At 42.5% G+C, this 288,358-nt stretch overlaps 8 protein-coding genes across 8 annotated transcripts in view; 4 read left to right on the top strand and 4 right to left on the bottom strand.

The window, feature by feature from the left end:
• The window catches only part of LOC139385646 (salt-inducible kinase 2b), a 74,314-nt gene extending 61,022 nt beyond the window's left edge, over positions 1 to 13,292 (bottom strand). Inside the window, exon 1 of the mRNA XM_071130877.1 lies at positions 12,849 to 13,292. Coding sequence (XP_070986978.1) covers positions 12,849 to 12,986 — 138 coding nt within the window. The 5' untranslated portion in view covers positions 12,987 to 13,292. The remainder of the gene's footprint in view (positions 1 to 12,848) is intronic.
• A 376-nt stretch (positions 13,293 to 13,668) lies between these two features.
• LOC139385897 (layilin b) lies at positions 13,669 to 20,692 on the bottom strand. Its single transcript, XM_071131190.1, has 7 exons — positions 20,441 to 20,692; positions 19,403 to 19,700; positions 18,428 to 18,585; positions 17,861 to 17,905; positions 17,220 to 17,306; positions 16,551 to 16,665; positions 13,669 to 16,234 (listed from the first exon to the last, which is right to left on the bottom strand). Exons 1-7 carry the CDS (start codon positions 20,514 to 20,516, stop codon positions 15,904 to 15,906), a joined length of 1,110 nt encoding a protein of 369 aa, XP_070987291.1. The 5' UTR covers positions 20,517 to 20,692; the 3' UTR covers positions 13,669 to 15,903.
• A 10,785-nt stretch (positions 20,693 to 31,477) lies between these two features.
• On the top strand, positions 31,478 to 36,045 carry LOC139386132 (zona pellucida-like domain-containing protein 1). The gene is made up of 11 exons (XM_071131565.1): positions 31,478 to 31,518; positions 31,808 to 31,915; positions 32,330 to 32,556; positions 33,087 to 33,277; positions 33,500 to 33,572; positions 33,839 to 33,936; positions 34,157 to 34,240; positions 34,372 to 34,543; positions 34,772 to 34,871; positions 35,062 to 35,088; positions 35,210 to 36,045. Exons 2-11 carry the CDS (start codon positions 31,816 to 31,818, stop codon positions 35,368 to 35,370), a joined length of 1,233 nt encoding a protein of 410 aa, XP_070987666.1. The 5' UTR covers positions 31,478 to 31,518; positions 31,808 to 31,815; the 3' UTR covers positions 35,371 to 36,045.
• A 191-nt stretch (positions 36,046 to 36,236) lies between these two features.
• Positions 36,237 to 37,827, bottom strand: LOC139386285 (apolipoprotein A-IV). The gene is made up of 3 exons (XM_071131780.1): positions 37,636 to 37,827; positions 37,415 to 37,514; positions 36,237 to 37,185 (listed from the first exon to the last, which is right to left on the bottom strand). Exons 1-3 carry the CDS (start codon positions 37,682 to 37,684, stop codon positions 36,372 to 36,374), a joined length of 963 nt encoding a protein of 320 aa, XP_070987881.1. The 5' UTR covers positions 37,685 to 37,827; the 3' UTR covers positions 36,237 to 36,371.
• LOC139386284 (uncharacterized) lies at positions 36,503 to 112,704 on the top strand. Its single transcript, XM_071131779.1, has 31 exons — positions 36,503 to 37,095; positions 53,366 to 53,545; positions 54,249 to 54,369; positions 54,475 to 54,564; positions 55,587 to 55,764; positions 56,042 to 56,204; positions 56,409 to 56,597; positions 58,282 to 58,456; positions 62,445 to 62,584; positions 63,508 to 63,618; positions 63,897 to 64,102; positions 66,278 to 66,435; positions 66,909 to 67,136; positions 67,355 to 67,690; positions 88,197 to 88,595; positions 89,288 to 89,458; positions 89,582 to 89,739; positions 89,965 to 90,105; positions 90,352 to 90,499; positions 90,797 to 90,948; positions 91,090 to 91,215; positions 92,286 to 92,475; positions 92,574 to 92,648; positions 92,876 to 93,037; positions 93,146 to 93,205; positions 93,555 to 93,671; positions 95,409 to 95,560; positions 95,759 to 95,845; positions 96,082 to 96,228; positions 111,118 to 111,279; positions 111,521 to 112,704. Exons 4-31 carry the CDS (start codon positions 54,543 to 54,545, stop codon positions 111,659 to 111,661), a joined length of 4,494 nt encoding a protein of 1,497 aa, XP_070987880.1. The 5' UTR covers positions 36,503 to 37,095; positions 53,366 to 53,545; positions 54,249 to 54,369; positions 54,475 to 54,542; the 3' UTR covers positions 111,662 to 112,704.
• A 21,374-nt stretch (positions 112,705 to 134,078) lies between these two features.
• LOC139385840 (tetratricopeptide repeat domain 12) lies at positions 134,079 to 173,722 on the top strand. Its single transcript, XM_071131089.1, has 21 exons — positions 134,079 to 134,265; positions 138,663 to 138,832; positions 139,074 to 139,104; positions 143,401 to 143,478; positions 143,598 to 143,719; positions 143,821 to 143,880; positions 144,308 to 144,379; positions 144,770 to 144,830; positions 147,618 to 147,806; positions 148,964 to 149,033; positions 149,487 to 149,575; positions 150,331 to 150,499; positions 150,965 to 151,057; positions 153,874 to 153,937; positions 154,142 to 154,276; positions 154,552 to 154,644; positions 154,985 to 155,053; positions 161,070 to 161,171; positions 161,343 to 161,442; positions 161,684 to 161,912; positions 172,173 to 173,722. Exons 1-21 carry the CDS (start codon positions 134,211 to 134,213, stop codon positions 172,240 to 172,242), a joined length of 2,121 nt encoding a protein of 706 aa, XP_070987190.1. The 5' UTR covers positions 134,079 to 134,210; the 3' UTR covers positions 172,243 to 173,722.
• Positions 173,723 to 189,701: 15,979 nt separating this feature from the next.
• LOC139386081 (ankyrin repeat and kinase domain containing 1) lies at positions 189,702 to 198,415 on the top strand. The gene is made up of 8 exons (XM_071131502.1): positions 189,702 to 189,886; positions 190,177 to 190,459; positions 190,676 to 190,827; positions 192,750 to 192,808; positions 192,987 to 193,142; positions 195,810 to 195,922; positions 196,329 to 196,359; positions 196,726 to 198,415. The coding sequence occupies exons 1-8, from the start codon at positions 189,702 to 189,704 to the stop codon at positions 197,994 to 197,996; spliced, it is 2,250 nt and encodes a 749-aa protein (XP_070987603.1). The 3' UTR covers positions 197,997 to 198,415.
• A 21,298-nt stretch (positions 198,416 to 219,713) lies between these two features.
• LOC139385652 (dopamine receptor D2a) lies at positions 219,714 to 249,797 on the bottom strand. The gene is made up of 8 exons (XM_071130892.1): positions 249,373 to 249,797; positions 237,115 to 237,425; positions 224,664 to 224,773; positions 223,549 to 223,685; positions 222,762 to 222,964; positions 221,814 to 221,900; positions 221,225 to 221,606; positions 219,714 to 220,812 (listed from the first exon to the last, which is right to left on the bottom strand). Exons 2-8 carry the CDS (start codon positions 237,391 to 237,393, stop codon positions 220,616 to 220,618), a joined length of 1,395 nt encoding a protein of 464 aa, XP_070986993.1. The 5' UTR covers positions 237,394 to 237,425; positions 249,373 to 249,797; the 3' UTR covers positions 219,714 to 220,615.
• Between the last annotated feature and the right edge of the window lie 38,561 nt (positions 249,798 to 288,358).

The following is a 288,358-nucleotide window of genomic DNA, read 5'->3' on the forward strand; positions in this document are numbered from 1 at the left end:
TTTTTTATTTTTATGTGTAGGCATACATTTTAAAGTGTTGCTTAGACTGAGGCAGATAATTCTAAGAAAGTACAAAGGCAAAAGTGGTAAGCAGTAGGCCTAGCTCTCCCTAATATAATTCCACAGCACTCTTAAGTTCTTGCGAGGCGAGCACAGACAATAAAACTCAAACGCTATCCTTTGCACAAAAAACTGTTTGCTAGGGGAAATCATAAACAGCTTTTATATTCTGCCATCCACACTGGGTGAGAGGTAAGGGGGGCAGACACGAGTAGAAGCTGCTGGAAAACAGGCAATTTCTTCATCCTTGCAAGAGTTGATTAACAGTGTCCATGTCATGATAACATGCAATATCCCAAGCCTCGCTCTTTCATAAACAGCATTTCATCACCACCAGGACTTGAAGAGATCCAAGTGTCTGCAAGCCAAGCTCTGGAGTAAACGAAAACGAGTGGAGGCCTTTAAATCATTCTACTCTAATCTTACCCAATACAATGCTTGATTACATCCATATCACAGCACCAATGCTCCCTCCCTCTTCGTTATGAACAGAAGACATGTCCATCTTGATCACACCTACATCATTGCACAAAATGGTACGCGTTCAACATTCAGCTCCTGCTACCATTTCTGTCAAGCCGTCTACGCATATTGTGTGACGCATACGTTCAATACTTCCAATGTATGCATCACACAGAAGGCACCGCAACTGCCTCTGCAAGGCAAACGCAGTGTTCCATTGGAAATGAATGTACTTCTGGTGTACCAAAAACACAAAGACGCTTTCGGAGTAATGAGGCGTTAAGTAAGGTCGGGGGCATTCTTGAACTGAGGACCTACTGATCACAAGATCACTAAGACGATATGAGTAACGAGAGAGATTTTAAATCTTGAAAAGTCAAGAATCCAGGACAGTGGGCTGCTGCTAATACCATATCCAAGCGGTAAACACTAAACAGGGGCTGACGGTTTTGCTTTGCAATAACTAGTTATGTACAGAGTAGCCCCATAATGGACTAAAGGAGCCTAACGATACTCATTATAATCAAAGGACCTAAAAATATTCTAGTTAAAGGGGAAATGGCTTTGGAAGCCAAAACAGACAAATACTCCAACTAAATGTGAATTGATTCTCAAATGCGGTACGGTTATAGAAACATAAATCCCCCTACTTTCAAATCACATCAAAATAATTCCAATTCCACAAACGCAAAAAGCACACATACTCTACACAGTTTTAACACAGTTGCAGCCAACGGTATTTTTCATTGACAACACGTTTGTGGCATATGTCTTCTGTTTACATACAGGTGTGGAGACGCATATACAGTACCATTCAAAAGTTTGGACACCTACTCATTCAAGGGTTTTTCTTTATTTTTAATATTCTCATTATTATTCTACATTATAGAATAATAGTGAAGACATCAAAACTATGAAATAACACATATGGAATCATGTAGTAGCCCAAACAAGTGTTAAAATATATTTGTAAGCTATGTAACCTATTATTAAATACTGGCTATAAATATACTTTTAGATTTGTATCATTTAGATAGAATATTGATTAACCAACGACATTGATTTTGAGATATGAAGACTTATTATAAAATTAAATGAAACTGTTCCATGAAAATGTGCATCTGAAAAATCACAACTGGCACGCAGATCAGTAGAAATGGTACGATAACTTGACACTCCAAACGGAAAAGGTTGCCGACCGCTGGTGAAGCCTATTACCAGCAACTTCAGGAGTGCAAGGGACAGAATCTGGTCAAGAACATTTTTTTTCTTCTTCTGGTTAGGCTATAGTGATCTCTGGCTCCCTGTTTTTTTGTAATTTGTATATCTTTTTAAATCGCAGTGCCTAAAGCGTCAGACAAGTTCAGTAGCCTATGTATAGTTGATTTTATTCAAATATAGGGTGTGTGTCTATATATGGAAACATTTGTCACCATGTGGATGTCACCTTGACATGCCAATTAGCTAGCGTAACGAGTTTGTATCGAGGTTCTTCCCACTGTTTCACTTCACCGGGCAGATGTATCATGTTGCTGGCAGCAGCTAACGTAGCCAATTTGTTCCATCCCACTTGATTATATTTTGAGTAGGATAGCAGCCTACACAAAAAATAACTTGTAGTATTGGTAGTCACCGTGATACTGCTCAATGAGAGTTTGCAATGCAAGCAGGCAACACAACATCACCGGGCACAGTGTGTCCTTAGTTCCTGCTTGCCGGCGAATGCCGAGCCCTGCTGTCCTGCTGTAAGGAGAGGGAAGTAGCTAGATTGTGTGGCCAATATCATGCCAGGATGACAGCTAAAGCACATTTATTGTAGTGATTTTCACCGAAAATGTACAACTACGGCATTAATATCTAGATAAAAATAAACAATTACCCCGATAGAAATGGAATGACTCTCTCAAGTCCCAACTTTGGCAGACAAGTTTCTAATTCTCATTGAACTCACAAGAATAAATTAGCACAACTGACTGAACCGAATTCGTTCGTCCCCATTCAACTCTTGCTGCATGACGTGCGTCATACATTTTGGGCACCTGGCGTCTCCGTATAGCCTCTCCCAGTGCCCTACCTGTGCCAATTACCTAGCTACAGTACCAGTTAAAAGTTCGGACACACCTACTCATTCAGGGGTTTTTCTTTATTTTTACTATTTTCTACTTTGTAGAATAATAGTGAAGACATCAACACTATGAAATAACACATATGGAATCATGTAGTAACCAAAAAATCCAATCAAATTTTATTGGTCACATACATGTGTTTAGCAGATGTTAATGCCGGTGTAGAGAAATACTTGTGTGAAACAAATCTAAATATATTTTATATTCTTCAAAGTAGCCACCCTTTGCCTTGATGACAGCTTTGCACACTTTAGGCATTCTCTCAACCAGCTTCACCTGGAATGCTTTTCCAACAGTCTTGGAGGAGTTCCCACATATGCTGAGCACTTGTTGGCCGCTTACTTCCTTCTATGAATAATCAAGTACGTGTCCTCCCTCCAGATTGACAGGAGCGCTCCAAACAAAAAGACAATGAATAAATTGACAACTCGTAAATGGAATGAAATCATAATTTTAATCACAAGTGTAGTCTACTGTAGGTTGTGCACTCTAAAAACAACGTGTCCACACCTACAATAACAATGGTAAGACTAGAATAATAATACACTGCTCAAAAAATAAAGGGAACACTTAAACAACACAATGTAACTCCAAGTCAATCACACTTCTGTGAAATCAAACTGTCCACTTAGGAAGCAACACTGATTGACAATACATTTCACATGCTGTTGTGCAAATGGAATAGACAACAGGTGGAAATTGTAGGCAATTAGCAAGACACCCTCAATAAACGAGTGGTTCTGCAGGTGCTGACCACAGACCACTTCTCAGTTCATATGCTTCCTGGCTGATGTTTTGGTCACTTTTGAATGCTGGCGGTGCTTTCACTTTAGTGGTAGCATGAGACGGAGTCTACAACCCACACAAGTGGCTCAGGTAGTGCAGCTCAAGGATGGCACATCAATGCGAGTTGTGGCAAGAAGGTTTGCTGTGTCTGTCAGTGTAGTGTCCAGAGCATGGAGGCGCTACCAGGAGACAGGCTAGTACATCAGGAGACGTGGAGGAGGCTGTAGGAGGGCAACAACCCAGCAGCAGGACTGCTACCGCAGCCTTTGTGCAAGGAGGAGCAGGAGGAGCACTGCCAGAGCCCTGCAAAATGACCTCCAGCAGGCCACAAATGTGCATGTGTCTGCTCAAACGGTCAGAAACAGACTCCATGAGGGTGGTATGAGGGCCCGACGTCCACAGGTGGGGGTTGTGCTTACAGCCCAACACCGTGCAGGACATTTGGCATTTGCCAGAGAACACCAAGATTGGCAAATTTGCCACTGGCGCCCTGTGCTCTTCACAGATGAAAGCATGTTCACACTGAGCACGTGACAGACATGACAGAGTCTGGAGACACCGTGGAGAACGTTCTGCTGCCTGCAACATCCTCCAGCATGACCGGTTTGGCGGTGGGTCAGTCATGGTGTGGGGTGGCATTTCTTTGGGGGTCCGCACAACCCTCTATGTGCTCGCCAGAGGTAGCCTGACTGCCATTAGTTACCGAGATGAGATCCTCAGACCCCTTGTGAGACCATATGCTGGTGCGGTTGGCCCTGGGTTCCTACTAATGCAAGACAATGCTAGACCTAATGTGGCTGGAGTGTGTCAGCAGTTCCTGCAAGAGGAAGGCATTGATGCTATGGACTTGCCCGCCCGTTCCCCAGACCTGAATCCAATTGAGCACATCTGGGACATCATGTCTCGCTCCATCCACCAACACCACGTTGCACCACAGACTGTCCAGGAGTTGTAGGGAGGTTATACAGGCACGTGGAGGCCACACACACTACTGAGCCTCATTTTGACTTGTTTTAAGGACATTACATCAAAGTTGGATCAGCCTGTAGTGTGGTTTTCCACTTTAATTTTGAATGTGACTCCAAATCCAGACCCCATGGGTTACAAAAATTTGATTTCCATTGATCATTTTTGTGTGATTTTGTTGTCAGCACATTCAACTATGTATTTGAAAAAAGTATTTAATAAGAATATTTAATTCATTCAGATCTAGGATGTGTTATTTTAGTGTTCCCTTTATTTTTTTGAGCAGTGTATATCTACTAAATATAATGTTGAATCCACCCTTAAGTAGTAGTAAGTAGTAAGACGATTATTACAACAACAAAAAATGTGTTCACGGTTTATGTCCTTAATTGTCGGTTACACGATTCTACGATAATTGTGCCAGCCCCAACAAGTTATTTCTTCCTTGCCCATCGAAACAAACATTACTTTCTTTTACAAGTTTTAACTAGAGTAAATGGGAGGGCCTGGTCTGGGAAGCCATTTGATTAGCTGTTCAGGAGTCTTATGGCTTGGGAGGGGGGGGGGGGGGGGGGGGGGGGGTAGAATAACAAGTGCTGTAGCATGGAGATATGGCGTGTAGAATGGCGCCGGAGGGGATGGCTGACGTTTTACGTGCTCCTAACCAATTGTGCTATTTTGTTAGTTTTTCCGCGTTGTTTGTAACTTATTTTTTTAAACTTATTTTGTACATAATGTTGCTGCTACCATCTCTTATGACCGAAAATAACTTCTGGACATCAGAACAGAAATTACTCACCTCGAACTGTAAAAGAAAATTATTTAACGAGTCCGACGTGAAGGATACACTGCTTTCTCAGGAACGGGCCCAAATCCCTGTCATTTGCGTGAAGAAAAGACGGAGGAAAAGGGGCGGAGGTCGGGCTGCCTTCTGAGAATTCGTAGGTGAGTGAGTAAACTCCCACTGCTATCCGTTCTATTGGCCAACGTGCAATCATTGGAAAACAAAATGGATGACCTAAGATCAAGATTATACTACCAACGGGACATTAAAAACTAATATCTTATGTTTCACCAAGTCGTGGCTGAACGACGACAGATAATATAGAGCTGGTGGGATTTTCCATGCATCGGAAGGGCAGAGAAGCTACGTCTGATAAGACAAGGTGCGGTGGAGTGTGTCTATTTGTCAATAACAGCTGGTGCGAGATGTCTAATATTAAAGACGTCTCAATGTATTGCTCGCCTGAGGTAGAGCACGTTATGAAAAACTGTAGCACAAACTATCTACCAAGAGAGTTCTCATCTATATTATTCGTAGCCGTCTATTTACCACCACAAATCGATGCTCCTGAATCCCGCTTACAAGCAAAAACTAAAGCAGGAATTACCAATGACTCGTTCAATACGGAAGTGGTCAGATGACACGGATGCTACGCTACAGGACTGTTTTACTAGCACAGACTGGAATATGTTCCGGGATTCATCAAATGGCATTCAGGAGTATACCAGTCATCAGCTGCATCAATAAGTACATTGACGTCGTCATCCCCACAGTGACCGCAAGTACATATTCCAACCAGAAGCCAAGGATTAGAGAAAACATCTGCATTGAGCTAAAGGCTAGAGCTGCCGCTTAAAGGAGTGGGACACTAATCCGAACGCTTATAAGAAATCCCGCTATGCCCTCAGACAAACAAAGCATCAATACAGGATTAAGATTGAATCCTACTACACCGGCTCTGACGCTCGTCGGATGTGGCAGGGCTCGAAAACTATTACGGACTACAAAGAGAAACCCAGCCGCAAGATGCCCAGTGACGCGAGCCTACCAGACGAGCTAAATGCCTTTTGTGCTCGTTTCGAGGCAAGCAACACTGAAGCATGCATGAGAACACCAACTGTTCAGGACGACAGTGTGATAACGCTCTTGGTAGCCGATGTGAGCAAGACCTTTAAACAGGTCAACATTCACAAAGCCGCGGGGCCAGACGGATTACCAGGACGAGTAGTCAAAACATGCGCAGACCAACTGGCAAGTCTCTTCCTGACATTTTCAACCTCTCACTGACCGAGTCTGTAATACCTACATGTTTCAAGCAGACCACCATAGTAATGTGCCCAAGGAAGCAAAGGTAACCTGCCTAAATGATTACTGCCCGTATCACTCACATCAGTAGCCATGAAGTGCTTTGAAAGGCTGGTCATGGCTCACATCAACAGCATCCTCCAGGATACCCTAGACCCACTCCAATTCACATATCAACCCAACAGATCCACAGTTGACGCAATCTCAATTGTACTCCACACTGCCCTTTCCCAACTGGATAAAAGGAACACCTAAGTGAGAATACTGTTCATTGACTACAGCTCAGTGTTCAACACCATAGTGCCCACAAAGCTCATCACTAAGTTATGGATGCTGGGAATAAAACACCTCCCTCTGCAACTGGATCCTGGACTTCCTGACAGGCCGCCCCCCAGGTGGTAAGGGTAGGCAATATCACGTCTGCTACGCTGATCCTCAACACTGGAGACCCTTAGAGGTGTGTGCTTAGTCCCCTCCTGGTCTCCCTGTTAACCTACGACTGCGTGGCCAAACACGACTCCAACACCATCATTAAGTTTGCTGATGACAACAGTGGTAGGCTTGATCACCGACAACGATGAGACAGCCTATAGAGAGGAGGTCAGAGACCTGGCAGTGTGGTTGAAGGACAACAACCTCTCCCTCAATGTGAGCAAGACAAAAGGAGCTGATCGTGGACTACAGGAAAAGGCGGACCGAACAGGCCCCCCTTAACGTCGACGGGCTGTAGCAGAGCGGGTTGAGAGTTTCAAGTTCCTTGGTTTCCACATCACCAACAAACTACCATGATCCAAACACACCAAGACAGTCGTAAAGAGGGCACGACAACACCTTTTCCCCCTCAGGAGACTGAAAATTTGGCATGAGTCCCCAGATCCTCAAAAAGTTCTAAGGCTGCACCATCGAGAGCATCCTGACCGGTTGCATCACTGCATGGTATGGAAACTGCTCGGCCTCCAAGGCGCTACAGAGGGTAGTGCGTACGGCCCAGTACATCACTGGGGCCAAGCTTCCTGCATTCCAGGATCTAAACTCTGCAAAAAAAAAGAAGTGTCCCTTTTTCAGGACCCTGTCTTTCAAAGATTATTTAGATTTTTACAAAATCATTGTAAAGGGTTTAAACACGGTTTCCCATGCTTGTTCAATGAACACGCACCTGTGGAACGGTTGTTAAGACATTAACAGCTTACAGACTGTAGGTAATTAAGGTCACAGTTATGATAACTTAGGACACTAACTAAAGAGGCCGTTCTAGGGACTCTGAAAAACACCAAAAGAAAGATGCCCAGGGTCTCGGCTCATCTGCATAAACGTGCCTTAGGCATGCTGCAAGGAGGCATGAGGACTGCAGATGTGGCCAGGGCAATAAATTGCAATGTCCATACTGTGAGACGCCTAAGACAGCACGGACAGCTGATCGTCTTTGCAGTGGCAGACCACGTGTAATAACATAATAAACATAATAAATCACACCTGCGGTACAGGATGACAACAACAACTGCCCGAGTTACACCAGGAATGCACAATCCCTCCATCAGTGCTCAGACTGTCCGCAATAAGCTGAGAGGCTGGACTGAGCGCTTGTAAGCCTGTCGTAAAGGCAGGTCCTCACAAGACATTAGAGGTCGACCGATTAATCGGAATGGCCAATTAATCAGGGCCGATTTCAAGTTTTCATAATCGGAAATCTGTATTTTTGGACACCGATTTGGCCAATCTTTCTTTTTTTTCCTTTTACACCTTTATTTAGTCTTTATTTAACTAGGCAAGTCAGTTAAGAACACACTCTTATTTTCAATGACGGCCTAGGAACGGTGGGTTAACTGCCTTGTTCAGGGGCAGAACGACAGATTTTTACCTTGTCAGCTCGGGGATTCAATCTTGCAACCTTACAGTTAACTAGTCCAACGCACTAACCACCTGCCTCTCATTGCACTCCACGAGGAGCCTGCCTGTTATGCGAATGCAGTAAGCCAAGGTAAGTTGCTAGCTAGCATTAAACTTAGTTTTTTTATAAGTTATCAATCAATCATAATCACTAGTTAACTACACATGGTTGATTATATTACTAGTTTATCTAGCGTGTCCTGCATTGCATATAATCAATACGGTGCGTATTCGCGAAAAAGGAATGTCCTTGCTCCAACGTGTACCTAACCATAAACATCAATGCCTTTCTTAAAATCAATACACAGAAGTATATTTTTAAACCTGCATATTTAGCTAAAAGAAATCCAGGTTAGCAGGCAATATTAACCAGGTGAAATTGTGTCTGACTGAGCGATGGTAAGCACCAGCAGGCTCGTAAGCATTCATTTAAACAGCACTTTCGTGCGTTTTGCCAGCAGCTCTTTGCGGTGCTTCAAGCATTGCGCTGTTTGTGACTTCAAGCCTATCAGCTCCCGAGATTAGGCTGGTGTAACCGATGTGAAATGGCTAGCAAGTTAGCGGGGTGCGCACTAATAGCGTTTCAAACGTCACTCGCTCTGAGACTTGGAGTAGTTATTCCTCTTGCTCTGCACGCTGCTTTGAGGGTGGCTGTTGTCGATGTGTTCCTGGTTCGAGCCCAGGTAGGGGCGAGGAGAGGTACGGAAGCTATACTGTTACACTGGCAATACTAAAGTGCATATAAGAACATCCAATAGTCAAAGGTATATGAAATACAAATGGTATAGAGAGAAATAGTCCTATAATTCCTATAATAACTACAACCTAAAACTTCTTACCTGGGAATATTGAAGACTCATGTTAAAAGGAACCACCAGATTTCATATGTTCTCATGTTCTGAGCAAGGAACTTAAACGTTAGCTTTCTTACATGGCACATATTGCACTTTTACTTTCTTCTCTAACACTTTGTTTTTGCATTATTTAAACCAAATTGAACATGTTTCCTTATTTATTTGAGGCTAAATTGATTTCATTGATTTATTATATTAAGTTAAAATAAGTGTTCATTCAGTATTGTTGTAAATGTCATGATTACAAATAGATAAATGTTTTTATTTAAACCGGCTGATTAATCGGTATTGGCTTTTTTTTGGTCCTCCAATAATCGGTATCGGCTTTGAAAAATCATAGTTGGTTGACCTCTACAAGACATCACCAACAACGTCGCCTATGGGCACAAACCCACTGTCGCTGGACCAGACAGGACTGGCAAAAAGTGCTCTTCACTGACTACTCGCGGGTTTGTCTCACCAGGGGTGATGGTCGGATTCGCGGTTATCGTTGAAGGACTCTGGAGCGGGATCGATTTAGAGGTAGAGGGTCCATCATGGTCTGGGGCGGTGTGTCACAGCATCATCGGACTGAGCTTGTTGTCATTGCAGGCAATCTCAACGCTATGCGTTACAGGGAAGACATCCTCCTCCCTCATGTGGTACCCTTCCTGCAGGCTCATCCTGACATGACCCTCCAGCATGACAATGCCACCAGCCATACTGCTCATTCTGTGCGTGATTTCCTGCAAGACAGGAATGTCAGTGTTCTGCCATGGCCAGCGAAGAGCCCGGATCTCAATCCCATTGAGCACGACTGGGACCTGTTATAGATCGGAGGGTGAGGGCCATTCCCCCCATGTCTGGGAACTTGCAGGAGCCTAGGTGGAAGAGCGGGGTAACATCTCACAGTTGAATCTTGTTATGTTCATACAAATATTTACACATGTTAAGTTTGCTGAAAATAAACGCAGTTGACAGTGAGAGGAAGTTAATTTTTTTGCTGAGTTTATATACTAGGCGGTGTCAGGGGAAAGACCAAAAAATTGTCAAAGACTCCAGTCACCAAAGTCAGACTGTACTCTCTGCTACCGCACGGCAAGCGGTACCGGAGGGCCAAGACCAGGACCACAAGGCTCCTTAAAAGCTTCTAAGCACAAGCCATATGACTGCTGAACAATTAATGAAAAGCCCACTGGATCATTTACATTGACACCCCCCCTCCATTTGTTTTCTACACTGCTGCTACTCATCGTTTATTATCTATGCATAGTCACTTCACCCCTATCTACATGTACAAATTACCTCAACTAAACTGTAACCCCACACATTGACTCGGTACCGGTACCTCCTGTATATAGCCTCGTTATTGTATTGTGTTTCTATTTATTATTTTTATTTGGTAAACTCTTTCTTGAACTGCACTGTTGGTTAAGGTCTACCTACACATGTCGTATTCGGCACGTGACAAATAAAGTTTGATTTGATCAATTTAACCTTTTGGAAATCGCTGATACGAAAGATACGGCGGTCCTTACGCTTGTTAATGTTCAGATTGAGTGTCAGCGGGGCAAGGACTATGGGGTGGCTTGTTGACCACATTATACATAACATTATACAAAACTGCACATAATTGTTAGTGAGAGTAATGAAGCAAGGTATTGATCCATGGTTAAAGAAAGGCAGTGTATTGCACAACATTGAGGTTGCCCTAACCCATCTGGACAAGAGGAATACCTATGTGAGAATGCTGTTCATCGACTACAGCTCAGTATTTAACGCCATAGTACCCTCCAAACTCGTCATCAAGCTCGAGACCCTGGGTCTCGACCCCGCCCTGTGCATCTGGGTACTGGACTTCCTGACGGGCCGCCCCCAGGTGGTGAGGGTAGGTTACAACATCTCCACCCCGCTGATTCTCAACACTGGGGCCCCACAAGGGTGCGTTCTGAGCCCTCTCCTGTACTCCCTGTCCACTCACGAATGCGTGGCCAAGCACGCCTCCAACTCAATCATCAAGTTGGCGGACGACACTACAGTAGTAGGCTTGATTACCAACAACGACGAGACGGCCTACAGGGAGGAGGTGAGGGCCCTCGGAGTGTGGTGTCAGGAAAATAACCCCACACTCAACGTCAACAAAAACAAAGGAGATGATTGTGGACTTCAGGAAACAGAAGAGGGAGCACCCCCCTATCCACATCGACGGGACAGTTTTAAGTTCCTCGGCATACACATCACAAACTGAATTGGTCCACCCACACAGACAGCGTTGTGAAGAAGGCGCAGCAGCGCCTCTTCAACCTCAGGAGGCTGAAGAAATTCAGCTTGTCACCAAAAGCACTCACAAACTTCTACAGATGCACAATCGAGAGCATCATGTCGGGCTGTATCACCGCCTGGAACAGAGGGTGAGGTCTGCACAACGCATCACCAGGGGCAAACTACCTGCCCTCCAGGACACCTACACCACCCGATGTCACAGGAAGGCCATAAAGATCATCAAGGACAACAACCACCCGAGCCACTGCCTGTTCACCCCGCCCGCTATCATCCAGAAGGCGAGGTCAGTACAGGTGCATCAAAGCAGGGACCGAGAGACTAAAAAACAACTTCTCTCTCAAGGTCATCAGACTGTTAAACAGCCACCACTAACATTGAGTGGCTGCTGCCAACATACTGACTCAACTCCAGCCACTTTAATAATGGAAATTGATGTAAAAATGTATCACTAGCAACTTTAAACAATGCCACTTAATATAATGTTTACATACCCTACATTACTCATCTTATATGTATATACTGTACTCTATATCATCTACTGCATCTTGCCATCTTTATGTAATACATGTATCACTAGCCACTTTAAACTATCACTTTATGTTTACATACCCTACATTACTCATCTCATATGTATATACTGTACTCTATACCATCTACTGCATCTTACCTATGCCGTTCTGTACCATCACTCATTCATATATCTTTATGTGCATATTCTTTATCCCCTTACACTTGTGTGTATAAGGTAGTAGTTGTGGAATTGTTAGGTTAGATTACTCTTTGGTTATTACTGCATTGTCGGAACTAGAAGCACAAGCATTTCGCTACACTCGCACTAACATCTGCTAACTATGTGTATGTGACAAATACATTTTGATTTGATTTTGATGAGATCATGTGAATCTCATGGCATTAAAACACATGAATGAATCAGCTTCAGTTAGGCTAACGTTGCCTAAATGTAAAACTGGGTGACACACAATTTTGCTAATCATAGACAGTTTTGATTATCAAGTTACATAATAGTTGGTAAATTACTAGTCTATAACTTTCTTCATGTAAGGTTCAGAATCTTTGCAAAAAAAAAGAGACTTGTTTGCAACATAGTAAACTAGGTAGGTGTGAAATGGTCTAAACATGCCAAAGTCAAATGTGAACCGAATGAGACAACTACAGAATAAATGTGCAAATATAACTTTAGATAACTAGCTAATTTACAACTGCAATGCAGGGGGCAAGTAACTACTAGCTTGTTAGTTAAAAAACAAGATTAGTGCCTTTTGCAAGATAATCGCACGCTTAGCTCACTGTTAACTAGCACGCTAGCCAGCCAGCTAGCTAATTCTCAGCACTCACCTCGGTCTTGGTAATGCGATGTCTAGCCAGCTTCACAACTGCGAAATTACCCTTTCCTAGAGTACGTTCGATATCGTAGAAGCCCACTCGGACAGGACCCCGGACCATCGGTTTTTGGTGATTGTCAGCCATGACCATGCTTTATTAAATGTGGTTTGGGGGTGAGGACCTAGGGACTCGCGACTTGAGCCTACAGATGTTGAAGGGAAAACAAACCGCCCGCTAAAATGTTGTCTATTCAAAATAGACAAAGTCCATTTCTTGGTCGCCCGGCCAGTTTGAACGTTAACGACCCTTCAGACCAACGAGACGACAGAATACATTTTACGGCTGTCACGCCACGTTCTCCAATACAATAGAGCTATACTGTTTCAGCTAGCTACCTATATTAGCTAAAGTACATGAGTTGAGTTGCAGGAGGCATCATATTCTCTCGTTGACGTACATTGACGTCAGAGCCATGGGGGTATTTGTACAGGGGGCGGGCCTCTGAAGCGGTTCCACGCTTCAGTGCCAATTCGTTTCCAAGCCAACCGGACCCACCTCTTACGTCAACCGGTTACATTGCTATTCTGATATCTGTTTGCTCGCCGCCCTGAGTGGAGGGTTGACTTTGAAGTTTGACCTGCAGGTGCACAGAAAAAGCTTTTGTTACTCTGAGTCAAAGTGCAGGGATTGGACTGGTGAATTATTTATGTACATTTATACTAGCACATTAATCCATGCATGCATGTTGTTTTGATGTGTGAAGGTGTGTGTGCAGCTGGTGTCTGACTATGTAATGTGTACATGCTTGTGCACAAAGCAAATGATGCATGCAAATGATGCAACCACGAATACATTTTATTATAACTTTTGTTTGGTTGCAATTGCCCTTTACGGCTGTGGTAAAATAATCATACATTTTGAGAAGAGTGTGAGATGCTTGCCAGGTTTCCCCAGCTACAGACAAAACGGCAACATTCATTTGGATTATGCTGGATGGTGTGTGTTCTGCAATTCAGGTTTGTACACTGAACAAAAATATACACAAAACATGTTAAGTGTTTCATAAGCTGAAATAAAAGATCCCAGAATTGTTCCATTTGCACAAAAAATGTATTTTTTCACAAATGTTGTGCACAAATTTGTTTACATCCCTGTTAGTGAGCATTTCTCCTTCGCCAAGATAATCCAACCACCTGACAGGAGTGGCATATCAAGAAGATGATTAAACAGCACGATCATTCATCGGGTGCACCTTGTCCTGGGGACAATAAAAAACCACTCTAAAATGTGCAGTTTTGTCACACAATACAATGCCACAGATGTCTCAAGTTTTGAGGGAGCGTGCAATTGGCATGCTGACTCCAGGAATGTCCACCAGAGCTGTTGCCAGAAAACTGAATCTTAGTTTCTCTACCATAAGCCGCCTCCATCATCGTTTTAGAAAATGTGGCAGTACTTCCAACGGGCCTCACAACCGCAGACCATGTGTAACCATGCCAGCCCAGGACCTCCACATCATGCTTCTGCACCTGTGGGATCGTCTGAGACCAGCCACTTGGACAGCTGATGAAACTAAGGAGTATTTCTGTCTGTAATAAAGCCCTTTTGTGGGGAAAAAAACGAATTCTAATTGGCTAGGCCTGGCTCCCCAGTGGATGGGCCTATACCTTCCCAGGCCCAGCCATGGCTGCACCCCTGCCCAGTCATGTGAAATCCATAGATTAGAGCCTAATGAATTTATTTCAATTGACTTTCTTTATACTGTATGAACTGTAACTCAGTAAAATTGTTGAAATTGAAGTTGTTGCATATTGCGTTTATATTTTTGTTCAGTATAGTTTTGTTCAGTATACATTTTAGATACATGTTATTAAGCCAAATCAATTGGTTTGAGAATAATACAATAATATGACAGAATATTAGCACATTGTTATCCTTTTTTTAACATACCCATTGCACATCTAGCGATCAACATAGAATTTGAGTGAAACTGCTGGAGTTCGAGACCAATGGAAAGACAGTTGAAATATGACATGAAACAGCACCATCTGCTGGTCAAACAAACAATATGGAAGCCATAAGTAAGTACTGTTTGCAATAGTACAGTAAAGTAAGCTATATCTTACCAAAGGTTTTACGGCTTATAAATGGTCTATTTTTCTTTCTTCTTGTACACAAAAACACAATAAAAGGCACATTATTGTAAAAAAAAATAAAACAAAACATTTATTTGAGGCCAGAGCGGTGCGCGATATTTGAAATATCACCCATATAGGCCTACAGGTCCAGCAAGTACATGTTTTGTTAATTAACCTATCGTGACAGCCTTACATGGAAAACTGTTGAGCGCAGCACCCCAAAAGCATCTGCTGTCACTGCTAGATTTCCTGTATGTGCGAGTTCCAGATGTGCTTTTGGTATTTCCTGTCCGACATCCTCCAAGAACACTCAGCTTTAGCTCGTTAAGACTACTTTTTCACAACACTCTAGTCAGGCCCACTTGAATCTACCATGTACGCAAAACATGTATTTTCTTGATTTTTCTCACAACATTGTGATAAATACAAGATTATAAGACAAAGACACAGGAATAGGCAAATAAACAAATGCTACACTCTGTTATTCAACCAGGACTTTGGTGTAGCCATGAAAAGGCACATTATGACTTTATCCAGCCAGCTCAAACTAGTGTCATAGCAGTGGAGGCTTTGTTAAACATCACTGGGAGGATCATCTCTCGCAGGCAGCCATTGCTCAGAGGTGTCGTGGGGTCAGACTTCTGTTATCCGAATTTCCGAAGATATTGTCCTGTTCCCTGACATCAACTTCCACACAGGAAACCTCAAATGGGGGTGACACCATAGGCCTCTTTGTACGGTTAGTGGGCGTACCCTAAAGCGAACACTATATAATACCACACAGGATCTGTCCATCCTGTCTCGCATCACATGATGCCATACAACCCACCAGCAGGAGATATGAAAGTTGAATGGAGACAAAAAGAGTCAGATGCCCAGATGGCCCAGTGGACATGTGGTAAAGAGAGAGGCACTGCATGGCTGCAACATTACTCATAGATCTCATTCTCCACCCATCCAGTCTCGTTGAGATAGTGCCGACCCTGGTTTTGGCAGGCCTCGTAGATATCGTTGGTCACAAAGCCACTCTCTGTCACTGTCTCCGTGTTTGAAACATTCTCGTAATCATCACACTGGGAATCAAAAGAGGAGGCACAGAAGGACATCTTCTTGATTGATTCAGGTGCCATGCTCTCCAGTTCGGCTGGTTGAAGCTTGGTGATGTCCTGGTAGGCATAGGGTCCTTGGATGTTGCAGGCCGCAGTGGACATTGTACCCCATTGCTCTTGCTTAGGGTAGCTGTCTGTTGGAGACTTTCTCCTGCATAAAGAGTTACACTATCAGTTACAGAGGCATGTAGCGAGCCACAAACACCTCCATCATTGCTTATTTCAAGTACGGCATTTAAACCAACCTCAAAACAAAACATCTCTTAGGCTCTGTGACGTCTGATGTTGATTGTGTTTCACAAGCCCTCTTGCAAGCTCCCTCTGTTTTGCCCCTCTTACCTGTGTCATTTTTTACCGATAGATTCTTTTTGACATACTTTTAAATAATGTTTGGTGACCTTAACAGGTGCCTAACATACAAAATGTATTATTACCTGTTATTATTCAATGAAGCGAACAAGCATTACCTTTTGGCAGCCCGTTTATAGCAGAAGACTCCTGTAGCCACAAGCAGCAGCAGTAGAATAGGGATAGTAGCAAATAGAATGTAGGAGACATGCAGGACATTATCTGAAAGAGATACTTGAAGGGAGAAAAAAAAACACCAGAGGTAAGACAATGGCATTATAGCCTGGGCCCAGATCTGTTTGCGCTATCGTGTCAACTCCTCGTCAGTCATTGTCAATGAAAAGGAGCTGACATGATAGCGCAAACACACAGATCTGGGACCAGGCTAATGACATTAAGTTGGCACCTCACTATGAATCATTTTGGAAAATAAAAGAGGAGATCATTTATTGTATTTGGGACACAATTAAGCAATAAGGCATGAAGGGGTGTATACCACGGCTAAGGGATGTTCTTACCCACAACGCAATGCGGAGTGCCTGGACACAGCCCTTAGCCGTGGTATATTGGCCATATATCACAAACCCCAGAGGTGCCTTATTGCTATTATGAACTGGTTACCAACGTAATTAGAGCCGTAAAAATAAATGTTTTGTCGTACCCGTGGTATACGGTTATACGGTTATGCAGTTATCAGCATTCAGGGCTCCAACCACCCAGTTTATAATGTACAATATTTCTTAACCAAGGATCAAACTCGATAGACACGAAGAGTGCAGATTTTTTACCTGATGATTCAGACAGTCCTAGTTTTGTCTTCTCATCACTCACTGTAGCTGATGGGAGGATTGGTATTAAAGATATAATTGGGGCAACTGGAAAATAGATAATGAGCAAAACGTGTAAATAGACAGACACTATAAATTGGATTGATATACAAAAACGTCATATTGCTCAAATAAATGTGCAGACCAAAATAAGCACCATTTTGTCTTCAACAGAGAAGAAAGATTGAGCATGTGTGATTCAGCAATGTGTAAACTAGTACAGGATGACTAATATGCAAATAAACTCTCTAGGAATAAACTCGATCAGAGCAACAGTTTCAAGCAACTTCACTGGTTCTGTAACTGTACTATAGCCTACTGTATTTGTCATGCATAGCCTCTATTATCTGGTAAGAGGATTGATTCAATGACACTGATGAGGTTTTTATGTTCTATTATATTCTCTTCTATTATGTTATATTGTGATTCATAAATCTTTACCACTAGATGTCATCCTTTACATAGACACTTCGGAGATTGAGAATTGTGATGTCATAACAATGTTCAAGCTGTTGATCTCAGTATCAACAAATCACTCATCTCAAGGATTCACATATTTGACCTTAAAAAAATTGAAATGTTAGTTGCAGGGGTGGGTTTACCTGTGTATAATGAATTCCACACCACAGTAAACACTGGTAACTTTTCTGTAAGAGAGAGAAAGAGAATCGTCAGCTGCAAAAGTATATGGACTATATTGACTGTGAATTATTTTTTCTATGGTTCCTTGTTGATAAACTGGTATTCACTCAAAATCATACCATACAATATTATCTCCTTCAGCGGAGATCAACTACAGGATTGAGATAGGATAAATGTATTGTAACATTGCCAAATTCATTAGTGCACACTGTTGCAATCCGTAACAAAAAAACGTGTCAACAAAAGAGATTCTAATTGGACAAATTCACCCTGTTATATGCCCCTTTCTTTCCATTTGCTGTCCGTTGAATACAACCCTTTTAATCTGTTCATGTCTAAATATGAACACTATCAAGGACACCGGGGCCATGTTTTGCAGGGCACAATGTTGTGGATCGTTCAGATAGAAAAACACGATGTGAAACAAACATAACTCTCTGACATGTAGAATGTCATGTCTCTGACATGTCTATCTGCAATGTTCCACAACGTTTGTCTACTCAGAACGTGTCCAGGGTACAGTTCACCTTCGGAGTACTTGCAGACAAAATTGTTCCTGGTGTTGCAGTTGTCATCGTTCCACTGGAACATTAAGCGCCCCCCCTCGTCAGGGGGGGCAGAAGGCTGGTGGTACAGCACCACACACATCTCGTTGCCACACGATGGCTCGTCCCAATGCCAGTTTCTGCAACAAGCGTGTTTTCCATAGGTCAACAACTTTATCAGAGATCCTTTGATAGTCAACAGCATGCCTCTGAAAATGGACTCTCATCCTACTCATCCTACTGATCCTACTGTTGGGGAGTAGTGAACTATGTAGTTCAACTAGTAATTGAACTACATTTTGCAGTAGCTTGGTGGTAGTTGAACTAAATTCAAATCAAGGTAGTGTTGTCAGTAGTTAATAACTTTTGCCATGTAGTTGTGTAGCTAACTACTGGAACTACACACTACTCTTTTTGCAATCCTTTTTTCGGCCTCAGACCTGCCTAATTCTCACTTGAAGCATTTTATTTTGTGATTAATAGGGTAAATAACATCTGTTAACATCTGACAACGGTGATTTGTTCTGGCAACTTGTCGTCTTATGACATTTCAGATTTAGATATAATATTTTTTCATTAAGTAGTTTGGATGAAGTGAACTACTTTTTCAAAGTAACTTTAGTTAAGTCAACTATATTTTTTAAGGGTACCTTTAGTGTAGCTTAACTTCTTTCAGTGTGAAGTAATTGGTAGCTGGGTAAACTAAATTTCAGAGTAGCTTTCCCAACACTGCCAATACCACAACATTCATGATAATACTAATTGTACCGATAAAATAGCAATGACTCTCAAAGCATGTAGATACCAACATATGTTAATCCCTGATGCTCTTTGATGACTCTCAGATTACTGTGAGTCATGTGAGGTATCTATATGGCCCTGTATTTTCCTGTGGTGTGCATGCCAACAGCTGCAGGGATCTCCTAGATTTGAAACCAAAGTAAAACACAAGAACACCTGAATCTGGCCTTGCTGCCATCCAGCCAGTAGTACTGCGAAGGGCATCCTATGGTAGTCACCCAGTGGCGTGGGCTTCTGTGCAGCCCGATCCAGAAGTCCCCATCAGTGGCCTGCAACTGTTGGATGAACCTCTCGACCAGACGCTGCTCATTGTCAGTCTCGATACTGAGGAGCTCTGCCCCATCCGTCCTGCAGGCCTGCCTGGCATTATCGAAGGTCACCCTCCGCCGTGGGTCCTGGAAGTAGTTGATCCTGTAGCAGGGTCGCTCTGTGCCACGTCGACAGATCCTCTGGCCTACAGTGCATCGCATTGGAAAATAAGAAATTGCAAATCAAGAAAGCAAATCAAATTGCAAATTCAATTGGAAAATTGCAAATCTAAACGTGGGTAATAAATAACGTCAAATCAGAATGGTCATTCAGTGGAATAACATTGCAAGTTGTTATGTAAACTGTGAGGACATAAGGCACATGTATTAGCATACATGGATTACATGATAATAGGCCTATGTGCAAGATCTCTTGATTTTATGTAGACCTATTGCCATATTTTCTTTATTATTAGGGCCTTTACTAATAATGTTGCAAACCACAGTGAATAAGCTGTAAAGTAATATGGCCCACCTTGATATTTGCACCACCTTTATGCTATTACATACCATATTGGTCTTCTAAATCTGTAGCCTACTTCTGAGCATAATGGCCCATCTCAAAACGAATCATAGGTTACCAACACACAAACCAAAACAAAAAGCCTGCTCTGGGCAATGTCTAGGCCTATTGAAGAGAAATATTGCAGTGACTGTTTATGCCATCTAGCTTACAAAAGCACTCGATTTTGGGTGACATTTGAAGTTTCTATTTAACGTTCCAAAATCTTTCTTCTTTCGTTGGGTACTACATAATACGATTTTCTTTCGCACAATCAAAAGAGCGCAATATTGCAATGCATTAGATAACCTTTGGTTAATCATACAGTTACCTTTTGACAACGGGCTTTGACAAGTTTGACATTGTTTCCCTGTCAACACTCACCATTGTTTTCAAATTGGGTGAATCCTAAGTGGCAGAAAACGGCGAGAACAGTCCCGAGCAGTTTAACAAAATCCATTTCTTCATCTTCACTAAACTTTCGTGTAAATTCGAGAAAATCCGTAACCGCCCGTCAAAGCCTGGGAGAGGGGCGAAACATCGCATATGGTCCAATCAGAATTAGGTCGAAGTATTTTTGCAGGATCCGGTAAAGCGTTTTTTAAACCCCTCTCACTGAGAAAGGCTCATTATTTTGAGTAAATCCATCGAAGATAAAAGGAGGAAAGGAGGAATGCTTGTTATGTTTTTGCTTGCTATGTTTTTTTTGCACTCATAGGCATAATGAAATTAGGCTACTCCATGCTGCACCCACACAATAATCTAATCAAAGTCACATTTATTTGATAAGAATGGAAGAGAGACTGAAAAGATGTCTTTGAGTGATATGCTATACTGATCACGAGAAATGTACATGTTTAGCAAACGTCTATTTCATACACGCACACACACTACTTTCATTGAATATCAAACATTCATATACAAATGTTCCTGCTATTATAGCCTAGATCTACTGTGTGCTGGGGGAAAGATTTGACAACCAGGGCAGGAAATAAGAAATAAAACAGTTAAGAGTTAAATTGTGAATTAATTATGTAAAGGTCAAGCATTAGCCTGAGGAGAAGATTGTGTTCTTTCACTTGAGGAAATTAGGACATTCTAGGGCCGGGTGGTGCGTGTTAATTTAGCCAGTAATGAGTCTACAACATGGAAAACTTTGGTGAGACTGTGTTCCAGGCAGCAAACTCCAGACAATACAAGACAGTTTTTTTTTGTGAGGTTGTTTTGTGATTACCGACTGCAAGATGGGGCTGACAGAGATGTTTGCCTCGCTTTGAGTCCTTTGAAAACTATGTATATATATTTTTTTTTAAAGTATTATTTCTTACATTGTTAGCCCAGAAAACAATGTCAATTTTCCTACATTATGACCTGAAATACGACTTTCCTGAAGCGGATCCTTTGTTCGGACCCCAACCCGGGACAGTGGATCTAATCCCAGAAGCCGAGCCAAAACAACATCGCCACAGACGGAGCCTGGCTCCGTAGGCGTGCACACTGCCCATCGCTTCCGAGTATACTACTCGCCAATGTCCAGTCTCTTGACAACAAGGGTAGACGAAATTAGAGCAAGGGTTGCCTTCCAGAGAGACATCAGAGATTGTAACATTCTCTGTTTCACAGAAACATGGCTCTCTCGGGATATGTTGTCGGAGTCGATTCAGCCACCGGGCTTCTTCAAGCATTGTGCATACAGAGATAAACACCTCTGTGGGAAGAAGAAGGGCGGGGGTGTATACCAATAACATTTGATTTGATTTGATATGATAACCAGATAGCAATGACCCTGAAATCTGTATCAACATAACTTACACATTGTCAGTCAGTAAAAAAGCCTGTTTTATGCCAGAGCAGACCTGAGATAGGATTGAGTGTTGATGCTAATCTGGAAGTCTCAGAAAACCAACATCAGTCACTTCAGACTCCATAATAACACAGTTGGTTATATGCTGTGGCCTAGGCTACATGGGAAGGGGTTGGCTAACTTGGAAACAAACAGCAAAGGGTTGCCAGGTATGTTAAACCTGGAAACCTTAATTACCCCTATAGTGAACAGTTTTCAGTTTGTGTGTTTTGACTGTAACTATCAGAAATGGAAAAGTCCAGGGCCTGTGTTCATAAAGCGTCCTAGACACAGGAGGTTGATCACACCTTAATTGGGGGGGGGGGTCGTCGTAATGGCTGGAGCGGAATGGGTGGAATGGTATCAACCACATGGTTTCTATGCCTCCACCGGTCTTAGAGTAGGAGTGCTGATCTGGGATCGGATTGCTTGTGAGGAGAGTTGATCGCAGTGAGTTCATGGGCTCAGAGGAGTGTGCAAAGCATTGGCCCCTGACAGGAAGCCAGAAGGGAGGAAAGGGAAGAGCTGTTTTTTCAACACCATATTTCCTTTCCCTGTCCTTTCTCATTTGTTTTTCAGGCAGTTCCACTAATTTCCCCTTTCTCTCTAGAAAAATTATGCATAGGTCTATTGAAGAATACGAAGAAGAAAGTAGAGGCTTTAAAAGGCTTAAAATAGAGTAATCAATAACAGTATAATACACATTCCATGCAGCAAATATAACTCTCATCTCTCATCTAATAATATTAGTTATATATAGCCTAATGTAGTCAGAACATATTTTTTGCAATATTGTCAATGACAGATTATGCCCAAGCAGAATCAGGAAAGAACAAATACAATCTTCTATGAATGAAGAAGTAGCATATGTTTTCTCATATACCATAAATAGTATTGTCGGTGTCCTGGAATTTTTATTTCATTTTTGTTTAACCTTTATTTAACTAGTCAAGTCAGTTAAGAACAAATTCTTATTTACAATGACGGCCTACCCCGGCCAAACCTAACCCGGACAATGCTGGGCCCATTGCGCGCCGACCTATGGGTCTACCAATCACGGCCGGTTGTGATACAGCCTGGAATCGAACCAGGGTATGTAGTGACGCCTCTAGCACTGAGATGCAGTGCCTTCGACTGCTGTGCCAACTGAAAAACCTATTATCTCCAAAAAGTCAACTTATGTTTTTATAAAAAAAATTGCAGTCCTCCCGAGTGGTGCAGCAGTCTAAGGCATTGCATCGCAGTGCTAGATGTGTCACTACAGACCCAAGTTCGATCTCGGGCTGTGCTGCAGCCGGCCGTCACCGGGAGAGCCATGAGGCGGCGCACAATTGACCCAGCATCGTCCGGGTTAGGGGAGGGTTTGGCTGGCTGGGATGTCGTTGTCCAATCACGATCAAGCGACTCCTTGTGGCGGGCCGGGCGCATGCATGCTAACTTAGCCAGCTGTACGGTGTTTCCGCCGACACATTGGTGTGGCAGGCTTCCGGGTTAAGAAGCAGTGAGGCTTGGCGGGGTCGTGTTTAGGAGGACGCATGACTCTCGACCTTCGCCTCTCCCAAGTCTGTATGGGAGCGATGGAAAAAAGACTGTAATAAATATGTAAATGCATTTATTTTCAGATACATTTCCATGTAGACTAGTCATGGACATTCACAATATTTTTTTATGACTTTTGTTGGTTCTAGAGTCATGTGCCTTTATCAATAAACGGAGGGGAATGTATGCCAAATATTTACATCTAAATAGAAAATACTATCCTATTTGGCCCAGCACACACAGAAGTCAGCCACAAGTCAGCCACAAGACCGAGACTCATCGCCTCTCTTCGTGCTGTCTCAATAAGTCATCAGCAGATGGTAAACCCTGAAACACATGCTTTCTGGGAGCAAAGGAAGAGCTCAGACAAGCCAGGATGTGTTCCACAACACATTCATTTTATGTGAGGCACTTTTGTGCTGTCTGGCAGGCTCTGGGCCAGAGGTTCACTACTCGCCTTCCTGGAATGTAACGCTCTATCATGTCTATTTATTAGTGACACGAGTCTTGGCCCCATGAGAGGGTCGTCATCTGAGCGAGGCCAGGGTAGTGTTACTCAAGTCAAGCAAAGGCATGCACTGTCTCTATGCAAGGGGGTCCACCTCTGGTGTAACTCAGGAATGGAATAGGCCTTTTTTTAACTTCAAGGCATCAGTTGATTTCTTTGACAGGGAAACAATGAATGTTATATAATGTTAAATGTGGTCTTACTGGAGCTGATACAAGTCTGTGATTTGGGACTGCATTCTGGTCATTTTTAATAATCATATTTGAATTTGCAGGTATTTCCAAATAATAAGAGGAACAGTTGTGTCAAGTTGGCTGGATGTCCTTTGGGTGGTGGATCATTCTTGACACACAAGGGAAACTGTTGAGTGTGAATACCCCAGCAGCGTTGCGGTTCTTGTCACACTCAAACCGATGCGCCTGGCAGCTACTGACATACCCCGTTCAAAAGCACTTACATATTTTGTTTTGCCCATTCACCCTCTGAATGGCACACATACACAATCCATGTCTCAATTGTCTCAAACGTCTTTAACCTGTCTCCTCCCCTTCATCTACACTGACTGAAGTGGATTTAACAAGTGACATCAATAAGGGGTCATAGCTTTCACCTCGATTCACCTGGTCAGTCTATGTAATGGAAAGAGCAGGTGTTCCGAATGTTTTATATACTTTGGTCCACGAGCACTGATAACAACCCAAACTTGGCCAGCAGATGACAGCAAGAGACTACTACTCTTACGACAATCTTTTTTTTTACTCATCACTGTGTCTTGGCCATCATTGCATTGTCTTATTCAAGCAATGACAGTGACCAATAATCAAGCTATTTCTACTTTCACACTAGTTCTACTCCAACATCTCCAACACAAAAGAGTCTTCTCAAGGACACACCATGTACCATAACACTTAGATAATGGCCCTTGTATGGCCATAGAGCCCCACAGTGGAGGTGTCATAATACCCATAAAACCTAGCGGTCAAACAGGGAAATGGTTCCAACAGTTTTAGACACACTTAAAATAAGGGCTGTGTTTCGTGTAGGCTCACCCTGGCGTGACGTTTTGATAACCATGTAAATCTCTCCCGGACCAGGTGACTTTTATCAATATATTCGTCTCTATTTACTCTCAGATTATTTCAAATCCCTGCAAGCTCCTGCTCCTCATATCTTCTCGATGCCTTTGCTAATATGTATTGTGTCAATGTCAAACTTGCACAAGACAGTTCACAGAATTCTGTCAATTTAAAGAAATCTATCCTCTTTATTCATTTCTACATTTAGCTAACATTAGATAGTTATAATCCAGAGATTCCTACCCTTGCCTCGAGTCAGCAGTCTCGTCCAGATCACCATGGTATTTGTAGTTCCTTATGATAGCCACATAATTAGCATTTACATTTTGGAAGGGTAAATACAGTTGAATGTATTGATAAAAGTCAAGAGATATTTGCATGGTTATCAAAAGTTCACACCAGGTGAGCCTACAAAAAACACAGCCATTATTTTAAGTGTTTCTAAAATCCCCTATGGGAGAAATTAATGGTGGAAATACGATTGGAACCATTTCCACGTTTGACCTCTAGGTTGTATGGGCATTATGACTCGTACTATGGTACTCTATAATAGGTCCACCTTGCGAGCTGGCATGATGAGAAAGGAGAGATAAACTAGTTGCGTGACGCAGGGGTAGTCAACTCTGATAGACAGGTACTATAATGAATTCTTGATCTCTCCACTATACCCTTTGTGAGAGTTCAGTTATCAGCCGGAGGAAGGCGACACGACAGCACCCTCCTCTGGGGATAGGTACTCAGTGTAAAGCCAATTAGTACACAACTGGGCCCACTGATTGGCTTGGTGTCTCCCTCTATATAGGTGTAACAGGAGAGGAGCTCGGGGTGGATTGGGAGCAGACACAGGGACCTGTGAGGACGTCGGACTTTCCTACCGCAGAGAAAGCGGCTTCATCTAACGCATCTTGGCTCTATGTTAAACAAGGCAGGTTATAGATAGCGGGAAGAATTCCCCCTGTAAATATTATGTGTAGACGATAGTCTAAAGACGAGGGGAGTCGTTTGCTGTGTTGCGTTCCCTTTTTGGCCACGGCCTTTTGGTCAGCTGCTTAGTTTGTTTATTCTTTTCAATCAAATCAAATTCTATTTGTCACCCAATACAACCTTACAGTGAAATGCTTACAAGCCCTTAGCCATCAATACCGTTTTAAGAAAATACAACAAAAATGTAAGAGACAAGAATAACAAATAATTAAAGAGCAGCAGTAAATAACAATAGCGGGGCTATATACAGGGGATACCGGTACAGAGTCAATGTCAATGTGCGGGAGCACCGGTGTCAAGGTAATTGAGGCAATAAGTACATGTAGGAAGAGTTATTAAAGAAGTGACTATGCATAGATAATAACCGAGAGTATCAGCAGCGTTCCAGAGGGAGGGAGGGGCAATGCAAATAGTCTGGGTAGCCAATTGATTAGATGTTCAGGAGTCTTATTGCTTGGGGGTAGAACCTATTTAGGAGCCTACCATACTTGGCAGTACGGTACCGCTTGCTGTGCGGTAACAGAGAGAACAGTCTATGACTAGGCCGGCTGGAGTCTTTGGAGTCTTTGACAATATTTAGGGCCTCCTCTGACACTGCCAGATATAGAGGTCCTGGATGGCAGGAAGCTTGGCCCCGGCGATGTACTGGGCCATACGCACTACACTCTGTTTTGCCTTGTGGTCGGAGGCCGAGCAGTTGCCATACCAGGCAGTGATGCAACCCGTCAGGATGCTCTCGATGGTGCAGCTGTAAAACCTTTTGAGGATCTGAGTACCCATGCCAAATCTTTAAGTCTCCCGAGGGGGAATAGGTTTTGTCGTGCCCTCTTCACAACCTTCCTATCCAGTTGCAGCTGACTCTCTCATGCATGTTTCAGTGTTACTTGCCTTGAAGCGAGCATAAAGTTATTTAGCTCGTCTGGTAGGCTCGTGTCACTGGGCAGCTCTCGGCTGTGCTTCCTTGCCACGTCCGACAAGCGTCTGAGCCGGTGTCGTAAGATTCAATCATAGTCCTGTATTGATGCTTTGCCTGTTAGATGGTTTCGTTGGAGGGCATAGCGGGATTTCTTAGAAGCTTCCGGGTTAGAGTCCCCCTCCTTGAAAGCGTCAGCTCTACCATTTAGCTCAGTACGAATGTTGCCTGTAATCCATGGCTTCTGGTTGGAGTATGTACGTACAGTCACTGTGCGGACAACGTCCTCGATGCACTTACTGATAAAGCCATTGACTGATGTGGTGTACTCCTCAATGCCATCGGAAGAATCCCGGAACATATTCTAGTCTGTGCTAGCAAAGCAGTCCTATGGTTTAGCATTTGTTTCATCTGACCACTTTTTTATAGACCGAGCTTGTAAGCAGGAATCAGGAGGATAGAATTATGGTCAGATTTGTCAAATGGAGGGCGAGAGAGCTTTTCACACTGTTTCAGCATTGGATTCTACCTTGTACAGGAACTATTTTGTCGGGCGAAAGAACCCGTTTAGTGACAATACGAAAGCTAAGGAACCACAACCACTGCCTCCGGTCTGTTCATTTCATGCCTCACACCTGTTTTTAGGGGTTTTTGGACTAGCTGATCTGTCACACCTTCTAAAGTCTACAGTATCATTCCCTTACCTATTCCCAGCATATTTTCTTTCCCAACTCAAATCAGCACCTTAAACAACCCTAATTGCCCTTGGTTATTGCTGTGACTGAGATCAAATTTCCGCCACCTTTGTTGAGCGCTGAGAATGGATATTGTAAAGAAGCACAATGGTGATTACTGTGTTGGAGTATGTTGTCACTACAGTATAATCCTGGCTGACATGTCTTGGTGGTTTTTTACACTGGTCACGTCTGGCTGGGACTTTTTCTAGCTCGTTTTCAGTGGTGAAGGTTACAGCTGCAATGTTTAACTTTGTGAAATGTTCAGTTTCCTGTATTGATGATTGGATGGACGAATACCTGTATTAGAAACACTGAACAGAGAAAGATTCCACGTTTAACAGCTACACTGAACAAAAATAGAAATGCAACATGCAGCAATTTCAAAGACTTTACTGTTACTGAGTTACTGATCATATAAGGAAACCAGTCCATAGAAATACATTCATTAGGCCCTAATCTATGGATTTGCATGACTGGACAGGGGTGCAGCCATGGGTGGGCCTGGGAGGGCATAGGTCTACACACTTGGTAGCCAGGCCCACACACTTGGTAGCCAGGGCCCAGCCAATCAGAATTAGTTGTTTTTGCCACAAAAGGGCTTTATTACAGACAGAAAAGTCTCCCCCTCAGACCATCCCGCAGGTGAATTCTCTAAAATTATGTTGGAGGCGACTTATGCTAGAAATATTAACATTCAATTCTCTAGCAACAGCTCTGGTGGACATTCCTGCAGTCAGCATGCCAATTGTATGCTCCCTCAAACATCTGTAGCATTGTGTTGTGTGACGAAACTGCACATTTTAGAGTGTCCTTTTATTGTCCCCAGCAAAAGGTGCACCTGTGTAATGAACAGGCTGTTTAATCAGCTTCTTGATATGCCACACCTGTCAGGTGGATGGATTATATTGGCAAAAGAGAAATGCTCACTAACAGGGATGTAAATACATTTGTGCATATGGAACATTTCTGGGATCTTTTATTTCAGCTCATGGCACATGGGATGTTGCGTTTGTTGAGATGTTGGGTTTATGTTTTTGTTCAACATGTTATTAACCCATTCATTTTACATTTGAGTTAATTGTTCTGAATTCCTTTGTCATATCTGTGTTCCCTCTCTCAAACCACAAATGATATAGCAAAATACACATGCTAATTCATTTCTTTCTTCGCATCATATAACATGTAAGGCAAGCAACATGCATTTTATTACTATGGTATTTCCACATGTCCAATATTGTTCTTTCATTCATTTCCAGAATCAATCAACCTTGATTATCCATTGATTTGAAATAATTACTAAACAGCTTAGCTTGAAACTACAAGGGTCCAGAGTTTTGCATAATCTGGAATTGTCCCATTGAATGACCCCGGCAGCCATTAGGATGATTGGAATCTGATAATGTGATTAGACCACATGAAAATACAACCCGTGCTGAACACTAAACAATTGTCATTGGAGAAATCTTGGGCAGAGGCAAAAAAGTGAAGGGACTGTCACCAAGTGATGCATCCGTATAGTGTAACAAATCTCTTCTCTCGCCAAGGGGCTTTTGGCAGAAACATATTTGGATTCTATATTTCCCCCTGAACAATAGGCCTTCACAGTAGCAGTTGTAGCCTATAGCAAAGGCTACTTTCAAAGTAGCTCTTGGAACAAAAAAGAATAGAAGGATGACATGCGAGTGAAATTAACAATGCCAATTTTTTGGTTCTGTGTGTTTCTTACCTTGTGGCTTCCGTTATCACATTTCCAGCATTCACAGTGTTTCATTCTCAAGACATGAATCCACTCTTCTACATAGGACATCCCAAGGGCCGCTTTGTCTCTCGTATAGACTTAACTTCTCACTTTTAGATGGAAGTTTGATAAGAAATGCAAAAGGAACCCCAGGGATTGTATGGCATTTTGATGAATAGGTTTTGTGTGGTGATTAATGTTTATAAAATTTGAACCGACCCGCCCCCTGTTCCAAACAAGGTTATGTAATGAAATGCCAATGCATGCCCAACCCGTGAAGCTCTAAGGGACTGTTTCTTAGACAGAGGTTAAGGCTGGTCCTGGGCTAAAAACCATGATCGAAGGAGAATTTCGTATTTTCTGAATCATGTCATTGGCTCAGAATTCATAGTATTGCATATTCTACACAATATCTCAACCTATCAAATAAAAAATACAGTTATAGTACCAGTCATTGATAAAGCCTACTCATTCAAGGGTTTTTCTTATTTCTTTTTTGACTATTTTCTACATAGTTTATGTTTTCACAAATATTCTACAATGAAATAACACACATGGAATAAGTAAGCATTTCACGGTAAGGTCTACACTTGTTGTATTCAGGACATGTGACTAATACAGTTGAATTTGAGTTGAATCATGTAGTAGCCAAAAAAGTGTTAAACAAATCAAAATATATTTTATATTTGAGATTCTTTAAAGTAGCCACCCTTTGCCTTGATGGCAGGTTTGCAAACTCTTGGCATTCTCTCAACCACCTTCATGAGCTGGTCACCTGGAATGCATTTCAATTAACAGGTATGCCTTGTTAAAAGTTAATTAATGCATTAGGGCCAATCAGTTGTGTTGTGACAAGGTAGAGGTGGTATACAGAAGATAGCCTTATTTGGTAAAAGAGCAAGTCCATATTATGGCAAGAACAGCTCATATAAGCAAAGAGAAACGAGTCCATCATTACTTTGAGATATGAAGGTCAGTCAATCCGGACAGTTTCAAGAACTTCGCAAAAACCATCAAGCTCTATGATGAAACTGGTTCTCACGAGGACCGCCACAGGAAAGAAAGACCCAGACTTACCTCTGCTTCAGAGGATAAGTTCATTAGAGTGACCAGCCTCAGAAATTGCAGCCCAAGTATTTCAAGAGTTCAAGTAACAGAAACAACATCAGCTGTTCAGAGGAGACTGTGTGAATCAGGCCTTCATGTTTGAATTTCTTCAAAGAAACCACTACCAAACGACACCAATAAGAAGAAGAGATATGCTTGGGCCAAGAAATACGAGCAATGGATATTAGACTGGTGCAAATCTGTCCTTTGGTCTGATGAGTCCACAATCACCCGACCTCAACCCAATTGAGATGGTTTGGGATGAGTTGGACAGCATAAGTGGGAACTCCTACATATGTTGAAGCCGGTTGAGAGAATGCCAAGAGTGTGCAAAGCTGTCATCAAGGCAAAGGATGGCTACTTTGAAAAATATAAAATATATTTTGATTTAACACTTTTTTGGGTTACTACATGATTCCATATGTGTTATTTCATAGTTTTGATGTATTCACTATTATTATTATTATACAATGTAGAAAATAGTAAAAATAAGAAAAAAGCCTTGAATGAGTATGTGTCCAAACTTTTGACTGGTACTGTATATTAAAACGTTATATATAGTTAATCCTAATTGTTTCCACAATTAGCAAATCACCGAAGAATATTGCATTCAAGTGGGTTTATTAAAGTGTAAAAAAAATCCTGTTGTTGAATTGAATGAATCTAATATGATAAAACAGATATGAATACAGTGTACAATATGTCCCTGAAAAGCAACAACGCTCAATCGTTCTTAAAATATCCCCTATTTGTCTCCAAGAAATATGAAATATCCTGTGCAGGTTAACCTTTGAGATCGATGTCAAACCCCACTGACACAGTCCTCTCAGTGGTTGTTTGATGGCTTTCACTTTAAAAAAAATAATAACCTTGGTGTGTGTGTGTGTTTGTTGATGGGATGGATGTGTGTTTCACTCCCATGTGATATTAGATGTCAGGGAGGTCTAACACCTGCAGTATATGAGACACACCCCACCACCACCTGCTCACACAAACACCTGCTCAGGAACCTCACAGGTAGGATGGGATGACTTGAGACTCAGCTCTCCTTGCTTTAGTTTTGAAAGGTCAAACCAAACTGATTTGGAGTAGGGAATCATTTTTTGGGGGAAGTTGATCATTTTAGACATGTAACAGATTTTCTTTAATGGCACATTTGACATGTTTACTTCCTATGTGGGATAACAAACCTCAAAACCACCTCTGCTTGATCAACTTCTCTGCACTCTGGCCATGGATGCCGACTGTGGTCCTTTCTGTTCTGTGAATGTCCTCTGAGTGTGTCTCTCATCCTCTCTCTCAACAGTAGTTAAGATGCTCTCCATGTGCTGTGTCTCCGCTGTGATGGCTATTTTCCTCCAGCCTGCCTTCTCCATTACCTACAACTGTTCTGCTCTGTACAAGAGGGTCCCAGGTAAGTCCTGAGGGTTGAACCTCGTGGCTATTCAGGGGTGGAATTCTCCAGGTGAAAATCTCAGGGGGAACATTTTGAGCTGAACGATAATTGAGACACGGTGATCAGACAGTGGTGAGCTCACTGATTGATTCCCCCCAGTAACTTGCCTGGCTGAGCTGAGGAGACAGTGGATTGCGCAGTCAAGTGGAACAGAGTCAATAGGCACTTTAACGTCATAGATTTCGCCAGTGGTAACTTGTGGAATAGACACTGGCTGGAATGCACTTTTAACCAATCAGCATTCAGGATTAGACCCACCCGTTGAATGAACAGTGGTAAGATCCCTGAGTGATTCCCCCAGCAGCTACTGTAGTCTAGTAATGATTCTGTATATGTTTTAACCTCCACTTCCTCTCCTCTGTGGCCCCTCAGACAACAACGACTTGACGGTGGACTGCGGGGCCAGTATGATAAATCTGAAGGTGAACCTGTGTACGGCTCAGTGGGCAGGCTTCGACCCCGCCGGTCTGGCTCTGAATGGAGAGCACAACAAGAGCCAGTGCCAGGGCTTGATTGACACCAGCGTGGATCCGCCTGTCATACGCTACCAGCTGCCTGTCAATCACAGCCAGGCGAACCCCTGTCGACAGTCACTGCAGGTGAGAGGGTTACTTGACGTTCACTGTGACAGAGTGCCTTGGGTAAGGTGTACATTTGAGGAAATCTGCACATTAAAGTTAATGCACAATGAGAGAGTGACTTATTTACGGTGTAAATTAGGACATCATTAGGATTTTTTTTTTTTTACTGTATGTAATGTGAACTGTGTCCAAGACTATCCCTCTGGTGGTTATTTGGGAAATAGCTCATGGAAATAGGAACATTGTGTTTAGCCTACTGTGAACTGTTCAGTTGTGTAAAAATGATACTACCTTAAGTTATTATATAATCAAATGTAAAACAAACCTAATATTGATGGGCTGTGTTTGTGTACTAGCTAACTGTCTAATAACAACGTGTTTATCCTCTATCAATCCAATCATTCACGATCTTACACTGATCCGTCATTGTGTGGATCCTGCATAACTGATCTATCATTCATTGGTCTTACATCAACAACTGACTAGATTACCCCTTTCCCTTTCAGTCATCAATTCCTTAAATCCGTCATTGTGTTGATTGAGCCTAGATCTTGGACGAGGCCCCGGATGCCTCTGGTCCTTTCAACTTTTTCTCCAGCATCCAGTCGGTCATCATCACAGGTTACCTTAACACCCCCAAGTCCTCTGTGGGGATCATCAGTTACGCCACGGACCTCTACTATCACTTCTCCTGCCGCTACCCGCTGGAGTACCTTCTCAACAACACACAGATTGTAGCGTGAGTCTCGGTCCTCTAACTGGTTATCAGTAAAAATGTACTTTATTGATCCCCAGAGGGTGAATTGGGTTATATAGCTAGTGAGGTAGCTACGTAGATGTAGATAGATGGGGGGGGGGGGGGGGGGTTTGGTTACAAATTAATTCTGGTATCTTCGTCAGGTCAACTGACACTTTTTCCTTCTTCTCTAACGCCAGCTCTCTCCCACTCTCTCTATCTTAGGTCGTCAGTCTCAGTGGCCACCAGTGACAACAATGGCACGTTCATCAACACCTTGAGTATGAGTGTTTTTAACGTGAGTGCAGGATTCAATTCCTTACGTATAAAAAAAAAGCATCCATGAATGGTCAGGGCTGTCTGAGAAGTATATAATATCTCAAGTACACTGTACCTGCCTATAGAATGTTATTATTAATGTAGCTATATCTTAGCGACATTATGAAGTGTTCATTTACTCTTATTTCTCTCTACTATTAGTCTTTTGATTTGGATATTTACAGAATACATCTCACCTGTGATCTTCCTCACAACTCCTTCTCTTCTCTACTGTTTGTTGTGTAGGACACTGATTATGGTTACCCATTGGTGGTTCCACCGACAGGACTTGAATTGCGTTCCAAGGTTTATGTGGAGGTCAAGGCCACCAACCTCACTGGGAAGTAAGTCAACATTTTGTCTCTTAACTTATCTACTGGGTCAAATATCTACTGGGTCATTTCATGTACAGTATTTTGTATTGTAGTTTTCCATATCCATTATATTCATATTTATTTTGTATATTCTATATTTTCATTATTGTGAATGGTGTACACACTTTTTCTAAAAAATTGACATGACTCTCCCTCCCTCCCTCCCTCCCTCCCTCCCTCCCTCCAACAGTTTTAATCTTTTACTTGACCACTGCTTTGCAACCCCATCAGCGTACAACATGTCAAATAATGAGAAGCACGACTTCTTCACAGGGTTTGACAAAAACCATCCTCTCATCAATTTCAAATATAGAGATATATGAATGATAAATTGCAGCCCAGAATATTGACCATAATAAGTATGTGCAAAATGACAAAGCGTTTTCTTATAATCCTTATTCACAGATGCACTGTTGATTCACGCTCATCAGTCACACAGAATGGTATTTCCAAGAATTCCCGATTCTCCTTTGAGGCATTTCGCTTCGTGACACACAACAACCTGGAAAAGTCCAGTATCTTCCTGCACTGCATCCTTCGACTGTGTGAGCCCAGCAAGTGTCAGAAACTGGTTGATGTAAGTGGAGTTCACATACCTACACCATTCTCAAAGTATCTTGTTCTTAACAATTAGCACCATCGATAAAACAGTGTTGACCTTGACCCATCACAGTAACCATGTCAAGAGATCGGATCTCTTGGTATAGTGGCTAAGTTAAGCTAAGTTCCGGTTGGCGCTATCCCCTGAATTTGCTGCAATGCCATAAATGGTTCATATAAGCATAAGAACTTGTCTTTGTTACAGGCTTGCAATAGCAGGAGAAAGAGATCACTGGAGCCTTTTGGATCCGAGTCAGCGGAATCAGCCACTGTTTCTGTGGGACCACTCTATACTAGCAGAGATGGTGAGACCTGGAGTCATCCATTAACGATTTTGTTCAACATCATGTCTGAGATTCTGATATTCAGTAATAATGATCACTGGTAGCACGTCATTCACTGGAGTTTATAGAGATAATTGCTATTAGTACCACTGCTACTCAAATTCCATTTCAATGAATAATATGTTTTCCCTCCCTGTTGTTTATCCTACAGAGGAAAGACCTGCTGCGTTGGCATATAGTGAGTTAAATGTTTTTGCTAAATTAAAGTGTCAAATAATGAATATGTCTAGGTGGGAGGATAAACGTGTCATTTAAAGCACGCCCAAAACTATGCTCTACTTTTCCTCTGTGTGATCCAGGCAGCGGAGGGGTACAGTCAAGAGGTGACAGGGTTAACATCACAGGGCTGGTGGTAGGGATCCTCTTTGGCACTGCAGCCATAGCCCTGCTTGTCCTTGGCAGCTGGTTTGTCCTCAAGAAGTTCTACTGGGCAGGCGGTCTGTCCCACTCCTTTGACTGAAAGGTGTCTTGGCCAATGACCATCTACCAACCAACCTGTCCACCTCCGAGCTGCCCAATCTGCTTTGCCTAATAGGGTGTGTTTTAGATTTCTCGTGATGTCATTAATTTTGTAGCCAAAAACTACTAGAAGACCTTGAGTGTGTTCTAAGAAAATAAGTGGACACTAGTGTCTAATTCTCCTTTTGTTCATAGATAAAGTTAATCAATATCAATTACCTGTTACGAAGGAAAATGTGTAAACGCCTGAACCATCACAATACTTCACCTTTTGTACTAATATATAAGAATTTCTGAAAGTATGTTAAACGCTTGAGCAATAGTGTAGTAGATGAGGCAACATAAATACTTCTTTGAATTTGAATCATTATTCTGGAATGTGGGAACTGATATATTAACTATGGCATTTATCTGACTACTATTAATAGCGTTGCCTACGACTCCATAGATATACGCACAGAGTCTTCCACAATGCTATAATATATATAATATATGATATGGGTTTTGGGGATTTTGTTTTGATATATACTGAACTCAATACAGTTGACTTGTAACCGAAGTGGGTGGGGTTTCGCAACCCAGTTTTCGTGTCAATCATGCTCCAATTTCAGACCTGCTACTACTGCTCTGTACATTATTGGAAAAAAATACTAAATAAAGTTTAACATGAATTCAATGTTGTGTAATGGTGTCTCTTTTTTATGAGAATACAATACAAGTACTGCATATGAACTAGCCGTTTACACTGTAAACTTCACACAAGCTTTATTTACAGTTGACAAAATAAAATGCCTTACTACAATCATCCACATGAAATAAACAACAGCAAAAACATAAATATACATGGATTACTTACTGTACTGTATATACAATGGTAGAGGAGTTGATATATATATATATATATATATATATATATATATATAAGCACAAGGAGCAGAAACAACGATATAGTTTAAATGTCTTTCTCTCTCATTTTGCTATGAGTAAAGTTCTGTTCTGCTTTTACTGGACAGTGTGCAGAATGTCCTGGAGGAGAGCGCTTAGTTTCGCAGAGAAGTCCTCCTCCAATAAGCCCAGACGTGGAGAGGGCGGCTCGCTGGGGCTCTGAGCCTGTGACTCCTGCCCCAGAAGGTGCTTCTCTATTCTGGCATAGAACAACTGGTCCTGTAAGGTGGCACTCTGGCAGAACTGCTCCATGCTGGTGAACACCTCTGTCGTGAGAGGGTGTGGAGCCAGCAGGAGACGGACCAGCTTTGCTTTCAGCACCCCCACCCTGCCCTGGACCTCCAGACTCAACGCCTGCACCTCCTGCCCCAGCCGTACGTTCACCTCCTGCCAGAAGTCCCCCTGGAAGGTACCATTGAGCTCCCTGATCATGCTGGATGTCTTGGTTTTGAAGTCCTGGATGACGGAGGTCATTTTGGCACTGCTGTCATCCAAGGTCTGGCTGATCCACTGCACGGCCTCCAGGTATAGGGTGGGTCCGGCCGCTGCCTGGCTTTCCGCAGCCTCCAATCCCTGAAAGTAGAGCCTGAGGTGGCTACACAGCTCCTGGCTGTTGCTGTTCCCGGCGCTCTGGAGCTGCTTGATCAGTGGGGCCAGGCGATCTCTCACGCTGGCCAGGGTGGACTCGCTGGACTGGGTGTGGGCAGGGTACACGGCGAGCCTCTCCCTCAACTTAGCGAGCTCCTGGCGAAGGCGGGCGCGCAGCCTCTCGGACTCCAGGGTAAGCTTGTGCCTGATCTCGCTCACCATGGGGTTGGGGCTGTCCTGGGTGTACAGGTTGCTGCTCTCCACATGGCTCTTCCACATCCCACTGTTAACATACAGGATCAGTTAAAGCATTGTTATAAAGGCTGTTATGAGGCTGTTAAAATACTGTTATAATACCATTACAAATCTGTTAAGAGACCGTTATAAACCTGTTATGGAACTGTTATAAGGCTTTATTTGACCGTTAGAAGGCTGTTAAAAGGCTCACCTGAAAACAGGCATTTGTGATTCATGATTCAATTATTTATGTTATATATTGTATGAGGACATACTTGACATCCTTGTTGAGGTCTGTCTTCTCATGAGCCTGATTGGTCATTATGTCCTGTAGGGCCTGTGATGCTTCTCTGCTGGTACGGTGGAGTGGGAATGCTACAGTAGAAGATACATTTTAAATCCCATTATTCTCTTTAAGACATCTGCTCTATATTATAAACACTATTCGATAGCAGATGCAATGATGTTTTTAATGGAAAGGAAAGAAAGCACAAACCTGTGGTTGTCAAAAACGACAAGGCGAAGATCACTACTTTGAGATGCATGTTTTTTTGTTGTTGTTTTTTACACTGAGGAGAAATGGGAAAATTAATTAGGATTTTTAACAGGAACTTTCAGACTAAATAGACCAAAAAAACAGAAGTAACGCAAGATCAATAAGTGAGAGAGTGGCCTGTCCTTACCTATGTACTAGGTTTGGCAGAATGACTCTCCATCAAGACCGTGCTTATAAAGGGATGGGTCCTTCTTATCATTGGTTGTCCTAAACTCTGCCTGTGTCAACACACAACACGTGGAGGGTCATGTTGATAACGAATAGCACCCGACACAATGCACAAAAACACTCCCTGTCACAGACTGCACAAGCTCCAACATTCCTTGCGACATCGGTTTAAAGAATTTCAAATGATGTCATCCTGTAATAAGGGAAATATCGTAAAAGCATTGTGGTCATGAAAGGAGTCATGTGGGGTGACAGGGTCAATATTTGCGGGTCAATAGAGGACATAAAGTTAATTCAATTCAACTACCATGGGGACAAATTATCAACAAAAAAAACAACACCTTGAATTATATTTAAATGCACTATTAAATGTATCCCCTTAGGTACATTACATGGCCAAAAGTACACTATATATACACACAAAAGTATGTGGACACCCCTTCAAATGAGTGGATTAGGCTATTTCAGCCACACCCGTTTCTGACAGGTGTATAAAATTGAGCACACAGCCATGCAATCTCCATAGAAAAGCATTGGCAGTAGAATGGCCTTACGGAAGAGCTCAGTGACATTCAAAGTGGCCACATTTTAGGATGCCACCTTTCCAACAAGTCAGTTGGTCAAATTTCTGCCCTGCTAGAGCTGTCCTGGTCAACTCTTAAGTGCTGTTATTGTGAAGTGGAAACGTCTAGGAGAACACTTCCTGTCCCAATGCATAGTGCCAGCTGTAAAGTTTGTGGAGGAGGAATAATGTTCTGGGGCTGTTTTTATTGGTTCGGGCTAGGCCCCTTAGTTCCAGTGAAGGGAAATCTTAACGTTACAGCATACAAATGACATTCTAGACAATTCTATGCTTCTTTGTGGCAAAACTTTGAGGAAGGCCATTTCCTGTTTCAGCATGACAATGCCCCTGTGCACAAAGCGAGGTCCATACAGAATTGGTTTGTCGAGATCGGTGTGGAAGAACTTGACTGGCCTGCACAGAGCCCTGACCCCAACGAACACATTTGGGATGAATTGGAGCCTAATCGCCTAACATCAGTGCCCGAATCAACTCTATATTAATACCCATGATTTTGGAATGAGATGTTTGACGAGCAGGTGTTCACATACTTTTAGTGTATGTCAACTTGCAGGTCTCTGAGATCCCAGGCCACCACACAGACAAGGCTATATAGTTGACATTTTAAATTTTTTATTTCAAAAGTATCAGGGGGCTTCACACTATTCACACGCACAGTCCCAAAATACTCTCTACGCTGCTGGAGGTCCTCGCCATGCTGGAGGTCCTCGGCCTTCGCCATCACCGTCAGTCATCCAGCATTTGTCTGTTGGTCGTTGGTTGCAAGTCATTCCTCTTTGTCCATTGTCAACAAGTGTCTGTGGCACCAAGCCCATGGTATGTTCCATGCTTTGAGGTATGCATGAAAAATGTCACCTTTATAATACAGCATTGCATGCATTATCATTGCTTTGTGTGCTGGGATAGAGCATAGATCATAGAGCATAGATCATAGAGCATAGATCATAGAGCATTTCATGCAGTTCTACATCATTTTAGATGATTTGAGACTTCAGCAGAACCATTTGTAATACCTCACAAATTATCGAAATGACAGGCTACTTTGACTGACAAACCGAGATCAATAAAAACGTCCTTGTCTTGAATCCGTTAGTAGCCTAGGTGTGTGGAGATCTCGTACAACATGAGGAAATTATAGTCTTAAAACAGCTTTCCGGTTTCACCCAATGACGCGCTCTGCCAAAAGCCTCGGTTTTACTTTGTGCAAAACAATGCTGTTTGCTCAATGGGCCTATTTGGAAGTTGATAACATATTTAGTAGCCTAAAGACAGATTTGTCTTCTCTGTTCACTGAGATATTTACCACACGTTCCCAACTGCATGCCATGTGATTGGGCTACACACAATTCAAGGTTAAGCTATTTAAAAAATATACACTGCTCAAAAAAATGAAGGGTACACTTAAACAACACAATGTAATGTCCACTTAGGAAGCAGCACTGATTGACAATACATTTCACATGCTGTTGTGCAAATGGAATAGACAACAGGTGGAAATTATAGGCAATTAGCAAGACACCCCCAGTAAAGGAGTGGTTCTGCAGGTGGTGACCACAGACCAGTTCTCAGTTCCTATGCTTCCTGGCTGATGTTTTGGTCACTTTTAAATGCTGGCGGTGCTTTCACTCTAGTGGTAGCATGAGATGGAGTCCACCACCCTCACAAGTGGCTCAGGTAGTGCAGCTCATCCAGGATGGCACATCAATGCAAGCTGTGGCAAGAAGGTTTGCTGTGTCTGTCAGCGTAGTGTCCAGAGCATGGAGGCGCTACCAGGAGACAGGCCAGTACATCAGGAGACGTGGAGGAGGCCGTAGGAGGGCAACAACCCAGCAGCAGGACCGCTACCTCCGCCTTTGTGCAAGGAGGAGCAGGAGGAGCAATGCCAGAGCCCTGCAAAATGACCTCCAGCAGGCCACAAATGTGCATGTATCTGCTCAAACGGTCAGAAACAGACTCCATGAGGGTGGTATGAGGGCCCGACGCCCACAGGTGGGGGTTGTGCTTACAGCCCAACACCGTGCAGGACGTTTGGCATTTGCCAGAGAACACCAAGATTGGCAAATTCCCCACTGGCGCCCTGTGCTCTTCACAGATGAAAGCAGGCTCACACTGAGCATATGTGACAGACGTGACAGAGTCTGGAGCCGCCGTGGAGAACATTCTGCTGCCTGCAACATCCTCCAGCATGACAGGTTTGGCGGTGGGTCAGTCATGGTGTGGGGTGGAATTTCTTTGGGGGGCCGCACAGCCCTCCATGTGCTCGCCAGAGGTAGCCTGACTGCCGTTAGGTACCGAGATTAGATCCTCAGACCCCTTGTGAGACCATATGCTGGTGCGGTTGGCCCTGGGTTCCTCATCTGGCTGGAGTGTGTCAGCAGTTCCTGCAAGAGGAAGGCATTGATGCTATGGACTGGCCTGCCCGTTCCCCAGATCTGAATCCAATTGAGCACATCTGGGACATCATGTCTCGCTCCATCCACCAACGCCACGTTGCACCACAGACTGTCCAGGAGTTGGCGGATGCTTTAGTCCAGGTCTGGGAGGAGATCCCTGAGGAGACCATCCGCCACCTCATCAGGAGCATGCCCAGGCGTTGTAATGAGTTCATACAGGCACGTGGAGGCCACACACACTACTGAGCCTCATTTTGACTTGTTTTAAGGACATTAAATCAGAGTTGGATCAGTCTGTAGTGTGGTTTTCCTCTTTAATTTTGAGTGTGACTCCAAATCCAGACCTCCAGATGGGTTGATAGATTTAATTTCCATTGATAATTTTTGTGTGATTTTGTTGTCAGCACATTCAACTATGTAAAGAAAAAAGTATTTAATAAGAATATTTCATTCATTCAGATCTAGGATGTGTTATTTTAGTGTTCCCTTTATTTTTTTGAGCAGTGTATATACAGGCCTGACGCATGATGAATGCAACGCTGGAGAGCAACGACCACACCTTGTTCATAGGTTACAATGTTGCGCAAACCATAAACTTGGACTGAACCAACATGAATCCATTCTTAGAATATTAGGCCGTTTCACATGGCGTTATTTTAGGGGGCAGGAGAATTTGAGGCATCAAGTTGAACGAATTTGATTAGAATTGCAAACAGTAGAAATATTTTGTTCATGCCACAGGATGTACTGGATCCTGACAAATGGGTTCCGGAACAAAACTGTCCAAATTTAGAGGTGCCGGATCAAATTAAGCACTGGATTTAGCATGGGTGTGTTCTCCCTCCAGAAGCAGTCCCCAAAGTAGGCTGGCTGGAGGCTGAAGAAATTTGTCTTGTCACCAAAAGCACTCACAAACTTCTACAGATGCACAATCGAGAGCATCCTGTCGGGCTGTATCACCGCCTGGTGCGGCAACTGCTCCGCCCACAACCGTAAGGCCCTCCAGAGGGTAGTGAGGTCTGCACAACGCATCACCGGGGGCAAACTACCTGCCCTCCAGGACACCTACACCACCCGATGTCACAGGAAGGCCATAAAGATCATCAAGGACAGCAACCACCCGAGCCACTGCCTGTTCACCCCGCTATCATCCAGAAGGCGAGGTCAGTACAGGTGCATCAAAGCTGGGACCGAGAGACTGAAAAACAGCTTCTATCTCAAGGCCATCAGACTGTTAAACAGCCACCACTAACATTGAGTGGCTGCTGCCAACACACTGACTCAACTCCAGCCACTTTAATAATGGGAATTGATGGGAAATGATGGGAAATATATCACTAGCCACTTTAAACAATGCTACCTAATATAATGTTTACATACCCTACATTATTCATCTCATATGAATATGTATATACTGTACTCTATATCATCTACTGCATCTTTATGTAATACATGTATCACTAGCCACTTTAACTATGCCACTTTGTTTACATACTCATCTCATATGTATATACTGCACTCAATACCATCTACTGTATCTTGCCTATGCCGCTCTGTATCATCACTCATTCATATATCCTTATGTACATATTCTTTATCCCCTTACACTTGTGTCTATAAGGTAGTAGTTTTGGAATTGTTAGCTAGATTACTTGTTGGTTATTACTGCATTGTCGGAACTAGAAGCACAAGCATTTCGCTACACTCACATTAACATCTGCTAACCATGTGTATGTGACAAATAACATTTGATTTTAAATGGTCTTCAGTGGGGTTTAATCGGCATCCAACATTATTGTGCATTACCACCACCCACTGTACGAGTGTGGGCCAGAGAAACTAAAGCCTACATGCCAGCCCAGTTAATCTTAAATTATATATATTTCAGACAGTATCTAATCATGTTCTACTTAGTAAGCTCTTTAAACTAATTTCCTGTATCCCCCTTCTCCCTCACACTGGATCTCAGCCTCTTTCCCTCTCATACTGCCCACACTGCATTAGTACATGCTCCAGTATCTATATTTCCTGGCAATACTCACACTTTCCTGTTGGATGCTTTCCTATCACATTTAAAGTCTTATTTAACCCTTAATCTTGTAAAAATAGCTTCTGCTCTTCTTTCTCTTCCTGCCATCCTCACTCTGTACTTGGAATAGATACCTGCAGTCTGTTCCACTGCTCCCATAAGCTTGACACCTGTAACATCGTAATAGAGTCGGTACATACGCTTGTACAGGATACTCATACATCATAACTTCACTTTGTCGGGCAAAGACTCAACTTCAAAACTCAAAAGAAGAGAATGACTCTTCTGTTTACCCAACTCTTTTTTCACCCACCGTGAAACCACAAACAGATCAGCCAAAAGGCAAGAGTCCACTTTTTCCATAAACTTCATTCCTACTGTCACAGACTCATCTTTTTCCTGACCCTCAGTGCAAACCTCGGTCTTCGATAACTTCCCCACATCTATCACCTCCGATATGTCACCCTCATTCACTTCCATCTATCCTCCTGTCTTCAGCTCCCTCTGCTTAGACTTCACACCATTCTTTAACAAACCATCTCCCTTTTTCCCACAATTTTTACCCAACTAAAGCTCACCCTATTCTTCCCTCTCTCTCTCTCTTAGACCTCCTCTCCCTCTCTTTTCCCCTCCTCCTTTTTCCAAGTATACAGCTCCTTACGATAATACTGTACTACTCCTGACAACCATTTTGTTCTTGCTTTCTGTAGGGACTCCATTTCCACTCAATCTCCAAACTGGAGCTGCAAGCTCCCTTTTCAGTAGTGTGGTAGCTCGTTATTTCAATCATGCCCAGGTGTGGCAGACCTGGGCCAAGTCAGTATCCAAGAAGACCAGAAAAGGGAGAAGAGTCTACAATAAATCAATCAGAAAATAAAAAAAGGAGGGAGAGGCACAGCAAACCATTGAAAATAATGTAACAGAGTAAAGTACACAAATGAGGATAAAGGTCATTGCAAGCTCTAAATAAATATAAAATATATACAAAAAGGGCTGGCTTCCAATTGGGGGAAAAACAAGGGAGGGCAACATGTGACAGGCCCTTAACAACACTATCAGATATAGAATACCGAAGCCAACTAGGCTAAAGCTCAATGGTTGCTTCCCGCCAGTCCCTGTCATGAGGCTCAAATCAACAACTGGGTGAGCCTGGAAAAACTCCATTCTGAAGTTCATTCAGTTCATTCTATAAACTATTATACACAATTCTTGATTTTGGCTTGAATCCCCTCAGTCTCGGGTACACGAAGAGTACACAGACATGGAAAATAGACTTCTGTCAAAGAACTCACACTATCCGCTCCTCCTATGAAAACAATGGTAGTATATATTATCAGGTTCCGGCTGAACTTGGTTTCCATCTGACTAGAGTTCTCTAATCAATTCTGGATTACTTAATGGAACACTCAGGATCATGGTGGGTGGAGGCAGTAGGCTACATTCACAGACTAGTCTTATTGTTTGTGAATGTAGCCTTTTTGAGACATAATCAACCTGTTAAAACTCAAACTACATCCTCACAAGTGCATAAAAAATGCCGGATCTTATTGTTCTTATTGTATCTTGTTTTGACATGTTTTTACACTTCTCACGTCTGTGCTAATATGGCTAAAATTAGCTAGCTATGTAACCAACAACTGTAACAATGTATTTGAGAGACAACAAGTGCTTACTGGGCATATGTATATATGTTTTCAATAAACATTTGCAGACTATTTTTATTTTTATTTTACCCAATTTTGTGGTATCCAATTGTTAGTAGCTACTATCTTGTCTCATCGCTACAACTCCCGTACGGGCTCGGGAGAGAGGAAGGTTGAAAGTCATGCCTCCTCCGATACACAACCCAACCAAGCCGCACTGCTTCTTAACTCAGCACGCATTCAACCCGGAAGCCAGACGCACCAATGTGTCGGGAGGAAACACAGTGCGCCTGGCAACCTTGGTTAGCGTGCACTGCACCCGGCCCGCCACAGGAGTCGCTGGTGCGCGATGAGACAAGGATATCCCTACCGGCCAAACCCTCCCTAACCCGGACGACGCTAGGCTAATTGTGCGTCGCCCCACGGACCTCCCGGTCGCCCCACGGACCTCCCGGACCTCCCGGTCGTGCGCCACCCGGGAGGCCCGACTAAATATAGTTTACATGTTGTCAGTATCACAGGAGTTTGGTGGCACCTTGGGGAGAATGGGCTCGTGGTAATGGGTGGAGCGGAATAGGTGGAATGGTATCAAATACATCAAACATGAGCTGTGTTCAAATACTAACATACTATATACTACATACTTAATGAGTACATACTATTCGTTTATTTTAGTATACTGTAAACTAACGGTATCCTTTCATTTGAGCGTATTAGAGCTTTGCCTGTCTACCGGAAGTTGATGCTGTTGCTACGCAACCTCTTGCTAGCTTGATAGCCTAACAAATTACTAGATAGACATTTTACGACTTCAGGTGTATTATTCAATTCAATCTGGAGTGCCAAAGTGTGCTCAGAGTGCGCTCTGGGCGTTCGTAAATTCAGAGCATTGTCAGATTGTCTGTTTGTAAATTCAGATTGTTTCATTCTCGGACTGTTCAGAGCGCACAACGACAGTCAAGTACCCAAGCTAACTGGCTAACTTGCTAGCTACTTCCAGACGCAAATGAGAGAACACCTCACTCTGATGATCTGATGATTACTCGCCCTAGCAGAGCTGGTTAGGCTGTTTTCATGTTGTCCAGAGCATTGGTGATTGTAACTGTGCTGCTGGCAACAATTTAATTACGCTTTTTTGACGACATTTACTGACACCGGCCATATTCAGGCAACATAATGTGTAAGTTAATTTATTGGAAAAGTCATTACTTTATTACATTGCTCAACATTTTCTGAACATTTGTCATAATTAGTTAAAGCAATTAATTGGTATCCGCTCTCGTTGGACTTCAGGCTGCATATTTTTTTGCCATTTTCTCCAAATCTTAAAACGTTGTGAAGCCTCGACCCTTTTTTTAAAGAATGGCATTATGGGCCCTGAAAGTATACTCAAAATACGTCACAACTATTACGGTTAGTGCGGTTAGTATGAGTATTCGAACACAGCTATGGATTCCATGTGTTTGATGCCATTCCATTTGCTCCGTTCCAGTTGTTATTATGAGTCGTCCTCCCCTCAGCAGCCTCCACTGGTCAGCATTCCTTTGATTGTAAGCCAAGCCTGTCTGTTTTGCCTCAACGTTGTGCATATATTGGTTTTATTGGATAACAACCCACCGATCTATATTACTCTCACCTCGTTTGAGCTCATCTGTTGCAATATCTCTATACGAGTCATACATATTTTATATATGAATGAGTATAACAAGTCATAATGTCCATGATCTCATACTACTCGCACTAACCGATGTAAAAAATGTATCACTAGCCACTTTAAACAATGCCACTTAATATAATGTTTACATAATCCTACATTACTCATCTCATATGTATATACTGTACTCTATACCATCTACTGCATCTTGCCATCTTTATGTAATACGTGTATCACTAGCCACTTTAAACAATGCCACTTTTATATGTTCACATACCTTACATTACTCATCTGATGTGTATATACTGTACTCGATACCATCCACTGCATCTTGCCTATGCCGTTCTGTACCATCACTCATTCCTATATCTTTATGTACATATTCTTCATCCCTTTACACTTGTGTGTATAAGGTAGCTGTTGTTATATTGTTAGGTTAGATTACTCGTTGGTTATTACTGCATTGTCGGAACTAGAAGCACAAGCATTTTGCTACACTCGCACTAACATCTGCTAACCATGTGTATGTGACAAATAAGATTTGATTTGATTTGATCTGCAGCCATCACGTCAACACAGAAGGTTTAACCATTGACTGCAGCCAGGTCACATCCTTCACTCATCTCATCCTGCTTGTATGTGTGTGAAAGGTCACCACAACTCTCTTAGGTAACTAGCTAGTTGTCATTGACAGGGCATTGTCATTGACAGGGCATAGTCCAGAGCTTCTGTGGTGAATTATGTAGGTTATTCCATGTAGCCAAAGTCCATTCTTCTTTAAAAAATAAATTGGAAAAATATATTATGTGAAATGTCCTCGAGAGTGGAGAACAGCGTATCGCAAGGTCTGAGCAAGGCGGGGAAACAACTAATTCTACACATTTCGCCATAGGCCAAAGAGAAAACACATTTTTTTAAAGCAAATGTCCTGCAATTCTACACATATTGCCATTGGGCAATGTGTCAATATTGACATTTTGCAATGAGGCGGAGAGGATCTAGCATTTTTAAATCTAATTTCCTTTAATTCAACTTTTTTATTGCCATCACTTATGACTTGTTCACATGCTATCTAGGGAGGGGGAACCACCAGCGGTGGATTAAGGCCACCTGCTTATGCTTGTGCAGAAGGTTGACTTCTGAACATACTGCAGGTTATTAGATAAAGAAAACGAGAAGTAAAACGTTTGACCGTGATCTGGCAGAGTTACTCAAGAATTGCATTTGGCGAAAGGCTCGGCACGCGCATACTCAGCCTGACTGGCTCTCGTTCAGTCAAATGAGAAATGAGTGCACTCAGGCTATCCGGAAGGCCAAAGTTAGTTACTTTAAGAACCAGTTCTGTCTCTGTGGGTCTAATGCGACTAGCCCTGATGCTCCTCCCTCTTTTCCCCCTACCCTGCTACAAAGTTTCTCCCTGCAGGCGGTCACTGAGTCCGAGGTGCTAAAGGAGCTCCTTAAACTTAACCCCCAAAAAACATCTGCGTCAGATGGTTTAGACCCTTTCTTCTTTAAGGTTGCTGCCCCTGTAATTGCCAAGCCTATCTCTGACCTTTTTAACCTGTCTCTCCTCTCTGGGGAGGTTCCCTTTGCTTGGAAGACAGCCACAGTCCATCCTTTATTTAAAGGGGGAGATCAAGCTGATCCTATCTGTTACAGGTCTAATTCTATTTTGCTCTGTTTATCCAAAGTGTTGGAAAAACTTGTCAATAATCAACTGACTGGCTTTCTTGATGTCTCTATTATTCTCTCTGGTATGCAATCTGGATTCCGCTCAGGTTATGGATGTGTCATTGCAACCTTAAAGGTCCTCAATGATGTCACCATTGCCCTTGATTCTAAGCAATGTTCTACTGCTATTTTTATTGACTTGGCCAAAGCTTTTGATACGGTAGACCATTCCATTCTAAGGAGTGTTGGTGTCTGAGGGGTCTTTGGCTTGGTTTCTCAAAGAGTGTGGTGAATGAAGTCAAAACATCTGCTGTCTCAGCCACTGCCTGTCACCAAGGGTGTACACCAAGGCTCGATCCTAGGTCCCACGCTCTTCTCAATTTACATCAACAACATAGCTCAGGCAGTAGGAAGCTATCTCATCCATTTATATGATACAAGTCTTATACTCAGCTAGCCCCTTCCTGGATTTTGTGTTAAATGCTCTACAACAAAGCTTTCTTAGTGTCCAACAAGCCTTCTCTGCCCTTAACCTTGTTCTGAACACCTCCAAAACAAAGATCATGTGGTTTGGTAAGAAGAATGCCTCTCTCCCCACAGGAGTGATTTCTACCTCTGAGGGTTTAGAGCTTGAGGTAGTAACCTCAGAAGTACTTGGGAGTATGCATAGACGGTACACTGTCCTTCTCTCAGCACATATCAAAGATGCAGGCTAAGGTTGAATCTAGACTTGGTTTCCTCTATCGTAATAGCTCCTCTTTCACCCAAACTAACCCTGATTCAGATGACCATCCTACCCATGCTAGATTATGGTGACGTAATTTATAGATCGGCAGGTGAGGGTGCTTTCAAGTAACTAGATGTTCTCTGCCATTCGGCCATCAGTTTTTCCAATGCTCCTTATTACAGCAACAGGCAAACGACAGGCAGGGGTCGATAATCCAGAGTAGTGGGTCATAGGTACAGGACGGCAGGCAGGCTCAGGTCAGGCAGAGGTCGGTAATCCAGAGTAGGGGCAACGGTACAGGACGGCAGGTAGGCTCAGGCAGAGTGGTCAGGCAGGTGGGCTCAGAGTCTGGACCGGGAAGGATCAAAACCAGGAGGGCGAGAAAAAGAGCGACTGGGAGGCAGGAGCTGAGAAAACCGCTGGTTGACTTAACAAACAAGACAAACTGGCAACAGATAAACAGAGAACACAGGTATAAATACACAGGGGATAATGGGGAAGATGGGCAACACCTGGAGGGGGGTGGAGACAATCACAAGGACAGGTGAAACAGATCAGGGCGTGACACCTTATAGGACACACCACTGCACTCTATACTCTTCTGTAAACTGGTCATCTCTGTATACCAGTCGCAAGACCCACTGGTTGATGCTTATTTATAAAACCCTCTTAGGCTTCACTCCCCCCTATCTGAGATATCTCCTGCAGCCCTCATCCTCCACATACAACACCCGTTCTGCCAGTCACATTTTGTTAAAGGTCCCCAAAGTACACACATCCCTGGGTCGCTCGTCTTTTCAGTTCGCTGCAGCTAGCGACTGGAACAAGCTGCAACAAACACTCAAACTGGACAGTTTGATCTCAATCTCTTCATTCAAAGACTCAATCATGGACACTCTTACTGACAGTTGTGGCTGCTTTGCGTGATATATTGTTGTCTCTACCTTCTTGCCCTTTGTGCAGTTGTCTGTGCCAATATTTTTGGACCCTGTTTTGTGCTGCTACCATGTTGTGCTGCTTCCATGTTCTGTTGCTACCATGTTGTTGTCATGTTGTGTTGCTACCATGCTGTGTTGTCATGTGTTGACTTACAGCTGTAATCGCAGCAAAAGGTGGCGCTACAAAGTATTAACTTAAGGGGGCTGAATAATTTTGCACGCCCAATTTTTCAGTTTTTGATTTGTTAAAAAAGTTTGAAATATCCAATAAATGTCGTTCCACTTCATGATTGTGTCCCACTTGTTGTTGATTCTTCACAAAAAAATGCAGTTTTATATCTTTATGTTTGAAGCCTGAAATGTGGCAAAAGGTCGCAAAGTTCAAGGGGGCCGAATACTTTCGCAAGGCACTGTATATTGTTTTCTTAGGTCTCTCTTTATTTGTATTTTTAATCCCAGCCCCCGTCCCCGTCGGAGGCCTTTTGCATTTTGGTAGGTCGTCATTGTAAGTAAGAATTTGTTCTTAACTGACTTGCCTAGTTAAATAAAGGTTAAATAAATGAAATAAAATATTACACATCCCAGGCACACACTCAAGTGTATTCACACACACACACACGCACACACACACGCACGCACGCACGCACGCACGCACGCACGCACGCACACACACACACACACACACACACACACACACACACACACACACACACACACACACAGCTTTGCATTATACATTTTAGTTCTGTATTGTGGATTCTAGGCGGTTGACCTATATTCAAACTGCTACTTTTTTCCATTGATATTTATTTGGTATGTGGTATTGATTTAGTACATGTGTATGCGTATGTGTACCACTTGATAAAAGCCAGGACAGGCCCGTTATCATGAGGAAGCAAAGGGTGAAGATGTTACCTTGGATTTTGAACACAAGCTGGCAGCCTTTCAGTACACAGGACAAAGTTTGACTGGATAAGCAGCAAAACAAGGTATTCATTTCTCACGACCATTCTTTGACCTGGCAACACGGCAAACAGAAGCCCCCTGAAAAACAATTTGCTAATTCTAAACATCCAATTCAAATCAATAGTACATTCCTAGAATTTTGGGAGAATTGCAATGAACCGTAAAGCAAAGTGGTGATGATGTGACGGGAGCCAAATCACAATCTGTTCAATATCAGTTCATTGGTAGGATTGATATGAACAAAGCCTGTAATCTGACCTGGATGCATAGGGTTGCCATTTTCAACCCACCAGCCTCCCATGTTACCCTACCTCGCAGGCCTCATCAATTATTCAGTAGGCCAGGGAAAGTGCTGGTCTCCAGTCCCCCACTGAGTCTGGGACAGCAGTAGCAAGATCGTCCAGGACCGGGAGGATGCTAAGGAAGGTAGGGCCAGGAGTATGCAGGCGGCCAACCCTGCTGTTTTGGTGCCTGTATGTCTTCGTGGAGGAGCACACTGTGTATGGCCACAACAGAACTGTGGAAACCAGGGAGATGGAGAGGCCATTTTGTGAGCAAGGTAGACACACTGTATGTCTCTGCATGCTTAGATAGACCTGACAATAATTATGGTCCTATTGTGAGGCTATTGTGTTTTAGCTGTGTGTGGCATGAGAGACAAAACCTGACTATGCCACCTTGTGACAGCGCATGAAAACCCTTGGTGGTACACTACCACTACCATTTTGTGGTAAAACTCTATTTATTCAAACAGGATACTATTGTCCAGTGGGAAGTCCCACACCAGTGCCATGTCCGAAGGGTACATTTGGGCCGACGGTTGGTGCTAGTTCCATGGACAGCTGTCTCAGCTGCCCAATCAACCACTACTGTCCGCGACCTGCTCTGACCTCAGGCATACCCTGTGGAGCCTGGGCACAGCAGCCCCTACCTGGCCAGGACAGATGTGTGTGTCTTGGAGAAGGGCAAACCTTCCAGGTGTGTGTATGTGTGTTTGTGTGTGTGTGTTTACGTATGTTCTTGTGTGTGTGTGTGTGTGTGTGTGTGTGTGTGTGTGTGTGTGTGTGTGTGTGTGTGTGTGTGTGTGTGTGTGTGTGTGTGTGCTTGCTTGCATGTGTGGGTGCAAAGCCCTTCTTTTATGTTTTGTATTGTGTATCAATGACTCTGTCCTGTCCGTCTTCCGTAGTATCAGGCACACAGGTTGCATGCAAGAACAGTTAACACAATATACAGTATATCCACTTGGTTCATGGGTTCAATCTGTAGCCCGCGGCTCAGAATGTTTCATATCAAGTTTCAACATAGCCAGAGTCTAATTTCCATCCGCGTCAGTCACCCAGTGACTGTTGAGCCTTCCACTCAGCAGCTCATGTTCAAAGGGGAAATTACTCTAGGTACTCTGAATGACTTCCAGGTATTGGGTGTTGATCTAAGCGTTTTAATGTCAAATCAAGTCAAAATCCAATTGTATTTGTCACATGCTTCGTAAACAAGTGCGTGGGGAGAGTCCAGTGTGTGTGCTTTGAGTCAAACGAGTTTTGCAAAAGGTCTAATGTCTATTTGTGTGCATGTGTGTGTTTGTGTGTATGTGTTTGTGTGTGATGTGTGTGTGTTGGTATGTGTGTGTGGGTGTGTGTGCACGTGCCAATTTAGGCCAGTGATGGGCACTGCCCCTGTGCCCTAGGGTACCGCCTCATGGGCCAAGGGGACACTTGTTTGCACAGTGTCTATGATATTTGTAGAGATGGGAGAGCGAGGACACAACATGGAACCTGTCTGGACAGGCAGCAGTGGGCACAGCACTGTACCCAGCAGGTTAGGAGAAGATAACTCACCCATGCATGCACACACACACCATGCACACACGCACACGCACACGCACACGCACACACACACACACACAGAAACTCTACGTACTGTAGTTCATTGAACAAAGTACTGTGTGCAGTACAGGTGTGTTGATAGTACTTTTTTGATAACACAATTTGCTTTACCAAGACATGCATGCAAAAACCATGGAAACTGTTTCCATTGGTACATTCTATTCTGTGTACAATCATAGACAATGTACAGATGGAACTGTGGCAACATGGGTGTCTACTCTGTGCTAGTCCAACCAATCATTTACATATACAATAGATCTGTGGATCCCAAACTGGGGGCTCGCGGTCACGAGTAAAAAAAAAAAAATGTTTTTTAAGAAATCAGTCCAGCTTTCAACTTACTCTTGAAAGTTGTAACAGTAGAATGCACAAGATGCAATTTTGAAATGTTGTACTCCATAATCTGCTTTCCTTGTCAGTCATTGCATACTGTATCTTAGAGAGCTGTTTATAACTTGTCAGAAATGTCAAGATCAACTAGCCATTGTAGGCTAACAATTTTTAGCTAGGTTTTTTTTATCCCATAGATTGTGTTGTAATGCTTGAGACACTCAAATATCACATGAATACACATTAGACATGGCAAAATGTATAGAATTGCTAGAAAATAAGCTTTTAAACCTGCAAAATGTTCTCTTCACCAACATGAGGGTGTGAACAGTGCTTGTGCCCATGTTCCCCAATGCTAGAAGAGGGGCCTGAGTAAAACAGTTTGGGAACCCCTGCACTACGTGACTGTTTTGAAGCCACTGCGCCTCTATCTTCGCACTCCCCCACCATTGTAAAAAATATTTTGGAAACCATCGAAAATGCATTTATTAATGTCTACATTCGTTTTTGCCACGTTCATTCTATTATTCTATCATTGGCCCATATATAGCGTCAGCAATCCAGGGTTTATATACATAATGGAGTCCAACGTAATGTGTAACCTTTTTCCCTTGACTGGCTGCCGCTCAGTCCCAGCCTTTTCCTAGGTCAACAGATCCCAAGTGTTACTCTCTTCCTCTCCCAGGTGTGTCTCTCTCCAGGGGACTACCAGGGCTTTGATGGAGCTCTGGGCCTGTGTCTGTGCAGGGAACCCCCAGAGAGGGCTGTGTGTGGGGGCTGGTGTAGGAGCAGGCCAAAGCTGGCACTGCATTTAGTGTGTGCTGCCGTAGACTTGCAGCTGGTATATAGCAACTCTGAAGGCCAGGTAAGCTATGATGACTTGAGCATGTGTAGGTGAAGAGTTGTATGGCAAACACATTATGTGCACATACTCACACAAGGCACCACACACGCACACGCACACGCACACGCACACACACACACACACAAGCACACGCACACGCACACACACGCACACACAAGGCACCACACACACACACACACACGCACACGCACACACACACACACACACACAAGGCAGCATACATGTATGCGACCAATAAAAATGTGGATTTGATACACACACACAGGTACAATTATTTGTCTCTCTGAAGTAAAACCATCAAGCGATGTCTGTCATTGAACAACCCCATGCCATGATTAGATATTGAAAAAACACACTAATCTCTTTTATAATTTCTTTAAACAAAAACATAAAATGTACCAACATTTCTGAACATGGATATATAGCATTTTGGAATGAAACTCTTCAATTACAAACACTTGATCCTGTCCCCTTATCTCCAACCAACATCCATAGGACCATTTTATTGAAAATCTATGGGTATACAGTACACTAGCTTGAGTTAAAACTTAGCTTGTACAATCACAGACAATGTACGGAAGATGAACTGAATAAACTTGGAAATCACATACTTGGATATCATATGCTTGGACATCATAGACAGCCACATAGAGTAACAACCTGACATAGTTATGAGTAAACGGTCCAGTGTTTTCTCTAACAGGTGAGCGTCTCCGGGAGTGTGTTGCTGGAGACCGTGTTCAAACGCTGGGACTCCCAGGGGACCTTGCAGTGTGACGGTCGCCACAATGTCTCCCTTCCTGTGTACACAGTGCAAACAAATGGTGAGCTCCTCGGATACAGTGTGGGCCCAGTTACAATAGGCCCTTAATACATGGTAGGACCAATAATAACAATGGCTATCTTTGTGTGTGTCGGCTTTTTTAAAGATGCAGGGTTCCTTGGTCTCCTCAATGACGTCCCAGCGGAGATTCGGAAGTTATTTCCAGAGAAAAGCATGGGAATGCACATCTCTACAGGTTACCTATCATCAGAGAATGATAAAAAAAAACTACAGTGCTGTGAAAAAGTATTTTCCCTTCTTTTGCATATTTTTTTAGAGTGAATGTTGTCAGATCTGCAACCAAAACCTAATATTAGATAAAGGGGACCTGAGTGGACAAATAACACGACAATAAATATTTATTGAATTTATTTCGTAAAAGTTATGCAACACCCAATGCCCCGGTTTGAAAAAGTAATTGCCCCTGCAGTGACTCCAACCACACGCTTCCTGTAGTTGTTGATCAGTCTCTCACATCGCTGTGGAGGAATTTTGGCCCACTCCTCCAGGCAGAACTGTGGTAACTCAGTGACATTTGTGGGTTTTCAAGCACGAACTTCTCGTTTCAAGTCACAACATCTCAATTGGGATTAAGTCTGGACTTTGACTAGGTCATTCCAAAACTTCAAATTTGCTGCATTTTAGCCATTTCGTGTAGACATGATTGTGTGTTTTGGGATCATTGTCTTGCTGCATGATCCAGCTACATTTCAGCTTCAGCTCACAGATGGATGGCCTGACATTCACCTGTATATTTCTCTGGTGCAAAATTCATGGTTCCTTCTATGAAAAAAAGTTGTGCAGGTCCTGAGGCAGCAAAGCGTCCCCAAACCATCACACTACCACCTCCATGCTTGACCATTGGTATAAGGTTCTTACTGTGGAATGCAGTGTTTGGTTTTTGCCAGGCATATTTTTTGTTATTTGTAAAGTCAGGTTCCCTTTATCTAATATTAGGTTTTGGTTGAAGATCTGATAACATTCAGTATAAAAAAATATGCAAAATAAGAGAAAATCAGAAATGGGGCAAATACTTTTTCATGACACTGTACATGTTATCCTAATTTTACTGTCCCAACACACTTACTGATAAAATATTATCTCTGTGATTAATTCATTAATCCATCCATCCATTCCTCTGTTTGTTTCTTTGTTCGTTTGTTAATTTTTTCATTCATTAATTCAACCATCCATCCCTCCATTACTATTTTCTACCAGGTGACTCTGGTGTCAGAGAGGAAGGAGGGGCTGGGTCTGATTGGTCCAGCAGAGCAACCACCTGGGGAGGAACCATGAACTCCAGCTCTGTGGGGATTCTGAACCCTACTGCATGTCTACACCTACGGGACACACTGCTCTTCACTGTCACCAGACAACATTACCCTCAGTATGACGTGTAAGTCAATCAAACTGTGCTCCTGACAGTGGATTTTCTACACTTTGCTTTCTGAAATTCGTTTTTAATTTGCATAGGACTTCAAGATATGTTTTATAAAATGTCAAACCTCTTCATCTGGGACAGGGTGCTGTTGCAGATCCAACGCACTCCTGAAAGCATTACGGAAAATACACTATCTGCAACAATTATTTTGGCCTTTGGGTATCTTTCTATGAACTGTTTTTCTTTATCCTTTTTTTCTACTGAGCTTCAAACTTCCTGTCTTGTTGTCCAGAGAGAACCTGTACAATACCAACCGTGACTTTGACTGGGGTCCTCTGAGGCGGCTGGCTGAGGACCTGACACTGGCCAGGACACCACCGACACTCTTCTCATTAGTCTTCACTCAGCCTGGGGTGTACGCCTTCAAACTCAGCGATCATCAATACAAACACATGGTATTACCCTGTTTGCTCAAACATGGCCTTAGAGGTTCTTACCCAGTGAACAAAATGGGTGAAATATACAATCGTTGTATAGTAATGCGCTGCTCCTCTTCGTTTTTCTTTTATTGTGTTATGGAGTAACTTTGAACTGATAAAAGTGAAAGCCTTCCCAGTATCTAAAGCCAATATGCTCACGTGCTCCTCTGCTCCTCACAGTATGTGAGGGTAATGCCAGCAGGTGGACAGTGCTATGAGGCTGGACCGTTCTTCCCCACTGTCCCCTATCATGTGATAAGAATGGGCATCGCCAAGAGACGACACCTGCTTTTACGCCCTGACTGGTTGGTGACAGGAGGACTGCTGCTTGGCGCTGTGGTCATCCTCAGCCTGTGTGTGACGCTGCTGGTGAGAGCACTTCTTGGCGTTGACAGGCACACACACATGCGTCCTCACAGGCATGCCTTGATCGCAAGCGCACACACACGTCCATAAACATTATTGGCAAGTGTAATTGGGAAATTTGAGTTTAGAATATGCATATGTGTAACAGTTAAGAACGTAGTTGACAGTGGGGTCAGTCGAGCCAAAGGGTTAGTTGAGTCACCCGTTCTTTCTAGGAAACTATACATAAAATGAATCACGTTGTAACGGTTTTCTTGCGGTGAAGGAGAGGCGGACCAAAATGCAGCAAGGTTTCTATTCATGGTTCTTTAATAAAGCAACTCCACATGCACAAACTAAAACAAGAACCGTGAAAACCTAAACAGCCCTATCTGGTGCAAACACAGAGACAGGAACAAACACACAGTGAAACCCAGGCTACCTAAGTATGATTCTCAATCAGAGACAACTAATGACACCTGCCTCTGATTGAGAACCATGCTAGGCCGAAACATAGAAATACCCAAATCATAGAAAAACAAACATAGACTGCCCACCCCAACTCACGCCCTGACCATACTAAATAATGACAAAACAAAGGAAATAAAGGTCAGAACGTGACACACGTGACCAAATATTTAGGAAAAAAAGAGAGAACGAAAAGTGGTAAGCAAGTTCGGTTCAAAAAACAGATTTTCACAAAGTCAGATTAAAATGTGTTGTGTTGTAGCTTTCATGATGCTTGTATCTAAACCAAAGCTGATCATTTTAATACTGTTCTATACATCAGTTAGAGTCTCTATAAGCTTATACAGTATATGCAGTCCTAAACCAAGCATGAAAGTGCATCTGTGTAGCTGTGTGGGCTACTATAGTCAAAATGGTTGCTGTGGGGCAGTGGTGGAAAGTACATACTGTAAGTAATACTTTAAAGTATTTGGGGGGGGGGGGGGGGGGGGGTTTATCTGTACTTTTATATTTTTTACTTCACTACATTCCTAATGAAAATAATGTACTTTTTCCCTGACACCCAAAAATACATTTTGACTGTTTAGTAGGACAGGAAAATGGCCAAATTCACGCACTTATCAAGAGAACATCCTTAGTCATCCCCACTGCCTCTGATCTGGTGGACTCACTAAACACAAATGCTTTGTTTGTAAATGATGTCTCTGTGTTGTAGTGTGCCCCTGGCTATCCATAAAATAACATAAAAACAATAAACTTCTGCCGTCTGGTTTGCTTAATATAAGCAATTTGAAGTATTATTTTAATGGATGACTATCACTTTAACTTGAGTAATTTTCTGTTAAGGTACCTTTACTTTTACTCAGGTATGACATTTGGGAACCTTTTCCACCACTGTATTTTTCCTTTCTGTATTGCACATGATGTTCAGTGTTCTATTTGTGACACTCAAGGTGCGGGTTGATGGTCACTAGACCTGGATACTGGATGTTATGGATTATTTTCATATCTGTTGATTGCAGCCAGAATGGAAGTACAAGGACACTGAGTATTCACTGTTCTATTGTATTGATGACATTCTGTGAACACTATGATTCTGTAGCAGGTGACAAATTCATTTCCTGTTTTGACTTTTTGACTACAAGCTTCTCGAGCTGCTGTTGACTACCTTTAAGATTCTAGTAAAGCAAAGGTTCTGTTTTTACACACAAGTCAGACAGATTTGTATTCCCATGTGTAGATCTTGTTTCGGGAGTATGGCTGGCCAGAGAAAGTGGCCACCAGAGCCCAGTACCGTACACTCCAGCTCCAGTACCCCATGGAAGACTACGCCTCAAAGGGTTCCAGGGTGACGACATTAAAGAAGTACCACAGAAACCTCCAGGCCAGGATGACAGACGCCTCTATACAGCCCGGTACAGTACAATATATCCTACTCACTCTTCACCCACCATAGCCCATAGGCAAGCAAGCTACCCAACCACCTTACTATACAACATTCCCAGGGACCGGACCATAGTATAACAGCTTACACCTGTACCCTTTACTACCTTACACAACCCTGTTTACACAATGGGGAGACTGACCCTTAGACACCCTAAAGCCACAACCAATCACACTCTGGTGTGGTGCTTGCAAAATACCACCATTCACGTGCATGCTCACGCAATATCAACAGCCACACATACTACAACTGAAACCATCTTGATCAAGTTGGACAATCAGCCCAAATACGCTTAGATTTGTTATATTTATATTTTGGCAATTTATATTTTTTCAATTTACATTTGCTACGAAATCTGCAGTGGTGTAAGAACAAGACCAGTATACAGAAAAATATGCTCAGTAGCTGATTCAGCATAATATAGAATGGAAAATGTGTTTTATGTGAACGAATGATATTGTAGACAGGACAATCAGTGCAAGACAGTACAATAGGGGCACAATGTTACAGTAATATCAGTAGCGTGGGTAGAATCACTGGGGAAGACAAGCCAGAAAAAAAGCCATATTACAACCTATGTGTTGTGATAATCGCATTGTTTGCTGTATAACCTATTAGTTCAATCAACCAATCAATCAAATGTATTTATAAAGCCCTTTTTACATCAGCTGATGTCACAAAGTGCTGTACAGAATCCCAGCCTAAAACCCCAAACAGCAAGCAATGCAGGTGTAGATGCACAGTGGCTAGGAAAAACTCCCTAGAAAGGCCAGAACCTAGGAAGAAACCTAGAGAGGAACGAGGCTATGAGGGGTGGCCAGTCCTCTTCTGGCTGTGCCAGGTGGAGATTATAACAGAACATGGCCAAGATGTTCAAATGTTCATAGATGACGAGCAGGGTCAAATAATAACAATCACTGTGGTTGTAGAGGGTGCAACAGGTTAGCACCTCAGAAGTAAATGTCAGTTGGCTTTTCATAGCCGATCATTCAGAGTATCTCTACCGCTCCTGCTGTCTCTAGAGAGTTGAAGTCAGCAGGTCTGGGACAGGTAGCACGTCCGGTGAACAGGTCAGGGTTCCATAGCCGCAGGCAGAACAGTTGAAACTGGAGCAGCAGCACGACCAGGTGGACTGGGGACAGTAAGGAGTCATCATGCCAGGTAGTCCCGAGGCATGGTCCTAGGGCTCAGGTCCTCTGAGGTCCTCTGAGAGAGAAAGTGAGAAAGAAAGAGAGAATTAGAGAGAGAGAATTAGAGAGAGCATACTGAAATTCACACAGGACATAGGATAAGACAGGATAAATACTCCAGATATAACAGACTGACCCTAGCCCCCTGACACAAACTATAACAGCATAAATACTGGAGGCTGAGGCAGGAGGGGTCAGGAGACACTGTGGCCCCGTCCGACGATACCCCCAGAAAGGGCCAAACAGGCAGGATATAACCCCACCCACTTTGCCAAAGCACAGCCCCCACACCACTAGAGGGATACCTTCAACCACCAACTTACCATCCTGAGACAAGGCTTAGTATAGCTCACAAAGACCTCCGCCAAGGCACAACCCAAGGGGGGGCGCCAACCCAGACAGGAAGATCACATCAGTGACTCAACCCACTCAAGTGACGCACCCCTCCTAGGGACGGTATGAAAGAGCCCTAGTAAGCCAGTGACTCAGCCCCTGTAATAGGGTTTGAGGCAGAGAATCCCAGTGGAGAGAGGGGAACCGGCCAGGCAGAGACAGCAAGGGCAGGTCTTTGCTCCAGTGCCTTTCCGTTCACCTTCACACTCCTGGGCCAGACCACACTCATAGGACCTACTGAAGAGATGAGTCTTCAATAAAGACTTAAAGGTTGAGACCGAGTCTGCGTCTCTCACATGGATAGGCAGACCATTCCATAAAAATTGAGCTCTATAAGAGAAAGCCCTGCCTCCAGCTGTTTGCTTAGAAATTCTAGGGACAACAAGGCCTGCGTCTTGTGACCATAGCGTACGTGTAGGTATGTACGGCAGGACTAAATCGGAAAGATAGGTAGGTAGTTCTTATACCTTGCTACCGTGATATATGTGCCTTGCTACCGTGATATATAGGCCTAAGGCCGAGACAATAAGAAGACACAGTGGCAGAATAAAGTCAACCACAACTTTGTTTCATCACAAAACCAGAGAGCAACCTCTGTCCACAAAGCATATGACATGTAACAAACAGTTACATTACCTACAGCATAGTCAGGCAAGTTAATGTCTCCGACATTTTCAGACTACTAAACAACTATTAATTTAGAACCACAGAGAGTTACCGCAAGTTGCAAGGAAACAGGAGCTGCTTCCACTATTCCAGCACCATTTCAACTTCAATATTTCAACATAATCAAATCACCTAGTCTAATACAGTGATACCAAAAACAATTTAGTCCAATCAACATAAGCTAAATATGATGTGGCTGTCCATGGTTCTGATTTATTTGTGTATGCATGCTTGCGTGCAAGTAGAAAAACATGTTGACTCACTCAGTTTGTAGAGAAACACCAATGCCATCCTCCTCTCTTCCATGAGACGAAACGGTCTATAACTCGGTCATACATTATGCTTTTAGTTTTTGATGTCATAGGCTACCTGGCTAAAAAGCTTGCTAGCCTAACTTCCTTTCATGGGCAATGTTAGCTAGTTAACATTAGCCTACTACAACTAGCTACATATTGAACTTCTATCCTCTCAGGCCAGGGGCACAAAGTATGACTTTATGGTTGGATCAGAATCGCCATTAAAATCAATGGCCAGTACGGAGAATTAAGTAAAACCCACAAGTCCAAATCCCTGAGTTATGAAAGGGACAGTTTTAGCTAGTTAGCTAGCCTCCAGAGGACAACAACACAATGAGATGGGGCTGAGGAGTATTTATGTCTGTAATAAAGCCCTTTTGTGTGGAAAAACTCATTCCAACTGGCTGGGTCTGGCTCCCCAGTGGGTGAGCCTGGTTCCCAAGTGGGTGGGCCTATGCTTCTGCCCATATTAACTAATGTATATAGGCCTAAAGGCCTAAAGGAATGTATATATAATATTTGTAGCCATACGTGATTTAATGAAAAGCAGCAAACATGTGCATTTAATGAAAGACTCATGAACACAATCTTGCAATAGTCTATAGCTGGCTTCACACACAGCTTCCCCAGCGCTTCACAGCTTCCCGGGTAAACTCGACATATTGTAGCCTCACGGGAATGAACGAGCTGTAGCGGTGCTTCAGGTGAGTTTCATTCATCCTCTTGCGAATTGAAGGAAAAGTATGATACCCTAAAGCCTGGCTTCCTTTGACACTCATGAACACATGCCTCTGAATACAGATATCAGTTAGTCACAGTGGGCCACATCCTAACTGGAGATCTGTGCACGTAACTCCGACTTTCATGTATATCATTCATGGGTATCAATTTGAGACTAAATTTGAGTTAAGAGCATGGATCTCAAGTTAGTATTCGGCTTACTAGTATTAATAAACTAATAAAACAAGATACCTATTCAGGATAACCTCCCTTGTTGAATATTTATCTTTGTTGCCCTCATATATACACACATATATATACACATATATATATATATACACACACACACACACACACACTATATATATATATATATATATATATATATATATATATATATATATATATATATATATATATGCTTATTCAACATTCAATCCTGAATAGGTATCTTGTTTTATTAGCTTATTAATACTAATTGGGAACACACTGGTTGAATTAACATTGTTTCCACATTAAACCAACGTGGAAATAGACGATGACTTGACGTCTGTTCCCAGTGGGATTTAGCAAATGCTTTTGTCCAAAGTGACTTACATATGGGTGGCGCCAGCGGGAATCAAATCCACAGCCCTTGGTTTGCAAGTGCATACGTCATGCTATATATTCTGTGTTCTATTTCATTCTGTGGTAGCCCTGCACTTGGAGGCAGATGAGTTCTGGGACTATGAGCATCAGGTGGACCTGGAGGCTTTCAGCACTAACACCTTCTACAGCATCCTACTAAAACACAGTGTGTCTGTCACCGCTAGACTGAGCCAGCTCAGAGGAGAGGTATAACCTTGCAGAAATGGAATAACAATAGTATTGTAGAATTATAATGTAACTCTATAGGATTAGATTTTTTATTTTTATAGATTGAGCAACATGATCTCACAAACTCACAGCTATTTGACATTTATATACTGTATGTACATGTATTTCTATAGGTAAGCCAAACCTCGCACCAAACCTCGCACTCTCTCACCTTCCCAAGCCTCAAATATCCCGAACGCAAAGTCCAAGTAAATCGAGACAGTCATATTGTATAGTCTTCTCATATTGTATGACATATTGGAATGCTTGTGTTTTTTTGGGTTACACCCGTTTTTCACCATATTCAGGGCCGGTCCTAGCCTTTTTGGGGCCCTAAGCGGAGAGAAGAAAATGACATTTTAAAATAAGTTTGCTGCAATTCTACAGATTTTTGTCATGGGGTGGAGAGAAGATTTAGCAATTTTATAAAAGATTTTATGCAATTCTACTCATTTTGTTATGGGGGCACAGAGACAAATGTGCAGTTTTATCGCTCATTTCCATCAATTATACACATTTTGCCATAGAGTTGAAATACATTTTTGTAGTTTAAAAGAATTTTCTGCAATTCTACACATTTTTCCATTAGTTATGCCATGTCCTTTATTCCTCGGAGAGAGGGGTTACAGTCAAGGTGTGCCATTATCAACGGCAACCCTGGAGCAATTAGGGTTAAGTGCCTTGCCCAAGTGCACATCGGCACATTTTTCACCTTGTTGTCTCGGGTATTTGAACTAGCGACATTTGGAGGTCAGGGCCCCTGCCCAAGTGCCCTGCATGCCTGGTTGGTCATTTGACCATGATTAGTACAAGTTTAGATAGCTGGCTAAACTTTATTTGTGAACCCTGTTTCGGAGACAGAAACTTGCTATGCTCTACAGTGTTTGTTTGTGTGTGTGCAGGTGAAGGACCTGTATCAGGGGGTGATGGACAAGCTGAAGGGGCTCCAGCTGCAGCCGGGCTGGTCTGCAGTTGGGAAGACCAGGGAGGGCTATGAGAGGCTGCGGAGGCAGGTGTGTGTTGCCCTGACCTGAATCAAATACATGATACGCTGTACAAACACCAACGGAGCTAATGAAATAGTCCCCGAAGTACAAACATCAAGCTAAATCAAGTGCACCTTGTATTTGACCCAGGTCTCATTGTTTCACGTGCATTGCATTCTATACTAACATTGTGGTAGGTAAAGTACTGCAATACCAGATGCTATCCCCCTGTTGACATAAGAGGGCATTGTCATGTGCCACTGTGATCCGCTGTTGCCTCCATCTCTCCCACTAAACACCACCAGGTGGAGCAGGAGGTGATCCGACGTAGGTCCCTGGCCCAGCAGCTCAGGCATCTCTTGGACAGTCAGCTCGGGGTCCTGAGGACAGAGCTGATGGCCCAGCAGACGGTGCACAGGACCTTCGGGGCCCATCTCAGGGAGTGTGTGAGGCTACTAGGCCAAGCAGTGGACAACACTGACCACCCTCTCTGGGATGAACACCCACAACAGTAATGTCTGAATCTGTGTCCCTTGTCTCTTCCTGTCATGCCTGTGTGTTCTGGAAAGAGCTTTGAACTACAGCTGTTTTTAATTGGCCAGGGGTATTAATGAGAATATTACAGTTTTTCTCAATCCCGTACAAGCATGTCTTGTACCAAGGTTGTCATTTTACAAAACAAAAACACAGAACTCGGTGGCCTTTTGCAAAACTCAAAACATAAACACATTCATCAAAACTATATTATACTGTCAAAATTTCTAAATGAATAAATTCATCAAAAGACCACGACTGCCTGCGAAAAGATTAACTCAACCATACTTCTCTCGAGTCAAAGCGAACAAAAGAGAAAATTTTTAAAAAATCCAGAAGATCAACACATTTTCTTTGTAGAAACTAAATCATGATGGTCAAAATTGGAAGAACAACTATCCAAAAGGTGCATAATTATGGGTCATTACTCTCCTTTTATGCATATTTCACCAAACTATTTTAAACACATAAAAGTGCACGCTGACCAGGTCGCTAGGTGTACGGTGTTTTCTCAGACACATTGGTGCGGCTGGCTTCCGGGTTGGATGCGCGCTGTGTTAAGAAGCAGTGCGGCTTATTCTACAATGTAGAAAATAGTAAGAATATAAAGGAAAACCCCTTGAATGAGTAGGAGTGTCCAAACGTTTGACTGGCACTGTATGTACAAGTAGTACCAGTACCAGATCAATGAGCATCAGTACGAGGTATTTGAGGTAGATATGTACATGAAGGCAGGGTAAAGTGACTAGGCATCTGAATTGATAATATTTGTAAAATAAAGAACAGAGTATCAACAGCAAATGATGATTGTGAAAGTGTGTGTGTGTGGGAGTATGCGTGTGTGTGCTGTGTCGGCATTTTAAACACATAAAAGTGCACGCTAACCAGGTCGCTAGGTCGCTAGGTGTACGGTGTTTTCTCAGACACATTGGTGCGGCTGGCTTCCGGGTTGGATGCGGCTGTGTAGTGTTTGTGAATGTGTCAGGGGTTTGTGTGGGAGTGACAGTGTAGTGTGTGTGAGTGAGTGAGTTTGTTTGTTGTGTATATCATGTCTAGTGAGTGTGAGTAGGGTCAGTGCAGATCGTTTGTGTACCATTAATTGATGATTTAGCAGTCTGGCTTTTTAGTAGTCTTATGGCTTGTTTGCTGGATGGTAGCAGAGAGAACCGTTTATGGCTTGGGTGGCATTTTTTTCAGGCCTTCCTCTGAAACTGCCTAATATAGAGGTCCTGGATGGTGGGGAGCTCATCCCCAGTGATGTACTGGGCTGTCCGCACCACCCTTTGTAGCATTTTGCTGTCAAGGGTGGTGAAATTGCCATACCAAGCGGTGATGCAGCCAGTCAAGATGCTCTCGATGGTGCAGCTGTAGACATTTGAGGATTTGAGGGCCCATGCCAAATCTTTTCTGCCTACTGGGGGAAAGAGGAGCTGTCGTGTCCACTTCACGACTGTGTGGGTGTGTGTGGTCCATGTTAAGTCCTTAATGACGTGGACGCCAAGGAACTTGAAGCTCTTGACTTGCTCCACAACAACCCCGTCGATGTGGATGGGGGCATGCTCTCCCCTCTTTCTCCTATAGTCCACAATCAGCTCCTTGGTCTTACTGACGTTGAGGGAGAGGTTGTTGTCCTGGCACCACACTGCTAAGTCTCTGACCTCCTCCCTGTAGGCTGACTCATCGCCATCGGTGACCAGGCCTACCACCTCTGTGTCGTCAGCAAACTTGATGATGGTGTTTGAGTCATGCAAAGCCATGCAGTTGTGGGAGAACAGGGAGGACAGGAGGGGACTAAGCACACACCCGAGGAGCCCTCGTGTTGAGAGTCAGCGTGGAGGAAAAGTTGTTGCCTACCCTTACCACCAGGGCCTGGTGGGGGTTCAGTCCCAGGGTCCATAGCTCGGTGATGAGCTTGTTTATCCTTGCCTTCAACAGCAGTTATATTCTGATCAATTAACAACAATGGAGAAATGAAAAACATCAGGAATACAGCAGCCCTTTAGAACAGGAGCTCTACAGCCAAGTTAGATAGACCTTGCTATGCTTTGTGATGAGAGCTTTGTGGTACACAGTTAGAACCTTGAGTTTTCCCAATGCCTGACAATGTTACCTGACCAGAAATAAACTCTGGGCCCTATGATCTTTAATACAGTGTTGTTCAGAGGGTGGCGTCACTGGCATCCGAGATGGCAGAGCAGGTGTCGGGGGAGTGCCAACGACAGGGGGCATGGGCGACCCTGGGAGAGGGCACAGGGGCGAAACTTCTGTGTCCCGACACTGGCTCAGTCCTTAGCAAGGAGGACATCATAGGTGAGACCTCTTACCATACTGCACCAGGCTTGAAACCGAATGCTTAATCATTAAATAACAGATACAGTATCTTACAGTACAGGCACACAACTGCAATAAACAGTCATTCTAGAATCTATTATCTGTCCCTGCTAAATTTGAGAAGTTCAGAGAAATACATATTTTATATGAATGAAGATTAAAAAAAATAGTAGTTACACACAGGAGTCACCATGATTTGTGTTGCGTTCACTCCAAAGCTGTAGCAAGTGAAATGACACCACCTTGTGGTAGAAAGATGTTATGTTTTTGTCAATGGGACAATATACGTATAATGCAAATCAGCCTATGTTCCAGTCAGATGAATTTTGCTTCATAGACACATTGGCTGTGGTAAGAGACTTAAGTCAGATTTACTGAAATATTGTTATAAAGTTTGACATATTGCTTCCTATGAGGTGGATCAAATTATTTTCCAACTTCATTTCTTCCAGCCCCTGACGGGTCAGTGCGTGCCTGTGGAGCGGTCCAAACAGACTCTGTCACAGGTCTCATACTACCGAAACCCCACACCCACATGCTCCTGGCCAGCGGGCACAGTATGCCAGTGCCCCCTGACTTCTTCCTCCACCCTCAGACTGGCAGACTGCTGCCCGTAGCTGGCAACGTGGGCTATGACCCAGCCAGCGCTATCCTAGTCTTCACAACAGACTCATGTACAGGTGAGTCAAGAGTGCTGTGTGGTAACCACAACTAGAGATCGATAGTACATGCATTACGACTTTGTAATGCACTTTAACTTTGTAAGTTTACGTACAAAACACAAACAATTCACTCTCACTTTTTAAAGGAATAGTAGTGATTTAGATTCACTCAAATCCAAATGTATGATTTAGACAAGGTTGTAGATACTTAAAAATGTCCTGCTCCTTGTTATCAGGGGATATGAGAAAGTGGGAGTTTCCCCTCCTGCCGTTTGTGCCATACCCCCTCTCCCGCCATTCAGCCCAGCCCGTGACCACCCAACTGAGAGGCCTCCGCCCTGGACAAAGACTGCTGCTAGGGAGACCCATGTGTGACCCTGACACAGGCGTCCTGGTGCCCATTTTAGCTGTGACCATCCACCCTCAGACTGGGCTGGTGTACCCCCTGGGAGGTGTGCATGTGTGCCCCCTCACCCGACTGCCCCAGCCCATCCAGGTGGGCTCTCCCATGTTGGACCCCATGACAGGAAATGTGGTGCTGATTGCCGGAGTCAGTCTAGATCCAATAACAGGTCAGTACTGCCTGGGTGAACAAATTATCCCCATAAATACTGTAGTATTACTATATTTATATACTATTCACTGTAGTGTTTTACAGGCTTTACTAAAGTGTTTTTGCGGTCACCTTATAGGCCTACTGTCATTAGCGTATGGATTGGTTGCGCATTGGTGTCTAGTTGTAGGTTAGTTTTCTAGTGAAATTGTTGACTGGAGCAAATCGAGTCTGAGTCAAGACCAAGAGACAAGAAGGGGGACAAGGGGTCTGAGATAGAGTCAAGACCGCGACCAGAAAAATACGAGTCCAATTCAAGACCATGATTGTAATTTTGTCAAATCACCACCATAATAAGAGTTCAAAATGCCCAGTATGGATTTATAAAATAATGATTATAATAATATAAAAATCATTAACATTTATATTGTTATTCTCAATGATTTTCTGATTGAATCTTTTCAGTTTTTGTTGGAAATCAGGATTTTTCTTTGCTGGTCTCTGGGGATATGAAACTAGCTAGTTAAGTCAGCCATTGGCTAGGCCATCAGAAGCTAGATAAAGGCATCTACCATTCAACTTTACAAAAACGTATAGAAACTTCTGCCTTCTTGAAGGCCAACAAGTCACTGAGCAGTAGCGAGCAGTAGTTTTCCTATGGTCCGTCTAGCTAGCTTTTATTGCCAGCTGGTTTGCAGAGGCTACAGCAGGTGTTATCAAAGTGGATGTTGTAGCTCATTTGTTAGCTTCTCCTTTTTCAAGAATAACTTTCAAAAATAAGTTCATTTTCAAATTATCATCATCTGATGAGTGGGACTGTGCCATCTCTATGAAAATAACTTGTGTGTGAAACATTGTTGCATTTAAAGTAGAACTGACAGTATTTTAGCAACATGAAATTGTATTAAAATCTGTTCATATACACCCCCAGGAAGAATATGATACCGAAAAAAACAAAACAAATCTGACAAGCGACCAATTTGGTCATTTTCACGTTTTCATAAATTCTTAGAATGTTTGGGAATTACGTATACTAAGGCATTTGTGAAAATGTTATAGCAATCAATATAGAGTGAGAAAGCGGCTATGGGTTTGGACAATTTATAGACACTGCAGTGGATAGTGATTTACATTTGTGGATTGGGGATTTACATTTGCGAATACATTTGGTATGATGTTGATCCCATACACCTCACTCTGACCATTTTTACTCGCCGGAGCAGAGCTGGTTAGGCTGTTTACATTTTATCTACAGCGTACTTGACTAACTATCTTTTTTTGCCCTAATGTTTACTGACACTGGTCATATTCAGCAGTTGTTGCACGTTTGTAAATACATCAGTTGTTCTGCGCTCTGGCACAGTCAGAAGAAAGTGCTCTGAAATCGGAGTAGATTGCCAGAGTGAATTTGCGAACGCAAGACATATGCTAACTGTATAACAGTTGTTCAAGTTATGGCAAGCTAACCAGATGACGCCTGCATCTCTAGCTGTGTATAGCCACCGAAAAACAATATGATATGAGGGGAAAAAGTCAGTCACTCACCCACTCCTCCAATGGCAGGACATGATATCCTTCTAGCACAGGCCTGGGCAATTATTTTCCATGGAGGGCCACATTAGAATATATTTTTTTGCCATTGCAGGCCAGAATCTTATTACAAAATCAAATCAAGCCCCCTGTTTGGGTCAATTAACATCTGTGACTCTAGCTGTCTGCATCTGGGGCTTCCCTAAAACATGATACCAGGTGAATCCAGGTGAAAAGCTGTTAAACTGTTAAATCCACTTCAATCAGTTTAGATGAAGGGAAGGTTAAAGAAGGATTTTTAAGCCTTGAGACATGGATTTGGTATCAAATCAAATCAAATCAAATTTTATTTGTCACAATACACATGGTTAGCAGATGTTAATGCAAGTGCAGCGAAATGCTTGTGCTTCTAGTTCCGATCATGAAGTAATATCTAGTAATCTAACAATTTCACAACAACTACCTTTTGCACACAAGTGTAAAGGAATGAATAAGAATATGTACATATAAATATATGGATGAGCGATGGCCGAACGGCATAGGCAAGATGTAGTAGATGATGTAGAGTACAGTATAACCATATGAGATAAGTAATATAGGGTATGTAAACATTATATAAAGTGGCAATGTTTAAAGTGACTAGTGATACATTTATTACATCCAATTTGTAATTATTAAAGTGGCTAGAGATTTGAGTCAGTATGTTGGCAACAGCCACTCAATGTTAGTGATGGCTGTTTAACAGTCTGATGGCCTTGAGAAAGAAGCCGTTTTTCAGTCTCTCGGTCCCAGCTTTGATGCACCTGTATCATCCTTCTGGATGATAGCGGGGTGAACAGGCAGTGTCTCGGGTGGTTGTTGTCCTTGATGATCTTTTTGGCCTTCCTGTGACATTGGGTGGTGTAGGTGTCCTGGAGGGCAGGTAGTTTGCCCTGGTGATGCGTTGTACAGACCTCACTACCCTCTGGAGAGCCTTCCGGTTGTGGGCGGAGCAGTTGTCGTCCCAGGCGGTGATACAGCCCGACAGGATGCTCTCAATTGTGCATCTGTAAAAGTTTGTGAGTGTTTTTGGTCACAAGCTGAATTTCTTCAGCCTCCTGAGGTTGAAGAGACGCTGTTGCGCCTTCTTCACCACTGTCTGTGTGGGTGGACCATTTCAGTTTGTCTGTGATATGTACGCCGAGGTACTTACAACTCCTCCCAATCTGCAGACAGTTCTGTACAGTATGCATGAAGCAAGGATTTTAAAGTTTGATGAAAACGTTCCAAAGCTCCCTGGCTCTGGGCATGGAACGCAGTAGACTTGTTGTGTTTAACTTTAAGCTGTTTGAGAACCTGAGCAAATAAATGGGAGGTAAAGTTAGACCCCAGATCTGACTGAATGATTTTTGGAATCCCAAATGTTGAAATAAATTGAGTTAACGCTTTAACTACTGATTTTGAAGTTATGGTACGCAAGGAACTGCCGGATATCTGGTTGCTTGACACATAACAGTTAATAAGTAGCTATGACCTGACTTGGACCTTGGTAAAGGCCCAACACAATCGATAATAAGATGCTCAAAAGGTTGCCCTATGGCTGGTATTGGATACAAAGGTGCTGGCTTTACAACCTGGTTTGGCTTGCTTGTGAGCTGACACATATCACAAGTTTTAATAAACTGAGATACATCCCGCTTTAAACGTGGCCAGAAAAAAATAACGAAGTATACGATCATAAGTTTTACGAACACCCATATGACCTGCCACATCACCATGTGAAGTTTGCAACACTTTAATTGGCAAAGTAGTAGGTACAACTATTTGAAAGACTGGTTCTCCTAGACCCTGATCATAGTGTGGAACCCATTTCCTGACCAACAGCCCAACAAGAAGAAAATAACACTGAGCACTATTCCTCACCACTAAATCAGGAACAACTTTATCAAACAGATCAGCTAAGTTAGTGTCGGCCTTTTGCTCAGCCATCAATGAATCTCTAGAACTAGTCAACTGTTCTGTCTGGAGTTTGACTGGCAACTCAAGACTTTCTGGCTTACTCTTACTCTGAAACATTTTGGTTGCCATCTACCTGGGACACTACACCATCTGAAATAAAGGCTGAAAAATCACAGTGGGAAGACTGAGAATCAAACTTAACGAGTGGCTGAAAAAGCTCACCCTGGTGGTCAGAGGCTGCAACAAGACTTGCCATCACAGCAGGTTTAACTTGACCTGACTTTTTCGATTTAAGCAGAGGACAATCTTTCTTCCAATGCCCTTCAACTAAACAGTAGCGACAGGTATTAGCATTGACCGGTGCTTTAAGTTCTCCAGAGCCAAACTTCTGCTGAGGTCTTTGGAAAGAAGCCCCAGAAAAAGGTGACCTACTATTCTCAGGAGTAAAGTTATTTTTATGGTACATGTCACTGTTTGACTCAAAATGGCTTTTATGTGTTAGCCTGTACTCATCTGCAAGGATTGCTGTATCACTTGGAGACTTAACTTTACGTTCATTCATGTATGTAGCAACCTGGTCAGACACAGAATTTTTGAACTGTTCTAACACAATCAAATTAGACAGACCCTCAAAAGTACTGTGAGCGGACCAACTAATTGGGCGTCACTCTAAAGCGGGAAGGTGGAATAAACGAGTCAGGAGTAGGTTTTCTTGATTGAACACAGTTCTATATTGAGGGCATTTGGTCAACACAAACACTCCAACATAATCAATGAAAATCTCCCAAGGAAAAACATACATCTTCTTCTCCAGATCAAACAGGAACATAATTGGATTATCTTTAAACTACAACAACGGTCACGGGATTGTCACCGTCTTAGTGGTTCTTCATGGATAGCTCCTCTGTCTCGGTGGCCATCTTCCAGAGATAGTTTCCCCCCCTCTCTGCTGGTTCCATACTCTCTCTTATAGTGGAAGGAGAATATGTCATTAGTACCGTCATCTGTGCTTAATTGCCTCTGGTTACCTTGTCTCCCATGCCTTGTTGGGCTACTATCCGTGAGCCCAGCCTGCCCTCTGATGGTCCTTCCACATGCCTTCCCCCTCAGGACAGAACCGGAGGGTCGGGCGCCAGACGCACTGTCTTGGTCGCGTCGGGACAGCGCGTCTGCATTCCCGTTCCTCGATCCGGCCCTGTGGATGACATGGAAAGAGAACGGTTGTAAAGACAAAAACCATCTGGCTATTCTGTTGTTATTGTTTCTCTTACCAGCCATCCACGTGAGGGGCGCATGGTCAGTAACTAATGCAAACCTCCGACCCAGTAGGTAGTACCGGAGATTATCGAGGGCCCACTTATTGACTAAGGCCTCTTTCTCTTCGGTAGCATACCTCTGTTCCCGATCGCTGAGCTTCCTACTTATGAAGAGAATCGGCTTCTCTGCTTCGCCTTTACCCTGAGCTAGTACGGCCCTGAGCCCCGTATCCGAGGCGTCGACCTGCACAATGAACTCTTGTGAGAAGTCCGGAGCCTGTAGAACGGGATCAGAACACAGGCCATCTTTTAGGAATTGAAAGGCCTCTTCCGTCTCGTTTTTCCACTCTACCTAGTTTGGCAGGTTTTTCTTGATGAGGTTTGTGAGGAGGTTGGCAATGGTTGCATATCCCGGGATAAAACAGCGATAATATCCCGTTATCCCTAAGAAGGCCCGAACGTCTCGCTTGGTCCGGGGTCGAGGCCAGTCGCGAATTGCCCTGGTCTTCTCTGCCTGTGGGCGTATTTTCCCATTCCCCACGGTGTACCCCAGGTATTCCGCTTCGGACAGGCCCAGGCAGCATTTATTTGGATTAGCTGTCAACCCTGTGGCTTCCAAACTCACGAGCACCGCCCGTAATCGCAGGAGGTGACTATCCCAGTCCTCGCTGTGGATTACCACATCGTCTATGTACGCCGCTGCATTCTCTTGATGGGGCCGTAGTATGGCATCAATGAGGTGTTGGAAAGTTGCAGCGGCACCATGCAGTCCGAAGGGCATCCTCACATACTGGAAAAGCCCTTCTGGGGTGGCGAAGGCAGTCTTTGGGCGATCCTCCGGAGCCACCGGCACTTGCCAATATCCCTTCGTCAAATCCAGGGTGGTGATGAACTTGATGAACTTGGCCTTTCCTAAGCGCTCCAAGGGCATGGGATACAACGAATGTAGAGATGGCATTCACGCCCCTAAAGTCGTTGCAGAGTCTCATACTACCATCGGATTTGGGGACCAGGACTATGGGACTGGACCACTCACTCGTCGATGGCTCGATCACGCCCATCCTCAACATCTCCCTTACCTCGTTCTTAGCGATGACTCGGCGAGCCTCAGGAATCCTGTAAGGGCGGATATGCACCTTCTTGCCGGGTTCAGTGTGGATATGGTGGAACAGGACATCTTTTTGTCCTGGGAATGGAGAGAATATTGGACCGATGTTCATAATCAGCTTGTCTAGCTGTCTTGACTGCTCCGGCAGGAGAGTTTGGCCCCGGCGCACCTGTGGTAGAGCCTCCTCTTTTCCTTTGCCCTCCAGGGCCATCAAAGCCACCTCCTCCTCTCGTCCATGGTACGTCTTCAACAGGTTTATGTGATAGAGTTGGACCTTCTTCCTCCTGTCAGGTTGCTTGGTGAGGTAACTGACCGGTGAGACCCTTTTCATTACCTCGTAGGGTAATATTTGTGTTTGCTGTTGGTTGGGTGCAGGCCTTGTGCATCAATCTTGTATCCGAGATACTCCACTGAGTCCTGGAAGAACTCACACTTGCTGCGTTTCATTCTCACTCCATACAGTACGTATCTGTTGAACCTGATATAACAGACACAAGTCCTTCATCAACCAAGACATGAACGGGGTTCCCTGATCGGTTAAGATCATCTTGGGGAGGCCCACACGAGAGAACATCATGAATAACTCCTTAGCAATTCCCTTTGACGACATGTTACGCAGGGGTATGGCCTCCGGGAACTTGGTAGCATAACCTATAACCACTATGATGTACTCGTGTCCTCTGGCGGATTTTGGGAGGGGTCCTACGAGGTCCATAGCTATGCGTTCAAAGGGAGTCTCTATGATGGGGATAGGAATCAAAGGGTTACGTAGGTGTGGCCGTGGAGCTGTATGTTGACATTGATCGCACGTCCTACAATACCTGGCCACATCCCGGGTGACCCGGGGCCAATAGAATCTCTGCATGATTCTGTCAATAGTCTTGTCTCGTGCCAGGTGTCCTCCTAGGACGTGGGAATTAGCTAACTGTAGAACTGTATCCCTGTATGGTCTAGGCACCATTAGTAATTCCTGGTTTTCCCCCCTTTGTGGTACGACCCAGTATAAGAGACCCCGCCTGATTGCATAGTAAGGAAGACGGGGCTCACCTGATCCATCGACGTTCCTCCCGTCGATCACCTTCGCCTTCCTCATGGCCTCCCTTAGGTCTGGGTCTCTATGCTGTGAGGTGCCGAACTGTCCGTTTAATTCCTGGGGCAGGTCGACCTCGGTAGAGGGATGTGGAGGTTGTTCCCCATCCCCATCAGGGGTGACCGAGGAGAATCCCTTCCAGGTTCCCTCCTCGGATGGAGCTTCAAATATATCCCTGAGCGCCTGGTTGCTCCTTCCTTCCTGTGTTGTGTATAACCCTTCACAGGTGTCTTCATCGGTGGTTTCCTGGAATATCTGTCGTAAACGTTGGGTCGCTATTTCTTCCTCTGCTGCAGAGGACGAGGACGCGGCTACGTCTCCTTGTAGGACTACTACCTCGGGCTTGGATTTTCTCTTCTTTCCTTTCCCCCTTCTTCCCGTACATAACGTCATCTGCCGAAGCTCCTTATATAGGGGACAGTCTCTCCCGATCAATAATGGCACCTTCAGCTGGGGCACTTTCCCTGCCCTGACTGTACACCTTCCTTTTGGAGTGAGAATAGGCAGATTCGCAGTGGGGTAATAGTGGGTGTCTCCATGGATACAGGATACGGCTACTTTGTCTGGTAGTAGTGTTGCGGAGGTCACCATCCGCTCCTCTACTGACGTAACCATACTTCCCGAGTCGAGAATGGCTACCACAACTTGTCCTTCGACTCGAACCGGAATCTCTGGGGCTGGGGCTATCTCTGCTAACCAACAGTGATGATCCTGCCCCCTCAAAACGGGATGTGTGGGGGTAGGCAGTGATGACTCCGTGACCATGGGCTCGTCCTTGCTAGGACATTGTGGGGCATAATTGTCGGGAAACTGACATTTATAACACCGACCCTGCTGTGTGGTGGCTGGCTTCTCCCACCAGAATCCTTCCGTTCCTCCTTGTCACTTTTTAACAACTCCCCTGTAGACCGATATGTTTCCACCGCCTGGGCTATGTCGTCGGCTGACAACGGGTTGGCTTACCCCACAACCCTTTTTAAGTCACTGGGTAATTCCCTCAATATCTTGTCCACTACGAGGGTCTCTATCACATGTCCTACTCCCTTTCCAGGTTCTAGCCACTGTTTCGTCAGTCGTATTAATGCGAAGATCTGGGCACGGACGGGTTGATCAGCTGAAGAGGTCCATTGATGGAACTTTACGGCCCTATCTCTGGCAGTCAGCTGGTACCGGGACAGAATCTCGGTTTTTAGTCGCCCATAGTCCGCAGCTTCGCGGGAATCCAGGTCAAAATAGGCTTCCTGAGCCATCCCGGTCAAAAGAGGGGCTAATGCGCTCGCCAATTCTGTGGGCGGCCACTCTTCCAAGGTGGCCGTCCTTTCGAAGGTCATGAGGAAGGCCTCAATATCATCATCCTTGGAGAGACAAGGTAAGATGGCGTGAGCAGCCGCTCAGCTGTTGTTGCAGGAGTTCTATGGTTGTCTGCTGTGCCGTGATCAATTGTTGTAGTATCCATTGTTCTTGAATGGTTCCTCCAGGTCTGCTGGAAGAATCTTGATTTACTCACTTATCCTTGTGTCACTCGTCCACCTAATGCCCGCATTCTCCACCAATGTGAGCGGACCAACTAATTGGGCGTCACTCTAAAGCGGGAAGGTGGAATAAACGAGTCAGGAGTAGGTTTTCTTGATTGAACACAGTTCTATATTGAGGGCATTTGGTCAACACAAACACTCCAACATAATCAATGAAAATCTCCCAAGGAAAAACATACATCTTCTTCTCCAGATCAAACAGGAACACAATAAGATTATCTTTAAACTACAACAAAGGTCACGGGATTGTCACCGTCTTAGTGGTTCTTCATGGATAGCTCCTCTGTCTCGATGGCCATCTTCCAGAGATAGTTTCCCCCCCCTCTCTGCTGGTTCCATACTCTCTCTTATAGGGGAAGGAGAATATGTCATTAGTACCGTCATCTGTGCTTAATTGCCTCTGGTTACCATGTCTCCCATGCCTTGTTGGGCTACTATCCGTGAGCCCAGCCTGCCCTCTGGTGGTCCTTCCACAGTATTAACTTCAGAAGCTGTACACCAACGATTAAATGCAGAAGTCAAATCACGAACAAACTCAGAATAGTTTTGTGAATCTATTCTGTAAAAGTCTCACGTGCTGATGTCAGACCAAGCTGTAGCTTCCGCAATACGCTCAAATAAAGCAAAGTATGTGTCTGGATCTGACTGACCAAATTTAGGCAACAAACAAAGATTCTGTGAAACATCAAACTGTGGTAGTCCTTCTGGTCTATTAGCATTTCTCAATCGCTCTATCTCTAACTGCATTTGCAACAGCTCCCTTTGCTGCTCAAAAGTTAATGAAGGGCTAGACTGAAAACCTGCACCCTCACTACTAGCAGACTGACCCCCAAAAACACCCATTTCTCTAAGACCCTGCTTTAATCTAGTTTTAACAGTCTCTTTCATTTTTTTATCAACAATCTCAATCTGATAATGTTCAGCAATTTCAATGAACTGCTCCTTAGTACACAACTCTAAGGCTACCTCTGAAGGAGCTTGAACAAAACTACTCAAAATGGAAGACATTTTCCTCAACCAATACAACTATTACAAATGCAAAAAAAGACAACTCACCTGCTGTCAGTCTGGGTTCAAGGACAGGAGCCACATCCCACTATCCTCCAAAAAAACTAACTAACTGGCCCTGGTCTTCGTGCAGTCACATGTGGTGTGGTTTTATGCCCACAAAACCAGTGGGGTGGAAAAGACAACCAGAAACTGGCGCCCCCCCCATAACCACGGAGGTGCTCCGGAACCGATGTAAGGGAAAAGGGAAAGGGATGCTCTACCCACGTTCACTGCCACCTAAAACACCACGAGCCTCCTATTGACACTCGCTGATAAGCCTGAACATGAGAGGACTCCCACCTGAACAAAACCCAGAAAAACCCAGAGTGAATTGCTAACCAAATTTAGCTACCAAGCTAACTGAACCAAAAGAACACATGGCTCTCAATGTTCTCTCCAATATTGGCCCAACCAAAACATCCCCTCCAACAAAAGATTTGGCAATCTGAACTAAACTAACCCAAGTTAACTACAAAGCAATAATCAAATAAGCCAAATTACAAATAAACAAACATATCAATAATAAGACAAAGACAATCTAGACAAAACCTTAACCAACTATAACAAAATGTTAAAGTAAACTAAAATGCTAAAGTAAGACTAGAATACAATTAACTTTAACTTACAGATGAGCCCCCACTTGTCACAGGCCAGCTCATTGTGGCAAAAATGAGGGGACGCGAACAGGTATAGGCCAATTAAAAAATGTTCTTTATTGTAAACAAAACTATTAACTTTAAACTAAGAAAAAGGAATGAGGTGTGGAAGTATCATAATGTAAGGTGTATGTAAAGTGCATGGATGCATGAATCTGTGTGTGTGAATGACTGAGTGAAAACTATGCAAAACCACAAAAGAACAAACAAAACAGGTTCATACCTGGAGGAGCGGAGAGAGAGAGAGAGATGATTAGTGACAGTTTAAATACTCTGATCCCAGGTGACTCCAATCACTAACGGAGGAACCGCCCCTGCAATGCAGAGGAGCCGTGACACTACCGTCCAGTCGATGTGGATAGGGGGGTGCTCTGTCTGCTGTTTCCAGAAGTCCACGATCATCTCCTTTGTTTGTTTTGTTGACGATGAATGGGAGGTTTTTTCCTGACACCACACTCTGAGGGCCCTGACCTCCTCCCTGTAGGCTGTCTCGTCGTTATTGGTAATCAAGCCTACCACTGTAGTGTCGTCTGCAAACTTGATGATTGAGTTGGAGGCGTGCATGGCCACGCAGTCATGGGTGAACAGGGAGTACAGGAGAGGGCTGAGAACGCACCCTTGTGGGGCCCCAGTGTTGAGGATCAGCGGGGTGGAGATGTTGTTTCCTACCCTCACCACATGGGGGCATCCCATCAGAAAGTCCAGGACCCAGTCCCACATGGCGGGGTCGAGACCCAGGGTCTCGAGCTTAATGATGAGTTTGGAGGGTACTATGGTGTTAAATGCTGAGCTGTAGTCGATGAACAGCATTCTTACATAGGTATTTCTCTTGTCCAGATGGGTTAGGGCAGTGTGCAGTGTGATTGCGATTGTGTCGTCTGTGGACCTATTGGAAAGGTAAGCAAATTGGAGTGGGTCTAGGGTGTCAGGTAGGGTGGAGGTGATATGATCCTTGACTCGTCTCTCAAAGCACTTCATTAAGATGGAAGTGAGTGCTACAGCGCGATAGTCGTTTAGCTCCAGCTACCTTAGCTTTCTTGGGAACAGGAACAATGGTTGCCATCTTGAAGCATGTGGGAACAGCAGACTGGGATAGAGATTGATTGATTATGTCTGTAAACACACGAGCCAGCTGGTCTGCGCATGCTCTGAGGACGCGGCTAGGGATGCCATCTGGGCCGGCAGCCTTGTGAGCGTTAACACGCTTAAATGTTTTACTCACGTTGACTGCGGTGAAGGAGAGCCCGCAGGTTTTGGTAGCGACTCTACTTTGTCTTTATACTGACGCTTAGCTTGTTTGATTGCCTTGCAGAGGGAATAGCTACACTGTTTGTATTCGGTCATGTTTCCGGTCGCCTTGCCCTAATTTAAAAGCAGTGGTTTGCGCTTTCAGTTTTGCGTGAATGCTGCCATCAATCTATGGTTTCTGGTTGGGGAAGGTTTTAATAGTTACCGTGGGTACAATAATCTTGAAGCGTGGAATCAGATTGGTCAGACCAGCGTTGAACAGACCTGAGCACGGGCGATTCATGTTTTAGTTTCTGTTTATAGGCTGGGAGCAACAAAATGGAGTCATGGTCAGATTTGCCGAAAGGAGGGCTTTGTATGCATCGCGGAAGTTAGAGTAACAATGATCTAGAATTTTGCCAGGCCGGGTCGCACATTCGGTAGGCTGATAAAATTTAGTGAGCCTTGTTTTCAGATTAGCCTTGTTACAATCCGCAGCTACAATAAATGCAGCCTCAGGATATGTGGTTTCCAGTTTACATAGAGTTCAATGAAGTTCTTTCAGGGCTGTCGAGGTGTCTGCTTGGGGTGGGGGAAACACACGACTGTGATTATAATCGAAGAGAATTCTATTGGTAGATAATGCGGTCGGCATTTGATTGTAAGGAATTCTAGGTCAGGTGAACAAAATGACTTGAGTTCCTGTATGTTGTTATGATCACATCTCGACTCGTTAATCATAAGGCATACACCCACGCCCTTCTTACCAGAGAGATGTTTGTTTCTGTCGGCGCGATGCGTGAAGAAACCTGTACCAACTCTGATAACGTATCCTGAGTGAGCCATGTTTCTATGAAACATAGAATGTTACAATCTCTGATGTCTCTCTGGAAGGCAAACCTTGCTCGGATTTCGTCTACCTTGTTGTCAGGAGACTGGACATTGGCGAGTAGTATACTCGGGAGCGGTGGGCGATGTGCCCGTCTACGAAGCCTGACCGGAAGACCGCTCCGTCTGCCCCTTCTGCGGCCCTGTTGTTTTGGGTCGCCGGCTGGGATCTGATCCATTGTCCTGGGTGGTGGACCAAACAGAGGATCTGATCCATTGTCCTGGGTGGTGGTCCAAACAGAGGATCTGATCCATTGTCCTGGGTGGTGGGCCAAACAGAGGATCCGATCCATTGTCCTGGGTGGTGGTCCAAACAGAGGATCTGATCCATTGTCCTGGGTGGTGGACCAAACAGAGGATCTGATCCATTGTCCTGGGTGGTGGTCCAAACAGAGGATCTGATCCATTGTCCTGGGTGGTGGGCCAAACAGAGGATCCGATCCATTGTCCTGGGTGGTGGTCCAAACAGAGGATCTGATCCATTGTCCTGGGTGGTGGACCAAACAGAGGATGCGCTTCGGGAAAGTCGTATTCCTGGTCATAATGTTGGTAAGTTGACGTTGCTCTTATATCCGATAGTTCCTCCCGGCTGTATGTAATAAGACTCAAGATTTCCTGGGGTAACAGTGTAAGAAATAATACACAAAAAACACAATACCGCATAGTTTCCTAAGAACGCGAAGCGAGGCGGCAATCTCTGTCGGCTCCGGAAGTTACAGGATTGTACATAGTGTATGACTGTGTTGACAGATATATCTACTGTAAATCACGTCTTGATATGTTACTTATTTTACTTTTTTAACATGCAGAGAAATAAACCACGTCCATGTTCTCCTTTTGGTAGGTATTTTCATTATTAAACATGCAATGAACTACATGGAGGGAAAAGTACACTGCATTCAGCACCACGGACAGAACTCTTGTTAACGGGTATGCACAAAAACACAAGAAAGAGAGAGCTCAACATTACATTTAAACTACTCAATCAGTGTGAGGAGTGAAGTCTCTGATGGGCATTGACTAGAGCAGTGAAGTCAGGTATAGTTTCTGACTTCACTATGTGCAGGATTGTTTAGAGGCGAGAGTCAGTAAGAGATGATCTGTAACTTGACTTGTTATATTTCTTCACTGAAAATGTCTGTTCACATACACAGGTTGACCCAAACAGTACAATCTTCTGAACGTGACTCCTAATCTTTGGAAGGTTTTGTTCAACAAAAGATGCATAAAACCTTGTCAGTGACATTGTTTAAATAGTTCTCCAATCACTGCTTCAGACTGAAGATCGATAAGCTCAAGTTGCAGGTCATTGGGAACATTATCCACATTGAAGGTGAAAGGAGAGGAAACCAACAGCATGTCATTTTCCAACACTTTGAAATCCTCAAAACGACAAGAAAACTCACCGTTCAAAGCATGCGGCAGCGATGTATACTTCTCCCGCTGGTCATCTGATAGGGAACAGACTAGTAGTGTCGCAAGGTGGGTGAGAATGTTGGCTTCTACTTGATGGGTCAGGAGGAGTAATTTTCCCTTGGCTTTGACAAGGACTGTACATCTGATGTGCAAAAAGGCCCTTCCCTTGTAGTTTGGAATTCAGTTCATTCATGAGGGCCATGATGTCCACGGTGAAGGCAAAATCAGCCAACCATCTTGCAGTTTAGGGAAATCCACATATTTTCCTTTCATTTGCAGAAACTCAGCCATCTCCGACTTCAGGTCCTACACTCTTTTAAGTACCTTCCCCAAACTCAGCCATCTCATGTTAATGGGATAGGGGAGATCTGCATGACCAGAGTCTCTCTTCCAACAGTGAGACAAACTGCCTGTGGTTTAAAGTTTCTGCTGTATTCTGTATTCACAACATGGCTCATTTTTAGAACAGATTTACAGAGCACCTCCTGATGAATAGTGCAATGCAGGAAAATCATTTTCTAATCTGGGTTCAGCTCAGCTACTTGATCTTGTATTCTTTTCAAAAGGCCAACGTTTTTTTCCTGTCAAGTTTGGACACCCATAAGTGGTCACACTGGATCACTTTTCAAAACTCAGTCCCAGCTTTGCCACACACTTATTAACCCCCTCCAATAAACATTTCCCTGTGTTTGTGCTCTTCATGGACTGCAATTAAGCAAACTCTGTCATTTCAAAATCTGGGATTATGCCTTGTAAGAATATCAACAACTGTGCCGTGTCACGTGCATCACTGCTCTCATCCAGGGCCAAAGAGAAATAGATGTAATCCTTCACTTTGTCTTCAACTGTTGTTCCATGTTCTCTGCGATGTCCTCAACATGCCGGGCCACTGTTCGTCTTGACAGAGAAACATTTTCAAACAGCTCTTTCTTGTTGGGGCAAAGTATTGCTGCAGAGTCAACTAAACGTTCTTTAATGAATTCGCCCTCAGCAAAAAAAAAATGCCGTTTAGCAATTTTGTGGGATAGTACATAGCTAGCTCTCACAATTCCGTTGTTTGCTGAATGCAGTTTTGTGAAATGTCCTTGCTGCTTTTGCAACTGAGAAAGCAATTCCTTCGATGCACTTGCCCTCTGCTCAGAAGACATATTCCTATATTTCTCTGCATGCTTCATCTGGAAGTGTCGGGACAAGTTGTAGTCTTTCAAGACAGCGATGCTCTCTTTGCACACTAAGCACACGGTTTCCCTGATACCTCAATAAAGAAATATTTCGATGTCCACTCTTGCTGGAACACCCTACTTTCATTGCCTACTTTCCGTTTCTTTGAAATCTTTGAAAAACAATTTTTTTGCGCAATTTCTAGATAGCTACTATTTGTAACTGTGTTGTGTGTGTCAGCCTGTCAGTCACTGTCTGTCCTTGTGCAGTTGTTATTTATACGTGCCTTCAAAATAAATGTCCCATAAGAGTTGGGAGTTAAATCATTACACTTTAATTTGTCCAAATATGCAAAAACAATCTAATAAAGCTGGCTAATTTATGGCTAACATGACGTTAGCTACTTTGGGTATCGTCAGCTCAATTAACTTGCTATCTGTTTTTGGGTTGGTTGAGAAAACAAAGCTGGATAGCGGAGTCAACGTTGTTTTTCTAACTTATAGAAGAAGATGGACATACAGAATTTCTTCTTGAGAAAAAGGGCTAGAGATGCAGCTCAGCGAACACAGAGACGGTTATTGTATTTGCAGGAGTAAGTGAATAGATTGTGTGTGTTTGCAACACAATTATTTACTTGTAGCATTAATAAAATAAAAAATTAAATATTACTTGAAGCATTAATAAAAATATATATTTTTGTTTTACTTGTAGCATTAATAAAAAAAATATATATATTTTTACTTGTAGCATTAATAAACAAATATATAGAAAAATATTTACTTGTAGCATTTCACACATCCCGAAAACGATTCTCGCGCTTCCATGGGGCAGAAGTCAGACTGTTGTGATTCTATATGGCCAGATTGCTAGCAAGAATGACAAGACATTGCCATGTGTGGGGGATCGTAACTGGCTCATTTCAGCATGTTTCATCTTGTTATTGATAACGAATCTTGTTTCATGGTGTTTTAACTGATTTCATGTAAATGCAAATATGGCAAAAATTCGCTAGCTAGCTACTAGTAACTAACAACTGTAATGACGTATGAAACACTAAGTGGTCATTGTGCACATTTATTTGCTTTCAATAAACAATGGAGACAAAATATAGTTTACATGTTAACCATGTAAGACAAACTCGTCTGTTTGTCCCATGACTGCACGTGTGTCAATTTTGTTGTTAAAGTGACAGAGAAAACAGGTATTGTGGTTAGTGATAGGTTAAGACAGTTGAATGTTAATCAGGCTTTAGATTGAATGAATTACTAATATCAATATGGAGCATTAGTGATCCCATATTTTCCTAGCTAAATTCAGGTAAATATTATTTGCCTGTTGTTCATATTGCGTCGTTGTTTTTCTGTTCAGAATAATCCATATTGTTACGGCACGGATACTATTCTGTAATAATAGGTGATCCAACTTCGGAAAGCAAGGAAGAGAGAGAACAGAGAGAGGCGAGGCCCACAGAAGAGAAACGTATAATATTCCTCTCAAGCCAGAGGAAGTAGTACATGCTGAACATTACCTCTAAAAAAAAAAAAAGATGCCACTTCTGACATGTTCTGTGTGTATAAACTGTTAGATCCTGATGCTCTATACAGTGCCTTCAGAAAGTATTTAAACCCCTAGTATTACAATGGCGCTAGAGGAGATGGCTGCCATTTTACGGTCTCCTAACCAATTGTGTTATTGTGTATGTTTATACGCGTTATTTGTAACTTATTTTGTCCATAATATTTCTGCCACCGTCTCTTATGACCGAAAAGAGCTTCTAGATATCAGGACAGCGATTATTCACCTCGTACTGGAAGAAGATTTTTTCTTTAACGAGTCAGAAGCAAAGGATTTACCTCAGACACCAGACAAGGCCCTCATCCCCATCATTCGCAGGAGAAAGAGACGGAGATATCGGGGATGTAGGTCGGGGTGCCTTGTAAGGATCCGATGGCGAGTGGGTAATTTGGCTTTACCATTAGTCCTATTCGCCAACGTACATAAAATAGATGAACTACGTTCACGTATATCCTACCAACGCCTGAGGTAGAGTATCTCATGATAAGCTGTAGACCACACTATTTACCAAGAGAGTTTTCACCTATATTCTATATTCTTCATCTATTTACCACCAAAAACCGATGCTGGCACTAAGACAGCACTCAATGAGCTGTATAAGGCCATAAGCAAACAGGAAATCGCTCATCCTCATATGTTTTATCTAATTTCTACCAACATATTAAATGAGCAACCAGAGGTAAAAAAAAAAACTCTAGACAACCTTTACTCTACACACAGAGATGCGTGCAAAGCTCTCCCTCGCCCTCCATTTGGCAGATCTGACCATAATTCTATCCTCCTGATTCCTGAAAAAGTAAAGCAGGAAGCACCAGTGACTCGGTCAATAAAAAAGTGATCAGATGACGCAGATGCTAAGCTACAGGACTGTTTTGCTAGCACAGACTGGAATATGTTCCAGGATTCTTCTGCTATTGAGGAGTACACCACATCAGTCACTGGCTTTGTCAATAAGTGTATCGATGACGTCGTCGATTCAAAAATCATATTAAACACTTATTGGTTATAGAGTCCATTTAACTTATTATGTGATGCATTTCTGTGTGCAAATTTTTACTCCTGAACTTATTTAGGCTTGCCATAACAAAGGAGTTGAATAGTTATTTTTACTCAAGACATTTCAGTTTTTCATTTTTTATTCATATTTATGTTGATTAATTTATTCATACTATTTCATCCTTCCACACATATTTATTGCTACCCAAGCCGGCTGGTCGTTCGGTTGCCAGAGACGCGACCCAGTCGTACAGTCTTTTTGTTCTGTATCTATGGATGTGACCCAGTCGTTAGTTTGTTCTAAATGTTCCATTGCCATACTGGCTGGCAACGTTCTTATCCCTTGCTTGCTAGCTAGCCAACTACGGCTAACTTAGTCACGTCTAACAGTGCAGCCAGAATAACAGCAAAGTTGCTGCATTTGTGTTTGTTTAAACTGTTTTCTAGTGACATTTATATGGGTACATCCATAACAATAAACTAATGATATGCGATTTCGCCAGGCGTAGAAAATGTGCTCTCATTAGGACACTTTTTCAGAGGAGCTAGCCAACAAGACAGCTAACACAATCACTTCAAACTGAAGTTGGAAAGACTGCAAACTACCTGCACTTCGTTTCATTTTACCTGTTTTCTATTGATAGTTCTTTGTATATAATTATCCATAAAAATTATGCTGATTCATGATTTCGACAGGCTGAGAAAAGGTGTCTGTCTCATCCCGACTCCCGACACGTTCATTACTATGGGACATCTGGAGATCGAATTTGAATATTGAAACAATGTTGCAAATGTTGGAGACAGACAGCAAGGTTTATACAAATCTCCCTGTTAACTAAATGTTAGTCTAAAATAAATGTGAGATAACGACTAGAGGCTTTTTATAGTGGAGATCAAGTTTATAAAGTGCCTGGCTGGGTTGATAAGACAGTCGATTGAGCAGTCAAATGGAACAGAGTAAATAGGCATTTTAACATCAAATTTAGCTTGTGGAATAGACACCGGCTGGAATGCAGTTTTAGCCAATTAGCATTCAGGATTAGACCCACCCGTTGTATAAAATCGAGCACACAGCCATGCAATCTCCATAGACAAACATGGGCAGTAGAATGGCCATACTGAAGAGACCAGTTAAGTCAAATTTCTGCCCTGCTTGGGCTGCCCCGGTCAACTATAAGTGCTGTTATTGTGACATGGAAACGCCTAGGAGCAACAACGGCGCAGCCGCGAAGTGGTAGGTCACACAAGCTCACAGAACACGAATGCAGAGTATAAAAATCATCTGTCCTCGGTTGCAACACTCACTACCAAGTTCCAAACTACCTCTGGAAGCAACATCAGCACAAGAACTGTTTGTTCCATGGCTGAGCAGCTTTACACAAGCCTAAAATCACCATGAGCAATACCAAGGGTCGGATGGAGTGGTGTAAATCTCGCCGCTATTGGACTCTGGAGCAGTTGAAAAGTGTTCTCTGGAGTATGGAATCACAAATCACCATCGGGCAGTCCGACAGATTAATCTGGGCTAATACATACCTTTTCCAACAAGTTGTCTGTATGGAAAATTAAAATATTTTTATGCACTCGGCACAGCCAGAAGAGGACTGGCCACCCCTCATAGCCTGGTTCCTCTCTAGGTTTCTTCCTAGGTTTTGGCCGTTCTAGGGAGTTTTTCCAAGCCACTGTGCTTCTACACCTGCATTGCTTGCTGTTTGTGGCTTTAGGCTGGGTTTCTGTACAGCACTTTGATATATCAGCTGATGTAAGAAGGGCTATATAAATACATTTGATTTGTAATTTGTACTATTAACAATATATTCCATGGGTTTACTGACCACAATCCATTTAACTAATATTAAGAAGTTTTGATTATTTGGTGTTAGGAGAGCACAGTGCATGGAAGGAAGCAGTGAGATATGTGACATATCGTTGTTTCTGCAAAATGTTCACTGCTAACGTGGGAGGCCAAAAGTACGGGGTGTTTCATTTCGGTCGTGCAGAGACCCCCACTCCGAGTCAGGTCTGAGCCCCGGATGTTCTGAATGTCAAGTGACGTTCCCTGTTGCTGTCCTTTCAGAATCACGAACCTGCCACACACTGAAGGCCCATAGGTTCTCCACTGCGCAAACTTGTCTATAATAGATATGAAGGCTGTTAAGATACCGTATTAATGTTTCAAGAAAGGAGTGTATATATTTGGCCTGGTTTTATGCGCTGACTGAATGGAAGCTGATGATTATGAGATTTTTTTACTCCGCTGGTCTCGGGGAGAAATGAAGAGTCTTCACTGTCCAAGACCGAGTCAAGACCGAGTCAAGACCGAGTCAAGACCGAGTACAAATGTTTACGACACAGAGACAAGACCAAGACACTCAATATGTGGTCTTGAGACCTGATTCCAGACCGGTCCGGAGTACTACAACACTAGTAAGCCCTACATGATCAAGGGATACTACAGTGTATAGTATAGTATTCTCCAGTATACAACAAAATTCTATAGTAAACACCCCTCAACGATCGAGGGGATACTACAGTGTGTAGTATTCTACAGTATACTACAACATTCTAAAGTAAGTATTACACATGGCCAAGGGATAGTACCATGTGTAGTATAGTATTCTAAAGTATACTACAAATGTCTATAGTAAGCACTACATTATCTAGGGATACTACAGTGTGGAGTATAGGATTCTACAGTATACTACAGTTTACTTCATAATTCCATAGAATTCTATAGTAAGTATTATAGTATTCTATAGTAAGCTTTAGTATATTTTTATGTGGGTACTACCCAACTTCCATGGACGTTTAATGCAGTCCCAATACGGGCACCATACTGGTGTTTTGAAACACTAAACAATGTTATACCAATTATTTGGGGTTTTAAGATCTAGCTGAAGCAAAGTTAAAAGTAGCTCTGCAAAAAAGACAGTAGCCTATTAACTGGTGACTTAACCATAATTAAGACCAGGAGTTTTCCCTGACCACTTGACCTGAACCAGGAAAAACTGTAACTAGGACACTAAGTTTCTCTGGGTCAGGTCAAATGGTAAGGACAAACTCCTGGCCCTACACATAATGTCATATCCCTCTCTCTAGGAGCGGTGCTTCCAGTAGGCGGCCTCCTCCTGGGTGAGTCCTTCATCGAGCCCCTGAGCAGCATGGTGGTCCGGGTGGGCGGCGGTAGCATCCGGGCTGGGAAGCTGGTGCCTCATGCTGGGGGGTTCCAGACTCTACTGAACAGCCAGACTCTGGTTGCCCGTATCCGCCTGGTGGAGCATCTGCGTGGGCTCAGAGAGGACTGGGGCTCTGGGGAGATGGGTTTGCTGGGTCTGCAGGCCCAGAGGAAGGAGACTGAGCTGGGACGGATCCAGGCTGCAGCCAAGGAGTTGGAGCAGGCCTGGGGGAAAGGGCTACACTGTCACCTGCAGCTGCTGAGCCGGCTGGAGACCCTGCTGGACTGGGCCTGGGGCGTTGTCCAAGATGGTGGCGTCCAGGGTAGGTTGTTTTCACACCTGCTTGTGTACTTTGACAGTTATTTTTGTCCAGGATCAGCCTTAACCCACGGTAACCAACAACTGGATAGCTTAAAATTGCTTTTGTTTAGGTGTGTCGGTGGTGTAAATGCATTGAAACGATCAAATCCATAAGCGGCACCCAGCATTATACCTGTTGTGGACATTGCCATTGCATTAGTAGAAATCCCATGCAGTTTGAACACTGGGATTTGTGATGTAATTTACACCTCATTTAGGCTGATATAAATCCTTATTATTTTGTTTTTAATGATTTTCAAATTAAGAGTCATTATTTTCTGTATAGCCTACACGTTCTTGTTCTGAACTTCTCACGCTGGTGGGATATAAGGAGTGGGGATGGTTATGGTTTTGTGACAAAGACCGCAAGGTTAGCCGCTGACGGATTTGACAGCTCCAATACAGTCTTAACAAGAGCAATAATAAGCTATGCGTTTGTCGGTTACAGCGGGTTAACGATGATCTGATTGAATCCTTTCTCCTAATCCAGATGTTTAGAAATAGAGAGAATGGAAGGCCAAGTTTAGGCCCATCAGTTCGTTTTGTCCGTCAAAAAGTTCCGCTGTCTTCCTGGCCGCCCCTTATTCCCACTTCTTTCGGGGTAAAAAGGGTTAAGAGTTATGAGTACCTGACATCTGTATCCTACTTCCTTAGGAGAAATACATCTCCCTGGTGCTGATCTGTCCCTGTCGGCACTGCCTGGGATGGAGTATCCTGATCCACAGGGCTCTGGCCTAACGGTCCCCATCCTGGGGGCTCAAATGGACCCTGTGTCAGGACTCGCTGTCCCCCTGGCTGGAACCATGGAGGACCCAGATGGCAAAGGTGATTGGATGATGGATGGATGGACTGACTGATTGCCCGATACAGAAGTACATTTAATATATTTGCCATACATTTATAGTATATCATATCAGTATTTCTGTGCTACTGTATGTTATTCGACAGGACTAGTTGCGATTCGTTTTGGGGCCCTGACAGTGGACCCTGTAACAGGGGTGCTGGCTCCTGTTGTGGGGGTTCGCCTGGATGTGTCCAGACAGACTGTTGTACCTGTTACTGCTTCATACTGCCTGGCTCTGGGAGATAATACTGACAGTGTGCTAGTAAGAAAGATAAATTACACTGGTTGCGTTTCTTTTCAACACGTTCAACTTGGCCATTGTCAATATACATGTTCCCAAAATGACAGGTAAAGCACACAAGGTGGCTCCAACACGTTTGAGTGCTTTTCAGTCCCTTGTTCAAACAACTAACATAATCAACACATAGTGGTTGAGTTCCATAGGATAAATCACACATATCTCTTTTTGACTTATTGTGGATGCCAGGTGGAGGCCCTGCGGAAGGAGTGGTGTCTGAGGAACAGGTACTGGAAAGAGGAGAAACAGAAGGAGGAGGAGCTGCTAGGGGATCTGGATGCAGCTCTGCAGCACTGTGTCCTTGTGGCCACTCAGGAGGACTCTGAGCAGGTAAGCTGAACTAGCCTGGGCAGGCAGATGGATGGGGCTGCTCAGTCCTCAACAAACAGGAAATGATTTGTCTCATGCTGAATTGTTTGAACGCATACATGTCCTTTTGATTTATGTTCATCTCCCTAGTGGCATTAGTGTATAATGGAGATCTTTATCCATTCTTTGTTTGTGTGTGTGTGTGTGTGTGTGTGTGTGTGTGTGTGTGTGTGTGTGTGTGTGTGTGTGTGTGTGTGTGCACTGTAGGCCCACTGGGTGGACAATGAGAGGCAGCTGAGGGAGGCTGCAGCAGAGCTTCATGAGGCTGGCCAGTCAGAAGCCCAGAGGAGAGCATCCCAGCTCTCAGACCTGTCTCTGCTCCTGCCTCCTCACGTTCTGCTCATCCTCACTCAAGGTATTGCAAGTCTGGCGTAACTTCAGTTAATCGTTAGAGAGTGGATTTGGATAGGCTTATCCATAGCTCAAAGCTATATTGTAATATGCTTTTGATTGCATATTAGGCTACCTTGTGATGTGTGTACATTTTATGGATTTGAACTTCATTTAGAATAAGGAATTCAGAGGAGGAGAGTAACAGTGGGAAAAGTGGTGGCTGGGATTGAGCCCCGGTCTCCGGTGGGGAATCATAAATGTGGCTTATACTGTGTTACCACAACTCAGCACATGTCTGTGTGTGTCTCACTGTGTTTAGGTGATGATAAGGAGTGGGAGCAGCAGTGCTGTTGGCAGACAGAGCTGGTGGCTGGGCTGGACAGGGTGAACGTGTGCGTGGAGAAACTGCAGCAAGACCAGGAAAGATGGACAGCACAGAGAGGAGAGCAGACGCCATCAATCCATGTCATGGTCAGATCTAGCATAGTTCAATCTGATTATGCAAACATATAGATCAAGTAAACACTAGGGTAAACACAAGAAATGAATGTGTCACAATGACTCACAAATATGGACATGTGTTGTTTTGAGTCTCTCTTGTATGTCTCCCAGGATGGGAAACTGAGACAGAGAGAAATATGGGAGCAGCTAAACTCCAGGCAGGCAGAACTAGATGCTGCTCTTATAGCGCTGCGTTGTGTCCGAGAACTCTGCCAACTCCGTGCAGATACAGCGCAGGTAAGCACAGGCGGAAAGCAATACAATCACGGTCAGTTCTGATACAGCCTGGATTAAAACCAGGGTGTCTGTAGTGATGCCTCAAGCACTGAGATGCAGTTCCTTAGACCACTGCGCCACTTGGGAGCCCAATTGGGAAGGTGACCAATGTTTTGCTGTTTTGGCTTTGTACTCCAGAACTTTGGATTTGATACAATGACTATGAGGTTAAAGTGCAGACTGTCAGCTTTATTTTCATGGTAAATAATGTATAATGTCATTTTGTAGTCACTTTTATAGTAAATAAGAATAGAATATGTTTCTAAACACATCTACATTAAAATGGATGCTAATGTGATTACGGATAATGATGAGTGAGAAAGTTACAGAAGCACAAATATCATCCCCCCCCCCAAAAATGTTAGGTTAGCATGTCTTGGGGGCATGATATTTGTACCTCTAACTTTCTCACTCATCGTTACTCACGATTCATTCAGGATTATCCTTAGTCTTGGTAGCATCCACATTAATGTAGAAGTGTTGAGAAACAAATTATATTCTTATTTACAATAAAAGTGACTCCAAAGTGACACAATGATGCATTATTTACAATTCATTTCTATTGGGTACAAAAGCAATTGAAACACAACCAAAACAAACAGCAAATCCATCCGAACAATTTGAAGAGTCACAACCTTGATGTCGTCATTGCGTGCTGTGAATATTGGACCAAATACATCATACATTTTGATTTGTTTAAAACTTTTTTGGATGTCTTCACTATTAATCTACAATTTTGAAAATAGTAAAAAAAAAGAGAAACCCTTGAATGAGTAGGTTTTCTAAAACTTTTGACCAGTAGTGTATACTGTAAGTGTATGGGGGGACTATGTACAAAAAGTGCTGTAATTTCTATAAGGTTCACCTGACATGGATGAACTTTATCTTTGACCTAATAGTCATTGTATAATTTCACAAACAATTGTTCAGGTTCCCAATATTTTTGGAGCTCACTGTATATTTGTTATTGAATGAACTATCTCTTTAATATAGTCGACTCGTGTTGCCATTGAGCGTATCTTTCTATCCAGTCTGTGTTATCAGGTTCCTTCTGGTACAAGGAGTTTGGGCTGGCCAGGCTGATGGTCCCCAGTAACCCTCTGAAGGTGGTGTCGTTGACCCAGCAGAAAGCTGTGCCTCTCATGGAGCGACTCATTCAGCTTCTGGAGGAGAACAAAGAGCCAAGTCTCTCCCCGAGCACCTACCGCCAGCGCATCTCTGGTACCTCAGCAAGCATTATGTTGCATTTTTCAGTCTTGTTTTTTTTTCTGATAAGGATGATGTTTTCATAGCTTTTTTTGTCAAATGTGTGTTTGTAGGTTTGTCAACAAAACAGACGTTTGGTTTGGAGACATGTTCTCGTGCATGGACAGAGTCCGTGCCTGTGGTTAAAGGTAGGCGCAATAGACAGTGGTCCTAGTGGTTCAGATGGCTCGGTTGGTTGGAGCATGGTACTGGCAACACTAGTGTTGTGGGTTGTCACAGAAAGACTTAGACTCTGCTAAATGATCACACTGTTCTATGCAATAGAACCATTCTACTGCGGTTGCTCGTTGTTCATAAAGACTGCCTTATCTAGTAAAAAGGATATATTTTTTGATGAGTTACTGTTGTTTAACAGTGAGAGATATCTATGAAGGAATCTCCACCCAGTCTCTGAGAGACCCAATGAAGGCTCAGCCTCAGGACCAGGATTCGAAGGGCCTCAGTGTCCCCCAGCCCAGTCCTCCTCACTCACAGACAGCTCACAGAAAAGCTGCCATCTCTGACATGCACTCACAAGGTAAGATTTAATTGATTCATGATTTAATAAATGAATTACTTTTACTTCATCATAGGCTCTGCTGATCATATTTATGAAGAGTCCTAACGATATCCCATTGCTTCACAGAGGGCGAGCCTATGAAAGAATCTGTTCAGCAGTCACATGTCTGTGTCCCCACACTGTCAGGTAAAGAACAACATTGAAAGGTGCTGTTTATTACACAAAAATACTTAACATGACTATTATGTTGTTTTCACTGTAACTGTGTGCAGAGAAATTGTAATCTCATCTCGTTTCAATTCTACTCAAGTGCTTTGAATATGTCTCTACCTTGTGGGCAACATATTGACTACGTATAGTGTTTGGACGAATTACAGAGGTTCTCAAACACGATCACAAGGATGACTTGTTGTAAAAAAGTAGCCCTGAGATAAGTTATGAGTGTTTCATAATGGCATGTAAATGTTTGTGTGACCTGCTATATGTGTACAGTATGTGTGCATAGTATAAGTCTGTGATGATGTTTCCCATACAGAGGGGGAGTGGGATAAACTGCTGGAGCTCTCCCCACTCTTCCAGCTTCTAAAGCGTGTGGAAAGGAAGCTGAGGGGCCCAGCGCAAGATGCAGGATTTCTGAGGGGGGAGCTCGACGGTGGGTTACACAATAGCCTGTAGAGTAAAACGCAGATTACAAACGTCCTGTGATGTGTTTGGGCCAAGAATTGTAGAGATTAAAGAGGACCCTCATACACACGATTGCTCCGCCACGTACCACAATATATAATAACCGAACAACACACAATAACAAACAAAACAATGTTTATTTTTATATGTACTTCTCTTGTTGCAAACCTTTAGTCACCAAATAGTTTGTACCAAAAACAATAACCAACCCCCCCCAAAGAGGAAGTAAAGGATGACACTGGCATGGAGAAAGATCTGACTAAGAACATACTGTACCACCTCTTTGAACAAAAGGCTTGGTGAGGGACACTTTTCAGCCAGTCCTTGTTCAACACAAATGTAATTTGACACGGTAGTAGTTAATATTTGAGACCAACTCTGGCGTTCAATAAGGAATCAGTAAGAAGACTATTTCAGAAACAGTTCAAGTCTAAACACAGAAACGCGACAGGAAGGAAGACAGTTGGGAAGCTTCATCATGGGACTGATGGCAGGATGGGCAAGGTGCTTTATTAATCGAGGTGAGATTAGGCACTTTTGTGTGGAGCACTTTGAAACAAACTGTCATGGTATGCACTATACAAATAACGTTTATTTCAACTAGTAATTTAACTACATTGTGCAGTGACTTGGTGGTATTTGAACTAATTTCAAGTTAGTTAATTACTTTTTTGCCATGTAGCGGTGTAGCTAACTACTGGAACTATGTAATCATTCTCTTTCTTTTTCACCATCAGGCCTGCTAATTCTCACTTGAATCATTGGTTTTGTGATTAATAAGCTAAATTACACATTACATACAGTTTGTTACCATATGACCCCAAAGTGTTCTTGGAATTTGTATTCTGATGATTTACATATGATCATTTTTCACTAAGTACTGTAGTTTAGATTAAGTGAACTACTTTTTTCAAAGTAACTTTAGTTAAGTAAAGTATACTTGTGTTAAGGGTAGCTTTAGTGTAGTTTAACTTCTTCCAGTGTGAAGGGATCGGTATCTTGGTATCTTGGTATACTATACTTCCCTAACACTGACCATCCATCATAATAAAATCACCTGACCACCACGGGGAAAAAGCAGCTAAGGTGTCTGACATAGCAACATAACACCACAGCTGCTTCTTATCCTTCGAGGTTTCACAACACCGGGAGTCATTATTCCTCTCCGTCTGGCGGTCGTTGAAAACATTTACATTTGAGTCATTTAGCAGACTCTCTTATCCAGAGCGACTTACAGTTGGTGCATTCATCTTAAGGTAGCTAGGTGAGACAAGGTGAGAAAACCTGTAGAAAATACATAGTAATATGATTTGTTTCAGTCTGACTATGAAATTAGTCACAAAATGACACAACAAAAATGCAACCAAAAGGCCAAACCGGACCACTTGTTCAGGGAAAATCTCAACCAGCTGTGGTTGTGAAGGAATTAGAAAAAGATCTGAATCAAAGTGAAAACAAGCCAAAGACAAAAGTAAAAAAGACAATCCCCTGTCAACGACTGCTTTGGTGCTTTCATAATTATTACCAAATGTCCCACCCACAACACTCAGTGCAACTTTACTTGACCTAAAAATGTATGCTTTCAATTGTGATAATACACAGCCTTTTGAGAGTTCCTAGACTACTTGTGCTACGTGAAGTGTGAATTGATAACCCAGCAAGGAGAAATGAACAACTGGATTTATGGATTCTCTCTGAATTTCAGGCAGAGCGAGCTCTTTTATTGACTATCTGGATGCACAGTGGGAGTGTGAAGGAGAGCTGCTCCTTCTTGACCCAGGTCGTCTTAATCCCAGAGAGTTCCTGGTCTACCACCATGGACTATTCCTACTGCAAACACTACACACTCTCGAACTGGTTAGTCACTCACTTTCTCTCCCACATACTGAGAGAGGTTAGTGAAGGGTCATAGTTCAAAGCATTGTTTAACTCATCTTTCCTATCAAAAGGAGATTAATTAATCATATGTGGTCTTTGCGGTCTGTTTAAACATATTTTTCTTTGTCAATGTGAATGTTCTTAGCACCAAAATTGTTAATACTATTACTCCCATAGACTCCAGCAGTGTCACTCCAGATAGCAACTAGTCTTCCATCCAATAACTACAAATACAACGCCTTCCGGAATTCCTTCTTTTATCAGGTGATGTCCCAATTTCCACTGTATGTGCATGAGAGAGAGATTACATTTCTATTTTGGAATCAAATATGCATTGGGGAACAGTGTGCATGTTGTACACGATAATCAACATCAATACAAATCTATTTCCCTTTAGGATTGAATGACAGCTCTGAATCTTGCAGTTTAGCTTCTGACGTTTGTGATGTTAACATCTGTGCCACATCTGTTTGCTACTAACTGATGTCGTGTGTTGGTAGGAGGCTGAGAAGACAGTGTTTGTGCGTCGCCAGAGACTGCAGTCAGTGGGAGGATTCTCTCTGCTCCTCTTGCACTGTCTGTCACATGTCGCTGTTGGGGACATGAGCGTCGACTCCAGTCCTACCTTCCAACGGGCTTTCTTCAAGGTGCTGCCAAACTCTGTCTGCGTCCCAGAAAGCAACCTATTTCCAACATAGTGTACTACAGTACTTATGACCAGAGTCGTATGGTCCCTGGTCAAAAAAGGGCATTATATTAGGGAATAGGGTGTCATTTTCTCCCCTAAAAAAAGTCAGCCCACCACATACTGAGAACTGAATCCTCGCAGAATTTATGTGAATCTTTGTGTCAAAAGGATCTCTAGTTTCAGTGGAAACACTACAAATGTATTGCCCAATAGTATGTGGACACCCCTTCAAAATAGTGGATTCGGCTATTTCAGCCACATCTGTTGCTGACAGCTGTATAAAATTGAGCACAACGCCATGCAAACGCCATAGACAAATATTGGCAGTAGAATGGCCATACTGAAGAGCTCAGTGACTTTAAACGTGGTACTGTCATAGGATGCCACCTTTCCAGTTCGTCAAATGTATGCCCTGTTTGGGCTGCCCCGGTCAACTATAAGTGCTGTTATTGTGACGTGGAAACGTCTAGGAGCAACAACGGCACAGCCGCAAAGTGGTAGGCCACACAAGCTCACAGAACACGAATGAAGAGTGTAAAAATCGTCTGTCCTCGGTTGCAACACTCACTACCAAGTTTCAAACTGCCTCTGGAAGCAACGTCAGCACAAGAACTGTTCGTTGGGAGCTTCCTGAAAGGGGTTTCCATGGCCGAGCAGCCGCACACAAGCCTAAGATCACCATGAGCAATACCAAGTGTCGGGTGGAGTGGCGTAAATCTCGCCGCTATTGGACTCAGTTTTGAGTTGGAGCAGTTGAAAAGTGTTCTCTGGAGTATGGAATCACACTTCACCATCTGGCAGTCTGACAGATGAATCTGGGTTTGGCGGATGCCCCAATGCATAGTGCCAACTGTAAAGTTTGGTGGAGGAGGAACAATGGTCGGGAGCGGTTTTTCATGGTTCAGGCTAGGTCCCTTAGTTCCAGTGAAGGGCAATCTTAATGCTACAGCGTACAATGATATTCTAGCCGATTCTGTGCTTCCAACATTGTGGAAACAGTTTGGGGAAGGTCCTTTCCTGTTTCATCATGTTAATTCCCCCGTGCACAAAGCGAGGTACATACAGAAATGGTTTGTCGAGATCGGTGTGGAAGAACTTGACTGGCCTGCACAGAGCCTTGACCTCAACCCCACCTGTAGGATGAATTGGCAAGCCGAATGTAAGCCAGGCCTTATCGTCCAAAATCAGTGCCCGACCTCACTAATGCTCTTGTGGCTGAATGGAAGCAAGTCCCCGCAGTAATGTTCCAATATTTAGGGGAAAGCCTTCCCAGAAGAGTGGTGGCTGTTATAGTGGCAAAGGGGGATCAACTCTCTATTAATGCCCATGATTTGGTATTTTGGTCATATAGTCTACCTTTGTGCGATTGTAGTCTGTCACCGTCTTCTGGTCAATGCCAATTGCAACAGTGGGATGCATGGTGCTTAGGACCATGCAGCTCCCCTCTCTGTTTGTTCACTGTTCCGAGCAGGTCTTCTTTACAATCAACTTGGCTGCCAAGGAAATTGATGTAAAGAAGTTGTCCATAGACACATTTCTGTCTTTGCCCATGTAAGGCTCCACGAGTCTCAAAACCACAGTCTCAGACCGTCGCTCACCCGCTGGCCTGGTTTAATCTTTCCCCAGATATGGACAGCCATTGAGCAAGTACTTGGTTTCGGCATAACCATAACTTAAATACACATTTGTCTAGTTTGTGGATATGCATTGGGTAAAACAGCACAAGCTTTGGTTGGGAACAGTTGCTCATCAACAGATATGTTCTCTCCTGGCTTGTAACAAGTAATGCAATTCTTTACAGAACTCGTCCAGATGTCTGAGAGCGGCGAACCTGTCTGTCTGCACACATATTGGTCTTGTCTCCTTGTCATCAAAACGAGAATAATCTCTCTAGTCCTGTTTATACCTGGGGCTAGCATGCGTCCTTTGTTCTGATTATGTCCATATTCTGATTGTGCCCACATATAAACCGTTGCATCTACACATGGTATTAAAATGTCTCTTACCCATCCACCGTGTCTACACTGTGACCAGATTTCCCTGTATGCAAATCATTTGACAGATATTGTTTTTCAAAATAATATTCAAATAACATTTTATTGGTCACATACACAGGGTTAGCGGATGTTAATGTGAGTGAGTGTAAAATCTAACAAATTCACAATAACTACCTTACACACACGAATACACACATGGGATATATATGAATATGTACATATAAATATATGGATGAGCGATGGTATGCGAGATGCAGTAGATCGTGTAGAATACAGTATATACAGTGGGGCAAAAAAGTATTTAGTCAGCCACCAATTGTGCAAGTTCTCCCACTTAAAAAGATGAGAGAGGCCTGTAATTTCCATCATAGGTACACTTCAACTATGACAGACAAAATTAGAAAAAAAAATGCAGAAAATCACATTGTAGGATTTTTAATGAATTTATTTGCAAATTATGGTGGAAAATAAGTATTTGGTCACCTACAAACAAGCAAGATTTCTGTCTCTCACTGACCTGTAACTTCTTCTTTAAGAGGCTCCTCTGTCCTCCATTCGTTACCTGTATTAATGGCACCTGTTTGAACTTGTTATCAGTATAAAAGACACCTGTCCACAACCTCAAACAGTCACACTCCAAACTCCACTATGGCCAAGACCAAAGAGCTGTCAAAGGACACCAGAAACAAAATTGTAGACTTGCACCAGGCTGGGAAGACTGAATCTGCAATAGGTAAGCAGCTTGGTTTGAAGAAATCAACTGTGGGAGCAATTATTAGGAAATAGAAGACATACAAGACCACTGATAATCTCCCTCGATCTGGGGCTCCACGCAAGATCTCACCCCGTGGGGTCAAAATGATCACAAGAACGGTGAGCAAAAATCCCAGAACCACACGGGGGGACCTAGTGAATGACCTGCAGAGACCTGGGACCAAAGTAACAAAGCCTACCATCAGTAACACACTACGCCGCCAGGGACTAAAATCCTGCAGTGCCAGACGTGTCCCCCTGCTTAAATACATGGACTTATTAAAGGTATCACTAGTCACTTTAAATAACGCCACTTCAATAATGTTCACATATCCTACATTACTCATCTCATATGTACAGTGGGGCAAAAAAGTATTTAGTCAGCCACCAATTGTGCAAGTTCTCCCACTTAAAAAGATAAGAGAGGCCTGCAATTTTCATCATAGGTACACTTCAACTATGACAGACAAAATGAGAAGAAAAAAATCCAGAAAATCACATTGTAGGATTTTTAAATGAATTTATTTGCAAATTATGGTGGAAAATAAGTATTTGGTCAATAACAAAAGTTTATCTCAATACTTATCCCATTCATTCTTTCCTTTACACGGATCAGTCGTCCTGGTCCCTTTGCAGAAAAATAGCCCCAAAGCATGATGTTTCCACCCCCATGCTTCACAATAGGTATGGTGTTCTTTGGATGCAACTCAGCATTCTTTGTCCTCAAAACACGACGAGTTGAGTTTTTACCAAAAAGTTATATTTTGGCTTCATCTGACCATATGACATTCTCCCAATCTTCTTCTGGATCATCCAAATGCTCTCTAGCAAACTTCAGACGGGCCTGGACATGTACTGGCTTAAGTGGCTAGAGATTTGAGTCTGTATGTTGGCAGCAGCCTCTCTATGTTAGTGATGGCTGTTTAATAGTCTGATGGCCTTGAGATAGAAACTGTTTTTCAATTTCTCGGTCCCAGCTTTGATGCACCTGACAGTGGCTCGGGTGGTTGTTGTCCTTGATCTTTATGGCCTTCCTGTGACATCGGGTGGTGTAGGTGTCTTGGAGGGCAGGTAGTTTGCCCCGGTGATGCGTTGTGCAGACCGCACTACCCTCTGGAGAGCCTTGCAGTTGAGGGCGGTGCAATTGCTGTACCAGGCGGTGATACAGCCTGACAGGATGCTCTCGATTGTGCATCTGTAAATGTTTGTTAGTGTTTTAGATGACAAGCCAAATTTCTTCAGCCTCCTGAGTTTGAAGAGGCACTGTTGCGCCTTCTTCACCACGCTGTCTGTGTGGGTGGACCATTTCAGTTTGTTCGTGATGTGTACGCTGAGGAACTTAAAGCTTTCCACCTTCTCCACTACTGTCCCGTCGATGTCGATGGGGAGGGGAGGGGGGTGCTCCCTCTATGTTTCCTGAAGTCCACGATCATCTCCTTTCTTTTCTTTTGTTGACGTTGAGTGAGAGGATCAGTGGGGTGAGATGTTGTTTCCTACTTTCACCACCTGGGGGCGGCCCTTCAGAAAGTCCAGGACCCAGTTGCACAGGGCGGGGTCAAGACCCAGGGTCTCGAGCTTAATGACGAGTCTGGAGGGTACTATGGTGTTAAATGCTGAGCCGTAGTCAATAAACAGCATTCTTACATAGGTATTCCTCTTGTCCAGATGCAATAGGGCAGTCTGCAGTATGATGGCAATTGCATCGTCAGTGGACCTATTGGCGCAGTAAGCAAATCGGAGTGTGTCTAGGGTATCAGGTAAGGTGGAGGTGATATGATCCTTGACTAGTCTCTCAAAGCACTTCATGATGACAGAAGTGAGTGCAATGGGGTGATAGTCATTTAGTTCAGTTACCTTAGCTTTCTTGGGGACAGGAATAATGGTGGCCATCTTGAAGCGTGTGTGGACAACAGACTGGGATAGGGATTGGTTGAATATGTCCGTCAACACACCAGCCAGCTGGTCTGCGCATGCTCTGAGGACGCGGCGAGGGATGCCGTCTGGGCCGGCAGCCTTGCGAGGGATAACACGTTTAAATGTTTTACTCACGTTAGCCACGGATAATGAGAGCCCAGAGGCTTTGGTAGCGGGCCATGTCAGTGGCACTGTATTGTCCTCAAAGTGAACAAAGAAGTTGTTTAATTTCTCTGGGAGCAAGACATCAATGTCTGCGATGGGGCTGGTTTTCTTTTTGTAATCCGGAATTGATTGTAGACTCTGCAACATACGTCTTGTGTTTGAGCTGTTGTATTGCGACTGTACTTTGTCTCTATATTGACACTTTGCTTGTTTGATTGCCTTGTGGAGGGAATAGCTGTGTCGCGATACGAAACCTTCAGCCCCGCCCCTTGGCCGGCAGCGGGGTGCTATAGAGGTGGTTAGCTTCCCGTTCCCTGGATTGGACAGGCACTATAGATACTTCAGGTTATCTCGGTATAACCAGGACCGCTCGCGTAGCCCTGCCTCTCTTTCTATATCGAAGCGTTGTCCGCGTAGAGAGGTCTTTTGCCTTGTCACTCTCAACGGTCTAGCTCTAGCTGGGATGTGTGAACCCCACCTTTATCCTCTAGACTCTTTGCTTCACCACTAATTGGTCCTTGAGTTATTATTAAGCACTAGTCCTACCAGTCTCTATATGATTTCCCTGTGGTTGAGTATTTCCCCTCTGTGATGTATCTAGTTTAAAGTGTGAAGACCTTTAGTCAACTTAGTCTCACTACTCTGCCCGTCGGCTATGTATCGCTTGGAAAATAAAACTTAGATAGATCGATAAGACAATTAAATTAATCACTACTAGACACACCTTCCTCCTTGTCTTTTAATGGTAACTCATTCTGTCCTAGAGCATTGATCCCCGTTTCCAGTGTCCCGGTAGCGGGGAGTGTCAGAGTTGTTATCTCCCGTGCCGTTAACTGTCTTTGAGAGAACCTTTTACTCGAGACAAAATGAGGCTACCGTTTATTTTTGAAAACACTCTGTTTTTTGTCTTTTACAATCAAACACACTTCAAAATACATCATTTGTTACTCGGTCACACACAGCGTTAATCAAAAACATGCAAATGACTTAATGCTCTTATAAAATGCCTGGTACAATGATAACACTTATCTCTATACTTAAATACTTATAATAGTTATTTAATTACCTTTGAGAGATGACGAGGAGACCCACGAGATCAGGAGCAGAGTTTCAATCGGTCAGAGTTCTGTTAAGAATTTAGATAGGTAGCGACTTCCCTCTACTGGCTGAGAGGTTGAATTGGAGTCGGTGCTTTACTAAATTGAGAGATTCAAGTTTGGAACGGATGAGAGAACCCGCTGGTGATTCCCTGCCCCACAGGAATATCGAAGAGTCTGTGCCACACAACTAGGGCGAGGTACTGAGCTCAATCGAGAGTTGCAGTTTCAAAGACTGGCTCTGGATATAATTTGCATCAGTATACAAGCACCAAGGCCGCGGGCGACAGGGTCAATTCAGATAACCATAGGTATTAACAGGAGATCAACTTAAGGTCTAGAGGGACTCTCAGTCCCGTTGAACTACCGCAGCGTCCTTGCCATGCAACTAGGGCGAGGTACTGAGCTCAATCGAGAGTTGCAGTTTCAAAGACTGGCTCTGGATATAATTTGCATCAGTATACAAGCACCAGGGACACAGGCGAGAGAACAGCTGTTCAATAGTTAAACGGTATATCGGAGAGTCACTTTTCAGATCCAACAAGTTAGAATCTTTTAAGTAATTTGAGTCAGGTGTCAATTTACCCGAAGTCAAATGGTTGTCTAAATGAATTCAGAATTCAAGAAGTCAGCGCCTAAGTAATGGCAAATGTCTCTTTATATACCTTTTGATTCTCTGCACCCGATCCGCTGCTCCTCCCATTCCCTCAGAGCAGAGAGGGTGATGACATATCTTACAACAGGAAATACTTTTCTTACAGTGCATATATGGGCCTCTGGTTATGACAGAGCCTATTACTCTAGCAACAATGAGGAAATACTCTTCTTACAGTGCACATATGGGCCTCTGTTTATGACAGTGCCCTTACTCTATCAACAATGAGTCTATCAGCTGTTCCCATTCAGAGGTGTCACTTGAGGCAGAGGGTGATTCTTCCTGACATCAGTAGTGGGTTGGCTTGAGTCGTCTTCTGGTGGCTTTGCCCAATCCGGTATTTCAGTAGGCGAGGTCATCTCTGTCTCTACCCTTGGTGGATAAGACAGGGGAAGAGGACCAGGAGGTAGATCCATTTGGCGTTTTACTACAGCTGCACTGCTTGTATTCGGTCATGTTTCTGGTCACCTGCCATAATTAAAAAGACTATCCCAGTCTGTTGTCATGCTTTCATTTTTGTGCAAATGCCGCCATCAATCGACGGTTTCTGGTTAGGGAAGGTTTCAATATTCACAGAGGGTACAAGATCATTGATGCACTTGCTAATTAACTCGCTCACCGAGTCAGCGTATTCCTCAATGTTGTTGTCTGAGGCTATTCGGAACGTATCCCAGTCCACGTGATCGAAGCCATCTTGAAGCGTGGAATCCGATAGGTCAGACCAGCGTTGTATTGACCTGAGCACGGGTGTTTCTTGTTTTATTTTCTGTCTATAGGCTGGGAGCAACAAAATGAGTCATGGTCAGACTTGCCCGAAGGCAAGGCGGGGGAGGGCTTTGTATGAGTCGCGGAAGTTCGAGTGGCAATGATCGTGTCGCGCATTCGATACGCTGATAGAATTTAGGAAGTATTGTTCTTAGGTTAGCTTTGTTAAAATCCCCAGCTACAATATATGCAGCCTCAGGATGGGAGGGGGATATACACGGCTGTGACTATAATCGAAGAGAATACTCTTGGAAGATAATGCGGTCGGCATTTGATTGTAAGGAATTCTAGGTCAGGTGAACAAAAGGACTTAAGTTCCTGTATGTTGTTATGATTAACGACTCATGGTGTAATCACAAGACATAGGCCCTGCCCTCCTTCTTACCAGAGAGATGTTTGTTTCTGTCGGCGCGATGCGTGAAGAAACCGGGTGGCTGTACCGACTCTAACACCATATCCCAAGTGAGCCATGTTTCCGTGAAACAGAGAATGTTACAGTCTCCCTGAAGGCAGCTTGTGCCCTAATTTCGTCCACCTTGTTATCTAGAGAACAGGACATTGGCGAGTAATATGCTCGGAAGCGGTGGATGGTGTGCTCGCCTTCTGAGTCTGACCAGTAGGCCGCTCCGTCTGCCTCTCCTGCGGCGACTGCGTTGTTTTGGGTCGACCTCTGGGATAAGATTGCATGTCCAGGGTGGAGGTCCGAACAAAGGATCCGCTTCGGGAAAGACGTATTCCTGGTCGTAATGTTGGTAAGTTGTCATCGCTTTTATATCCAATAGTTCTTCCCGGCTGTATGTAATAACACTTGAGATTTTCTGGGCTAACAATGTTGGAAATAATACATGAAAAACAAACAACTGCATAGTTTTCTAAGGACCTGAAGCGAGGCAACCATCTCTGTCGGCGCCATTTTCCATGGGATGCATATTCATAAATGTATTTTAAGACAAATATTGATGCCATAGGTCAATGGTGCCACCTGTGATTTCATTTGGAGGGCAGGATAATTATGATTTACATGGTGTCACTGTCCAGATCCATCTACACTTGTAAGATATCCAGACACAATGCATCCCTGACTACCTCGGGAGGTGGTCAGGAAGATCAGATCACTATTTGTCTTTTAATTGTCTACACCTGTCCAAAATTCTGGGCACAATGCATCCCTGACTACCTCTGTAGGTGGTCTGTAAGATCTGATCACAATCAGATCACAATATGTATTTTAATCGTCTACACCTGCCAAAAATTCTGGACACAATCAGAATGTGGACGAGATCAGGACAAAGGAAGCCGGTTAGGACCAGGTATAAACAGGGCTTCTGAAGCGGTTGCACACCTATCAGACCAAAATTACTCCACATCCCTGCCCTTTCCGCCGTATGCCCCGTAGATATACAACAGTGCAATAAAGGCATGTCCCACCCACTTACTGTTTACTTTCCTGTGCGCATGAGTGACAGTGCAATCTCTGATGTGCTACATCATCTGAATGTCACATAAGCAAAGAAAACTGTGGAGTGCGCTGGCAATTTGTCTCTTTGCGTGAGGTGTAGAACCTGCTCTCTCTGTGAGAATATCCTGGAAAAGCCGCCTTCCTGTTGCGTTCTCGTCACTCTTTCTACCCAAACCATGCCATCCCTCCCAGACTTCTGTTTTACCTTGGCAGTTGGGATTACCGTCTCAGTTGGCAAAACTCGGGTACCGGAGGCTTGAAGTCAACATCAGAATCAGGTGAAGACTCTTCATCAGCAATGCTGCTTTCAAGCTCAATATCCCATCCTCCATCCGACTCCAGCTCATCTAAATCCTTTGTCCATTTGTTTGTTTGGGATTGCCATTGGGAACTACACACGCTGTATGTTTTATTCAGCGATGGGAGATCCGTGAGAGTTAAGTTACTCTTCAAAGAGGTGGGATTTCAAACATCTTCGAAAAATGGGCTGGGATTCCGCTGTCCTGACTTTAGAGGGAAGCTTGTTTCACCATTGGGGTGCCAGGACACAGAAAATTGTCATACACAAATTGGCCTGAAACTAATCCAAGGCCACAATGACAATCACAATTACTGAGCAATCAGACAGTTCAAACAGCAATGATTAACTAGGCTACCAGGGAAAAGACATCACTTAATTTCAATGGCCCTAACAACACCAACTGCTACTTAATGAATCAAAAAACATACTTGCTGCTCTTGTAAGAGTTCATCACCTTTCAAACTATAGATGACACACTAAGACTGGGGCCAAGTAAAGCTCCTTAAATAGTCAGGGAAGACAAGCATGGCCACTCTCTCCTAAAGCAATTACACAAATAGGCCACAACGACAGTTACATTTCGAACAAACTTAGTTCTCTGTCTGTCGTAAAAGTATGCCATTGCAAACATAAGCACAACATAAAGTGGTTGTCTAGCAATTTTCTGTTCGTTTTTCAGGAGGGGAGTTACATGCAGGTATATACATGCACAGCATATCAAACAAGCAAGACACAGACAAGCAATCAAGAACGATGTAATGTTTTTTTTTCTTCATCATTGCAAACATTGGCTAAACAGGAGGCTATATCGCACCATAATCATCACACAAAACACAAATTGTTTTGCCCCAATGCAATGTGTAGACTTGCTTGTGCCTACGGCATTATCCGTTACCACAGACATGGTCGTAGCCTTCATATATATTTTTGGAATGTTCATTCAAATCGCAGCTGTTCAGAAATACGAGGCACAGACATAGGCTACATCATCATATTGATCAAATTGGTTGAGGGTTCAGAAGAGGGTGAGTAAAGAGAGAAATTTGAATGCGTGTGTAAAATAACATATGCGCAGAACGTGATTTGGATCCTTAGATTTTAGAAAGAAGTTTCCAGGCTGGGCTCTAGTGTTAATGCTGTGGGACATGATGTGTGCCAACTAAGGTTTTTCGGCATAAAGTTGTACAGCCACCTAAGAGAGGAGGTGATAGAGAGAAATTGCTGTTGCGGAGAGGCATATTATATCCGTGCACTACAAACAGAGCCCTAGAGGCCCGGGTGAAACATTTATGTTAGGTTACTTCCTGTGAGCAACAGTTGTGCATTTATTTTTTTGTAAAAAAAAACCTAGTAAAACAATATAGAAAACAGTATATAAATAAGGATTGTGAAAAAATAAAGAATCAGTACTACATTGTGACGTCATCTACGGGGGCCTTCAGAAAGTATTCATACCCCTTCACTTATTCCACATTTTATTGTGTTACAGCCTGAATTCAAAATGGATTCAATAAAAAAAATCTCACCCATCGGCACACAATACCCCATTATGACAAAGTGAAAACATTGTGTTTAAACATTTTTGAAAATGTATCGAAAATGAAACACAGAAATATCTAATTGACATAAGAATTCACATGTCATGACATGTTAGAAACCCCTTTGGCAGCGATTACAGCTGTGAATCTTTCTGGGTAATTCTCTAAGAGCTTTGCACACCTGGATTGTATACTATTTTTGTACATTATTATTTTTTGAATTCTTCAAGCTCTGTCAAGTTGGTTGTTGACCATTGCTAGATAGCCATTTTCAAGTCTTGCCAAAGTGGATTTAATACAAAACTGTAACTAAGCCACTCAGGAACATTCAACGTCGTCTTGGTAAGCAGCTCCAATGTATATTTGGCCTCGTATTTTATGTTATTGTCCTGCTGAAAGGTGAATTTGTCTCCCAGTGTAAGTTTGAAAGTAGACTGAACCAAGTTCTCCTTGTTCTTATCTCTATTACGTTTCTTTTTATCCCCCCAAAATGCCATTGTCCTTGCCGATGACCAGCATACCCATAACATGATGCAGCCATCGCTATTCTTGATAGTATGAATAATGGTACTCAGTGATGTGTTGTGTTGGATTTGCCCCAAAGATAATGCTTTGCATTCAGGAAATCTTTTTGCAGGTTTACTTTAGAGCGTTATTACAAACAGGATGCATGTTTTGGAATATTTTCACTCTGTACAGGCTTCCTTCCGAAATGAAGTGCCATTTAGGTTAGTATTGTAGAGTAACTACAATGTTGTTGATCCATTCTCAGTTTTCCCATATCACAGCCATTTTTTTTAAAGTCACCATTGGCCTCATGGTGAAATCCCCTTCCTCTCCAGCAACTGAGTTACAAAGGCACCTGTATCGTTGTAGTGACTGGGTGTATTGATCCACCATCCAAAGTGTAATTATTTTATCAATAGGTGTCCTTCTTTACAAGGCATTGGAAAACCTCCCTGTTCTTTGTGGTTGAAGCTGTGTTTCAAAATCACTGCTCGACTGAGGGACCTTACGGATAATTTTATTTGTGAGGTACAGAGATGAGGTAGTCATTCAAAAGGCACTATTATTGCACACAGTGTAAGTCCATGAAACTTATTATGTGACTTGTTAAGCAAACTCCTTCGGGCTAGGGGGCAGTATTTTCACGTCCGGATGAAAAGTGTACCCCCAAAGTAAACTGCCTGTTGCTCAGGCCCAGAAGCTAGGATATGCATATGCATGGTAGTATTGGATAGAAAACACACTAAAGTTTCTAAAACTGTTAAAATAATGTCTGTGAGTATAACAGAACTGATTTGGCAGGCAAAACCCCGAGCACAATCTATCCAGGGAAATTTTATTTTGAGGTCATTGTGTTTTCCAATGTATTTCTATGGTAAACCTGATTTATTAGGGCCCAGATTGCAGTTCCTATGGCTTCCACTAGATGTCAACAGTCTAGAAATTGTTCAATGTTTTTCAATTGAGAAATTAAGAAGTAGTCCCATTCTTTCCATGTGTCACTCAGATGGACTCAAGTCTTTTGGTGCTCGTGAACAGGAGCGCGCTCCTCGTTATTTTTCTCCGGTATTGGAAACAGTTTATTTGTCTTAAATTTTATTGATTATTTGCATTTTAGGGTACATGAGGTTGGATAAGAAACGTTGCTTGAAATGTTTGGACCAAGTTTACAGGACCAAGTTTACGAATTAACTCTTAAAGATATAAAGTTCTCTTATATTTCAGTCATCAAACAGTCATTAATGAATTGTTACCTTCTATCAGTCTCGTTCTGAATGCCGCAAAACTCTTGGATATCTGCACGAACAGTAGCATAAATGATGAATCAGCGATTTACAAATTGGCTTAATTATTTATTTACTAACTAACAAAATAATCACACAGAATTACATAAACACACAAACAGGATAGCTTACACATTGATTACTACACAATGCAATGAAAAGTCCCTAGTGGACTAACCCGATATGATGGCTTGATAGACAATGGAAAAGGGTGTGGATAAAGAGCGGGAAAGACAGTGGGAGAGACAGAGAGTGGGCTTATTGTACATACATGTGAAAATACGCCCAGCATAAATATGGATATTTAGCACCCAAGCAACTGCTCATTCGGATTTTGAAATGCAACAGATATTTACGCTTGTATGTCTTTGTTTTCTTTCTGTTGAAATTGGCGGTCTGTCTGGAGAGTAATTCGACAGAAGTCTCAAAGTCTTTCGTAGTTTGTTCAGCGGGCTCTGTTCGTTAGAATAGAGTGGTGAGAGCAAATTGTTCTTTGTCTCTCGTTTTCGGTCGAGTTTACTAGACTAGTTTACATGCACAGCTGCAGACTGTTAATGTGTAGCCTTGTAGTGTTCTTAATCATTTCAAAGTGTACAGCTGGCGCTGCACATAACTGGTCTGTATTTAAATTGCCAACCATTTCAACATGTAGCCACAGCTCCATGCTTTCTGGTCTAATGTGAATTTGGTCACGGGGGGGGGGGGTTTATGCATCCTGGAAAAGGGCCGTTCCATGACGCTGACATTAATGTCCGTGCTCACGTGGGTGTGGTCACTGACTGGTTAAGACTTCAAATGAAAAACAATTATCTCATTTAGAAGGCTAACATCACAACCGTGATCTGTACTTCTCCACAACTTTGTCCCTGACCTGTTTGGAGAGGTGTTTGATTTTGAGATAATGAAGGATTGTTCTACTCCAAAGCTATCTCTAGTAAAACACATTCTTGTCTATGTAATGCAGTCTTTAACTCATTTCTCAGCTCAAGCCATCTCCAGTGACCATACGCCCTGATTAGCTGCAGGGATCTAGAATGGAGCCCATGAAAACACAGAATAAACAGAACAGATATGTCCTGTTTGTTAAGTATTCATTGCTAACTATTAACATAAACAAACCAGGTAAATAAGTATTTTCTTTCACAACACATAGCCTACATATCAATGCATACACACAAACTATCTAGGTCAAATAGGGGAGAGGCGTTGTGCTGCTTTATCTGTTATTTGAAACCAGGTATGCTGTTTATTTGAGCAATATGAGATGATTATTAATTTTCATCCAACTTGGCCCACCGGTGTAACTGCTAAACTGCCGACTGTACACTGTACTGCATGATTGCAACAGGTTTACTTGCATTAGTTCTAGTAGCTAGCTATGTTGACAATGATGTTAATATGGTGACAACGATGTGGGATGTGTGTAGCGGTTAGCGATTATGACATGAAGGTTTGGCTTCGAAAGGTTTTTTCACTTGGCCACAGAAAGCTGATGTGTTGTACACTGAAGTTCACAAGCGAAGGGGAAAAAGTGAAAGGAGGGGAGCATGTAGATGCAAGAAGGAATACGAACCGCATGATCCCTTTATTGTTGTATGTGGCTGCTATGAAAATGAACTGTGTTTGCATGTGATTAAGGGTGTATTCATTCCACCGATTCTGTTGAAAAACGTTTCTTAAACGGAAGCAAACGGGAAAAAAACAGGGATAGAAAAATACCTAAATTTGTCCAATAGAAACTCTTGTTTGCAACTGTTGGACTAATAATTACACCCTAGATCCCTTACTGTAGATGGAGGCAAGAGTGTGCAATGCGGTATTGAATGTGTCAATGTCTGTCACCTTGATTACTCAAATTTATCTCGGCCTGTGCATCTACGTTGTAAACTTAAATTTTTAGGCTGGGTTGTAAGCAACCTCATGATGGGTATAGGGAACATTTAAGTATCATGTAGTAGCCTAAACTTATTGATGTTACATTGAGCTCTGTGAATGGAATATGAATGACAGTCATCCAATATGCTGTAATAGAAATAAGAACTTGCTCATAAAAAAAAAAAGAATCGTCCTCCCTCATCTTAAACGACACCGACCGCCACAGGAGCACGCCAATTCCTCATTCAATTATAACAAGGCTTATGATATGTTATGATCATTATAAGGTTATCATAAGACATTATAAAGGGATCCTAAACACTCAAGACAATTAGATTTATCATAGTTTCATAATGCTCTATGACTGCATCTATAAGGTCCCACAGTATGAATATGTTTACAAGGATATCTAAGTCTTCATAAGAAGGTGCGTCAAGTAAAGTGATACCAGACGTTATAATACTTTTTTAAAGACTAATTTGTGCGTATAAGAAGTTATAAAGCATTATATGTAATATGTTACTGTTTTTCTTTCTTAGCTGCTGCAAGCATGTCTGGGTGAGCTATTCGAGGCCCGACTAGGGAGTTCCTCAATGGGTATGGAATGTGCTGCTCCAGAGAGCTCCATGCCATGGGACTCCCACCCCACCTCCCTGCTGGAGGGGCTTCAGAGGCCCAGTCGGGGGCTCCTTTCACAGGAAGTACGTTCTTCCTCTCCGGGGAATCGACATTAGCATAATGTCTGGCATTTTACCTCAACGATTATGATAGCTAGAAACAATAAATAAACCATCTATTTTGGTCTTTCCAAATAAAGTGATACCGAGTGTTATTTCTAAAGCATTCCACACAATGGTGATGGAAAACAACTGTTAGCCACAGTCAGTGAATCTTTGGCAATTATCATGTTCCATTCCTGTTTCGTGTCTGTTTCTTGAGCAGGAGGTGGAGGGACTCCTGCAGAAGCACAGGGAGGATTTGGTGTTCCTCCATGTTGAAAGGCTGTTGAGAAAGAAGAGCTTGGGGCTCCGAACCATGGAAGTGCGTCACAAAGCCCAGGAGGAAAATACTGATCAAGCTTAGTGATTCTCAACCAGAATCATGACATGATGTAGGGGTCCCTGGATTTTTGCGAAAGCATTGTAGTAAGCGTCGGAACGGAAAATGTTGAGAGCCCCTCACATACAGTACTTTTTAGAATTCATGATGGCTGATCTGCTTGGGAAATACACAGTTGTGTATGGACTGGCAACTGATGTGTATGGACTGGCAACTGATGAAAGACCAAAACGTTCTCCTTGGGAGTGTGACGGAGAGGTTCTTCATGCACACACACACACACACCTATCCTTTTACAATCTGTATACAACCTGACCACGACGTCACAAAATACCTCAGGCTGACATCACTGCAACCAGGTTTGCCCACTGGGACTAGAATGCTGGGAGGGTGGCGCAGGAGGTGTCCCTCATACCTATGTGTGTTGAGATTATTTTTAGGATCCTCAGTTGCTGTTGTCAGTTACAGGCACAATCTGTGATGTTTCCTGCTGTTCAATGGTCATGTCAATGAATACCCATTGGTTCTTGATGAATATAACTTTATAAATGCCTTACGGATTTAGTGCAACTGCATTACTCTATCATAATCCAAAATATAGGTAGCAATGCTCCATGTTTTTGCTTTTTTTTGTCATCTTACTTTTTGTTAACAATAATTGTATAATTGAAAGAAATATGTATGTTTAAAACTATCATATCAATCTTTTTGATAACCCTTGTATCCCATAGCTGAGTGTATGAATTTGACAGTGGTTGCATTTCTTCAGTTCCACCTCCCTGCTTAAATGGCGGCTGCTGCTGTTGGGCTGAAACATTGTGGTGTTAAAATCTAGATTGTAGTAGAGGTTTTGAGTTTTAGAACATTGGTATACACAGTATTGACACAGGACACAGTAGGAGGACAGATAAGTCTTAAAACCTTTTCAAAAATCCAAGACTGATTTATACACTTTTTGCAATGATCAGTCTGTGCTTTTGATGTAAACTGTTATGCCTGTATTGCTTGTATCAACATTTCTATGTCTCAAATGGGCTTGGAAATGAATAAACAAAGACCATGAATTATGGCTGATTCGTGTGTTTATTATTACATTTGACAGTCAGGAAGCTTCATGTATTTTCTCAAACCAGCAACTGCAACATGCAGTTGTCTCTGAGTATGGAGCACAAGAGCTGGTCAGTTAATGGCTTTCAGGGCGTTTGTTTACACTGGGTCTCAGTTAGAGCACAGCTTGTCCTCATCAGGGTAGATCTGGGCTGGTGTGTTGCATGAAGGCATAAAAAGGAATGCAAAGGGCAAAAGATGGTACAAAAACATTTCCTCCTTTTTCACTCGCGACTAGTGAGTTTCAGTGCAACAACAATGATGAGCAACACAATGCCAACAACAAATCCAACGATGTTAAGGATCTTGGCCATCCTGGATGCCTCTGCAGCCGCTGTTGCCTCTCCAACTGCGTTTGCATTATCCGCCTTCAAACACACAATGGGGGATAATCAATGCATTATCCCACTTTCACTTAGATAACCACAGAATCCACCTCAAAAAATCAGACAAGCTATTCAATAGTTAATCAGCAGATGCGTTTGTAAATACCTTTAGACTTCTTGAATAATTGATTGAGTCTGAATTTTGGATATCTTACCCTGCATGAGCAAACTATTGCCGCAATTCCAATTGGGAGACAGCAGCATAAAGTGTTGAAAATGGACCATCCCAGGTAGGATGGCACTGTGGTGCGGGCTTGGGTCCCTTCCATTGTCTCTGTTTTTATGTAGTTGGACGTACTATAGTGAACCAAGTTGGAGCTGGTCAGTGCCTGTCCCAAATAAGTGATGGGGGTTGGGGAGCAACAGACCTTTATTGAGAGGGTGTGGACTGTGGGATGTGGGATGTGGACTAAGAAAGAGGTGTGTCATCTTGGCGAATGTGAAAAACAAAGGGCAAAGTAATGATGCTCATTTCCTTTGCAATAGGGAAGGACCAAGGGACTAGTGCGGAGTTATGATTGGGAGGAGAGACTAGTAGGAAGTGACAGCCTCCAGTTACAAGATCCTAGCTAGTGAAAGTGGTTTCCAAGTAACATTTGAGATACTTTTTATACTAGGCATAACACTCATTTTTTTAAATGATTGGTACTATAATAAAATAGCAATCAATCCATAAAGAAAGGTTATTATTAAAAACATTCATTTAATTTGTAGTGTTGGTTTGATAACAATGTTTTAGGTCTTCTTATGAACTGCTTATAATCATTACTAAAAATAAACAAATTAATTTGATAACACTTCCTATGAATATTCTCTTCATAATGCATAACACATCCTGAGTAGTCCGTTCAAAATATTTCTCATCACAGGATTTCCAATAAAAATGACTTGATCTGAAATCAACCCTCTATAACAGGAGGTGTAAACCACCAATAGGAGCTACACTACATGACCAAAGGTATGTGGACACCTGCTCATCGAACACCACATTCTAAAATTATGGGCATTAATATGGAGTTGGTCCCCCCTTTGCTGCTATAACAGCCTCCACTCTTCTGGGAAGACTTTCCACTAGATGTTGGAACAATGCTGCAGGGACTTGCTTCCATTCAGCCACAAGAGCATTCGTGAGGTTTGGCACTGATATTGGCCGATTATGCCTGGCTTGCAGTCGGTGTTCCAATTCATCCCAAAGGTGTTTGATGGAGTTGAGGTCAGGGCTCTGTGCAGGCCAGTCAAGTTCTTCCACACCGTTCTAGACAAACCATTTCTGTATGGACCTCGCTTTGTGCATGGGGACAATGTCATGGTGAAACAGAAAAGGTCCTTCCCTAAACTGTTGCCGCAAAGTTAAAAGCACAGAATCGTCTAGAATGTAATTATATGTTGTAGTGTTAACATTTCCCTTCACTGGAACTAAGGGGCCTAGCCCGAACCATGAAAAACAGCCCCAGACCATTATTCCTCTTCCACCAAACTTTACAGTTGGCTCTATGCATTCAGGCAGGTAGCGTTCTCCTGGCATCTGCCAAAACCAGATTCGGTCATGGAAACCCATTTCACGAAGCTCCCAACGAACAGTTCTTGTGCTAATGTTGCTTCCAGAGGCAGTTTGGAACTCGGTAGTGAGTGTTGCAACCGTGGACAGAAGATTTTACACGTTACACGCTTTAGCACTCTGCAGTCCCATTCTGTGAGCTTGTGTGGCCTACCATTTCGCGGCTGAGCCATTGTTGCTCCTAGACGTTTCCACTTCATAATAACAGCACTTACATTTGACCGGGGCAGCTCTAGCAGGGCAGAACTTTGAGGAAATGACTTGTTGGAAAGGTAGCATCCTATGACGGTGTCACAATGAAAGTCACTGAGCTCTTCGTTAAGGCTATTCTACTGTCAATGTTTGTCTATGGAGATTGCATGGCTTTGTGCTTGATTTTATATACCTGTCAGTAACGGGTGTGGCTGAAATAGCCAAATCCAGTCATTTGGAGGGGTGTCCACATACGTTTGTGTATATAGTATAAGTGTTTAAATTGTGCAGTATTTAGCAATCATAATAAGTGTGTGGTAACAGCAGCTGTGATGTGTGTATAACATGAACGGATATGTGTGTTTGTGGATGTGTGTGGATGTCTGTGTGTGTATGTGTGTGAGTGCATGTGGGTCTTTCTATAAATAATGTGGCCAATGTGTGACATTGGGATCAACATTTCAAAATGGCTTGAAACAACAGCAAAAAAAAAAATGTTCATGCAATTCCACATGTGTCCTTAGAGGAATATATGCAAATTGGCCCATAACTCCACCTATACAACAACATAGTCCTAGGACTATATTCAAGTCAGCCTATTCCAGTAATTGAATTTCTATTTTTGTATATATATTTTCTATCTATTTATTTTTCTCCTTTTTCTCCACAATTTTGTGGTATCCAATTGGTAGTGACAGTCTTGTCTCATCGCTGCAACTCCCATATGGACTCGGGAGAGGCGAAGGTCGAGAGCCGTGCATCCTCCGAAACACAACCCAACCAAGCCGCACAGCTTCTTGACACAATGCCCACTTAACCGCACCAATGTTATGTAGGAAACACCGTACACCTGGCGACGGTGCATTGCACCCGGCCAGCCACAGGAGTCACTAGTGCACGATGGGACAAGGACATCCCTGCCGGCCAAACCCTCCCCTAACCCGGACGACACTGGGCCAATTGTGCTCTGCCCCATGGGTCTCCCAGTCGTGGCCGGCTGCGACAGAGCCTGGACTCGAACCCAGAATCTCTAGTGGCACAGCTAGACTGACCACTGCGCCACTTGGGAGTCCGCAGGACCTCCAAATTTAAGTTCAAGTAGTCTAGCCTCTCTGGGGTTTGCGTCCCACCTCGACAACGTCCAGTGAAATTGCAGGGCGCCAAATTCAAACAACAGAAATCTCATAATTAAAATTCCTCAAACATACAAGTATTATAAACCATTTTAAAGATAGACTTCTTGTTAATCCAACCACAGTGTCCGATTTCAAAAAGGCTTTACGGCGAAAGCACACCATGCGATTATGTTAGGACAGTACCTAGCCACAAAAAACCATACAGACATTTTCCAGCCAAGGAGAGGGCTCACAAAAGTCAGAAATAGTGATTAAATTAATCACTAACCTTTGATGATCTTCATCTGGTGGCACTCCCAGGACTCCATGTTACACAATAAATGTTTGTTTTGTTCAATAAAGTCCCTCTTTATGTCCAAAAACCTCAGTTTAAATTGGCGCGTTATGTTCAGTAACGCATTGTCTCAAATAACATCGGTGAAATTGCAGAGAGCCAAATCAAATTACAGAAATACATATCATAAACATTGATGAAAGATACAAGTGTTATTCATAGGATTAAAGATAAACTTCTTGTTAATCCAGCCGCTGTGTAAGATTTCAAAAAGGCTTTACGGCGAAAGCAAACCATATTATTATCTGTGGATAGCACCCCATCAAAAAACACAGACAATTATATTTCATCCCGCCAGGCACGACACAAAATTCAGAAATAACGATATAATTCATGCCTTACCTTTGAAGATCTTCTTTTGTTGGCACTCCAATATGTCCCATAAACATCACAAATGGTCATTTTATTTGATTAATTCCGTCGTTATATCTCCAAAATGTCCATTTATTTAGCGCGTTTGAAAAAACACTGGTTCCAACTCACGCAACATGACTACAAAATATCTCATAAGTTAGCTGTAATCTTTGTCCAAACATTTCAAACAACTTTCCTAATACAACTATAGGTATTTTTTTAACGTAAATAATCGATAAAATTTAAGACGGGATAAACTACGTTCAATAGGGGATAAAAACTAAGTGTAGCGAGCTTTCAGGTCACGCGCCTCAACCACAACAGTACACTTCACTCGATCCTCGTTCTGAACTGCCTTACTTCTTAATTTCTCAAAGGATAAACATCAACCAATTTCTAAAGACTGGTGACATCCAGTGGAAGCGATAGGAACTGCAAGCAAGTGCCTTAGAAATCTAGATTCCCATTGAAAACCGATTGAAAAGAGTGACCTAAAAAAAACATGTCCTGGTTGGTTTGTCCTCGGGGTTTTGCCTGCCAAATAAGTTCTGTTATACTCACAGAAATCATCCAAACAGTTTTAGAAACGTCAGAGTGTTTTCTATTTCTACTAATAATATGCATATCCAAGCTTCTGGGCCTGAGTAGCAGGCAGTTTACTTTGGACACACTTTTCATCCGGATGTGAAAATACCACCCCTAGCCTGGAGAGGCTAGTCTACTTCAAGCCCAAGAACACTCAAGAACACATTCTCCACATCTGACAAGTCCTCCAGTGTCACCTGGAGAACCAGCTGTTTGTCAAAGCCGAAAAATTATAGTTCCATCGCCTCACCATCTCCATCCTTGGACACATCATTGCTGCTGGGAATGTGTCCAAGGAAGGAGATGGTGGAGCGATGGAACTCGCATTTTCCGGATGTAGATGAAGATCATCAAAGGTTAGTGAAAAGATGGATCCGGGAAATGTGAGAGCGGTGGTGGATTGGCCTCAACCCACATCCAGAATGAAGCTGCAACATTTCTTAAGATTTGCCCATTTCTATCGCCGTTTTATCCGGAGTTACAGCACCCTGGCTTCCCCCCTGCCAGCACACACCTCTCCCAAGGTCTCGTTCATATGGTCCCCAGCTGCTGACCGGGCATTCTTGGACCTTAAGCACCGCTTCACCACAGCTCCAATTTTGAGCCATCCGGACCCGTCCCATCAGTTCATGGTGGAGGTAGACGCTTTGGATGTCGGAGTGGGGGCCGTCCTGTCCCAGTGTTCTGCCCTGGACCTTAAGCTGCATCTCTGCGCCTTCTTTTCCCATCGCCTTAACGCCACGGAGAGGAATTATGATGTGGGGAATCGAGAACTACTGGCGGTGAAGATGGTCTTGGAGGAGTTGAGACACTGGTTAGAGGGGGCGGAACTTCCATTCATAGTGTGGACGAATCACAAGAACCTGGAATATCTCCGCACCTCCAATCATCTCAACTCCAGGCAAGCTTGATGGGCCCTGTTGTTCAACCGGTTCAACTTCACCATCTCCTACCGCCCGCGTCTAAGAATGTTAAGCCGTACACACTTTCACGCCGCTATTGCCCCTCTTCTACAACCTCAGACCCCGAAACCATTCTTCCTACCTTGTGCCTAGCGGCTACCCCCGTCTGGGGAATAGAGAACCAGGTCCATGCAAATGCAAATATAATGCAAATATAACTTGTCTGTGTATAGCCGTATATAAGATAACTGCTGGGTCTGCCCAAAGAGAGCTCCTGATTGACATGTGTACTATGCTGCATTGAGTTGATTGGAACCTCTCCAGCACGTTAAACAATAAACAATGATTCATTTAAGATTGACTTTGAATGTCCCTGTGTAAGAATTGTGTAAGAATTTCCACAATGGTGGCGCATTTTATGAAGCGTGTCACGACTCCCACCGAAGGTGGCTCCTCTTCCTGTTCGGGCGGCGCTTGGCGATCGTCGTCACCGGTCTACTAGCTGCCACTGATCCCCTTTCCCTTTTCTGTTGGTATTGTCTTATTGGTTACACCTGTTTCTTGTTTAGGTTTTAGTTGGGCTATTTAAGCCGGTAATGCCCGCCTGTTCTTTGTGAGGGCTTATTTTTTCTCTGTTCATGTTTGTGTTTGTGCAATCTCCTTTGTTTTTCTCCGGACTGTTTGGGTCCTGGTTTTGGGCCGGTTTTGTATTAGCGTCTGGTGTTTTGGCGTGAACATTTTCCCTGCGCCGGAATAAAACATTGTTCTTTACCCTTTGCTTCCTGCGCCTGACTCCGCACCCACTACGCATAGAGTGCGTTACAAAGCGTGAGGGAAATTCCTCTCTGACCAAAAGAAGACGAGGACCCACCCAGACCAGACCCTTACTGTGAGCTGCCCAGTAGGAGACTCATCATCCATGAGCAATTGAGGGACGGCAACTGATTTCAGTAAGTACATTTAAATTAATGTATAAAAAGAAAAACTTGATCAAGATGAGTAACAAATAAAAAGGTATCCATAGTCTTATAGACAGAAGGCAATTCACTAGTTTTATGAGAAAACTAGAGCGAGGGTGTAACATTACTATGTAAAGCCCCGCTGCCAGCTGTCTATAGGCGTTTAGAGGAGATGTCTTTGTGGAATGTGGATGTGAGATATGACATATTAAACTGATTGAAATTTGGCTGATTGAAATTTGGATTACAAATTAATTGAAATGATTACTATTAACTTCTTGCTCCTACTTGAGACGCAGATGTCTCAAGTAGACACCTGGAAATGCAAATGCGCTACGCTAAATGCTAAATGTACTCGTTAAAACTCAAACGTTCATCAAAATGCACATGCAGGGTATTGAATTAAAGCTACACTCGTTGTGAACCTAGCCAACAAGTCAGATTTGTAAAATGCTTTTCGGCGAAAGCATGAGAAGCTATTATCTGATAGCATGCAACACCCCAAAATGCCTGAATGCGACGTAAACAAAGATTTAGCGTAGCCGGCGCTACACAAAACGCAGAAATAAAATATAAAACATTCATTACCTTTGACGAGCTTCTTTCTTGGCACCCCTATATGCCCCATAAACATCACTATTGGGTCTTTTTTTCGTTTAAATCGGTCCATATATACCCAAAATAGCTTTCTATGGAAGCTGTGTAATTCAGAAAAAAACATTGTTTTAAAACGCAGCGTCATTTTTCAAAATGAAAAAAGTCGACGATAAACTTTCACAAAACACTTCGAATTACTTTTGTAATCCAACTTTAGGTATTAGTAAACGTTTATAATCTATCAAAATGATTACAGGGCGATGTGTATTCAATAGCTCCTTGTCTTCAAATCAATGGCTGAAAATGTGCACTTCACAACATCCTGGCGGAGACCGGAAGAAATTGAATCCAGTTAGTTGGATTTACCAACAAAAAAGTCCCTGGAAAATGACGACAATGGCGACATCGTGTGGAATCTGTAGGAATTGCATGCAGGTCCATAATTAATTTTGTGCCCTTTTAACAACCCATGAAAGTGACGCATGGAAATTATTTTTAGCTTTCAAAGAGCAGTTTTTCTTGCGCTTTTCGATGAAACACACGATCTGTTATAGTCACAGCCGTGATTTAACCAGTTTTAGAAACTTCAGAGTGTTTTCTATCCACACATACTAATCATATGCATATACTATATTCCTGGCATGAGTAGCAGGACGCTGAAAAGTTGCGCGATTTTTAACAGAATGTTCGAAAAAGGAGGGGGTAGACTTAAGTTAAGATTGGAATTTGAAATTAGGATAATAAACCGATTGAAATATGGATAATAAGAGGATTGAAATTGAGCTATTAAGTATTAAGTGAATGAAAGCTGTCAGGGGACTAGCTTATGTGTGAAAGAGGTCAATGAATGCCACAACCAGTTCTGTGTGAGCTGAGTTTTCCAGTTCTGTGTGAGCTTATTAGCAACGTTATCTAGGGGGTCTGTCCAACACCCCCGTTGGATCTACAGGTAAGAGGATAAGATGTCTCAGAAAACAGATACGTAACATGTGTTAGAGGATAACATGTCTCGTTAGTAACGAGGATAACATGTCTTGTTAATGTCAAGGATAACATGTTTCATTGGTAACGAGGATAACATGTCTCTGAGGATAACATGACTTGTGCTTGTCTCCACCCCTCTCCAGATGTCACCCATCTTCCCTATTATCCCCTGTGTATATATACCTGTGTTCTCTGTCTATTTGTTGCCAGTTCGTCTTGCTCGTTCAAGCTTACCAGCGTTTTTCCTGTCAGCTCCTATCATTTCCCAGCCTCGCTTAGCTAGTCCTCCCGGTTTTGACCTTTGCTTGTTCTGCCCCTGTACCCGCCCGCCTGACCTCTCTGCCTGATGCTGAGCCTGCCTGCCGCCCTGTACCTTTGCTCCACCTCTGGATTACTAAACTCTGCCTGTCCCTGACCCTGAGTCCGCCTGCCATCCTTCCCTGGATTTTTGACCCCTGCCTGCCTTGACCTGTCTTTGCCTAACCCTGTTCCTATAATAAACAGTGTTACTCCGACAGTCTGCATCTGGGTCTTACCTTGATTCCTGATAGTACGAACTGGCCATGACTGACCCAGCAGACTTGGACCAGCTCCGCTATGCCATCTCCTCCCAAGGAGCCACCATTGGTAGGCACAAGGAGTTGTTTCGTGGCATGATGGAGGGGTTCCAGGCCACGGCCAATCGTCACAACCAAGTTTTGGATATTTTGCGGGAGCAAGTCCGTGGGTTGCTTACTAGGCAGCCGACCATGACGGTAACCTCCCAGCCACTCTGTAACCCAGCTGGTAGCAGCGCCGTCACCCCATTTTCCCGGGAACCCCGTTTTCCCTGGAACCCCGTTACGGTGATGTCTGGGAGGGCACTTGCCTGGGCCGCGGCGGTGTGGGAGCAACAATCTGCCATCTGCCTCAGTCTGGAGGTAATCGTGGCAGATGTGAGGAAGGTGTTCGGGAGAGAGGCTCCGGGGTCTGGGAGAGAGGCCGCCCGGAAGTTACTCCAGCTTCGGCAGGACACCCTCATTGTGGCAAAAGACGTCTTCCTCAGGACGTTAGCAAGGCTTTGGGTGTTTCTGCCATTCCCACTGAATACCATGACCTACTTTAAGTTTTCAGTAAGGCACATGCTACTTCTCTTCCCCTGCACCATCCTTATGATTGTGCCATTGATCTTCTTCCAGGCACCCCACCACCTCGGGGTCGGCTATATTCTCTATCCGGGCTGGACTGGGGCCGTCCGTCCATCTGCATCTCCGGCACAGGGTTTTTCTATGTGGAAAAGAATGACAAGACCATGCGTCTGTGCATTGACAACCGGGGACTGAATGACATTACGGTTAAAAATCAGTACTCCCTACCACTCCTCTCCTCGGCTTTTGAACCTCCCCAGGGGGCCACCATTTTATCCAAGCTGGACCTTCGGAATGCCTACCACCTGGTTTTGATATGCGATGGGAATGAGTGGAAAACAGCCTTCAACACAGCCAGCGGACATTATGAGTACCAGGTCATGCCATTTGGTCTTCCAGGCTTTGGTAAACGATGTGGTCCGGGACATGCTAAACCATTTTGTGTTTGTCTACCTTGATGACATCCTGTTTTTTTCCCGGTCCACCAAGAACATGTTCTTCATTTCAGCCAAGTCCTTCAGTGCCTCATGGAGAACCAATTGCTCGTGAAAGCCGAGAAGTGTGAGTTCCACCGCTCTACAATCACCTTTCTGGGATATGTCATGTCCACATGGATCCTAGAAAGGTGAAAGCAGTGGTGGATGGGCCTCAACCTACGTCCAGTGTGCAGTTGCAACGATTCCTAGGTTCTGCTAACTTCTACCGCCGTTTCATTCAGGGTTAAAGCACCCTGTCGGCCCCCCTCTCAGCACTCACCTCCCCCAAAGTACTCCAACTGTCAACAAAGCCTTTGTGGACCTGAAGCATCAGTTCCCAACAGCACCCATCCTCATCCATCCGGACCCATCTCATCAATTTGTGGTAGAGGTTGATGCTTCTGACGTTGCAGTGGGGGCCATCCTGCCCAGGATCAAAAGCTTCATCCCCTTGTCTTCCTGTCCCATCGTCTCAATCCTGCAGAGAGGAACTACGACGTGGGCAACCGAGAACTTCTGGCGTTCAAGATGGCGTTAGAAGAGTGGAAGCACTGGCTGGAAGGAGCAGAAAAACCATTCTTGGTCTGGACCGACCATAAAAATGTGGAATATCTCCCTACAGCCAAGCGCCTTAACTCCAGGCAGGCTCGGTGGGCTCTCTTGTTTGTGAGATTCAACTTCACCATTTCCTACCTCCCAGGGTCCAAAAATGTTTAGCCTTTCTTCCACCTATACAGTTCCTCTGCCACACCTTTAGTCTCCGAAACCATTTTCCCTACCTTATGCCTTGCAGCCACAGTGGGTTGGGGTATTGAGACCCTGGTTCGCAAGGCACAATGCTCCCAGCCTGGACCTGAAGGGTCCAGGCTAACCGGCTGTTTGTCCCTAAATCAGTCCGGTCCTGGAATGGGCTCATTCCTCCAGGCTAACCTGTCATCCAGGTTCCCGTCGTACCCTAGCATTCCTTCAAGAACGTTTCTGGTGGCCCACAATGGTTCCTGACGTCTCTGCCTTCATCGCCGCATACACAGTGTGCACCCAGAACAAGACTCCAAGGCAAGCTCCTTCTAGCCTTCTTCAGCCACTACTGGTTCCTCATCGTCCCTGGTCCCATATCTCTCTGGACTTCGTCACTGGGCTTCCTCAGTCTGATGGCAACACTGTCATTCTGCCAGTGGTGGATCAGTTCTCTAAAGCCACTCATTTCATCCCTCTCCACAAACTTCCCTCTGCTAAGGAAATGGTGCAGCACTTCTTCCGGATCCATGGACTCCCGGTGGAAATGGTTTCCGACCAGTGTTCTCAATTTTCATCTCAGTTTTGGAAGGCGTTCTGCACCCTAATTGGGTCGTCGGCCAGCCTATCCTCCGGATTCTACCCCCAGTCGAACGGCCAGTCAGAGCGAGCTGACCACGACCTGGAGACCACCGTAAGATGCCTGGTCTCAACCAACCCCACTACCTGGAGCCCGACAACTGGTCTGGGTGGAGTATGCCCAGAACAACCCCACTACCCTTCCAGCAACGAGACTCTCCCCTTTTGAGTGCTCCATGGGGTATCAACCTCTGCTCTTCCCAGAACAAGAACCAGAAGTCAACGTACCCTCGGCCCAGATGTTCGTCCTCCACTGTCGACGTACATGGAGAAGAGCTTGGATAGCACTTCTCAAGACCAACTCCAGGTATCGTCAACAAGCGGACCGCCGCCGGACTCCAGCTCCCTGCTACCGCATTGGGCAGAGGGTATGGCTGTCCACACGGGACCTGCCCCTTCGGATAGAGTCCCGCAAACTGTCCCCCCATTTCATTGGTCCGTTTCCCATCTCTAGAGCCCTTAGTTCCACTGCTGTCCGTCTCTTGTTACCCCGTACCCTCCGTATTCACCCTATACTTCATGTGTCTAGGATTAAGCCTGTGTCTCATAGTCCTTTTTCTTCTGTCCCGAGGCCCACCCACCCCCTCCCCATGTCATTGATGGCCATCCGGAATACACAGTGAGACGTCTCCTGGGTGTTCAACCAAGGGGCAGGGGTTTCCAATACCTGGTTGACTGGGAGGGTTACGGCCCAGAGGAGAGGTGCTGGGTTCCCGCTAGAGACATCCTGGATCCAGCCCTCATCACTGACTTCCACCGCCTACACCCCGGTCAATCAGGTACAGTATGCACCCAGGTAGGACGCCAGGTGGTGTCCCTGAGGGGGGGTGGGGGGGGGGGGGGGGTCAGTTCCACCTGTCCTTGTTATAGTCTCCACCCCCTTCAGGTGTTTCTTGTTATCCTTGTGTTTCCTGTCTCTCTGTGCCGGTTCGTCTTGTATGTTCCAAGTCAACCGGCGTGATTTCCCCATGCTCCTGCCTTTTCTATTCTCTTTTACTTGTCCTTCCAGTTTTGACTTGCCTGTTTTCTGGACTCTGTACCTGCCTGCCTGACAATCTTCCTGCCCTGACCTCGAGCCTGCCTGCCACACTGTACCTCCGGGACTGGTTTTGACCTTTTGCCTGTCCACGACCATTCTCTTGCCTACCCCTTTTGGATGTAATAAATATCAAAGACTCAAACCATCTACCTCCAGTGTCTGCATCTGGGTCTCGCCTTGTGCCCTCATATTTCTTATCCTCCAGAGGATGGTGATGCCAACTTTGGATGAGCCCCCATCTTCCCCCTGTACATACAGACGATGAGTAATGATTGAAGGTTGTTTTCTTCATCCCCAATCCAACGGCCAGCCGGAGCGTGCCAATCAAGACCTGGGGACGACTCTTCGGTGCCTCGTCTCGGCCAACCCCACCACTTGGAGTAACTTTTGTTACTTCGAACTGTCTGCCTATGGGTCTTATCCTGAGGTCTGATACAGTCATACAAAATGAGTGGTCTCATTGTATACACATGACATCATGAGCGGCTATCAATGGAGTATTCATTGAACTGACACCATGTCAGATTTTCCATCAAGGGCACCCTAGCATTCAGGGTTTGGATGCAACCAAGAAAATCTGTACTTCAAACATAGTCATCATCTTTTACCATTGGCTACCATTGTCCCAATTCTACTATGGCTATAGTTCCACACAGACCCATTAGCAGTTATCAATTTGTCAGATATGCATCTGTTGGTCACAGACAGCTACATTTGAAAAAAGTAGGGGCGTGGATCAGGAAAACAGTCAGTATCTGATGTGATCACAATTTGTCTCATGCAGGCCGACACATCTCCTTTGCATAGATTTGCTCAGGCTGTTGATTGTGGCCTGTGGATCATTGTCCCACTCCTCTTCAATGTCTGTGCGAAGTTGCTGGATATTGGCAGGAACTGGAACATGCTGTAGTACACATCAACCCAGAGCATCCCAAACATGCTCAATGGGTGACATGTCTGAGTATGCAGGCCATGGAAGAACTGGGACATTTTCAGCTTCCAGGAATTGTGTACTGATCCTTTCGACAGGGGGCCGTGCCAACTTTTAAAAAAAACTATTTTGGTTTTGTGAAAAACATTACTGGTACATTGTGTTATTAAATTACGTGGAAACCCAATGAGAACTTTTGGGGAATGTTCTCTGGTTGTTACAGATGTTGTGCACAACATTTTAGTGAATGTTAGGATAACATTCCAAGGATATTTAATTTAAATAAATAAAAATAAAAAAGGATGTTATCATGCTCATGTTAGATAAAACCCTAACTAGAACTTAATGGGAATCTTAGATAATGTTCTGGGTATGTTCCCAGTTTTCTGGGATTGCAATCACTGTATCTCAAACACATCAACTCATGCATTTGGACAGAGATGTCGAATTCATTTCGCAATGATTACATTTTAATGAACCCCAGTCATACAAAATCAAAATGAGTGGTCTCATTGTACACACATGAAGTCATGAGTGGCTATAATTGGAGTATTCATTGAACTGACACCATGTCAGATTTTCCATCAAGGGCACACTGGCATTTAGGGTTTGGATGCAACCAAGATAATCTGTATTTCAAACATACTGTAAGTCATCCTCTTTTACCATTGGCTACCATTGTCCCACATCTACTATGGCTATAGTGCCATACAGACCCATTAGCAGTTATCAATTTGTCACAGCGTGCAGTCACTTTTTATAAACTGTCATAATATGAGTAATTGATTGTAGTCTACCTGTTCATACCAATAACTGCTGCCTTGCTTTGCTTTGGTGGCTATGCTGCTTTAGAGTCCGTGATGACATCCAACTTGCTTTTGAAGACATTCTATACATGTCAATGGCTGGAACCTGTCAGAGGATCTTGTCTGTATTTGACATGCGTCAAGTTTCAATGATATGTTAAGTCGTAATTGTCTAATGCTATTGCTACATGCTTAAGGCGTACAATAGTGAGGTGTAGGTTTTCTAACTTTCTAACACTGTAGGCTACGGAAGAATGATTCATTCACACTATTTCCTTTGTCTTGTTTACTCAAGGTCACATTCCATGGTCTCTATGGCTCTGTGTCTCTGTCTCTTTATCTTTTTGGGGGGTTCCGCTAGGGGGGGGGAACACTGACCTTCAGCTAATGGGTTCATGTTTTCCCATTTCCTTTTCAGACATTGTACTTGAAATGAAACTAAGTGAAAGTGTCTGCAGCACATCCATTCTTGTACAGCTGCTGTTTCAGATCAACTGACATGTCATTTGGCAATCAAGGAAACTACACAAGCAGGAACGCACGCATGCACACACACACGTGCGCGCATGCAGGCTAACACAAACGTACCACGCACGCTGCACGCACACACAGGTACACACACATACACAAAAGGAAACCACACAAATCTGATAAGGATCACTAACGCCCTGCCACAAAGGATTTACATTTTTTTTATTTAACCTTTATTTAACTAGGCAAGTCAGTTAAGAACATTAAGAACAAATTCTTATTTACAATGACGGCTTACCCTGGCCAAACCTGCTGTTTTTATTCTTTAGAACTGGAAACCCCATCTGAAGCTAGCCAGCTAACTGGCTATATAGCTAGTAGTTAGTTAGCCACTGCTGGCGGTCTTCACCGTTAACTCAAACACCAGCCAGCTTCAGCTCGGTCAATACATGCCAGTCTGCACAGAGCATATCGGACTGCTTTTTCTCTACCATATCACTGGATTCCTACCGCAAGCTGATTGTGTTGATGTGAGCCATGACCAGCCTTTCAAAGCATTTCTTGGCTACAGATGTGGCTACAGATGTGAGTGCTATTAGGCATTTTCCGTCAAGTCCCTCCTTCAACAAAATACAGACAGCTGATGTTCTGAAAGAGCTGCAAAATCTGGATCCTTACAAATCAGCCAGGCTAGACAATCTGGACCCTCTCTTTCTAAAATGATCCACCTGAAATTGTTGCAACCTCTATTACTAGCCTGTTAAACATCTCCTTCGTATCGTCTGAGATCCCCAAAGATTGGAAATCTGCCGCGGTCATCCCCTTCTTCAAAGAGGCTGACACTCTAAACTCAAACTGTTATAGACCTATATCCATCCTGCCCTGCCTTTCTAAAGTCTTTAAAAGCCAAGTTAACAAAAAGATCACCAACCATTTCGAATCCCACCGTACCTTTTCCACTACGCAATCTGGTTTTCAAGCTGGTCATGGGTGCACCTCAGCTACGCTCAAGGTCCTAAACGATATCATAACCGCCATCGATAAAAGACAGTACTGTGCAGCCGTCTTCATCGACCTGGCCAAGGCTTTCGACTCTGTCAATCACTGCATTCTTATCGGCAGACTCAACAACCTTGGTTCCTCAAATGACTGCCTCGCCTGGTTCACCAACTGCTTCTCAGATAGAGTTCAGTCTGTCAAATCGAAGGCCCTGTTGTCCAGACCTCTGGCCACAGGGTTCAATTCTCAGGCCGACCCCTTTCTCTGTATATATCAATGATGTCGCTCTTGCTGCGGGTGATTCTCTGATACACCTCTATGCAGACGACACCATTCTGTATACATCTGGCCCTTCTTTTGATACTGTGTTAAGAAACCACTGTGTTAACAAACCACTTCAATGCCATACAACACTCCTTCCGGGGCCACCAACTGTTTTTAAATGCTAGTAAAACTAAATGCATGCTCTTCAACCGATTGATGCTAGCACCCACCCGCCTGACAAGCATCACTACTCCGGACGGTTCTGACTTAGAATATGTGGACAACTACAAATACCTAGGTGTCTGGTCAGACTGTAAACTATCCTTCCAGACTCACATTAAGCATCTCCAATCACAAATTAAATCTAGAATCAGCTTCCTATTTCACATCAAAGCTTCCGTCACTCATGCTGCCAAACATACCCTCGTAAAACTGACTATCCTGCCTATCCTTGACTTCGGCGACATCATTTACAAAATAGCCTCCAACACTCTACTCAGCAAATTGGATGCAGTCTATCACAGTGCCATCCGTTTTGTCACCAAAGCCACATATACTACCCACCACTGCGACCTGTATGCTCTCGTTGGCTGGCCCTCGCTACATATTCGTCGCCAAACCCACTGGTTCCAGGTCATTTAAGTCTTTGCTAGGTAAAGCCCCGTCTTTTCAGCTCACTTGTCACCATTGCAACACCCACTTGTAGCACACGCTCCAGCAGATATATTTCACTGGTCATCCCCAAAGCCAACACCTCTTTGGTCGCCTTTCCTTCCAGTTCTCTGCTGCCAATGACTGGAACAAATTGCAAATATCACTGAAGCTGGAGTCTTATATCTCCCTCTCTAACTTTAAGCATCAGCTGATCAGCTGAGTGGTTTACCGATCACTGTATCTGTACACAGCCCATCTGTAAATAGCACACTCAACTACTTCATCCCCATATTGTTATTGTTATTGTTTTTTTGCTCTTTTGCACACCAGTATCTCTACTTGCACATCATCATCTGCACATCTATCCCCCCAGTGTTAATGCTAAATTATAATTATTTCGCCTCTATGGCCTATTTTTTGCCTTATCTCCCTAACCTTACTACATTCGCACACACTGTACATAGATTTTTCTATTGTGTTATTGACTGTACGTTTGAACATGTTCTCATGCTGGAACACGAGGTGATAGATGAATGGCACGACAAAGGGCCTCAGGATCTCGTCACGGTATCTCTGTGCATTCAAATTGCCATCGATAAAATGCACTTGTGTTTGTTGTCTATAGCTTATGCCTGCCCATACCATAACCACACCACCAACATGGGGCACCCTTCTCACAATGTTGACATCAGCAAACCGCTCGCCCACATTTCGTCATACACGCTGTCTGCCATCTGCCCGGTACAGTTGAAACCGGGATTAATCGCTAAGGGCACACATCTCCAGTGTGCCAGTGGCCATCAAAAGTGAGCATTTGCCACTGAAGTCGGTTACGATGCCGAACTGCAGTCATGTCAAGACCCTGGTGAGCACGCAGATGAGCATCCCTGAGATAGTTTCTGACAGTTTGTGCACAAATTCTTTGGTTGTGGAAACCCACAGTTTCATCAGCTGTCCAAGTGGCTCGTCTGAGAAGATCATGCAGGTGAAAAAGCTGAATGTGGAGGTCCTGGCCTGGCATGGTTACACGCAGTCTGTGGTTGTGAGGCCAGTTGGATGTACTGTCAAATTCTTTAAAATGACGTTGGAGGCGGCTTATGGTAGAGAAATGAACATTCAATACTCTGCCAACAGCTCTGGTGGACATTCCTCCAGTCAGCATGCCAACTGCATGCTCCCTCAAAACTTGAGACATCTGTGGCATTGTGTTGTGTGACAAAAACTACATATTTTAGAGTAGCCTTTTATTGTCCCCAATTCAAGGTGCAGCTGTATAATGATCATGCTGTTTAATCGGATTTGCCACACCTGTCAGGTGGATGGATTATCATGGCAAAGGAGAAGTGTTCACAAATTTGTGCAACCAAATTGAGAGAAATAGGCTTTTTGTCCATATGGAGAAAAATAATTGATATTTTATTTCAGATCATTAAAAATGGGGCAAACATTTTACATGTTGCGTTTATATTTTCGTTCAGTATATAATAATGTACTCTTTTTTTGTTTTGGCTCTCAATAGACCTGGATTCAAATAGTACTTCAAATCTTTCATGTGTTTTGAACGTTTGTTTGAGCCTGACTGAAGTGCCATAAGGGTGGGGTTGGCAGTTTTGTGACTATTCCGCTGGTCCCATTACACCAGGTAAGCTCAATAAAGCTGAAGAAACCAAATACTAGTTCACCCCAGGTCTGGCTCTCATCAGACAGAATAACTAATGAAGGCTGTTGTAGGCTACAGTTGCTCTTACAAACAAAAAGTGTTCCTTGGTGTTCAGTGTTCCTTGGTGAGTATATTCAGTACTGGAGTTGCGTGCTGATGAGGACTATGAACAACCCACACATGCATCCTTTTGGGCTTGTCTGGTTCTCATTAACATTCCAACTGTAATACAGGAACGCATTCAGGCTGCTTCAAGTCACTCTACTAACTCCAACCTAGCAAGAGATGCAGGAAGAAGACAAAATTCTAAAATAATATGTATTGTTTTTGTGATATATTAATCTATTAATTTCAAATAAATTATCCCCAGCGTGGATTAACAATTTAGGAAAGATGATATTACACTATCAAACAAAAAAGTTCAGTGGTTCCCAACCAGGGTACAGGACCCCTGAGTGTACTTGGCCTACCCACAGAGTGTACTGCAAAAGACTCATGAGCTCATAGGGTTACTGGTAAAGTGCATATGTGCATATGAGGGAGTGCTTCAGCTGTACTCCAGGCAGAGCCAAATTCAGTTGGTGGTACAGTAACCCGAAAAAGCTTGGGAACCACTGGTCTAATTAAATTAAAAACCAAAAGGTGGGTTATATAACCGAGCAGATGTTTTTTTGTGTGTGTGCAGCAATGACACTGATTCACAATACAGTGCATAGTTAGATGATTGCCAACATGGTTTGGGCCAATCAGTAAATGCCACCCTCTAGTGTTTGCTGAAGACACTGCTGAGGCACAGCGGCTTTTTGAAGAGACTACAATGGTGTAGACAAGTACCTTTATTATGGAGTAATAATGAGAACAGAAAATAATGAGTGTTTTACCATAATGTAGCCTGAGTACTAATGATGCGAGGGTCAGCTGTTTGTTCTCCCGCACCCACCTACAATTGCTAATAAGCCAAAGTTAAAATCTCAGGCCCACACACAACCCTAAGCTGCAAATATGGAAGATGTGCTGTACAGTTCCCTTTTTTTCTCTTGAACAGTTATAGAACAATGACATTGTTCTTCAACATTGATTCATTTATTTGGCGCGCGCACAGTTAGGCCCTAAAGCTTAGGCTTCCTCACTAATGCCAGATAAAAAATAATAAAATAAAAACCTCTTGCACAAGAAATATACATGATTTATGGGTATTTTAATAATGCATTGTTTTCTCTTTATTCAACCCGTCCTCCACCCATCCATCCACACAATATTTCATGACCTTAACCCGCCCGCCCCGCGAGGCAGGGATGACAATTGGGTCTTGACAAAAGAAAATACAGTATCATGATAAGAACATACTCTGTGAGTATGGAGCACAAGCGCTGGTCTGTTAATTGCTTGCAAGGCATTTGTTTACACTGGGGCTCGGTTAGGGGCACAGCTGGTCCTCATCAGGGCTGGTCTGGGCTGATGTGTTGTATGAAGTTGTAAAAAGAAAACATTTGCAGCCCTAGGAATGCAATGGGCAAAAGATGGTCAAAAAAAACATATCCTCCTTTTTCATGCTGCGGTGAGTTTTAGTGCAATAATAATGATGCCCAACACAAGTACAACGATGTTGAGGATTTTGGCTATCCTGGACGGCTATTATTTTTATTTGAAAGGGCCATAAATAAACAAGAAAATGCATATTCAGAGGTGGCGCTTCTAGTGGCCGGTGATTTTTATGCAGGGAAACTGAAATCTGTTTTACCTCATTTTTACCAGCCTGTCACCTGTGCAACTAGAAGCAACAAAACTCTAGATCACCTCTAGATACCCCACACACAGAAACTCATACAACTCTCTCCGTTGAGAGTGATGGTCCATGGCAAGAAGCCTCCAGTGATGATCAGTGGCATGAAGCCTCCAGAGACGGTCTCCAGTCCAGAGTCTCCAGCGACGGCCTCCAGGCCTGAGCCTCCAGCGACGGCCTCAAGTCCGGAGCCTCCAGCGACGGTCCCCAGTCCGGGGTCCGCAACGAGGTTCCCCAGTCCGGGGCCCGCAACGAGGGTCCCCGCACAGAGGCGCCATCAAAGTGGGGTGGAGGTGGAGCGGGGTCTACGTCCCGCACCAGAGCCGCCACCGCGGATAGATGCCCACCCGGACCCTCCCCTATAGGTTCAGGTTTTGTGGCCTTGGGGAGGGGGGGGGGGGGGGGGGTACTGTCACGCCCTGACCTAAGAGAGCCGTTTTATGTCTCTATTTGGTTTGGTCAGGGTGTGATTTGGGTGGGCATTCTATGTTCTGCTTTCTATGTTTTTGTATTTCTATGTTTTGGCCGGGTATGGTTCTCAATCAGGGACAGATGTCTATCGTTGTCTCTGATTGGGAATCATACATAGGCAGCCTTTGTCCCTGTTGTGATTGTGGGAAGTTGTCTTTGTTAGGGGTACTATTGCCCTTGTAAGCTTCACGGTCGTTTTTTAAATTTCTTGTTTTGTTGGCGACATTTGAACAAATAAAAGAAAATGTACGTTCACCACACTGCACCTAGATCTCATTCCGACGACGGCCGTGACATTAACATTCACAAGGCCGTATGGCCAGACGGATTACCAGGACGCTTACTCAGAGCATGTGTCTTCACTGACATTTTCAATTTCTCCCTGACCCAGTCTGTAATAGTAAAGTCGCTTTTGCCCAAGAACGCCTTTTTAAAAACATGGATGATATGGCTGACTTGTTTAAACAAATGTGGTTTCTACTGACAATTGAGATGTACAAACTATGGAATAATGGGATGATGAGCGTATAAGAAGCAATCCGTAATTTTCATAAAGATATTAATGAGCGAGCTAGGACGCCACTGCAAATAAGTGGTGGTGATTGGGGATCAACAGGCCTTTATTCCGTGGTTGTTTTAATTTGCTGCTACTTTGGTTGCAACTCAGATTCAAAATAATCCTTCCCAGCAGAATCAGGTTTAAATACTCACCTGGGGGGTACTATTCAGTAAATTTATAATCTGTCTTTCTAAAATATTGATTACTTTGCTGTGATGCATAATCCAGTTCCAGTAGTTATTATTCATTTAAAATTATAGAATGACCTAGTACCATGGTGCAATTATGCTACATGATAAAAATGCATGCTTGTAATAGTACAATTTAGGGTACAATAGGTGGACATCACTCCATTTGAAGAACTTTTAGTAAACTGTGCACATTTTCAATACCCCTGAAAATCTCATGGTGGCACTCTTGGTCTTTTTGTGTTCAGATACTGCTGTAAATGGTCCATTATGAACCGAAGAGTTGGGTGAGCTTGTACTCTCCAGCGGGGTGGCAGTGGCAAGCACTCTCTGCTATATGACTGGAGCTGTTGTCACAGGCCTAATATACTGTATCAAGGCTTTATATATTTGTTTGTGGAAAATGTAGTTAAGGTGCTGCACGGGATATTGAACGCTTCGAAACCACACGCCCCTACTTAGAGCACGTGACCTTTAGAAATCCAATCCCCACTTGGAAGAAAAAAAGTTTACCGTTACCATAGTTACAGGTACACTACACAATCAAATCAAGAGGAAAAGTAAAGATTGACTGCCACAACTATTGTAGCTACAGTAGCTAGCTAAACAAATAAAATACCTCGTTTCCTTGGTATTGCATAATATCCGTTTAGCAGATTACTTGTAAACAAATCAACATGACAAAAGAGTTCGAGGATTTTGAGAGTTTCTTGAAGAATGTTGATGAAATAAGTAAGTACTGTACCAGCACCACCACCAGTTATTAATCCACAGTAACGTTAGCTAGCTGACGTTAGGTACGTGTGCGTTCGGGTTTGAAGCTAGCTAGCTAGCTAGCTAGCTAGAGTACTAGCTACTAGCAACTAGCTGAGTGTGAAATTTGTTAGGGACAGATACAGTCAAGTCATTTTAGCTGACTGTTCTGGTGAAAGACATAAGACCAATGTAGTTGGCTAACGTTAGCTCTAACTTTAAAATACTGTATCTAACGTTAGCTAGCTAGCATCTAGGCTTTCAGGACAGCCAGTAGCCTAATTTCTGGAAAGCAGTGGCGGCCAATGCCGTTTATGATGCGGGAGGACGATTTTATTTTCTATTACAGCATGTTGGATGACTGTCATTCACATTCCATGCACCCAGTTCAATGAAACAGAGATTTATGCTACTACATGATACTAGAATTTTCCCTATACCTATCATGAGGTTGATACAACCCAGTTTATGAATTAACGTTTACAACGTAGGTGCACACAGGTAGAGAAACATTTTAGATGATAGACAGTGACACATGCAATATCCCCTTGCACACTCTTGTCTGCATCTAGCTTATCTAGGGTGTGTTGGTCAAATGCAGGTATTTGTATCCCTGCAAAAAAAACTTTCCAAGCCAAACCATGTCATAACTGCTACACACAGCCTACATCGTTGTCCCCATATTAGCTAACGTCCTAGTCAACATAGCTAATATAACTAATGCCTTATTAATGCTACAATCATGCAGTAATGTTACAGTACAGAGCCAGTAAGCAGTTACACCGGTGGGCCCTGGTGGTAAGAAATTAATACAACCAAAAGTTTACTTTGACTTGGAAGAGTTACAGTGTTGTGTTGGATAGTCATAGCCAGCTAGCAAACATAGCATCCCTCTGTTTGAGCTAGGTGTTTGAGTAACTAAACTAGCTAGCTGAATTTGCTAGCTAAGTAATTAAGTGAAACTGAAAGTTAAAAAATGACTCTCTCACTCCCTTGCTTCTCCTTCATTTTTGAAGAAATTAATTTGTTGAAAACTGTTCAACTATTGTCTTTCTATCTCTTTGAGGCAACTACTCACCACATTTTATGAACTGCAGTGCTAGCTAGCAGTAGCTTATGCTTTTAGTGCTAGATTCATTGTACTCTGATCCTTTGATTGGGTGGACAACATGTCAGTTGATGCTGCAAGAGCTCTGGTAGGTTGGAGGACGTCCTCTGGAAGTAGTCATAATTACTGTGTAAGTCTATGGAAGGGGGGAGAACCAAGAGCCTCCTAGGTTTTGTATTGAAGTCAATGTACCAAGATGAGGAGGCTACTGTAGCCCTTCATTGCAAAACAGTGTATTTTAATAAATTATTTGGTGACGTGAATATATTTAGTATAGTTTTATCTAAAAAGGATAACCTTTTCAATGTTTTACCATTTTTATTTGTATGAAATTCACTGAGGAGGATGGTCCTCCCCTTCCACCTCTGAAGAGCCCCCACTGCTGGAAAGACAGCTCAACCACTAACACTTAGACTTTTTGGACTTGAATGCCAAAACATTCAGGAGATGGAGGTGCTCAAAGTTGACCCATTTTGCATAACCCACCAAAAGCACCATACCATGAGACATTCATGATGTCTTCATAACAGTATATATATTTTTTTACATTAGTTAAAAGCTTACAAACTGGATTGTCAAACAATTGAATCATTTCTAGAATACCACGTAAACTCAGATTTTTTTCTCTCCGTTTTCGCATATGTTGCAGTTTGGACACTAATTTACATTGCATGTGTTGTGCCCACCATCGTTTGAGACACAACTACTCTTGAATACAGATGATGTAAAATAGGATCTAAGCTACAACATGCGCGATAAAAAAATTATCAGAGTTTCTGCATTTTTAGAGAATTTGTTAAATGTAAAAAAAAACTAAAAATACAGTATATATTAAGAAAATTATAATAATTCAAGAAATTATCAAATAGTTTGTCAACCATTTTTGTAAGCGTTTAAATTAAATCAAACTCAACTGTTTATATTTTTCAGTGATGAAGACATGAATTTCTCATGGTATGCAAAATGGAGCAACTTTGGTCCCTTCTTGAATATTTTGGCATTCACGTCCAAAAAGTAACTTTCTGACCACTTCTACCATGAGCAAATATGTATGGTAAGTTTTGTTAAATTCAAAAAGGGTGCAGTAAAAAAGTGATTGAAATGAAATGGAAAGACCCTAATTTGTTTTCCCTTTATTTGTTTATTCCTGATAGGGATAGCTACTTTAGATTAGTGAGGCGCACAGTCATTTCAGGTTAATGCAATGATAAAGAATAGTCTACTGCTGAAGGCAGGCTACAACCTAAAACTTTAAACTCGCAAGGCTGCCGGACAGCACAACAGTGCCTCTTCCCCCTCAGGAGGCTGACAAGATTTAGCATGGGCCCTTGGATCCTCAAAAAGTTCTACATCTGCTCCGTTGAGAGCATCTTGACTGACTGCATCACCGTTTGACCGCAACGTGCTACAGAGGATGGTGCAGACAGCCCAGTACATCACTGGGTCTGAGCTCCCTGCCAGCCAGGACCTCTATATCAGCCTTGGTTTCTCAAATGACTGCCTCGCCTGGTTCACCAACTACTTCTCAGATAGAGTTCAGTGTGTCAAATCGGAGGGTCCGTTGTCCAGACCTCTGGCAGTCTCCATGGGGGTGCCACAAGGTTAAATTCTCGGGATGACTCTTTTCTCTGTATACATCAATGATGTCGCTCTTGATTCTCTGATCCACCTCTACGCAGACGACACCATTCTGTATAATTCTGGCCCGTCTTTGGACACTGTGTTAACAAACCTCCAGACGAGCTTCAATGACATACATTGACATTCAATGCCTGCCCGTCTAGCATCACTACTCTGGACAGTTCTGACTTAGAATATGTGGACAACTACAAATACCTAGGTGTCTGGTTAGACTGTAAACTCTCCTTCCAGACTCACATTAAGCATCTCCAATCCAAAATTAAATCTTGAATCAGCATCCTATTTTGCAACAAAGCATCCTTCTGCGCTTCAGCACTGGTCATCCCCAAAGCCAACTCCTCCTTTGGCCGCCTTTCCTTCCAGTTCTCTGCTGCCAATGACTGGAACGAATTGCAAATATCACTGAAGATGGAGTCTTATATCTCCCTCACTAACTGTCAGAGCAGCTTACCGATCATTTCACCTGTACACAGCCCATCTGTAAGTAGCCCACCCAACTACCTCATCCCCATATTATTATTAATTTTTTTGCTCCTTTGCACCCCAGTATCTCTACTTGCCCATTCATCTTCTGCACATCTATCACTCCAGTATTAATACTAAATTGTAATTATTTAGCCACTATGGCCTATTTATTGCCCTACCTCCCTAATCTTACTACATTTGCACACACTGTATATAGATTTTTATATTGTGTTATTGACTGTACGTTTGTTTATCCCATGTGTAACTCTGTGTTGTTGGTGTCGCACTGCTTTGCTTTATCTTGGCCAGGTCGCAGTTGTAAATGAGAACATGGCCTACCTGGTTAAATATATATATTTTTTTATAAAATCAGGCGGTGTCGGAGGAAGGCGTGAAAAATGACCAAAGAATCCAGCCACCCAAGCCATATACTGTTCACTCTGCTACTGTCTGGCAAACTGTACCTCAGCATCGACTCTCGGACCAACAGGCTCCGAGACAGCTTCTACCCCATATCCATAAGACTGCTATATAGTTAATTAAATGGTTACCCGTTCAATTTGCACTGACCCTATCTTGCAGTGACTCTATGCACACTCACAAGTCTATACAGTACATACACGTTACATACTCACACACTGACACTCATACAAAAGCTCCACACATTCACATACATTACATACATGCACACACATACAGTACATGTAGATAACACACACACACACACACGTATAACGGCAACACAAATACACACATGCATACCGACACACACACACACACTTTTACAGTCATTACATGCTGCTGCTACTCTGTTCTTTATTTTTACTCTTATTATTATCTATCTTGATGCCTAGTCACTTTACCCTGCCTTCATGTAAATACATACCTCAATTACCTCGTACCCCTGCACATTGATCTGGTACCGGTACTCTCTATATACTGAATATACTGTAGCTTCATTCTTGTGTATTTTATTCCTCTTGTGTTATTATTTCCTTTTTGTTATTATTTTTTTTAACTCTGCATCATTGGGAAGTGCTCGTAAGCAAGCATTTCACGCTAAAGACCACACCCATTTTATTCGGGGGCGTGTGACAAATCAAATTATATTTGATGTGATCTCTTTAATTTACTCTATGTAATCTGTGATGTTCTTATACAGGCGACCTGGTCAAGGATCTGAGCTCCTCTGATGTAACGTCTCAGCAGAGAGCTGTGGAAAAGGCTGATTGCTACATAAGTACCTTGAAGGAGAAGGAGGAACCATGCAAAACCCTCCTCAACAGGACAGTGATAAACACCAATCCCTCACAACAGGCACCTGCACCGACGGTAACAGCTCAATACTCACTCTCACTCACTCTAATGACTTTTCAGATTGTATACCAATCGACTTGAGATCTTTCCTGTGGTCTGTAATAGGTTGGTTAGGTGTGCATTGTATAACAGCAGGTACATTTTTAGCATCCTTTCATTTGGTGTTTTTTGTCTTAGAAGTTACAGTTGAGTAATTTGATGTGACGCTGCAGAAACGTGTGTTTTTGAATATTTTTCTTCTATTCTTTTATTTCAGGGTTCACAAAATGATCCCAGTTCAAGTGCAGGTGTGTGAAGCTAAAATGGGTCTCTCTTTTGCTGTATGATGAGATTCTAAGGTTTGGGACAACTATATAAGCAATCATTTAGGAACAACTCCTTCATTTGAGCATGATGTGTAGCAGATCAGGATCTGTGAAACTCACTTCTCCGCCTGAAGTGTCTCCACTTGCGTTGACAAATAGCTAGATTTTTGGTAGCGCTACTGGGTAAAATGCTTCAGTAGGGCAGTGGTCTGTGTTTACGAGGCAGAGATCATGGGTTCAAGCCTCGGTATGAGCCGAGTCAGGAGGAAGCGGTACTCGCTAAGTAAGCAGCATAACATCCATGGCTGCTTTATTGTTCTTTGAACTGCAGATTGCCCCTTCAAGTGCTTACATGGTACTACATCATACTGCCCAGAGCACTGGGTCTTTTTAATCTGCAACTCCACCTTTAATTGTACTATCCCTAAACATTTATTTAAACTAAATAAATAAATCCCTAAACATCAATCGGCTTTGCTCAGAATAAATACGATTCAAACCTAGTAAATTGCACCACACAGTAAATTCCAATTCAATAGCATATGGATGTCAATACCCTTGACTGGATTACCAAGATCAGCCTATCAAGGTTCGGTAACAGTGTTTTATTAAATTGTATTTTCTTTTTTGTTAGGAGTTAGATTAGCTTTAATATTGCAGATAGATTGGGGGTTCTATCAATGTAATTGTTTGCATAATTTCCAATCTCCCATATGTTTAAAAAAATATATAATTATCTTCTTTATTCTTTTTATTTGTATTTTTATTTATCCGTTAATTTTACCAGGTAAGTTGACTGAGAACAGGTTCCCCATTTGCAGCAACTACCTGGGGAATAGTTACTGGGGAGAGGAGGGGGATGAATGAGCCAATTGTAAACTGGGGATTATTTTCCCCTAACCCTACCATCCCTCCCCTAATTGGAGTAAACTAATGGACGACAATGCTTAGGCTTCCACTTCCAGCTTAATCATACTATATACATTTTACGGACACTGTATATTTGACAATAGTTCTCATTTTTTCTTTGTTTTTCTTTGTTTTTAGTCCCACCCTTCAGCTACTCTCAACCCCTCCCATCTATCTCTGTAAAACATCCAGTTTTGATTTCTAATTACCATATATTTTTCAACCCTGCTGTAATTTTACTAAGAGTATTATTATATTTGTGCTATTTGCAGGGTTAGCTCCAGGTAAATGTTGCAATTCTTCAGCTATTCCTGAACCTATGACCAAAAGCAAACTACGTATGGGCAGTACCAAAACAATTGATTTAATGATTCTGTCTCTTCACAGCAAAATCTACAGAGCTGGGATGGTTGTATTGATTGCAAGAATTGTATATAATAATTTGAATCAGTTCACAAACCATGTGCCATGGAATCAGTAGATCAAAAATCTCTTCCCAACTATTTTGTGAACTGTATGGCGCAGCTGTTCATTTTTTTGGTACTTAAATTAAACTGGTATACTTTTTTATTTAGCACATTTTCTTTAACCAAATGTGGTCTTTAATGTAGGAAAATCTACAGAGCTGGGATGTCAGCTGACTGACAGGTTCCTTCACTTGCCTCTTCCATTTTCACAGTAATGCTGCAATCAGTTGGTTGTATTTTTGGATAGAGCAGACATTTCTATATATTTTTGTTAGCTGCATGTGTGACATAACTCCACCAGTCCAATTTATGACATCATTAACAAAGATTCTAGATTTTTAGAAATGTTTTATCAGCTCCTACTTATGAGTTGGACCATAATATTTGTTGCAATATTTGTTCTGTCTTTTCTGGTAGATTAAGCTGAAATTGCAACCAACTTTCTATGGCTTTTAAAAAAAATAGCTGGAGATATTCTAGAGATGATTTCATTTTCAAATAACCGAAAGTGAGAGGTTGTAATCTGAATAAAGGGAAAAAGGAATTTTTTAAAACCGGGGTTAGCCATTTTTACTAATCTGCTGGAAAACCTGTTCGGATTTAAATACAACTTTTGTATGACTGAAGCCTTTAGTGAGAGGTTAAATTCTTGAATATTTAATCATTTCAGCTCTCCAAATTCATATTCATTATATATGTAGGCGGGTTTAAATTTTGTCTTGCTTGCCATTCCAAAATAAAGAGGAATATCTTTTGCTCATATAATTATAAAAACAAGTCATTTGGTGTAGGCAGGGCCATATGTAGGTAGGTAAACTGGGATATGACTAAATCATTATACAGGGTAATTTGTCCACAAATACACAGGTGGGACCTTTCCATAGTAGCAAGATCTTATCTATTTTTGCTAACTTTCTATAAAAATGTATTGTTGTGAGATCGTTTTTTTCTTTCTTTCGGGATATGAATACAGAGTATGTCCACTTCACCGTCACACCATTTTATTGGTAAAATACAGGGTAGTGATTTTTTTAGTGATCCAATACGTAATATGGTAGGTACACTTATCATATTTTGGTTGTAATCCAGAGAGGTTAGATAAATTATCTAGATCCTCTATAAGGCTGTGCAGGGATACAAATTGCGGATTTAAAAGAAAACATGAGTCGTCAGCCTACAATGACACCTGGATTTCTAGCCCATTGATATTGTTGGATCCAATTTTCATAACTAACATTTCGATGGCCATAATAAATACTAATGCCACTAGTGGACAATCTTGTTTCACTCCTCTTGATAGTTTAATACTGGGCTCCTGAGTGGCGCAGCGGTCTAGGCACTGCATCTCAGTGCAAGAGGCGTCACTACAGTCCCTGGTTTGCATCCAGGCTGTATCACATCCGGTCGTGATTGGGAGTCCCATAGTGCGGTGCGCAATTGGCCCTGCGTCGTCCGGGTTTGCCGGGGTAGGCCGTCATTGTAAATAAGAATTTGTTCTTAACTGACTTGCCTAGTTAAATAAAGTAAATAAATAAAAATGCTTTCTGAGAAGTAGCCATTATTTACTATTTTACACCTGGGGTTACTATACATAACTTTAAGTCATTGTATAAGAGATGATCCAGAATTAAAATAGTCCATTTATATATAAATTCTAGTCTACTTTATCAAAGGCCTTTTCAAAATCAGCTATGAATAACAGGTCCGGTTTCTCAGATTTTTCATAGTTTTCTATTGTTTCCAGTACTTGTTTTATATTATCTCCAATGTATCGTCCATGTAAAAAAAACTTTCTGATTAGGATGAATAATATCCGACAATACCTTTTCAATTCTATGCGCTATGCATTTTGCTAGAATTTTGGCATCACAACACTGATGTGTAAGGGGCCTCCAGTTAATTTTAGGTGGATTGGATCTTTATTTTTACCATCTGGGTCTTGTTTCAGTAATAGTGAAATCTGAGTATCTGATAGTCTATCATTTATATAGGAGTGGATAAAACAGGTTAATAACGGACCTCTGAGTACATCAAAAAAAGTTTGATTTACCTCAACTGGTATTCCATCTAACCCTGGAGTTTTCACAGACTTAACCGCCTTAATTGCATCAAGAAGTTCCTCCTCTTTAATTTGGCTTTCACATGAGTCTTTCTGTACATATATTAATTTTACACTATTAATAGAACAAAATCCTTACAATTAACTTCAGTTAGTGGAGATGAAGGAGACTGAAACAAAAATTCATGCAGGAAGTACTTTTGTTCCTCTTTGTAAATATTGTTTGGTGAATCATGGAAGACTCCGTCATTTGTAACACGTTTCTGTAAATTATTTTTGATAGCATTTCTATTTTGAGGATTAAAAAATAGCTTGGTGCATTTTTACCCAAATTCCTTTATTTCACTTGATTTTTTATAATATATTACACTTGATCTTTCTTGAATAAGTTCCTGTAGGTCTTTTTGTTTGTCCTCAAATGTATTTTGTGCCTGTGCTTATGTTTCCAAATAATGTATCTTTCGTAATCCAGTTAGTGCTCTCTAAATCCCCCCTGTGAAAAGTATATACTGTAGTCCCCAATTCAATTGTAATTAATTTAAATTGGTTCTGCTTCTTACATGGTTCTCTTCTGTGCCTAGTGTAAAATGGAATATCTGTACACGTACTGTACTCAGGTACAAAGAGTGGAATAGAGTCAATCTCAAAGGTTTCCCATCGTATTTAACATCATTTAGTGCAAAGTTTAGTGCAACTCCAAGAATGAACTACTATGTTACCAGCTGACCACTAATGATCCACAAATGTTCTTCTCATTAATGCATTATCTAATTTCACCGTTTAGAAATGTAGAGTTTTACATTCCATATAAAACACTTGTTTATATTCTCCTTAATTCTGTAGATCATTTCATGAAAATGATGGAAAGCGATGCAGAGGACAGACATCAAAGAAGACAAAGGAAACAGGAAAAGGCAAACGGTGTGTATGAAGTCATTTCTCTAGCATGGATTAGCTCTTGCAATTTCCTAATTAGGGTCGCTCTTAATTCAGCGGTTTTTAACCTGACACTGTATTTGTTTATGTCCTTACTCCCTCAGCCCTTAAAGAAAAGGGGAATGAAGCATACGCCCAGGGAGAATACGAGACTGCTGTGAAGCTTTATAGCGACGGTTTAGACGAGCGACGAGACATGCAGCCGCTGTATACCAACAGAGCACAAGTACTCTCAACTTCATTTCAGCTTCGCTTCACTTTTAGTTAACTTAAAAACAGTATGTTGAATACTATCGGTCCACTTTTCCCCCACTTTTTCCTCTGCAGTCCTATATCAAACTGGAGAAATATAAGGAGGCCATAAGTGACTGTGAGTGGGCTCTAAAGGTAAGGCTGACTAGGAACTTTGGGTCAATCACTAGCTCCCTCATTCTTCATAACGCCATTCCAGGCAGTGCCCTGGTGATCCTGTAGTGTCTTGGGAGCACAGAACATACCGTGCAGTGTAAAGTACAGTACAGTGCTCAGTGACTTCAATGAACTGTAAGGGGTGTGGAGAGGGGAGGAAAGTGGGTTGGAGTACTGTATATACCCCTTAGAATCTGTAATAAAAGCAGTACAAAAAAATCAGTTGCTCACCTTTCAGGACAATCTATTTCGAAAAACATACAAACTAACTAGACAATGGGTTTGGCCTAATTCAAGGGAGTACCGTATTTGAAGCTTGAGTAAATGTGGTTTTGTCCATATTGCAGATGATGTGTTCAGTTGACGTGTCACGTATGATTCTCTTGCTCATATTATTTCTTTACAGTGTAATGACAAGTGTGTTAAAGCATATCTTCACATGGGGAAAGCACACCTGGCACTCAAGAATTATAACGAGGTGGGCATTCCATTTCATTTGAACCATATCTAACTGCATTGCAGAGAAAACAGCCTACAACTGTATTCAGTCATTCTGGATGCCTATCTGCTTCAAACCTTGTGTTGATCTCCTAAAATGCAGATTTTGCAACTTTTTAAGCTTACCTTTCCTTCAGCAAGTAGAGTCCTGCAAGCGTTCTGCTTAATACAATATTTAAAATACAAAGTGACTGCATTTCTTTCTTTAATGGTCTCAACATTTCTGCTTACTCTCTGTCTGTGTGTATTAGTGAGACCAGAGTCCCATATATTGATCTATGACTCTGGTTGAGATTAGTAGAGTGCATCAGCCTATCTCATGACCAAAGGTAGCTGTAGGAAACGTAATGGACATATTTCTCTTTTACAGTCACGAATGTGCTATCAAAAGATACTGGAAATTGAGCCAGGACGGGAAAAGATGCTCAAAGGTAAGGCAATATAACACGTTGAAAAGTATTGTTGCAAGTAGAGTCTGTTACTCAGATTTGCTCATGGTCCCACTTAAACAAACTACAATTTATAAAGGCTTTTATAGAGCAATCATAACATCTCAATAAACACTACATAGATGCCTCACAAATCATTTATGAACAAACTCAGCAAAGTCATACTATGTAAGGGTTATATATGACCCATGTAATCATAGGGCGAGGATCATCAACTAGATTCAGCTGCAGGTGTAATATTTTTTTTTGCTCAGAAACGGGCCAAATCAAAGAGAGCCAAATCAAATCTCCACCAGTAGGGGAACCCAAGGACCTAGGCTAACCCACCATCATCAGGGATGTGATTCTTCCTGATTAATCAGAAACTACAGTTTTTTTTATGTACACTCCATTCATATACAGTGGGGCAAAAAAGTATTTAGTCAGCTACCAATTGTGCAAGTTCTCCCACTTAAAAAAATTAGAGAGGCCTGTAATTTTCATCATAGGTACACTTAAACTATGACAGACAAAATGAGAAAAAAAATCCAGAAAATCACATTGTAGGATTTTTAATGAATTTATTTGCAAATTATGGTGGAAAATAAGTATTTGGTCAATAACAAAAGTTTATCTCAATACTTTGTTATATACCCTTTGTTGGCAATGACAGAGGTCAAACGTTTTCTGTAAGTCTTCACAAGGTTTTCACACACTGTTGCTGGTATTTTGGCCCATTCCTCCATGCAGATCTCCTCTAGAGCAGTGATGTTTTGGGGCTGTTGCTGGGCAACACGGACTTTCAACTCCCTTCAAAGATTTTCTATGGGGTTGAGATCTGGAGACTGGCTAGGCCACTCCAGGACCTTGAAATGCTTCTTACGAAGCCACTCCTTCGTTGCCCGGGCGGTGTGTTTGGGATCATTGTCATGCTGAACGACCCAGCCACGTTTCATCTTCAATGCCCTTGCTGATGGAAGGAGGTTTTCACTCAAAATCTCACGATACATGGCCCCATTCATTGTTTCCTTTACACGGATCATCCTGGTCCCTTTGCAGAAAAACAGCCCCAAAGCATGATGTTTCCACCCCCATGCTTCACAGTAGGTATGGTGTTCTTTGAATGCAACTCAGCATTCTTTGTCCTCCAAACACGACGAGTTGAGTTTTTACCAAAAAGTTAGATTTTGGTTTCATCTGACCATATGACATTCTCCCAATCTTCTTCTGGATCATCCAAATGCTCTCTAGCAAACTTCAGACGGGCCTGGAAATGTACTGGCTTAAGCAGGGGGACACGTCTGGCACTGCAGGATTTGAGTCCCTGGCGGCGTAGTGTGTTACTGATGGTAGGCTTTGTTACTTTGGTCCCAGCTCTCTGCAGGTCATTCACTAGGTCCCCCCGTGTGGTTTTGGGATTTTTGCTCACCGTTCTTGTGATCATTTTGACTCCACGGGGTGAGATCTTGCGTGGAGCCTCAGATCGAGGGAGATTATCAGTGGTCTTGTATGACTTTCATTTCCTAATAATTGCTCCCACAGTTGATTTCTTCAAGCCAAGCTGCTTACCTATTGCAGATTCAGTCTTCCCAGCCTGGTACAGGTCTACAATTTTGTTTCTGGTGTCCTTTGACAGATCTTTGGTCTTGGCCATAGTGGAGTTTGGAGTGTGACTGTTTGAGGTTGTGGACAGGTGTCTTTTATACTGATAACAAGTTCAAACAGGTGCCATTAATACAGGCAAGTGGAGGACAGGGGAGCCTCTTAAAGAAGAAGTTACAGGTCTGTGAGAGCCAGAAATCTTGCTTGTTTGTAGGTGACCAAATACCTATTTTCCACCATAATTTGCAAATAAATTCATTAAAAATCCTACAATGTGATTTTCTGGATTTTTTTTCTCATTTTGTCTGTCATAGTTGAAGTGTACCTATGATGAAAATTACAGGCCTCTCTCATCTTTTTAAGTGGGAGAACTTGCACAATTGGTGGCTGACTAAATACTTTTTTGCCCCACTGTATATCATAGAAACCAACCTATAACCAACCAAATTCACATTTTGTCCTGACTCCTGATCACATCCCACCATCTTGTCACCAAATCATCCCTGTTAGGCATCCTCATTTATTTACGCATGATAACAGCCCTGTAACAAGGACAAGCCTACAATGGCAACCCAAAGCTGGATGGTACTCATTGTTACCTTGCAAATAAAGCATTCTTTTTTTTCCTTTGTGCCATCATTGCCGTTGTCAACTGTGGTAAGCTTATTTTGCTTCATTAAAACAGATGGTCCCAATAGCGTTTTGTTCTGAGTCGCATGCTCATTTCACTGTTTTGTGTCAATTTAGACTAGGATGGATTCCCAATGAATAATGACACTATCATTTTCACACGTTTTGAAGCTGTTGTTCGTTGTTGACGTGTGATTATGGAGATGTTATGAATCATCGGAAAAGACGGCAACAACGTTTCTGGAATACCCTCATTAACTTTCCCTAAATGTATTGAAAGTAAGATAATTACTGAATCCGTGTATTTAAGTGGTGATACCTTTAATTCGGTAGGGTTAGGAAACATTCGTATGGCCTCCTTGCAAAGTTGTTTCCATTTCTAATCTGTGGCTCTACTACCTGTATGATGCTATTTACAACATACGAATGCATATTATGAGAAACACGGTGGTCATACTGTCCTACACACCTTTGATCCACTGCCATTAGGTTACCTCATACTAGGCTCCTCAGAAGCCATCTGTCTCCGAGCCCATGTTTTCTCCTTTCTTCCTCAAGATTATCTGACCCAAGTGGATTTGGAGGAAGAAAGAGAATGCCAGGAAAGCAAAGCGTGGGAGGAGTTTGATAAGGGGGAAGAAAAGGCCACGACAGTGCTCCAACTGTTGAAAAAGCTGGAGAGACCCGATCAGTTCCCGTTATACTACTGCGCAGGGCTCAAGCTTCTGTCGCACGCCATTACAGACTGTGAGTATGCTGTTGGGAGTTTCCCCATCCCTCCAAATCTTGTGTGAGTGTGAGTGGGTGTGAATGTTATTTCTTCCGCTTCGCTTTCCCCAACCCTCCTCATCCTATCCTGTGGGCCAGAAGGATGTCAATGGATGCTCCTTCAGGTCAAGGGAGGACAGCGTCGACAGGTGGGTTTCTCTTATTCATGGTTCTAGTAGTCGACTCCTAAAAAATGCAGTTCATCTACTGTTACTGAAGAAATGTGAAACTCCTAGGAGATCAAATCACTGCACAGACCTAATGTTTGTTGTGGTGGTTATGGTCAATTTGTAATCCTCTGAAAATAAAATCCGGAAGGGAAGACCTGACCTGACCCCTCTGCGGTATTGATTTATCTTCACGGTTCATTTTATCACAGTTCAGCAAACTCCCCAATATTGCCCAGCCGAGGCGCGAGGTAGGCAGAGGAAAGGACACACGGAAGTGCAATGATAAATATGTGTTTACAATCCAAGCATCCATGTGAGCTGTTCTATTACCAACACCTCAGATTGTGTAGAATGCCGAGGTACAGTACTGGATGATTTATGCAAATGTTGAGTGCGCTGGGCCTAAGATGCACACACGTTTGCACTATAATGTTACATTTACATAATATCTGTGAACTGCCGGTATCAACTACACCACCAGGGACAATAATCAATGATCAATGGTAGACTACTACCACACATTTCCAGTCTGTGTTTTCACTTCCCTCATATGGATGAATACAACCTGTCAGATGATCTACTGCTTGTAAGACTGACTGTCTTACAATGTCATTGAATGAAAGGGCAAATGTAACATAATTCCCAGTTGAACATCTCTAAGAAGAGTGTAGAAACGGCCTGCCTGACATTACCGGCTCTCTCGCCACCAAATCACCTCAGGGGAGCTTTTTCCCCCCGCTCTTCTAGATTTTCTCTGCACACACGCCCGGTCTCACCATCTTTATGAGGGAAATAGCGGAGGATCTTTGGCTCTGGATGAGTTTTATTTATTCCACTCTCTCCTGCCCTTGACCGCCAGGCATTGTGTTTCTGAAGCCTGGCCACGGGTGCACTGTGATGATGTATGTGGCTCACTGAGGTACGGAGAGGCCTCCCAGTCCTGACGTTATCTGCTCTTCCTAACAGGCACTGGCCAGACGCTGTTCCGATTAAACAATGGCTTCAGTATCATCCAAACCAATGACACCGTAAGAAGGTAAGGGGACTCGAGAGAGACGCCCCTGACTGACACTGATAGGGAGTTAAGGACAGGCCTCCAACCGTGGTCCCAAAAAGTTTTTCAAACCAAAGAGATGCTGTCTTTAAACTCTCTCTATGTTAGTTGCTAGTTAAATATTGCCAAAATAGAATGAGCTCCTTTAGAGATTTGGATGACCCTGTAATGTGCTGTGCCCCACGCAATGTACTACATGTATGTATAGTAGGTTTTATTGTTTTGAGACACTAATCACAACTCCCTCATGTGAAATTAGTGAGGGTATTATTAGCCTAAAGTCGTCCGCAATTGTTCTCGCGAAGCATTGTGGACTTGTGGTCATATTTCAGACCAGCACATATTGTCAGGAAAGTGGTTCAAGTTTTCAGCAGAAAATAATGAGAAAAATATGCCGTACTCATAAAGAACACAATTTTGTTTCCTTATTTTCAGTTGCTTGTTGCAGAAATCGACAGTGCCATGCGCAGAGGAGCTGTGCGTGTCCGTACTGAAATTGTGGAGGGTGATTTGCGATGGAAATGGTTTGTAAGACAAGACATTAGTGTGATATTTCCTCCCCCTATTTTTTGCACATACATTTTTTTTGTCAAGAGAAATTGTGTGAAGAAAATGCATGAAATGCCAAACATCTTCAATTATCCCATTGTTTTCTCATTATTCTGCCTGTCATGCATTTTTGCCAACTCCTTATTAAGTGCCCACTTGTTCTGTAGTCACACAGGCAATGTGTGCTTAAGTGGCAATCTGGGATTGGTACATCCATTATTTATGAATGATATAGCCATTGATTCTTGAAGAATATAATTTATACATGCCTCGTGTCTTGCAGAACCCACAAAATATAAAATTGTTTTACTCCATTATTTGTCAACATTGTAATTGTAAACACACTTTGTGACTGCTTCATTGTTGTTTGAATCCCGGACTGCACCTTTTACCACATCAAAATTCATGAACACTTGTAACCAAGAGAAAATAATTGCTCCTTCTCCCAAACGGTGACAAATCAATTATACAGCTATCCAAAACCTGTTGTGCCAATGTCAAAATAGGGGAAATGCATTTGATGTAAAAAATCTGCCAATTAAGGAGGCAAGTGCAATTATATTGTTGCTATTGCATTTAAAGTAGGCCTACAATCACCCCCTGACAAATAGCGTTCGAATCGATTCAAAGTGCATGCAATGTGTTATTAAATTCAATCTTTGCCACAACTGTCACTGGAACTGTCCCTGTTGCTGAATACATTTTTTTCTCCTGGGCTGCTTGCTTTCAGATGAAAACCAAAAGATGCTGATGAGATGCCCAGCCTCCAAAGAGTACATTGTTGACTTATTAGTATCAGGAATGGCGGCGGTGCGGAAAGAATGCCTGGCGTTTCTGTCTTTGTACTCCCAAACTCCACATGGAAGATGCTTGGCCATTGAGAACCTGAATTTGCACATGTAAGAGATCAGATCCCTGTTGGTAATTGCGTGTTCTGGCTGACAAGAACCACACACTATTATCAAATCAAACCTACCTGCCTTCTCCTCTTTCAGCTCTTTCAGCTCTTTCAGACAGCAGGTAGAGCCGTCCACTCAGAGTTCAGGGAAATTAAAATATGGGGGGAAAGTATGGTTGTAGGGTCGCAAAATATGTTGTGCTCTATTAACAATAAACATTTAATTTAGGATTTTACCCCTTATGTACTGTGGGAATTGAAAACATGTTGATATTCTATTGCTGTATTTAGTCTCACATCAGACCTGCATTTGCACTTGCTGGTCCCTGTTATTCTGAATATTGTGTCATCCATCTTATTTAATCAGTAAAACAATGACATAGTAAGTTGGATAATTGTCTTGGCTTAAAGAGGTGTTAATGACGTGTGAAAATGAAATATTTGACTTTCTCACACAACTCTGCAGGTTGGTGGGAAACTTGATGATGTGCATATCCACACAGAGCCAGCTGGAAACCACAGCTCTAACTATTTTGGAGAACTTTGCCACAGAAAACCAGTATGTACACTGTAGCTAATGCAATACATAGTTTTTCGTAACAAAATGGTGGATGCTCTTACTTGAAGGAGGGAAAAACTCAGTCACTGAAATATTCTTTTAAGTTTTTATGTATTTTCTTAGCAGCAGATGTCAGAACAAATGGACACGTTTCAGCGTCAGCCTTCGTCAGCGTTTGAAGGACAATGCTATCACAATGATATCACTTCACAGGAAAAAATAAATACATATTCTGACCATGACCCACCAGGCTAGTCTATTGTATTGCCATATATCATCGGCGTAAATATTAAAGAGCAGTTTTAATTCACTTGGCTGGACAGTTAGGAGGCTCCAAGCAAATGCAAAGTGAACAGCGGGGTTGACATCCCAATCCATCACCAGGCTCTATCCCACCGTTAATCTCAGTTGAAAGCCCGAATGGCCGCTCCATTCCTAAACTCACACTGTCACTTATGAAAATAGAGTCTGCGTCTCTGCATCTCAAGTGGCACCCTTTTCCTAATGTAGTGGTCAAAAGAAGTGCACTAAAAAGGGAATATGGTGTAATTTGGGACTAAGCCACAGAAGGAGAGTCAGAGCCACAGGAATAAAGCCAGAGAGCGTATAGTGGTTGAAATGGGAAGATCACAGTCTATTTGGTTGGACTTGAATGGTGCTGGAAGGGATTACATTACTAATGTGAGTCTGGAGCCTTTGTCAAGGACTCGCTTTTTGTTAACGTTTGCGAAAACAAGGCTATCACCTACTCTACGGTGCTGTTTGTGTGAGACGTCTCACTGGGCACACACTGGTTGAATCAACGTTGTTTCCACGTCATTTAAATGAAACCAATGTGGAATAGACATTGAATTGACGTCTGTGTCAGGGTTTCCGTTATGAAGATTTGTGACTGGAAAGATTTTAATTTACGGACGTTTGAGCAATTTACCGGACATCTATATGCATTCAAATCCGACAGTAGAAAGAGAGAGATAATGAAACCTCCGACCTGGTTTAGCCAACGCCATCAATTCATGAGGGATATTGGCCAAATTAGCAGCATTTAGGCTACTTGACCTTAAAAACAGCCCCCCAAAAATGACCAAAACACTATTCCTTGTGTTTCGATGTGTAGCATATGCTAAACTTTATAGCCCCTGGCTTTATTGGTTTTTACTTTCCGAAAACAATAAGTGTCCACTTCATGGTTCAGTTTTTGGCAATTTGAGCGCTAAGTGCATCAGAGCATTGCATGCATTTGCGTCCACTGTATGATATTAATATTAGAACAAATGACATAAAGGAAGAGAAGCCCCAGAGAGATATAGAGATGTGCCGGCAGCATGCTATGACACCGACATGCATTTGTCAGATGGCTACTGTGTCTGCTAGACAGATATAGGCATACAGAAGGAAGCTTATTGTCACGCCCTGACCTTAGTTATCTTTGTTTTCTTTATTATTTTGGTTAGGTCAGGGTGTGACGAGCGTGGTATGTGTGTTTTTGTCTTGTCTAGGGTCCTCACCTCAAGTTCAACTGTCGGATTCAGTTGGAGCGCTGGTGCACACTGCCTTCATATCATAAGCCGGCAGTAGTTAAGCTTAGTAATAGCCACACCACACCAAACCTTCACAAAAGTTTCAAAACTTTATTAGGGTAATAACAAAAGTAAATCAAGCCATTATTTATAGGAAAAATACGAGAAGGCTATAATAATATGGCAAACACAACATTACAGTTGGAACTTAATTTGGCCAAAGAAAAGGGCTCAACAGAATGAATCAAAAGACTTGGTTTAAAAAGACGAACTGGTTTAATTGCAGCAATTAACCTCTAATGATATTTATTTTACAACGGGCCTTCTTATAACTAACTTATCTTAAACTAAAGATGGAGCACACATTTGAAAAGACAATTCTAACTTAATTTAGCCAACGAAAATGTCTCAGCAGAATTAAACAAAACACGTTTAGCGTATTTAAAGAACTGGTTTAGATTAATAGACCTACAATAATAACAATGATATACAATAATAATAGGATAATGATAAAGCATATGATTATAAATACAGAAAATAAATACATTTAAGTTCCAAAATTGCATTCTCTCTGAATAGCGATTTGCACAGTGGCTTGCATTTGGCCGTGCCAACGCTCTTCTCATCTTTGTCCACTACATTATTCAAACTTGTCCACACAAAGGACATTCCGCTTGTTGTTTTTTCACTGTAGGCATACTGTTTATCCTCTAACTTTCGTTTTACTTCAATGAAAAAAGCCTCAATCTTCGCAATCAACAACAGCCTAGGCCAAGGCTCCTCTCTCACTCTCTCTATCTATCCTCAGCACCACACACACATGCTCGCAGAGTGAGAGAATGGTGGAGTGTGAAATTGGGGTGTATAAGCCCAATATAGACAGCCTCTCCAGGACAATTTGTTTGGCTTCAGTTCTACAATTTAATTTAGCGTCTTTTCTTTTTTGGTGGGCCAAAAGCCGTCCATTACTTGCTAACGGTGGGGGGTGTGTGTTGACTTATTAAGTATGTGTGTAATTGTGTGTGTTATAAAACATTTCGATAATGTCGTCACATACTGTGGTTTGGTACCGCACGTCATGACTCATGAATAATAATATAATATTGATTGTGTTTGTAACCTCCTGAGATTCATTGTCCGTGTCCCATACTGTATGCAGTGTGCAGCCATGTGGGAACCTATTGTATAGAGTATGCTACATCACTATACCGCGTAGGCAAGTGATTTGTAGCATATCTACTGTATATTCTTGAACATTTCATGTTCATCATGGTTAATTCCCTGTTCATGTTACAGATTTTGCTTGCAGTTAAGGGACACGTTTACAACATTGATTGTGCCCCCTTTCGCAAGTCTGCTGGTAAGATATTTGTGTCGGAAGTTAGCTACATCTCATCAAATACTTAATTTGCTCCTGATACTGTAGTTGTTGTAGCCTGGTCCTAGATCTGTCATGCCAAACATGACTACAACCATATGAGTTGGCAATACAGCAAAAGCTCATCTGCGACCAGACATTGTCAAAATAGTTTTGGGATAATCTTTCCTTGTGTTCCGCTTGCAGAGAAACATCACCACATTCAACCAGCATTGTTTCCCATCGCTCATATCAACAATAGGCAATATGATTGGAGATGATGCCATCCATAACGAGGTTGCCAACTGTCAGGAGTTTTGGCAGGCCTTTCTAATCGCCATGGTGAATATTGCTCCATATTGTATTTATGACTAGCTTATTTTAAAGGAGCACACAACTTTGTTATTTTCCTAAACTGAACTGGGATGTTTCTTTTTCTATTTGATTATTTTTCAATTCTAATGATGGCACACTTGCTTTGTCTCTTTCCAATAAAATAAAGGTTTTGAAATGTCACAGACTGAAACCTATAAGCCAGAATAGATAACAATGTACAATGGTCATTTCTCAAATCAAATCCAGTGAGTGTTGTGTTGCACTGTGGTTCTCTATTACAGAAGTGGTGTACTCACTGTGAATACAGAGAGATCCTTTATCCCCTCCTGGGACTGATGATCAACCTCTCTGGTAATCCCTCCACAGCCATCCAGGTACGATAGAGGCTGTTAGGCTGAGCGTATTCCAAATGGCACCATATTCCCTATATAGTGCACTACTTTTGACCAGGGCCCATGGCACACTAGGGTGCCATTTGGAGTTGGGCAGTGATTGACTAGTCCTTGGCCCACCTATCAGGGTAACACATCAATTTGATGGGAGGAGGGAGGGAAGGAGGTGAATGGAAAAACAAGAACAAAGAGAGCACAGAGCTTTTGTTTCAGACCCTTTGGTGTAATAATAATAAGCACCCCTATGAAAAAGTGATATGTACAGTGAACATTTGATTAACCTTTCTCTCTCTCGCTTTCTTTCTCTCCCCTTATCTTGCAGGAGCATGCTGTTCCCATCAGTGGAGTATGCTTGGGCTTGCTGAGTGATCCCGACGGGGGCATCATCACAGTGAGTGGTTGCACCACAGGGCCCCGACGCAGCTCTGCTGATGAGACCAAAACCACGGCATCTCTCACGGACACTTCTCTACGGCCCCTCTGGCCTATCATGCTCTAACTATCCATGTCGCAAGCATTTTTCATATGCAAACAAAGATGGAAGAGATGGGTATTTGGAGAGAAACAATACGACACCATACTTGTTTTATGTATAGCAACTAGTTTTAGATATAAACACAACTCCTGCTTCGTCAGCATGTATTCCGAAGCATTGAAAAGTTAAGATTAGAACACGTATAAGAAAACATAGCACGGTCTGGTCTAAGCAGTCTCAAGGGGCTAAAAGCTATTCAGAACGTATCTCGAACATACAGTGCATTCGGAAAGTATTCAGACCCCTTGACTTCTTCCACAATTTGTTACATTACAGCCATTCTCTAAAATGGATTGTAAACTGGGTGGGTCGAGCCCTGAATGCTTATTGGCTGACAGCCATGGTATATCAGACTGTATACCACGGGTATGACAAAACACTTATTTTTACTGCTCAAATTATTTTGGAACCAGTTTATAATAGCAGTATGGCACCTCGGGGGTTTGTGATATATGGCCAATATTTATATATTTAACCTTTATTTACTTTGGCAAGTCAGTTAAGAACAAATTCAGCCTACCCCAGACGACGCTGGGCTAATTGTGCGGATGTGATGCAGCCTGGATGCGAACCAGAGACTGCAGTGACGCCTCTTGCACTGAGATGGAGTGCCTTAGGCCTCTGCGCCACTCGAGCGCCCAAATATACCACCGCTAAGGGCTGTGTCCAGGCATCTACCCTCGGGCCATATTGCTTAATTAAATAAAAAAATGTTCTTCTTCAATCTACACACAATACCCCAAAATAGCAAAGCGAAAACAGGTGTTTAGAAATGTTTGTAAATGTATAAAAAATGTAAAACCGAAATACATATTTATATAGGTTTTCATACCCTTTGCTATGAGACACGAAATTGAGCTCAGGTGCATCCTGTTTCCATTGATCATCCTTGAGATATTTCTACAACTTGATTGGAGTCCACCTGTGGTAAATTCAATTGATTGGACATGATTTGGAAAGGCACACACCTATCTATATAAAGTCCCACAGCTGACAGTGCATGTCAGAGCAAAAACCAAGCCATGAGGTCGAAGGAATTGTCTGTAGAGCTCCAAGACAGAATTATGTCGAGGCACAGATGTGGGGAATGGTACCAAAACATTTCTGCAGTATTGAAAGTCCCGAAGAGCACAGTGGCCTGCATCATTCTTAAATGGAAGAACCACCAAGACTCTTCCTTGAGATGGCCACCCGGCCAAACTGAGCAATCGGGGGAGAAGGGCCTTAGTCAAGGCCAAGAATCCGATGGTCACTCTGACAGAGCTCCTGAGTTCCTCTGAAGATGGGAGAACCTTCCAGAAGGTCAACCATCTCTGCAGCACTCCACCAATCAGGCCTTTATGGTAAAGTGGCCAGATGGAAGCCACTCCTCAGTAAAATGCACATGACAGCCCACTTGGAGTTTGCCAAAAGGCACCTAAAGGACTCTCAGACCATGAGAAACAAGATTCTCTGGTCTGATGAAACCAAGATTGAACTCTTTGGCCTGAATCTAATCGTCCGGTCTGGAGGAAACCTGGCACAATCCTTACGGTTAAGCATGGTTGTGGCAATCTTCAATATAGAAATGCTACCCAAAAAATGTATTGAAACTTGTTACAAATGATGGAGTCACGCATGATTCACCAAATTATATTTTGAAAGAGGAAGAAAAGTACTTTAAGAATATGTTTTCATTTCATCTCCACTAACTGAGACTAATTGTATGGATTTTTTCCCCTAATAATAATGTCAAATTAACATCTGTACAGAAAGACTCGTGTGAAGGCCAAATTACAGAGGAGGAACTTCTTGATGCAATTAAAGCCTTTTAAGGCTGGGAAAACTCCAGGGCTGGATGGCATACCAGTGGAAGTATACAAAACTTTTTTTGACCGTTATTAGCATGTTTTAACCACTCCTATATAAATGGTAGATTATCAGACACGCAACAAGAAGGTCTGATATCATTATTACTGAAACAGGACCCAAGTGGCATATATATAGTGGCCTGGTTTTCATAGCTGATTTTGAAAAGGCTTTTATATAAAGTACGACTGGAGTTTATATGTAAATGCCTAGAAATGCCTATATTTTGGGGAATCTCTTATAAAATGGGTTAAAGTAATGTATAGGTACCCTAGGTGTAAAATAGTAAATAATGGCTACATCTCAGAAAGTTTTAAACTATCTAGAGGATTAGAACAAGGTTGTCCACTATCAGCATATCTATTTATTATTGCCATCGAAATGTTAGCTGTTAAAATTATATCAAACAATAATATTAAGGGATTAGAAATCCGTGGCTTAAAAACTAAGGTGTCATTGTACGCTGATGATTCATGTTTTCTTTTAAAATCACAATTAGAATCTCTCCACGGCCTCATGGAGGATCTAGATACTTTTGCTATCCCCTCTGGATTAAAACCAAATTGTAATAAGTGTTACAAATGATATTACATATTGGATCACTAAAAAATGCTAATTTTACATTACCGTGTAGTTTACCAATTAAATGGTCTGACGGAGATGTGGACATACTCGGTATACAAATCCCAAAAGAAAGACATTTTCTCACTCCAATACATTTTTATAGAAAGTTAGCAAAAATAGATAAGATGTTGCTAACATGGAAAGGAAAATACCTGTCTATTTGTGGAAAAATCACCCTGATTAACTCTTTAGTCATTTAGTCACTTTACCTATTTGCTTATGGTTTTGCCTACACCGAGTGACCTGCTTTTTAAATTATATGATCACTGGTTCTCTAGTAAATTGGTAGGAACATCCTATGTTCAAGAATGGCCTTTTCCCTTTATTCAGATTACACCTGCTCACTTTCGGTTGTTTGAAAAGGAAATAATCTCCAAAATATCGTTATTTTTTAAACAAGCCTTAGAAAGTTGGTTGCAATTTCAGTTGAATCCACCTGAAAAGACAGAACAAATAATACAACAAATATTGTGGTTAAACTCAAATATACTAATTGAGAAAAAAAACAACAACGTATTTTTCGAATAAATGTTTTAAAAAAGTATAATTTTTGTGAATGATATCATAAATAGGACTAGTGGAGTTACAGTGGAGCAAAAAAGTATTTAGTCAGCCACCAATTGTGCAAGTTCTCCCACTTAAAAAGATAGGAGAGGCCTGTAATTTTCATCATAGGTACACTTCAACTATGCCAGCAAAATTAGAAAAAAAATCCAGAAAATCATATTGTAGGATTTTTAATGAATGTATTTGCAAATTATGGTGGAAAATAAGTATTTGGTCAAAAACAAAAGTTTATCTCAATACTTTGTTATATACCCTTTGTCGGCAATGACAGAGGTCAAACGTTTTCTGTAAGTCTTCACAAGGTTTTCACACACTGTTGCTGGTATTTTGGCCCATTCCTGAGAATAGAAAGGTTCAGTACTTTTGTGAAGCGTCACAGCACAGTTGAAAAATATATGGCAAATAGAAATCCAAAATGGATGATTTTGAGAGATAGATGGGAGAGGTTGAATGGAGCTGAAGGGTGGGACTAATAACAAGATAACCAATGTAAAACAAATAGGGGTCTGTAAAATGTGTATAGGTTCAGAAATTTTGTGAAATAGCACAGTTACAAATAGAAATCAAACGGGATGGACATCAGAAATAGAGGAAGGACTAAAAACAAACAAAATATAACTATTGTAAAATAGATTGTGTCTAAAATGTGAATAAGATGTATAAACTGAAGGTAGAAGCCTAAGTGTTACAGTTTATTAGTTTACTCCAATTGGTGGTAAGGTTTTCGGGGAATAATACTGTTGATTCCCTTTTTTTTTTTTACTCAATAGGAATTTAGGACGCCTCGGAAGAAGTTGTTTATTAACGAGTTGCCATCTCCCAAATTAAACTCTAGATGATCTAAGTTACTTATTAATCATTACCTCATATCAGTCTCATTCTGAGCAGTCGTAACCTTCTTGGATCTGCGAGAACCCCAACCGTGAGCATTATTTACTAGCTAACTAAATAATTACACAGAATACACATACACAGTTACATGAGACAAAGGTCCCTAGTGGACTAACAAGATATGGCGGCTTATTACACAGAAATAGAGAATGGGGTGGGGAAAATAGAGAGAGAAAAAGGGGACATTTGTCGTGGATACATTCTAGGACTGTCCTCACATTAATCATATACCTTGCACACGAACCGCCGCCCATTTGGAATAAAAAAAAAAGATTGTATTTACGCGTTGAATACCGTTCGTTCATCGTTTATCTCGGTCGGAACCAATCACTCTCGGAAAGTTGTTTCAGTGAGCTTTTCCTGTGGGCCACTTGTACATGCTCTGATTGTCCACCAGAGGTCACAATGTCCTTCTTAGTTGTCTCCAATGGGCTGTTTCCTAAGAACAGCTACTTAGCCGTACCAGTGATTGTCTGAGAGGGGAGTTTTCTTCTCCTCTTCCTCGTTTAGATAGTCAAAGTTCCAAAACCACTTTACACGCACAGCTGCAGACCGACGGTGTCCTGTTCTGGTAAGTTCATTTTCTTCACCTCGTGTTGAGAGTTTCGGAGTTTCTAACCATTTCAATGTGTGGACCACTGTCTCATATCTTTCTGGTCTGATATGTTAATTCCTAGCCAGTCCTTTTAAGCACTCTGGTCAAAAAGGGCGGTTCCATCACACTGACACGCTTTTCTGACATCACTCGGGGCGTGGCTACTTAATGTGAAAAGGACATCATTTTTTAAAATTTCATTACAAATCACATTCCTATCTTAACAAAAAATTGTTTTTTTCACATCAGATTGGATGAAAACTTGATGGCTAAAGGGGGTTTCCTTCCTAAGTTACAGTATTTGGTTCATACAGTTTTTAATAACATCATAAAATTACAAACAATATGACATACATTTTCTACATCTACCCACTGACCATTTCCCACATTCGGGTGTGAGAGATATTGTTCCAAAGTTCACTTTTTGGACGTTAGAGTTTTGGGCTGGCAAAAGTCTTCTGGAGACAAAGGTATTCCTTTGGTTGATACAAAGGAGCCAAGAGAGTCCTTTGCTGCATACAATTTACGACCGAGCATGAGGTGTCACAAAACCCCCACATCAGTCCCTCCTCCCCTCTGCGGGTGAGAGGGGTCTGGTAGAAGTTGATCCATTGAAAACCTGATCTTTGGATCCTCACAGGAGAGTCATGACAGATCACAACCAAGACAATGCAGGAGTGGCTTCAGGACATGTCTCTGAATGTCCTTGAGTGGCCCAGCCAGAGCCGGACTTGAATCTGATCGAACATCTCTGGAGAGACCTGAAAATAGCTCTCCAGCAACGCTCCCCATCCAACTTGACAAAGCTTGAGAGGATCTGCAGAGAAGAATGGGAGGAACTCCCCAAATACAGGTGTGCCAAGCTTGTAGCATCATACCCAATAAGACTCAAGGAAGTAATGGCTGCCAAAGATGCTTCAACAAAGTACTGAGTAAAGAGTCTGAATACTTATGTAAATATTGTTTTTTGCAAAAATGTCTAAAAACCTGTTTTTGCTTTGTCATTATTGGGTATTGTGTGTATATTGATGAGAGAAAAAAAACAATTTAATCAATTTTAGAATAAGGCTGTAACGTTGCAAAATGTGGAAAAATTCAAGGGGTCTTAATACTTTCCAAATGCACTGTACATTCCTAAGAGGATCTCTCTCTCTCTCTCTCTCTCTCTCTCTCTCTCTCTCTCTCTCTCTCTGTGTGACATTCAGTGTGACATTAAGGATCTCTCTCTCCGGGTCAGTAAATGTGACAGAATATCAGCAACAGGTGTTGATGACTGCTCTGTTTCTTTCCCCACTCACTCTCTTTCTTTTCCCTCTGACTGCATATTGTTCTTTCTCTTGGCCTCAGAGAGCCACAGGTTTGCTGAGTAAAGTGCTCCCACAGTCCCCCGCTGCTACTGAAGACGCCGTGCAGAGAGGAGTCGTGGGGACAATGCGGAGGCTACTGAAAGTAATGCCAAGCATAATTTATTGCCTTTTTTTATTATATTTCTTTTAGGTGATCACTGCCTGCCCGATTCAGCTTCTTGATAAAATAATAAATATGTGTTATATGGACTGATATAATGTATTCTATATACTGTATATGGTGTGAGAGAAATCATTTTATCTTGCCATGCAGGGATCAGGGAAGACCACCACTAAATATTTGATCAAGACCCTCACAGTGTGCACGGCTATCAGTCAAACGGCTCAGGAGGAGTGGGTGAAATGTGATAATCGTAAGATACATGTATGATGGATTGGTCTTGGTTTTTGAACTAGTGTGTAATGTGACAGATGCAAAATAACAAAAACAGATATTGTATTATAAGATGTGTCCTCACACATTCGTGTGCGTGTTGGTTTGTGTGTATGAGCACGTCTGTTTTTATTTTGTTTGTATGTGCCTGTGTGTGTGTGCTTTTGTCTGTGAGTGTACGTGATTACATTGGGCAACTTTTATTTTGTCCTACTCATCAGGACTTCACACCCTGAGGAGGCTCCTGGGTCCCAGCAGTGAGGAGGCAGTGGCAGGGAACGCTGCCCTGTGCCTGGGTCACTGCCTGGGGGTGCGGGGGGCAGCCAGCAGCCTCCTGGGAACCGACACTGTCCTGCTCCTGCTCCGCCTTGCTGCGGGCGACGCCAAGAGAAGTGCTGTGCAGCAAAATTCTGCCATCACTCTGGGGAAGCTGTGTAAAGCAGAGCCCAGGTAATTGCTATGTTAATTAATCACACGTGCACGTATGCTTACACACACACGCACCCATACACACACACACATACACATGCAGGCACATGCACCCACACACACTCCTCAACATCTCAGCTGGCATTGGCATAACACAGTTATTTATATTTGAGAACTTTCCTACTTTCCTAAAAAAATATATATATTTTTTTACACCAAACATTTAGGAGACACCCAAAAGTACTCGTAACATTTTGAATGCTTAGCAGGACAGGAACGTGGTCCAATTCACGCACTTATGAAGAGAACATCACATGTCATCCCTACTGCCTCTGACCTGGCGGACTTACTAAACACAAATGCTTTGTTTGTAAATTATGTCTGCGTGTTGTGCTGTGTCCCTGGCTATCAGTACATTTTAAAAATAAAACAATTGTGCTATCTGGTTTGCTTAATATAAGCCATTTGAAATTATTTATACTTTTACTTTTGATACTTAAGTATATTTAAAACCAGATACTTTTAGAAACTCACCCAGTGACTTTTACTCAAGTAGTATTTCACCTGGTGAGTTTCACTTTTATATTAAGGTATTAAGGTACTTTTATATTAAGGTATCTTTTCTTTTACTTAAGTATGGCAACTGAGTACTTTTTCCGCCACTGAGATTATAGACTACCGATCACTGTCCATCAAATCAACGTTTATAGCTCCAATAGTGCAGTATTACCTAGCAATACAAAATAATACACACATAATTCCAAAATTAAGAAATATCAGAACGAGCAATGTCAGTGTCCGGAATATACAGTACTAGTCACAAGGTTGGACACACCTACTCATTCAAGGGTTTTTCTTTATTTTCACTATTTTCAACATTGTAGAATAATTGTGAAGACATCACAACAATGAAATAACACATATGGAATCATGTAGTAACCAAAAAAGTGTTAAACAAATCAAAATATATTTTATATTTGAAATTCTTCAAAATAGCCACCCTTTACCTTCATGACAGCATTGCACACTCTTGTCATTCTCTCAACCAGCTTCACCTGGAATGATTTACAAAAGTCTTGAAGGAGTTCCTACATATGCTCAGCACTTGTTGGCTGCTTTTCCTTCACTCTGCGGCCCAACTCATCCCAAACCATCTCAATTGGGCTGAGGTCGGGCGATTGTGGAAGCCAGGTCATCTGATGCAGCACTCCATCACTCTCATTATTGGTCAAATAGCCCTTACACAGCCTGGAGGTGTGTTGGGTCATTGTCCTGTTGAAAAACAAATAATAGTCCCACTAAGCGCAAACCAGATGGGATTGAGTATCGCTGCAGAATGCTGTGGTAGCCATGCTGGTGTGTGCCTTGAATTCTAAATAAATCACTGACAATGTCACCAGCAATGCACCCCCACACCATCACACCTCCTCCTCCATGCTTCATGGTGGGAACTACACATGCGTAGATCATCTGTTCACCTACTCTACATCTCACAAAGACACAGAGGTTGGAACCAGAAATCTCTCATTTGGACTCATCAGACCAAAGGACATATTCCACCAGTCTAATGACCATTGCTTGTGTTTCTTGGCCCAAGCAAGTCTCTTCTTCTTATTGGTGTCCTTTAATAGTGGTTTCTTTGCAGCAATTCGACCATGAAGGCCTGATTCACGCAGTCTCCTCTGCAATTTCTGAGCCTGGTAACTCTAATGAACTTATCCTCTGTATTTTCTGCATTGACTGATCTTCATGTCTTAAAGTAATGATGGACTGTCACTTCTCTTTGCTTATTTGAGCTGTTCTTGCCATAATATGGACTTGGTATTTTACCAAATATGGCTATCTTCTGTATACCACCCCTACCTTGTCACAACACAACTGATTGGCTCAAATGCATTAAGAAGGAAAGAAATTCCACAAATGTAATTTTCACAAGGCACACCTGTCAATTGTAGTGCATTCCAGGTGACTATCTCATGAAGCTGGTTGAGAGAATGCCAAAGTGTGCAAAGCTGTCATCAAGGCAAAGGGTGACTACTTTGAAGAATCTAAAATATTTTTGTTTAACACTTTTTTGGTTACTACATAATTCCATGTGTTATTTCGTAGTTTTGATGTCTTCACTATTATTCTACAATGTAGAAAATAGTACAAATAAAGAAAAACCCTTGAATGAGGAGGTGTGCTTCCAAACTTTTGAATGGTACTGCATGTATAATGGTTTTTATAGACGGTATGGACATATTCATAGAGAACGTGTTTACAGCAGTTCTTATATAGGTGTTCCTAATGTTTTGGACACTTAGACTCAGTATACATATGAAGTGGGTAAAACAGTATTTAAGTATTAAAGTGATCAGTGTTCAATGACTCTATGTAAATAGGGCAGCTGTCTAAGGATCAGGGCAGGGTACTGGGTGTAGGCTGGTTAGGGGTGACAGTTTAACAGTCTGATGGCCTGGAGAGAGAAGCTGTTGTCTTTGGTTCCCAGATTTGATGCACCTGTACTGTCTCTGTCTTCTAGATGGTAGCGGGGTGGACAGGCCATAGCTCGGGTGACTGAGGTCTTTGATGGTCTTCTTGGCCTATCTTTGCCCCCAGGTGCTGTAGATGTCCTGGAGGGTAGGCAGTGTGCCCCAGTGATGTGTTGGGTTGACCTTAGCACCCTCTGGAGAGCACTGAGGATGCGGGTGGTGCAGCTGCCCTACCAGGTGGTGATACAGCCCAGAATGTTCTTGATGGTGCATCTGTAGAAGTCTTAGGGGCCAAGCTGTATTTCTTCAGCCTCCTGAGGTTGAAGAGGTGCTATTGTGCCTTCTTCACCATGCTGTCGGTGTGGAGGGACCATTTCATGTCCTCAGTGATGTGCACGCCAAGGAACTTGAATCTTTTGACCCTCTCAACTGGGGGAATGCTCTCTCTGCTTTCTCCTACAGTCCACGATCAGCTCCTTCATTTTGTTGACGTTGAGGGAGAGGTTATTTTCCTGGCACCACTCCACCAGGGCTCTCACCTTCTCGCTGTAGGCTGTCTAGTTGTTGTTGGTAATCAGTCCTATCACTTTTGTGCTGTCAGCAAACTTGATGATTGAGTTGGCAATGTGAGTGGCCAATCAGTCATGAGTCAGGAAGTCTAGGACCCAGTTGCACAGGGCGAGGTTCAGACCCAGGGCCCTGAGCTTAGTGATGCGCTTCGGAGGGCACTATGGTTTTGAATACTCAGCTGTAGCCAATGAACAGCATTCTTACATAGGTATTTATTTTGTCCAGGTGGGATAGGGCAGTGTGCAGTGCAATGGCGATTGCGTCGTCCATGGGTCTGTTGGGGCGGTATGCAAATTGTAGTGGGTCTAGGGTGTCGGGTAAAGTGGAGGTGATATGATCCTTAACTAGCCTCTCAAAGCACTTCATGATGACAGAATTCAGTGCTACTGTCACACCCTGACCATAGTTTGCTTTGTATGTTTCTATGTTTTGTTTGGTCAGGGTGTGATCTGAGTGGGCATTCTATGTTACATGTCTAGTTTGTCTATTTCTATGTTTGGCCTGATATGGTTCTCAATCAGAGGCAGGTGTTAGTCATTGTCTCTGATTGGGAAACATATTTAGGTAGCCTGTTTGGTGTTGGGTTTTGTGGGTGATTGTTCCTGTCTCTGTGTTTGCACCCGATAGGACTGGTTAGGTTTTCGCACATTTATTGTTTTGTTAGTTTATTCATGTATAGTTCCTTTATTAAAGAACATGAATAACCACCACACTGCATTTTGGTCCGCCTCTCCTTCACTTCAAGAAAACTGTTACAGCTACGTGGCGATAGTCATTTTGTTCAGTTACTTTTGCTTTCTTGGGTACAGGAACAATGGTGGACATCTTGAAGCAAGTGGGGACAACAGACTGGGATATGGAGAGATTGAATATGTCCGTAAACACTCCAGCCAGCTGGTCTGCACATGGTCTGAGGATGCGTCTTGGGATGCCGCCTGGACCGGCAGCCTTGCGAGGGTTAACGCCTAAATGACTTACTCACTTCGGCCATGGAGAATGAGAGCACACAGTCCTCGTGAGAAGCAGTTTGATGTTGTTTTCCTTAAAGCAGGCAAAGAAGGTGTTTTGCTTGTCTGGCTGGCTTTTCTTTTATAATCAGTGATTGTCTGGAGTCCCTGCCACATATGTCATGTCTGAGACGTTGAACTGCGACTCCACTTTGTACCTTGAATGTCGTTTTGCCTCTTTGCCTTACGGAGGGCATAGCTGGTCTGTTTGTACACGTCCATGTTCCCAGTTGCCTTGCTATGGTTAAATGCGGTGGTTTGCGCTTTCAGTTTTGCGCAAGTGTTGCCATCTATAAACGTTTTTTAGTTTGGATAAGTTCTAATCGAACAAAGTCACTGAGGCCGTGTATACGTCGGTACTATTTCCCGGAACATTTCCCAGTCCGTGTAATCAAAACAATCTTGAAGGATATATTCCGATTGGTCAGACCAACGTTGAATAATCCTTACCACAGGTGCTTCCTGCTTAAATTTTTGCCTATGGTTGGAGAAGAGCAGAATGGAGGTGTGATATGATTTGCCGAAGGGAGGGTAGAGGAGGGCCTTGTAGTCGTCCCGGAAGGGAGAGTAGCAATGATCCAGAGTCCTCGATGTTCGTATAGCACAATAGACGTGTTGATAGAATTTCTGTAGCATTTTCCTCAGATTTCCTTTATTAATCCATGATGCTGAAATTGTGAAATGTCTACGCGGCTGCCTAACGAATTGATGATAGGCTTTCTGTGGTGCCATGGCACGTAGCCATTTGCTTTGCTTTAGCTAATGTATAAATGTTTATTGGGAGGCCAATTGGCTGTCATTTTGTCATGTTAGACAGCTGGCTGGCAGGAATAATGTAATGACTTGTAATTAAAGTTGGACATTCAAACATTGATGATTGTAAAATACATTTTTGATGCAACAGCATACTAATCAGCTTCACTACCAAAATATTTTTGGGAATAAAAACTGTCCTGTATAGCCTATCTCCCAGCTGGGATAGAAAGTTGTATGCAGTCTATTAATCCGAAATTATAGTCAGTCCACCCTCAAAACACTTGCTTACTAGGGATTGTTTTATTATGCAGTATTTCCTACTATCTACAGCTAGGCTATATACAGTGCCTTGCGAAAGTATTCGGCCCCCTTGAACTTTGCGACCTTTTGCCACATTTCAGGCTTCAAACATAAAGTGTTTAAAACTGTATAAAACTGTATTTTTTTGTGAAGAATCAACAACAAGTGGGACACAATCATGAAGTGGAAAGACATTTATTGGATATTTCAAACTTTTTTAACAAATCAAAAACTGAAAAATTGGCCGTGCAAAATTATTCAGCCCCCTTAAGTTAATACTTTGTAGCGCCACTTTTTGCTGCGATTACAGCTGTAAGTCGCTTGGGGTATGTCTCTATCAGTTTTGCACATCGAGAGACTGAATTTTTTTCCCATTCCTCCCTGCAAAACAGCTCGAGCTCAGTGAGGTTGGATGGAGAGCATTTGTGAACAGCAGTTTTCAGTTCTTTCCACAGATTCTCGATTGGATTCAGGTCTGGACTTTGACTTGGCCATTCTAACACCTGGATATGTTTATTTTTGAACCATTCCATTGTAGATTTTGCTTTATGTTTTGGATCATTGTCTTGTTGGAAGACAAATCTCCGTCCCAGTCTCAGGTCTTTTGCAGACTCCATCAGGTTTTCTTCCAGAATGGTCCTGTATTTGGCTCCATCCATCTTCCCATCAATTTTAACCATCTTCCCTTTCCCTGCTGAAGAAAAGCAGGCCCAAACCATGATGCTGCCACCACCATGTTTGACAGTGGGGATGGTGTGGTCAGGGTGATGAGCTGTGTTGCTTTTACGGCAAACATAACGTTTTGCATTGTTGCCAAAAAGTTCAATTTTGGTTTCATCTGACCAGAGCACCTTCTTCCACATGTTTGGTGTGTCTCCCAGGTGGCTTGTGGCAAACTTTAAACAACACTTTTTATGGATATCTTTAAGAAATGGCTTTCTTCTTGCCACTCTTCCATAAAGGCCAGATTTGTGCAATATACGACTGATTGTTGTCCTATGGACAGAGTCTCCCACCTCAGCTGTAGATCTCTGCAGTTCATCCAGAGTGATCATGGGCCTCTTGGCTGCATCTCTGATCAGTCTTCTCCTTGTATGAGCTGAAAGTTTAGAGGGACGGCCAGGTCTTGGTAGATTTGCAGTGGGCTGATACTCCTTCCATTTCAATATTAGCGCTTGCACAGTGCTCCTTGGGATGTTTAAAGCTTGGGAAATCTTTTTGTATCCAAATCCGGCTTTAAACTTCTTCACAACAGTATCTCGGACCTGCCTGGTGTGTTCCTTGTTCTTCATGATGCTCTCTGATGCTTTAACGGACCTCTGAGACTATCACAGTGCAGGTGCATTTATACGGAGACTTGATTACACACAGGTTGATTGTATTTATCATCATTAGTCATTTAGGTCAACATTGGATCATTCAGAGATCCTCACTGAACTTCTGGAGAGAGTTTGCTGCACTGAAAGTAAAGGGGCTGAATAATTTTGCACGCCCAATTTTTCAGTTTTTGATTTGTTAAAAAAGTTTGAAATATCCAATAAATGTCGTTCCACTTCATGATTGTGTCCCACTTGTTGTTGATTCTTCACAAAAAAATACAGTTTTATATCTTTATGTTTGAAGCCTGAAATGTGGCAAAAGGTCGCAAAGTTCAAGGGGGCCGAATACTTTCGCAAGGCACTGTACTGTATGTAGCTCCTAATTAACTGCTGTTTATAAACCTTTATTAAAATGACACATCAAATAGCCTAACAATGAGGAAAAAAGGAGTCGGCTTTAGGATAAATTCAGCCACTATTTATTGTTGAACTCAACAGGTTTCAAGGTAAGTTAAATCAAGTCAAATTAAATCTTCTCTGGTCTCCTGAAGTCCTCCTTCCTGCTTTTCTGTTTTTGTGCTTGCCTCTTTCTTTTTTTGTATCTTGAGGCCTATAGTAGCTACAGTATGCGACAGCATCGCCTTGCGTTTTTCTGTGGGCAAATGTTTTCATCAGGGCCTTGTAGGTCCAGGTTGCCTGGACTGCCTATACTGAGTATTGCCAACCAAGACAGTCGTTACTGAGACATTGTGCATTATTTGTCCATTGCACGCGCTGCACACATTTTAAACTTAGTCTTGAATGATGCATGCTAAGATACACAATTCAAATGCAAGTTCACCAGTACGAGCAAAATCGCAATCTGCTTTTTTTTTGTTCAAGCCTTCAAGAAGTGTCGTCAGCTAAAGATGTTCGTCTGTTTGCATCGGCCGATTTATTGGCTGTTCACTATCCAGACGACTTGTACCCAGAGCTTCCTATACAGTTTGTCATTTCTTTCTGTAGCATGTTGAGGCTGGCAATTATGATAGGCTCAAAGATGTTGCAGAACTGCTGTATTTGAAGCAGCACTCTCTTCTGCCCAGTTTCCCTGATGTTGCTACGGCAATCAGGCTGTTTTTAATCATCCCTGTAACTGTCGCTTCTGCGGAGAAGCCTTCATTAGAAATGTACATAAAACCCCATGCCATTACACACAAATATGTAACCTTCATTTCGACATATAGACTACTGGCCTAACTGTTACATGTTATATGCAAGGTGTTGACATACATATGGGATTAAGAACAACATTGTAGCGAATTCAAAAGGGCACCACGAAAGGGACTGGTGCATGCAACTCCATTTCTCTTCGCAGTCAGTAATGGTAACAAGAGAGTTAACTTCATTCGGTGTCCTGACAATGCACCATGGCCGTTAGAATGGTATTATTTTGGGGATACCGTGTGTGCGTGTGTGTGTGTGTGTGTGCAGTACAGTGACGCCTGTTAAATATGTATTTACTCATAACATGATGCAGCCATCACCATGCTTGAAGAGTAGTACCCCCCCCCCCCCTCCATACACACACAGCCCACCCATCTCTACCTATGTATTTAACCATCCAAGTCAGTGTGGTTCCTCCCTCTGAAAAGACCCTATCTCTGGTGCAACCTCTTCCAGGTCCTAATACTTATAATAATATGGGTAGTATGTGCTAAAAGAGCAAGGATTTTCTTGTTACTAAAGCCAATTCTAAGGTATAGTTTCAGGTCATCTAATTAAGGTATTTTAATGGTGGCGCACACAGCAACAGGGAGCCATTCTCAAAATAAAATGTTGGGTTTATTCTCAAAATATTGTCCCTTTATTCTCGAGATATTGGCACTTTAGTTTTGAAATATTGTCACTTTATTCACGCTATTTTATTTAGACTATTTCAGGTTTTTAAAGTACTATCCGTGCCCCACAAAAAAATCCAAGTATTCTTTTTTTTAAATTCACTTCGCCCTAATACTCTTACGTACAGGTAGTGTGTCAACCTCTGGCTCGTTCTTTATGCTGTTCTGTTCTCGTTTGCCTGGAAATACTGTGTGGAAATACGGGAGTAAGTATGCCTTAAAAGTTATTTGTAATAAATATAATTTATTTAGGATAACATTTTATACAGAACTCTATCTTGTTTAAAACACAATTGTAAAACATAACTTAATACTGAATTTAAAATGGATTCAATTGAGATTTTGTGGCACTGGCCTACACACAATACCTCATTATGTTTTTAGAAATGTTTCCAAAATACATTAAAAATGAAAAGCTGAAATGTGAATTGAGTCATGTATTCAACCCCTTTCTTATTTTTTATTTTTTTAAACCTTTATTTAACTCAGCAAGTCAGTTAAGAACAAATTCTTATTTACAATGACAGCCTACCCAGGGAACAGTGGGTTAACTGCCTTGTTCAAGGACAGAGCAACAGATTTGTACCTTGTCCGCTCAGGGATTCGATCCAGCAACCTTTCGGTTACTGGCCACACGATTTAACCTTATGGCAAGCCTAATAAGTCACATAATAATGTGCATGTACTCACTTTGTATGCAATAATAGTGTTTAACATGACTTTTTAATTACTATCTCATCTCTGTACCCCACACATACAATTATATGTAAGGTCCCTCATTCGAGCAGGGAATTTGAAACACAGATTCAACAACGAAGACCAGGGAGGTTTTCCAATGCCTCACAAAGAAGGGTACTTATTGGGGATAAAAAAAAACAGATATTGAATATCCCTTTGAGCATGGTGTGTCACGCCCTGATCTGTTTTTCACCTGTCCTTGTATTTTGTCTCCACCACCCTCCAGGTGTCACCCATCTTCCCCATTATCCACTGTGTATTTACAGTGGGGCAAAAAAGTATTTAGTCAGCCACCAATTGTGCAAGTTCTACCACTTAAAAAGATGAGAGAGGCCTGTAATTTTCATCATAGGTACACTTCAACTATGACAGACAAAATTAGAAGAAAAAAATCCAGAAAATCACATTGTAGGATTTTTAATGAATTTATTAGCAAATTATGGTGGAAAATAAGCTTTTCTACAGACACTGCCAAAAAATTGTCAAAGAAGGAACTTTATGTCCTGAATAAAAAGAGTACAGGTTTGACTTCAATCGGCTTGAAAATCTATGGCAAGACTTGAAAATAGCTATCTAGCAATGATCAACAACCAACTTGACAGAGCATGAAGATTTTTTTTCAAGAATAATGTGCAAATATTGTACAATCCAGGTGTGCAACGCTCTTAGAGACTGACCCAGAAAGACTCACCACTGTAATCACTGCCAAAGGTGATTCTAACATTTCTGTATTTCATTCTCAGTAAATTTGCTAAAATAAAATTAAAACACGTGTTCCCTTTGTCATTATTGGATATTGTTTGTAGATTGGTGATTAAAAAAAAGCAATTTAATCCATTTTGAATTCAGGCTGTAACACAAGAATGTAGAATAAGTCAAGGGCGTGAATACTTTCTGAAGGCACTGTATATGCTCCTCCTACTAAACTCTGTGGTGCAGTAGACAGCAGCCTTCAGCAAGTTGTTTCTACCCTGCTGATGCGGATGTAACTGTTGTCCCAACTGATGTGCGATGGCAGAAACACGTTTAACCTCGAAGTGCTCTAAGTTTAATCTCGAAGTGACAGAATACCCTATACATTAAAGGAGTATGCTCTGTGTCTCTACTCCTCTTTTGACTTCCCATGACAACATCCAATTCAGGGGAGAGAAAATAATAGAATAGGTTCACCCACAGGTCAACTTAGAGGGACATCATTATGTTTGCTTACATGATTCTTGTCTGTTTTTGTTTCTAGGCATATGGCAAAACTCAGAGAACTTCACGGATTGGAGATACTCCACTCCTGTATGAAGCTGATCACATGAGTCTTTCCAACCGACCCCAAAAAAGGCTCCCAGTCTTTTTATATCCCTTTCTTGTGCGTGAAAACAAAGTTCACATATGCCATTTGGAAATGACACCTTTCATTCAGCATATCACGCTTAACATATCCCGAGGCAGACATTTTTTTAAGTAGCTGTTTCTTAAGCCTTTTTTTTAAATTGTAGCACGGTTTTATATTCCCAAGTACCCCCCTGTGTTCTGTTGTGTATTATGACAGGTTGCCCAAGGACAATGTAGCTAAGCCTCACACAGGGTTTTTAATTTTCTGTTATGAAACACTAACTCGTAAATTTAAAAGTTCCTCCCTACCAGCTGGCATAATATTTCATACGTAAAGTTTAGATGATGTTCAGATAGCTAAGCAGAGTGCACGCAAAAAGTCATTATTTTTAATTGGATTTAGTTGTTCTTTGCATTTTGTACACAAACAAGGTCATAAACATTAGCAAAGTGTTCAGTTACGCCAAGTTGGCTCGTTCACCCTCTGAATGGCACACATACTGTACACAATCCATGTCTCAATTGTCTCCAGGCTTAAAAATCCTACTTTAACATGTCTCCTCCCCTTCATCTACACTGATTGAAGTGGATTGAACAGGTGCCATCAATAAGGGATCATAGCTTTCACCTGGATTCACCTGCTCAGTCTGTCTTGGAAATAGCAGGTGTTCCTAATGTTTTGTACACTCAGTGAACATCACTCAGCCATTTCCTAACATACAGTGGGGTTCAAAATGATTGGCACCTTGATAAAGAGGAGCAAAAAATACTTTATAAAATAAATAATACAAATACTGAGCTATTTTGTATTCTCAATTTAAACACATATTGAGAATATTATTTTATACAAATACAATTGCTCAGAGAAAGATTTTGTTTAACATGTAATATTTGTATTCTCAAACAGATAGGGGAGAACATTGTCACCGCTAAGTTTAGTATTTAGTCATTTTTATTATAAATTGAGAATAGAATATGCTTCTAAACGTTATTGTGGATGCTACCATGATAACGGATAATATTGAATGAATTGTGGGTAATGACGAGTGAGAAAGTTACAGAGGCACAAACATCATACACCCAAGTCATGCTAACCTCTCACCATTACCAATAATAGGGAGGTTAGCATGTCTTGGCCGTATTCATTTAGTGTCTCTGTAACTTTATCACTCATCAATGCCACAATACATTATTTACCATTCATTTCTATTGGGCACAAAATAATCTGAAACACAACCAAAACAAACTGCAAATGCATCCAACAAGTTTGTAGTCACAAGCTTGATGTAGTCATTGCGTGCTAGGAATACCCGACCGAGTACTAAACTTTTAACTACTTTGACAACAGGGGTGCCAATTATTTTGACCCTTATGCTTTTGAGAGAAAAAATATTACTTGTTAAACAAACTGTCTTTATCTGAGCAATTGTATTCGTGTAAAATAAAATTATTTTCTCATCTATGTCAAGGGTGCCTATCTTTTTGGAGGTGACTGTATATTAATCATGTGTGGAAATGGCTGATATGCTCACATTTGACATTGATTTTAAAGAGCATTATCATACTGGATGTGTTTGGGGAAAATGGATTAGGATGATAGCGTATATTCCTGTGGTTTAGGGCTGTTCATGTGATTATAAACCCTGGCACAGGGTAAACAGCTTGAGGATATATATTCTATCTATGGCATGGAGGACCCCCTGCTCTAAATGGATCATTACACTGCATGCTTGTTAACAGCTTTGCATCACTGCCAATCATGTAAAGATTACAACCATGAGTTTAATTAAAAGGGCAATGTGTGTGTGTGTGTCTGCTTGTGTGTGTGTGTGTCTGCTTTTGTGTGTGTGTGTGTGTCTCGCTCTCTCTTTAATAATGCCATCTTAGAAATGGAGCAACAGTAGGGAAAAGGATCCCTATTAACATATCAGCCCCACGATGACTGAAAAGAGAGGAGACCTGGAGCTTGTTTACAGTACATGTCACCGAAATCTAATCCATGTATCAAAATGAAATGAGCCGAGGACAAAGCTCTCCGTATGTGATCACACTGGCTGTATATCTACAAAACTACAGCTCCCACCTGTGTTGGATTAATAGCAAGCAGGGTTTGCAAGCAACACTTTTATTTCGAAGAATATTCACCTGTTCTGGTATAAACAGGATGAGCAGTCATTTCTATTTAATGCTATTTGTTTTCATTCTCACAGGTACGTATTTGCTTTTTTGTGTGCCTTTATATGATATATGTATGATTGATGATATGTTGGTGGGCTCCTGCTGCTTGCTGCTTGTGGTTTTCCCTGCAAGGCAATGATGTTAAGCAAAAGATATTGGTTAATAGTTCATGGTAATGGCTAAAGAGTGATTTTCACTGCAGCTTTTGTTCTGAGGCTACTAATAGGTTAACAGTAGACTAGTGTCCTTATTGGCAGATGAATCATGATATTGTCTCTGTTAAGGCTGGAATAATTGCTAGTTAATTGCGACAGTATACAACACATTCGGGAATTAGAGTGCATTCCAAATTAGTTTCTTATTAAAAACGTGACATAGTAATGAATATTGATCTGTTTGGGTCGACTTAATGAACCCAAGCTGGATATTTCGCCATGCATGATTAAACATTTCTGCATTATGTTGATTGATATTAACCATCTTCATAGTAAATTATTTCCAATTCGTGACATCCAAAAGACGATTGACTCAGATTTATCTCCTTGTAGTGCAAGCTGAAAATGGAGACCTGCAAGGTTATCCCTATCCGTCACCGCCAGCAGCAGCAGAAGTTCCAGTCTCAATAGAGTCTGTGTCTAAAGAGCACAACAACAAAGGTCATGGTGGAGCAGTAACAATGCCCACAGAGAATAGCCACCTCCAGACTGTGGCTATAAGTGCATCCCCAGGGACAGATTTGTTCCATACGCCACATGAAAGGCACAATTTCACGAACGCCACAACTGCTGAAGATGCAATTGCTGCTTCATCAACTGGAGGCTTTGTTTGGAAAGAGGGCTCCGATTTACCTATGCCAGCTGAGGCCACTGAAACAAATCTCACATTGATCTCTAATTATGAAGCTGGATTTGAATCGATGAAGAATGGCACCGTGATGCCTGTGGCTCATTTGTCCAAAGGCGTGGAGGAAGAGAAAGAGAAAGCATCAGAATTGCCGCTTCACTCTCTACTTGTTAACAGGAATCCAAGAATCGCTGAGTCTATCACTCTTATGTCCACACGACGGAGGCTGGGAGTACCTATGGTGACTGCCACTCGTCCTCACATAATTGATAACTGGGCCAGGTCAAATGACAATGAGGAAAAACGAGGCCAAGACGCAGATGAAAATGGGATTTTGGAATTGGAAAGAAACCAGTATCCATTGAGTGAGTCAGAATCCATCTTGCATGACAGAAAGGAAGTTTCTTTGACTACGGAGCGCGTGATGACAAACATGTGTTTGAATTGCCTGCAAGAAAAAAGGCCATCGTCAACAGAAAAAATGGCTGTTCTGTCTGCGTTTTTCGACCGAGGCAGCTCACTCAGTCTTGGAGGAAATGGAAATATGCTTACTGTAAACTCCAGTCACCACAAGGCCTCAATGCCGAGCTCATTTGAAGCGACAACAAAGAAACAAGAGGACAGAACAGTAGTATTTGATGGTGCCAAAACATCCAAAAAGAGCACATTTGATTTCTCTGTAAATCTTTTGGATGGGCTAGATTATGAGTTCATACCACCCCTTTCCTCATTAAACTCTGAAATGAATCTCAGTAAAACCATGTTGAATGATTCATTTGCTAGTACATCTTTCTCAAACCCGGGAACGATTGAAGTCAAGGCAAACACAACCAGAACAGTGTTTCTTACTTCAAAGGTGGAAAATATGACAGTTTTCAGATTGAGTGATATTAGCAAATCTTTTGATAAAAGGTTGTTATCAACAACCAGCATGCCTTATCCTTCAACTTCAGAGATCTTTCACACTTTATTATTATCATTGAGAGACAAAGAAGAAAAGATATCTGGGAAGACTGTGAATCTCAGAAACCAGTCAAAATTGGTTTCTCAAATCCAAGATAATTCATCTGTAAAACTACAAAACATATCCTCCAGTTTACTTCATAGTTTTCTTGGCAATCACACATTGGCAGGTGTTGACATTACAAATAAGGACACAGAGTTTAGTTTAGAAGATGGGGGAGGGGAAGAGCGGGAGCATGCTGTTGGACAAGTTATGACAATTCCTCTCACCAATGCTCCATCTCCTTCTGTCCATGTTCTCTCTGACCAGAACATTGAAAACAGTGGGATTAATGACTCCAACAGTGGGGTTAATGACCCCATCAGTGGGGCTAATGACCCCAACAATGGATCAATGATAAGTGGTATGCTAGACTCGTTTAATTCTCTCTTTAGCCAAGCTCGTGAAATAATCACATCAAAAAGCCACACCACTGACCACATTGACGAATCAGCCTTGCCTATGAGAATGCCATCAATCGAAAGCCAAAGTGCAACAACATCCTTCCGCTCTACGAGGCAGACCACGGCAGCTGTCAAAGTTCCTCCTGCCTCTCAGGCTCTGACAGGGAGTGCGAAATCTTTGATGTCTGTGTTGAGTACCACTGGCCACCTGCCAGCACAGCCCAGTGTTCTGTTCAAAGAGCAGCAGCCTATGAGCCTCCTGCCAGAAGTCCCTAACATGCAACGTGCATCTGTAACTATGATGAGAACATTGTCCAAAAAGCCATATTCTAAGAGTGCCGACAATGCAAACGGTATCGATAAACGGACTGCGCCTCCAGTTGTTTTGTCACAGACAGTGAAGCCAAGTGCTAAAGTAAATGCTCAGTTGCCCAGAACAACAGAGAAAGGACTCACGTTTTCCGCAAAGCGTATTTCTGAAACCACAAGTAAGTTAGACATTTATGTGTCCGCCATGATGACGACAACAACACACGTCGATGTGAAAAGGTCAACCGAACAAAGACTTGCCGTAGGTCGCGGTGACATCAAGTCGAGTGGTGACACCTTTCGAATCTCTGCAGACAGTGCTGGGAACCTTGAACCACCTAAAGAATTGAAAAATGTGAACATACCAAAGCTGAAAAACAACAGAGGACAGGAGTCTGACTTCTCTCAGCCTCAAGGTTCTCTTGAGGAGGTGACAGAAATGACAATGGACAAGAGCAGCACTGTTCACCATGGGATAATGAAAACCACAGAAAGGCTGGCTGGAGAGGAAAAACGCACTTCTCCAAACATGTCTCCCTCCCATCTTTTAATGAAACTGTTGGGAGAAACGGCAAGAGACATTCATCGGGCTGAAAATCTCTCTGAATCGCTGGAAGAAGAAAACAAGTCATTCTCCAGCCAAGCGCCAAGTCATAAAATGCCAGTGCAGACTGTGATAACCCCAAGCCAGACACTATCACGAATGGTATCTTTTAATAAGAAGCCACATATTGTGTCTAAACCACAGCAATTCTCTACCCATAGGGTCACGCTTACAAAATATGCCGATGCGTCGACAAAACATAAGCAAAGCAATCAGCAAAGGCACTCAACAAAAGGTAAAAAACAAGTATCTATGACGACTTTCTCGCGGAGCACAGGCCCTCCAAATCAAATCAGAAATGTGAATGGAACATTTGACGTCTCTCCAGAGAGTGTGAAATCAACATTTTCTACACCTGACAGTGTTGGAAATCTGTTTTCACTTACCGCTGCAAAATCGTTAATCCCAGTTGGGCAGTCAACTATTCCGCCTAATATTGCAGCAAAGACATCTGCTTCCCACACATCAGTAATTCAACATGTTTCAGCTCAAAAGCATCACATAAGCATTTCGACATCAACAACATCAGGAAACTCAGTCTCTCAGTCCATAACTGTTGGAAAACATCTACAGCGTGTAGGACCGGCGACACCTCTCTTTGACATTGTTAAAGAGGACGTCATGACCTCTGACATCACTGAGGCATTAAAGGGGAGCCACCTTGTTCCCCTCTTACCGCCTCGTCCGTATAATGACACATCGACTAGTCCACCCACCGACAATTACTCGCCCACAGGGCCACTTACCGCCAGCCTGGCTTTGCATCATCGCCAAGGGCAATCTTCTTCTGAGATAATGCCTTTCGGCGCTCCATCTCAAAGCCAATGGGACTCGTTTACAGATTCGGAGGAGAAAGAGGAACGGCATTCAAATGCCTCACATGCTTCTGCCGATAACGAGCAAATAAGCCCTTCAGAGGCTCCAATAGTGCATGAAGTGAAAAGTGAGCATTCTGGGTTTAGCACAGGGGCGGCGCCGTTCGCTGCCGATAGTTCAGCTGCCACCAGCCACATTAACTTAACTCAATCACGACCTGATGAGACCATGGGATTGAGGGCCAAGGAACCCGCCCTGCCACGTGCACTACTGCAACAGACCACTAATGGGGTCGGGAATGACCATGCTTTGTCTGGAGTAAGTCCAGCGCATGAGTCTGGTAGAAAGCTCCTGGGGTCTGGGAGTGGGTCAGATCCATTGGCCTTGCACCAGAGAATTGGGTTATCATCCCCTGATCTCCTCACTGGGTAATTATCACAGGATATTTCATTTAATTAACAAAATAATGTATTATGATATTAAAAAGTGCATTCTAATATTAACATTCAACATTAGTTAGTCAAGTTATTTGAATTGAATTGGATAGGCTAACTTAACTATACCTATGCGACTACACAGTAATATCAATCTTTTTTTAAACATGGATTTGCATCACAAGTGCTTTTTTAAATCATCAGTTTCATGTTTGTTCTAATCTGTTTTCAGATTAGCGGTCATTTCCGACGATATTTGTGCCACTGGAAACTACACGGCCGAGATGAACTTGAACCTGGAGCGCGACGTTCTGCCCGGAGACTTGGTCCCGGCTCTGGGGATTCTCCAGGTGGTCATCAACCTGAAAACCAACAACAGCCAGGTGAACCTAGAGATAAAGTCCTGCTGTCTCTCGCCCACTGTTCAGCTTGATGACATCAACATAACCTGTTATGTGTTTTCCAGGTAGGTGTTCATATTGTTGTGTTTCATATACGGAATATCTCCAACAGCTCCAGAATGGGACTAAACTGTCAATGCTGACTAACATTCCAATCAAGTCAAATAATGTCCTGGAATCAAATCAATCCCGCTTGATCCAGGTTAGCAGGCATGTGTTGAATGTTGGAATATTTTTGTTCGCCGTATATAGACGGCACCGCCCAAGGCTTGCTTGCTGATGGTCTTATCGCCGTTAATTAAGCAGCATTTCTGGGATGGATGGCAAATGAAACATTTAGAGAGCGCAGAGCGGAAAAAAAAACAGGAAAAAAAAACTAATGTCTACCAACAGTAAATAAACTCTTTAGCTGTGGACCACCACCACTGCCTATATCTGAACAGGGACGTTTTATTTACTTGGAAAAGTGTCTTTTTAATCCCCCAGTTAGGATGGGGATTGAAGGACAGCGAAACATGTCTCCTTACGGTCAGGTTTGCTCCCAGACCAATCTGAACTCCGCTTATGTCGGCTGAGTAGCCTATCATTTCCAAAGATCCATCTTTTAAGTCTGATAAATCCCTGAATTAGTGCTGAATATGCTTTTATCAAATGACTTGTCTTAAGATCATATCGCATAAACACATCCTCATAACAGTTTTAGGAGAGGGGGCATTTATGCAGACTCATAACCTCAAATGGCAAGGCCTTCATGATCAATATGAACAGGAAGTCAATGATAACCACCAACTCCATTGTTCCACTCTTCTTTACTTTGTGTTGACTTGCGGTTGTCGGAAACATTTGGGACCTTTGCTATTTGAATTACACTCACTATCAAATTCACTTCAAAACAAAGTTCGTTGTCGTTCCTATCACATGTCCTGTGAACGTTTTTATGCTTCTGTCGACCGATACTCAACCCCCCCTCTCAGTCCCACAGTTGTTGTGATTTGTTGTGTGAACTTCCAGGTTACCGCTGAACCCGCGAGGAATCAGGCTGTTACCCAGCATCCTGTCAAAGCGCGCCAGCTTCACCATCAGTCTCTTCCAGATGATTAATTACTCCATGGCATACCTACACTGCGATCTGAGCATCTGCCTCAGGAACCATACCGAGTGTGAGAGGGTGAGACTGGGATGCTAGTAGTAAGGGCGAGGCAATTTTATCGCGTTCACCGATCAGTTAAGGAAGAGGTGGGGAGTATGGGATGTAGGAGAGGGGAAGTTGTGTGGGTTAGACTACGGTTCGGGCACACAGGTCTGAATGCCACATTGTGGATGATGGGGAGACATGAAACAGGTCTGTGTGATGAGTGTTCAGTGGGGGAAATGGGAGAGCATGTGTTGATATTTTGTGAACTGTGTGACGTCGACAGGGAGAGATTGTGTGAAAGAGTTAGAGATCCTGGACAGGGTTGGGGCTTTGGGTGGTGTAGTGGGAGGAGGAAAGGGGAGGGAGGTGGTGTCTAGGGCTCTATTTCACTTTTCTTAGAGCCATTGGAGGAAACAAGGAGACTTACTGAGATACTGAGATGGAGATGCCCCCCCCCATTGGAATAGCTGGAGATGGAACATTCTCATAAAGCTAAATTTCTTTCAATTTCTATTGTTTAGCCTGTAGCCTAGCCTAGCGAGCCGCCTTCAAGCTGATAATAGGCCTTTTATGTGTTGTTTAGTATGTTTCCTAGCATATGACCTAGTGTGCTGCCTTCAAGCTGATAATAGGCCTTTATGTGTTGTTTGAGGTATATAGCCTTGCATGTAGCCTTCAAACTAAAACCTCACTATTGTTAGAAGATTAATTATGTGCTGTATAAAATGATTTATTTCCATTGACATTGATATCAAACAACAACAACAACAACTGAGGCAACATGTTTGAGGCATGTTAATAACAGAGGAGCACTGGAGGAGACCCGGAAACATCGGAATTACCGGTTATCTCCTCCAACTCATCGTTTTCCACACACACACACCATGTTTTTCTCTGTTCTGACTGCAGCAGTGTCTTCAGCACAGAGACCTCTTCTCTGAAGAGGGTCCAGAGGCTATCACCAATCTGAAGAACCGCATATCCTTTGGTCCCATGTTGAAAGGAGCAGAGAATTCTTCTCTCCCGGGGGAGATGGGTAATTATTAGCACGACTAAGTAATCAAATGTGACCAGTCTTGATAATACGCTCAAAAGATCCTTATCAGAGAGGAAATGAGTGCCTGCTGTGTGTAGACTGTTGTGCATCACAAATGGCACCCTATTCCCTATGGGCCCTGATCAAAAGTAGTGCACTATATAGGGAATAGGATGCCATTTGTGACAACTTGTGTTACTTGTATGCATTTCAGATACAGCAGCTGAGATGGAGATTATGCTTGTCATCCTGGGGATGGTGGTGGGGTGTTCGCTGATGACGGGGACCCTGCTGCTTCTCTGGATGGCCTATAGACGGCGGAGGGCCGATTGGATGGTTTACTCAGAGTCCAGAGCGTGCTGCGGCTGCCTGCGGAGAGGAGACATGATCCTACCATAGCCAAGTAGGAGACAATGGTCAATCACGTCAGTCTGCAGACCAGACCAGACACTGACCAGAATCAATCCAATTCACTCCTATAATAAGTGATTCCCGGGCAGAGCTTCTGTGGTCCCAAATCTCACTCCCTTCACCGACGCAGTGAATGCCTTACCTTTACACTGTAGTAATATGACACAGAAACACATGTACAGAACAGATTACCTGATGGTCGATTATCTTGGTCAATTTTTTTGCATGGTAACAATTGCTAATTCACCAAACAACTGTGCACAGTGAAGATGAATTGACGATCAAGAGTGTTTTATGATCATGTGAATTTTAACACGATGTGCGTATTGTGTACACACCATATTATTATTTCTAGTCTCTTGTACTAAGTCCTCTAACCCTGCCACTATCTGGAAGTAATTGTTTGTTAAAAAAAAGTTTATTATCCTCTCAATGATTCTCAAACATCATCTCAAGCATGACACATATTATCATACCTGGCCAATTGCTTTTAAAAGCAATACAGATCACGGGCTACTTTCACTAAGACACAAATGAGACCGACAACTTATTAACAGCTCTGTCTGCACTACTTCATCATGCACCATATTACCTCAACTGCTACAACAGTTTGTTCCTGATTTGCCACAAGCTCAAATGATTAAACACCTTCCACAATGCTCAGATGGATGACTGGTACTTTCATACACATGCATGAATAAATGCTAATGAATATCATTGTATGCAAAGCTCATATACAGTGTTCACTGTAGCATTGCCAACAGAACAGAATATGAAATGTGTTGGTCCGTAATTCATCACTTCTTAATTGTGTTTGGGAAAGTTAACAGAGTTGTGTCACTCTGCACACCATGTAGATGAGATACAGGTACCCAACCAATTAGAGTGCAAAGGAGGAATAGAAGCCAGGGGCCTTACCCAATCAAACCTCCTTGCATGAAAAAGCTTGTTTTAGTGATGGATTGAGGTTTGAGTGTCTATGGACACAACCCTCAGGTATGCTTCTTACGACTCTGCTCTCTGCGAGATTGGAATAATCAGTGGCAGATCCCATTGGTGGATCGTTCAGAAGGCAATCCCAATAGTATATTAGCAAGCTGCGTTGTAGCCAAAATGTACGTATGTAGGATAGCCGGAGGCAAAGTCTGGTCAGAGGGAGGTCTGCCATGGATGCCCTGGTGACAGTTAGTACAGAGATAGCCAAGGCCCTGAAAATAAAAGGCGTGATGAATGTTGTGTATTTTGAAAAAGCTTACAATACCATGTGGAGGGACGGGTTGTTGATCAAGCTGAGTGCATTGGGCATTGGGGAACGTCTGTATAACTGGATCATGGACTTCCTGTTTGATCGGGTCATACGGTTGAGGGTGGGGTCAGAATTGTCAATGTGGTTTGAAGTGGACAATGGTACTCCTCAGGGAAGTGTGGTTAGTCCAGTGTTGTTCACCCTGATGATAGATTACATATTTAAGGAGGTGGTACAGGGTGTGGCCTTGTATGCTGATTTAAAAAATATATATATATTTCACCTTTATTTAACCAGGTAGGCAAGTTGAGAACAAGTTCTCATTTACAATTGCGACCTGGCCAAGATAAAGCAAAGCAGTTCGACACACAACAACACAGAGTTACACATGGAGTAAAACAAACATATAATCAATAATACAGTAGAAAAATAAGTCTATATACAATGTTAGCAAATGAGGTGAGATAAGAGAGGTAAAGGCAAAAAAAAGGCCATGGTGGCGAGGTAAATACAATATAGCAAGTAAAACACTGGAATGGTAGATTTGCAGTGGAAGAAAGTGCAAAGTACAGATATAAATAATGGGGTGCAAAGGAGTAAAATAAATATATACAGTAGGGGGAGAGGTAGTTGTTTGGGCTAAATTATACTGTAGATGGGCTATATACAGGTGCAGTAATCTGTGAGCTGCTCTGACAGCTGGTGGTTAAAGCTAGTGAGGGAGATAAGTGTTTCCAGTTTCAGAGATTTTTTGTAGTTTGTTCCAGTCATTGGCAGCAGAGAACTGGAAGGAGAGGCGGCCAAAGGAAGAATTGGTTTTGGGGGTGACCAGAGAGATATACCTGCTGGAGCACATGCTACAGGTGGGTGCTGCTATGGTGACCAGCGAGCTGAGATAAGGGGGGACTTTACCTAGCAGGGTCTTGTAGATGACCTGGAGCCAGTGGGTTTGGCGACGAGTATGAAGCGAGGGCCAGCCAACGAGAGCGTACAGGTCGCAGTGGTGGGTAGTATATGGGGCTTTGGTGACAAAACGGATGGCACTGTGATAGACTGCATCCAATTTATTGAGTAGGGTGTTGGAGGCTATTTTGTAAATGACATCGCCGAAGTCGAGGATCGGTAGGATGGTCAGTTTTACAAGGGTATGTTTGGCAGCATGAGTGAAGGATGCTTTGTTGCGAAATAGGAAGCCAATTCTAGATTTAACTTTGGATTGGAGATGTTTGATGTGAGTCTGGAAGGAGAGTTTACAGTCTAACCAAACACCTAGGTATTTGTAGTTATTCCAAGTCAGAACCGTCCAGAGTAGTGGTGCTGGACGGGCTAGCAGGTGCAGGCAGCGATCGGTTGAAGAGCATGATTTTAGTTTTACTTGTATTTAAGAGCAATTGGAGGCCACGGAAGGAAAGTTGTATGGCATTGAAGCTCGTCTGGAAGGTTGTTAACACTGTCCAAAGAAGGGCCAGAAGTATACAGAATTGTGTTGTCTGCGTAGAGGTGGATCAGAAACTCACCAGCAGCAAGAGCGACATCATTGATGTATACAGAGAAGAGAGTCGGTCCAAGAATTGAACCCTTTGGCACATATGGAAGAGACTTGTTGAGTATATTAAAATTCATTGTAGGAAGGTACTGAACCTCATGAGGACAGTGGCAGGATTTGATAGGGGGTCAGATAGATAAACACGGCTGTGTATGTATCAGGCATTGATCAGGCAAAACGGTACTACAGCGCCTGGATAGGATACAGTCAAGGGCCCTGAGATTGGGGGGCAGGTAGCCTAGTGGTTAGAGCGTTCGACTAGTAACCGAAAGGTTGCAAGATCGAATTCCCGAGCTAACAAGGTAAAAATCTGTCATTCTGCCCCTGAACAAGGCAGTTAACCCACTGTTCCTAGGCTGCCATTGAAAATAAGAATTTGTTCTTAACTAGGCAAGTCAGTTAAATAAAGGTAAAATTTAAAAAAAATGTGTGTTGGTGCCTTCAGGACGACACCTGTTGAGGCATTTCAGGTGGATAGTGGGTAACTGCCACTGAGGATAAGGCGGGACAAACTTGCATTAGTGTACTGGATGAGATTTTAAGGGAATTCAGAAGGACATTCTGAGGTCACGGTAACTGGGGAATGCGGGGAGTGGGTAAGAAGAGGGTGTACAGATGGACAATTGGGTAGAAAGTGGTAGAATATGGACTCGGGGAGAGCGAGATAGGGCCAGCAATTGGAAATGTTCCTCCGTGGCTGTTTCTGAAACCAAGTGTAGATGTGGATATTATTGAGGGTAGGAGAGAATGGGGTGAGACGGTGTGTGTGTGTGGAGAAATATACAGTATAGATGAATTGGTTTTATTTATTTTTTAAGGATATATACAGATGGTTCAAAGGATTCAGGGGGCATGGGTGTACATCCAATATTTTAATGTTAGAGTATGTAAGTGGTTAACTGATTATGTGTCAGTGCATGATGATATGTTTGAGATGCATGGAGGAGGTGAAACCACTCAAGAGTGGAGATCTGTTCTGATAAGGCTGCAGTGTTGAGTGGTGTGGAGACGGGCAGGTCGGATAGGGGAGACTTGTTTGTGGAGATCATGCTGTTAATGGGATTGGAGAGGATGGGTGTGGTAGTAAGCTTTTGATGGGTTCCTGCCCATGTGGCTATGGAGGGTAATCAGAAGGCTGATGTGGTGGATAAGTGTGCGGAGAGGAGAGAGGGGGTAGATATTCAGGTCACGTTGGGCCGCAGGGAAGTTAAGTCCTTGATCCGGGCAAAACGACTCAATCTTTGGCAAAGGGAGTGGGATGCTAGTAGTAGTTTATCCTGTGCATCGGTCAGTTAAGGAAGAGGTGGGGAGTATGAGATGTAAGAGAGAGGAAGTTGTGTGGGTTAGACTACGGTTCGGGCACACAGGTCTGAATGTCACGTTGTGGATGATAGGGACACATGAAACAGGTCTGTGTGATGAGTGTTTCGTGGGGGAAATGGGGGAGCATGTGTTGATATTTTGTGAACTGTATGACGTAGACCGGGAGAAATTGTGAGAAAGGGTTAGAGAGGCTGGACAGGGTTGGGGTTTGGGTGGTGTAGTGGGGGGAGGAAATGGGAGGGAGGTGGTGTCTATTTCACTTTCTTAGAAGAACAGGACAAATGAAGAGAATTTAATGTAGGTAGGCCGTGACTGGCCTCACACTCCAGTACAGTAGGTGGCAGTGTATGCACCTTAAAAGTTGGATGCAAATGTAATCTCTCCTCCTTCAGTCGTCTTTTTCTTCTTCTGTGGACTTTATATGGCGGTTGGCAACCAACTTTAAGATGTATTACCACCACCAACTGGACTGGAGTGTAGACCTCAGTTCATCTTTCAATCACCCAGGTGGGTATATGAGCCTAAAAACCAATGAGGAGATGCGAGAGGCGGGACTTGTAATGCGTGAAGTTTCAGAAATAGAATCAAGTTCTATTTTAGTGCCTGGCTATGCAGACACTCATTGACGTGCGCCAACAGTTTAGATGGAATTATTGAATCTATTTTTATATATATATATATATTTTTCTAGCAACACTCGCGCACGCAACACTGGCGGTGTGGTCAGCATATAGCGTTAACGAGCTAGCGTTGCTAACTGAGATGTTTTATAACAAAAAGGCTGAGGTGACTCACATTTGGCGTACTGTAGTTGACAATTTGAGCTAAATGTGTGTCTCAAGTAACCTGGGGAATCTATATAAGGCTGGAGAGTTCATTTGTGGAGTATTGGCAAAATGTACTATTTAAAAAATATATATAAGAGTTTGGACTTGGGACTTTTATTACCTACCAATTGACAAAAAAGTCCCGGAGGTAGCAGTATCCCAAAGAAAAGCTATTTGTTTTCTCGTTGAGTTGTTAAATGATAGGCCTATCACTCTTCATTATTTTTTCTATTAATAAAGATGGATCACATTGTATCTGTCTCTCATGCACACACCCCTTTCAAATTAACAGCTGCCATGATCCATAGCATCCCGTTGCGAGACAAAGTACTCAGCCAGAATTGCATAAAGCATCACTATGATGTGTTTACGCTCTCTCCCTGGACAGGCAAAGATGTCTATAAATGAAAAGCAGCCAATAGGCAGACGTCGCCTTTGAGATACAGTAGCTCAGTGTGTAAAACACAGATCGCACACACACATGCACAGCGCATGCATGAACACACACGCACAAAGGGAGACCAGCGCAGACAGCCTGGAGGGAGAAGATGCTGAGCAGATTTAGGAGAATTGTGGGGAAATTGTGTTGAAGAGGATTTGTTTAATAATTTTAAAAAACTCCTTACTGGCGTCTTGTAATTGAAAGGGTGCGCAGCTGGATTCATAAAAGGAGAAATAGTCTCAGGATCCCAACCTCCAGGCATTTTGAGACACATGAGCCCAAGTCCAAATGAATCAAGGAACCGTTAATACGAAAGCTCCTCAAAACTGCACTGCGGGGAATTAGACGGATGCAAAAGAGAGACGGAAGGGAGGACGAAAACAATCTGAGTGTGGCGGAGATTTGGAATGTGCTTTCAGTAGTTCTGAAATATCCTGAAGCTGAACATATGATCATTTTGTTTTGTTAACGTGTGAATTATAAAAACAGCAGGAGGTCATGGTGCACAGTACCACAATGTATAGGCCTTCGAAGCAAACCTCTCCCCCCTGCACATGAACGATTCATAAGATAGGCCTATCAATGTTACATTTCTAAATCGTTCACAAAGACCCACTCTGTCTCAGACAAATATACCTTGTAATAGTTTACAAGAGTGTAAATATGATATAAATGTGCAAGCCATAACCAGAACATCACGGGTGATAAAAGGGTAGCTCGAGGAGGATATCTTTATTTTATCATCTCCCTGAATTGACTTCACATGACCCCCGGGCCACTCATAAAGGATAATACTTCACACCTTTCCTGAAAGATAGGCTAAACTAATGGAGCAGAAAGGTGAAGACAGAATGTTTTGTGCCAAATGTCACCCTATTCCCTATTTAGTGCACTACTTTTGACCAGATCTCTATGGGCATCCCCTATTAAGCCCTGGTCAAAGGTTGTTCTCTATCTAGGGAATGGCATTGTTATGGTGACATTGTTATGAAAGTCCTCCTGCGGCGGCCTCTGCTGCATCACCCGAAAATCTGAATATTCAAAGCACAATGATGTGCAATTTGCCCAGCGCTGTATGTGCTGTCGTCCAATTAGTTCCCAGGCATGTGCGTATAGCTTCCGTGGGGACTTTTCTTTTGACTCTGAGTGCAATTCCTCTGAGCACAGAGAAGACAAGTGTCCTACAAATGAAACGCGTCTCTCTCTAGGAGGATTCCAGACAGGAGGAGTTTCACAATGTGACATTGTTTTTGTTCATTGTGCAGAAGAGGCCCCTGCTATCAAGGATGACTTTGCATGTGAAGTCTGAGAATAAATTAGAGTATAATGTGAGATAATGCTTTGGTGTCCCACAGGGTCTGAAAAATCATAATGAGCATTTATGCTCTCTTTAACAGGTTTTTGAAAGTCATTTTCAGTTGGTCCAAGAAGCTGACTCTTCAGCAAGTAGTTCATGTATCATTACAGGGCAAAATCAATGTTTGATCAGATGTTTTCAGATTTCAAACGTTTCCTTCTGATGACTTACTTTGACGTCCGAGGCCGTCTGTTTTGTATAACCAGCGATATGACACAATCTAAAATAAGTGGAAAAGGGAATAGCCATATAATTTCCAGATTATCTTTCCCATAGCTGGAAAATGTGAATGAATCTTAACATTGGACCACTTTTCAGGTGAAAACAGCAGATTTGTTTGTGTAATGTTCCGTTAATGCTGTGTCATCATGCAGAACATGAATTATGGTTTCATTTCCATAATCGCTGAACATATATATATATATATATATATATATATAAAACATTTCCTGATCTTATATCTTTCAGATTTAGGATAGACACTTCAGAACAAACTTCCTTTCGATTTTTGGGAGGGAACTATCTTTTGTTCCATGTCGTGAATCGTTTGAATGCGCAAATTGCAGTAAGGCCAATTATCAAATCATTTTTTTAAATATTTTTTTTTATACTTCAAGGGGTCTTAAAATTATATATCAAATATCAAAATTGTCATAAGGATGACCTTCTTAAAACAATTAAAAGTACAATTAAAAAAATACCCATCATTATGGATGTCTCTATTGTGATTGGTTGATACTCTGTCAAACACTGTCAAACACTCATGCGCAAAAGCTCATCATAGCATTTGAGTGAGTATATACACTACAGCATTCCAGGTATCAGAGCTATCTGCTTTATCAGGTTTCCTTCCTGCTCTCTGGTGGGAACCTAAGCAATTTTCTTGGCAGATAGCTCAGTGGAAACCGGTCTTGTTACATTGCTATGAAAACAAGCAGTGACATGGCTCCTCCCACAACCCACAGTAAACCACAATCGAGTCTTAGACACACTTGTTTGCTGCCTCGCCTCCTCAGTAGTTGTCTACACACTTCATGGACAAGGGTGACCCCGCGGAGAAATTATTCAGAGTTTGTGTGAGATTTGAGGCGGTGTTGTGACACACAGGAGGAGCTCTGCCCCCCTATGGATCGTGTTGAAGGGGGCCTGGAGAAGTTCAGGATCTTCAGGAAGGATGACTTTGAGGCTGACTGGATTAAGGTGACAGAACGCCGCTTTGGCCAGGTCTACAGAGTGAAAGTCAAGCTTTGGAGGGAAAAGTGTGCCCTGAAAAGCTTCAATACCACCCTTACTGGCACCAGTCTCTACAGGTATGGTTAATGTGGCTTTATTACAGGCCTAGAAGATATACTCTAGATCAGAGCAAACATTTTACAGAATAAATCACATCATTTTTAATGGAATAACAATCACTAAAAGGGAGCACATTTGGGAGTTTGAATAATTAGCAGTTTGCAGTAGTGGTCTAATTACTGGGAAAACAAGTGTGTTAGATTAGAAAGGTTGAAAGTGACAACAAAAATCTTTGGGCTGAGGCTGCTCAGGTGTGTAAAAAAAACCTGTCAACTCCTCCTTACACTTATATTTTCTTTATTTGTAGGAGAATGATAGAGGAAGCATCCAAGATGGAGAAAGTGACATTCAAGTACATTGTGTCCATCTACGGGGTGTGTAATGACCCTCCCTCCATGGTGATGGAGTACATGAATAATGGCTCCCTGGATCGTCTCCTCACCAGCCACGTGTTGATGTGGCCCAAGAAGTTCCAGATGATTCACGAGGTCACCATGGGCATGAACTTCCTTCACAGCATGAACCCTCCACTTCTCCACCTGAACCTGAAGCCTTCAAACATCCTTCTAGACGATCACCTCCACATCAAGGTGAGAATAGCTCCGCAGAGAGACTGGTATGCCGTTTAAGCAGCTATTCCTATTTTTAAAAAGTGTAATGAGAGAGACGAGGGTCCTTAATGATATCTTGACTATTTTGTTAATTAGGCATGCAAACATTAAAAAATGTAGGGTTATATCTGAATAAGAGTTCAGTGGTACATACGCAGTAATGATTATCTGTCTGAAGAAAATTTCCCTCCAAAGATTTCAGATTTTGGCTTAATTAAGTGGGAGGAGGCTGGGAACAAGAAGGAATTCATTGAAAACTTGACTGCGAGAGGAAACATTTTCTACATACCTCCAGAGACATTCACTCTGTGCCCTGAGCATCCAGGAACCAAGTTCGATGTTTACAGGTGAGTTAGTTGCCAAGGGCAAATTCCTACAAACTCACACATAGGCCCACTATAGAACAGTGTTAATAGGCTAGTTTTCTCTCTCTCTGTAATAGAAACATTATGAGTTACTAACTAGATATTTCAATAATTTGTTCAGTATTTGATCCTAAAGTCATTGATTTTTTCAATATAGTTTCTAATGAGGTATAATCTTTGATAATGTAATTTAGATTTAATGTACTCTGAACAAAAATATAAACGCAACAGGTTTAGTGTTGGTCCCTTGTTTCATGAGCAGAAATAAATGATCCCAGAAATGTTCCATATGCACAAAAATGTTCCATATGCTCAAATGTTGTTCACACATTTGTTTACATCCCTGTTAGTGAGCATTTCTCTTTTGCCAAGACAATCCATCCACCCGACAAGTGTGGCATATAAAGAAGCAGATTAAATAGCATGATCACTACACAGGTGCACCTTGTGCTGGGGACAGTAAAAGGCCACTCTAAAATGTACAGTTTTGTCACACAACACAATGCCACAGATGTCTCAAATTTTGAGGGAGCGGGCAATTGGCATACTGACTGGAAGAATGTCCACCAGAGCTGTTGCCAGATAATTGAATATTAATTTCTCTACCAACATCGTTTTAGAGAAAATGGCAGTAGGTCCAACCGGCCTCACAACCATCCCATCCACATTCGGCTTCCTCACCTGATACCAGCCACCCGGACAGCTGATGAAAATGTTGGTTTGCACAAACAGTCAGAAACCGTCTCAGGGAAACTCATCTGCATGCTTGTCGTTCTCACCAAGGTCTTGACCTGACTGCAGTTCGGCGTTGTAATTGACTTCAGTGGGCAAATGCTCACCTTTGATGAACACTTCCATGCTGGAGAAGTGTGCTCTTCACAGATTAATCCTGGTTTCAACTGTACCGGGCAGATGACAGACATCGTGTATGGTGTTGTGTGGGCAAACAGTGTGCTGATGTCAACATTGTGAACAGTGAGTGCCCCATGGTGGTGGTGGGGTTATGGTATGGGCAGGCATAAGCTACGGACAACAAACAAAATTGCATTTTATTGTTGGCAATTTGAATGCACTGAGATATCTCACACATTAAGCATGTTTGGGATGCTCTGGATTGATGTGTACGACAGCATGTTCCAGTTCCTGCCAATATTCAGCAACTTTGCACAGCCATTGAAGAGGAGAGGGACAACATTCCACATCCTGATCAACTATATGCGAAGGAGATGTGTCGTGCTGCATGATGGTGGTCACACCAGACACTGACTGGTTTTCTGATCCACGCCCCATCTTTTAAAAAATGTCACTAACAGATGTATATCTGTATTCCCAGTCATGTTCAGCTATGAAAAGCCAACTGACATTTACTCCTGAGGTCCTCCTGTTGCACCCTCTACAACCACTGTGATTATTATTATCTGACTCTGCCGGTCATCTATGAACATTTAACATCTTGGCCATGTTCTGTTATAATCTCCACCCAGCACAGCCAGAAAAGGACTGGCCAACCCTCAGAACCTGGTTCTGCTCTAGGTTTCTTCCTAGGTTCTGGCCTTTATAGGGAGTTTTTCTTAGCCACTGTGCTTCTACATCTGCATTGCTTGCTGTTTGGGGTTTTAGGCTGGGTTTCTGTACAGCACTTTGGGACATCGGCTGAAGTAAAACAGGTTTTATCAATACATTTGATTGAAATTTGATTGATGTGAAATCCATAGATTAGGGCCTAATGAATGTATTTCAATTGTCGGATTTCCTTATATGAACTGTAACTCAGTAAAATCGTTGAAATTGTTGATGTTGCGTTTATATTTTTCTTCAGTGTTATTAGATACACGGAGAAAGAACCACATTGAAGTTATCCTGTCCGGTCAGAGAGGTGTTACGTGTTCCTTGTTTTAATTTAGCTTCTCTATTGTGATGTGGGAAATCCTGACCCAGAAGAGACCTTATCAAGCTGGGAAACGTGAGTAGTGGTAATGCATTCTGATTCAAGTATCAGATTTTCAAAAAATCAAATCACATACACAGTAGTTTTTGACAAAGTTCAGGTAGTTAAACTATACAAGCTTATAATCACATTGAGAGGTCATTTTTTTAAATCATCTCTCATCTGACAAAACATATAACTTCCTGTGTCACAGGAAGCAGTACAACGACAGTCCTGATGAAGGTGGCATCAGGTAGAAGGCCAGGCTTGGAAAATATCCCTGATGACAAGCCACAAGAATGTGAGCAGATGATCACAATAATGCAACAGTGCTGGGATCAGGATCCCAGAGAGAGGCCAGACTTCTCAGGTAACATTTCACCTGATTCCAGATCTGTTAGTGCTGTAAAATACTGTAGAGTAGAATAGATGCGTTATTGTCCATTTGGTTAAAAATAAAATTAGTATTCTGCTTTTTTCCCTACCTCAGACACACCCACATGTTGAGAGGCACATGGTCAGCCATTGTGCAGTGCAAGATGGAGAGATATTTTTGGGGCTACGTGGCTTACTCAATGGCATAATGGTAATGATCTGACACCAGCAGCCCTCCAGTAGCCAATTCAGATCACACTTTTCCATTGCCCGGCCTGGAAACTTTGGTTACCACCTCTGTCTACTTACCGCCAACCAACTCCTATGGTCATTGTCATCAATGCCAGACATACGAAAAGATCTTAGATCAGGCTAGATAACATTGTGTGTCCCTCTCCATACCCAACCGCAAAGAACAACAACAAAACAAACTATCTTCGAGACAACAAAAGGGGGAGAATAGCCACCCCTTGTTATGATCAGAAACAGTATAGAAACAGAATGGCCACCATTTTTTTATCAGAAAAAGGGAAGAAAGAAATTATGAAGGGCCTCCTTTGTTGTCTCCAAGTGTCATAGGCTTCCCTTTTCAAAGAAAAATACACCCTTTATTAAGCCTATAGCTACACACATTACCCATGTGATTGCTCCAGCACATTGTTTCTTCAAAACAAGGCAAGCCCATATGTTGGAGATTGACACAATATGGCTGAACATGTTGTGTGGACTTTGTTCAGTAAACGATCTTACACTGGCTGAGGCCCAGTGGCGATTTTAGCATTTAAATGTTGTTGGGGCAAAAAATATAACATTTAAAATTATGCATGCCTGCTGAGCCACTACACAATACAACACTAAGCAATACATTCATTGCACTACAACCGTAACAAACGGTGCCCACAAACTATTAGGGCCTACATAGTCCCAACAGCAGTCCCAACACCTTGCTACACCTGGCTATCAGCGGAGCCTTGTCTGGCAGCGAAACAGTTCATTCAGCCTCATTTACTGGCTTTTAAAAAAACATAACTGATATGGCTGACTTGATATGTGACGCGTATTAATGCCAAAATAAGATGCAAAACAGGCAAGCCCAAAATGTGGAGCTCTAACCCAGCTGCCCTGAATGACGGGTCACCAATGCTGAGGCCAGATCCTCAGACGGGTTGCAAAGGGAGGGTATATTACTGGTAACTTTGTCAATTTCCAGTAAACTACCAGAATGTTGGTAACTTTCAAGGATGTTATGGAATTTTCATCACATGACATCAAGTGGCCTTTTTGGGTACTTTAGATTATCACAAGGGTCTTTAATTAACTTTGGCCCACTGTGTGGCCTTATCTGTCCCACTATTGTTTGTGGAGTTATGCTCTGATGAAGGTCGACTGACTGAAGGCTTAAAATAAATGTGCATCTGACTGGAAGTTTCTCCAGTTTTGTATTTTGCCTCCAGCACCTTCACTATTTGGTTTTCACATGTAAAATATATACAATTATAAAATAAGACGATTTTATAATAAAAAATGGAGCGACAAAGCTGTAATGGACACAGATATAAAAAAATGAATACTTTATATGAATGCATTTTTAAAAAAGGTATTAAGGTACAAAGTTTTTTATTTTTATTTAACTAGGCAAGTCAGTTAAGAACAAATTCTTATTTACGCTGACGGCTACCCCGGCCAAACCCTAACACGGACAATTGTGCACGGCCCTATGGGACTCCCAATCACAGCCGGTTGTGATACTGCTTGGAATCGAACCAGGGTGTGCAATGATGTCTCTAGCATTGAGATGCAGTGCCTTAGACCGATGCTCCACTCGGGAGCACTTAAGTTACCATAGATTGCCATAGATGTCCTGTTAATTACCAAAATTACAGAAAATTATGGTAACTTTGGTAAATTACCGGTAGTTTATTTACCAAGTGCTCAGACATCACTCAGATCTGAAATGCACAGCACTCAGTAACTCTGCATCTGTTTCTGCATGAAGATCATAATTATCCTGTCCAGGGCTTGTACTCTGACAGCTTTCTGATTGTAGACTTTGAGGAGACTCAGAGAGACTCGGAGAGCACATGCTCTGTTCAATGTAATGCTCACTGATGTGAGATGCCTTATTGTAATATTCTAAAATAAACTCAGATAAGATTGGATCATTTACAAAAGCTGCAGGCAAGCAATTAAGGCAAAGGATTAAAGTGCCATGTTAACGAATACTAATAAACACCATGTGTATGCATACACTGCCGCATCGAAATGAGCAACATTACTAAGCAATTTTCCATATTACAGCATTATTACGCATAAGAATAGGTTATTTGCATTCTACTTCACATGTCATAAAATGGACACCGTAAATCTGTATGACCAAAAGTGTTCAATCGTTTCAGGGTAATTGTTCTTCATCTTCAGTGCCCTTTAGTATTGTGTTGACTACAGCAGTTACTGTATAATATGAAAAGTTTTAATAAAACTACTATGCCTCATGGATTTTACAAACAGAATTGTAAAAAAATAGCATACATTATTCACACGTTTACACATCTTGTTAACATTTTGAGTATGACGGATGCATGCACTGCATCAATCAAATCCCTCTGAATTTGAGAATATGTTTTTAATGACCAAACTTCTTTGTCTGTTTGTTTATTTCCAGACACTGTTCGAAAGACAGAAGCTCTGAGCGACATCCTGGGAATAGGTGGATGTAGCAACGGGGATAAGACACACAAACCTGATTATACCATGCTGTCGCCCATCTTCAGAAGAGTGAGTGCTCAGTGCTGCATCCTCCATCAATGTTGAGATAACAGATACAGCATCCACCATCAATGTTGAGATAACAGATACAAAGCTCTCAAACAAAGTCTGTCTGACTGTCTGTCTGTCTGTCTGTCTGTCTGTCTGTCTGTCTGTCTGTCTGTCTGTCTGTCTGTCTGTCTGTCTGTCTGTCTGTCTGTCTGCCTGTCTGCCTGTCTGCCTGTCTGCCTGTCTCTCTCTCTCTCCCATGTGAATGTATGTTAAAGAAGACCTTGACTATGCCAACTGTATGGTTGTATAATGTATGCGTCTTATAAACAGTTGTCATTAGCCCCATTAATAACAACATTGACTTGTTGATGTGCTGCTATTATGATGACTACTATTAACACTTGTTCATTATATCTCCATTAAGAAATCCACGTGCTCACTCGCCAACCCTCCAGGTGAGTGCATGGGGAAAACTCATGTTCTGTGTGTCTCAGTGCTTCTAGGGCTGACATTTAAAATGCAATTCTACCAAGTGTTTTCCACGTATTGAAAACTGGAGAAGGTGTAGCTTTGGACCATGTGAAAAAAATGCTTATTTATCTCTGGCTCTTAGACTGAACAAAATGCATTGGAGGAAAGCCATGTCTCTTTAGACAAAGCCAACTTGTATGCAAATGCATGCACTCTTCAATTAACCATGGCTACTGCCACAATCAAATGAGGCAGCAGACATATTGTTATACTGTATCAGATTGATTTGCATTGGCAATACCTCTGCCTCTGTGTCTTATCTGGTTTATGTTGCTTTTTTACATTCACAGACACGAGCAACACCAGGGATGACATTCTCAATATTCTATCAAGGAAAGACTTTGAAAACTTCAGACAGGCCCTTAGGAAGGAGCATGTGTCTATGCTCTTCAAAGACAACAACACTCTTCTCCACTACACAGTGGTTAGTGGTGACACGGAGAGTGTGAGGCATGTCTTGAGTCTTGGTGCGGAGGTAAACTCACAGAGCGTCAGAGGATACACTCCTCTCATTGTGGCGGTGCTCCACAAGTTCCACGAGATATGCTCCTTACTGACGGAGCACGGGGCAGATGTTAAACTTGGAGATGGGGACCAGTGGACTCCTCTGCACTTTGCCGCTCAAAGCGACGACAGCAGAGTTGTCCGTCTGCTACTGGACAGTGGCGCCCAGCCTAGCGTTAAGGAGAAAGCCGGGTGGACGCCGCTTCACCTGGCCACTCAGAACGGCCACGAGAACGTTGTGCGTCTCCTCCTGACGCGGATGGGAAGCGCCGAAGAGCATGAGGAGGTCCACGGGAGGACGGCGCTCCACGTGGCGAGTGTTTACGGCCACCTCGCCATCGCCAAGCTCCTGCTCGGTAAGGGAGTTGACCCCAACGGGATGGACCACTCCATGACCACCGCTCTACACCTGGCAGCCGAGGAGGGCCACAACAGGGTAGCCAGGCAGCTGGTGACAGCTGGCGCCGATGTCAACTCCCTGGACAGCCGGCACTACACCCCATTACACTTCGCCGCCCTCAAGGGACACACAGGCATCTGCAGGCTACTGTTGGGCAACGGGGCAAATCCCGACCCCAGGACCCTCCAGGGTTGGACGCCCATGCACTTGGCGGCGCTGAAGGGCCACGCGACCACCGTGCTGGAACTAGAAGCCCACCAGTGCTCTATGGACCTGCCAGGAAAGGGTGGCTGGACACCCCTCCACTTGGCCTGCCACCACGGGCAAGAGGAAGTGGTGTCCAAGCTGCTGTCGGCCAAGGCCAATCCCGACATGGCAGAGGATAGCGGCTGGACTGCGCTCCACTTGGCGTGTAACGGCGGCCTTTTCTCCAGTGTACTCCAGCTCATTTCGCATCGGGCCAACGTCAACGCTCTGAACAAGAGCCAGGCCACCCCATTACATCTGGCTGCCCAGAACGGCAGTGTTCCCATTATCAAAGCCCTGCTAATGAACGGGGCAGAGAGGAGTAGTAAGGACTCGACAGGCTGCACAGCCCTATCCCTGGCCAGGAAGTGTCAGAAAGAGGAGGTAGTGCAGCTACTGGAGGACAGTTAGTGAGCCTTTCACACTACTGTGCCGAACCGAGACGCACCAAACCAAACTGTACTGAGCTGGTCTGGTTACATATCCACCGTTGTTGCTGGAATTGTGCTAAAAATAGTCATGTGAGAAGAATCTATCCGAGCCAGTACAATTTGTTTCGGGTTGGCAAGATAGTGTAAAAAGGGTACTAGAAAGCCAACAACGGCATGTTGAAAGATAACTCTGGACAGGGTAACACTGATGTCAGGCTTAGTGACTAAGAAGTACAGTACATCACTGTTGGGAAAAGTGTATTGATACTCTATTGATTTATGTCTCTACGGTATCGACGCTGTAATTAGGGATGTTATTCTGAATGCTCAATATTATATTACATTGTTATTGTTAATTTAAATTGTAAGGATGACCTTGCTGTCTGTTGTCGACATCTATAAATATGTAATTATGACCATGAGTGGATTATAAAATCATTTTTTCATTAGCTGGCAAATAGTGAAGGTTTTTCATTCTACTCACTGTGGTGACCAACCAAGAGCACTATATCTTGTGCAAGACTAAGCTGACCGGTTGACACATTATATTGAATAGAACTGAAATGCATTGAGAAATATATTTGCATATACTTATGTTCCCATTTCCATGGCACAGGTGACCAAACGTTTTTTTTTTGTGTTTTAAAAAAAATACTCCAGCATAGTAGCCATGACCATACCGTAACATATCCCATGAGTCAAACCATATCAGATCTGTCGTGTCTACTTAACTTAATGCTTCACTGACAGGTGGAAGTGACCCGAAACCTGTGTGCAATGGAATCGAAAACCCTCCCACAACGTTTATCTCACCAGAGAGGAATGACATCAATGTGAAGCATTCTAATCATTCTCACTGCCACCCTCCCCGCGAGAAGATAACTCGTTTGACAGCATTTCTCTCTCCCCAAGCAATGTGATGATCTCTTTCTGACACCAGCGCATTTCTCCCTGATCTGCAGGATTTGATCAACCCTCCTCATTCATAAAAAGACTGTGTGCCACTCCCACCCACAATAGTTTACAGCAGACTTCCTGAAAAATGTAACTCATCCTCACCGTCTAATCAAAGTTAGTCTGAATCAATGGCTCCGGCAAAACCTTTTACACCCACAGTGACACATTTGACGGTTTCCATCGGGCTATAATTCAGTTTGCAAATCCCTAACAGAATTTCTGAGGAAGGTCAGGACACGACGTGCAACAGCAGCTAATGCCAGTTTTGATTGGGCAAGCCGTTAAGGGCATTGCATCACAGCAAGGGATGCTAGTCAACAACAGGAGTTTAGATAGAAGAAGGAACGCTTGCTGTCGTCCTTTTTCCCATGGGACATTCCTTGTAGGCCTACTACTTTCAGACAAAATGTTGCATTATTAATGAATGCAATATGTTTACACAGTCTATGGATATTAATCGTACACCAAACTACAATTACAATGGTCGGTGGTGTATTTCATTCCCCAGCAGGCTAGAGGGATATCTTTGAGTTGAGACAGCCTCTCACAGGGTTAAATGATCCACAGAGGCCTGTGGTGCTTAGCAACTGCAAACATGACTAATTCAGCCACTGAACCAGCTCCTGACCCAGGTGTGCCGCCTCAACAGCCCCTTCCCCCCCAAAGAAAGTCTCCTCTGCCCGGGCACCTCTGGTCTTGCCCAGGTAATTGACGGCGAGTGATCTTTCAAGTCTCCAGGGCGATGATGTGGAAAATATTTTTACCCTGTCATCTTAGCCACCACTTGGCTTCTCAGTATACCTGTATTTAAAAAAAATACCCTTTTAGTTTAATCCCTTTTGCTGCCCAAGGTTACTATTTGGGCAATTATCATTACGTCGTTCTTCTAGCAGACCTGTCAGTATAGACACAGGTTAAAGTCACAGCTATGTTATAGGCTGGTGAGTTTGAAACACTTTCACCAGACATCCACTTGCTCAGCCAAAGATATAATAGCCAGCGTAGTCTAAGTATTAGCAGCATAGATACTGCAGAACTGCATTAAAATACCAAGCAAGCCCCTCATTCTCATATAACCCAAAGCTACTTTTCCATGCCCTTGTTTTCATCAATATACAGTATATTATTGCCCTTAGTCTTCTTGTCATCATGCATGCCCCTTTTATGATGATTAATATTTCAGTTTACTGCTAGCTCCTCAACAAAGTCCACAGCCCCCGACTTTCTCTCTCTTTCTCTTCCCCTCTCTCTCTTGCTCGTCTATATCTTTGTGATGGTTTTACCCATCCATTTATACCCCTTATCAATCTAAAGTCATGATATTTACTATTTCCTGACATTTTCTGAGTAGGTTGGCTTGTTGTGTGCGACGAGAGACATGTATATGTACAGTATGAGCTATAGCTGCAGTGGCTACCATGCACTGAGGGCCATTTCCCATTATACAATATGTTAGTGGAATAGCAACAATCAGACAGATTCATGGGTGATAACGGAGAGAGCTCCCCAGAATTGGACCCTTTGACGAATCCCTACCTGAACTTTCTGCACAAGTGGAAATTCGGACCTTAATAAAAGATTCATTTTGCTTTCCACTTGAGGGTGGATGGAGGGGGCACGATGGTTCACTGGCTCTCTCAGTATAGGCTCAACAACCACAACCATTCAAATAGAATTTAAGGTATCAAATAGCATTTTAGTGAGCAACTATGCTAGTTGAATTTTCAACACTGGGAAACAAACATTATTTTCTCATACTATATTAAGCTTCTTTAAAAAAAAAAATAATACCTCACATAAATTGCATTACAGCCCAATACAAATAAATGCCTTCAAAAATGGTAGGCAGTCGGGCAGGAGGCAAGATCGGGTGGGACCATTCCAACCAATGAGAGGTCAGATATGTGTGTGAACATCAGTCACAACTGTTTCCACTAGTTACCAAGTAGTCTATATCATAAAAATTAATGGTTTTAATTTAAGGTCAGGGGTTAGAAGTGTGGTTATGGTTAGGATTATGTTTAAAATCACATTTTCAGAAGATTCATTTTAGAAATAGTCTGGGTTTATAACATTGTAGGTGTGCTAACTAGTGGATTTTCTCAAAGTTGCCGGGATGTCACGTGTCCTCCTGAAATCAGCACACTCTTACAACTTAATCATAATGAGACTTCTATCAAATAAGTCACACATAGGAAAAAAAATCTATTCGATGTATTGTTAACCAAATTTGACACTCTAATTGACCTCTATAAAAAATTCCTCGATTGGTGAGCAGGAAAAACAAACTCGGAAATAACAGCACCTGCTGCAGAAAACAGATTTCGGGCCCAGTTAGCCCTCTCACTTCGCCTCGTCCTTTCTGGTCTTTTGAGGATGATTGGAGTCATCCTCATTGACCAGGATGTGTTGCACCTGTTGTCCTCTTTAGTCAGAAGGTGCTTCACCTGTGCTAGCACCGCTGATATTTAAGGACTGCTGGCCCAGTGCTTCAGTTGGAAAAATAGATATTTTAAGACTCAACTGGAGTTGCTTGACCAGCACTCTGTAGCCCCCCCATGGATGCCTTTCAGAACCCACTTGGTCTCTTATTGGGGAACGGAACAAGTGAGACATGCACTCATGCACACACACACACACATAAACACATGCTTAATGTGTATGCACATACTGTACACACACGTGCACACACAGGCGTAACGCATGCACACGCGCACACAGGGATGCACGCAAGTCAAGGCAACACGTGACTCTTTATGTTATCCCACTGACATTGGTCAACATTTTATCCAGCCAATGGTCTAGAATGACATGTTTAGAGCATAAAGGATGTGTTTCGTCAAATTGTTGTTATTGTAATAGGAATGCATCGTAATTTACCCCCCAAACCTATCGTGGCTGGCTCTTAAGGCTCACAGACATTTCAACAATGTATTTCTACAGTTGTACAGTGAGGTACATAGGCTATAGTGAAGTGAAACTCCTTTCTCTGTCTCTGTCGTCTCTTCTGAAGGGTTGAATCAAACAACACATAGATATGTATCTGTTTCATTTCCTCTGTCTCTCCTCTATGTCCTTCAGGCTTCAGCGGAGATGATGGTGGCAGACGAATGGGATTGCTCACGGCCTGCCAGTCCCCTTTAAATATCACATCCACAACCTTTCTACAAATCCTCCGCGCACAGTCCTGTCACAATTCACACACATTGAGTGGGCCCCAGCACGATGGCAATCAGACATGCCTTGTAGTCTGGATCTGGAAGGCTTGTGGATTTCACTGGACTGTCTAGAACTGGGAGCTCTTTGATGTCACACGACAGTACTGTATGGGAAGATGGCATGACAACTTAAGACATGTTTACAGTTGAGGCAATGCATCCTAGACTTCTGTTAACTGTCATATGGAAATGTCTGTAACCAACTCAAATATGAATGTGTTTCCATTCTTACTCGCAAATGGGAGAAGCTTTCGGAATGGAGAAGAGGAAGCTGAGGATTAGAGGCTCCACAAATCAATAGCAAATCAATTAGGATGTGAAAAAGTTAGGCTGGGCTGCTGGTCTCCTTTTAACAATCAGTTGTCAACTGTAAACCTAATTTTCAGCAGTAGGTAATATCGTTACAGTTGTGAGGTTTGCAGGTAGTGCATTTCAACCAGAAAACCTAAAAGGAATAGAAAAATCTGGTAACACTTTATTTTAAGGGCTCCTTATTACTGTGTAATTACACGTGTAATTAGTATTGTACTTCATTGTAATAACTCATAGTGACACTGTAAAAAAAATCATGTGTAACTGGTAGTAATTGCAGTCTGTCATTACAGAGGTGTAACAACAAATGATTGAATTTCTTCTCAGCCGCATCCAATTCAGTAATAACAGTCACAAGGGTGTAGTCTCTTGTGGACAGATGCGCTGGGTGTCCAGGTTACAGATGTTGGCGGCTCAATAGGCTTACCTGTGAATGCTCACTCTTCAAAATCTCCACTCAGTGTTGTTGCTAGCACTTGCCACCCAAAAAGCGTACCATCTGGGTTAACTTGGTTGAGTTAAAAAAAAATAAACAGATCAGATATACAATGAGAGTCAAAAACATTAGAAACACCTTCCTAATATTGAGTTTCACCCACTTTTGCCCTCGGAACAGCCAGAATTCGTTGGGGCATGGACTAAAAGGCGTCGAAAGCGTTCCACAGGGATACTGTCCCATGTTGACTCCAATGCGGTTGTGTCAAGTTGGCTGGATGTCCTTTGGGTTGTGGACCTTTCTTGATTTGGGAAACTGTTGAGTGTGGAAAATCCAGCAGCATTGCAGTTCTTGACACAAACCGGTGCGCCTGGCACCTACTGACATACCCGGTTCAAAGGCACTTAAATCTTTTGTCTTTCCAACCTCAGGAGGCTGAAGAAATTTGGCTTGTCACCAAAAAGACTCTTTTACAGATGCACAATCGAGAGCATCCTGTTGGGCTGTATCACCGCCTGGTACGGCAACTGCTCCGCCCACAACCGTAAGGCTCTCCAGCGGGTAGTGAGGTCTGCACAACGCATCACCGGGGTCACTACCTGCCCTCAGGACACCTACACCACCCAATGTCACAGGAAGGCCAAAACCCGAGCCACTGCCTGTTCACCCCGTTACCATCCAGAAGGCGAGGTCAGTACAGGTGCATCAAAGCGGGGACAGAGAGACTGAAAAACAGCTTCTATCTCAAGGCCATCAGACTGTTAAACAGCCATCACTAACATTGAGTGGCTGCCGCCAACATACTGACTCATCTCTAGCCACTTTAATAATGAAATATTGATGTAATAAATGTATCACTAGCCACTTTAAACAATGCCACTTTAAACAATGCCACTTTACCCTACATTACTCATCTCATATGTATACTGTACTCTATACCATCTACTGCATCTTGCCTATGCCGTTCGGCCATCACTCATTCATATATTTGTATGTACATATTCTTATTCATTCCTTTACACTTGTGTGTATAATGAAGTTGTTGTGAAATTGTTAGGTCAGATTACTTGTTAGATATTACTGCATGGTCGGAACTAGAAGCACAAGCATTTCGCTACACTCACATTAACATCTGCTAACCATGTGTATTGTGACAAATACAATTTGATTTGATTTGATACCAAATCCATGTCTCAAGGCTTAAAAATCCTTATTTAACCTTCCCTTCATCTAAACTGATTGAAGTGGATTTAACAGTTTAACAGCTTTTCACCTGGATTCACCTGGTATCATGTTTTAGGGAAGCCCCAGATGCAGACTGCTAGAGTCACAGATGTTAATTGACCCAAACAGGGGCAGGAAAAATATAGGTCAAAGGAAGGCAGAGGTCCGTAATCCAGGGCAGAGTCACGAAGGTACAGAACAGCAGACAGGCTCGGGGTCAGGACAGGCAGAGGTTCGAAAATGGGTCAGAGTCAGGCAGGTTCAGAACGGCAGGCAGACTCGGAGTCAGGGCAGGCAGAATGGTCAGAGCTGGGGAAACTAGGAAACAGAACTTGAGAAAGCAGGGAGACTGAAAAACACGCTGGTAAGACCTGACAAGACGAACTGGCAACTGACAAACATATAACACAGGTATAAATACACAGGGGATAATGAGGGGAGATGGGAGACACCTGGTGGGGGGTGGAGACAAGCACAAAGACAGGTGAAACAGATCAGGGTGTGACACCTGCTCAGTCTATGTCATGGAAAGATCAGATGTTCCTAATGTTTTGCACACTAAGTGTAGGTCAACCTCACTGAATGGGGTTTACCATACGGATTCCATCCAGATTATGATTAAAAAAATACGTATAATTCATATGTACGTCACCCATTATGACAACCTGAAAATCCTTGCCATCCAAGTGAGAGGATGACCCTATAAATACATCACAGAGCACATGTAATATCCACACATGCACATAGTCGTGAAGAAGGTGCTACATTCTGAACAGTCGTAATCTCCTTGCATCTGTAAAAACCAGAGCCTTACTTATTATTCAGTACTACACAAATTGGTTTAATTATTTATTATTTTTAAACATACACACTCTGCACCGGTTATTGACTGGAGACACAATACGCTGAAAACAGGTCCCTAGCGGAATGACAACAACATTGATGCTTGTTAAATAAGAGATGGAGAGGGAGAGAGAGGGACAGAGACACTTAACATTGGTACATTCAGAAACTACTCTCACCTACAGTAACCATATACTTTAAACACGAACTGCCCCATGCTTTGAGTAAGAAATCATGAATGTACCTATGTGAAATGTCTGGGATCGCCAGGGGTCTCTCGGTGAACCGGGCAGCCTGGAAAAGGGGTTTGGACCTTTTCACGGCACGTTTGTAAGGCTCTGATTGTCTAAAATGGTTCCAACAAGTCTTCTATTGTTGTCCTTCTTTGTAGTTGTCGTCTATCCGGTGACTTGTCATGTAGTCCTGTACAGAACTAAGAGTTGACTTTCCTTCCATTCACTCTTGAAGAGGCTTCTTTGAAGATAGGCTAGCCAGCCGTATCGATGGTTTGAGCAGAGTAACAGGATGGTCCTACTTAAATTCGCTTTCGAAGATACTTTACTTGGGACAGCTAATCAGCCTATCAATGATTGTCCGAAAGGTGAGTTCATCATCTCTATTCAAAGTTCAAACCACTTGAAACGTGCAGCTGCAGTTTCCCGTTTGTCTGGTCTGATGTGTTATTTTCTTAACCCGTCACTTGTACAGTTTGTTCGAAAGGGGCAGTCCCGGCAGGCTGGCACACTCCCTGATCTCACTCCCCGTGGTAACTACTCACTGTGCAAAGTTAGGTAAAACAAGGATCTCTTAGAGCTTCTCAAATCACATCCCTCTCTTCTTAACAAAAACACTTTCATCATTTTTTAATATTACATTCACAACGCAGAGTACGGAAACTTCATATATGTAGTGGGTATACTTTCTAAGTTACAGTGTTTCCTTTATAATAAAAAAATTATGACATCACAAAATAACAAACAAAATGACATTAGTGTTCTGTAGACCGCCTTTGACCTTTCCCCACGTTCTATGTTAGAAATATTGTTCCAAATAAGCTCTTTTGAACTTGTTAGAGTTTCAGCGGGAAAAGTCTGTTGAAACAAAAGTACATTATTTTTGGTGAATCTTGAGAGCGCAGGCCTGAATCTTCTCCATCGATTTCCTTCCCCCTCTAGGGTGAGAGGGGTCTGCTTTAAGTTATTAATTGGAAACCTGGTCTGACCTACTTCTCGTGGACACTCATGACAGTCCCCCTCTGGTTTTATCTTGGAAGGATTCTGCAAGTTGTAGCCCACCACAAGAATGACCATGGAATGTCCTGTTTGTGGATCGTTATGACAGTCCCCCTCTGGTGGTTTAACCTGCTAGGATTTCTGCAAGCTGCAGACCACAACAAGAATGGCCATGGGATGTCCTGGTTGTGGTTTGTCTTTCCGGATGTGTTGTCCGGTTGTCCAGGCTGGTGGATCTAGGCAGACGTTAATAATGCACTCATGAAACATTCATAAAACACTCATGTCAATCTATCATTACATTACTGACCCCTAGCCTGAAGAGGTTTTAAGGCCGTATTATTGTCCCCCAAACATTTATAAGAAAAGAAACATAAAAAAAGCTAAATGATATAGTTACAACACCTTAATTATCTACTTGGAACTTTCTATATACGTCCCTGCTTGTGGTTAAATGACTCCATCATGACGTCTAGGGCGGCCCTAGACATGACGGTGTGTGGCTTAAGACAGTCTCTAAAATGGCAACCTGAGTGACGAGGCTTACATTGGTGACACTACAGGGCTGACCTAGCAAACTCTGGGAAAGATGCTATGGATGCCGTGGATGGATCATGTGAGGGGGTTCAGAATCTTTTGCCAATTTTCCAATATCTTTCCTACCGACAGAAGGGTTTTGTTCAGGAGAGTATTTGCGTGTTTACCACCAGAATAGTGTCCTGGAGAGACCTTCTCACATGCTGCAACCTGAGTGCCTGTGATTTCATCTGTTGCTGGATAAGTGTAATTTCTTCTGTAATCTCCCTAATGTTTCTTTTGACTGTGGTTAGACTGATTGCGCTGACGGCAGTAGTACCTAGAGCAAATAGTGACCCTATGGCGACACCTATTGAGAGTAGCGCCCCAACAAATAGTTTTTCAAGCCTGGGCTCTGCTAGTCTGACTGGGTTACTGTGAAACTTTTGGAGTTGGGCCAAAATATGGGCAGTGTCCAACTGGGCGTGCTTACCTGCCTGTGTGGTCCAGTCAGCCCTGGACCAAATCAAATGTGCCGCAGGTGGAATGTGTTGGCGGTAAAGTTCCCTGCATCTAGGCGGACGTACACCATCTGCATGTGTACTCTGCAGTTGGTTACAAGGAGTCCTGGATCATCGCGGAGAATGATTCTCGTAGGGGGTCCGCTCATGAGTACATCTGCTGGGTTGGTTTTGACCAGGGTGCAGAGTGTCAGGATCTCCCTCACCAACTTCAAACATCTGCTATCTGAGCAGCTAACCGATCGCTGCAGCTGTACATAGTCTATCGGTAAATAGCCCACCCAATTTTACCTACCTCATCCCCATACTGTTTATATTTATTTACTTTTTTGCTATTTTGCACACCAATATCTCTACCTGTATATGACCATCTGATCATTTATCACTCCAGTGTTAATCTGCAAAATTGTAATTATTCGCCTACCTCCTCATGCCTTTTGCACACAATGTATATAGACTTTTTTTCTACTGTGTTATTGACTTGTTAATTGTTTACTCCATGTGTAACTCTTGTGTTGTCTGTTCACACTGCTATGCTTTATCTTGGCCATGTCGCAGTTGCAAATGAGAACTTGTTCTCAACTAGCCTACCTGGTTAAATAAAGGTGAAATAAAAAAATGTAATAAAAAATCAGCCAAAGGAATCATCCTACAAAAACGCATAATTAGAGATATTGTTTGTTTATTTCAGTTTTGACACAGCTAAGTTAGCTGATTTTCCTATTCTGAACAGCACAACGCAGGACAATATCAACAGTGACAACGAAACGTATAACTTGTAGCTGGGAAGAGTAGAAAATATGTTAGGTGCAACATACTGATCTCCTGGAAGGGATCAGCTGAGGGTACATGAATATGTATTTTTTGTACCTCTAATTTGCAAGGGTTCTATCTATTTGGGACTGACTGTCCCCCTTCTATTCCCATGGGAGGTGTGTACAACTTGATTTGGTTCCTGTGGACCAACTTGAACGTGGTGTTTTGTCAACCTTTGCTGATTCTGATTTGATAAGCCACAGGTAACAGCATGAACACAATCTCGTATGGTCCTGACCAGTGGGGCAAGAACTTTTTCCACGGGTTTGGTGTATATTTCGTACCAGACCTTATCCCCAACCTCGAACTCCAGGTGTGAGGCCTTTTTGTCGTAATGAGTCTTGTCACCTTCTGCACTTTTTTCCAGCTTTTCTTGAGAGTACACAGAGATAGCTTATACTAGATATACAGATGTACACACAATTTTAGAAGAAATTGATCGGAAAAGTGAGACAGAGATAGTTGTAGGACGATTCATTTAGCGATTCCCAAGTGGAGGAATATTTTTTGAACGGAGAGGACTCCGTTGTAGCCACTGTGTATAATCTGTAACAGTGCCTGCAGAAGAGGAACAATGTTGCCGTTTTCGACTGGTAAGTTCTTCTCATGCTAATGCCCTTGTTTGAAATTAATAATATAAAATATTATTTGTGATTGTTTTAAATTTTAGAAGCAATATATAAAAATGTAATGTAATGAAATGTGATGAAATGATGTAATGAAAAGTGATGAAATGTGTCTGCCGCCCCACCCCAACCCACATGAAATAGCCTATTTGAGGCTGTTGAGGGGAGGGTAGGCCAACAACAATGGCCAAAATGAAATGGAGACAGTAGATACAGCTGGTCTGTTGTAATATAATAAAGACAGTAGATCTAGCTGGTCTGTCATAATATAATAGAGACAGTAGATCTAGCTGAAATGTCATACTATAAAAGAGACAGTAGATCTAGCAGGTCTATAATAATATATTCAACCTTATGTTCCCTGTACTCTATATATATATCTGTTTATTATACCTCAGCAGCACAATATTGTGTAGAGCTTTGGCAAAGTGGGTGATGTTATATCCTTCCTGTTTGGCCCTGTCCGGGGGTCTCATCGGATGGGGCCACAGTGTCTTCAGCAGGTGGGTTAACTGCCTTGCTTAGGGGCAGAACAACAGATTTTTACCTTGTCAGTTCAGGGATTCAATCCAGCAACCTTTCAGTTACTGGCCCAAACCTCTAACCACTAGGCTACCTGCTACCCTAGCTAGTCAAGGTTGCAAAACTAGCTGCTAGCTAGTGTTCTAGCAAATCACCCAAAACTCACCAGAATTCATGCAAGTCTATTCTGTAGATCAGTGGTCAACAACCTTTTTTGAGTCGAGATCACTTTCTAAGACAAAATTACGTTTTTTTTGTTTTTTTTACATCCCTTAAAAAACATAAGCCTATCCAACATGAACTTATTAAAAACAGTACTGTGGTAATGAGGTTTGTCCAGTAGGCTATAGGACCAAAACATCATCACTGCATACATTGGCTTTGCTTGAAATGCCAGTGTTGTTCTTCTCAGACCATTCAAAAATATATATTTCAATATTTAGGTCCATATAAGTGTCTTATATTGGTTGAAAGCTTAAATTCTTGTTAATCTAATTATAGTAGCTATTACAGTGAAAACATGCTTGTTTGAGGACGGCACCCCACATCAAAATATATTTCCACCGGCACAGGTTTCATAAATTCAAAAATAGCAATAAATGTTCACTTACTTTTTGAAAATCTTCCTCTGATTTGTCATCCAAAGGGTCCCAGCTATAACATGTAGTGTTGTTTTGTTAGATAAAATCCTTCTTTGAATCCCAAAAAGTCTGTTTAGTTGGCTCCATCGATTTGAGCAATCCACTCGTTCAACATGCAGAGAAAGGAATCCAAAAATCAACCCTTAAAATTTGTTTCAATGAGTCAAAATATGTTTCTATTTACTCCTCAGATAGTTTTTCTTTTTATTTTCTCCTACCATATCTATTGTGTTATATTCTCCTACATTTAAACCAAAAATTCTACAAACTTCAAAGTGTTTTCTTTCCAATGGTACCAATTATATGCATATCCTGGCTTCAGGGCCTGAGCAACAGGCAGTTTTACTTTGGGCACGTCATTCAGGCGGAAATTGAGAAAAAAGGGGCCTAGCCCTAAGAATTTTTTAATATCCCTCCGCTCTCCCTTTCCTCTGCTGACGCTGACCAAAACGAGACACTGTCTTCCAGCTGATGACGAAACTCGAGTCACACTGCATTATTTCTGCCTTGTGTACAACTTAATGTTGTTACTCCTATCACCAGAGAAAGTGAAATATTCCTTGCAAGGTCATATTATAGGAAATGAATTTGACTATTCACCGTTTTAAGTGCATTTATAAACCATTATTCAACCAAGCTTAATAGGCTTACAATTTGACAAGCACAAATGACTATCTCACAACCTTAACCATAACCTTTTTTGTTAATGTGTCAATTATTTTGGGATTGATGGTTAAAGTCATTGACCCATTGTCAAAAGCACCGTTTAATGATTTAATAAGTTAAAGTATTTTTTGTTGTTGCTGTGAACCGTTTGTGAACCGTTTTTGCCACTGGGACAATACTTGTTACAGTGTAATTACATATATAATTACACTGTAATAAGGACCCCTTAAAAAGTGTTACCACATATCCTATTAGAAAATAGTCATTCATTAGGCATGTCAAAAACGTGATTTGTTGACATAGCAAGGGTAAGTGACTTGACTGCTTGGTTAATAGATAGCTACAAAACATGGCGGGATGAAAACCCCATACAGTAATATTCTAAACGATGGTTAAAGATGCACAATGGAAAGTAAGAATGAAGGTAACACTAAAACCACAGAGCACACCAAGGCTGTTTGTACTTCATACACAATACAACATTAATCTTAGTTCCGCTGTCATTTAGTCCCCCAACAAACAGACCTACATAATTGTACTAACCCCAAAGTCCTTCCATTCTACTTCTCCAACAATAGTTTTTTTTTAGAAATTGTAATGTAATTCCCAGAAGCCATTCAGCAAGTTACAAAAGAGTATTTTGCAGGAGGAATGGAAAAAAGTTATGATAAGATCTGATGAACTTGCCGGATTGCTTTCCCCAGCTATTTTACTGTAGGCCTATAGTGTAATGTAGCCCTAAACTGAATCAATACATAGATAACTAGATGGCTATAGGCTTATAAGTGCAAATTATGGATTATGGAAGGCTTTTGGATTCTGGAGCAGCCTGAAAACTTCAGACATACTCAGACATCCCCTTAGATAGCATTGATCGTCCTCAATATTAGATAGGCTACCATTGATCGTCCTCAATATCGTTTTGATTGATGTGGAAGATCGCGTTTCGAGGCCTTTCGAGGAAGAGGAAGGTGACTTCAAAAGAGGTTCCCCTGTGAAAGTGAAACCATAAGTTCTGTCTCAGAAACACATTTGTGACAGTGACGGAGCATGTTAATGAACTGCATGTGAATGAATTGAACTACATGCATCAGTTGTAATCAAAGACAACTCCCATTGCGGTGAAAAATGTCATGTCTGAAGTGGAGTAAAATTTCAACTAATCATCAGCTATTTGGACAGTATCCACCTTGTCATTTAACTAACAGTCTCCACTGATTATGTGGAATTGTATTAAGATTCCTCAAACATAATCAAATCTCTGGGGAGATGATTGGAATAAGAGGGAACATTTAGGATGGAAATGACACACTTGTCGCAGCTGGTGCCACTTAAATATAGCTATTTCCAGAGGATGGCAGACTGTGGCAGAGCTTTTATCCCCAGCCTCAGTAAACAACAGAAGCTGCACCTCGTACACAGCCCAGCCCAGGTACTTGACAATATTGATTTATACATGTGAAAAATGAATGCATGAAGGTAATCAACCAGCCAGCTCTAGTGAATAGGCAGAGGGCTTAGTGTCCGGTTGGGGCCCAGCTAGAACAGTCTTATTAACACATTAGAAAAACAAACACAACATCTGCCAGTGGCTCAGCTGTGGCAGCCTTATTCTCCCCATCACCCTGACTCTGGAGGAGGGAGGAGGGAGGAGGCGGCTTTCAGCTTGTCTCACCAAGCATGTGATTATGGCCGGGACGCCTTGGGAGCTCTCAGAGCTCTCCAATCTTCCACCACACTCCCAACACAATTAACAACAGGCTCCACAACTCCTCTTGCAATCCCCAGCCTCAAATGAGATAGATTGTACCAAGATTTAGATTGATACTGTGCCTGGGAGGGATAAATTATTACAAACGACTCCATCCTGACTAAATGCGTGAATTGAAGAACATTTTCCCTTTTAAGTAAGGGTCGAGCATCTAAAGCTTAGGGACAAGTTGCCAATATTGTCTATCAGCCACAAAATCTGTCCTCCATGCTTATCTACCAAGACCTTACATATGCAGACATTAAGGACAATAGTATGCTTATCTAATAACCCTCTAGAGTCGGGTGCATCACTCTTAAGTTATATAACAAAAACTTACCCATCAAAATCTGTCTGTTTAAGACAGAGATATCATCCGGCAGTGTCACACTTCCTAATCTGCGGTGCTCAGTGGTATTTGTCAAACCACGAGACATCCCGGAAATCAGTCTTCTCACGAAAACAACTGTGGCGGTTTGCTTTACAACCCTCACAAGTGTCAGGGGACTCGTCTGAAGTCGATACCGTCGATGTGCCAACTTCTGTTTGTAGCGTCAAAACTGTTTGGGCTACAAACTAATGTAACCCCACTGTGGAAACAGGAGATTCTCACAAAGACAACGGTGTTCTCTGTTTTGCTCTACAACCCCCACAATTGTCACAGACCTAATCAATTAATGTGGTTTTGAGCCTACCCCACAAAAGGGGTTCAAAATAAAAAAAATGTACCCCGTTTTCATGGTATCCAATTGCTACTATCTTGTCTCATCGCTACAACTCCCGTACGGGCTTGGTAGAGACATGTGTCCTCCGATACACAACCGCACTGCTTCTTAACACAGCGCACATCCAACCCGGAAGCCAGCCGCACCAATGTGTCAGAGGAAACACCATGCACCTGGCAACCTTGGTTAGCGCACTGCGCCAGGCCCACCACAGGAGTCACTGGTGCACAATGAGACAAGGATATCCCTACTGGCCAACCCCTCCCTAACCCAGACAACGCTGGTTTAGGGAGGGGTTGTGCGTCGTCCCACGGACCTCCGGTCGCGGCCGGTTACGACAGAGCCTGGGCGCGAACCCAGAGTCTCTGGTGGCACAGCTGGCGCTGCAGTACAGCGCCCTTAACCACTGCGCCACCCGGGAGGCTAGGGATCAACATTTTCTGATACCTAAAGGGGTCCTAAAGTTCTAAATCAAATAGCTAAATGATCCATAGCATGACCATCTTAAAACAGTTCCATATGTCAGCAGCTTAGCCCACCCCCCACATGGGGTAATAGCCGACAAAACTTAACTCAACTCCACGATTTACGATGCAGCTGAGCGCCGACTAGTGTGGGCGGACTGGAGTTTTTCTCATAAACTGGAGGGACCTGTCAGAAGGATCTGTCACGGTATTTGCTCTTTGGGATTGTCTAGGCCAGCTAAAGATGGCGCCGACAGAGAGGGCCGCTTCGCTTCTAGTCCTTAGGAAACTTTGCAGTATTTTTTTTTTTTATGTGTTATTTCTTACATTGTTAGCCTGGAAAATCTTAAGTGTTACTACATACAGCACGGAAAAATGATTGGATATCAGAGCGACGTCAACTTACGAGCACTACGACCAGGAATACGACTTTCCCGAAGCGGATCCTTTGTCTGAACTACCCAGGGAATCTGAACAGAAGAGGTCAACAGAGCGGCCTTCTGGTTAGACTTCGGAGGCGCACACACCACCCACCGCCTCCGAGTATATTACTTGCTAATGTCCAGTCTCTAGATAACAAGGTAAATGAAATTAGGGCAAGGGTTGCTTTCCAGAGAGACATCAGGGAATGCAACATACTCTGTTTCACAGAAACATGGCTCTCTCGGGATATGTTGTCAGAGTCGGTACAGCCATTGGGATTCTTTGTGCGTTGCGCCGACAGAAATAAATCTCTCCGGGAAAAAGAAGGGTTTCATGTTTCATGATTAACGACTCATGGTGTAATTGTAACAACATACAGGAACTCAAGTCCTTTTGTTCACCTGACCTAGAATTCCTCACAATCAAATGTATTATCTCCCAAGAGAATTCTCGTCGGTTATTGTCACAGCTGTGTATATCCCCCTCAAGCCGATACCACGACGTCCCTCAAAGAACTTCACTAGACTATGCAAACTGGAAACCATATATCCTGATGATACATTTATTATAGCTGGGGACCTCTCTCTCTCTCTCTCTCTCTCTCTCTCTCTCTCTCTCTCTCTCTCTCTCTCTCTCTCTCTCTCTCTCTCTCTCTCTCTCTCTCTCTCTCTCTCTCTCTCTCTCTCTCTCTCTCTCTCTCTCTCTCTCTCTCTCTCTCTCTCTCTCTCTCTCTCTCTCTCTCTCTCTCTCTCTCAGGACCTGAGCCATAGGACCATGCCTCGGGACTGACTACCTGTCACATCTTGGCCACCCCTCAGAACCTGGTTGTTGTGGAATTGTTAGATTACTTGTTAGATATTGCTGCACAGTCGGAACTAGAAGCACAAGCATTTCGCTACACTCGCAATAACATCTGCTAACCACGTGTATGTCACCAATTTGATTTGATTTGAAAGGGGTATTCAAATCTCATACACTACGATGTCTGAAATACTGTTGCTTTTCTGTTCTACCTGAAAATGAAGTACACCCACCTGGTGTCCCAGGTCTAAATCAGTCATGAAAAATCATGAAAAAAATGCAGAGGAACTCGTCCAGATTTGAATTTGAGGGGTAAACAATGCCTTCGGAAAGTATTCAGACCCCTTGAATTTTTCCACATTTTATTATGTTACAGCCTTATTCTAAAATGGATTAAATAAATACAAATACTCAGTAATCTACACACAATACCCCATAATGACAAAGTGAAAACAAGTTTTTAGAAAAACAGAAAAACCTTATTTAATAAGTATTCAAATCCTTTGCTATGAGACTCGAAATTGAGTTTCCATTTATCATCCTTGAGTTGTTTCTACAACTTGATTGGAGTCCACCTGTGGTAAATTCAATTGATTGGACATGATTTGGAAAGGCACACTCCTGTCTATGTAAGGTCCCACAGTTGGCAGTGCATGTCAGAGCAGAAACCAAGCCATGAGGATGAAGGAATTGTCCGTAGAGCTCCGAGACAAGATTGTGTCTCGGCACAGATCTTGGGAAGGGTACCAAAATATTTCTGCAGCATTGAAGGTCCCCAAGAACACAGTGGCCTCCATCATTCTTTTAATACATTTTTGATTTATTTAAGTGCACAAGTCAGTTAAGAACAAATTCTTATTTAAGATGAAGGCCTACCCAGGACAATGCTGGGCCAATTGTGCACCGCCCTATGGGACTCCAAATCACAGCAAGATGTGATGTAACTTCGATTTGAACCAGGAACTGCAGTGATCCTTCTTGCATTGAGATGCAGTGCCTTGGACCGCTGCGCCACTCCGGCCTCTCAAATTCAAATCTGGACCAGTTCCTCTTAAATGGAAGAAGTTTGGAAGCACCAAGACTCTTCCTAGAGCTGGCCACCCAGCCAAACTGAACAATCGGGGGAGAAGGGTCTTTTTCAGGGAGGTGACCAAGAACCTGATGGTCACTCTGATAGAGCTCCAGAGTTCCTCTATGGAGATGGGAGACCCTTCCAGAAGGACAACCATCTCTGCAGCACTCAGCCAATCAGGCCTTTGTGGTAGAGTGACCAGACGGAAGCCACTCCTCAGTAAGGCACACAGCCCACTTGGAGTTCACTAAAGACTCTCAAACAACGAGAAACTAAATTCTCTGGCCTGATGAAACCAAGATTGAACTTGTCACGTCTGGAAGAAACCTGGCACCATCCCTACGGTGAAGCATGGTGGTGGCAGCATCATGCTGTTGGGATGCTTTTCAGCGTCAGGGACTGGGAGACTAGTCAGGATCGAGGGAAAGATGAACGGAGCAAAGTACAGAGAGATCATTGATGAAAACCTGCTCCAGAACGCTCAGGACCTCAGACTGGGGCAAAGGTTCACCTTCCAACAGGACAATGACCCTAAGCACACAGATAAGACAATGCAGGAGTGGCTTCGGGACAAGTGTCTGAATGTACTTGAGTGGCCTAGCCAGAGCTGGAGAGACTTGGAGAGACCTGAATATAGCTGTGCAGTAACGCTCCCCATCCAACCTCGAGCTTGAGAGGATCTGCAGAGAAGAATGCGAGAAACTCCCCCAAACGCTGGTGTGCCAAGCTTGTAGCGGCATACCAAAGAAGACTTGAGGCTGTAAAGGGTCTGAATACTTATGTAAATGTGATTTGTATTTATTTATAAATTAGCAAAACATTTGAACAAACCTGTTTTTGCTTTGTCACTATGGGGTATTGTGTGTAGATTGATGAGGGGGGAAAAAACGATGTAATACATTTGTGAAATGTAATACAGCATGTGAAAAAAGTCAAGGGGTCTGAACCCTTTCCGAAGGCACTGTCGGCCCATTTGCTAGTGGGCTTCTCTTGAAACCCTTTAGACTTCACAGCAGTAATCCAGAATAGAGCGCAATTCTAATGACGAAAGTTACATCTTTCTCAGGATATCTGTATCCAGTAAATTGATTTCTGGATGAACTGCTACAGTATTCCTCCTAATGGAATTGACCACCTTGGTCCAACCATCTCAGACTCTCAAATAAACAAATTTGGGGTGAAATACTGAGGAAAGTCTTTCAAATAAATGTTAAATGCGGCGCATGCTGTGGCTCAATACAATGTGAATGCATACAGCAGTAGAAATAATGGGTTTTTGGGAGAGAAAAAAAAAAGTATCTGAAATTCTGTATTTGCATATTTCAGTGTTTTCTGTATTTAATATCTCTGTTCTTTTTATTACGTTTTAATCTGTGCCATCTCTGTCAGGAAGACAGTACAATAACAACCCTAAAAGTCCAGGTAGTAAACAACATTTATCATTACTGATAGAAAACAGTGATACAAACATTCCCAAGATTATGTCCTGGGATCCTGGCCGACTAAGATTGATACGTACAGTGTGATGAGAAATGTATCCACTCAATTTTTGTCACTTGCAATGCACAGTAGCCTTAAGTAATCTTTAGTGTTTTTCTGAAGAGCGAGCTGGGCCTGTACCTCTGTTATATCTCTATATCTACTGTAATATTTCAGCTAACCCTGTCTAACCCTGTCGGTGCAAAGTCATGTATAGGCCACCATTACTGATGAACTGGTCTGAACTGGATCTAACTCCATAGATGTAGATATGTGCTCTTCAGTTAAATGAGGAGAGACGAGACAGAGAGGTGAAGTCAGTTGCGGTTCAGAACATCCTGTTAGGTTTGACTTCCACAACGCAGTAACCAGGATGCTCCGTCTCTGACAGGCAATCATCCATCCACCATGCTCCCTGCAGCACAGAAATCACTCGTCCGAGTGGCACGACTTCACAGCTCACGCTGGAGGTAAATGGCAATGGCTGATGATCTAACAATCACATTGGAAGCTCTGACACCAAGTCCATTAAGAGGCTTTCAGGCCGCCTGATCACAGCTTGGGTGTGGAAGCTTTTCAATAATGCAATGCCTGGCAAGCCTTCTTGACTCAGTTCATTAAAGGGCCCCAGTGTTGGAACACACACCACCACTACTACTTTATTTGAACATGCCAATCACTGGTGGCTCAGGCAAGCCTTAGGGTGATAGCAGGCGAGGAAAAGGAGAAAAGTCGCTTCAGAGATCAGAGGAAGAGGGATGTACACTGGAAGGAGGCCAATCCCTGTCCTCCACTGATGGTTTGCATTAGAGCGGTGCAGAGATTATTCAGTGTTTCCAGTTGTCCCTCGAGGTAAGTGCTTGTCAAAAGTTACAGTCGATATGAAGGAAACTTGAGGAGAATCAATGTCACAGACGGTTCCTTAAAGTGTAGACAACACTGTGGGGGCCTGACTGTGTCATCATCACGGATGGAGGGGAGGACATTCAGATTGACAGTGACCGGGGATAGTACATGTATGGTTGGTATTGGGGTCATTGAAGGTGACATAGCATCTGAAGAACAGGATTTTGAAGACTCAGGGTGCTGTTTGAATTGGGGCTCTGGAGAATGTGACATGGTGCCAGGGGGTTGGTTGTAGCAAACGACTAGTGTTTAAAATCGTTTCTAAAGGAACCTTGCTACAGAGCAAGAGAGAGGTAGAGAGAGGTAGATTGTCAAATGGCTCAGGCACAGCCATGGCTAAAGAGTAAATCAACGTTCCCGTTATTACACAACAGCCTGCGATGAGACGTATACTGTGACGTCAGGATATGTCCGAATGCCAAACAAATTCAGACAAGGTATACAAAAGCACATCACTTGGTCAGAAAAAAACCATCAGCACCAAGGTCATGGGTTTAAGTCCCACAGGGATGACAAAGACATTCTAAAAGTGAATGCGCTCATTGTACTGCAAGTACATTTGGATCTGGTAATTGGCATACTATCCTACCTGTACAATAATGGGGTTCTGTATGTGAAAGCTACTATAGCTCTATTCTTTGCCATTGTTGGTGGTATCAGGCCAGACAGCCAGGGTATACTTTCAGTGAAGTGGGGAGACATCTCATGGGATAGTGATGAGGTACTAGATATGTCAAAACAGGTAACTACGGGGCAGAAAATCCACGCAGTGTTTAAGATGACATATGATTAGGGGAATGGTGGCATCCCTTTTACACTGAAGACATACATATTTTTGCTCTGTCATCAGAACCTATGGCTTTGACCTTCTGTGGAGAGACTCGAACCACATTCTCTGATAATGGTTACCATGGGGCTAATGACATAATATCCTAGGAGATGGTGCTGTGTGTCATACCACATAAACCATAGACAGGACCTAAAGGGCATTAAAACTAAAGACTTGTTGTTGATTTGTCTTTTTTGAACTATATATATCGTACGCGATGTTCCATTATAACGGAAATCAAGAAATAGTCAAACATGTTTAGTGTGCTTTCCTGCACAGAGAACAATCCACTCGTTTACAGAAAACATCAATATGGAATGGCGTGAGGCCCTTTATATATATATATATATATATTTTTTTTTTACAAATGCTGTTTTGAATTGAAGATAATTGTACCTACACACTAAAGAAGGCTGTAAAGCCAAACATGTTTGTGTAAACTATCCCTGATGCAGTTAAAAAAAATGTTTAAAGGAAGCTATATACCACATATTTTGGAGTGCGAACCCATTAGACCTCTTTGTTGAAACTACTTCATTGCCATATCATTTTTTTGCAGTGTATTACCAGGCAAATAATCAACACCCGCTCGACCAATTATATTAGAGTATTCGGCCTAGTAGTGGTACAACGTTTTGCATTGTGATTTACACAGTATTACAGTATATAAACAGTATGTATAGAGCGTCAAATAATAAAATGTATATGGCACAGCACATGTCTCATAACTCAATTTATTGGACATATTATAATTTTTTTGATTTACATTTCATGAGAATCCATGTAAAGGAGCAATGTAACATGCATCACATTTTCATTGCAGGCATATAATCACATAGAATGTGTTTATAAAAAGCATCTACAGGAAATGTAAATAATAATTGTACAAAAACCTTATTCATGGTCCTTCCGGCACAGACAGGAACCATTGACCAGTGGTGGCTGTAGAGTTTTTTTTTGTATAATAATAACAATAATAATAATCATCATACTATTATTAATAATAATTCAATTTATCACAAACCTGTGGCTGCCTCTCTTGCCAAGCGGACCATTGAGAAAACTACGAGTCAAAATGTTTTATCTCTTTGTGACACAACATTCCATTCTGTGGCTGGTTTAAAGATGCAGAGCTCATGGATGACCAGTTTAATATTATTAGGTTTAACACTGAGATGAACACTGATTTGCTGATATCTAGTTGTTCTTTGCGGGATTCAGCCAGTATCAAAAGACATCCTATACACAGATTAAATAGGTGGCTTGCTTTAGTATTTAAAAAAAAAAACATCTTCTTGTGTTTTCTTTACATTTCTTAACATGGATGGCTCTTAAGTGACAAGCAAGATGGTTAAGACCAATATGACGTTTCCAAGAAACAGTTCATTGATAAAGATGTTACTCCTCGATATACATTCATGTGGGAGAACACGAGTCCACCAAATAATCCACAAAAGTCCCCAAGACTTCATGTGTGGCATTTACTCAGTCTCTCCATTTTGTCATTGATCATCACTGAGACTAATGGTCATGTGCACTGTCCTCACGTGGATGAGGTATATTTTAGTAGGCTATAAGCAACGCTTTTCTTCATTCCAGCTCCCTTCTCAAACGCCAACCTTAGCAATGCAGGATCTTGATGAAAGCTTTTCTGAACTCTATATTGAAAGTGGTGTATATGATGGGGTTCACGGCACTGTTCACATACCCCAGCCACGTGAAAGCATTGTACATCTCCGCAGGAACCTTGCATGTGGTGCAGTGGGTGTTCAATATATGAGTGATGAAAAAAGGTAACCAGCATATGATAAATACACCTGAAAAGAGAGAGAGAGAGAGAGAAGACAAAATGTGAAAAGATTGGAGAAACCAGCTAGTACCATGTTACTGGATTGATGTGAACATTGAACCATGTCCTGAAGATAAACTTGATACATCTTAATTTCTCCCCAATGAAAATAAAAAATGTTTCCTTGTCTGACTTTCTGCCTGTAAGCTATTTTCAAGTTAAAGATTACTAAATGAATACTATATACCTACACAGGCCATCAGAAAACTACAGCTAGTAAAATAAAGATATCAGCTACATTTTATTGAGTTGTCTTATTGCTTATGATGTGTGAAAGTAAAATAGACTTTTCCCCCCAATGTCTCTGTATCCCTCCTCTCTCCTGAAAAGTTCAACAGTACTCTCAAACATTCAAAGTGGTATTCATGCTAACAACTTACCCAGGACTATGGCTAACATTTGAGTGGCTTTCTTTTCCTTCTGTTGGGAGATCTTCCTCTTACTCATGAGAGTGGGTTGCTGCTTGATAGACGTCTGGGTTTTCCCGTTGGGTAAGGCCTCGGTCTGAAACGCTTTAGTCACTTTGGGCACTTCCACCAGTATGTCCTTCGAGTCGCCGTTCTTCTCCACTTTGACGGAGCTCCCAGGCGGGGAGGGGGGCACGGAGGTGGGGCTGGCGTTGGCCTTGGTTGGTGGCAGGAGCTGGTGGCTGACAGGCGTGGCGGTGGCATTGTCCACATTCTTCTGTTTCTGAGGGTTGCAGTTGGTCATCTCGTCCAGCTCTATGTCATCCCCTTCGTGGGCCACCTCTTTGATGAAGATCTGCTGACAGAGATCAACAACAATGTTAAAGTAGTAGTAGTAGCAGTAGCAGCAGTAGTAGTAGTAATGTAGCAGTAACTTCTATAGCTTGCTTACAGGGAGAAATGGGAACAATAGAGGTGACACCTTGTTAACTGCCTTTGAAAGTAAAGACATTTCCTTCTGAGAGTTACTCTGTAAAAATAGCACAACAAATACTTGACACACCACTTTTTTCTTGTTGACAGGAAAGCTCCCATTAGGTTTCACAATCACAGTGCACAGCCTCACATCTCCTGGGTGACTGCACTTCTCCTGAAACAACAACAGGGGAGAGAAGCTAGCACACAGTCACTGCACAGGCACCAAAAGGTCTCCGAGTCGCTCTTTGAGAGGGCACAATTGTAAAGAACAATTAACAATAAACTAAACAAATTGTAATTCTATTGAGCGTACGTTATTTGATTCCCATTCGAATCATTACCTCCATAACACTCAATAGCGCAGAAATAAAAAGTCTCGGACTTAAACTGACAATATTGTTTCAGAAATAGTTTATTGACTCACAGTATAAAAGTGATGAGGACTATTTTCCTTGCAATTGCATGGTACATTCTGAATGTATTTCATCTGCTCTCTCCCTTCCCCACACCAAGACAAAAGGTATGCATGTACATGAGCAATGTAGAGATACACGGCTTCTTTTCCTGTATTGATCCGCATTAATGTCACTAAAATCAATATCCAGAAAATGAAAAGGTCACGAAAAGGTACATCATAATTACTGTTGCATTTCAGCTCTCCTGCCAATCTAGTAGGCCAACGAACAATGGCCAACAATGACCAATTACAGCAGAATATGTTGCTAATAATCTCAATACGCGAAGAGAACCCTCTTAAAATGCCTTAGGATAATTGCGTGTGCCCTTTTCAATCCTGGCTAGAATTCTATCTGCTGTGTTTTTCTTGCCCCTCACACAAAATCATTATCTGTGTGTTCGGCATCTCATTTCTGGCAACAGCAAGCACTTTATGGACAATATTTAGCTTCCTTATGTTTGATTCCATTCTCCAAAAACACATGACATGTTGTTGACAATGGATTTAATTGAATTGTCTCTCCCTAAGTGTGTCAAGCACTTCATTTTTGAAAAACACGACTTGCAGCCTAGTCACCTTTAACGTGGCGCCTGCGTCGTGGTCGCCTGTCCCTTGACACGGGCGCTTTGTGTTCACCCGTTTCCGACGCTTGCGAAGCACCACATAAATCTGCACGTAGACCAGCAGAGTGATGATGAAGGGAATGTAGAAGGACACAATGGAGGAGTACACCACAAAGGCCGGGTTGGCGATGATGCACAGGGACTCGTCGCGAGTCGCTAGGGAGGAAAACAAAATTGCGCTCCGGTCAATACAGAAAACAGCAATACCCGCCAAACCAGTAGCCCAGTTGCACGAGTGAGCAGGAACAGCTCATTGGAGCAGGAGCCATTCTCTGTAGCTTGACACGCAGCTTGACGTACAAGTACAACCCCTGGACAGGACGCTAGTCTATTGCACAGTCTTATCCCCAATTGTACCTCGTTAATTCTGAGTGCCAAGCTGAGACGCATCGGTCCCATTCATACAGGCTTTAGTGTGACTAAGGCCGAGGATCAATCACTCAAACCTTTCGATCTCAATGTGGACACGAACCGCAAGACCACTGAGTTGGTCGATACAGGGCATAACGCCTAAAAGGGCCGTTTTGGATGAATATACAATATGTATGAAAAAGGAGCATTCAAACGCACCACCACACTGTTTACCCCATTCACAGCAGTCATACAATTTAGTATCACCTACCGCTGTCATACGGAGTCTACTCCTTAGTCCCATAAAAGCCTAAATACTGTGGAAGCACTGAGCAATAGCACAGATCACAGTGCAACAGAGCAAGGGAGCCCACAGTTCCTGCTATTACCTGTGTTATTTAGGCCGAACAACAGGGGGCATGATATCGCAAAGGACAGAACCCACACCACCGAGATCATGACAGTGACTCGTCTTCTGGAGCTGTAGCGCGTGTTGTACAGCATGGGCATGGCGACTGCTGTGTATCTGTCGTGGAAGGAAGCAGAGGGGGAGGAAAGACAAAGGACAAATACTGTAGAGTTAGACAAACTGCCAGACTGCACAAGAACACACACACACTTTGCCATATTTGACTCTGGCTTTTCAACTGTGCAGACTAGATGTGGGGTGACAGCAAACACCTTTCTCTGTATTCTCTCAGGGGGGTAGAAAAAAAAGGGTGGGTAAACTCTTGAGATGACGGGAGACGACTAACGCGCAGTAAACGCAAAGAAAAATCATAGTTTAGCGTAACAGGTGCATAAACGCTATTCAGGAAACAGAACCCAAACTATAAGCTTGTTTAATAACTCCAACGTTTGAAAAACAAACACTATGTGGCCTCAAAACCCTATAATTTTAGATGGACAGTCCTTGCATCTATAGCTCTGTCGATGCATTTGACAGTGGTTACATTTCCAGGCCCATCCATCAGCTGTTGACCAAAACAGAGGCAGTTGGCCACTTTGTTATTGTTTCAATGAAGGACTCTAGATTTAAGGGTACTCTTTATTCAATAGTACAGATTTAATTATGAAACGTGCATGCGTCTTATCTTAACAACCTAAAATTAGCATCTGCAGTATAAACAACTCAAAGATATTCTCCATACATACTAAACGTACAGACATTTTGTATTTAAATACAAATCACTTCAGTAACTATTTAAATGACCTCTGAGCTAAGTATTCACATAACCAAGGTGAATATTTGTTCTGTTCAGGCATTTAAGTGACACAAAAATCAGTGAAGTGGAAAATCATGCAAAATGAAAGTGGCATCCTGCATAGTCCATAAATAATGGAATTGGTATTCAATAGAAAGTATCAGATGGGTTTGCAAGAAGGCCTTTTAGGACCAGAAGGCACTGAATTTTCTTAAGGATTTTCAATCTAAAGATTTTCACTGCAAATCCACAATGGCACCTGCCTTCGGCCAAGATTCAACAATTTCATGAGCACTTACCGATCAATGCTGATGGCACAGAGATTGAGGATGCTTGCAGTGCACATCATGACATCTAGGGTGACAAAGATGTCACAGTGGATTTTACTAAACCTCCACTCTCCTACCACCTGAAAGAAAGATGTTTCAAAATTCAGAGACAACAGTTTTATCTCCCTCAAGCACTGACTCAAGCACTGACTCAAGCACTGACTATTTTTCAGTTGCAGTTCAGTCAGACATTAAAAATCCCTCCGTACATGTTCCTCAATATATTTTCTTATATTTTCATCTGTTCTCATGAATCTTCCAATGCCTGCTCCATTAACCACAATTTCCCTGTCACTTATATCGGAATCAATCAAAAAAACAGTGCATACAGTAGATAATGTATACACTGAGTGTACACTGTTCTTTCCACAGCATAGACTAACCAGGTGAATCCAGGTGAAAGCTATTATCCCTTATTGATGTCACCTGTTAAATCCACTTCAAATCAGTGTAGCTGAAGGGGTAGGAGACAGGTTAGAGAAGGTTTTTTAAGCCTTTGACAATTGAGACATGGTTTGTATAGGTGTGCCATTGAGGGTGAATGGTTAACACAAAATATTAAAGTGCCTTTGAACGAGGTATGGTATTAGGTGCCTGGCGCACCGGTTTGAGTGTGTCAAGAACTGCAACGCTGCTGGGTTTTTCATGCTCAACAGTTTCCCGTGTGTATCAAGAATGGTTCACCACTCAAAGGTAATCCAGCCAGAGGCAGGCTAGTGGTTGAAAATGGGTCATTGATGAAAAAGGACCAAGGAGGCTGACACGAATTGGGCAGAGCAGTTAGTCAACTGACAGTCCAGTAAAACATTGGTGCTTAATGACCCATAGAAAAACGCACAACTTGTCGTACCTTGATATGAATGGCAGCCGATAACCTTACAGAGTTCCTCTTCTTTCAGCAGAAAACAAGAAACTGCGGTTGCAGTGGGCTCAGGAACAAAAACACTGGACACTGGAGAATTGGAAAAACATTGCCTGGTCTGATGAATCCTGGTTCCTACTGTTTCACGCTGATGGGAGGACAAGGGTATAGAGAAAACCACATGAGTACATGCATCCATCATGCTGTGAGTCAACATTGCAGGCTGGTGGTGGTGGTATGATGGTGCGAGGTGTGTTTTCATGGCACACACATTGGACCCCTTGATTAAAGTGGAGCAACATTTGAATGCCACAGGATATCTGAACATCATTGCCAATCACGTGCATCCCTTTATGGCATCTGAAAATCCCTTTATCCATCTGAAAATGCAATTTTCTCTACTATTTTTTTCTGCATTGTTGGGAAGGGCCCGTAAGTAAGCATTTCACAGTTAGTCTACATCTGTTGTTATTAACGAAAGCATGTGACAAATAAAATTTGATTTGAACAGCCTGAATTCTTCTGGAATGGATGCTATTTTCAAGTACACTGTGGCATTTAAATGTTGCTCAATTGCTATCAAGGGACCTAGCGTGTGCCAGGAAAACATTCCCCACACCACTGCCACCAGCCTCTATTGTTGCCACCAGGCAGGATGGGGTTATGTACTCCAAATCCTGACTCTGCAATCAACATGACGCACAGAACCCGGGATTCATCAGACCAGGCAATGTTTTACCACTCCTCAATTGTCCAGTGTTGGTGATCTTGTGCCCACTGGAGCCGCTTCTTCTTGTTTTTAGATGATAAGACAAAAAGCCGTTGTGGTTGTCTGCTGCAATAACCCACCCGTGACAAGGACCGATGAGTTTTGCGTCCCGAGATGCTGTTCTGCAAACTACTGTGCCGTTATTTGCCTGTCTGTGGCCCACTTGTTTTTTGTGTGTTTTTTCAAAAAACTTTTATTTAACTAGGCAAGTCAGTTAAGAACAAATACTTATTTTCAATGACAGCCTAGGAACAGTGGGTTAACTGCCTTGTTCAGGGGATTCAAGCTTGCAACCTTTCGGTTACTAGTCCAACACTCTAACCACTAAGCTACCTGCCGCCTGCACGATTCTTGTCATTCTACTTTCGGCCCACAGGACTGGCGCTGACTCTGCTTTTTTTGTTTGTTGCATGATTCTCGGTAAACCCCTTGACACTGTCATGTGTGAAAAGCAGAGGATGCTGGCTGAAATAATGGAACCGGTGCAGCTGACAACGACGATCATGCAAGGCTCAAAGTAGCTTAATTCCCTCGATTCTAACGTTCATTCGAACAGTAACTGAATGCCTTGACATGTGGCTGCCTGCTTTGTATAGCAAGCCACATGACTCACTGTCTGTAAGAGCAAACCATTTTCATGAACGGGCGGATGGATATACCTAATAAACTGGCCACTGAGTGTATATACACCACAAAAGTATGTGGACACCCCTTCAAATTAGTGGATGTTACTATTTCAGCAACAGGTGTATAACATCTCCATAGACAAAGATAGTAGATAGTAGAATGGCCTTAATGAAGAGCTCAGTGACTTTCAACGTGGCACCGTCATAGGATGCCACCTTTCCGACAAGTCAGTTTGTCAAATTTCTGCTGTACTAGATCTGCTCCGGTCAACTGTAAATGCTGTTATTGTTAAGTGGAAACTTCTAGGAGCAACAGCGGCTGAGCTGCGAAGTGGAAGGCCACACAAGCCCACAGAACAGGACCGCCTAAGATCACCATGCGCAATGCCAAGTGTTGGCTGGAGCAGTGGAAACACGCTCTCTGGAGTGATGAATCACGCTTCACCATCTGGCAGTCTGACGGACAAATCTGGGTTTGGTGGATACCAAGAGAATACAACCTGCACCAATGCAGGTTAAGTTACAGTTTTAATAGTGGCCATGAAAGGCTACTGTGGCTATTTGATCATAATGTAGACCTACCCGAGTGGACTTCTATCAAATACAATGGAGAAAATGCATTGCATAGCATTTTAACATGCAAATAGCTGTTCTATCATTTAGCCTACAGTAGTAGCCAATGTGTGATTTTCAATGTAGGCCTATATACTACCTAGGCCTATATAAGCCCCATATACTACCCACCACTGTGACCTGTACGCTCTCGTTGGCTGGCCCTCGCTTTATACTTGTCACCAAACCCACTGGCTCCAGGTCATCTACAAGACCCTGCTAGGTCTTATCTCAGCTCGCTGGTCACCATAGCATCACCCACCTGTAGCACGCGCTCCAGCAGGTATATCTCTCTGGTCACCCCCAAAGCCAATTCTTCCTTTGGCCGCCTCTCCTTCCAGTTCTTTGCTGCCAATGACTGGAACAAACTACAAAAATCTCTGAAACTGGAAACACTTATCTCCCTCACTAGCTTTAAGCACCAGCTGTCAGAGCAGCTCACAGATTACTGCACCTGTATATAGCCCATCTATAATTTAGCCCAAACAACTACCTCTTCCCCTACTGTATTTATTTATTTAGCTCCTTTGCACCCCATCATTTATATTTCTACTTTGCACATTCTTCCACTGCAAATCTACCATTCCAGTGTTTTACTTGCTATATTGTATTTAACTCGCCACCATGGCCTTTTTTTGCCTTTATACCTCCCTTCTCAACTCATTTGCTCACATTGTAAATAGACTTATTTTCCTACTACATTATTGACCGTATGTTTGTTTTACTCCATGTGTAACTCTGTGTTGTTGTATGTGTCGAACTGCTTTGCTTTATCTTGGCCAGGTCTCAATTGTAAATGAGAACTTGTTCTCAAATTGCCTACCTGGTTAAATAAAGGTGAAATAGAAATACAAATAAATACAAATATTCCATGAGACTTTTGAAAAACATGCAGGGCTTGACATTAACCTCTTTAACCACTTGTCCTTCTGACAAGGAGGTGACTGAAAATGTTGTTGTGTTGTTTGATGCAAGAAACCACTTTGCAAAATAAAATGCATCATTATTCCCATACCATTTTAACAGAGAATCAGACAAATTATGCTATCCTCTGCCTATTGGCTACTTATCTTATTCAACACTGTCTCAAAATACACTGCCGCTTTAAGACAATAAAAAGCTCTTTACCTGTCTCCCTTTTCAAAAGATGTCTAGAAATGTATATGTTTTGTGCTCTTGTAAGAAGCAATCACACCCCTATTGCTGACTACAAATGATCTATAACTGGGATAATAACTCACTAACTTGCAAAGGATATGAACAAAATGTGAACACGTGGCTTCATGCAGCTCTCGCTTTGATCTAAAAACAAGCGCATGCACTCACACCACTCATGCTGTAAACACAGTCCAGTTCAGAGTAAATGTCACAGATCTGGCAATGGTCTATTTGCATATATGCATAATGCAGCTCTGATTGTTAATGCCGCATGAGTCTGTGTAGAGTACGGGATGAGTAGTACATGTCAATGCAATAGAATCCTACTCTGATGCACTCTGTCTACAACAAAATCTCTTGCGTAGTTCATTTTGTTTTGGTATGTTGCATTAACAGTGGCTAATATTGCATTGTTTCGATCACAATTGCCACAGTAAAGGGAAACGCTGATAGTGTTAACAGAGAAACTCTAGAACAGTGGTCACAAACCTTTTCTGAGTCAAGATCACTTTGAGTCAAAATGCAAGCCGAGATCTACAGCTCAGATTTTTTTTAACATGATTTAAAAACGTAAGCGTATGCAACATTAACCAATTAAAAACAGTGCTATAGCAATGGGGTTTGTGCAGTAATCTATAGTCCCAATGAATTATCACTGCATATTGGCTTTGCTTGAATTGCCCTGCCAATGCATTGTTGTTTGGGACATCTGAAAATTTGAGGTAGACTATAAGATCACACCGGTAGTAGATCTGTTGTTGTATTACTTGTGAAGCACAGTTGAATGAGCATACATTTAAATAATTAAATTTTTATACTGAACAAAAATATAAGCACAACATTCAACAATTTCAAAGATTTTACTAAGTTAGTGTTCATATATGTCACACCCTGACCATAGTTTGCTTTGTATGTTCCTGTCTTTGTGTTTGTTACACCAGATAGGGCTGTTTTCGTTTTTTCACGGTTCTTGTTTTTGTATATTGTTCTATTTTCATCTTTATTAAAGATGTATCACAATAACCACGCTGCGTTTTGGTCCGCCTCTCCTTCAACAGAAGAATCCCGTGACAGAATCACCCACCACAACAGGACCAAGCGGCGTGGTGACAGGCAGCGGCAGCAGGAGCAGCGCGAGGAGTACTGGACATGGGAGGATGAGTTGGATGGAAAAGGACCCTGGGCACAGCCTGGAGAATATCGCCGCCCCAAAGAAGAGCTGGAGGCGGCGAAGGTGGAGAGGCGCTGGTATGAGGAGACAGCACGGCGGCGTGGATGGAAGCCCGAGAGTCAGCCCCAAAAATGTATTGGGGGGGGCACACAGGAAGTGTGGCGAAGCCAGGTAGGAGACCTGCGTCAACTTCCTGTGCTTACCGGGGGGCTAGAGAGACCGGGCAGGCACCGTGTTACGCTGTGAAGCGCACGGTGTCCCCAGTGCGGGTGCATAGCCCGGTGCGGTACATACCAGCTCTGCGTATCGGCCGGGCTAGAGTGGGCATCGAGCCAAGTGCCATGAAGCCGGCTCTACGCATCTGGTCTCCAGTGCGTCTCCTTGGGCCAGCTTACATGGCACCAGCCTTGCGCATGGTGTCCCCGGTTCGCCTGCATAGCCCAGTGCGGGCTATTCCACCTCGCCGCACTGGCAGGGCGACCGGGAGCAAGGCTCGGTGCTCAAGAGCTCCAGTGCGCCTGCACGGTCCGGTCTATCCGGTACCACCTCCTCGCACCAGCCCTCTGGTGGCAGCCCCCCGCACCAGGCTGTCTCTCTGTCTCATCCTTACAGGTGCTCCTGCCTCTCCAGCGCTGCCGGAGTCACCCGTCTGCCCAGCGCCATCAGAGTCACCAGTCTGCCCAGTGCCGCCTGAGCTACCCGTGCGCCTGCAGGTCACACCCTGACCATAGTTTGCTTTGTATGTTCCTGTCTTTGTGTTTGTTACACCAGATAGGGCTGTTTTCGTTTTTTCACGGTTCTTGTTTTTGTATATTGTTCTATTTTCACCTTTATTAAAGATGTATCACAATAACCACGCTGCGTTTTGGTCCGCCTCTCCTTCAACAGAAGAATCCCGTGACAATATAAGGAAAGCAGTCAATTGAAATACATTCCTTAAGCCCCAATTCTCCAAAACGACATTGGAGGGTGCCTATGGTAAAGAAATGAACATTCAATTCTCTGTTAACAGCTCTGGTGGACATTCCTGCAGTCAGCATGCTCCCTTAAAACTTGAGACATCTGTGGCATTGTGTTGTGTGACACAACTGCACATTTTAAAGTGGACTTTTATTGTCCCCAGCACAAGTTGCACCTGTGTAATGATCATGCTGTTTGATCAGCTTTTTGATATGCCACACCTGTCAGGTGGATGGATTATCTTGGCCAAAGGAGAAATGCTCACTAACAGGAATGTAAACAAATAAGTGCACAAAATCTGAGAGAAATACTATTTTTGTGCCTATTTCTGGGATTTTTTATTTGTTCTTGAAATTTGAGAAAAACACTTTACATGTTGCGTTTATATTTTTGTTCAGTGTATTTTTATTTTATTGGGCTGATGGTGCCTGCATCTGACGGTCAGTCTCAGTGGAGGGAGAGAGCAGCTGACTGAGGGTTTGCCTCTCAACATCCCTCCGCTCTCCCTTTCCTCCACTGACACTGGCCAAAAAGGGTCACCGTCTTCCAGCTTATGGCAAAACTCGAGTCGCACCTCATTATTTCTGCCTCATGCACAAATGAACAGAGAAAGTGAAATATTCCTCGATATTAATTCAAAAATACCTAATAATAATAACAACGCAAGCCTACTTTCCTACTCATGGAAAAAGGAAGAACACACATTTTATGGTTCAATGCTGAGTAAGAAGTTCAACATGAACTCACTTGTAAAAACTGCCACTCTTTGTTGTATTAATTGACAGTCTCTCTCTAGTCTGGTTTTAAAGTTGAGAAATATCACAGTATCAACTTCGCTGTAGCTTTCTGTCATGCCTGCTACATTACTACAGACACGGTCATCTCAGCCATCCGATAGGCCAGCTATAGGTCTATAGTGCGCTTGATTTGCTCTCTAGGCCCTCCGGGAAGGAGACACATGAAATGGTTAGTAATGGCAACAGTTCGCCTACCGGGATGCAGGGCAGCTGAATGGGGTGCACCTACCGCCTGAGACAACAACAAAAAATAGGAACACAAGGCTTTATCATTGGGTTTTTTACAGAAATGTTTGACGATCGACCAGGAATGCCTTGGAGATCAACCGGTTGGTGACCACTGCTCTAGAAACTAGAGTGAAGTTCAATCTCGTGCTTGTCTATCTGTGGGCTGATATTTCTGCACAGCAATCCCGGAGGGAGCTGCGTGACAGTCTCGGGCTACTGCGCGAGAGGGAACATTGGTGCCAATTGTAAAGTTTGGTGGAGAAGGAACAATGGTCTGGGGCTATTTTTCATGGTTCGGGCTCGGCAGTGAAGGTAAATCTTAATGCTACAGCATACAATACACAATTCTGTGTTTCCAACTGTGTGGCAATAATTTGGGGAAGGCCCATTCCTGTTTCAGCATGACAATGTCCCTGTGAACAAAGCGAGGTCCATACAGAAAATAATTTTTGAGATCGCTGTGGAAGAACTTGACTGGTCTGCACAGAGCTCTGACCTCAACCCCATCGAACACCTTTGCGATGAATTGAAACGCCGACTGCGAGCCAGGCCTAATCGCCCAACATCAGTGCACGACCTCACTAATAGTCTTGTAGCTGAATGAAAGCAAGTCCTTGCAGCAATGTTCCAACATCTAGTGGATGTTGGGCAATTTTTCCACATTTTGTTATGTTACAGCCTTATTCTAAAATGTATTAAATAAAAACATGTACAGCCTCATTTTCCTCACACACAATACCCCATAATGACACATTGAAAATAGGTTAATAGAAATTCTGGGAAATGTATTCAGACTCTTTGCTATGAGACTCAAAACTGAGCTCAGGTGCATCCTGTTTTAATGGACCATCCTTGTTTCTACAACTTAATTGGACCTTAACCTGTGGTAAATCCCATTGACTGGACATGATTTGGAAAATCACACACCTGTTTATGTAAGGACCTCAGACTGGAGCCAAGGTTCACCTTCCAACAGGACAATGACCCTAAGCACACAGCCAAGACAATGCAGGAGTGGGTTCGGGACAAGTCTCTGAATGTCCTTTAGTGGCCCAGCCAGAGCCCAGACTTGAAACCAATCTAACATCCTTGGAGTGACCTGAAAATAGCTGGTCAGCGACGCTCCCCATTCAACCTGACAGAGCTTGGAATGGGAGAAACTCCCATTGATGAGGACAAAAACTGACAATTTAATCCATTTCAGAATAAGGCTGTAATGTAAGAAAATGTTGAAAAATTCAAGGGGTTTGAATACTGTCCGAATGCACTGTATGTATGTTTTGAGAGAGAGAGAGAGAGAGAGAGAGAGAGAGAGAGAGAGAGAGAGAGAGAGAGAGAGAGAGAACTGCCGAAATAAAGAAAGAGTTAGTTAAGGAATTAATATCCCATAATGCTTAGGGTCATAAAAATGCCCAGTTGCCCATTATTGTGTCAACCATGGCTTAGGGCTGGGCAAAATATCAAATTAATTTGATTAATTCTAATTTATGTTTTTGTGCAATATTCCAAATACCCGTATCGCAAGAACCTCTTTTTGTATTTTTTTTTTATGAGCTTTTATGTCCACTTGTTCTCATGTTGTCTTTTTAGTCTCGTCTCCTTCGCTCCTTCTGTGCTGTGTGCACTTTCCCATTTATACCAGAGAGCTGCATATAATGACGAGATGCACATGTCTCCGCCCTAACCATGGGAGTTGTTGTCCCAAAGGAGGGAAGAGAGGCGACAAGCTTAGGTCCACAATAAGCCCATAGAAACGCATTGGCCATATTTTGAACATATTTTAGCGAGAGTTTTGCCTTGCCTCGTCCTCTGGTTACAAACACACACACCAAGCCCTCACCCTTCCACTCACAACAGAGAGAGAAATATGTTTTACGTATACCGAGTAGCATATGCTTCTTCTTCATTCTCAAGAGCCTGAGGAACCCATTCTTATTAACAAACCACCTCCACTCTCCACAAGAACAGGGCTCTCGTGGTGTAGCTTACTAGATAACATCCCTGCATGACTGACAGTGCGCTTCAAAGCCCGCCTATCATGGCAGATCCTCGTTTCCCCTTACACCACTACTGAGAGTGGTGCTTTGCTTCTCACTCAGTTTCTCACTGAATTTTATTGGAGTCGTCAAGCACAGAGTTATCCGCATCTCACCTTTTTCTTTTTTTAAAACAGCCAGAGCTGCGAAGCTGGGCTCATAGAGACCTGTCTGATTAATCTCTGTTCTGAGGCAGTGTGTTATCAATTATGCCAAGCTCAGGCTTGAAGAGGGTTGTGTCTTTGCTCCTGGTTGTCTGTCTGCAACCCTGCCAGTGATTAAAGAATGATCTGACAAGCCTAATGAAAGCTCCTCTATACCAGGCTCCACACATCGGCCTATTAACACTCCTCCCTAACTCGTGGGAATGGAGCTCATGGCTAACACCCACAGACATCATGGATCATGGTAAGGGCTTATTGGAAACATATATCTACCTCCACCATGATGTTAGTGGAGGACTGCCCTGACATTGGTGACATCGTAAAGGCAACACGGCAAGAAACCCAATTGCTATGTTAATGGCCCGATGCACATTTTCTCATTTGGTCCTGGTGTTTTGTTTTTCTCATTTTGCTTTGAGATTGTACATTAGATATCGCACTTTCTCAGAAATGCCAACATTTCGTTTGCTATCTGCACAGACACTTTGTTTAACATACTGTGAGGCTGGCTGGGAGGAGAGAGGCTAAGCATCTCTCACAGCTGCTCATCAAAGCCAATAAACATCTCAAGACCTAAGGTCATCTAGCATATGCCAAGAAGAGGCTCTCAATATACCACATTTGGCGTGGTCGAATGAAGGCAAAACGTATTCATAATTAATGCAAATTTAGCGTTTAGCAAGAAAGGGCAACAGTGCTCCTGCAGCAGACTGTGACCAGCACATTACCACGGCTTGTTATTGGACTACCTGAACAAGATCTCACCAAAATGAGAAAAAAAAATAGATAATGGTCTCGCAGCAAATTGCAATGGTTTCCTGGGAGAGGGACGATAATCCGAACATGACGTTGTAATAGCAAAAGATCAATGTGCTTATTTTTGTTGTGTCAAAGCATAATCCTACATAACATCTATTTTCTCCGCTAGAAATTGAATGTTTCAAGAGTGTGAATCATCCAAACAAACGCAAATCCACCCATTTCACTTGAAGGCAGTGCTTCTTCTCATGTTAACAATAATCCCTTATAATGTTGCCAAGCTGCAGCCTACTGTGTAAGAGGCACACATTTTAATTTGTGCCATTTCCAAAGGCTGGTTATGCTACTATTAGTCTGTAGGACAAAATGAATGGGATTGGTGCACAACAAACCATTCAAAGCTCATTCGTTATATCCTTAACTTCTTGTTGAGAGTGTACTAATTGACACATGACCTTAAACTTGGTATCCTTTGTAATACAATTGAGAGGCCTGTTTGAAGAGAGCTGAGGGTCACTGTGGAAAGGTTGTGTAACGAGTTAGCCTACTGTATGTGGCATTTCTCAACCTTTTGTCAGAAGAAGCCTAGCGGTTTAGAGCTTTGGGCCACTACCCGAAGGTTTGAATCCCTGAGCCGATGTGCCCTTGAGCAAGGCAATGAATCCTAATTGCTCCTGTAAGTCGCTCTGGATAAGAGCATCTGCTAAATGACAAAAGAAAAAAAAAACGTTTTAATGTAAAAAGCGCAGGAGAATCATTCTGATTTTCTTCGATGCTAGACGAAGAGATCAAGTCACAGTTTTTCTCCAAAGCACATGACAGACTTTATAGATTTTAGTGTAATTTGATACCCCTGGTAATCAGGAGGCAGGCTCATTGATACACACACAGGATGATTATTTCACTGCAGTCTTGGATGGCCTCTCATTTCACTGGCCAAAGACCATGGTCAAATATAACATCCTAAACCTGTTCTAAGTCCTGCTCTCAATTGATTTGCTTGACTGAGGTTGATGGTGTTGCTGCCCAAGGCTACCGTTCTGCTGTTTTACATCGCAAATGTCACTGGGCATTGATTCAACCTTACGTGGTTCTTCACAGCACACACCTAGATCACACAAGACAGTTTTAAAAGTCACATCACAAGATAATACATAATAATTCACCGATGTTGTCTAGCCTAGCTACAGTATAGCTGGGGAATGGGTACATACGTTTTACATTGACATTGCCAGGACTGCTGCTCCAGATACTACGCTAGATAGCTTCGTAGGTACAGCGCCATTTATTTTCATGGTGCAAATTTATTAATTTCCTCACTTGGCTCAAACTTAATTGTCTGACCTCCTGTCTACAGTATCAACGTTACGGCCTATTTGCTAGAGCGATTACTTTTTTTATTGAGGGACTCGTTAAACTGTCAGTTATAATATGCAATGCTATTTCCCACAATTTAATGCTGATGCTGATCTTATCTATTAAATTCCACAGTTACATTGCATGGAACCATAATTACTTACAAGATATGTCCTTGTTGACAGGGAAAAACTGTTTGATGGATTTAAACTTGAATATTTTGTTGCGTGGTAAATTGGCACCATTTTTTTTACGCCAGAGCTATTATTTCTCGTGCACTTTAAAGCCATGTCGTACATTTTTTTAAATATATATTTAAATGTATTTAGAATTAATCTAGTTCAAATGAATATATTTAACCAGTTATGTGGAGAAGATGCACAATGAAAACAGACACACATTGCATTCACATTGTTCCAGCACTTTATAGCTGTTGCCTTTATCCTTTCATTTACAATTTCTCGTCAAAACAATCAGGCTTCTGTTTGCATAATGCTAAATGCTTCAATGACAGACACCTTGGGAAAGTCGTTCCATAACCAAACCATTAATAAAGAAGAACTTTGAATCTATCCTTTTTCAGATCAACAATGTGGCCCTAACGGTTTTCATTTTGGAGGACTCAGTGGGAGGGTCAATGCAAGGGCAAATCAAAGAGGAAGGGTAAAAGGAACCCTGATTGGCATAAGTGTAATCAAACAACCTGTTTTGCTTCAGCTATGATTATGTACGCAATTTGCTGTGCAACTTCATGGGAAAAGTAAACTACACCGCACCTTTAAGCCTTTCAGAAAATGACAAAGGTGCCTGGCTGTACAGGTAGCCTACCTCCAGGTAGGGTAAAAAAAAAAAAAAACACTGTATCTTTAGCTTTAAGCCTTTCTGCCAATGAAAGAGCATGGGTGGGTGTGTAGGTAACCTACCTCTAGATAGACCACCCAGGGCATAACCAAGGTGGCCACCAGCAGGTCAGCCACGGCCAGGCTGACGATCAGGTAATTGGTGGTGGACTGGAGGGCCTTCTCCCTGGACACGGCCATGCACACCAACACATTGCCAAAGACAATGACGAGGATGAGCAGCGTCAGGAGCATGGCATAGTAATTGTACGGGTGCTTCTGCCCGCTCTCCGTGTCATTGAAGCTCCCATTCCCATTGTCCCAGAAACTCTCATTGTAGGCATACTGTGTGAGGACATCCATTAGCTGTGAGTGACGAAGGCCGAGAACGGGCCCTGAAATGGAGACAAAGAAAAAGGGAGAGAATTTACATATTCAGCTTTAATTACAAGAGCTATGTGTTTGTGTGTGTGCGTGCGTGCGTGCGTGTGTGTGTCAGATAAAATACATTATTGATGATTGCGCATTTACATGATTGTCTTTATCTCTCTATGCGCGTCTGCGTTTTTTGGGGGGGGCGAGTGTGTGTGCATGTGCGTGCATTCGTGTCTGCGTGAATGCCGTCTGTTTCTAAGACGGTGTGCACTGTACACGAGGAACTTTCTTCATGGGGTTCCTATCTCCCTTCTCTCGCTCCTTTCGTCACGTGCTCCTGCCTCCTGCCTATCTGAAAGCATTGCCCCGGGGACACAGGCCTGTGCCTTTACCCCGCAGATGCCCTGTGCTGTCTGAGCTCATTTATTTGCCCGCTCCAATTCTTTATTTATGTGAGATTGTTCTCACTGCTGTCCTGAAAGCTTGTGTCGGAACTGGTTGTCCTCGCAGTGCTCACTGGGGCTGTACCAGCCTTATCCTTATACCCACGTACGCTTTATCCCAAGATGCGAAATAGGAGCAACGGCTAGCTATCGCCCAATCGTATACAACGTTTTGGAGACATATCGAGCTCAGCTGAGAAGTTGAAGGCGGAGGGATACTCCTGCAGGTCACACAGGGGAAACTAGTGGAGTTTGTATTGCGTCAAGGTATAACCAGATATTGAGGCCTTATGCTCCATTAGGAGCTCAAATGAATAAGCCAAGTCAGATATGACGATTGACAATCCATGGATTTACAGAATGATTAAAAAACACAGGCTGGAAACCACAGAGATACAATATCATACATCCTATTGAACTGTATTGCTGAAAACCTTTATAAGAAACACACATTACACAATAGCCTATTATCTCGCTGTCTGCCAGCTCACTGAGAGGTTATTAGTGTCTTCTCTCTGGCATTGTATGACATCAAATTACTCCATATCCAATCATAAGCTGACCTTATAACCCTCACTTCCATCATCCATGAGCAGGTGACCTGTCCTGAAGTGCAGACCTGGATGAACACTCAACAACCCCCATCTAGCCACAAGCATCAATACGCCCTGCATAGCCTACGTCATACTCCCATAGCAGCACAGCTGACTGAAGGTTAGATGGAAGATGATGATTGGAATATCTGTCTGTCTGTCTGTCTGTCTGTCTGTCTGTCTGTCTGTCTGTCTGTCTGTGTGTGTGTATGGAATACAAGTGTCTGAGACTGGGAGAAACCTCCAGTAGATACCACCTCTGTCAATCTGGAGTAAAAGTTTTGATCTTATTCGGTGATAGCAGCTATTTTTTAAATTTGTTTTCTATCTGCTGTAGGCCTCTTTGATGCTTGGTCGAAGTCATCGATGGCAACTAGCCAATTACAGGCTGTGAATCCTTGATTGGCATCTGTTGTCACGGTCAAAGTACCGACTGACACATAAGTATTGTAGGTAATGTGGAGAGGGAAGCCTCCGTACACTTTGACCCATGCACATTTGAATTTCACAGTACAGCATAAACAAACACAGAACGCAGTCTTTTTCACAGAAACAAATTGGCTGCAGGGCAGTTAGGGCAAATGCCATATGGGCTGATCTTTTTTTTTCTTCTCAGCAGAATGAAAAAATAATTAACTGTGTGGGGGCCTCAAGTAATAAAATGGGTGTTAGAAATGACAGGGTTGATTTCTGGTTCCAGTCCGCCCTTGTCCTATATAGTCATTATGTACCCATTTTGCCTCGGTCTGACTACCTACTGACATGCTTTGGGTAGGTAGTCATCATTTAGCCATTTTCTAAGCAGGGTTATTGTACCTCCACTGTGCAGAGAAGAGAAAGCCCTCCCTGGCCTGCATACAGTAGCACTTACAGCGTCTCTTCCCTTTATCTTCTTCTTTATCTCCTTACTGCAATTATTTCCTTCAATAGTTACACCCCTAAGAATAATTACCATCCTTGCCCCCTAAATGTGAATCTATTTCTGTTTGGAACTTTTCCCAGATAAAATGTTAAACGAAAAATGTTGAAAAATAGAGAATTGATCGAGTTAATAAAATAATAGAAGCTGTTCCAGATACAAAATTAATTCACCGTAACATTTTCTAAAACAGTAGGGCCCCGATATCCACAAGGATGGGGATAATAATTCCGCATTTCTCAGGCTCGAACTAAAATACGACCTGCAATTTCAATGACGCTCTTCCAAGGTCCAAAAGCGTATGGCTCACGAATCGATTCGGATCCAAGAGGTATTCCTGTGTACAGGTGGTCGTGATATGGGTGAGCAAACTGTTTAAGGGGATGTTTTGAGGGAGTGATTCAAATGACCGTTTCACAACATCAACAAACCTCCCTTTGATATGTTGAGCATGAAGTATCACTTCATCACCCTATAAAATGTTTATGGAAGAGATTCGCAGGTCACATATTTTACAGCTGGGGCAATTGTTTGTTTACCTGTTCGAGTTGCTAACACTGGTGAATGCTGCAAACATTGAGGAAGAAAAATGCTCGTATGAATGCTTTACATTACTCACGATTGATACAACGTGTGCCCCAGGAAAAGCCAGTAAACATTCCTATACACTGACAGCAACATTTTGATTTTGACCATATTTGTGAGAAGACAATATAGGAATAAAAGGCCTGCACTTTTGATAGAAACCTACTAACGAAATATTTACGAACCTCCAGATGGGTTCAAGAAGACAACAATCAAAGTTCACACCAGTTGAACTGACTCAGATTATATGTCCATCCATAAACTGCAATGTAAGCATTGGGAACCAATAACCTTCTAAAAAAAACAATCCTATCTTTAGGCATGCCCAGACATGCTATCAGAATGTACTAGAAACGAGGTAGTTGTTCTACTGATGTTAGCAACTAGCTACTCAAATAAAGTAATGTGGGAAGCTGTGGAGCATCTGTCTGTTGGAGGAAGCAGAGAAGGGGGACGTTAACAAGCCTCCAACTGCCTCATTAGGTTGTGGGGATGCTCTTTCCTAACAACAAGCCATGTCTCTGGTGAGGTCCTTTGCCTACTTTCCTACTCAGCTGTCTGCATAGGAGACCCAGGTGAAGCTCATGCTTGTAGGTAAAGCCCTAGCTGAAGCAGCTAGCAGACAGAGAATGACATACATTTATTTACCATTTTGCCTTCAACCTGTTTGAGATGTTTGCCATGGGTTTGTGAATATTATTATTTATTTATTTTTTAACTAAAGAGTTTAATTTGTGTATGTAGTCATGCTGCCACAATACATCTCCCTTTAAAAGTTGCGCTTTTCTAAGATGGTTTTCCCTTTGTTAACTTTTAAACTTTCCCTTTTGCCATGTTTGTTTCTGCTTTCCCCAATGCAAATTCAATAAATACCCAGAATTCTATGGTAAATTCATTGCATCTTGCAACTTGTACATCAAAACTCGCTCAATTGTCTTGCAATGTTGGAAGAAAATCTTGATGCCAAAAGAAATCTTGATACTTGATGCCACGGTGCTCTCCACACCAAAGATGTAAAAAAAAAAAACAGAACAGCGTAGTCCCTCATATCTAAAAGGTCATTAGTGGTCTTTCAGATCTAAACAAAATAGCTACACTGACCATCTGAGTTGACCTTGTATCTTCATTGACCTTTTATTTCAGTATTTTGCACTGTCTCTATTGCACACTCACACACACTCCATCTTCTCACTCACACATAATATGCACTTACATTTATACTGACTCCACACACACACACACCAACTCACATACAAGCTGTTGCTACTCTCTTTATCTCATATCCTGTTGCCTAGTCATCTTACCCCTATACATATTTACTTACAGTACATCACTCCAGTATCCCTGCACATAGCAAATATGGTATTTGAACTGACCCTGTATTAGGGCTGTCCCCGACCCAAAAAAACTTGGTTGGCCAAGAGTCATCCTTTTCTTTCAACCAATTGATTGGTTGAAATGTTTAAAATAATTTTTTGCATATGTATATATACAGACACACCCTATGTGTTTGACTGAAATCAACTACATATACACTGATCTTGTCTGACGCTTTAAGCACACTGTTTGATTAAATAATTAAGACACACAAATAACTCAAGAAAGAGCCCGATGGTCACACAGTGTTAAAAAAAATGACATTGAGTGCCTGTGTGACTGGTGCACGTTGTCTCGCTCTCTTCCCTACTGTTGCGAAAAGGCACCACGGCACAGCAAGTGTTTATTGCACTGTCTGTGCTGAAGCTGCAATGTACATTCAGCCATTTAGTTTCTTACACAGTATGCCTACAAATCCCTAATTCGTTTAGGAATGAAATTCCCTATTTCCCCAACCCATGCTCTCTTTACGTGAGACATGTAAGCACCGCATGCATGTGACCAATAGGGCGGACCTACAGCCTATCACAATCACATCAATAAATTGGTTATAACAAACTCCGAACACAGTAACACGTGACAGCAAAATGGATGCGGACGACGTGACAAAGAAACTCGAAAGGGGGTGAATGTTTACTGGTTGCTCAGGGGGGAAAGGGGAAGTCAGATCTGTGGAAGATATTTGACTTAGTCGTGGAAACTACTGGAGATCCAGATAAAGAAGGGTATAGGAGCAAGCACTGCGTGAGCATTATGTCTGCCAAACAGTTCCTGATTATTTTTCTGACCATTTGAAACAGTGTAAACAACACATAATAAATAAGTGTACCAGAGAGTCTGTTTTAATGAAAAATATAAAGCCTTTATTACAGCAGACTAAAAACAGTTGCATGCATTCGCGAACTGCGGTTTATTTCTTGTTCAGGCAAATTATACAAAGCTCCCTTTGTTATATAATTTTCAAACTAAAATGCTTCATTGCATTTCAAAACATGAATGTCTCATATGCTGTGTGACTGCATGAACTAATTAATGATTGGTTGATTGATAGACACAGTAGCCTATATTTTGAAATATAGGCCTAAGGAAGTTACGCTATTAAGACTAAACAGGACGCGCTCTTAGGCCAAAAGCTTGATGGTGGTTATACAAGGCTACTATAAAAAACCTAATAATGATAACGACATTACTTATTATTACAATGATGATCATAATAATAATTGTAATAATAACAATAAGAAGGAGATGAAGAAAAAGGAGGTGGCATATTATGTGTGACGGTGCTGTGAGATTACAAAAAAAATTATACTGTTTGGAACAGTGTAAACAACACTAAATCAATTGTAAGTAATACCAGTCTGTTCTAACGGGGAAAAAAAATGGAAAGCCTTTATTACAGTGTAGCGAAGATTAAAAACAACCAAATCTGTGAAACTGCTTTATTCGGCATTCTTCCGTTGCACAAGGCTTGGTTGGTGCTCACGGAATCAGTAGGCTATTAAACAAACACTCAAACAGGCAACAGAAGCGAGATCTGTCTTATTTCTGTAGATATATATGGATGATTTATAAAGCCAGGCACATTTAACAGTGAGGCTATTGATTATAGATCTAATTAAGTTGGGGTTTCCTCTCTACTCAATTGTCTTAGACAATTAGGCTAAGGCAAGGGCTGTTTCCTCATCCCTGCTGCCGCTGCCTCCGCCACATTGTTCTCAATCCCAATATGCTGGTGTACTTTGATATCATGCACATAGCAACATAGGTGCCAATTCTACTGAAGACTGTTGCAAGGGCGCGGACAGCGACCGTCTCCAACATGGGAGAAAGCGCATTTGTTCTAAAATAACATTAGATTTATTAGTGTTGCACCATTAGTGCAATTCAGTATCATGTCTTAGAGTGATGGACTGTGCCATCCCAATGGCCTCCGCAATGGATTAGACCACTGAGACCAGTCGACTAAATGGGGTCAGCCCTACCCTGTAAATAGTATGCTTACTTACTTATTGTGTTCTTTACATTTCTTCATATTTCTCGTGTGGTTTTTTTCTAGTTTACATTGTTATTGATTATTGCATTGTTGGGTTTTGAGTTTGCAAGAAAGGCATTTCACCGTATCTGTCCATGTGACATTAAAACTTGAAACGTGAAACTCAAACTGTGTGTAGGACGGTTCAATCTGAGAGAGAACAAGGACAAAATGATGAAAGGAGAGCCTATAGAGACTATGAATCACACACAGAAGTAATTACAGAGATATTATTGATTTAACAACACTAAACCTTTTAATGAATGAATGCCCGTTATGATAAAAATGGGTACATGCTATTTCCAGATGTAAACCTTTAGTAAGAACCTATTTGATTGGACCATTACTGTATCAAAGCCCACAGTGAAGGTTATACAGTAAGGTTTTGTACCAGTTTGGGGGAAAATTCCAAACTGCAATTCAAAAGCTATTTAAACTATACACACTCTAAGCCACACTGTGTAGTCTAACATTTAGATCTTCTTGAAACGTTTCTCGACTACAATCACAAAAAGAGAGGTTCTGCACTTCAACTCTGGGAAAATGTTGTTCCCTACACACCGCAGGTCTGTCATTGTCCCCAAACATCTGTTTGCGCCAAGGCTTAAACTAAAGCTAGTATTTCTGACTAAATGTCCAAGGGGACCCGCCCAGATCTAGTACCACATTCACAGTTAATGGTCCTTTGACTGAACGTGTCGCACACTGAGATAATTGTTGAGAGATTTCATGTCTCTCAAGCACTTTTCTTCTTTCTTTCTTCTCTCTTCCTTTCTTCCCGCTATCGTTGTCAATCTGTGCACAATAGTCAGTCATTTGGACAATCGTTGTCTGGAACCTGTAGGTAGTTACTTGTGGAGCCGAACATGTATCTTTTTGTACATCTTTTACCTGTGAACTGGCATATACAGTTGAAGTCAGAAGTTTACATACACCTTAACCAAATACATTTAAACTCAGTTTTTCCACAATTCCTGACATTTCATCCGAGTAAAAATTCCCTGTCCTAGGTCAGTTAGGATCGCCACTTTATTTTAAGAATGTCAAATGTCAGAATAATAGCAGAGAGAATGATTTATTTCAGCTTTTATTTCTTTCATCACATTCCCAGTGGGTCAGAAGTTTACATACACTCAATTAGTATTTTGTAGGATTGCCTTTAAATTGTTTCACTTGGGTCAAACGTTTCGGGTAGCCTTCCACAAGCTTCCCACAATAAGTTGGGTGAATTTGGCCCATTCCTCCTGACAGAGCTGATGTAGTCAGGTTTGTCGGCCTCCTTGCTCGCACACACTTTTTCAGTTCTGCCCACATATTTTCTATAGGATTGAGGTCAGGGCTCTGTGATGGCCACTCTAATACCTTTACTTTGTTGTCCTTAAGCCATTTTGCCACAACTTTGGAAGTATGCTTGGGGTCATTGTCCATTTGGAAGACCCATTTGCAAACAAGCTTTAACTTCCTGACTGATGTCTTGAGATGTTGCTTCAACACATCCACATAATTTTCCACCCTCATGATGCCATCTATTTTGTGAAGTGCACCAGTCCCTCCTGTAGCAAAGCACCCCCACAACATGATGCTGCCACCCCAGGTGCTTCCCGGTTGGGATGGTGTTCTTCAGCTTGCAAGCCTCCCCCTTTTTCCTCCAAACATAATGATGGTCATTATGGCCAAACAGTTCCATTTTTGTTTCATCAGACCAGAGGACGATCTTGTAACGTTTGTCGTCAGAAAGAGACCAAGGTGCAGCGTGGTAAGTGTTCATAATTCTTTATTTACTCAGAACACCAAACAAAACAACAAAAGAATAACGAACGCCGCGTTCTGCAGGCTTCACAGAGCTAACAAAAAACAAGATCCCACAAACACCAAAAGCAGAATGACAACTTATATGTGATCCCGAATCAGAGACAACGATAAACAGCTGCCTCTGATTGGGAACCACACTCGGCAAAAAAACTAAGAAATAGAAAACATAGAAATAAAGAAACTAGAATGCCCACCCTAGTCACACCCTGGCCTAACCAAAATAGAGAATAAAAACCTCTATGGCCAGGGCGTGAAAGATCTTCCCTATGTGCAGTTGCAAACCGTAGTCTGGCTTTTTTATGGCGGTTTTGGAGCCGTGGATTCTTCCTTGCTGAGCGGCCTTTCAGGTTATATCGATATAGGACTCGTTTTACTGTGGATATAGATACTTTTGTACCTGTTTCCTCCAGCATCTTCACAAGGTTCTTTGATGTTGTTCTGGGATTGATTTGCACTTTTTTCGCACCAATACGTTCATCTCTAGGAGACAGAACGCGTCTCCTTACCGAGCGGTATGATGTTTATACTCACGCACTATTGTTTTTACAGATGAACCTGGTACCTTCAGGTGTTTGGAAATTGCTCCCAAGGATGAACCAGACCTGTGGAGGTCTACAATTCTTTTCTGAGGTCTTGGCTATTTTTACTTTCCCAGGATGTCAAGCAAAGAGGCACTGAGTTTGAAGGTAGGCCTTGAAATACATCCACAGGTACACCTCCAATTGACTCAAATTATGTCAATTAGCCTATCAGAAGCCATGACATTATTTTCTGTAATTTTCCAAGCTGTTTAAAGGCACAGTCAACTTAGTGTATGTAAACTTCTGACCCACTGGAATTGTGATACACTGAATTATAAGTGACATAATCTGTCTGTAAACAATTGTTGGAAAAAATACTTGTGTCATGCACAAAGTAGATGCCCTAACCGACTTCCCATATAGTTTGTTAACAAGAAATGTGTGGAGTGGTTGAAAAACAGAGTTTTAATGACTCCAACCTAAGTGTATGTAAACTTCCCGACTTCAACTGTGTATATAATGGTGTCACGGCATATGAACTAACAGGTTATAGAGCAAACAGCAATGGAATTAAATCTGGAATTTTTTCTTGGCTTGGCTTCCCTGGTGATTTTACCCACGTACCACTACTGTACCTGTGATACTTCATCTTGCCATGCAGAAGTAACCTTAGAGGACATCCACATGAATGTGTGTGTATGCCTGTGAGCATGGTTGTGCGCACGCGTGTGCATATGTGTGTGGAGAGAGCTTTGACAATTTAGCCTGACTCTGACTAAAGGAGTAAAACGTCTCCCAGGGGAGCATTGTCTCTTTATAATCCTGCAGTGGATGAGAGAGAGATAGAGGGGGAGAAAGGATCTCTGCTTCTAAGCACCCAAAATAACCTAGACTGCTTGCTTACGATAAGGCGAGGATTTCACCATGGACCATTTGTTTAAATAAGGTTTGTCAGGATACATTTCAATCAAGTGTGACGCAAGATGTATGACGTTTTGATCAGCTTAGGATAAGAGTTCAAAGGGACTAAAGGCCAACTGAAGATTATACAGGCATTTGCACAGTAGGGAAGGTTATCATGGGAAGATCTCAATTGCATACTCCTCGCATCCTCCCTCTTCTCCCCTTGTCTCCTTTGCCCGAACATATCACACATGCCGTGAAATACATAACATGCTCATTCCTGGTCGGACACTTTACACCCCTCCATTATGTTGACATCGACAGCCCCTTAATGACCAGATACACCAGAAGACTGTAATCTGCACCATCATAAGTGGACCATACCTTTTATAGGTTGTTGGACTTAATTGCCTCCTCCATCTCCTTTCCTTTCAGTGATTATTGCTCACAAGAAAAGTCTGGCAGTTGACACACTCAGAAAAAGGGACTCGAAGTGGGAATATCATTCTAGCTATACCATATAATTCTAGTTGTTGGTTACAAATTCCAATTCCAAAACAATTAAATGATTGACATGTGAAAACCCCAATGTAAATGAGCTTTCAATGTGACATAATGACTACCACACCGGAAAACTAATGTACTATTATTTTAAGGTTGTTGTTATCGAAACTGAAGGTATGCATAACATAAGCCATGGTGTATTGGCAGACTACAGTACAAGTGTGTTGATGTCTCAACTATTCAATGGAGCTCTTCGTAAATAATGGGAGACAGCTAGCTATCTGTCAGGGCGACATCTGCTGAAGCCTACAGTCTACCTCCAAACAAACCAACCATGACTCAAGCATGTAAACAATGGCAGATTGTTCTACTTCTTAGAATCATTCTCGTTCAGAAACAGCTAGGGTAGGCCATCTATACGCAGGGTGTCCCAAACTCAGCCCCCCCCCCCCCTGGGTAATTTCAGCAGCTCGGATTGCCATCAGCAGCACAAGAGTGAGATACAGTACAGAGTAACCAGAGAGCTAAGAGGATCGTATTGAGATGGTATGGAGCTATAAGCTTCCGACCTGCCAGTAAGGGAGGCAATGGACAGCACAAACAGAAATAATCATAAAAGAACCATAACGTAGCTTGTTAAGACCAAAAATCCCTGCAATCCAGTAGCAATAATGGTTGTTATTTTCTGTGGCTGAAGTAATTAGAGCACACCGTGTGTACATTTATTCACCGTCTCTCCGCATTTTGCATCTAAGGATGTTCCTCTGCAGTTGGAGAGTATTGAGTCATTTGAATTTTTGGCACCATTCAGGCTAATTGGTATTTCTCAGTAATTGTGTAATTGTTTTAAATATGTATCAAAAGCCTGTCGGCATTTTGTGCAAAAAAAAAAAGTTGATTATTAAATGAGCAACCATGAAAATAACAATTATTATCATCATTATCATTGTCATCTTTGGTCATGGGTATGACTGCCGGCTGTGGATCACACCTTATTTTTCATTGCTCATCTAATCATTTACTTGTGAGGGACAAAACACTGTTTTAGCTAAATCAGATTTTTTTTAAAAACAGATACAAAATACACCTTATGGAACAGTGGGGACTGTGAAGAGACATACACACAGGCACAGCCACATGCATACACACACGATAACATACGCACTTACACACATGTATGTACACATGGATTTTGTGTTGTAGATATGTGGTAGTAGAGTAGCGGTCTGAGGGCACACACTTAACGGTGTTGTGAAATCTGTTGTGAAATGTATTGTACATTATATGGACCCCAGAAAGAGTAGCTGCTGCCTTGGCTAGTAGATAATAAACACAAATACAAAAGTGGTATAGTATAGAGTATAGTCAAAACACAACACCATACATGTATAACTCTCATCGATTTAGATATATCCTACTGTATAATGTATATACTAATAGATTATATGCTAAGGCAACACATTTAAGAAACACTAAAGATGGTGCTGCTATTCTCAGAGGCTGTTGATAGGAACAAGAAGCTGCATGAGAAGCACAGGCAGTTCCTTCATAGGATCACAAACACACACACCATCTATGGAGCAGGGCTGACCATAAACATTCAATAAGTCTTTAAATGGCTTACTAGTGGTGAGTGCGTGTACAATCATCCGTTTGCTCTGCCCTTTCGTCGGGGCCTTTGAAGAAGACCAACAGGCAACCTTGTCATGTTGTATTATACCTGTGACATATTACACAGAAATGATCCCTAAATCTACAGAAAATTGATGCAGAGAGCATTCAAACAAACGCAGCTCGCAGGCACGCACGCACGTATGCACACACACGCCACAAACTTAAGTAAGCAGACTCATACATATTTATGCACGCAGGCACACTCGCAAAAGCACACACATAACAACGCGCGCAGGCACGCAAACGCACGCGTGAAATATTATAGCCTGGAGCACATAATTTAGTTGATCATGAAATGATCACTGCCATACAGCATATGGTCTAACATAATAAATGACTCCATACCTCATCAATTTATAAAATTCAGGCGTGCGCAAATTGTTACTAATTGAAAACTTAAGTGGGAGAATCATTCACTACATGCAAAAAAACGAATAACTATATTATGATCTTGAAATATCACTTTAAGCAACTGGATCTAGTCTACACTTTCCTTCATAGTGCAGGCATCGGGTAGCCTATGTCTATTCTTCAATGTGGACACCGTGTCAATTTAATGAGAATTAAACCTGTGTTTAGGTGTCAGAGCAAGATGTGCTCTTACCTTCACGCCATAAGTTTGATTGAATCACTGCTCTTATAGGGAAGGATCCGTCTTTTAAATCCAACGATATCCAAATTCACCGCTTTTGATGTCCTCTGTTTGGCTTGAACATTTTGCTCACTGTTCTCAAATTGTTCACCGACTCTGGCTGTTCAGAAGCAAAGGAGAAGTTGTGCCACCAAAGGCACTACCATATGGTCTGATGAACGCTCTTCACAAAAACATGGGTTTTATCATATCCTACTCAAGATTTGTTTTTTTACTTAAATATTTTACTTAAGATTCAGGCTATCTTAATTCAGCCTCTTTGATGGCGTGTGTAGCCTATGTGTGAGAGCAGCGAAATATCCGTCTCCTCTCCGCACCGTTTACCCACTACGCACGAGGTAACCTTCAAGACTGACAGTGGAACAGTCGCTCCAACTATTGGGAGCAGAAATTCAGACTGTGTATCATTAAGGCGGGGCTAGTTCTTAAACCTTTGAAAAAAAGCATAACTGCCTTTTTCTCCTAAAATATCACAGTTAGCTTTAGTTTATGTAGTCTGCCGGACAAATCTGACTTATTGGTGGGGAAAAATCTCTCAATTTTTTTTTATGGAGATGTATAGGCTATCCAAAATGAAGCAAATAAATCATGACCTTTCATTTATCCAACTATGGATATCACACACATTCAAATATTTTGAAAAAACGGACCTATTGCATCTTTAAATATATGTTAATAAAGGAGTCCCAAATAGTATTAAGTCAGACAATGATAGAGATGCCTGCAAGTTGTTTATCAACACTCAGCTAGTTAAGTTGTCAAGTAAAGGTGTGAAACAAGTTTAACATGACCAATGATCTATTCACACCTCAATTGAGAGACAATGCCAACAATTACAGGTAGTGGGTGGATCACAAGGTCAGCTTTCATATTTCATGTGAAAATAAGAGTGCATATTTACCAAACGATGCCTGGTATTACCAAAGTATATGATTAAAAGGGACCAGATGAGTGTTTCAACAAAGTTGAAAAGTGCAGACTAAAACCCCTTTAGAGAACCATGCTCCAGTCGGCTGTACTTTTTCCACACGTCTAAAACAAAAAAACACACACACATACTTATGCATGTTAACAAACACATGTACACACACACACACACACACACACACACACACACACACACACACACACACACACACACACACACACACACACACACACACACACACACACATACATACACGTAAGGCAACTGGAAGTATTCTCTAAAGAACCGAGTAAAGCCTTTTTCTAAAGATTTCAATTGCTTTCTAATATGCCACTCCTACTGTAAAAGGCTTTTTACCGTCCCATAGGATTACAGAGGTTCCTACATGTAGATTATATGGCTGTGCTGTATTTTGAATGCTTATGTATATATATATATATATATATATATATATATATATATATATATATATATATTCCTAAATTCAATTATAATCTTTCTATCCAGATGTCTATTTTTTATTCCCCCAAGCATCTATTTTTGTAGGCTTTACTTTGCAATAGGAAGTAACTAAATGCACCAAAGATCTCAAATGGATTAAAACGTTTTTTCCCCCCCTCATTAATCTACACACAATAACCCATAATGACAAAGCAATAACAGGTTTTAGGAAACTTTAGCAAATTTATTAAAAAATATATACATATCATATTTACATAACTATTCAGACTTTGTATTCAGTTCTTTGTTGAAGCACCTCAAGCTCTGTCAGGTTGGATGGGGTGCGTCGCTGCATAGCTATTTTCAGGTCTCTCCAGAGATGTTCGATTGGGTTCAAGTCTGGGCTCTGGCTGGGCCACTCAAGGACATTCAGAGACTTGTTCCGAAGCCACTCCTGCATTGTCTTGGCTGTGTGCTTAGGGTCGTTGTCCTGTTGGTAGTTGAACCTTTGCCCCAGTCTGAGGTCCTGCGCACTCTGGAAGAGGTTTTCGTCAAGGATCTCTCTGTACTTTGCTCCGCTCATCTTTCCCTTAATCCTGACTAGTCTCCCAGTCCCTGCCACTGAAAAACGTTCCCACAGCATGATGCCTTTACCACCATGCTTCACAGAAGGGATGGTGCCAGGTATCTTCCAGGCGGTGCCAGGTTTCTTCCAGACGTGACACTTGGCATTCAGGCCAAAGAGTTCAATCTTAGTTTCATCAGACCAGAGAATCTTGTTTCTCATCGTCTGAGAGTCATTTAGGTGCCTTTTGGTGAACTCCTAGCAGGCTGTCATGTGCCTTTTACTGAGTTGTGACTTCCGTCTGGCCACTCTACCATAAAGGCCTGATTGATGCAGTGCTGCAGAGATAGATGTCCTTCCGGAAGGTTCACCCATCTCCACAGAGGAACTCTGGAGCTCTGATTAGAGTGACCATCGGGTTCTTGGTCACCTCCCTGACCAAGGCCCTTCTCCCCCGATTGCTCAGTTTTGCCGGGCGACCAGCTCTAGAAAGAGTCTTGGTGCTTCCAAACTTCTTCCATTTTAGAATGATGGAGGCCACTGTGTTCTTGGGGACCTTCAATGCCCCAGAAATGTTTTGGTACCTTTCCCCAGATCTGTTCCTCGACACAATCCTGTCTCGGAGCTATACAGACAATTCCTTCGACCTCATGGCTTGGTTTTTGCTCTGACAACTGTGGGGTTGTATATTGACATGTCCAATCAACTGAATTTACCACAGGTCGACTCCAATCAAATTGTAGAAACGTCTCAAGGATGATCAATATGTAAGTAAGGTATTTCTGTTTTATTTTTTTTATACATTTCAAAACATTTCTAAAACCTGTTTTCACTTCTTCGTTACGAGGTATTGTGTGAAGATTGAAGAGGAAAATGTTGTACTTAATCAATTTTAGAATAAGGCTGTAACGTAACAAACGTGGAAAAAGTCAAGGGGTCTGAATACTTTCAAATGCTTTTTTTAAATGACCATTATGTACCGCCCTCCCACAGGTGTGGGCAATTGTAATTATCACCTAGGCACCTGAATATAAAAAACAATGGCTTTGGCACTTTTTTTATGCTCTGATGAAAGCATACAGTAACAGCCGAAACGCGTTAGAAATTTCCGGAGGAAAATAAATAGGTGAAATGAGGAGACGTCTTTCAGTCCTTTTTTAAAATAAACTTTCTGGAGTGCTGCATTTGCCTACAAATACAATGACTGGCATACACTATTAGAAAATGTAGAATGGAGTCTTTAAATAGTATAGTAAGTATCAGTGGTGGAAAAGTACCCAATTGTCATACTTGAGTAAAAGTATAGATGCCTTAATAGAAAGTTACTCAAGTAAAATAAAAGTCACCCAGTAAAATACTACATGAGTAAAAGTCTAAAAGTATTTGGTTCTAAATATACTTAAGTATCAAAAGTAAATGTAATTGCTCAAATATACTTAAGTATCAAAAGTAAATGTAATTGCTCAAATATACTTAAGTATCAAAAGTAAAGTAAAAGTATAAATAATTTAAAATTCCTTATATTAAGCGTACCAGACAGCACCATTTTCTTGTTTTTAGAAGTTATGGATAACCAAGCGGCACACTCCAACACTCAGACATTATTTACAAAAGATGCATTTGTGTTTAGTGAGTCTGCCAGATCTGAGGCAGAAGGGATGACCGTGTGTTGTCTTGACAAGTGCGTGAATTGGACCATTTTCCTGTCCTTCTAAGCATTCAAAATGTAACAAGTACTTTTGGGTGTCAGGTAAAATGTACGGAGTAAAAAGTAGTTTTTACTTAAGCACTATACACCACTGGTAAGTATGATGAAAATGCAATGTTTTCCTTCCAGTGACAGAAATGTGCTCCTCCACAGTTGCAGTAACTGTGCTTGGCAGTCATCACATCAAATACTATACAGATGACAGTACATCAAGAAGCCCAAATACTTACAGCCATATTACCAAGGAGGTAGTTGAGATAATACGTGCCATTCTTTATATAGGTGACATAATGCTGTCAGGACTGTTATGTATGCAGCACTGCAAGCGCACTATAGAGCAATCACATGTTAAAATGTTCACGTCAGAACAAGCACATGATCCAACAGATTGTCAAATCAATCACAATTGGCCAATTGAAAATAAAGAAAAAAGAGAGAAAGAAACCATTTCTTATATATGACATTCATCCATCTCCCAGGGGGTGCAAAGGACAGCGACGGGTTGCACCCCTAATGGCGCCATGTTCCTTAAGTAATGCACTATATCGGGAATAGGGTGCCATTTGGAACGCAACCATGGTCAGAAACACCTCTTGGCTTTTAATGTCCTTGTCATGAGAAGAACAGTGTTCCGATCAATCCGCCTGTCTTCCAGTTACATCCCTGGGCATGGGCACTAGCAGCATCCGGCCATAGTGCCATGGGGCTGCCATTAAAGCTAGGCACTACCTTCAACAACCTCTATTAACTTGGGCTGATGAGATGACAACTGTAGATTATTTTTTTTAAATCACGACAACAACTGATTTCAAGCATCAACTCCTTATTTATATATTTTTTAAAGGATTTGTTTATATATATACACTACTGTTCAAAAGTTTGGGGTCACTTGGAAATGTCCTTGTTTTTGAAAGAAAAACACATTTTCTGCCCATTAAAATAACATCAAATTGATCAGAAATACAGTGTAGACATGGTTAATGTTCTACATGACTATTATAGCTGGAAACGGCAGATTTTTAATGGAATATCTACATAGGCGTACAGAGGCCTATTATCAGCAACCAACACTCCTGTGTTCCAATGGCACGTTGTGTTAGCTAATCCAAGTTAATCATTTTAAAAGGCTAAACGATTATTAGAAAACTCTTTAGCAATTTTGTTAGCACAGCTGAAAACGTTTGTTCTGATTAAAGAAGCAATAAAACTGTCCTTCTTTAGACTAGTTGAGTATCTGGAGCATCAGCATTTGTGGGTTTGATTACAGGCTCAAAATGTCTAGAAACAAAGAACTTTCTTCTGAAACTCGTCAGTCTATTCTTGTTCTGAGAAATGAAGGCTATTCCATGCGAGAAATTGCCAAGAAACTGAAGATCTCTTACAACGCTGTGTACTACTCCCTTCACAGAACAGCGCAAATTGGCTCTAACCAGAATAGAAAGAGCAGTGGGAGGCCCCGGTGCACAACTGAGCAAGAGGACAAGTACGTTAGAGTGTCTGATTTTGAGAAACAGATGCCTCACAAGTCCTCAACTTTTGGACAAAAAAAATTGCTTTTCTTTCAAAAACAAGGACATTTTTAAGTGACCCCAAACTTTTGAACGGTATTGTATATTTAAGGATTTTGTATGTTTATTGGATAGAGAGAGAGAGCAGTGAGAGCAGTGGGTCGGATTTGAAGCCATGCTGGCAGCTGTACTTTGTACATGTGCTCCAGAGGCAGCTGCTTAGACCATTAGACCTCCCCAAGCCTCTACTTTTGCATATCAAAATTGATTTTCTTATTTTGTACAAACCAGCAAAATCATGCCTGGAATTGAATGTAAGGATGGTCATTATTTCTCACTATATTTCTATTGAACAGTTCAATCTGCCTGCCCGACGGGCATTCAACTCCTTATTTAATAACGGACACAGCTGCAAAGTTTCTCCAGGCAGTTTTGATGCACTGATGCTCGCCGTATCGTTTGGCATAAAGCCTGCCTGTCTAGTCACAAGAGACTGTAGGGTCTGTAGTGTGTCTTACATAGGCAGTTGCTACGGTGTGACATATAATAATGCAGTCCTCCGAAGAGACTCATTTCTACATCTTCAGTCCAGCAGTCCATCTGTCTTTCTGCTGCACTGTCAGGAAATGTTATTGGCCTGCCCATATTTCATAGACGCACACTTTGCATGAACTCTTTCATAAAGCATTTAGAATATATTTAACAGCGTTAAATATAATGTCACAACTGCTAGATACCACAAGAATGACGTTTTATGTATTTTTTGGGCATATGTCGTTTTCAAGCAGCCATTTGTGTTGTGCCACACATAAAAAGTTGCACGAGAGAGAGAGAGAGAGAGAGAGAGAGAGAGAGAGAGAGAGAGAGAGAGAGAGAGAGAATGAGGTAGAGAGAGGTAGAGCGAGAGAATGAGGTAGAGAGGTAGAGAGAGAGAATGAGGTAGAGAGAGAGTTAGAGAGCGAGAGAGAGCGGTAGAGAGCGGTAGAGAGCGAGAGGTAGAGAGAGAGAGAGAGAGAGAGAGAGAGAGAGAGAATGAGGTAGAGGAAAAGAGAGAGAGAAGGATACAGAAATATACAGAAAGAGAGAGATAAAGAGAGAGAGATAAACAGACTACACAGAAAGAGAGAGAGAGAGAGAGAGAGAGATCTGTGCCCCGGAGACTTCAATGGAAATATTTGAGTGGCTGCTTCCTATTGGGACTAGAACATTATCAATAATAACACAAGCTACTATGTAAATGTGGTGCAACAAACCACTAGAGCTTGCAGCCATGTGAAGTCCCCTTCTGCATAGTCATTAGATGCGTATTTTGCAGGCTGATACACTGCCTCTATCTGTCTTCATATAGTGAATTTTAGCCCACATTAATAAAGAGGCAGAGATAAGGACTGTCTTAATAAGGCAAAGGAAGGCATTAAAACTGGTGGTGGCTAAGGGAGTTCAGATTAGAAAAATACTCCAATCAGTTAGAGGGGAAAAAAACCACGTAAAGGAAAGAGGCGTACTACAAACATGTTAGCCTGTGAGCCCTTCACAATTTCAAAGTACTTCCTCACTCAGACAAAACAATTATTTGTCTGCCATGTACTGTATCAAAAGAGTAGCCAAACGTTGTCATTGATTTTCGACCTCGTTTGTCAAACACGGAGTTGAATACCGGCATACAGACTTTTCTCATTGTTGGGGGATGTTTTAAGTAACGCCAGTTGTTCTATTTAGTCCGTCTGTCACCTCTGCAGATTTGGTTTACGACACCATTTTCTGCACCGTTGGTCCATGTTAAAAGTCATATGGAAGTGTGGGGTGGTTTGGAAATAGGAAACATAATGCAGCAAACTGTAGAAGGAGGGCAAATGTAGTAAATATCTCCAAATCACACGTTTTTCAGCTATATCTCTCAATGTGTGGTAGAGGAACGCAGAAAGACAGTCAATTAGTAGGAAAGGCGTTGCGATATATGGATGTAAACACACAGGAAACTAACAGTTACTAATCACAATAGACAAGGTCCTTTGCTATTGAATTGGCTAAATGTGAACAGCAGGTTAACCCTTCGAGGTCCTATAAGTCATACGTTTGACTTAGTTAACGTTTGTGACGTTTGTGACAGTTTACGAAGACAATGTCTTTTTGAATGCACATTATTTCCTTTCGGAGGTTGTGTTATGAAATTAAGCCATTATCCTCGTCTGTTCGTCTGTAAAAGGTTGTTCTGCAATAGAGGTGGAGCCTGAAACGGATGTTGGAGCCATTTTTGTTCAACTGTGGGATGCACAAGTGTAACAGCTTCATTTGAGTTGAAGACTTTTTGGGGAGACACAGGTCATGTTATCTCAGAAGGCTTCAGTTATGCCTCCTTTGATTCTGCCATTCTTAGTTGAGTCCCTGCGTCTGGGAGAATTACATGAATCCTAAACGCAGCTTTTATTAAATCATAGTGAAAGATCTCCCGTTTTCTGTTCTGGCTTACCATTTTCTCACATGCCCTTTACGAGATCCTTGAAAATCCTTTACCTGCTCCATTCACATGAAACACATCGACAGGACGGAATGTCTAGGACTAGCTTTTGCTATTCTTCATGTGTACATCTGCCAGCACTAGTTTCCCCAGGTCCTGAGTGTCATGCAGACATGCACTGCTCTTTGACCTAGAAAGCTCGCAACGTTCAAGCTTTTCTTTGTTCAACACCATTGCACTGTGTTCCAGAGTATGGCAACTGCACTCAGCTAAAAATGTCAAGTGAAGGCTAGTTTAGTATTCCAGAGAGACATACAAAGGCTGCAACACATCATTTTTTTTTAAAGCTTTAATGTGCCTGTTCCAACTAGGCCTCTGTAACTCACAAGGGCATCTCACTCATGACAACAAAGTTTCAAAATTAGTGTTAATGTAAATTGCGGCTTGCGTAACATCATCACTCAACTACTTTTCAGTTTTAATAAGTATGTGAATGCACTAATTGTGCTTATCTAAAAGCTATTTCTCTTTAATATGTTAGTAGACACCCTTATCCAGGGAAAATTACAGTAGTGATTACATTTTTATTTATACTGGTCCCCCATAGGAATTGAAGACACAAACCTGGTGTTGAAAGTGCCATGGTCCACCAACATAACCACACGGTATTGACATTTTTTCACAAAATAATGACTTAATCCTAACAGGGTAGCAATTTGAACAGGCCCTCTGGACCAAAGTGACACTCCATTTCCATGCTAACGTCAAAGCTGGAGTCATTCGGCAGATCTACACATTTTTCCTCTCATATTCTCTTTGGCAAATAAAATGTTCCATGTGTCTTCAGCATCTTCTTATATTGTCAAAGACTTCAGCCACCCTAGTCATAGACTGTTCTTTCTGCTACCACACGTCAAGCTACCGGAGCACCAAGTCTAGGTCCAAGAGGCTTCTAAACAGCTTCTACCCACAAGCCATAAGACTCCTGAACATCTAATCAAATGGCTACCCAGACTATTTGCATTGCCCCCCCGCCCCTTCTACGTTGCTGCTACTCTCTGTTATTATATATGCATAGTCACTTTAATAATTCTACCTACATGTACATATTACCTCAATTACCTTGACCCCTTGTTTATAGCCCAGCTATTGCTATTTACTGCTGCTCTTTAATTATTTGTTATTCTTATCTCTTACTTTTTTTTTAGGTATTTTCTTAGAACTGCATTGTTGGTTAAGGGCTTGTAAAGTAAGCATTTCACTGTTGTATTCGGTGCATATGACAAATAACATTTTATTTGATTTGATATGGAGTACAGAACTTTATGTGAGCTCAGCATTTTCCGACCATTATGCTCACCATTGTTTTCATTTTCCTGGGGTTATGACTGGTCTCACCATTTCAACTAACTCTTTAGAAATTATGTCTAACACCATTGGAAAATGTACACCGTTTTTATAAATTAGGATCACCTTTTTACAACGTATTCTCAACAAAATAACCCAGTGCTTTCTTTGCAGGACTTGGCCTTTATCCCCCTAAGGTCGATGTCGGCGCCCCAGCGGAAATCAAATTAGCATGATGAAAAAATCCACATTAAACCCTCCCCCCGGCTTAGACTCTTATGGGTTACGGTCTCTTCCCACAGCCGAGGCATTTATGGCTATTGAGTTGTGTTTCAGCCTTGTATGTGTGGGCCAAAAAGCCCAAAGCCACACATAAGCTCCCATTTCACGGTTTCAATCCACTTTGTAAGCCCACGCTACAGTAATCAACTCCCCACTGTTTCTCAAAATACTTCATTGTACACAGTAAGAGATGGCATTTCTATCAAAAAGCAGTATTTACAGTTTTACTGACAGTTCTGGTGCCAGAATTCTAACTAAAAAAATATAATTGCTTCGTATCAGGGTTGAGGTCCCCATAAAACAAACAGCAGAGGTCCCCATTAAACAAACAACTCTAATAAAGCAGTCACAGCAGTGACTGAGAGGTGATTGTTTTTTCTACGATGAAAGAACTGGTGCTGTGATTGAAAATCGTGACTACCCTGTCTTGGTACTTGGACAGTCTCAGACAGCGGTGGTGATTCGCTAGCCTGCGCATGTGCAAGTTGCTGATTTAACTGCCACTGTTCTGACCCAGAAAGATGAATCGGTCTCTTTGAAAATATTTAATTATCTTTGAATCTCCTCAACAACGTTTCTCCTCATTCTATCGTTTTCTTTCTCTCGCTCTCAAGTGGGCAGAAGAGTTATTTCTTAGTCTCCTTAGGAGTTTTTGGTTCCAGGTAGAACCTTGCATGTAGAACCTTCCTACCTGGAACAAAAAGGGTTCTACCTGGAACCAAAAAGGGTTCTTCAAAGGGTTCTCCTTTTAGGTTTTAGATAGCACCGTTTTTTCTAAAAGTTTATCTTCATGACGACACTGGAATGCGTGCGCACTTGGAGTGCGGAGAGTGTGGAGACAAAGGAGAGGAACTGACTGAGCGCTTTGGAATTAATGAAGGGGATGAGGTTGGAGTGTTCCCTGAGAATTAGGAGGGCCAGGGTTCTTTATTCTCGACATGCCAACTCTTGGCCTAATTGGGAGCGGAGAGTGAGTGGAGGATGTGTTCATTAAGCTGGCGAGGAGCTGGAATTCGCTTCACAGAGGGAAAAGTGTGATTTATTCATAACTCCCGATGATACTCCAGTCAACGGAGCACGATGGGATAAAGTCCCATAATAATTCATTGGTGTCAGAGATCCTAAGAGGGTACAGAGGGCATCCGTTCTCTGTAGGTTTGTGTGGGTTAAACTTAAAGACGGATATTAGTACCCAAGGGATTGGTTCCCTGAGATCCAGACAACGCGTGGTATTCAGAGAATGGCCAGGTAAAGGGTTTGGTCTTTGGTATTTTATTAGGATCCCTATTAGCTGCTTCAAAAGCAGCAGCTATTCTTCCTGGGATACACACAAAACATGAAACATGACATCATACAGAATATTAATAGGCAAGAACAGTTCAAGGACAGAACTACATATATTCTAAAAAAGGTACATGCAACCTACATATTTTTATTTAATTAGGCAAGTCAGTTAAGAACAAATTCCTATTTACAATGACGGCCTAGCCCAGCCAAACCCTAACATGGATGACGCTGGGCCAATTGGGAATCACCGCCCTATGGGAATCCCAATCATGGCCGGTTGTGATACAGCCTGGAATCAAATTAGGGTCTGTAGTGACCTCTAGCACTGAGATGCAGTGCCTTAGACCGCTGCGCCACTCGGGATCCCATATCAATATATCCACACAAACTATCAAGGTTAAGTAGGGGAGAGGCATTGTGCTGTGAGGTGTTGATTTATCTGTTTTTTAAGCAGGTTTGCTGTTACTTTGAGCAATATGAGATGGAATTGAGTTCCATGAAATAATGGCTCTATTTAATACTGTGTGTTTTCTTGAATTTGTTCTGGATTTGGGGAATGTGAAAGACCCCTGGTGGCATGTCTGGTGGGGTAAGTGTGTGTGTCAGAGCTGTGTGTAAGTTGACTATGCAAACTATTTGGGATTTTTAACGCATGAATGTTTCTTATAAAAAGAAGAAGTGATGCAGTCAGTCTCTTCTCTCAACTCTTAGCCAAGAGACACTGGCATGCATAGTATTTATATCAGCCCTCTGATTACAATGAAGAGCAAGATGTTCCACTCTGTTCTGGGCCAGCTGCAGCTTAACTAGGTCGTTTTCTTGCAGCACTTGACCACACAACTGGACAATAATCAAGATAAGAAAAAACAAAAGCTTGCAGGATTTGCTTTTTGGAGTGTGGTGTCAAAAACTCTGAGCATCTCTTTAGTACAGACAGACCTCTCCCTGTAAGGATCGATGGTTGGCAGAGACGAGAAGCAGGTACAGGGAGTGAACATTTAATGGCAACGGACATGGAACAGGACAGAACAGCATCTGGACATGAACACATAACGACATGAATGCAGACACAGAGAACAAACGATGGAGCAGACACTTACAGATGGGGCAATCAACAAAGGGAAGGAGTCCAGATGAGTCCAATGAGTGCTGCTGCTCTTAATGATGGTGACAGGTGTGCATAATGAAGGGCAACCTTGCACCCTCGACCACCAGAGAGGGAGAGTGAGAGTAGGCATGACATCTCCCCATCTTTACAACCATTGGATCGATATGTTTTTGACCATGATAGTTTAGAATCAAAGGTAACACCAAGCAATTTAGTCTCAACAACTTGTTCAACAGCCACACCATTCATTACCAGATTCAGCTGAGGTCTAGAACTTAGGGAATGATCTGTACCAAATACAATAATCTTAGTTTTGGAGATGTTCAGGACCAGTTTATTACTGGCCACCCATTCCAAAACAGACTGCAACTCTTTGTTAAGAGGTTCAGTGACTTCAATGGCTGTGCTTGCTGATGTGTATATGGTTGAATCATCAGCATAAATGGACACACATGGTTTGTTTAATGCCAGTGGCAGATCACTGGTAAAAATAGAAAAGCGTAGAGGGCCTAGAGAGCTGCCCTGCAGTACACCACACTGTACATATTTGGCATTAGAGAAGCTTCCATTAAAGAAAAACATATTAGTTCTATTAGATAAATAGCTCTGAATCCACGATGTGGCAGAGGTTGAAAAGCCATAACGCATACAGTTGAAGTTGGAGGTTTACATACACCTTAACCAAAGAAATTTAAACTCAGTTTTTAACAATTCCTGACATTTAATCCTAGTAAAAACTCCCTGTCTTAGATCAGTTAGGATCGCCACTTTATTTTAAGAATGTCAAATGTCAGAATAATAGTAGAGAGAATGATTTATTTCAGCTATTATTTCTTACATCACATTCCTAGGGGGTCAGAAGTTTACATACACTCAATTAGTATTTGGTAGCATTGCCTTTAAATTGTTTAACTTGGGTCAAACATTTCAGGTAGCCTTCCACAAGCTTCCCACAATAAGTTGGGTAAATTTTGGCCCATTCCTCCTGACAGAGCTGGTGTAACTGAATCAGGTTTGTCGGCCTCCATGGTCGCACATTCTTTTTCAGTTCTGCCCACAAATTTTCTATATGATTGAGGTCAGGGCTTTGTGATGGCCACTCTAATACCTTGACTTTGTTGTCCTTAAGCCATTTTGCCACAACTTTGGAAGTATGCTTGGGGTTATTGTCCATTTGGAAAACCCATTTGTGACCAAGCTTTAACTTCCTGACTGATGTCTTGAGATGCTGCTTCAAGATATCCACATAATTTTCCACCCTCATGATGCCATCTATTGTGAAGTGCACCAGTCCCTCCTGCGGCAAAGCACCCCACAACATGACGGTTGGGATGGTAGTCTTCGGCTTACAATCCTTCCCCTTTTTCCACCGAACATAATGATGGTCATTATGGCCAAACAGTTCTATTTTTGTTTCATCAGACCAGAGGACGTTTCTCCAAAAAGTACGATTTTTGTCCCCATGTGCAGTTGCAAACCTTAGTCTGGCTTTTTTTATGGCGGTTTTGGAGCAGTGGCTTCTTCCTTGCTGAGCGGCCTTTCAGGTTATGTCGATATTAGGACATGTTTTACTGTGGATATAGATACTTTTGTACCTGTTTCTTCCAGCATCGTCACAAGGTCCTTTGATGTTGTTCTGGGATTGATTTGCACTTTTCACACCAATGTACGTTCATCTGTAGGAGACAGAACGCGTCTCCTTCCTAAGCGGTATGACGGCTGTGTGGTCCCATGGTGTTTATACTTGGGTACTATTGTTTGTACAGATGAACCTGGTACCTTCAGGTGTTTGGAAATTGCTCCCAGGGATGAACCAGACTTGTGGAGGTCTACAATGTTTTTTGCTGAGGTCTTGGCTGATTTCTTTTTATTTGCCCATGATGTCAAGCAATGAGGAACTGAGTTTGAAGGTAGGCCTTGAAATACATCCACAGGTACACCTCCAATTGACTCAAATGATGTCAATTAGCCCATCAGAAGCTTCTAAAGCCATTACATATTTTCTGGAATTTTCCAAGCTGTTTAAAGGCACAGTCAATTTAGTCTATGTAAACTTCTGACCCACTGGAATTACAGTGAATTATAAGTGAAATAATCTGTCTGTAAACAATTGTTGGAGAAATTACTTAGTAGATGTTCTAACAGACTTGCCAAAACTATAGTTGTTAACAAGACATTTTGAATGATTAAGTTTTATAGATTCCAACCTAAGTGTATGTAAACTTCCAACTTCAACTGTAGGTTTTTTTCAACAACAGGTTGATCAATAATATCAAAGGCTACACTGAAATTTAACAGTATGCTCCCACAATCTTCTTATTATCAATTTCTTTCAATCAATCATCAGTCATTTGTGTCAATGCACTACATGTTGAGTGCCCTTCTCTATACGCATGCTTAAAGTCTGTTTTTAATTTGTTTACAGAGATATTTGGTCAAACACATTTTTCTCCAACAGTTTGCTAAGAGCTGGCAGCAAGCTGATAGGCCCACTTTGTCAATAAAGTAATAAATAAAATAATTGGATCAAATGGTTTTGTAATGAATAAGCCATCTGATTCGATGAAAGATGGAGTTGAATTTGTCTTTCTGACCATCATTTTCATTTTCCGTCATTCTTTATATCATTGATCTTGACTTCATAATACCGTTTCTTCTTCTTTTTTGTTGAGTTTAGTCACATAATTTCTCAATTTGCAGTAAGACAGCCAGTCAGATGTACAGCCAGACTTATTACACTCCTTTTGCCCCATCTCTTTCAACCATACCGTTTTTAAAATCCTCATCAATCCATAGAGCCTTAACAGTCAGTTTTTTTAACAGGTGCATGTTTATCAATAATTGGAGGAAGCAATTTCATAAATGCATCAAGTGCAGCGTCTGGATGCACTCAGACCAACAAATATGTTTAACATCATCCACATAAAAGTCACTGCTAAATCTTTTGTTTTTTGTTTTTGGAACTTTAGCTTTCCTGGATATAGCCACTATATTGTGATCACTGCATCCAATGGGTGCGAATACAGTTTTAGAACAAAGTTCTAAAGTATTAGTAAAAATGTGATCGATACATGTGGATGATCTTCTTCCTGTAGTGTATGTAAACACCCTGGTAGGTTGATTAATACTCTGAACCAGATTACAGGAACTGGTTACAGTGAGAAGCTTCCTCTTGAGCGGACAGCTTGATGAAAACCAGTCAATATTCTGGTCCCCAAGAATGTAGACCTCTCTGTTTTATTAACCTTATTTCTAAGGGTACATACATTAATATGGAGTATTTTCATAATTTTCATGAATGGCTTCTAATCTGGCACCGTGTGGAGATAACGATTGGCTACTACTGTTTTGCCCAACATGTGCTATCCTTTTCCTGGTAAAATGTTTGTAGCTTTATTACTAACAGTGTTTTATCTGTTCTGTATCATATCTCTTCGGTGTTCCTCAGAAAACAGAAACACTTTAAGACATAATCAAGCAATAACTTACTGTAATTGTGGGCTTAAAATGCTCGTATTTGACTTCTATCTCTTGGTTCAAGGGAGAAAGTGGAGTGCTACTTTAATGAGCAAGCTATCATGACTCTAACAGATGAGCGGGGCCACAGACCCTAACAGACCTGCACCCCATATGATGATACAGTAACGTATGCATGCTTTGCTCGAACTAGCTACAGTGCATTCGGGAGGTTTTCAGACCTCTTGACTTTTTCCACATTTCTTACATTACAGCCTTATTCTAAAGGCTGAGATCATCGATCTCTCTGTACTTTGCTCCGTTCTTCTTTCCCTCGATCCTGACTAGTCTCCCAGTCCCTGCCACTGAAAAACATCCCCACAGCATGGTGCCTTTACCACAATGCTTCACTGTAGGGATGGTGCCTGGTTTCTTCCAGACGTGACACTTGGCATTCAGGCCAAAGAGTTCACTCTTGGTTTCATCAGTCCAGAGAATCTTGTTTCTCATGGTCTGAGAGTCATTTAGGTGCCTTTTGGCAAACTCAAAGCGGGCTGTCAGGTAACCTTTAACTGAGGAGTGGCTTCCGTCTGGCCACTCTACCATGAAGGCCTGATTGATGGAGTTCTGCAGAGATGGTTGTCCTTCTGGAAGGTTCTTCCATCTCCACAGAGGAACTCTAGAGCTCTGTTAGAGTGACCATTTGAGTTGTTGTTCACCTCCCTGACCAAGGCCAATCTCCCCCAATTGCTCCGTTTGGCCCGGTTTCCAGCTCTAGGAAGAGTCTTGTTGGTTCCAAACTTCTTCCATTTTAGAATGATGGAGGCCAATGTGATCTTTGGGACCTTCAATGCTCCAGACATTTTTTGGTACCCTTCCCCAGATCTGTGCCTCGACACAATCCTATCTCGGCGCTCGAAGGACAATTCCTTCGACCTCATGGCTTGGTTTTTGCTCTAACATGCACTGTCAACTGTGGGACCTTATATACAGTGCCTTGCGAAAGTATTCGGCCCCCTTGAACTTTGCGACCTTTTGCCACATTTCAGGCTTCAAACATAAAGATATAAAACTGTATTTTTTTGTGAAGAATCAACAACAAGTGGGACACAATCATGAAGTGGAACAACATTTATTGGATATTTCAAACTTTTTTAACAAATCAAAAACTGAAAAATTGGGCGTGCAAAATTATTCAGTCCCCTTAAGTTAATACTTTGTAGCGCCACCTTTTGCTGTGATTACAGCTGTAAGTCGCTTGGGGTATGTCTCTATCAGTTTTGCACATCGAGAGACTGAAATTTTTTCCCATTCCTACTTGCAAAACAGCTCGAGCTCAGTGAGGTTGGATGGAGAGCATTTGTGAACAGCAGTTTTCAGTTCTTTCCACAGATTCTCGATTGGATTCAGGTCTGGACTTTGACTTGGCCATTCTAACACCTGGATATGTTTATTTTTGAACCATTCCATTGTAGATTTTGCTTTATGTTTTGGATCATTGTCTTGTTGGAAGACAAATCTCCGTCCCAGTCTCAGGTCTTTTGCAGACTCCATCAGGTTTTCTTCCAGAATGGTCCTGTATTTGGCTCCATCCATCTTCCCATCAATTTTAACCATCTTCCCTGTCCCTGCTGAAGAAAAGCAGGCCCAAACCATGATGCTGCCACCACCATGTTTGACAGTGGGGATGGTGTGTTCAGGGTGATGAGCTGTGTTGCTTTTACTCCAAACATAACGTTTTGCATTGTTGCCAAAAAGTTCAATTTTGGTTTCATCTGACCAGAGCACCTTCTTCCACATGTTTGGTGTGTCTCCCAGGTGGCTTGTGGCAAACTTTAAACAACACTTTTTATGGATATCTTTAAGAAATTGCTTTCTTCTTGCCACTCTTCCATAAAGGCCAGATTTGTGCAATATACGACTGATTGTTGTCCTATGGACAGAGTCTCCCACCTCAGCTGTAGATCTCTGCAGTTCATCCAGAGTGATCATGGGCCTCTTGGCTGCATCTCTGATCAGTCTTCTCCTTGTATGAGCTGAAAGTTTAGAGGGACGGCCAGGTCTTGGTAGATTTGCAGTGGTCTGATACTCCTTCCATTTCAATATTATCGCTTGCACAGTGCTCCTTGGGATGTTTAAAGCTTGGGAAATCTTTTTGTATCCAAATCCGGCTTTAAACTTCTTCACAACAGTATCTCGTATCTCGTGTGTTCCTTGTTCTTCATGATGCTCTCTGCGCTTTTAACAGACCTCTGAGACTATCACAGTGCAGGTGCATTTATACGGAGACTTGATTACACACAGGTGGATTGTATTTATCATCATTAGTCATTTAGGTCAACATTGGATCATTCAGAGATCCTCACTGAACTTCTGGAGAGAGTTTGCTGCACTGAAAGTAAAGTGGCTGAATAATTTTGCACGCCCAATTTTCAGTTTTTGATTTGTTAAAAAAGTTTGAAATATCCAATAAATGTCGTTCCACTTCATGGTTGTGTCCCACTTGTTGTTGATTCTTCACAAAAAAATAAAAATACATAAATGCCTTTCCAAATCATGTCCAATCAATTTAATTAACCACAGGTGGACTCCAATCAGGTTGTAGAAAAGGGTTTGAATACTTAAGTAAATATGTTTTTTTATTTTAAATTCATTTTCAAAAAAAATCTAAAAACTTGGAGTATTGTGTGTAGATTGCTGAAGATTTTTTTATTAATTTAATCAATTTTAGAATTAGGCTGTAACATAATAAAATGTGAAAAGATTTAAATCTGCCTTACTCTAAATATTTCATTAGGAAGTGAAGGTCACCATTTCTCTCAGGATGGTGTTGCATAATGCTTTGCTCCTGCAAGTACTGGAGTCTGGGACTGTGACAAAAACAGACTTTTCCACAGAAGAAGTAGGCAGACAACATTTTATGTTCTAAATGAACCACAGAACCAAGCTCATGTGAAGGATGGACCCCGTGACACATTCGTCATTGCCTACAGACATGAATCAGAATCTACTGTAGGCCATAAGTCTCTGAGAATTCCAAAGTGACTTTTAGGGGCAATGGCTGCTGTCTAACAGGGATTGAATTTCACCAATAATATACTGCACTCCATGTTCCATGACTGCAAATAACTAGGTTATTATGATAGGTATTTTCTGAGAAAGCAGATTTTTGTTGTTGTTGTTGTCCCTGTTCTATCCAATGGGATCCGGATCCCATTAGGAATTGAAATGCGCAAGGGGAACAAAAAAACACTGATGAAAACAGCTGAGTGGAATGCAGCCACTGGGAAGATCTCAATTGCATACTCCTCGCGTCCTCTCTCGTCTCCTTCTATTAGATGAGAAAGGGAGGTCCCTGCCCTCTGACCTTTTCCTCTAATGGGGTTTGGCGACGACAGAGGACATGAGGAGTATGCAATTGAGACTCCCACTGTAATGGATTCCTTTGCTGACATGGCAGGAGCTAGCCCTGTCATCAAACGTTAAAAACACAGCAATGCCAAAAGGATCCATGTCTAAACAGCCTGATCCCACAGAGACCCTTCTATAGAGTACATACACTCTATCTCTTTCCCTGGGAGTGAAAAGGTACTGATGCACCTTTCAAGTAACGGGGACATGCATAGATCTTACCTGACAGCATAGAAGCAGCACTCTCCTGTTTGGACTCTCAGTTTCTCACGCTTAGAGCACAACTTTGATCCTTTCCGTTTTATTTCTCTTGTATTCTATTCCTCAATGACTCATGGATGGTGTTTTGTTAGACTTCAGACCAAAAATATATTTTTGAGGTCATTCACTTGACCCCAAAATGCAGGGAGGGAGTTGTAATACACATTTGCATAATATGTCTGGTTCAGGCACGGGCTCTCCTTGCCCAAGGCCTGGCAGTTGGTATCTTCACACAATTTTCCTTATAACTCCACAGATCTCTAGAATACATGCTGGCAGGCAGCTAATGCAGTGCACAGTGCTTGTGTAACATGTCGCCTTATGGTTAAGATCAAAGCATGGCCTGACAAACCACCACTTTCTCCTTGACTCAGTACTGTTCCTATGTCACTGTTGCGTTGAGTATTGTGTCCCATGTCTCTTCACACATCGGCAGCTCAATGTCGGGAGTCACTGATGTCAGTGTGAGTGATGTCACCGGTGGTGACAGCAGAGGGGAGCTTTCAGTATGACCTCCCATTAGGGTGAAGTTGGCAGGTTGCTTCCTAGCTGTCATCTTCAAGAGCCAGAAAATGAAAAGCAGAAAGCCCCTGCAGGATCTAAGGTGACCCTACTCTACTGTAGCTCTGAGGGCTATCTCAGACCCTATAGCTCTCTCCAGCCCGAAAGTCCCCAGCCCTGGCTCAGGCTGGCATACTACACAGCTGCCTACAGAGCTGGGGGGCAAACTCAGTCGGGGGGCGGGAGAGGACCATGAATAATGTGAATCGACACCACTGAGAAAATATCTGAAGTACCCTGCTGCCACCACTCACCATGGGCCAGGAGGGGAAAAAACACCTCTGAATTTCAATCATTAATTTACTCATGGCGTTTACTCAACATTAATCAAATATTGGGGCTCTTTGGGATTTCAAATCACCCAAGCAAATAAGAGCGGAGTCAGTGGTTGTACATTGGCAACAAATTAGTTTTGCTTAACAGAAACTCTGTATGTTAGAGCGTATGTGCAGCGAGCCAGGTTCAGTACATACAGTAGATTCTGTTCTCTTTTGAACCTCTCAGTGTTGTGGTCTTTAATGTGAAATCTTTAAAGGGGAATTTCACATTGGCTCTGCCACAGCATATAGCCATTACTATATTAACAACATTACGTTTTATTCATAAACATCACAATTATCCAAACCACAAGCTAGAACTAGCACATTTTCATTTCACTGGTAGAATCGGGAAGTTTTGACTCCTTGTGTATTCGTCTGCTCATAGTGAACCACAAAGTCCGGCATATATAGCCAATGCTGATACTGCCCGCTTGGTAGAGGGGGCGTGCCAAAAACTTGAATAATGATGTTGTTCACTTGTTCACTAAACTCAGAATTTCTCTAGGCAAGATTTTTTGAAAACGTTAGTTTTTACTGTTTGTCATTTTGCCCGTGTGGTGTTCTGTGCCTGGCTGCGCTAATTACAAACAAGTGCGAAAATGAGTTATCTTTCACCCTTCTATCTACCAGACATTCACCCTGATTCTACCAATGGCTTGCGGCTATCAAGAATGACGTGGTGACCAAAGATTACCAGAGGGATTTTCAGGCAGACCTGATGGGGAATCCATTTCAACAACAGCTGAGAAGTGATGGGATACCATCGATTTGTCTTCCTTCAATACAAAATGGAACATTCGCAATTAGTGGTAACCTAATGTTAGCTAGCTTACTAGCCTAGCTGGGTAATTTAGCTAGCTAGCTGGCTAACGTTATTGTCCTGTATTGAACTTTGAATACCATAAAATCATATAGCTATCTTTTGGTATAGACACTGTCAATAGATTTTGCCTCTGCCATGGTAGTCACTGCTAGCTAGCTACCTACCTTCAGCAGACTAAACATGTTTGTTTGTTCTATCTTTGGCTGACGTTAGCTAACTAATGTTACCAAATAAGAGTATCTACATTTGGTAGCCATTTATTCCACCCTTGTCTGGAAAACTCAGTTACTAAAAATAGAATTGTCGATATAGCTAACTCACCCTCTGTTTGTGTGTTGGTAGCAATGATGAATGTACTTAAATCCTCTATGGCCGATTAGTTGGTTCTCAGCCAGTCTCAGCTGACTAGCAATCTTGTTGCCAATTTAGTGATGCTAGTCAGCTAATAGCAAGCTGACAATATTGAAATGTCTGTTAGGTGCTTAGCTAGTCAGTCTAATAGCAATCAATACAATTAGTGTGGTTAAATTGTGTATTTTGTAGGTGGTACAGAATCTGATTCCACCAACATGCACTTCCCAATTTACAGTAAGCATGGTATAAACATGAATTGGGTAGTGTGTGTATAGTTTGTGTTATGGGGTTACAGACCATGTAATCAATTTTGTCTACCACTCTTCACTTTTCTTTTTGTAAAACTCAGGTTATCCGGAGTCATGCCACAGTGCCCTGTTGAAAAATACCCCAAAAGCATGGGCATTTTGGGTGCACAGGCATTAGAGAGTGGACACACCTTGCCATTATGGAGCACACCAAGATTATGGGACAGAAACCACCAAGGGAGACTGAAAGGTATACATTCAGGACTACAACAGTAATGACACAACCACCTCATTCTTCTCTGCAGATTCTCAAAACACAATACATGTCTACAATTTTTTTTATTGCTATTGACAAGAATGATCTGTCAAAGTCAATGGGCCGGGGAGGTTTACAGACTATCACGACTCAGGATATGACCCAGATGCAGACACAGGTTTGGTTCTCAGAATATTTGTTTTAACAAAGGAGCAGGCAAAAGGGCAGGTCGAGGGCAGGCAGAGGTTCGTAATCCAAGGTAGAGTCAAACATGGACAGAACGGCAGGCAGGCTCAGGGCAGGCAGAAAGCTGGGAACCGTGAAGACTAGAAAACACACTGATAAGAAGGGACAAAACAAGATGAACTGGCAACAAACAGACAGATAACGCAGGTATGGGGAAAATAGGAGACACCTAATGGGAGGTGGAGACAAGCACAAGACAGGTTAAACAGATCAGGGTGTGACAGTACATCCCCTCAGGGGCGCCACCTGGATTCCTACCCGGGCCCATACTTGGTTTATCGGGATGGTGGTGGCGGAACTCAGCAATTAAAGGCTGGGTCCAGGATGTTCCTAGCAGGGACCCAGGATCTCTACTCCTGGCCATATCCCTCCCAGTCAACCAGGTACTGGAATCCCCTGCCCCAAGGAAGCAGGAGACAATGGGCTGTGAGACAGAGGTGTAATCTTAGACACATGGAAACTGGGATGTATACAGAGGGTACGGGGCAACAGAAGATGTACAGCATTGGGGCCAAGGATTTTAGAGATGGGGAAAGGGCCGATAAAGCAGGGGGAAAGTTTACGGGACTCCACCCTGAGGGGGAGATCCCAGATGGAGAGCCATACCCTCTGCCCGAGATGATACCCGGGAGCCGGAGTCCGGTGGCTGTCCGCCTGTCACCGATACCTGGAGGTGGTCTTAAGAAGAGTGGACCGGGCTCTCTACCAGGTACGGCAAAAGCGGCAGATGAACATCTGGGCAGAGGGTATGCTAACTTCTCCCTCTTGAACAGGGAGAGAGGAACACTCGAAGGGAGAGAGACCAGCGGCCAAGCAGGGAAGGGGGTTGCAGGCGTACTCCACCCACACAAGTTGCAGGCATACTCCACCCACACAAGTTGCTGGCTCCAGTTGGTGGGTTTGGCAGAGATGAGGCAACGAAGAGTTGCCTCCAGGTACTGATTGGCTTGCTTAAACTGATCACCAATCAGGGTGCAGAATGTCTTCCAGAACCTGGATGAGAACTGAGGACCATGATTGGAGACCATGTCGACTGGAAGTCCATGGATCCGGAAGACATGCTGCCCCATAAGCTGGGCCATCTCCTCGGCTGAGAGCAACTTGGGAAGGGGAATGAAATGTGCAGCTTGAAGGTGGTGTTGCCATTTGACGGGGGGAGACCAGTGACACAGTCCAGGGATACATGGGACCAGGAGCAGTAAGGACCAGTGAGTTGCTGCAGGAGGCCAGCTGGAGCTTGCCCGCTGAGTCTTGTTCTGTGCACACAGTGCAGGCGACGATGAATGCGGAGACGTCAGGAACCATGGTGGACCACCAAAAATGTTGCCGGATGAAAGCCAGGATCCGACGGGAGCCGGGGTGACATGTAAGTTTAGCAGAATGAGCCCATTCCAGGACGAATCAGGGACTAACATCCGGTTAGCCAGGGGCCCCCCGGAGAACACGTCGCCTTGTGGACCGGGCTCTTGATACCCCAGACAAGTGTAGCTGCAAGACAAGAGGTAGGGAGGATGGTCTCTGGGTCAGAGGGTGTAGCCATTGAACTATACAGGCAAGAGAGGCTTAACATTCTTGGACTCAGGGCAGTAGGAACTGAGTGAATAATATCAGAGCCCAATGAGCCTGCCTTGAGGCGTTTGGCGGTGTGAAGATATTCTAGATTCTTATGGTCGGTCCACACTAAGAATGGGTGTTACACCCCTTCAAGCCAGTGCCTCCACTCGTCCAGGGCCATCTTGACCTCGAGAAGTTCCCGATTACCATCACAGTTCCTCTCAGCGGGATTAAAGCGATGGGAAAGGAAAGTGCAGGGATGCAACTTTTGCTCCTGGGCAGAACGTTGGGACAGAATGGCCACCGCTCCAACATCCGAGGCGTCAACCTCCAACATGAACTGTTGGGATGGGCCCAGATGGATTAAGATGGTGGCAGTGGTGAAACTATGCTTAAGATTCAAAAACGCCCGGTCAGCAGCTGGGGACTACGTGAACGGAACCTTGGGAGAGGTGAGTGCAGAGAGGGGCACAGCCAGGGTGCTGTAGCCCCAAATGAAGCAGGAGTAGAAATGTGAAAATCCCAGGAAACATTGCAGCTACACTCTGGATGTGGATTGCCAATCCACCACCACTCACCTTGTCAGGAACCATCTGAACGTTCCCTGCAGCGAGGACGTATCCCAAAAAGGAGATAGTGGAGCGATGGAATTCACATTTCTCCGCTTTCACAAACAGCTGGTTCTCCAGGAGGCGCTGGAGGACTTGTTGGACGTGGAGTACATGCTCTTGAGCCGAACGGGAAAGGCAAGGATGTCGTCGAGGTAGACAAACAAACCGGTTTAACATGTCAAGGAGAGCATCATTGACCAGGGCCTGGAACACCACGGGAGCGTTGGTCAGTCTGACTGGCATACCCATGTACTCGTAGTGTCCGCTAGCCTTGTTGAAGGCTGTCTTCCACTTGTCTTCTTCCCATATCCAAACTAGGTGGTAGGCGTTCCGAAGGTCCAACTTTGAAAATATGATTGCCCCCTGGAGAGGCTCAAATGCAGAGGAAAGGAGTGGTTAAAGGTAATGATTTTTTACCGTGATGTCATTGAGGCCTCGATAGTCGATACACAGGCACAGGGTTTGTCCTTTTTTCCACAAAGAAGAACCCTGCGCCTCAGCAGTGGAGGCAGAAGGATGAATGCTCCCTGCAGCCAGAGAGTCCTCAATGTACTCCTCCGTGGACTTGGACTCTGGACCAGACAGGGAATAAAGCCGCCTCTGAGGCGGTGTGGTGCCCGGGAGGAGATCAATGGTGCAATCGTAAGGACGATACGGCAGAAGGGATGCGGCGGGAGACCTCCCGGAGGTCCTGGTACTCCGCGGGGACAGAGGAGAGATCCGAGGCTTTTCCCAAGCTCTCAGGAGGACGTCCCGTGACAGGCTGTGCTGCCTAAAGGCAATGTGCATGGCAGAATGAGGATAGAACCAGTGGCCCAGTTGATCAGGGGGTTGTGCCTCTGGAGCCATTAAAATCCCAAAACCACAGGAACTGTAAGGACTGTGTAAGGACTGTGATTGCCAGACACTTGCAGGTTAATGGGAACCGTACTGTGAGTGACCCTGCCAATGCTCTGGCGTCCATGGGAATAGAAAGGGGTTGTGTGGAGATACCCAGCTCAGATACCAGGGTAGCGTCCATGAAGCTCTCGTCAGCCCCAGAGTCAATGAGCACCTGGAGAGATTTAGACCGATCACACCACAGCAGGATAGCATGGAGAGGAGTATGAGTAATCAGAGTTTGGAGATCCCCAGTATGGCCCACCAGCGTACCTACTGATGAGCCTGGTATTTTACTGGACAAGTGGATACCACAATACAGGCAACATTGGAGCTCAGCCCGCATAAACTTTTATTAGTAGACAATATAGCTCTGCCCAGCTGCATGGGCACTGGGGGAGTCTCCGATGATTCCCAAGGGAGCTCGGGTGACTTCGCAGGCGTCGGGGACTTCCGGGATTTTTTGGAAACGAGGCAGAAACCGAGAACAGACCTCTCCTTCCTGCATTCCTGTAGGCGGTCATCAACCCTTATGGTAAAGGCTATGAGGCTGTCAAGGTCCATGGGTAACTCCTGAGCTGTGAGCTCATCTTTCATTTCCTCAGATAATCTATGAAGGAAGGTGTCGACCAGGGACTCTGGGTTCCAGGCACTCTCGGCGGCCAACGTTTGAAAGTCTACCGCGTGATCTGCCACACTACGGAAGTCTTGATGTAGTTGAAGTAGCTTCAGAGCCGCCTCTCTCCCGGACACGGGAGAATCGAACACCTTCCTCACCTCCTCTATGAAATACTCCAGATGAAGGCAAACAGCGGATTGTTGCTCTCTCACCGCCGTAGCCCCGGCGAGCGCCCTTCCAGACATCAGTGTTATGAGATATGCTATCTTCTAACGATCTGAAGGAAACAAAGAGGGCTGCATCTCAAAGATGATGGAGCACTGGGAGAGAAACGCCCAGCAGGTCCTAGGAACCCCAACATAGCTCTCCGGAGGTAGCAAGTGGGGTTCTTGGGAAGCCGGGGTAGGCTGGGGAAAAGCACCGTTGGTAGCGGGGTTACTGAGCGTCCGGGAGGTTTCCGTAGTGTATTGCTGCCCTATAGATAGTCCGCAGAATTTCTCCAGTAATGAGTTGAAACCCTGGTCATGCCATTCAATCAATCAATCAATCAATCAAATGTATTTATAAAGCCCTTCTTACATCAGCTGATGTTACAAAGTGCTGTACAGAAACCCAGCCTAAAACCCCAAACAGCAAACAATGCAGATGTAGAATCATGGTGGCTAGGAAAAACTCCCTAGAAAGGCCAGAACCTAAGAAGAAACCTAGAGAGGAACCAGGCTATGAGGGGTGGCCAGTCCTCTTCTGGCTATGCAGGGTGGGGATTATAACAGAACATGGCCATAGATGACCAGCAGGGTCAAATAATAATAATCACAGTGGTTGTCGAGAGTGCAACAGGTCTGCACCTCAGGAGTAAATGTCAGTTGGCTGTCTCTACAGGGTTGAAAACAGCAGGTCTGGGACAGGTAGCATGTCCGGTGAACAGGTCAGGGTTCCATAGCTGCAAGCAGAACAGTTGAAAGTGGAACAGCAGCATTGCCAGGTGGACTGGGGACAGCAAGGAGTCATCAGGCCAGGTAGTCCTGAGTCCTAGTCCTAGGGCTCAGGTCCTCCAAGAAAGAAAGAAAGAAAGAAAGAAAGAAAGAAAGAAAGAAAGAAAGAAAGAAAGAAAGAAAGAAAGAAAGAAAGAAAGAAAGAAAGAAAGAAAGAAAGAAAGAAAGAAAGACAGAGAATTAGAGAGAGCATACTTAAATTCACACCGGACACTGGATAAGACAGGAGAAATACTCCAGATATAACAGACTGACCCTAGCCCCCCGACACATAATTTACTGCAGCATAAATACTGGAGGCTGAAACAGGAGGGGTTGGGAGACACTGTGGCCCCGTCCGATGATACCCCCGGACAGGGCCAAACAGGTAGGATATAAACTAGAGGTCGGCCGATTAATCGGAATGGCCGATTATTTAGGGTAAATTTCAAGTTTTCATAACAATCGATATTTTTGGGCGCCGATCTGCCGATTTTGTCATTCTTTTTTCTATTTTTACACCTTTATTTAATCTTTATTTAACTTGGCAAGTCAGTTAAGAACACATTCTTATTTTCAATGACGGCCTAGAAACGGTGGGTTAACTGCCTCGTTCAGGGGCAGAAAGACAGATTTTCACCTTGTCAGCTCGGGGGATCCAATCTTGCAACATTACAGTTAACTAGTACAACGCAACGACCTGCCTCTCTCTCGTTGCACTCCACAAGGAGACTGCCTGTTACGCAAATGCAGTAAGCCAAGGTAAGTTGCTAGCTAGCATTAAACTTATCTTATAAAAAACAATCAATCATAATCACTAGTTAACTACGCATGGTTGATGATATTACTAGATATTATCTAGCGTGTCCTGCGTTGCATATAATCTGACTGAGCATACAAGCATACAAGTATCTAAGTATCTGACTGAGCGGTGGTAGGTAGACGCGTAAACATGAATTCAAACAGCACTCTCGTGCGTTTTGCCAGCAGCTCTTCGTTGTGCGTCAAGCATTGCGCTGTTTATGACTTCAAGCCTATCAACTCCCAAGCCTATCAACTCCCGAGATGAGGCTGGTGTAACCGAAGTGAAATGGCTGGCTAGTTAGCACGCTCTAATAGCGTTTCAAACTTCACTCGCTCTGAGCCTTGGGGTGGTTGTTTCCCTTGCTCTGCATGGGTAACGCTGCTTCGATGTGGTGGCTGTTGTCGTTGTTTTGCTGGTTCGAGCCCAGGGAGTAGCGAGGAGAGGGATGGAAGCTATACTGTAACACTGGCAATACTAAAGTGACTATAAGAACATACAATAGTCATACGATTAATTAAATACAAATGGTATCGAGGGAAATAATCCCATAATTCCCATAATAACTACAACCTAAAACTTCTTACCTGGGAATATTGAAGACTCATGTTAAAAGGAACCACCTGCTTTCATATGTTCTCATGTTCTGAGCAAGGAACTGAAACGTTAGCTTTCTTACATAGCACATATTGCACTTTTTCTTTCTTATCTGACACTTTGTTTTTGCATTATTTAAACCAAATTGAACATGTTTCATTATTTATTTGAGGCTAAATTGATTTTATTGATCTATTATATTAAGTTAAAATAAGCGTTCATTCAGTATTGTTGTAATTGTCATTATTACAAATACCAAAAAAAAAAAAAATTTAAACGGACGACCTCTAATCGACCTCTAATATAAACCCACCCACTTTGCCAAAGCTCAGCCCCCACACCACTAGAGGGAAATCTTCATCCTTACCATCCTGAGACAAGGCCGAGTATAGCCCACAAAGATCTCTGCCATGGCATAACCCAAGGGGAGGCGTCAATCTCAACCCCATAGAAAATCTTTGGAGGGAGTTGAAAGTCTGTGTTGCCCAGCAACAGCCCCAAAACATCACTGCTCTAGAGGAGATCTGCATGGAGGAATGGGCCAAAATACCAGCAATAGTGTGTGAAAACCTTGTGAAGACTTACAGAAAACGTTTGACCTCTGTCATTGCCAACAAAGGGTATATAACAAAGTATTGAGATAAAGTTTTGTTATTGACCAAATACTTATTTTCCACCATCATTTGCAAATAAATTCATTAAAAATCCTACAATGTGATTTTCTGGAATTTCTTTCCTCATTTTGTCTGTCATAGTTGAAGATTACAGGCCTCTCTCATCTTTTTAAGTGGGAGAACTTGCACAATTGGTGGCTGACTGAATACTTTTTAGTTTTTTTATTTAACCTACATTTAGCTAGCCAATTCAGTTATGAACAAATTCTTATTTACAATGACGGCCTACCAAAAGGAAAAATGCCCCCATGCGGAGATGGGGGACTGGGATTAAAATAAATAAATAAATACAATATAAATAAAGGACAAAACACACATCACAACAAAAGAGACAACACAACTACATAAAGAGAGACCTAAGACAACAACATAGCAAGGCAGCAACACATAACAACACAGCATGGTAGCAACACAACATGGTAGCAGCACAAAACATGGTACAAACATTATTGGGCACAGACAACAGCACAAAGGGCAAGAAGGTAGAGACAACAACACATCACACAAAGCAGCCACAACTGTCAGTAAGTGTCAATGAATGAGTCTTTGAATAAAGAGATAGAGATAAAACTGTCCAGTTTGAGTGTTTGTTGCAGCTCGTTCCAGTCGCTAGCTGCAGCAACCTGAAAAGAGGAGCGACCCAGGGATGTGTGTGCTTTGGGGACCTTTAACAGAATGTGACTGACAGAACATGTGTTGTATGTGGAGGACAAGGGCTGCGGTACATATCTCAGATAGGATCGAGTGAGGCATAAGAGATGACCAGTTTACAGAGGAGTATAGAGTGCACTATAAGTGTCCTATAAGGAGCATTGGTGGCAAATCTGATGGCCGAATGGTAAAGAACATCTAGCCGCTCGAGAGCACCCTTACCTGCCGATCTATAAATTATGTCTCTCGCAATCTAGCATGTCATCTGAATCAGGGTTAGCTTGACAGCTGGGGTGAAAGAGGAGAGATTACGATAGAGGAAAGCAAGTCTAGATTTAACTTTAGCCTGCAGCTTTGATATGTGCTGAGAGAAGGACAGTGCACCGTCTAGCCATACTCCCAAGTACTTGTATGAGGTGACTAACTTAAGCTCGAAACCCTCAGAGGTAGTAATAACACCTGTGGGAAGAGGGGCATTCTTCTTACCAAACCACATGGTCTTTGTTTTGGAGGTGTTCAGAACAAGGTTAAGGGTAGAGAAAGCTTGTTGGACACAAAGAAAGCTTTGTTGTAGAGCATCTAACACAAAATCTGGTGAGGGGCCAGCTGAATATAAGACTGTATCATCTGCATATAAATGGATGAGAGAGCATCCTACTGCCTGAGCTATGTTGTTGATGTAAATTGAGAAGAGCGTGGGACCTAGGATGAGCATTGGGATACTCCCTTGGTGACAGGCAATGGCTGAGACAGCAGATTTTCTGACTTTACACACTGCACTCTTTGAGAGAGGTAGTTAGCAAACCAGGCCAAAGACCCCTCCGAGACACCAATACTCCTTAGCCGACCCACAAGAATGGAATGGTCTACCGTATCAAAAGCTTTGTCCAAGTCAATAAAAATAACAGCACAATATTGCTTAGAATCAAGGGCAATGGTGACATCATTGAGGATATTTAAGGTTGCAGTGACAAATGCATAACCAGATTGCATAACCAAGAGAATACTATAGACATCAAGAAAGCCAGTCAGGTTTTTCCAACACCTTTGATAAAATGGCAAAATAGAAATAGGCCTATAACAGTTAGGATCAGCTTGATCTCCCCCTTTAAATAAAGGATGAACCGTGGCTGCCTTCCAAGCAATGGGAAACTCCCCAGAAAGGAGAGACATGTTAAAAATGTTGGAGAGGCTTGGCGATTATAGGGGCAGCAACCTTAAAGAAGAAAGGGTCTAAACCATCTGTCCCAGATGTTTTTGGGGGTCAAGTTTAAAGAGCTCCTTTAGCACCTCGGACTCAGTGACTGCCTGCAGGGAGAAACTTTGTAGCGGGGCAGGGGAAAAAGAGGGAGAAGCATCCGTGCTAGTCACATTAGAAGGGGTCGGAGATGAGGAAATGTTGGATGGACAAGGAGGCATGGTTGAGTCAAATAGGAATCCTGACTTATCGAAGTGGTGATTAAAGATTAAAGGTCATCAACATTAACATGGGCAGCTGTGAGGAGGAGGGTTTATTCTCCAGGCCTTTCACCGTTTTCCAAAACTTCTTGGGGTTAGGCTCACAGAGAGAGAACTGCTCCTTAAAGTAACTAACTTTGGCCTTCTGGATTGCTTGAGTACACTTATTTCTCATTTGCCTGAACGATAGCCAGTCAGCCTGAGTATGTGCGTGCCGAGCCTTCCGCCAAATGCAATTCTTGAAGTGGAATAACTCTGCAAGATCACTGTCGAACCAGGGGCTGAACCTGTTATTAATTCAAATTTTCTTTATGGGGACGTGTTTGTTTAACAATACGAAGGTCCAAGCATCTTCGACAGAGCTGATTCTATACCATTTTACAAATATGTCTATATTCATCTTTATTGTCAAATAATTATGGAATCATCATGGGATTGTCATGATCAGTCTTATCCCAGTTCATTACCTCCTGCGATCAAGGGACTCCATTTTTTTTACATGTACATTTTGTAATTGTGCTCTTTTTTTCTTTTTTTTCTGACTTCTAGTGTCAGTTGGTAGAAATGCACAAAGTCAGTGTGTCATTTGAGTTTCGTTAAGAAAAGTTATGTTGATGTGGATCATATGATGACGCAGGCTGAAAAGTGACTTCATAAAGGAAGGCTTGCTCATTAAAGTTTTTCAGCAAGCGTCTATGACAAATAAGGACAGGTCGTTTCACTGACCTGCCATTACAAACACAGGCTGTAGTGATCCCTAAGGTGAGGTCATTACAGAACTTCATTACAGAAAACACCAGACTGATACCTATCAGGATTATTTGGGAGGATAACATGCAGGAGAGTAGGCTTTTCTGGGTGTTTGGAGTCATACCTTGTGGAATTGGTAATAATCTGAAAAAGATTTAGGGAGTCCCATTGCTTGAGGACTTGGTCAGGTGGTTTAAGCATGTCCCAGTTTAGGTCACCTAGCAGGACAAATTCAGACTTAGTGTAAGGGGCAGGAGAGAGCTTAGGGCAGGTAGGCTACAGGCCGGTGCTGATGGAGGACGATAGCACCCAGCAAGAGTCAACAAAGAGCGATTTGAAAGTTTAATGCTTAAAACCAGCAAATCAAATTGTTCGGGGACAGACTTGGTGGAGACAATCGAGCACTGAAGGTGATCCTTGGTAAAGATTGCCACTCCCCCACATTCGGCAAGATCTGTCTTGCCAAAAAAGATTATAACCAGAAAGGTTAACATCAGTATTCAATACACTCTTCCTTAATTAACCTTGTCTCAGTAATGACCAACACATCTGGATTGGAGCTGTGAACCCACACTTTGAATTGATCCATTTTGGGTAATAAGCTTCAAGTGTTAACGTGCAGAAAACCCAGGCTTTTACGAGAGCAGAAATCAGTGAAGCAGATATCAGCGCACAAGTCAGAATTGGGGCTAGCAACAGTAGATGGGCCAGGGTGTAGATGCACATTTCCAGATATCATCAACAGTAATGCAATCAAGGCACAGCATAGTACAGGGAGAGCTCTGCAGTGCTGATTTATGACGTCTGGATATGCATCAGATGGCAACAAGATCATATTGTACAGCAATTTCATCAGGTAACATGAATACAAGGCCAGCGCGAGGTGGTTAGAATGGGATGGGAGGCCAATAGAGAGTCAGAGTCCCGAGTGTGGGGACAAACATAGTCTGTCCAGCGGTTGGGTAAAGCAAGTTTTTAGCTAGCAAAGTATGCAGGAGTCATGAGGCAAATAGCAAAATAGCAAAATGCACAATAATTAAAAAATATATATAACAACTTGGGGCTAGCCATTGTAAGTTCAGTCACTCACCCCAACAGTGCATGTGCGCTGGAGGTGAGCGAAAGCTCGGGAGAGGGGTGAGTGTGGTAGAGGTACCTGTCCCAGACAGGGGGAGACAGACCAGGGCAGACGGGGAACAGATCGCCAGGTGGAATCCAAGCAGCAGTGCAGTAGTCAACAGTAGGTTGTCACACCCACTTGGGAGAAGCTCTTATTTCTGGAGGCAGATTTCTTGTAGAAAATGCCAGTGAAGAAGACTCCTGCCACTTGTTGGGCCCAAATGTACTGTATTTTTCTTTTTTCTTTATAGTAAAATGTTGTATTATTGTTTCTCCTCACTGTTTGCTAGTAAACGTAGCAGGCTAGTTTGCTAGATATGTAATACTTATTATTTACATCTATATTGTGTCTTGCCTATAATTTTGTGAGATTGAAATTAATCCAAGGTCATAATCATAACCAATGTCAACGCTTGTCAATTATGTTACATAGCTAGTTCATAAAATGATTTACAGTTGCTGATGTTACACACCATTGCTCCCAAGTTACAAATGCGAGGCATAGGTGTGTTTACCAGTAGTTTTTAGCTAGCTACCTAGTTAGCTAGCTACCTAGGTAGCTAAGTTAGCAAACAGGAAATTAACATGATTTTCCCCCACTGTAACACAGTAGTATGTTCACCATACACAATATGGGTTTCAGTAGATAAACTAAAGTTAGCTAACTAGCTAAGTAGCTTGCAGAAAAAATTACTTGCTTAGCTAGGCACCGTATTTTGTCATCTGCCCTCTTGGTGCTGTCATCGGCTGTAGCTGAGCTTCTAACTTTAGCTAAATCCAACTCTTTGTTTTGAATCCTGTTCGCTATATTCCCGGTTTAAACATGTATGGTTGAATGTCATCATGTAGCTAATAGATGCTCCATTGTCAAATTCTTGTTGATGAGACAAATCATTGGTCAGTTCTTTCAGTTTTGCCCAAAGGATTGTTGTGTCCGCATCCTTTAATAAAAAGCGGGGGGCCAGAGCACGACGCACCGCCCAACGCAAGATGTATTCTTTCTTTTTACTGTGAAGGTGTCCTTAAAGTTTTGTACTCTCGGTATGTGTTCTCCCTGTCAAATAGAATTTCTTGACAGGTGTGTATTATACTGTAATCCTACTTTATTTAAAGGTGCTGAGGGACAGAACTGACAGAAGTCATTATTACTTAGCTGATATGATGGACTGTCACTTAGCTGATTCCTCACAGTCATCACAATTCATTACTGTCTCTTTCAACATGCTGCTACTACAGGACAGTTTGTTTCAAGGACAGAGTCTCTGATATAGGGTTTTGCAGATTGACCGACCAACCTATACACTAAGATGTAGGCAGGATAGATGTCAAGAAGGTGGAGTGTAGAGAAAAATGAAATCACGTTATATTCAAATCTAATTTTATTGGTTGCATACACATTTTTCGCAGATGTTATTGTGGGTGTAGCGAAATGCTTGTGCTTGGTAAAGTCTCTGGGATAAGTGGAATTGCCTTGGGGGGTACGAACAAAGGGTCAGATTCATGAAGGTCGTATTTCTGGTCGAAATGCTGGTGAGTTACCGTTGCTCTAATATCCCAAAGTTATTTCCAGCTGTATATAATAGGCAAAGGAGCTAATAATGTGAGAAATAACACAACAATAAAAAACAAAAACACTGCAAAGTTGCTTAAGAGCCATGAACAGGGTGACCATAAACAGGTTTTCTATCCTCTATTCTAAGAGTCAGCCTGGATTCAAAATGACAAAAAGAACAACAGCTCTCGAAGCGATTCTTTTAAGGGTATTGGATCAGAGTAGCCTGGCTCTCAGATTCACGTAACAACTATCCTATCCCATCTATTTTTCATTTTTTTCCCCACAAACATTTGTATAGACTCTGAGAGGCAGGAAAATGGTGCATCTACAAGGCACTACCTCCAACTTGAAGCACGAATTCCTTTTAAACATTGATTCCTTACTTCATATTAATCTTTTTTTTGTTCTGGTTCATAAGGCTACAACTCAGACCGCATGGAATATGCTATCAGAGACAAACCGACCATGCTACACAGGGTAAAGAACAACACCTTGTTGTTGCACCACACTGCACTCACTGCACTAACGTCCTGTCCAGAGAGTGTACTTGTAGATCAAGATTCCTCACGCTACAGAAACAAGAGATAGGCTGCTGGCCTATGGGCCTTTCTGGCATTGGCAAGGCTATTTACTTACTATACTGCACTTGCCACTTGCTCTCCATCTCTTCAGCGTCAGTCTTAGGATGACCATCCCACAAACACCTGAAAACAAGGGGTGCATTTGTTTTACCTCATCTGGTGCACCACAGTTTGCACTTTAGGACCATGAAATAGGATTGAGGGTTAAGTAGGGCTCATGAATAATACATTGAGGTGAGGGAAGGTGATTACACGCAGGTGAAATGTGTACGCATACCTCACATATTCAAACCATATGGCCATATGCATTTAAGTCAGAACAGGCTTGCACAGCATGGATATCAACCCAAAGCAGAATGTAAAGAAGAGCTATCTATTGTGAAAGTATTTATGCTGTATGAATACAAAGCAGACAAATGCTAAGAGACTCTTGAGTAATTTACACCCAAGGCAGGACCTTTGATATCCATGTGAGCAAAAGATAAGCAGCATTCTCTACGACACAACTTCAATTCACGGTTAACCCCAAATTATTCTCTACTACACAATTGCTATCACGGGCATTTGGGAATATTGAATGAAAAACCGGCTCCCATGTATTTACATATTCCATTATGTTGATTTTGCCGAAATTCGTACTTAATTCTTATCCTTATTTGAGTTTGGTTGTGTACCTTTGAGTCATAACAAGATGGCGTTGAGAAGTATCCATTCGGTATTCAGCTCAAATGAGACATGTCCTTCTGGTGCTTCATTATAGCTTTGAACATGTTAGTTTATCCTTGGGCTTTCTGTGCAGAAGCAAAAGGACACAGTATAATTTGTATTTGTATTTGCATTCATGTGACTGGAAAGAGTAATGGGTTTAGTGCCTGCCAAGCGGAGATAAAAAAACAAAACAAATGCTCTATGACTCCTACACTCAATACGGAATTAATTCCGAACAAGAAAACACTTTGTCTTTCATCAAGCCAGTATTCAGGAACAATTTGTAAGGAAATGTGTTTTTTCCTCCAATCATTTCAGAACGGAAAAGGTCTATAGAATCACATGATCTGTCTCCATGGACTGGACACACACACATAGGCATGCATGCACAGAAAAGACAGAGACACACACACACACACAAACACACAAAGAGATAGACATAATCAGCTGGGTTCTGATAAGCTTTCATTTGTTTGGGGGAATAAAAACGCTTTGACTGTTTAATTCAATGATCAAATAACAGACATTTGGGTGTTTGCATCCGAAGCCAAGATATTTTAAGATGAATTGGATTATGGCCTCTGTTGAAGTGCAATAATTTGAGTTTAGTCTATCCCATCTATCATTTAGGCAGGCTATCGAAATACACAATATCAAACCAAGAAGAATCTCCAACAAAAAAACTACTGCACTGTTGGGTTGGCTGCTTTGCTCCATTGTGGACTTTGAAGTAATCTTCTAATTCAAGGGCATAGGCAGGTTGTGTTGATAGTGGTGGATGCAACTTCCATGCACCAAAATGTTATCTTAGCTTGTCCTGTATCTTGCCCTAAGCCAAGGCACATAAGGTCAGCTTTTGCCACAGGTATTGCTTCTGGATTCTGAAAGCAATAGGGGCCAGTAGTTCAATGTGTTCATTAGCAGGCTTTCCATATGATCACTTAAAACTAAGGAAAATGGTCTTATATGTCTTTGCCAGATAAGCTTGAGGTGAAGAACAAATCTGAGATACAGTGGCTTGCGAAAGTATTCACCCCCCTTGGCATTGTTTCCTTACAACCTGTAATTAAAATTGATTTTTGGGAGGTTTGTGTCATTTTATTTACACAACATGCCTGCACTTTGAAGATGCAAAATATTTTTTATTTTGTGAAACCAACAAGAAATAAGACCAGAAAAACTGAACTTGAGCGTGCAAAACTATTCACCCCCCCCAAAGTCAATACTTTGTAGAGCCACCTTGTGCAGCAATTACAGCTGCAAGTCTCTTGGGGTATGTCTCTATAAGCTTGGCACATCTAGCCACTGGGATTTTTGCCAATTCTTCAGGGAAAACTGCTCCAGCACCTTCAAGTTGGATGGTTTCCGCTGGTGTACAGCAATCTTTAAGTCATACCACAGATTCTCATTCGATTTAGGTCTGGGCTAGGCCATTCCAAGACATTTAAATGTTTCCCCTTAACCCCTTAAACCACTTGAGTGTTGCTTTAGCAGTATGCTTAGTGTCATTGTCCAGCTGGAAGGTGAACCTCTGTCCCAGTCTCATATCTCTGGAAGACTGAAACAGGTTTCCTTCAAAAATTTCCCTGTATTTAGCTCCATCCATCATTCCTTCAATTCTGACCAGTTTCCCAGTCCCTGCCAATGAAAAACATTCACACAGCATGATGCTGCCACCACCATGCTTCACTGTGGGGATGGTGTTCTCGGGGTGATGAGAGGTGTTGGGTTTGTGCCAGACATCGCATTTTCCTTGATGGGATGTTTAAAATTTCTGATATTTTTTTTTAACCCAACCCTGATCTGTACTTCTCCACAACTTTGTCCCTGACCTGTTTTTTTTTCAACATGATGAGAATAATGTTAATAATAATTACATTAAGATAATGACCACAATTTTAGTCTTCCACTTTACCTCAATCAGGTCCTTGTTTATGTTAAGTACATTGTTAAGTGATTGCTTAAACAGTGTTAAAACAAAATTGTTCAAACCTTAAGGGACTAATTAGTTTGGGAAATACATAAAGCTAAACTACAGCCTCTACTAGTCTAGCGCTGCACGGCCAGTCCTTCTACATGTTTGCATTATTCAAATATTTTCACAGCTGTACAGTACCTTGCAAAAGTATTCATCCCCCTTGACGTGTTTCCTATTTTGTTGCATTTCAACCTGTAATTTAAATGGATTTTTATTTGGATTTCATGTAATGGACATACTGTACACAAAATAGTCCAAATTGGTAAAGTGAAATGTAAAAAATTACAAGTCCACCTGTGTGCAATCTAAGTGTCACATGATCTGTAATATGATCTCAGTATATACACCTGTTCTGAAAGGCCCCAGAGTCTGCAACACCACTAAGCAAGGGGCACCACCAAGCAAGTGGCACCATGAAGACCAAGGAGCTCTCCAAACAGGAAAAGGCAGATGATCCTTGGGTTTTGATTAATAGAATGTTGATATTCAGTGGTGTGAACTGGGGATAGGCCTACGGGCAGTGTGTCTTTAATGTTGAAGCATTACTTGTTATTTATCATCATGGGCCCTAAGTAAATTCTGGATTTATGATTTTTTTAAGTTATATTCAAGAGGAAGCAGTTAAGCAACTTTTTGAAATGTGGTTACCCGAAGGTAAAATCACATCATTGATTGTGTCTGATTGCATCTAGCCTCATTTTGAGCAACTGTCCCCACGACTGCTTTATGCAAAAGTGTAAGAGTGAATGAATGAAAGCCTCTAAACTTTGTATTAGGTCTCATAGCCTATACATTAATGCATGTCTCATTAATATTTAATGTATATGCACAACATTATGTATCTTACTATTATTTAATTACTGTATATGTCTGGAAAGAATGATTTGGGCAATTTCATTCATTGCATATTTTAAGTAATTGGTTCAGAACAAATTAACATTTTATCTATATACATTCTCTCAAAAACAAATAGTCAGAAGGCCTACAGGAAAGCACCAGCAGATTGAGCACAGTTACAGTTAGTGTAATTCAAGAATGTGGTATCCAGGTGGGGCTAAACATATCCCAGTGATTTAGCAAGTCGCTAACAGCCAGGTGTTCATTTCACTAACAATGGAGCTACGACGTCACTCAGAGCCGACGCCAGCTCGGTTCTCTAATCACGCATGATAAAGCAGCCCCAGCCATTGGTTCACTGTGGATTCTGACTTGTTAATGCTCTTTTTATTTAAGGCATCCCTTTGTGCGCATAATCAAAGATGTCTTGTGTTTGAAGTGCAGGTGAATCAAATGGTGGAGAGCGAGAGGGAGAGGGGGCTAGTGGAAAGTAAATATGGGTGGACAGCCTTTTGGTTAATTCATATCTCCAAATTGATTGAGATGATTGAGCGTCGGCATAGTACGGTGGCCCTAAGAGGCAAAGCAGATTTTTAAATGATAGGAAGATATCCATCCCTCTTTTGATTATATCTTGTTGGAATGAATCAGTCAAAATATTAGAATGGAGTAAATGTTTCAACTTTCAACTTTCATTTCATGCTCAATCTTGTTCTTTGAAAGAGGAATCGTTTTATCTCCTGTCTTCGCTAAAACGACTTCATTATTTTCCAATGCAGACGTTTTTATCTCAATATCAATTCATTTCTGGGTAACAATTAAGTACCTTACTATAAAAAAAAAGCTTCTTAGCAAAGAGCAATTCTCAAGCAATTATTTTGCTAGGACTGAGTGGTCTGAGTGGGGAGGGAAACCTGAAAACTAGCTGTTATCAGGGAAAGGGGAAAGGGGGATAACTAGTCAGTTGTACAACTGAATGCCTTCAACTGAAATGTGTCTCCCGAATTTAACCCAACCCCTCTG

This window comes from Oncorhynchus clarkii, chromosome 27 (genome assembly GCF_045791955.1).
Source record: "Oncorhynchus clarkii lewisi isolate Uvic-CL-2024 chromosome 27, UVic_Ocla_1.0, whole genome shotgun sequence".
NCBI classification, from domain to species: Eukaryota; Metazoa; Chordata; class Actinopteri; order Salmoniformes; family Salmonidae; genus Oncorhynchus; species Oncorhynchus clarkii.

Coding starts and splice junctions, on each gene's coding strand:
- LOC139386081 (XM_071131502.1), top strand. CDS start 189,702: ATGGATCGTGTTGAAGGGGGCCTGGAGAAGTTCAGGATCTTCAGGAAG. Junction 190,828..192,749: donor ACCAAGTTCGATGTTTACAG/GTGAGTTAGTTG, acceptor GTTTTAATTTAG/CTTCTCTATTGTGATGTGGG. Junction 193,143..195,809: donor AGAGAGGCCAGACTTCTCAG/GTAACATTTCAC, acceptor GTTTATTTCCAG/ACACTGTTCGAAAGACAGAA.
- LOC139385840 (XM_071131089.1), top strand. CDS start 134,211: ATGACAAAAGAGTTCGAGGATTTTGAGAGTTTCTTGAAGAATGTTGAT. Junction 147,807..148,963: donor GTCGCACGCCATTACAGACT/GTGAGTATGCTG, acceptor TCTTCCTAACAG/GCACTGGCCAGACGCTGTTC. Junction 149,034..149,486: donor ACCAATGACACCGTAAGAAG/GTAAGGGGACTC, acceptor CCTTATTTTCAG/TTGCTTGTTGCAGAAATCGA.
- LOC139385652 (XM_071130892.1), bottom strand. CDS start 237,393: ATGGATGTCCTCACACAGTATGCCTACAATGAGAGTTTCTGGGACAAT. Junction 222,965..223,548: donor GTTCGGCCTAAATAACACAG/GTAATAGCAGGA, acceptor TTTCCTCCCTAG/CGACTCGCGACGAGTCCCTG. Junction 221,901..222,761: donor ACGCAGGCGCCACGTTAAAG/GTGACTAGGCTG, acceptor TTGTTGTTTCAG/GAGAAGTGCAGTCACCCAGG.
- LOC139386284 (XM_071131779.1), top strand. CDS start 54,543: ATGGGAATGCACATCTCTACAG. Junction 64,103..66,277: donor TGGGATGAACACCCACAACA/GTAATGTCTGAA, acceptor TCTTTAATACAG/TGTTGTTCAGAGGGTGGCGT. Junction 90,500..90,796: donor TCTGCTCATCCTCACTCAAG/GTATTGCAAGTC, acceptor CACTGTGTTTAG/GTGATGATAAGGAGTGGGAG.
- LOC139385897 (XM_071131190.1), bottom strand. CDS start 20,516: ATGGATTTTGTTAAACTGCTCGGGACTGTTCTCGCCGTTTTCTGCCAC. Junction 17,307..17,860: donor GTGGAATTCATTATACACAG/GTAAACCCACCC, acceptor TCTATTTTCCAG/TTGCCCCAATTATATCTTTA. Junction 16,235..16,550: donor TATAAACGGGCTGCCAAAAG/GTAATGCTTGTT, acceptor CTCTTTATGCAG/GAGAAAGTCTCCAACAGACA.
- LOC139386285 (XM_071131780.1), bottom strand. CDS start 37,684: ATGCATCTCAAAGTAGTGATCTTCGCCTTGTCGTTTTTGACAACCACA. Junction 37,515..37,635: donor GTCGTTTTTGACAACCACAG/GTTTGTGCTTTC, acceptor CTTCTACTGTAG/CATTCCCACTCCACCGTACC. Junction 37,186..37,414: donor GACCTCAACAAGGATGTCAA/GTATGTCCTCAT, acceptor GTATGTTAACAG/TGGGATGTGGAAGAGCCATG.
- LOC139386132 (XM_071131565.1), top strand. CDS start 31,816: ATGCTCTCCATGTGCTGTGTCTCCGCTGTGATGGCTATTTTCCTCCAG. Junction 34,241..34,371: donor AAGCACGACTTCTTCACAGG/GTTTGACAAAAA, acceptor CCTTATTCACAG/ATGCACTGTTGATTCACGCT. Junction 34,544..34,771: donor AGTGTCAGAAACTGGTTGAT/GTAAGTGGAGTT, acceptor TCTTTGTTACAG/GCTTGCAATAGCAGGAGAAA.